The sequence below is a fragment of the Myxine glutinosa genome, chromosome 1 (assembly GCF_964187855.1).
Source record: "Myxine glutinosa chromosome 1, kmMyxGlut1.1, whole genome shotgun sequence".
NCBI classification, from domain to species: domain Eukaryota; kingdom Metazoa; phylum Chordata; class Myxini; order Myxiniformes; family Myxinidae; genus Myxine; species Myxine glutinosa.
This window is the reverse complement of record NC_136261.1, coordinates 370937387-371225744: the sequence shown is the minus strand read 5'-3', so window position 1 is coordinate 371225744 and position 288358 is coordinate 370937387. Positions and strand designations below refer to the sequence as shown.

The following is a 288358-nucleotide window of genomic DNA, read 5'->3' as shown; positions in this document are numbered from 1 at the left end:
AATTAATTGATTATTCAAAAAACAAAAAATACCGTATTTGATAAAGGACTTGCTCACTACTGTGCCGAAATTTCAGCTTCCTAGCTCAAAGGATGGCTGAGATATCGCCCGGACAAACAAACAAGAAAACAAACAAGTACACATACATTCAAAGTACACCGCCCCATGCCAAATAATTAAATATGCTGCAGCGCGGCATTGCCGGGGCGCCTCCGGCGCCTGGCAATACCGCAGTGCAGCTCATTGAGGCTGCATTGGGAGGGAGAGGTGTACACTAATTGATTGATTAATTGTACAATTAAAATCAATAAAAGATTATCACAAAATATTTTCATAATCAATTGGCTAATCGCATAACTAAACCAGTAGTGCTTCATCCGAAGATGTATCTTTTAGAAATTTAATTAAATAAGTCATTTATAAAAAATTAAATAATTAATTGATTACTCAATAAATAATTAATCGATTAATCAATAAATACTTAATAGATGAAATGATTAATCAATAAATCAAAAATATCCTTGATAGCCACATCACTTGGTCACTCATGTCCAAATATTAGCTTCCCAGCTCAAAAGGTGCCTGAGATATTGGCCAAATGAGAAAGAAAATAAATAAATGATTAATAATGAAAATAAATAAATAATAATCATAAAAAAATTAAATTATTAATCAATTTGGTCAGAGAACACATAAACTACCACTATTTCATCAGAATCTGTAACTTTAAAAAAAAAAAATTTTTTGTCATTAATCGAATAATTAAATAATTAATCGATTAATTGATTAATTAATAAATCAAAAATATCCTTTGCAGCCAAATCACCTGGTCATTGGCATGTCCAAATATCAGCTTCCTAACTCAAAAGGTGCCTGAGTTAATAATGGTCAGAAGAGAAATGAAATTTAATTAATTAAATAAGTACTTAATTAAACGCTAATAATTAAATAACTCCTCAATTAATTGATTATTCAAAAAACAAAAAATACCGTATTTGACAAAGGACTTGCTCACTACTGTGCCGAAATTTCAGCTTCCTAGCTCAAAGGATGGCTGAGATATCGCCCGGACAACCAAGAAAGAAAACAAACAAACAAGAAACCAGAGTGAAAACTGAGTACTCTCTTTCAGCGTGCGTCACTGCCGAGCCCCCTTTGGTGCCCGGCAATGACGATTTGCAATCCCTGGAGATGGCATAGGAAAGGAGCGGTGTACAACAAGTACACATACATTCAAAGTACACCGCCCCATGCCAAATAATTAAATATGCTGCAGCGCGGCATTGCCGGGGCGCCTCTGGCGCCCGGCAATACCGCAGTGCAGCTCATTGAGGCTGCATTGGGAGGGAGAGGTGTACACTAATTGATTGATTAATTGTATAATTAAAATCAATAAAAGATTATCACAAAATATTTTCATAATCAATTGGCTAATCGCATAACTAAACCACTAGTGCTTCATCCGAAGATGTATCTTTTAGAAATTTAATTAAATAAGTCATTTATAAAAAATTAAATAATTAATTGATTACTCAATAAATAATTAATCGATTAATCAATAAATAATTAATAGATGAAATGATTAATCAATAAATCAAAAATATCCTTGATAGCCACATCACTTGGTCACTCATGTCCAAATATTAGCTTCCCAGCTCAAAAGGTGCCTGAGATATTGGCCAAATGAGAAAGAAAATAAATCAATGATTAATAATGAAAATAAATAAATAATAATCATTAAAAAATTAAATTATCAATCAATTCGGTCACAGAACACATAAAGCACCACCATTTCATCAGAATCTGTAACTGGGGGCAAAAAATTTTTTTTAGTAATTTATCGAATAATTAAATAATTAATCGATACATTGATTAATTGATTAATCAATAAATCAAAAATATCCTTGATAGCCACATCACTTGGTCACTCATGTCCAAATATTAGCTTCTGAGCTCAAAAGGTGCCTGAGATATTGGCCAAATGAGAAAGAAGATAAATAAATGATTAATAATGAAAATAAATAAATAATAATCATAAATAAATTAAATTATTAATCAATTCGGTCAGAGAACACATAAACCATCACCATTTCATCAGAATCTGTAAGTTAAAAAAAAAAATTTTTTTGTCATTAATCAAATAATTAAATAATTAATCGATTAATTGATTAATTAATTAATTAATAAATCAAAAATAGCCTTTGCAGCCAAATCACCTGGTCATTGACATGTCCAAATATCAGCTTCCTAACTCAAAAGGTGCCTGAGTTAATGGTCAGAAGAGAAATGACATTTAATTAATTAAATAAGTACTTAATTAATCGCTAATAATTAAATAACTCATCAATTAATTGATTAATCAAAAAACAAAAAATACCGTTTTTGACAAAGGACTTGCTCACTATTGTGCCGAAATTTCAGCTTCCTAGCTCAAAGGATGGCTGAGATATCGTCCGGACAAACAAACAAGCAAGAAAACAAACAAGAAAGCAAGAAACCAGAGTGAAAACTGAGTACTCTCTTTCAGCGTGCGTCACTGCCGAGCCCCCTTTGGTGCCCGGCAATGACGATTTGCAATGCCTGGAGATGGCATAGGAAAGGAGCGGTGTACAACAAGTACAAATACATTCAAAGTACACCGCCCCATGCCAAATAATTAAATATGCTGCAGCGCGGCATTGCCGGGGCGCCTCCGGCGCCCGGCAATACCGCAGTGCAGCTCATTGAGGTTGCATTGGGAGGGAGAGGTGTACACTAATTGATTGATTAATTGTATAATTAAAATCAATAAAAGATTATCACAAAATATTTTCATAATCAATTGGCTAATCGCATAACTAAACCACCAGTGCTTCATCTGAAGATGTATCTTTTAGAAATTTAATTAAATAAGTCATTTATAAAAAATTAAATAATTAATTGATTACTCAATAAATAATTAATCGATTAATCAATAAATAATTAATAGATTAAATTATTAATCAATAAATCAAAAATATCCTTGATAGCCACATCACTTGGTCACTCATGTCCAAATATTAGCTTCCCAGCTCAAAAGATGCCTGAGATATTGGCCAAATGAGAAAGAAAATAAATACATGATTAATAATGAAAAAAAAAAAAAATCATAAAAAAATTAAATTATTAATCAATTTGGTCAGAGAACACATAAACTACCACTATTTCATCAGAATCTGTAACTTAAAAAAAAATTTTTTTTTGTCATTAATCGAATAATTAAATAATTAATCGATTAATTGATTAATTAATAAATCAAAAATATCCTTTGCAGCCAAATCACCTGGTCATTGGCATGTCCAAATATCAGCTTCCTAACTCAAAAGGTGCCTGAGTTAATAATGGTCAGAAGAGAAATGAAATTTAATTAATTAAATAAGTACTTAATTAAACGCTAATAATTAAATAACTCCTCAATTAATTGATTATTCAAAAAACAAAAAATACCGTATTTGACAAAGGACTTGCTCACTACTGTGCCGAAATTTCAGCTTCCTAGCTCAAAGGATGGCTGAGATATCGCCCGGACAACCAAACAAGAAAGAAAGAAAGAAAGCAAGAAACCAGAGTGAAAACTGAGTACTCTCTTTCAGCGTGCGTCACTGCCGAGCCCCCTTTGGTGCCCGGCAATGACGATTTGCAATGCCTGGAGATGGCATAGGAAAGGAGCGGTGTACAACAAGTACAGAAACATTCAAAGTACACCGCCCCATGCCAAATAATTAAATATGCTGCAGCGCGGCATTGCCGGGGCGCCTCCGGCGCCTGGCAATACCGCAGTGCAGCTCATTGAGGCTGCATTGGGAGGGAGAGGTGTACACTAATTGATTGATTAATTGTACAATTAAAATCAATAAAAGATTATCACAAAATATTTTCATAATCAATTGGCTAATCGCATAACTAAACCAGTAGTGCTTCATCCGAAGATGTATCTTTTAGAAATTTAATTAAATAAGTCATTTATAAAAAATTAAATAATTAATTGATTACTCAATAAATAATTAATCGATTAATCAATAAATACTTAATAGATGAAATGATTAATCAATAAATCAAAAATATCCTTGATAGCCACATCACTTGGTCACTCATGTCCAAATATTAGCTTCCCAGCTCAAAAGGTGCCTGAGATATTGGCCAAATGAGAAAGAAAATAAATAAATGATTAATAATGAAAATAAATAAATAATAATCATAAAAAAATTTAATTATTAATCAATTTGGTCAGAGAACACATAAACTACCACTATTTCATCAGAATCTGTAACTTTAAAAAAAAAATTTTTTTGTCATTAATCGAATAATTAAATAATTAATCGATTAATTGATTAATAAATAAATCAAAAATATCCTTTGCAGCCAAATCACCTGTTCATTGGCATGTCCAAATGTCAGCTTCCTAACTCAAAAGGTGCCTGAGTTAATGGTCAGAAGAGAAAGGAAATTTGATTAATTAAATAAGTACTTAATTAATCGCTAATAATTAAATAACTCCTCAATTTATTTATTAATCAAAAAAAAAAAAATACCCTTTTTGACAAAGGACTTGCTCACTATTGTGCCGAAATTTCAACTTCCTAGCTCAAAGGATGGCTGAGATATCGTCCGGACAAACAAACAAGAAAACAAACAAGTACACATACATTCAAAGTACACCGCCCCATGCCAAATAATTAAATATGCTGCAGCGCGGCATTGCCGGGATGCCTCCGGCGCCCGGCAATACCGCAGTGCAGCTCATTGAGGCTGCATTGGGAGGGAGAGGTGTACACTAATTGATTGATTAATTGTATAATTAAAATCAATAAAAGATTATCACAAAATATTTTCATAATCAATTGGCTAATCGCATAACTAAACCAGTAGTGCTTCATCCGAAGATGTATCTTTTAGAAATTTAATTAAATAAGTCATTTATAAAAAATTAAATAATTAATTGATTACTCAATAAATAATTAATCGATTAATCAATAAATACTTAATAGATGAAATGATTAATAAATAAATCAAAAATATCCTTGATAGCCACATCACTTGGTCACTCATGTCCAAATATTAGCTTCCCAGCTCAAAAGGTGCCTGAGATATTGGCCAAATGAGAAAGAAAATAAATAAATGATTAATAATGAAAATAAATAAATAATAATCATAAAAAAATTAAATTATTAATCAATTTGGTCAGAGAACACATAAACTACCACTATTTCATCAGAATCTGTAACTTAAAAAAAAAATTTTTTTTTGTCATTAATCGAATAATTAAATAATTAATCGATTAATTGATTAATTAATAAATCAAAAATATCCTTTGCAGCCAAATCACCTGGTCATTGGCATGTCCAAATATCAGCTTCCTAACTCAAAAGGTGCCTGAGTTAATAATGGTCAGAAGAGAAATGAAATTTAATTAATTAAATAAGTACTTAATTAAACGCTAATAATTAAATAACTCCTCAATTAATTGATTATTCAAAAAACAAAAAATACCGTATTTGACAAAGGACTTGCTCACTACTGTGCCGAAATTTCAGCTTCCTAGCTCAAAGGATGGCTGAGATATCGCCCGGACAACCAAGAAAGAAAACAAACAAACAAGAAACCAGAGTGAAAACTGAGTACTCTCTTTCAGCGTGCGTCACTGCCGAGCCCCCTTTGGTGCCCGGCAATGACGATTTTCAATCCCTGGAGATGGCATAGGAAAGGAGCGGTGTACAACAAGTACACATACATTCAAAGTACACCGCCCCATGCCAAATAATTAAATATGCTGCAGCGCGGCATTGCCGGGGCGCCTCTGGCGCCCGGCAATACCGCAGTGCAGCTCATTGAGGCTGCATTGGGAGGGAGAGGTGTACACTAATTGATTGATTAATTGTATAATTAAAATCAATAAAAGATTATCACAAAATATTTTCATAATCAATTGGCTAATCGCATAACTAAACCACTAGTGCTTCATCCGAAGATGTATCTTTTAGAAATTTAATTAAATAAGTCATTTATAAAAAATTAAATAATTAATTGATTACTCAATAAATAATTAATCGATTAATCAATAAATAATTAATAGATGAAATGATTAATCAATAAATCAAAAATATCCTTGATAGCCACATCACTTGGTCACTCATGTACAAATATTAGCTTCCCAGCTCAAAAGGTGCCTGAGATATTGGCCAAATGAGAAAGAAAATAAAAAAATGATTAATAATGAAAATAACTAAATAATAATCATAAAAAAATTTAATTATTAATCAATTTGGTCAGAGAACACATAAACTACCACTATTTCATCAGAATCTGTAACTTTAAAAAAAATTTTTTTTTGTCATTAATCGAATAATTAAATAATTAATCGATTAATTGATTAATAAATAAATCAAAAATATCCTTTGCAGCCAAATCACCTGTTCATTGGCATGTCCAAATGTCAGCTTCCTAACTCAAAAGGTGCCTGAGTTAATGGTCAGAAGAGAAAGGAAATTTGATTAATTAAATAAGTACTTAATTAATCGCTAATAATTAAATAACTCCTCAATTTATTTATTAATCAAAAAAAAAAAAATACCCTTTTTGACAAAGGACTTGCTCACTATTGTGCCGAAATTTCAACTTCCTAGCTCAAAGGATGGCTGAGATATCGTCCGGACAAACAAACAAGAAAACAAACAAGTACACATACATTCAAAGTACACCGCCCCATGCCAAATAATTAAATATGCTGCAGCGCGGCATTGCCGGGATGCCTCCGGCGCCCGGCAATACCGCAGTGCAGCTCATTGAGGCTGCATTGGGAGGGAGAGGTGTACACTAATTGATTGATTAATTGTATAATTAAAATCAATAAAAGATTATCACAAAATATTTTCATAATCAATTGGCTAATCGCATAACTAAACCAGTAGTGCTTCATCCGAAGATGTATCTTTTAGAAATTTAATTAAATAAGTCATTTATAAAAAATTAAATAATTAATTGATTACTCAATAAATAATTAATCGATTAATCAATAAATACTTAAAAGATGAAATGATTAATAAATAAATCAAAAATATCCTTGATAGCCACATCACTTGGTCACTCATGTCCAAATATTAGCTTCCCAGCTCAAAAGGTGCCTGAGATATTGGCCAAATGAGAAAGAAAATAAATAAATGATTAATAATGAAAATAAATAAATAATAATCATAAAAAAATTAAATTATTAATCAATTTGGTCAGAGAACACATAAACTACCACTATTTCATCAGAATCTGTAACTTAAAAAAAAAAATTTTTTTGTCATTAATCGAATAATTAAATAATTAATCGATTAATTGATTAATTAATAAATCAAAAATATCCTTTGCAGCCAAATCACCTGGTCATTGGCATGTCCAAATATCAGCTTCCTAACTCAAAAGGTGCCTGAGTTAATAATGGTCAGAAGAGAAATGAAATTTAATTAATTAAATAAGTACTTAATTAAACGCTAATAATTAAATAACTCCTCAATTAATTGATTATTCAAAAAACAAAAAATACCGTATTTGACAAAGGACTTGCTCACTACTGTGCCGAAATTTCAGCTTCCTAGCTCAAAGGATGGCTGAGATATCGCCCGGACAACCAAGAAAGCAAGAAAGCAAGAAACCAGAGTGAAAACTGAGTACTCTCTTTCAGCGTGCGTCACTGCCGAGCCCCCTTTGGTGCCCGGCAATGACGATTTGCAATGCCTGGAGATGGCATAGGAAAGGAGCGGTGTACAACAAACAAGAAAGAAACCAGAGTGAAAACTGAGTACTCTCTTTCAGCGTGCGTCACTGCCGAGCCCCCTTTGGTGCCCGGCAATGACGATTTGCAATGCCTGGAGATGGCATAGGAAAGGAGCGGTGTACAACAAGTACACATACATTCAAAGTACACCGCCCCATGCCAAATAATTAAATATGCTGCAGCGCGGCATTGCCGGGGCGCCTCCGGCGCCTGGCAATACCGCAGTGCAGCTCATTGAGGCTGCATTGGGAGGGAGAGGTGTACACTAATTGATTGATTAATTGTATCATTAAAATCAATAAAAGATTATCACAAAATATTTTCATAATCAATTGGCTAATCGCATAACTAAACCAGTAGTGCTTCATCCGAAGATGTATCTTTTAGAAATTTAATTAAATAAGTCATTTATAAAAAATTAAATAATTAATTGATTACTCAATAAATAATTAATCAATTAATCAATAAATACTTAATAGATGAAATGATTAATCAATAAATCAAAAATATCCTTGATAGCCACATCACTTGGTCACTCATGTCCAAATATTAGCTTCCCAGCTCAAAAGGTGCCTGAGATATTAGCCAAATGAGAAAGAAAATAAATAAATGATTAATAATGAAAATAAATAAATAATAATCATAAAAAAATTAAATTATTAATCAATTTGGTCAGAGAACACATAAACTACCACTATTTCATCAGAATCTGTAACTTAAAAAAAAAAATTTTTTTTGTCATTAATCGAATAATTAAATAATTAATCGATTAATTGATTAATTAATAAATCAAAAATATCCTTTGCAGCCAAATCACCTGGTCATTGGCATGTCCAAATATCAGCTTCCTAACTCAAAAGGTGCCTGAGTTAATAATGGTCAGAAGAGAAATGAAATTTAATTAATTAAATAAGTACTTAATTAAACGCTAATAATTAAATAACTCCTCAATTAATTGATTATTAAAAAAACAAAAAATATCGTATTTGACAAAGGACTTGCTCACTACTGTGCCGAAATTTCAGCTTCCTTGCTCAAAGGATGGCTGAGATATCGTCCGGACAACCAAGAAAGAATGAAAGAAAACAAGAAAGCAAGAAACCAGAGTGAAAACTGAGTACTCTCTTTCAGCGTGCGTCACTGCCGAGCCCCCTTTGGTGCCCGGCAATGACGATTTGCAATGCCTGGAGATGGCATAGGAAAGGAGCGGTGTACAACAAGTACACATACATTCAAAGTACACCGCCCCATGCCAAATAATTAAATATGCTGCAGCGCGGCATTGCCGGAACGCCTCCGGCGCCCGGCAATACCGCAGTGCAGCTCATTGAGGCTGCATTGGGAGGGAGAGGTGTACACTAATTGATTGATTACTTGTATAATTAAAATCAATAAAAGATTATCACAAAATATTTTCATAATCAATTGGCTAATCGCATAACTAAACCACTAGTGCTTCATCCGAAGATGTATCTTTTAGAAATTTCATTAAATAAGTCATTTATAAAAAATTAAATAATTAATTGATTACTCAATAAATAATTAATCGATTAATCAATAAATAATTAATAGATGAAATGATTAATCAATAAATCAAAAATATCCTTGATAGCCACATCACTTGGTCACTCATGTCCAAATATTAGCTTCCCAGCTCAAAAGGTGCCTGAGATATTGGCCAAATGAGAAAGAAAATAAATAAATGATTAATAATGAAAATAAATAAATAATAATCATAAAAAAATTAAATTATTAATCAATTTGGTCAGAGAACACATAAACTACCACTATTTCATCAGAATCTGTAACTTTAAAAAAAAAATTCTTTTTGTCATTAATCGAATAATTAAATAATTAATCGATTAATTGATTAATTAATAAATCAAAAATATCCTTTGCAGCCAAATCACCTGGTCATTGGCATGTCCAAATATCAGCTTCCTAACTCAAAAGGTGCCTGAGTTAATAATGGTCAGAAGAGAAATGAAATTTAATTAATTAAATAAGTACTTAATTAAACGCTAATAATTAAATAACTCCTCAATTAATTGATTATTCAAAAAACAAAAAATACCGTATTTGATAAAGGACTTGCTCACTACTGTGCCGAAATTTCAGCTTCCTAGCTCAAAGGATGGCTGAGATATCGCCCGGACAAACAAACAAGAAAACAAACAAGTACACATACATTCAAAGTACACCGCCCCATGCCAAATAATTAAATATGCTGCAGCGCGGCATTGCCGGGGTGCCTCCGGCGCCTGGCAATACCGCAGTGCAGCTCATTGAGGCTGCATTGGGAGGGAGAGGTGTACACTAATTGATTGATTAATTGTACAATTAAAATCAATAAAAGATTATCACAAAATATTTTCATAATCAATTGGCTAATCGCATAACTAAACCAGTAGTGCTTCATCCGAAGATGTATCTTTTAGAAATTTAATTAAATAAGTCATTTATAAAAAATTAAATAATTAATTGATTACTCAATAAATAATTAATCGATTAATCAATAAATACTTAATAGATGAAATGATTAATCAATAAATCAAAAATATCCTTGATAGCCACATCACTTGGTCACTCATGTCCAAATATTAGCTTCCCAGCTCAAAAGGTGCCTGAGATATTGGCCAAATGAGAAAGAAAAGAAATAAATGATTAATAATGAAAATAAATAAATAATAATCATAAAAAAATTAAATTATTAATCAATTTGGTCAGAGAACACATAAACTACCACTATTTCATCAGAATCTGTAACTTTAAAAAAAAAAATTTTTTTGTCATTAATCGAATAATTAAATAATTAATCGATTAATTGATTAATTAATAAATCAAAAATATCCTTTGCAGCCAAATCACCTGGTCATTGGCATGTCCAAATATCAGCTTCCTAACTCAAAAGGTGCCTGAGTTAATAATGGTCAGAAGATAAATGAAATTTAATTAATTAAATAAGTACTTAATTAAACGCTAATAATTAAATAACTCCTCAATTAATTGATTATTCAAAAAACAAAAAATACCGTATTTGACAAAGGACTTGCTCACTACTGTGCCGAAATTTCAGCTTCCTAGCTCAAAGGATGGCTGAGATATCGCCCGGACAACCAAGAAAGAAAACAAACAAGTACACATACATTCAAAGTACACCGCCCCATGCCAAATAATTAAATATGCTGCAGCGCGGCATTGCCGGGGCGCCTCCGGCGCCCGGCAATACCGCAGTGCAGCTCATTGAGGCTGCATTGGGAGGGAGAGGTGTACACTAATTGATTGATTAATTGTATAATTAAAATCAATAAAAGATTATCACAAAATATTTTCATAATCAATTGGCTAATAGCATACCTAAAGCACTAGTGCTTCATCCGAAGATGTATCTTTTAGAAATTTAATTAAATAAGTCATTTATAAAAAATTAAATAATTAATTGATTACTCAATAAATAATTAATCGATTAATCAATAAATAATTAATAGATGAAATGATTAATCAATAAATCAAAAATATCCTTGATAGCCACATCACTTGGTCACTCATGTCCAAATATTAGCTTCCCAGCTCAAAAGGTGCCTGAGATATTGGCCAAATGAGAAAGAAAATAAATAAATGATTAATAATGAAAATAAATAAATAATAATCATAAAAAAATTAAATTAGTAATCAATTTGGTCAGAGAACACATAAACTACCACTATTTCATCAGAATCTGTAACTTAAAAAAAAAAAATTTTTTGGTCATTAATCGAATAATTAAATAATTAATCGATTAATTGATTAATTAATAAATCAAAAATATCCTTTGCAGCCAAATCACCTGGTCATTGGCATGTCCAAATATCAGCTTCCTAACTCAAAAGGTGCCTGAGTTAATAATGGTCAGAAGAGAAATGAAATTTAATTAATTAAATAAGTACTTAATTAAACGCTAATAATTAAATAACTCCTCAATTAATTGATTATTCAAAAAACAAAAAATACCGTATTTGACAAAGGACTTGCTCACTACTGTGCCGAAATTTCAGCTTCCTAGCTCAAAGGATGGCTGAGATATCGCCCGGACAACCAAGAAAACAAACAAACAAGAAAACAAGAAACCAGAGTGAAAACTGAGTACTCTCTTTCAGCGTGCGTCACTGCCGAGCCCCCTTTGGTGCCCGGCAATGACGATTTGCAATGCCTGGAGATGGCATAGGAAAGGAGCGGTGTACAACAAACAAGAAACCAGAGTGAAAACTGAGTACTCTCTTTCAGCGTGCGTCACTGCCGAGCCCCCTTTGGTGCCCGGCAATGACGATTTGCAATCCCTGGAGATGGCATAGGAAAGGAGCGGTGTACAACAAGTACACATACATTCAAAGTACACCGCCCCATGCCAAATAATTAAATATGCTGCAGCGCGGCATTGCCGGGGCGCCTCTGGCGCCCGGCAATACCGCAGTGCAGCTCATTGAGGCTGCATTGGGAGGGAGAGGTGTACACTAATTGATTGATTAATTGTATAATTAAAATCAATAAAAGATTATCACAAAATATTTTCATAATCAATTGGCTAATCGCATAACTAAACCACTAGTGCTTCATCCGAAGATGTATCTTTTAGAAATTTAATTAAATAAGTCATTTATAAAAAATTAAATAATTAATTGATTACTCAATAAATAATTAATCGATTAATCAATAAATAATTAATAGATGAAATGATTAATCAATAAATCAAAAATATCCTTGATAGCCACATCACTTGGTCACTCATGTACAAATATTAGCTTCCCAGCTCAAAAGGTGCCTGAGATATTGGCCAAATGAGAAAGAAAATAAAAAAATGATTAATAATGAAAATAACTAAATAATAATCATAAAAAAATTTAATTATTAATCAATTTGGTCAGAGAACACATAAACTACCACTATTTCATCAGAATCTGTAACTTTAAAAAAAAATTTTTTTTGTCATTAATCGAATAATTAAATAATTAATCGATTAATTGATTAATAAATAAATCAAAAATATCCTTTGCAGCCAAATCACCTGTTCATTGGCATGTCCAAATGTCAGCTTCCTAACTCAAAAGGTGCCTGAGTTAATGGTCAGAAGAGAAAGGAAATTTGATTAATTAAATAAGTACTTAATTAATCGCTAATAATTAAATAACTCCTCAATTTATTTATTAATCAAAAAAAAAAAATACCCTTTTTGACAAAGGACTTGCTCACTATTGTGCCGAAATTTCAACTTCCTAGCTCAAAGGATGGCTGAGATATCGTCCGGACAAACAAACAAGAAAACAAACAAGTACACATACATTCAAAGTACACCGCCCCATGCCAAATAATTAAATATGCTGCAGCGCGGCATTGCCGGGATGCCTCCGGCGCCCGGCAATACCGCAGTGCAGCTCATTGAGGCTGCATTGGGAGGGAGAGGTGTACACTAATTGATTGATTAATTGTATAATTAAAATCAATAAAAGATTATCACAAAATATTTTCATAATCAATTGGCTAATCGCATAACTAAACCAGTAGTGCTTCATCCGAAGATGTATCTTTTAGAAATTTAATTAAATAAGTCATTTATAAAAAATTAAATAATTAATTGATTACTCAATAAATAATTAATCGATTAATCAATAAATACTTAATAGATGAAATGATTAATAAATAAATCAAAAATATCCTTGATAGCCACATCACTTGGTCACTCATGTCCAAATATTAGCTTCCCAGCTCAAAAGGTGCCTGAGATATTGGCCAAATGAGAAAGAAAATAAATAAATGATTAATAATGAAAATAAATAAATAATAATCATAAAAAAATTAAATTATTAATCAATTTGGTCAGAGAACACATAAACTACCACTATTTCATCAGAATCTGTAACTTAAAAAAAAAAATTTTTTTTGTCATTAATCGAATAATTAAATAATTAATCGATTAATTGATTAATTAATAAATCAAAAATATCCTTTGCAGCCAAATCACCTGGTCATTGGCATGTCCAAATATCAGCTTCCTAACTCAAAAGGTGCCTGAGTTAATAATGGTCAGAAGAGAAATGAAATTTAATTAATTAAATAAGTACTTAATTAAACGCTAATAATTAAATAACTCCTCAATTAATTGATTATTCAAAAAACAAAAAATACCGTATTTGACAAAGGACTTGCTCACTACTGTGCCGAAATTTCAGCTTCCTAGCTCAAAGGATGGCTGAGATATCGCCCGGACAACCAAGAAAGAAAACAAACAAACAAGAAACCAGAGTGAAAACTGAGTACTCTCTTTCAGCGTGCGTCACTGCCGAGCCCCCTTTGGTGCCCGGCAATGACGATTTGCAATCCCTGGAGATGGCATAGGAAAGGAGCGGTGTACAACAAGTACACATACATTCAAAGTACACCGCCCCATGCCAAATAATTAAATATGCTGCAGCGCGGCATTGCCGGGGCGCCTCTGGCACCCGGCAATACCGCAGTGCAGCTCATTGAGGCTGCATTGGGAGGGAGAGGTGTACACTAATTGATTGATTAATTGTATAATTAAAATCAATAAAAGATTATCACAAAATATTTTCATAATCAATTGGCTAATCGCATAACTAAACCAGTTGCTTCATCCGAAGATGTATCTTTTAGAAATTTAATTAAATAAGTCATTTATAAAAAATTAAATAATTAATTGATTACTCAATAAATAATTAATCGATTAATCAATAAATACTTAATAGATGAAATGATTAATCAATAAATCAAAAATATCCTTGATAGCCACATCACTTGGTCACTCATGTCCAAATATTAGCTTCCCAGCTCAAAAGGTGCCTGAGATATTGGCCAAATGAGAAAGAAAATAAATAAATGATTAATAATGAAAATAAATAAATAATAATCATAAAAAAATTAAATTATTAATCAATTTGGTCAGAGAACACATAAACTACCACTATTTCATCAGAATCTGTAACTTTAAAAAAAAAATTTTTTTTGTCATTAATCGAATAATTAAATAATTAATCGATTAATTGATTAATTAATAAATCAAAAATATCCTTTGCAGCCAAATCACCTGGTCATTGGCATGTCCAAATATCAGCTTCCTAACTCAAAAGGTGCCTGAGTTAATAATGGTCAGAAGAGAAATGAAATTTAATTAATTAAATAAGTACTTAATTAAACGCTAATAATTAAATAACTCCTCAATTAATTGATTATTCAAAAAACAAAAAATACCGTATTTGATAAAGGACTTGCTCACTACTGTGCCGAAATTTCAGCTTCCTAGCTCAAAGGATGGCTGAGATATCGCCCGGACAAACAAACAAGAAAACAAACAAGTACACATACATTCAAAGTACACCGCCCCATGCCAAATAATTAAATATGCTGCAGCGCGGCATTGCCGGGGTGCCTCCGGCGCCTGGCAATACCGCAGTGCAGCTCATTGAGGCTGCATTGGGAGGGAGAGGTGTACACTAATTGATTGATTAATTGTACAATTAAAATCAATAAAAGATTATCACAAAATATTTTCATAATCAATTGGCTAATCGCATAACTAAACCAGTAGTGCTTCATCCGAAGATGTATCTTTTAGAAATTTAATTAAATAAGTCATTTATAAAAAATTAAATAATTAATTGATTACTCAATAAATAATTAATCGATTAATCAATAAATACTTAATAGATGAAATGATTAATCAATAAATCAAAAATATCCTTGATAGCCACATCACTTGGTCACTCATGTCCAAATATTAGCTTCCCAGCTCAAAAGGTGCCTGAGATATTGGCCAAATGAGAAAGAAAAGAAATAAATGATTAATAATGAAAATAAATAAATAATAATCATAAAAAAATTAAATTATTAATCAATTTGGTCAGAGAACACATAAACTACCACTATTTCATCAGAATCTGTAACTTTAAAAAAAAAATTTTTTTTGTCATTAATCGAATAATTAAATAATTAATCGATTAATTGATTAATTAATAAATCAAAAATATCCTTTGCAGCCAAATCACCTGGTCATTGGCATGTCCAAATATCAGCTTCCTAACTCAAAAGGTGCCTGAGTTAATAATGGTCAGAAGATAAATGAAATTTAATTAATTAAATAAGTACTTAATTAAACGCTAATAATTAAATAACTCCTCAATTAATTGATTATTCAAAAAACAAAAAATACCGTATTTGACAAAGGACTTGCTCACTACTGTGCCGAAATTTCAGCTTCCTAGCTCAAAGGATGGCTGAGATATCGCCCGGACAACCAAGAAAGAAAACAAACAAGTACACATACATTCAAAGTACACCGCCCCATGCCAAATAATTAAATATGCTGCAGCGCGGCATTGCCGGGGCGCCTCCGGCGCCCGGCAATACCGCAGTGCAGCTCATTGAGGCTGCATTGGGAGGGAGAGGTGTACACTAATTGATTGATTAATTGTATAATTAAAATCAATAAAAGATTATCACAAAATATTTTCATAATCAATTGGCTAATAGCATACCTAAAGCACTAGTGCTTCATCCGAAGATGTATCTTTTAGAAATTTAATTAAATAAGTCATTTATAAAAAATTAAATAATTAATTGATTACTCAATAAATAATTAATCGATTAATCAATAAATAATTAATAGATGAAATGATTAATCAATAAATCAAAAATATCCTTGATAGCCACATCACTTGGTCACTCATGTCCAAATATTAGCTTCCCAGCTCAAAAGGTGCCTGAGATATTGGCCAAATGAGAAAGAAAATAAATAAATGATTAATAATGAAAATAAATAAATAATAATCATAAAAAAATTAAATTAGTAATCAATTTGGTCAGAGAACACATAAACTACCACTATTTCATCAGAATCTGTAACTTAAAAAAAAAAAATTTTTTGGTCATTAATCGAATAATTAAATAATTAATCGATTAATTGATTAATTAATAAATCAAAAATATCCTTTGCAGCCAAATCACCTGGTCATTGGCATGTCCAAATATCAGCTTCCTAACTCAAAAGGTGCCTGAGTTAATAATGGTCAGAAGAGAAATGAAATTTAATTAATTAAATAAGTACTTAATTAAACGCTAATAATTAAATAACTCCTCAATTAATTGATTATTCAAAAAACAAAAAATACCGTATTTGACAAAGGACTTGCTCACTACTGTGCCGAAATTTCAGCTTCCTAGCTCAAAGGATGGCTGAGATATCGCCCGGACAACCAAGAAAACAAACAAACAAGAAAACAAGAAACCAGAGTGAAAACTGAGTACTCTCTTTCAGCGTGCGTCACTGCCGAGCCCCCTTTGGTGCCCGGCAATGACGATTTGCAATGCCTGGAGATGGCATAGGAAAGGAGCGGTGTACAACAAACAAGAAACCAGAGTGAAAACTGAGTACTCTCTTTCAGCGTGCGTCACTGCCGAGCCCCCTTTGGTGCCCGGCAATGACGATTTGCAATCCCTGGAGATGGCATAGGAAAGGAGCGGTGTACAACAAGTACACATACATTCAAAGTACACCGCCCCATGCCAAATAATTAAATATGCTGCAGCGCGGCATTGCCGGGGCGCCTCTGGCGCCCGGCAATACCGCAGTGCAGCTCATTGAGGCTGCATTGGGAGGGAGAGGTGTACACTAATTGATTGATTAATTGTATAATTAAAATCAATAAAAGATTATCACAAAATATTTTCATAATCAATTGGCTAATCGCATAACTAAACCACTAGTGCTTCATCCGAAGATGTATCTTTTAGAAATTTAATTAAATAAGTCATTTATAAAAAATTAAATAATTAATTGATTACTCAATAAATAATTAATCGATTAATCAATAAATAATTAATAGATGAAATGATTAATCAATAAATCAAAAATATCCTTGATAGCCACATCACTTGGTCACTCATGTACAAATATTAGCTTCCCAGCTCAAAAGGTGCCTGAGATATTGGCCAAATGAGAAAGAAAATAAAAAAATGATTAATAATGAAAATAACTAAATAATAATCATAAAAAAATTTAATTATTAATCAATTTGGTCAGAGAACACATAAACTACCACTATTTCATCAGAATCTGTAACTTTAAAAAAAAAATTTTTTTGTCATTAATCGAATAATTAAATAATTAATCGATTAATTGATTAATAAATAAATCAAAAATATCCTTTGCAGCCAAATCACCTGTTCATTGGCATGTCCAAATGTCAGCTTCCTAACTCAAAAGGTGCCTGAGTTAATGGTCAGAAGAGAAAGGAAATTTGATTAATTAAATAAGTACTTAATTAATCGCTAATAATTAAATAACTCCTCAATTTATTTATTAATCAAAAAAAAAAAAATACCCTTTTTGACAAAGGACTTGCTCACTATTGTGCCGAAATTTCAACTTCCTAGCTCAAAGGATGGCTGAGATATCGTCCGGACAAACAAACAAGAAAACAAACAAGTACACATACATTCAAAGTACACCGCCCCATGCCAAATAATTAAATATGCTGCAGCGCGGCATTGCCGGGATGCCTCCGGCGCCCGGCAATACCGCAGTGCAGCTCATTGAGGCTGCATTGGGAGGGAGAGGTGTACACTAATTGATTGATTAATTGTATAATTAAAATCAATAAAAGATTATCACAAAATATTTTCATAATCAATTGGCTAATCGCATAACTAAACCAGTAGTGCTTCATCCGAAGATGTATCTTTTAGAAATTTAATTAAATAAGTCATTTATAAAAAATTAAATAATTAATTGATTACTCAATAAATAATTAATCGATTAATCAATAAATACTTAATAGATGAAATGATTAATAAATAAATCAAAAATATCCTTGATAGCCACATCACTTGGTCACTCATGTCCAAATATTAGCTTCCCAGCTCAAAAGGTGCCTGAGATATTGGCCAAATGAGAAAGAAAATAAATAAATGATTAATAATGAAAATAAATAAATAATAATCATAAAAAAATTAAATTATTAATCAATTTGGTCAGAGAACACATAAACTACCACTATTTCATCAGAATCTGTAACTTAAAAAAAAAAAATTTTTTTGTCATTAATCGAATAATTAAATAATTAATCGATTAATTGATTAATTAATAAATCAAAAATATCCTTTGCAGCCAAATCACCTGGTCATTGGCATGTCCAAATATCAGCTTCCTAACTCAAAAGGTGCCTGAGTTAATAATGGTCAGAAGAGAAATGAAATTTAATTAATTAAATAAGTACTTAATTAAACGCTAATAATTAAATAACTCCTCAATTAATTGATTATTCAAAAAACAAAAAATACCGTATTTGACAAAGGACTTGCTCACTACTGTGCCGAAATTTCAGCTTCCTAGCTCAAAGGATGGCTGAGATATCGCCCGGACAACCAAGAAAGAAAACAAACAAACAAGAAACCAGAGTGAAAACTGAGTACTCTCTTTCAGCGTGCGTCACTGCCGAGCCCCCTTTGGTGCCCGGCAATGACGATTTGCAATCCCTGGAGATGGCATAGGAAAGGAGCGGTGTACAACAAGTACACATACATTCAAAGTACACCGCCCCATGCCAAATAATTAAATATGCTGCAGCGCGGCATTGCCGGGGCGCCTCTGGCACCCGGCAATACCGCAGTGCAGCTCATTGAGGCTGCATTGGGAGGGAGAGGTGTACACTAATTGATTGATTAATTGTATAATTAAAATCAATAAAAGATTATCACAAAATATTTTCATAATCAATTGGCTAATCGCATAACTAAACCAGTTGCTTCATCCGAAGATGTATCTTTTAGAAATTTAATTAAATAAGTCATTTATAAAAAATTAAATAATTAATTGATTACTCAATAAATAATTAATCGATTAATCAATAAATACTTAATAGATGAAATGATTAATCAATAAATCAAAAATATCCTTGATAGCCACATCACTTGGTCACTCATGTCCAAATATTAGCTTCCCAGCTCAAAAGGTGCCTGAGATATTGGCCAAATGAGAAAGAAAATAAATAAATGATTAATAATGAAAATAAATAAATAATAATCATAAAAAAATTAAATTATTAATCAATTTGGTCAGAGAACACATAAACTACCACTATTTCATCAGAATCTGTAACTTTAAAAAAAAAAATTTTTTTGTCATTAATCGAATAATTAAATAATTAATCGATTAATTGATTAATTAATAAATCAAAAATATCCTTTGCAGCCAAATCACCTGGTCATTGGCATGTCCAAATATCAGCTTCCTAACTCAAAAGGTGCCTGAGTTAATAATGGTCAGAAGAGAAATGAAATTTAATTAATTAAATAAGTACTTAATTAAACGCTAATAATTAAATAACTCCTCAATTAATTGATTATTCAAAAAACAAAAAATACCGTATTTGACAAAGGACTTGCTCACTACTGTGCCGAAATTTCAGCTGCCTAGCTCAAAGGATGGCTGAGATATCGCCCGGACAACCAAGAAAGAAAACAAACAAGTACACATACATTCAAAGTACACCGCCCCCATGCCAAATAATTAAATATCCTACAGCGCGGCATTGCCGGGGCGCCTTTGGCGCCCGGCAATACCGCAGTGCAGCTCATTGAGGCTGCATTGGGAGGGAGAGGTGTACACTAATTGATTGATTAATTGTATAATTAAAATCAATAAAAGATGATCACAAAATATTTTCATAATCAATTGGCTAATCGCATAACTAAACCACTCGTGCTTCATCCGAAGATGTATCTTTTAGAAATTTAATTAAATAAGTCATTTATAAAAAATTAAATAATTAATTGATTACTCAATAAATAATTAATCGATTAATCAATAAATACTTAATAGATGAAATGATTAATCAATAAATCAAAAATATCCTTGATAGCCACATCACTTGGTCACTCATGTCCAAATATTAGCTTCCCAGCTCAAAAGGTGCCTGAGATATTGGCCAAATGAGAAAGAAAATAAATAAATGATTAATAATGAAAATAAATAAATAATAATCATAAAAAAATTAAATTATTAATCAATTTGGTCAGAGAACACATAAACTACCACTATTTCATCAGAATCTGTAACTTAAAAAAAAAAAATTTTTTTGTCATTAATCGAATAATTAAATAATTAATCGATTAATTGATTAATTAATAAATCAAAAATATCCTTTGCAGCCAAATCACCTGGTCATTGGCATGTCCAAATATCAGCTTCCTAACTCAAAAGGTGCCTGAGTTAATAATGGTCAGAAGAGAAATGAAATTTAATTAATTAAATAAGTACTTAATTAAACGCTAATAATTAAATAACTCCTCAATTAATTGATTAATCAAAAAACAAAAAATACCGTTTTTGACAAAGGACTTGCTCACTATTGTGCCGAAATTTCAGCTTCCTAGCTCAAAGGATGGCTGAGATATCGTCCGGACAACCAAGGAAACAAGAAAACAAACAAACAAGAAACCAGAGTGAAAACTGAGTACTCTCTTTCAGCGTGCGTCACTGCCAAGCCCCCTTCGGTGCCCGGCAATGACGATTTGCAATGCCTGGAGGTGGCATAGGAAAGGAGCGGTGTACAACAAACAAGAAACCAGAGTGAAAACTGAGTACTCTCTTTCAGCGTGCGTCACTGCCGAGCCCCCTTTGGTGCCCGGCAATGACGATTTGCAATCCCTGGAGATGGCATAGGAAAGGAGCGGTGTACAACAAGTACACATACATTCAAAGTACACCGCCCCATGCCAAATAATTAAATATGCTGCAGCGCGGCATTGCCGGGGCGCCTCTGGCGCCCGGCAATACCGCAGTGCAGCTCATTGAGGCTGCATTGGGAGGGAGAGGTGTACACTAATTGATTGATTAATTGTATAATTAAAATCAATAAAAGATTATCACAAAATATTTTCATAATCAATTGGCTAATCGCATAACTAAACCACTAGTGCTTCATCCGAAGATGTATCTTTTAGAAATTTAATTAAATAAGTCATTTATAAAAAATTAAATAATTAATTGATTACTCAATAAATAATTAATCGATTAATCAATAAATAATTAATAGATGAAATGATTAATCAATAAATCAAAAATATCCTTGATAGCCACATCACTTGGTCACTCATGTACAAATATTAGCTTCCCAGCTCAAAAGGTGCCTGAGATATTGGCCAAATGAGAAAGAAAATAAAAAAATGATTAATAATGAAAATAACTAAATAATAATCATAAAAAAATTTAATTATTAATCAATTTGGTCAGAGAACACATAAACTACCACTATTTCATCAGAATCTGTAACTTTAAAAAAAAATTTTTTTTGTCATTAATCGAATAATTAAATAATTAATCGATTAATTGATTAATAAATAAATCAAAAATATCCTTTGCAGCCAAATCACCTGTTCATTGGCATGTCCAAATGTCAGCTTCCTAACTCAAAAGGTGCCTGAGTTAATGGTCAGAAGAGAAAGGAAATTTGATTAATTAAATAAGTACTTAATTAATCGCTAATAATTAAATAACTCCTCAATTTATTTATTAATCAAAAAAAAAAAAATACCCTTTTTGACAAAGGACTTGCTCACTATTGTGCCGAAATTTCAACTTCCTAGCTCAAAGGATGGCTGAGATATCGTCCGGACAAACAAACAAGAAAACAAACAAGTACACATACATTCAAAGTACACCGCCCCATGCCAAATAATTAAATATGCTGCAGCGCGGCATTGCCGGGATGCCTCCGGCGCCCGGCAATACCGCAGTGCAGCTCATTGAGGCTGCATTGGGAGGGAGAGGTGTACACTAATTGATTGATTAATTGTATAATTAAAATCAATAAAAGATTATCACAAAATATTTTCATAATCAATTGGCTAATCGCATAACTAAACCAGTAGTGCTTCATCCGAAGATGTATCTTTTAGAAATTTAATTAAATAAGTCATTTATAAAAAATTAAATAATTAATTGATTACTCAATAAATAATTAATCGATTAATCAATAAATACTTAATAGATGAAATGATTAATAAATAAATCAAAAATATCCTTGATAGCCACATCACTTGGTCACTCATGTCCAAATATTAGCTTCCCAGCTCAAAAGGTGCCTGAGATATTGGCCAAATGAGAAAGAAAATAAATAAATGATTAATAATGAAAATAAATAAATAATAATCATAAAAAAATTAAATTATTAATCAATTTGGTCAGAGAACACATAAACTACCACTATTTCATCAGAATCTGTAACTTAAAAAAAAAAAATTTTTTGGTCATTAATCGAATAATTAAATAATTAATCGATTAATTGATTAATTAATAAATCAAAAATATCCTTTGCAGCCAAATCACCTGGTCATTGGCATGTCCAAATATCAGCTTCCTAACTCAAAAGGTGCCTGAGTTAATAATGGTCAGAAGAGAAATGAAATTTAATTAATTAAATAAGTACTTAATTAAACGCTAATAATTAAATAACTCCTCAATTAATTGATTATTCAAAAAACAAAAAATACCGTATTTGACAAAGGACTTGCTCACTACTGTGCCGAAATTTCAGCTTCCTAGCTCAAAGGATGGCTGAGATATCGCCCGGACAAACAAACAAGAAAACAAACAAGTACACATACATTCAAAGTACACCGCCCCATGCCAAATAATTAAATATGCTGCAGCGCGGCATTGCCGGGGCGCCTCCGGCGCCTGGCAATACCGCAGTGCAGCTCATTGAGGCTGCATTGGGAGGGAGAGGTGTACACTAATTGATTGATTAATTGTACAATTAAAATCAATAAAAGATTATCACAAAATATTTTCATAATCAATTGGCTAATCGCATAACTAAACCAGTAGTGCTTCATCCGAAGATGTATCTTTTCGAAATTTAATTAAATAAGTCATTTATAAAAAATTAAATAATTAATTGATTACTCAATAAATAATTAATCGATTAATCAATAAATACTTAATAGATGAAATGATTAATCAATAAATCAAAAATATCCTTGATAGCCACATCACTTGGTCACTCATGTCCAAATATTAGCTTCCCAGCTCAAAAGGTGCCTGAGATATTGGCCAAATGAGAAAGAAAATAAATAAATGATTAATAATGAAAATAAATAAATAATAATCATAAAAAAATTAAATTATTAATCAATTTGGTCAGAGAACACATAAACTACCACTATTTCATCAGAATCTGTAACTTTAAAAAAAAATTTTTTTTTTGTCATTAATCGAATAATTAAATAATTAATCGATTAATTGATTAATTAATAAATCAAAAATATCCTTTGCAGCCAAATCACCTGGTCATTGGCATGTCCAAATATCAGCTTCCTAACTCAAAAGGTGCCTGAGTTAATAATGGTCAGAAGAGAAATGAAATTTAATTAATTAAATAAGTACTTAATTAAACGCTAATAATTAAATAACTCCTCAATTAATTGATTATTCAAAAAACAAAAAATACCGTATTTGACAAAGGACTTGCTCACTACTGTGCTGAAATTTCAGCTTCCTAGCTCAAAGGATGGCTGAGATATCGCCCGGACAACCAAGAAAGAAAACAAACAAACAAGAAACCAGAGTGAAAACTGAGTACTCTCTTTCAGCGTGCGTCACTGCCGAGCCCCCTTTGGTGCCCGGCAATGACGATTTGCAATGCCTGGAGATGGCATAGGAAAGGAGCGGTGTACAACAAGTACACATACATTCAAAGTACACCGCCCCATGCCAAATAATTAAATATGCTGCAGCGCGGCATTGCCGGAACGCCTCCGGCGCCCGGCAATACCGCAGTGCAGCTCATTGAGGCTGCATTGGGAGGGAGAGGTGTACACTAATTGATTGATTACTTGTATAATTAAAATCAATAAAAGATTATCACAAAATATTTTCATAATCAATTGGCTAATCGCATAACTAAACCACTAGTGCTTCATCCGAAGATGTATCTTTTAGAAATTTCATTAAATAAGTCATTTATAAAAAATTAAATAATTAATTGATTACTCAATAAATAATTAATCGATTAATCAATAAATAATTAATAGATGAAATGATTAATCAATAAATCAAAAATATCCTTGATAGCCACATCACTTGGTCACTCATGTCCAAATATTAGCTTCCCAGCTCAAAAGGTGCCTGAGATATTGGCCAAATGAGAAAGAAAATAAATAAATGATTAATAATGAAAATAAATAAATAATAATCATAAAAAAATTAAATTATTAATCAATTTGGTCAGAGAACACATAAACTACCACTATTTCATCAGAATCTGTAACTTTAAAAAAAAAATTCTTTTTGTCATTAATCGAATAATTAAATAATTAATCGATTAATTGATTAATTAATAAATCAAAAATATCCTTTGCAGCCAAATCACCTGGTCATTGGCATGTCCAAATATCAGCTTCCTAACTCAAAAGGTGCCTGAGTTAATAATGGTCAGAAGAGAAATGAAATTTAATTAATTAAATAAGTACTTAATTAAACGCTAATAATTAAATAACTCCTCAATTAATTGATTATTCAAAAAACAAAAAATACCGTATTTGATAAAGGACTTGCTCACTACTGTGCCGAAATTTCAGCTTCCTAGCTCAAAGGATGGCTGAGATATCGCCCGGACAAACAAACAAGAAAACAAACAAGTACACATACATTCAAAGTACACCGCCCCATGCCAAATAATTAAATATGCTGCAGCGCGGCATTGCCGGGGCGCCTCCGGCGCCTGGCAATACCGCAGTGCAGCTCATTGAGGCTGCATTGGGAGGGAGAGGTGTACACTAATTGATTGATTAATTGTACAATTAAAATCAATAAAAGATTATCACAAAATATTTTCATAATCAATTGGCTAATCGCATAACTAAACCAGTAGTGCTTCATCCGAAGATGTATCTTTTAGAAATTTAATTAAATAAGTCATTTATAAAAAATTAAATAATTAATTGATTACTCAATAAATAATTAATCGATTAATCAATAAATACTTAATAGATGAAATGATTAATCAATAAATCAAAAATATCCTTGATAGCCACATCACTTGGTCACTCATGTCCAAATATTAGCTTCCCAGCTCAAAAGGTGCCTGAGATATTGGCCAAATGAGAAAGAAAATAAATAAATGATTAATAATGAAAATAAATAAATAATAATCATAAAAAAATTAAATTATTAATCAATTTGGTCAGAGAACACATAAACTACCACTATTTCATCAGAATCTGTAACTTTAAAAAAAAAAATTTTTTTGTCATTAATCGAATAATTAAATAATTAATCGATTAATTGATTAATTAATAAATCAAAAATATCCTTTGCAGCCAAATCACCTGGTCATTGGCATGTCCAAATATCAGCTTCCTAACTCAAAAGGTGCCTGAGTTAATAATGGTCAGAAGATAAATGAAATTTAATTAATTAAATAAGTACTTAATTAAACGCTAATAATTAAATAACTCCTCAATTAATTGATTATTCAAAAAACAAAAAATACCGTATTTGACAAAGGACTTGCTCACTACTGTGCCGAAATTTCAGCTTCCTAGCTCAAAGGATGGCTGAGATATCGCCCGGACAACCAAGAAAGAAAACAAACAAACAAGAAACCAGAGTGAAAACTGAGTACTCTCTTTCAGCGTGCGTCACTGCCGAGCCCCCTTTGGTGCCCGGCAATGACGATTTGCAATCCCTGGAGATGGCATAGGAAAGGAGCGGTGTACAACAAGTACACATACATTCAAAGTACACCGCCCCATGCCAAATAATTAAATATGCTGCAGCGCGGCATTGCCGGGGCGCCTCTGGCGCCCGGCAATACCGCAGTGCAGCTCATTGAGGCTGCATTGGGAGGGAGAGGTGTACACTAATTGATTGATTAATTGTATAATTAAAATCAATAAAAGATTATCACAAAATATTTTCATAATCAATTGGCTAATCGCATAACTAAACCACTAGTGCTTCATCCGAAGATGTATCTTTTAGAAATTTAATTAAATAAGTCATTTATAAAAAATTAAATAATTAATTGATTACTCAATAAATAATTAATCGATTAATCAATAAATAATTAATAGATGAAATGATTAATCAATAAATCAAAAATATCCTTGATAGCCACATCACTTGGTCACTCATGTACAAATATTAGCTTCCCAGCTCAAAAGGTGCCTGAGATATTGGCCAAATGAGAAAGAAAATAAAAAAATGATTAATAATGAAAATAACTAAATAATAATCATAAAAAAATTTAATTATTAATCAATTTGGTCAGAGAACACATAAACTACCACTATTTCATCAGAATCTGTAACTTTAAAAAAAATTTTTTTTTGTCATTAATCGAATAATTAAATAATTAATCGATTAATTGATTAATAAATAAATCAAAAATATCCTTTGCAGCCAAATCACCTGTTCATTGGCATGTCCAAATGTCAGCTTCCTAACTCAAAAGGTGCCTGAGTTAATGGTCAGAAGAGAAAGGAAATTTGATTAATTAAATAAGTACTTAATTAATCGCTAATAATTAAATAACTCCTCAATTTATTTATTAATCAAAAAAAAAAAATACCCTTTTTGACAAAGGACTTGCTCACTATTGTGCCGAAATTTCAACTTCCTAGCTCAAAGGATGGCTGAGATATCGTCCGGACAAACAAACAAGAAAACAAACAAGTACACATACATTCAAAGTACACCGCCCCATGCCAAATAATTAAATATGCTGCAGCGCGGCATTGCCGGGATGCCTCCGGCGCCCGGCAATACCGCAGTGCAGCTCATTGAGGCTGCATTGGGAGGGAGAGGTGTACACTAATTGATTGATTAATTGTATAATTAAAATCAATAAAAGATTATCACAAAATATTTTCATAATCAATTGGCTAATCGCATAACTAAACCAGTAGTGCTTCATCCGAAGATGTATCTTTTAGAAATTTAATTAAATAAGTCATTTATAAAAAAATAAATAATTAATTGATTACTCAATAAATAATTAATCGATTAATCAATAAATACTTAATAGATGAAATGATTAATAAATAAATCAAAAATATCCTTGATAGCCACATCACTTGGTCACTCATGTCCAAATATTAGCTTCCCAGCTCAAAAGGTGCCTGAGATATTGGCCAAATGAGAAAGAAAATAAATAAATGATTAATAATGAAAATAAATAAATAATAATCATAAAAAAATTAAATTATTAATCAATTTGGTCAGAGAACACATAAACTACCACTATTTCATCAGAATCTGTAACTTAAAAAAAAAAATTTTTTTTGTCATTAATCGAATAATTAAATAATTAATCGATTAATTGATTAATTAATAAATCAAAAATATCCTTTGCAGCCAAATCACCTGGTCATTGGCATGTCCAAATATCAGCTTCCTAACTCAAAAGGTGCCTGAGTTAATAATGGTCAGAAGAGAAATGAAATTTAATTAATTAAATAAGTACTTAATTAAACGCTAATAATTAAATAACTCCTCAATTAATTGATTATTCAAAAAACAAAAAATACCGTATTTGACAAAGGACTTGCTCACTACTGTGCCGAAATTTCAGCTTCCTAGCTCAAAGGATGGCTGAGATATCGCCCGGACAACCAAGAAAGAAAACAAACAAACAAGAAACCAGAGTGAAAACTGAGTACTCTCTTTCAGCGTGCGTCACTGCCGAGCCCCCTTTGGTGCCCGGCAATGACGATTTGCAATCCCTGGAGATGGCATAGGAAAGGAGCGGTGTACAACAAGTACACATACATTCAAAGTACACCGCCCCATGCCAAATAATTAAATATGCTGCAGCGCGGCATTGCCGGGGCGCCTCTGGCGCCCGGCAATACCGCAGTGCAGCTCATTGAGGCTGCATTGGGAGGGAGAGGTGTACACTAATTGATTGATTAATTGTATAATTAAAATCAATAAAAGATTATCACAAAATATTTTCATAATCAATTGGCTAATCGCATAACTAAACCACTAGTGCTTCATCCGAAGATGTATCTTTTAGAAATTTAATTAAATAAGTCATTTATAAAAAATTAAATAATTAATTGATTACTCAATAAATAATTAATCGATTAATCAATAAATAATTAATAGATGAAATGATTAATCAATAAATCAAAAATATCCTTGATAGCCACATCACTTGGTCACTCATGTACAAATATTAGCTTCCCAGCTCAAAAGGTGCCTGAGATATTGGCCAAATGAGAAAGAAAATAAAAAAATGATTAATAATGAAAATAACTAAATAATAATCATAAAAAAATTTAATTATTAATCAATTTGGTCAGAGAACACATAAACTACCACTATTTCATCAGAATCTGTAACTTTAAAAAAAATTTTTTTTTGTCATTAATCGAATAATTAAATAATTAATCGATTAATTGATTAATAAATAAATCAAAAATATCCTTTGCAGCCAAATCACCTGTTCATTGGCATGTCCAAATGTCAGCTTCCTAACTCAAAAGGTGCCTGAGTTAATGGTCAGAAGAGAAAGGAAATTTGATTAATTAAATAAGTACTTAATTAATCGCTAATAATTAAATAACTCCTCAATTTATTTATTAATCAAAAAAAAAAAATACCCTTTTTGACAAAGGACTTGCTCACTATTGTGCCGAAATTTCAACTTCCTAGCTCAAAGGATGGCTGAGATATCGTCCGGACAAACAAACAAGAAAACAAACAAGTACACATACATTCAAAGTACACCGCCCCATGCCAAATAATTAAATATGCTGCAGCGCGGCATTGCCGGGATGCCTCCGGCGCCCGGCAATACCGCAGTGCAGCTCATTGAGGCTGCATTGGGAGGGAGAGGTGTACACTAATTGATTGATTAATTGTATAATTAAAATCAATAAAAGATTATCACAAAATATTTTCATAATCAATTGGCTAATCGCATAACTAAACCAGTAGTGCTTCATCCGAAGATGTATCTTTTAGAAATTTAATTAAATAAGTCATTTATAAAAAATTAAATAATTAATTGATTACTCAATAAATAATTAATCGATTAATCAATAAATACTTAATAGATGAAATGATTAATAAATAAATCAAAAATATCCTTGATAGCCACATCACTTGGTCACTCATGTCCAAATATTAGCTTCCCAGCTCAAAAGGTGCCTGAGATATTGGCCAAATGAGAAAGAAAATAAATAAATGATTAATAATGAAAATAAATAAATAATAATCATAAAAAAATTAAATTATTAATCAATTTGGTCAGAGAACACATAAACTACCACTATTTCATCAGAATCTGTAACTTAAAAAAAAAAATTTTTTTTGTCATTAATCGAATAATTAAATAATTAATCGATTAATTGATTAATTAATAAATCAAAAATATCCTTTGCAGCCAAATCACCTGGTCATTGGCATGTCCAAATATCAGCTTCCTAACTCAAAAGGTGCCTGAGTTAATAATGGTCAGAAGAGAAATGAAATTTAATTAATTAAATAAGTACTTAATTAAACGCTAATAATTAAATAACTCCTCAATTAATTGATTATTCAAAAAACAAAAAATACCGTATTTGACAAAGGACTTGCTCACTACTGTGCCGAAATTTCAGCTTCCTAGCTCAAAGGATGGCTGAGATATCGCCCGGACAAACAAACAAGAAAACAAACAAGTACACATACATTCAAAGTACACCGCCCCATGCCAAATAATTAAATATGCTGCAGCGCGGCATTGCCGGGGCGCCTCCGGCGCCTGGCAATACCGCAGTGCAGCTCATTGAGGCTGCATTGGGAGGGAGAGGTGTACACTAATTGATTGATTAATTGTACAATTAAAATCAATAAAAGATTATCACAAAATATTTTCATAATCAATTGGCTAATCGCATAACTAAACCAGTAGTGCTTCATCCGAAGATGTATCTTTTAGAAATTTAATTAAATAAGTCATTTATAAAAAATTAAATAATTAATTGATTACTCAATAAATAATTAATCGATTAATCAATAAATACTTAATAGATGAAATGATTAATCAATAAATCAAAAATATCCTTGATAGCCACATCACTTGGTCACTCATGTCCAAATATTAGCTTCCCAGCTCAAAAGGTGCCTGAGATATTGGCCAAATGAGAAAGAAAATAAATAAATGATTAATAATGAAAATAAATAAATAATAATCATAAAAAAATTAAATTATTAATCAATTTGGTCAGAGAACACATAAACTACCACTATTTCATCAGAATCTGTAACTTTAAAAAAAAAATTTTTTTTGTCATTAATCGAATAATTAAATAATTAATCGATTAATTGATTAATTAATAAATCAAAAATATCCTTTGCAGCCAAATCACCTGGTCATTGGCATGTCCAAATATCAGCTTCCTAACTCAAAAGGTGCCTGAGTTAATAATGGTCAGAAGAGAAATGAAATTTAATTAATTAAATAAGTACTTAATTAAACGCTAATAATTAAATAACTCCTCAATTAATTGATTATTCAAAAAACAAAAAATACCGTATTTGACAAAGGACTTGCTCACTACTGTGCTGAAATTTCAGCTTCCTAGCTCAAAGGATGGCTGAGATATCGCCCGGACAACCAAGAAAGAAAACAAACAAACAAGAAACCAGAGTGAAAACTGAGTACTCTCTTTCAGCGTGCGTCACTGCCGAGCCCCCTTTGGTGCCCGGCAATGACGATTTGCAATCCCTGGAGATGGCATAGGAAAGGAGCGGTGTACAACAAGTACACATACATTCAAAGTACACCGCCCCATGCCAAATAATTAAATATGCTGCAGCGCGGCATTGCCGGGGCGCCTCTGGCGCCCGGCAATACCGCAGTGCAGCTCATTGAGGCTGCATTGGGAGGGAGAGGTGTACACTAATTGATTGATTAATTGTATAATTAAAATCAATAAAAGATTATCACAAAATATTTTCATAATCAATTGGCTAATCGCATAACTAAACCACTAGTGCTTCATCCGAAGATGTATCTTTTAGAAATTTAATTAAATAAGTCATTTATAAAAAATTAAATAATTAATTGATTACTCAATAAATAATTAATCGATTAATCAATAAATAATTAATAGATGAAATGATTAATCAATAAATCAAAAATATCCTTGATAGCCACATCACTTGGTCACTCATGTACAAATATTAGCTTCCCAGCTCAAAAGGTGCCTGAGATATTGGCCAAATGAGAAAGAAAATAAAAAAATGATTAATAATGAAAATAACTAAATAATAATCATAAAAAAATTTAATTATTAATCAATTTGGTCAGAGAACACATAAACTACCACTATTTCATCAGAATCTGTAACTTAAAAAAAAATTTTTTTTTGTCATTAATCGAATAATTAAATAATTAATCGATTAATTGATTAATAAATAAATCAAAAATATCCTTTGCAGCCAAATCACCTGTTCATTGGCATGTCCAAATGTCAGCTTCCTAACTCAAAAGGTGCCTGAGTTAATGGTCAGAAGAGAAAGGAAATTTGATTAATTAAATAAGTACTTAATTAATCGCTAATAATTAAATAACTCCTCAATTTATTTATTAATCAAAAAAAAAAAATACCCTTTTTGACAAAGGACTTGCTCACTATTGTGCCGAAATTTCAACTTCCTAGCTCAAAGGATGGCTGAGATATCGTCCGGACAAACAAACAAGAAAACAAACAAGTACACATACATTCAAAGTACACCGCCCCATGCCAAATAATTAAATATGCTGCAGCGCGGCATTGCCGGGATGCCTCCGGCGCCCGGCAATACCGCAGTGCAGCTCATTGAGGCTGCATTGGGAGGGAGAGGTGTACACTAATTGATTGATTAATTGTATAATTAAAATCAATAAAAGATTATCACAAAATATTTTCATAATCAATTGGCTAATCGCATAACTAAACCAGTAGTGCTTCATCCGAAGATGTATCTTTTAGAAATTTAATTAAATAAGTCATTTATAAAAAATTAAATAATTAATTGATTACTCAATAAATAATTAATCGATTAATCAATAAATACTTAATAGATGAAATGATTAATAAATAAATCAAAAATATCCTTGATAGCCACATCACTTGGTCACTCATGTCCAAATATTAGCTTCCCAGCTCAAAAGGTGCCTGAGATATTGGCCAAATGAGAAAGAAAATAAATAAATGATTAATAATGAAAATAAATAAATAATAATCATAAAAAAATTAAATTATTAATCAATTTGGTCAGAGAACACATAAACTACCACTATTTCATCAGAATCTGTAACTTAAAAAAAAAAAATTTTTTTGTCATTAATCGAATAATTAAATAATTAATCGATTAATTGATTAATTAATAAATCAAAAATATCCTTTGCAGCCAAATCACCTGGTCATTGGCATGTCCAAATATCAGCTTCCTAACTCAAAAGGTGCCTGAGTTAATAATGGTCAGAAGAGAAATGAAATTTAATTAATTAAATAAGTACTTAATTAAACGCTAATAATTTAACTCCTCAATTAATTGATTATTCAAAAAACAAAAAATACCGTATTTGACAAAGGACTTGCTCACTACTGTGCCGAAATTTCAGCTTCCTAGCTCAAAGGATGGCTGAGATATCGCCCGGACAACCAAGAAAGAAAACAAACAAACAAGAAACCAGAGTGAAAACTGAGTACTCTCTTTCAGCGTGCGTCACTGCCGAGCCCCCTTTGGTGCCCGGCAATGACGATTTGCAATCCCTGGAGATGGCATAGCAAAGGAGCGGTGTACAACAAGTACACATACATTCAAAGTACACCGCCCCATGCCAAATAATTAAATATGCTGCAGCGCGGCATTGCCGGGGCGCCTCTGGCGCCCGGCAATACCGCAGTGCAGCTCATTGAGGCTGCATTGGGAGGGAGAGGTGTACACTAATTGATTGATTAATTGTATAATTAAAATCAATAAAAGATTATCACAAAATATTTTCATAATCAATTGGCTAATCGCATAACTAAACCACTAGTGCTTCATCCGAAGATGTATCTTTTAGAAATTTAATTAAATAAGTCATTTATAAAAAATTAAATAATTAATTGATTACTCAATAAATAATTAATCGATTAATCAATAAATAATTAATAGATGAAATGATTAATCAATAAATCAAAAATATCCTTGATAGCCACATCACTTGGTCACTCATGTACAAATATTAGCTTCCCAGCTCAAAAGGTGCCTGAGATATTGGCCAAATGAGAAAGAAAATAAAAAAATGATTAATAATGAAAATAACTAAATAATAATCATAAAAAAATTTAATTATTAATCAATTTGGTCAGAGAACACATAAACTACCACTATTTCATCAGAATCTGTAACTTAAAAAAAAATTTTTTTTTGTCATTAATCGAATAATTAAATAATTAATCGATTAAATGATTAATAAATAAATCAAAAATATCCTTTGCAGCCAAATCACCTGTTCATTGGCATGTCCAAATGTCAGCTTCCTAACTCAAAAGGTGCCTGAGTTAATGGTCAGAAGAGAAAGGAAATTTGATTAATTAAATAAGTACTTAATTAATCGCTAATAAATAAATAACTCCTCAATTTATTTATTAATCAAAAAAAAAAAAATACCCTTTTTGACAAAGGACTTGCTCACTATTGTGCCGAAATTTCAACTTCCTAGCTCAAAGGATGGCTGAGATATCGTCCGGACAAACAAACAAGAAAACAAACAAGTACACATACATTCAAAGTACACCGCCCCATGCCAAATAATTAAATATGCTGCAGCGCGGCATTGCCGGGATGCCTCCGGCGCCCGGCAATACCGCAGTGCAGCTCATTGAGGCTGCATTGGGAGGGAGAGGTGTACACTAATTGATTGATTAATTGTATAATTAAAATCAATAAAAGATTATCACAAAATATTTTCATAATCAATTGGCTAATCGCATAACTAAACCAGTAGTGCTTCATCCGAAGATGTATCTTTTAGAAATTTAATTAAATAAGTCATTTATAAAAAATTAAATAATTAATTGATTACTCAATAAATAATTAATCGATTAATCAATAAATACTTAATAGATGAAATGATTAATAAATAAATCAAAAATATCCTTGATAGCCACATCACTTGGTCACTCATGTCCAAATATTAGCTTCCCAGCTCAAAAGGTGCCTGAGATATTGGCCAAATGAGAAAGAAAATAAATAAATGATTAATAATGAAAATAAATAAATAATAATCATAAAAAAATTAAATTATTAATCAATTTGGTCAGAGAACACATAAACTACCACTATTTCATCAGAATCTGTAACTTAAAAAAAAAATATTTTTTTGTCATTAATCGAATAATTAAATAATTAATCGATTAATTGATTAATTAATAAATCAAAAATATCCTTTGCAGCCAAATCACCTGGTCATTGGCATGTCCAAATATCAGCTTCCTAACTCAAAAGGTGCCTGAGTTAATAATGGTCAGAAGAGAAATGAAATTTAATTAATTAAATAAGTACTTAATTAAACGCTAATAATTAAATAACTCCTCAATTAATTGATTATTCAAAAAACAAAAAATACCGTATTTGACAAAGGACTTGCTCACTACTGTGCCGAAATTTCAGCTTCCTAGCTCAAAGGATGGCTGAGATATCGCCCGGACAACCAAGAAAGCAAGAAAGCAAGAAACCAGAGTGAAAACTGAGTACTCTCTTTCAGCGTGCGTCACTGCCGAGCCCCCTTTGGTGCCCGGCAATGACGATTTGCAATGCCTGGAGATGGCATAGGAAAGGAGCGGTGTACAACAAACAAGAAAGAAACCAGAGTGAAAACTGAGTACTCTCTTTCAGCGTGCGTCACTGCCGAGCCCCCTTTGGTGCCCGGCAATGACGATTTGCAATGCCTGGAGATGGCATAGGAAAGGAGCGGTGTACAACAAGTACACATACATTCAAAGTACACCGCCCCATGCCAAATAATTAAATATGCTGCAGCGCGGCATTGCCGGGGCGCCTCCGGCGCCTGGCAATACCGCAGTGCAGCTCATTGAGGCTGCATTGGGAGGGAGAGGTGTACACTAATTGATTGATTAATTGTATCATTAAAATCAATAAAAGATTATCACAAAATATTTTCATAATCAATTGGCTAATCGCATAACTAAACCAGTAGTGCTTCATCCGAAGATGTATCTTTTAGAAATTTAATTAAATAAGTCATTTATAAAAAATAAATAATTAATTGATTACTCAATAAATAATTAATCAATTAATCAATAAATACTTAATAGATGAAATGATTAATCAATAAATCAAAAATATCCTTGATAGCCACATCACTTGGTCACTCATGTCCAAATATTAGCTTCCCAGCTCAAAAGGTGCCTGAGATATTAGCCAAATGAGAAAGAAAATAAATAAATGATTAATAATGAAAATAAATAAATAATAATCATAAAAAAATTAAATTATTAATCAATTTGGTCAGAGAACACATAAACTACCACTATTTCATCAGAATCTGTAACTTTAAAAAAAATTTTTTTTTTGTCATTAATCGAATAATTAAATAATTAATCGATTAATTGATTAATTAATAAATCAAAAATATCCTTTGCAGCCAAATCACCTGGTCATTGGCATGTCCAAATATCAGCTTCCTAACTCAAAAGGTGCCTGAGTTAATAATGGTCAGAAGAGAAATGAAATTTAATTAATTAAATAAGTACTTAATTAAACGCTAATAATTAAATAACTCCTCAATTAATTGATTATTCAAAAAACAAAAATACCGTATTTGACAAAGGACTTGCTCACTACTGTGCCGAAATTTCAGCTTCCTAGCTCAAAGGATGGCTGAGATATCGCCCGGACAAACAAACAAGAAAACAAACAAGTACACATACATTCAAAGTACACCGCCCCATGCCAAATAATTAAATATGCTGCAGCGCGGCATTGCCGGGGCGCCTCTGGCGCCCGGCAATACCGCAGTGCAGCTCATTGAGGCTGCATTGGGAGGGAGAGGTGTACACTAATTGATTGATTAATTGTATAATTAAAATCAATAAAAGATTATCACAAAATATTTTCATAATCAATTGGCTAATCGCATAACTAAACCACTAGTGCTTCACCCGAAGATGTATCTTTTAGAAATTTAATTAAATAAGTCATTTATAAAAAATTAAATAATTAATTGATTACTCAATAAATAATTAATCGATTAATCAATAAATACTTAATAGATGAAATGATTAATCAATAAATCAAAAATATCCTTGATAGCCACATCACTTGGTCACTCATGTCCAAATATTAGCTTCCCAGCTCAAAAGGTGCCTGAGATATTGGCCAAATGAGAAAGAAAATAAATAAATGATTAATAATGAAAATAAATAAATAATAATCACAAGTACACATACATTCAAAGTACACCGCCCCCATGCCAAATAATTAAATATCCTACAGCGCAGCATTGCCGGGGCGCCTCTGGCGCCCGGCAATACCGCAGTGCAGCTCATTGAGGCTGCATTGGGAGGGAGAGGTGTACACTAATTGATTGATTAATTGTATAATTAAAATCAATAAAAGATTATCACAAAATATTTTCTTAATCAATTGGCTAATACCATAACAAAACCACTCGTGCTTCATCCGAAGATGTATCTTTTAGAAATTTAATCAAATAAGTCATTAATAAAAAATTTAATAATTAATTGATTAATCAATAAGTAATTCATCGATTAATCAATAAATAATGAATCGATTAAATGATTAATCAATTAATCAAAAATATCCTTGATAGCCACATCACTTGGTCACTGTCATGTCCAAATATTAGCTTCCCAGCTCAAAAGGTGCCTGAGATATTGGCCAAATGAGAAAGAAAATAAATCAATGATTAATAATGAAAATAAATAAATAATAATCATTAAAAAATTAAATTATCAATCAATTCGGTCACAGAACACATAAAGCACCACCATTTCATCAGAATCTGTAACTGGGGGCAAAAATTTTTTTTTAGTAATTTATCGAATAATTAAATAATTAATCGATACATTGATTAATTGATTAATCAATAAATCAAAAATATCCTTGATAGCCACATCACTTGGTCACTCATGTCCAAATATTAGCTTCTGAGCTCAAAAGGTGCCTGAGATATTGGCCAAATGAGAAAGAAGATAAATAAATGATTAATAATGAAAATAAATAAATAACAAGTTCACATACATTCAAAGTACACCGCCCCATGCCAAATAATTAAATATGCTGCAGCGCGGCACTGCCGGGGCACCTCCGGCGCCCGGCAATACCGCAGTGCAGCTCATTGAGGCTGCATTGGGAGGGAGAGGTGTACACTAATTGATTGATTAATTGTATAATTAAAATCAATAAAAGATTATCACAAAATATTTTCATAATCAATTGGCTAATCGCATAACTAAACCACTAGTGCTTCATCCGAAGATGTATCTTTTAGAAATTTAATTAAATAAGTCATTTATAAAAAATTAAATAATTAATTGATTACTCAATAAATAATTAATCGATTAATCAATAAATAATTAATAGATGAAATGATTAATCAATAAATCAAAAATATCCTTGATAGCCACATCACTTGGTCACTCATGTCCAAATATTAGCTTCCCAGCTCAAAAGGTGCCTGAGATATTGGCCAAATGAGAAAGAAAATAAATAAATTATTAATAATGAAAATAAATAAATAATAATCATAAAAAAATTAAATTAGTAATCAATTTGGTCAGAGAACACATAAACTACCACTATTTCATCAGAATCTGTAACTTAAAAAAAAAATTTTTTTTGTCATTAATCGAATAATTAAATAATTAATCGATTAATTGATTAATTAATAAATCAAAAATATCCTTTGCAGCCAAATCACCTGGTCATTGGCATGTCCAAATATCAGCTTCCTAACTCAAAAGGTGCCTGAGTTAATAATGGTCAGAAGAGAAATGAAATTTAATTAATTAAATAAGTACTTAATTAAACGCTAATAATTAAATAACTCCTCAATTAATTGATTATTCAAAAAACAAAAAATACCGTTTTTGACAAAGGACTTGCTCACTATTGTGCCGAAATTTCAGCTTCCTAGCTCAAAGGATGGCTGAGATATCGTCCGGACAAACAAACAAGCAAGAAAACAAGAAAGAAAACAAGTACACATACATTCAAAGTACACCGCCCCATGCCAAATAATTAAATATGCTGCAGCGCGGCATTGCCGGGGCGCCTCCGGCGCCCGGCAATACCGCAGTGCAGCTCATTGAGGCTGCATTGGGAGGGAGAGGTGTACACTAATTGATTGATTAATTGTATAATTAAAATCAATAAAAGATTATCACAAAATATTTTCATAATCAATTGGCTAATCGCATAACTAAACCACTAGTGCTTCATCCGAAGATGTATCTTTTAGAAATTTAATTAAATAAGTCATTTATAAAAAATTAAATAATTAATTGATTACTCAATAAATAATTAATCGATTAATCAATAAATAATTAATAGATGAAATGATTAATCAATAAATCAAAAATATCCTTGATAGCCACATCACTTGGTCACTCATGTCCAAATATTAGCTTCCCAGCTCAAAAGGTGCCTGAGATATTGGCCAAATGAGAAAGAAAATAAATAAATGATTAATAATGAAAATAAATAAATAATAATCATTTAAAAATTAAATTATTAATCAATTTGATCAGAGAACACATAAACTACCACTATTTCATCAGAATCTGTAACTTAAAAAAAAAAAAAAATTGTTGGTCATTAATCAAATAATTAAATAATTAATCGATTAATTGATTAATTAATAAATCAATAATATCCTTTGCAGCCAAATCACCTGGTCATTGGCATGTCCAAATGTCAGCTTCCTAACTCAAAAGGTGCCTGAGTTAATGGTCAGAAGAGAAAGGAAATTTAATTAATTAAATAAGTACTGAATTAATCACTAATAATTAAATAACTCCTCAATTAATTGATTAATCAAAAAACAAAAAATACCGTTTTTGACAAAGGACTTGCTCACTATTGTGCCGAAATTTCAGCTTCCTAGCTCAAAGGATGGCTGAGATATCGTCCGGACAAACAAACAAACAAACAAACAAACAAGAAAACAAGAAAGAAACCAGAGTGAAAACTGAGTATTCTCTTTCAGCGTGCGTCACTGCCGAGCCCCCTTTGGTGCCCGGCAATGACGATTTGCAATGCCTGGAGATGGCATAGGAAAGGAGCGGTGTACAATAATCATAAAAAAATTAAATTATTAATCAATTTGGTCAGAGAACACATAAACTACCACTATTTCATCAGAATCTGTAACTTTAAAAAAAAAAATTTTTTTGTCATTAATCGAATAATTAAATAATTAATCGATTAATTGATTAATTAATAAATCAAAAATATCCTTTGCAGCCAAATCACCTGGTCATTGGCATGTCCAAATATCAGCTTCCTAACTCAAAAGGTGCCTGAGTTAATAATGGTCAGAAGAGAAATGAAATTTAATTAATTAAATAAGTACTTAATTAAACGCTAATAATTAAATAACTCCTCAATTAATTGATTATTCAAAAAACAAAAAATACCGTATTTGACAAAGGACTTGCTCACTACTGTGCCGAAATTTCAGCTTCCTAGCTCAAAGGATGGCTGAGATATCGTCCGGACAACCAAACAAACAAACAAGAAAGCAAGAAACCAGAGTGAAAACTGAGTACCCTCTTTCAGCGTGCGTCACTGCCGAGCCCCCTTTGGTGCCCGGCAATGACGATTTGCAATGCCTGGAGATGGCATAGGAAAGGAGCGGTGTACAACAAGTACACATACATTCAAAGTACACCGCCCCATGCCAAATAATTAAATATGCTGCAGCGCGGCATTGCCGGGGCGCCTCTGGCGCCCGGCAATACCGCAGTGCAGCTCATTAAGGCTGCATTGGGAGGGAGGGGTGTACACTAATTGATTGATTAATTGTATAATTAAAATCAATAAAAGATTATCACAAAATATTTTCATAATCAATTGGCTAATCGCATAACTAAACCACTAGTGCTTCATCCGAAGATGTATCTTTTAGAAATTTAATTAAATAAGTCATTTATAAAAAATTAAATAATTAATTGATTACTCAATAAATAATTAATCGATTAATCAATAAATAATTAATAGATGAAATGATTAATCAATAAATCAAAAATATCCTTGATAGCCACATCACTTGGTCACTCATGTCCAAATATTAGCTTCCCAGCTCAAAAGGTGCCTGAGATATTGGCCAAATGAGAAAGAAAATAAATAAATGATTAATAATGAAAATAAATAAATAATAATCATAAAAAAATTAAATTATTAATCAATTTGGTCAGAGAACACATAAACTACCACTATTTCATCAGAATCTGTAACTTTAAAAAAAAAAATTTTTTGTCATTAATCGAATAATTAAATAATTAATCGATTAATTGATTAATTAATAAATCAAAAATATCCTTTGCAGCCAAATCACCTGGTCATTGGCATGTCCAAATATCAGCTTCCTAAATCAAAAGGTGCCTGAGTTAATAATGGTCAGAAGAGAAATGAAATTTAATTAATTAAATAAGTACTTAATTAAACGCTAATAATTAAATAACTCCTCAATTAATTGATTATTCAAAAAACAAAAAATACCGTATTTGACAAAGGACTTGCTCACTACTGTGCCGAAATTTCAGCTTCCTAGCTCAAAGGATGGCTGAGATATCGTCCGGACAACCAAGAAAACAAACAAACAAACAACCAGAGTGAAAACTGAGTACTCTCTTTCAGCGTGCGTCACTGCCGAGCCCCCTTTGGTGCCCGGCAATGACGATTTGCAATGCCTGGAGATGGCATAGGAAAGGAGCGGTGTACAACAAACAAACAAGAAACCAGAGTGAAAACTGAGTACTCTCTTTCAGCGTGCGTCACTGCCGAGCCCCCTTTGGTGCCCGGCAATGACGATTTGCAATGCCTGGAGATGGCATAGGAAAGGTGCGGTGTACAACAAGAAAGAAACCAGAGTGAAAACTGAGTACTCTCTTTCAGCGTGCGTCACTGCCGAGCCCCCTTTGGTGCCCGGCAATGACGATTTGCAATGCCTGGAGATGGCATAGGAAAGGAGCGGTGTACAATAATCATAAATAAATTAAATTATTAATCAATTCGGTCAGAGAACACATAAACCATCACCATTTCATCAGAATCTGTAAGTTAAAAAAAAAATTTTTTTTTGTCATTAATCAAATAATTAAATAATTAATCGATTAATTGATTAATTAATTAATTAATAAATCAAAAATAGCCTTTGCAGCCAAATCACCTGGTCATTGGCATGTCCAAATATCAGCTTCCTAACTCAAAAGGTGCCTGAGTTAATGGTCAGAAGAGAAATGAAATTTAATTAATTAAATAAGTACTTAATTAATCGCTAATAATTAAATAACTCATCAATTAATTGATTAATCAAAAAACAAAAAATACCCTTTTTGACAAAGGACTTGCTCACTATTGTGCCGAAATTTCAGCTTCCTAGCTCAAAGGATGGCTGAGATATCGTCTGGACAAACAAACAAGCAAGAAAACAAACAAGAAAGCAAGAAACCAGAGTGAAAACTGAGTACTCTCTTTCAGCGTGCGTCACTGCCGAGCCCCCTTTGGTGCCCGGCAATGACGATTTGCAATGCCTGGAGATGGCATAGGAAAGGAGCGGTGTACAACAAGTACAAATACATTCAAAGTACACCGCCCCATGCCAAATAATTAAATATGCTGCAGCGCGGCATTGCCGGGGCGCCTCCGGCGCCCGGCAATACCGCAGTGCAGCTCATTGAGGCTGCATTGGGAGGGAGAGGTGTACACTAATTGATTGATTAATTGTATAATTAAAATCAATAAAAGATTATCACAAAATATTTTCATAATCAATTGGCTAATCGCATAACTAAACCACCAGTGCTTCATCTGAAGATGTATCTTTTAGAAATTTAATTAAATAAGTCATTTATAAAAAATTAAATAATTAATTGATTACTCAATAAATAATTAATCGATTAATCAATAAATAATTAATAGATTAAATTATTAATCAATAAATCAAAAATATCCTTGATAGCCACATCACTTGGTCACTCATGTCCAAATATTAGCTTCCCAGCTCAAAAGATGCCTGAGATATTGGCCAAATGAGAAAGAAAATAAATACATGATTAATAATGAAAAAAAAAAAAAATCATAAAAAAATTAAATTATTAATCAATTTGGTCAGAGAACACATAAAGTACCACTATTTCATCAGAATCTGTAACTTAAAAAAAAAAAATTTTTTTGTCATTAATCGAATAATTAAATAATTAATCGATTAATTGATTAATTAATAAATCAAAAATATCCTTTGCAGCCAAATCACCTGGTCATTGGCATGTCCAAATATCAGCTTCCTAACTCAAAAGGTGCCTGAGTTAATAATGGTCAGAAGAGAAATGAAATTTAATTAATTAAATAAGTACTTAATTAAACGCTAATAATTAAATAACTCCTCAATTAATTGATTATTCAAAAAACAAAAAATACCGTATTTGACAAAGGACTTGCTCACTACTGTGCCGAAATTTCAGCTTCCTAGCTCAAAGGATGGCTGAGATATCGCCCGGACAACCAAACAAGAAAGAAAGAAAGAAAGCAAGAAACCAGAGTGAAAACTGAGTACTCTCTTTCAGCGTGCGTCACTGCCGAGCCCCCTTTGGTGCCCGGCAATGACGATTTGCAATGCCTGGAGATGACATAGGAAAGGAGCGGTGTACAACAAGTACAGAAACATTCAAAGTACACCGCCCCATGCCAAATAATTAAATATGCTGCAGCGCGGCATTGCCGGGGCGCCTCGGGCGCCCGGCAATACCGCAGTGCAGCTCATTGAGGCTGCATTGGGAGGGAGAGGTGTACACTAATTGATGGATTAATTGTATAATTAAAATCAATAAAAGATTATCACAAAATATTTTCATAATCAATTGGCTAATCGCATAACTAAACCAGTAGTGCTTCATCCGAAGATGTATCTTTTAGAAATTTAATTAAATAAGTCATTTATAAAAAATTAAATAACTAATTGATTACTCAATAAATAATTTTTTTTTTTTTTTTTTTTTTTTTTTTTTTTTTTTTTTTTTTTTTTTTTTTTTTTTTTTTTTTTTTTTTTGTATACAATATCGAGGCTCGTGAAAGAGCGAACATTAATCACACAGAAAGACAAACCGACACATAAAACATATAACAGGGAGCGGTAGACAAGATGGGGAGAGAGGGGGAAGGACACAAACACAACATTTGAGAGCAGGGACCGAGAGACATGGAGACATCGAGAGATCTGAGAGAGGGCGAGGGCTTTGGGGGGAGGGGGGGGCGTGGGAAGGGGGCAGTGGGAGAGGTATAAAACATATGGACACTGCCAGGACTTCCAGGAAAGAAGTTGGAATTTCAAACAAGGTGGATCTGGGGTGAATTAGCGGGGGTAGAAAAGATCAAGGTTTTGGATGGGGGAAGATAAGAGATGGTGGTGAACAGCTGTTTTAAAGACCTGGAGGGAGGAGTGGGATTGAAGGGAGTGAGGGAGTTTGTTCCAGAGGCGGGAGAAAAGAGGAATGAAAGAGTGAAGGTGAGCGGAGAGCCGAGATTTCGGCAGTTTAACCATCAGAGGGTTGCTGGCAGATCTTGTGCGACCTGTAGGAATATTTGGGGGACAGAGCACAGAGAGAGCTGGGGGTGCAAGGCCGGAGAGGAGTCGGTAGAAGACAGAAAGACCACCTACCTGCCTGCGGTGAGTGAGTGAAAGGCCCTCAGAGATAGCTTCATCGCGGGAGATTCCAATAATTCTGAAAGCTTTGGTTTCAACAGCGTGAAGACGAGCTAGGTGTGAGGCAGGAGCACCGGCCCATAGGGGAGAACAGTATTCCATTGAGCTGCGGATGAAAGCCTTGTATGTGGTGAGGAGCTCAGGTGTGCCGAGGAAGGACTTCGCACGACGGAGGATGCCCAGTCGGCGACTGGCTTTGGAGGCCAGCTTGGAAATGTGGTTTTCCCAAGAAAGATCATGGCAGATAGTGAGACCCAAAATCTTGAGCGACAGAACTTCTTGGAGAGGATTGTTGAGAAAGTAGATGGGAGGGTTGTCCAGTCGATCTTTTCGGAGAGACATAGTAAGAGTGTGAGATTTGTCAGGATTGAAAGACATGTTCCACTTGTTTGACCAGTCTGTGATTTTGTCCAGGTCTTCAGAGAGTGAGGAGGCAGCAGACTGCCGATCTGAGGGAAGAGGAATGGAGCGGCAGAGAGTGGAGTCATCAGCAAAGAGATAGAGAGGATTTTCGAGAGAGTCAGAGAGATCATTGATGAAGACCAGAAAAAGCACGGGGCCCAGAACACTGCCTTGGGGAACTCCAGCCTGAACAGGAAGAGGAGATGAGAGAAACCCATTCAGGGCCACACGTTGACGACGACTAGAGAGGAAGTCCGCCAGCCATGCGTGGAGATTTCCATGGATACCAAAGGAGGAGAGTTTGGTGAGCAGAGCGGGGTGCCAGACCGTGTCGAAGGCACGTGATATGTCGAGGGAGACAGCTCTAATTTCCTGTTTGGCATTGAGGACCTCCATCCATTGTTGAGACAGCAGAAGCAGCATGTCCAGAGTAGAGTGACCTGGTCTGAAACCAAATTGATGATCAGAGATCAAGCCATTGGAGAAGAGGAAAGATTTCATATCAGAAGCAATGATGGATTCCATGACTTTGCTGATAATTGGGAGAAGGCTGATTGGTCTGTAGTTGCTAGGATCTGTTTTTGCACCTTTTTTGTGCAAAGCGGTGATGTTGGCTGATTTCCAAGCAGATGGCAGTTGACCTTGAGCAAAAGAGAGGGTGAAGAGAACAGAGAGAGGGTGAGATAGAGCAGCAGAGCAGGATTTTAGGACCCGTGGGCTGATGCCGTCGGGTCCAGTTGCAGAATCAGAGTCGAGGGTTGACAGAAACTTTTCCACCTTGTCAGGAGGAAAGGACACGGAGTCCAGGAGCAGCAGGGTACGACTGGGTATGGTGGGTACAGAGAGGGATGGGTTTGGGACACAAGATTTAGAGGCAAACACAGAGTTGAGGCATTCAGCTTTTTCACGTGCGGAGTCAGCTGTGTAGCCGTTTGAGGTAAGGGAGGGGATGGAGGGGGAACAAACACCAGAAACGGATTTGACCAGACGCCACCAGGATTTGGAAGAGGGAGACAGATAAGAGAGTTCGGTCTTGAGAACGGAGAGATATTGTTTCCTGGCTCTCCTGAGGGTGGACACACACTTGTTTCGGGCTTTGTGAAAGGAAATGAGATTTCCTTCCGTTGGATTTGCTTTCCAGGAGACGAAGGCAAGTTGTTTCTGGGCAACAGCCTCACCACAAGATTCCGTGTACCATGGACGGGAGGAAGGGTATGACAACTGAAGACGAGATGGGATAAATCTGTGCATGAGAGAGAGCAATTTACTTTGGAAGAATTCCCAGGATGAGTTGATGTCAGAGGTGGTAGAGATGGGAGACCAGTCCAGATGATTGATGGCTGCTTGAAGACCGTGCCAGTTGGCCTGAGTGAAATGCCAGACTCGTCGACGCTGAGCAGGCTCCCTGAGGATGGTCAGAGAGATGTCCACTTTAACAAGGACATGATCAGATGATCCGATCGGAGCAGAAGAAGAGCAGCAGACATTTTCAGGGAAGTTAGTCATAACCAAGTCCAGAAGAGAAGATGTTCCGTTGACTGAGATCCGGGTCGGGAAATTGACAGATTGTGTCAGTCCCAGTGAGTCGCAGAAGTCCTTTGCTGAGGAGCCATGGCTGGTGAGAGAGGTACCCACACCCAGCCAACTGGCATGATGACAGTTGAAATCACCACATATGAGGAAGAGAGAGTTGGGATGACTAGATAGAAGTTGGTCCATATCATCAGACAGCGAGATGTAGATGGAGTCATCACTGTTTGGTGGACGGTACAACACACATATGAACAAGAGGTGGGAGCGAAGGGGAAGCCGTAGCCAGAGGTATTCCTGGGGGTGAGGTGGAGAGAGTGCAGTGCAGGGCGAGTGAGGAAGAGAGTTTTTGATAAAGATAGCAACCCCGCCTCCAGGACGAGGCTCAGGTCTATCATACCGGAGGAGGGAGTAGCCCGGGAGAGATACTATGGAATCAGAGACATCATAAAGGAGGAAAGTTTCTGTTAAGCAGATCACGTCTGGTTTGACAGAAGCAACCTGTATGGAGAGATCGGTTAAGTTTGAACGAAGGCCCCGGATGTTTGAGGTCCATACCGTTAATGAAGAGGAAGGGGGAGCATCAGATACAGAACAGGGGGGAGGAGGGGTAGGGTAAGATGTGGAAGAGGTGGAAGAGGTAGGGAGAGCTGTTGAAGGTGTGTCAGAGATTTCAGAATAGCTCGGAGAAAGGGAAGGATGGGGCGGACAAAAGGTTTGATGGTGATTGGGTGAGCCACAATGAGGTGTTATTTGAGGAGGGGGAAGAGCGAGGCAGAAGGTTGGGGGAGATGGAGGTGAGAGTTTGAAGGGGGAAGAAGCGGGGAGGACGCTTTGAGGAGGGGGAGTGAGCGGGGGGAAATTGAGAAGCAATGAGGGTGGGGAGATTTGAAGGGGAGGGGTGAGGGGGGAGTTTGGGAGGGAAGGGACAAGGGGAGGGATTTGAAAGGGATGGGATATGGGGGAGATTTGGAGGGGAGGGGTGAGGCAGGATTCTAGGAGGGGAGGGGCGAGGGGGCGTCTTGGCGGGGAGGGGTGAGGGGGTAGTTTAGGAGGGAGGGGGCAAGGGGGGAGATTTGAAAGGGATGGGTGATGGGGAAGATTTGGAGGGGAGGGGTGATGGGGAAGATTTGGAGGGGAGGGGTTATGGGGAAGATTTGGAGGGGAGGGGTGAGATTGGATTTTTGAAAGTGTACGATTTATGGGAAACGAACATTTATTGCAAAATGAGTTTCTTGTGACCTTCGAGTTAAAAATACGTTTAAGGACGCTGGATGGAGGATGGAGTGCAGGAGAGTTTAGGGAATGTAGAACAAAGGCACTATAGGAGATGGATATTTTTTTTGGGATGAATTGATTTGGTGAGCAAGTCGAAAGCAGCCTTTTAAAGAAGAAGAAGAAAAAGGTGTTATAAAATATGACGGAATACATAACTTGAGGGGAAAGTGTAAACATTGAAGGTTAATGAGTGAAAACTATCTGGGGAAATGGGGGAGAAACACGTGGTCGAAGAACGAACGAACGAATAAGAATGAATAAACGAATGAGAACAGAGAAGGAAATGTTTTTTTTTTTTTTTTTTTTGAGTTGAGATTTACACAAGGAAGTAGGCTATGGGTGAAAAGACTGGGAATACAGAGAACGAAAGTTATTGGATCACAAACGACGGACCACTGAGAGAAAAACAAAGCCTCAAGGTTGTACAGTGCACACTGTACAAGGCCTTGCTCACGACACGGCAAACAGACGATCAATTTATGAAAGATAAACACCGAGAAACAACCAAAGTTGCACACAATAACTTCACACACCGAAAGATAAATACAGTTTCGACAAAATACAATTGTGAACAGACTTAACTTCGAAAAACGTGGAGACCGTTTGGAGCTTCGAAAATCCCTGCCGCCGTCTCCAAGATCTCGCGAGATCACCGATCACCGATCAATTAATCGATTAATCAATAAATACTTAACAGATGAAATGATTAATCAATAAATCAAAAATATCCTTGATAGCCACATCACTTGGTCACTCATGTCCAAATATTAGCTTCCCAGCTCAAAAGGTGCCTGAGATATTGGCCAAATGAGAAAGAAAATAAATAAATGATTAATAATGAAAATAAATAAATAATAATCATAAAAAAATTAAATTATTAATCAATTTGGTCAGAGAACACATAAACTACCACTATGTCATCAGAATCTGTAACTTTAAAAAAAAAATTCTTTTTGTCATTAATCGAATAATTAAATAATTAATCGATTAATTGATTAATTAATAAATCAAAAAATATCCTTTGCAGCCAAATCACCTGGTCATTGGCATGTCCAAATATCAGCTTCCTAACTCAAAAGGTGCCTGAGTTAATAATGGTCAGAAGAGAAATGAAATTTAATTAATTAAATAAGTACTTAATTAAACGCTAATAATTAAATAACTCCTCAATTAATTGATTATTCAAAAAACAAAAAATACCGTATTTGACAAAGGACTTGCTCACTACTGTGCCGAAATTTCAGCTTCCTAGCTCAAAGGATGGCTGAGATATCGCCCGGACAACCAAGAAAGCAAGAAAACAAGAAAGCAAGAAACCAGAGTGAAAACTGAGTACTCTCTTTCAGCGTGCGTCACTGCCGAGCCCCCTTTGGTGCCCGGCAATGACGATTTGCAATGCCTGGAGATGGCATAGGAAAGGAGCGGTGTACAACAAGAAAGCAAGAAACCAGAGTGAAAACTGAGTACTCTCTTTCACCGTGCATCACTGCCGAGCCCCCTTTGGTGCCCGGCAATGACGATTTGCAATGCCTGGAGATGGCATAGGAAAGGAGCAGTGTACAACAACCAGAGTGAAAACTGAGTACTCTCTTTCAGCGTGCGTCACTGCCGAGCCCCCTTCGGTGCCCAGCAATGACGATTTGCAATGCCTGGAGATGGCACAGGAAAGGAGCGGTGTACAATACGACAAAAACACAAATGTGAAAGATCACTTAGCTTCGAAAGCGTGAGCGCATGGAACAGCTTCGAAAAGACGTGACCTCGCCGTGATCTCGCGAGAGCATTAACATATGTTAATGATGATGTCATTGGTGCCTTCGTTATGCCGTCATAATTCGACAAGTATAATGCTTCATCCGATCAGTATGAATTTTTTCTCCCTGCAATTGTTTGGTCTGTTGGACACGATATTTTCACCATCGGAGAACCTCCTCAAGTAGAATCTTTTAGTGATAATTATGACATCATAGGTCACATGGTACAGGTCGCCATCTTGGAAAAAACCTTGCACCTCTATATCTCCGAAACCGCTCCATGGAAAAAAATAGAAAAATGGCCCATTATAAAGAACTCCACATGGGGGATAGGTGTTGTTAACGATGACATAATTGGTGCCGTAATTATGACGTCATAATTCGACAGGTACAACGCTTCGTCTGATCAGTTTCAAATTTATTGACGGTGATGTCTGCATCAATTATATTCGAGAATATAAATTAATGATTCCATCGGTGACGTGGTCTGGCAGCCATATTGGATCAAAGAAAAAAAAAACGTTCAAAAACATAAGAGTTGGCTCGCACCAAGTTGACTGCACAGGGTAAGTATTTTATGAATATCATCTAGTTCTTCCAGCATTTACAGTGAGCTGGTATACATAATAAGGTCACTCGTAGATTATGGGAGTATAATAGCATGGAGGATTCAACCTTATGGAGGGCACTGATGGCAGGAATGAAATTTTCATGTTATCTACATCGGCAAATATTGTTATGTCGATGTGGTAGAGCAATATGTAGAGCAGTTAGATCTGAGTAGGTAACATGCTTCGTGTGTCGTGGTAAGGAAAACTACCTGTAATAAGTTACTGTATAGGCGTTTTGTTTTTTAAGATGTATACTTGTGAATCTCCCAGGAGGTTCGAGTGATAAGTAGTGTCGGGATTAAGGAGTAGCGCCCCAGTGAGTCCTCACCTGGTTAGCCAAACCTTTGTCCCTTTTGGCACTGCACACCACATAGACATTCCGACGGATCCTCAGTGCAACACTAAATAACGCCCTCCCCCCTGACATGAGTTAGGAAGAAATCAGGCCAGGACACCGCCACATGGCCGCCACCATTTACACCTCTGAGAGGCCTATCCACCTCAAATAGCATGTGCTATGACACAAGGAGCAGGGAGCGCGAGTGGGAGTGATGCAGTGGGCATGCACCTGGGCAAGCCGGCGAGTTGGTGGAGGAGACCAATTGGTTAGCAGTGCGCCAGGGCTGACGTCATGAGCCGGCAGATATTAACGAGCGCCGAACGCCATTTTGGGCAGTTGGACTTTTCATGCGCAGAGTTGAGTCCCGGTGCGAGTCGAGTTGGATCCCGAGTTGGAGTTGAGTGCGCAGAGTTGAGTTGCGCAGTTGGGAAAGCAGTTACATTCCTGCGAGGTGAGTTGAGAGGAGAGACGAGTTGGAGTTGAGTGGAGAGTTCACTGGAGTGCATGCAGTTTGTTCCGAGCAGTTGCTTCTGTCAGTGGTTCGAGAGATGCAGAAAAGTGACTTGCTATTGCAGCTCTTTTTCGTCCTGCGCAGCCCGAGTTGGGCTGAGGTGTAGCCCGAGTGGACTTCGCTGTCCTGCTGTGGGACCTCGTGGTGCTTGGAGCAGTGCTGGTGCTTGGGGCGGTGCTCGGTGCTTTGGAGCTTGGTGCACGGACCTCATGGGAGCAGCGAGAGGCTTGGAGCGGGGCCGTGTTACACCAGAAGACGACGAAACCAGATAAGACCGAGCTCCGCGTTCACAATAACATAACGAACATGTTTCTTTCCTATTTCATCCCCCTGTTCGTGTTTGAGGTCTGGTATGCAGGATCCCGATTTAGACATTAGATTTACCGGCGCGTGCTTTTCCTGTCGCTGCCTTTATTTAATAAACCCTTGTATTATTTTCCTTTCCCATTCAAACCTGTGCCCGCTTGAGTTGATTGCCCCTTACAAGACCGGAGCTATGCTGGCGCGTGCTTTCTGACTGCAGTTAAGTGCTTTCACCGCAGCCTCCATTTTCCTTCTTCCTCCCACGCGGCCATAGCCGAATCCGTGTTTGGGTAGTTGCCTCCGAATAAGACCGTTTAGGCCATCCGTGACTCTGGTGTTAACCGGAGTTGCACGACAATCTTATATGGTAGTTTGCTGCTCAGGAGAACATGATTTAGCCTTAATTCAGGAAATTAATTTTTGCCAGTCTTAAAGTCTGGAAATTCCTCTGCAAACATAGCATGTCTCCTTCAGGAATGAGGTGAGGTACCTAATTTGAAACTTGGAGCCATCCGCTGCATGAACAGGAAGACAGACTACTGTGCCTTCAGAAAGTATTCACACCCATTGACTTTTTCACATTTTGTTGTTACAGCCTGAATTTTAAATGGAGTAAATTGAGATTATTCTTTTTTTGCACTGATCTACACATAATTCCCTGTTACGGATCCGTCACTTCTGCCTTTGTTGTTATTATATACTGTTAGGATTTTTAGTTTCAGGTAATATTGTTGTTTAGATTTTTGTGTGAAATGGAGATGACTTTAGTAAAAGGTAAAAATAAATGTTTGTGAAGGAAAAAGGAAAATGCAGCAAAGAGACCGGAAGAAGAGAGATTGAGAAGGGTAGTGAGAGGGGGAGAACGGCTATGATAGAGATACAGCCATGAGTCATGTTGAGGCTGCAAGCGGACTTTTTTGATATTGGTCGCGAATGAGTTGAGATTTCCCGTGAAAGGGATTGCCCGCGATATCGTCATATATTGCGAGTGCAATTAAACCTGTGTCTCAGGTTTTATCACCAAGTGTGAGTCATCGTTGGAGAAATCAAGCGTCTCCATTATGGGCCTATACGCCATTTTGTTCTCGAAGAAGAAGAGGCTGTCCACTTGGTGCATCTTGTTTTGTCGTTTGTATTTCCATATCGACCTCCTCATGTGGATTGCCGTTGGTTTCTGTATCGGCTCAATTTCCATATCGACATCTCAACTCGTAACTCCTCATCCATAGCCGCACCAATACCTGCCTGTTGTTGTGTCGTTCTGCTCGGCTTCAACCAGCATGGAGATTAGTGCACAGACTTTGGAGAATGTTAAATTCCATTCTCGTTTGGCGTGTGGTGGGTTTATTGCTTTGAGAGCATTTGGGAATGATGGTACCATCATATATATTGTTCATTTGATGCAAGTGACATTTTCATTGTATTTTCTTTAATAGTGTTATTATTGTGTATGTGAGAGTTATTAATACAATTACTTGTTTTGTTCCACACAATTGCATTGGTGTGGTTTTACCATGGTTTATTCGAACACTCAAAAATACAAATCTTTCTGCCGCATTCCCTCTCGAGATTCTGAGGTGCACCATAACCAGGGTTTGGGGAGGTAATATGGAGCATCCACATAATGTCATAGTGGATTTTTTTTAAAGTTTTTCTAAATTAATAAAAAATGAAAAGCTGAAATATCTCGAGTCAATAAGTATTCAACCCCTTTGCTATGACACTCCCAATTGAGCTCAGGTGCATACAATTTCCTTTGATCATGCTTGAGAAGTCTCTAAAACATGATTGGAATCCATCTGCAGCCAATTCAATTGATTGGACTTGATTTAGAAAAAACACACCTTTCTATATAAGGTCCTACAATTGACAGTGCATGTCAGGTCAGAAACTTTACCATGAAGTCCAAGGAACTGTCCATAGAACTCCAAGATAGAATTATGAGGAGGCGTAGATCTGGGGAAGGGTATAAAACAATTTCTCGAGTGTTCCAAAACTGGAACAACATTACATTGCATTTTCTTTCTTATTAGGTTCGGGATATTTGGCCAGTCCTATCTTTGTCGATGTTGTGCCCCATTGCATTTCTCCTTGAGGGCATCAGGGCAACCACAATTTTAAAAGGTACCATATGTATACCAGAACAGAGAGGGAAGCTTGATTATTCTCAACCTGGAGGTTATTCGTGATCGAGCTGGGTTTTTTATACTGCCAATCTGAAAGCAACAGTCATTCTTCTGAGACTACCTCATTCTCCTGAAGCTTGGTGTGCAAGGCTGAACATTTCTGCTTTCAGTTGGACGTTAACCACTATTTCTCGGACATCAGACCAGTCTCTTCGTGAATAATAAATACTCGGCCACCACAGTATGCAAGTTTATTTGGTAATCATTTCCAGATTGTGATGAAATTGGTCATTTGGCCAGTCCTATCTTTACTGCATCTTGGTCAACTTGGTGATGTAAACTGATCCACATCCCCCATCCCTCTAGTTGTTCAAGATATAATTTCTGAAGGCAGAGATTTCAGACAACTCCATTAAACAGTGAAACGCCTGCGATTAGTCTGTTTCGTCTTGTAATGGCCTCTTACGAAAGGATGACCTTCTCACAAGCTCCTGACTGGCATTATACATCCACGGTACCCATTACACCTCTTCCAGTTCTCCTCTTGTGTATTACTGACCTATTCTGGTGGGATTGTTGCAGTGAGGATATCAAGAACTGCTCGGCTTTCATACCAGAACAGAGAACCTGCATTTGACTTCATGTTTAGATATTGTTATCCTGGAACCTTCAGGGTCTACCTCTGATCAACTACTTGCCACTTAAAGTGAATATTGAAAAATACTGGCTCAGTGTATGATGATCAATGCTTTATTATTAGTTTTCACAAAAGGGCAAGTTTGCATGAAGGTCATGATGAGTAAAACACACGTGTTTGTCTGTGGGCAGGTTACGAGCAGTAAAAAGCTCCATCTTCCTTTCTGCTGAAGCCGTTCTTTGTATTCGCTGTGTGATAACTCTCTGCAAAAAAAGATTTGCAGTTGGTAATCTGATTGATAGTTTCAACGAAGGTTGATGTTCAACCCTCAAGAATGTCGTTTTTTTTCTGAAGGTCGACGATGCCTTATCATTGTTGAGCAGTCCTGCTAAAGTCGGCCCACCGATCCTCCTCGGCTCCTCCAAGACACGCAATCTTCCAGGATCCCACTCCTGGTTCAAAGCTCTGTAACTGTCTGTCTCGAAGAAATTATTTTTTGCAATTCCATCAACCAAAAGGTTCAGTTATTCAAGATTACAAAATGGTTCTCAATTGAACAGGGGCGAGATTGGACAAAGCCACTGCACTTTCAGCATTTCATTAAGTATTTACTGCTGCATCCGACGCATTGTGATGTCATGGAGTCACAGCAAACAAACACACTCTTGTTACAAGAGTATCTTCGAGAAATAAGTACGTAATGCAAAAAGTGCATGTTCTTGTAATTACCTCCGCCACCAAAGGTGGATGGAGGTTATGTTTTCACCCCTGTTTGTCAGTCTGTCTGTCCGTTTGTGAACAAAATATCTCAAAAAGTTGTGGACGGATTCGGACGAAATTTGGCACAGATGTCCTGTATGTGACAAGAACGAATAGATTCAATTTTGGTGAAAATTCGGATCCGGCTACTAAATTTTTGTCTTTGGTGTCTTGGGTTATGGTCCAAAGTCTTCAGGGTCTTTTGGGTCTTCGAGGTCTTTTGGGTCTTCGGGGTCTTTTGGGTCTTCCGGTTTTTCTGGGTCTTTTGGGTCTTTGAGGTCTTTTGGGTCGTCTGGTTATTCTGGGTCTTTTGGGTCTTCAGGTGCTTTGGGGTCTTGAAGGGTATTTTGGGTCTTCAGGGATCTTGGGGACTTAAAGGGTCGTCAAAGGTCTGAGGTGTCTCAGCAGTCCAAACGTAATTTAGAGCTCACGGACTGTGTTTTGGGTTTTAATTTTATTTGAAGAAGAAGTCGTTTGGTCGCATATAAACATACATAACCATATACGTTAGATCTATAAATAATAAGATGGCCAAAAACGAGGGGTAGATCAGGCTATGATGGACTGGACCTATCTATTGTGATTCCTGTGATTGATTTTGATTAAATGTGATTCTGTACTGTGATTTTCTGGTCCAATCTGAGATACAAAACGTAAACTGTTCACCAGTCCACCTTTGGTGGCAGAGGTAACAAGGGTATCTCAGAGAAATAGGTACGTAATGTAAAAAGTGCATGCTCTTGTAATTACCTCTGCCACCAAAGGTGGACTGGGGTTATGTTTTCACCCCTGTCTCTCTAACTGTCACCAGGATATCTCCAAAAAAATATGAACAGGTTAGATGTTGCGGACAGGTTGTGTGTGACAAGGATGAAGTGATTCTATTTTGGTGAAGATCCTGATCCGAATACTCAAATTTTTAAGTGATTCTTCACCATTGAGAGACGGGGCCAAAAACTATATACAGCACGATATCCCAAAAAGTTATGGACGGATTCGGATGGATCTTGGTGGACAGATTGGGAATGTGACAAGTACGAACAGTTTCGATTTTGGTAAAGATAAGGATACATTAATTATTTTTGAAGTGATTCTAAATAATTGAGAGATGGGGCCAAAAATGATAAATAACATGATATTTCAAAAAGTTGTGGACGAGTTATGACAAAACTAGGTGGATGAGTTGGTGAGCTGACAGGAACAAGCCAATAAGATTTTGGAGAGAGAGGGGGGGGGGGTGGGTGCCACCAATAGCGAGGTTGAAGGATAAACTAGAGGGAGACTTGGACAAATAAGGAAAGAGGGAAGGAATGAGGGGTGAGGAAGCAGAGCATCCATGTAGTGGACAAGACGGATGATGGAAGCAAACTCTCAAGAAGGAAAAATGCAAACGGGTAGGTTGGAGAGTGGGGGTTAACAGGGTATAAATGGTCATAGTTTTGGATTGGGGATGGTCTGAGATGGTGGGGAACAGCTGTCTTGAAAACCTGGAGGGAAGAATGAGATTGAAGAGAATATGGAAGTTTGTTCCACTGTGGGAAAAAGAAGACCTAATGAGTGGATGTGTGCAGTGATTCTGAATATTGTGAGTTTCACCATGAAGGGGTCGATGGCGGACCACGTGCGCCCTGCAGAAACCTACGGAGGGGGAGGGTGGACCAAGTATGGGAAGAGCAGAGGGTGCAAGACCAGAAAGGAAGGGGTAGAACACAGAGACCAATGATCTCTCTGCGACGGTAAAGTGATTGACCCAAAAACTCAGCTTCATTGGGGGATCTTCCAATAATCTTGGAGGCCTTGGTTTCCATATTGTTAAGCTGAGTAAGATGTGATGCAGGGGAGCCATCCCAGAGGAGAGAGCAGGACTCCATCAAGCTGCAGATGAAGGCCTTGGAGGTGGATAGGAGTTCAGGTGTACCAATGAAGGACTTTGTATGACGGAGGATGACCAGTCGGTGGCTGGCTTTGGAGGCCAACTTTGAAATGTGGATTGCCGAAGAGAGATCATGGCTGAGTGAGACCCAGGAGTTTGAATGACTGAACTTCCTGAAGAGGGTTGTTGAGAAGGTAGATCGGAAGGTTTCCCAGGCGGTCCTCTCTTGGAGAAATAGTGAGTGTGAGATTTGTCAGGATTGAAAGACGTATAACAAGTATTTGACCATGTTGTGATTTTTCAAAGTCTGAAGAGATGGAAGAGGATGCAGCCTGCCTGTCTGAAGGATGAGGGATCTCACGGCAGAGTGTGGAATCATAAGCAAATCGATAAGAGGATTTTCCAGAATCGGAGAGATAATTGATGAAGATCAGGAATAGGACTGGGCCCAGAGCCTTGCTTAGCGGTACTCCAGCCTTAACAGGAAGAGTGGATGAAATGATTCCCCTGAGCCACATGTTGGCTACGAGAGTAAAGGATGTCAGTAACCCAAGAGTGGAGTTGGCCTTGGATGCCGTAGACAGTGTTTGGAGAGCAAGTCGGGATGCCAGACTGTATCAAAAGCATGGCTTGTTCTTGTCAACAAACTAACTCATCCACCAAGTTTAGTCCGATTCCTTGCAGAACGTTTGGAGATATTGTGCTGTGTATAGTTTTTGGAGCTATTTCTCAATGGACCAATCTCAACCTTTCACCTTCCCCCAACCCCGCTCGCCCCCTTCCCCAGCCTGGTGTTCGCTTAGCGATTCGGGTGCTGGCTTGGGATCCGAGGATGCTGAGTTCAAATCCCGGTCGATCGTTTTATTAGGTTGAAAAAGCTCCTCACCACATTCAAGGCTTCCATCCGCAGCTCAATGTAATGCTGCTCTTCCCTCTGGGCCGGTGCTCCTGCCTCACACCTAGCTCGTCTTCATGCTGTTGAAACCAAAGCTTTCAGAATCATTGAAATCTCCCGCGATGAAGCTAACTCTGAGGGCACTTCACTCACTCACCGCAGGCAGGTTGGTGGTCTTTCTGTCTTCTACCGACTCCTCTCCGGCCTTGTTCCCCCAGCTCTGTCTGTGCTCTGTCTCCCAAATATTCCTACAGGTCGCACAAGATCTGCTACAACTCTCTTCTGGTGAAACTGCCGAAATCAAGACTCTCTGCTCGCCTTCACTCTTTCATTCCTCTTTTCTTCCACCTCTGGAACAAACTCCCCCACTCTCTTCAATCCCACTCCTCCCTCCAGGTCTCTAAAACAGCTGTTCACCACCATCTCTTATTTTCCCCCATCCAAAACCCTGATTTTTTTCTACCCCTGTTAATTCACCCCAGATCCACATTTTTGAAATACCGACTTCTTTCCTGGAAGTCCTAGCTCTGTCCATGTGTTTTATCCCTCTCCCACCCCACCCCCCTTTCCACGCCTCTTCCCCCCAAGCCCTCTCCCTTCGACAGATCTCCCGATGTCCCTGTTCTCCAATGTTGTACTTGTGCGTTTCCCCCTCTCTCTCCATCTTGTCTCCCGCTCCCTTTATTTCATGTTTTATGTGTCGGTTGTTTTTTTTTTGTGATTAATGTTGGCTCTGACACTACACGAGCCTCGATGTTGTTTTCCAAAAAAAAAAAAAAAAAAAAATGAACGTCAGGGGCGTTGACTCAGCCTGTCATCCTTCCGATGTCGGCAAATCGTTGACTCAGCCTGTCATCCTTCCGATGTCGGCAAATTGGGTACAAGCTCGCTGGTAATCGGGGCACTACATCAGCGGCACAAACCTGAATAACTGTACCTTTCGGTTTATGGGATTGCAAAAAAGAATTTCTTCGAGACAGACAGACATGGAGGTTTGAAGCAGGAGTGGGATAATGGAAGATTGCGTGTATTGGAGGAGCCGAGGAGGGTGAGAGAGCAGAGTGATCTCGACGGAAGGGGAGAGGGTATAAAACACGACGTTCAACGTTTGCTCATTCCAAAGAAACTGTGTCTTACCGATTGTTCCCTTTCTGCTGTAAATGGAGCTCTTGGTCAGATTAGTCCATTTCACGAGAGGGGGGTTCATGGGGTCATCATCCAGCACTAATTCCTTTGGTATGTTCTTCAAAATCCGTCTGAATCAAGAGGACAAAACAGTGCTCGTCACGAAATCACGTTTTACTATTTCACACAAACATATCATAAGTTGCATTGCCCTCCATCTTCGGAAAACAATGCAAAATTTCATCAATAGGTTGCCATGGTGACGTGGATACCTTTTGTTCTCTTTGGCTGACAAAACCTACACGGACACACCAGGTGTGTAAGTATGAACATATCCTGTATTTTTAGAATCCAGATTTTGTATGTAATAATGATAATGTATTTGCTTCTAAATTTATTGTGCACTTCAACCCGATTGGCTGATTCATTTTAAGCGTTGATTAATGATTGCGGTGATCATTCGAAGCATAAAGACAAGACAATGCCGTATTAGTCAGTTCCCTGCGCAGCATGAGATGGGGTATTGTAATCACTTGTGTGTGTGTGTGTGTGTGTGTGTGTGTGTGTGTGTGTGTGTGTGTGTGTGTGTGTGTGTGTGTGTGTGTGTGTGTGTGTGTGTGTGTGTGTGTGTGTGTGTGTGTGTGTGTGTGTCCGAGCCAAAACTCTTTTACCATATGAGTTTTGTCATCAAATTTTCACCAAACCATTATCTATCTATAATTCCAGTAATCTGTGTGTGTGTGTGTGTGTGTGTGTGTGTGTGTGTGTGTGTGTGTGTGTGTGTGTGTGTGTGTCTGTGTGTCTGTATGCGACCGCTGTTTCTCGACAACTACCGGTCCGATATACTTGAAACTTGCCAGGTATATTGCTGGGGACCCGAGGATGTGCCTTTTCAAGGTTTGAAATTAATCGGACAAGTGGTTCCCAAGGTATGGTCACCGTACTCGCAAGCCGTTCGCTTTGGCTTTGCGAATGGACCAAACCATTTCATGTAAATAGAGGGGGGGGGGGTTCTGTGGTCGTTACTGCCACGTGGTTTCAAAGTTTGTTTTTTGTTGTTGTTGTTGTTGTTGTTGTTCTCTTCTCTTTTCTTTGTTTGTCCTTGCGAAAAGACAAAATACGTTTGCGATAATTGAATAATTGGCCATTAAAACTAAATTGCGAATAATCGTAATTCTGACACGTGGTTTCAAAGTGTTTTTTTTTTTTTACTTTTTTTTTTTTTTTTGCACGCACGTACGGGCAAGCACGTACGCGCAAGCACGTACGGGCAAGCACGTACGGGCACGCACGTACGGGCACGCCTTAGTTATGATAATACGGAGAAGGCAAGTTAACAATTTGGTCAAAAGGTCAAAGGTCAACGACACGTAAAATCATCAATTTTCATCCGACTGACCTGAAAGTTTAAGAATTTGCATATTGGGTCACAGAATTCGTTCACCAATCAAAATCTAGATGCCGATTATTTTTCGGACTAAAAGGTCAAAGGTCAAGGTTGCATAAAAACACCAATTTTCACCCTATCGACCTAAAATTTCAGGAATTTGCATAACGGGTCACTGGATTGGTTCACTAATCAAAAACAAGAAGCCGATTGTTTTTTCAGACAAAGGTCAAAGGTCAAGGTTGCATAAAAACACCAATTTTCACCCGATCGACCTAAAATTTCAGGTATTTGCATATCGGGTCACTGGATTGGTTCACCAATCAAAAGGTAGGAGTCAGTTTTTGTTTTTTTAAATAAAAAGGTTAAAGGTCAAAGTCAATGCATATGATCATCAATTTTCATTTTGCATTTTTTAAAAACTGTTTTCGTTATGTTGAACCCACAGAAGAAGAAGAGGGAGAAACAGAAGAAGAAGCAGAAGAAGATAAAGAATAAGATGACGCCGAATGAATACAAACGGAGGCGGACGGGCCTTGCATTTGCACATGCTTTCTAGTTCAATTTGTGAAAGTAGCATTCATTATATAATTAAAATTATTTATGCCTTGTCGTCCCCACACCATGGCAGCATGGGCGGATTGGCCATAGGGCATTTGGGCAATGCCCGGTGGGCTGGGACCGCTGGGTAAAAAATGGGCCGCTGGGCTGGATAAAAAACTGCTGAAAAAAAAAAATTGTCACGAAAAACTTCTGCCTCCATCTCCGGGGATTCCCCGCTAAAAATCAAAAGGTCAAAAGGGCATTATAATTACTAGCAACGGTAGGTCCCAATGAAAAGGCAAAATATCAGAAATTGAAGGCTTTTTTTATTTTACACGATTTATATAAACATCCGTTAAATCATATCACACGCAAATCATCAAAATCTAAACAGTATCGTTAGAATTTCAATAAAATCCACATCACTGTGCTCCGAGACTAGTGTGCAGCTGTGTCACGTCCTTGTTCACCAGATCTGTATTCCTGGGACTGCCTCCGAGACTAGTGTGCAGCTGTGTCACGTCCTTGTTCACCAGATCTGTATTCCTCGGACTGCCTCCGAGACTAGTGTGCAGCTGTGTCACGTCCTTGTTCACCAGATCTGTATTCCTGGGACTGCCTCCGAGACTAGTGTGCAGCTGTGTCACGTCCTTGTTCACCAGATCTGTATTCCTCGGACTGCCTCCGAGACTGGTGTGCAGCTGTGTCACGTCCTTGTTCCTGCCTCCGATAGTCCTCGTCGAGATGAGCCTTCGTTCTTGCAACAGCTTCCTTGGACGTTTTCGTTAATGAGGCTTTCCGTTTGGGAGGCATTTTACCGGTTTATCTGAAACGGTACCCGCCCAGAAACACGTACCAGAGAAAACAAATCGTTTGCGCAATGGGCTCTCCGATATTCGATGTGTTCACGGTTTGAATTACGTAACGTAACGTTTGTGACGAAGTTTGTGACTTTTGTGTTCACGGCAGTGTTTGATGTGACGGTGTGAACGTAATTTCGTAATGTTTTTCGTTTTTATTTTCGTAATCGTTTAATGTTTAATGAATGTTTAATGAGCGCAAGAATAATGTTTAATGATCATTAAATGAATGAATGAATGAATGATTGTTATGAATAATGCCATGGCGTCGCGTTGGCAGCAGTGACAATATAAAAATGTTTGCCAAGAATTTCAAAGAGAGAAAAGGAACTTTTATCAGCAATGTCATCTATCCTGAGTTCTAAGCTGAAGAAGAGGTACCGTACAAAATCATTCAATTCTTTTTTCTAAAAAAAAGCGTACAGTTGATATGACTAATCACGATTTGAAACACGATGGAATAATATTTACCGATATGAACAGTGATGTGTTTTTTTTAAATTGAAATTGTAAAAATACTGTTTAGATTTTGATGATTTGCGTGTGATATTTAACGGATGGATGTTAAAATAAATCGCGTCTCCCAATTGAAGCCCCGCCCTTAGGGCGGGTACCGTTGCTCTTAAGTCTTAATATAATATTAATATAATGGCGATACAACAATTTTTACCGCTTTGCTTTGAAGAACGGGAATGAAGGGGGAGGAGCGTGTTAATATGTCTGGTTGAAGGTTTTGGGCTGTGAGGGGGTTTGAAGCCAGATTTTAATATTACAGCCGCCATTTTGGTGCTCGTCATCACTGTGATGCGAAGCGAAAGACGCCTCAGAGCTGTTACATTCCCAATCGCTATGTCGTATGTACTCCCGAAACGTGTTTCCTTCATTGTAAAAACTACCAAGTCAGCAGTTAAAAGGATTTTGGGCCGATAGGCCGAGTAAGTTTAGATAGGTCAACTGACTACTGATCTAGTATTGATAACAATGTCGTGAACTGACTTACGATGCTAAATTGGACACTATTGTGTAAATTGGTCCAACCGAATAGTGGACACTATTGTGAGCAGCATTGAGCAGCGGTTTGACAGATCAGCAACATCAAGATTGAATGCTGATCTCTCACTTCTTCACCCAAGGAACTTTGATCAAGTGCCATCGGGAGCTATGGAAGAGCTGCATAAACATTTGCTGAGATTTGATGATGGTGTCACTGTGGAACAACTACGAAAAGAACTGCGAAGCCTTGGAGAACAATGGTCAACACTGAAACAATCAGTAGCAGATGCTTATACAGTGCAGGAGGACAGTGAGTCTGAACAGGACAGGAAGACTCTGTCAAGTACATGTAAGTCATGTAAAGCCTGTCCTCTCTGCTGCTACAAGGTGCTCCTCAAGTTGAACCTCTTGACTGATGCCGACAAGAGCATTGGGCTTGCCTACAAGCTGCTGCTAACGCTGCCTGTGTCACAAGTGGCATGTGAACGGTCTTTCTCTGTTTGAAGAGAATCAAAAGCCGTCTGCGAAGTACAATGACACAATAACATATTGAGGCGTTCATGTTGACGTCTGTGGAAAAAGGGATCCTGGCCAAACTTGAAACTAAGGATGTCATTGATGGTGTGGCTGCCAGAAGCAGCAAACTGCGCAGGCACCTACTCTCTCAGACATGACATGTGCTCGTGTTACTGAAAATAAATGTAATTATTAGTGGATTTTATTTAGTTTTTTTTTTTCAAGCATTTCGTCTATTTTCTCAAATAAGCAACATATAAATGAATAATGGGCCGACCTAGGTGAAGGATGCCCGGGCCGGTTTTAAGACCCAGTCCGCTACTGCATGGCAGGATGGCCTTGAGGTACGCACACTCACCTTTAAGCTATCAAGCCTGGGTTTGAATCCTGACTCAGCTGTAAACTGTCATCCAAGTGCTTCACAGGCAGGATGAGTCATCAATTTGTGTGACATACTTCAGATGCATGCGAAATGGATGTCCCTTCTGCCAGCATTCGTTGGTGGACGGCATATATCCCACGGTGCCCTTAGCGAAGAGTAGGCAACTTATCGCCGGAATCCTGAACAAATTCCAGCTCGAATCACGCTTCTTCGAACTTGAGGCCGAACTCGGCCTGATGTCAATGCCATTCGCATCGAACCTCCTTCCACCATCTTGAGAACATCCGTCGCCATTTTGGATTTGCGTGGGATGTTTTTAATTTTACGATTAAACTGTGGGGCTATGCTCGCACGATAAAGCCGGACAAAATGGACGACACCAAGAACGAAGTTTCACTGAGCTATTTATTCGAGCTCAACTTTAAATAACTCAAAAGCACTCAATAGCCCGTTAACACGGGTGGCAATTTATAACCAAAGTTCACCACACAAAAGCCACGCCTCTCGGGCGGGGCGTGGTATGCAAATAAGTCAGCCACACCTCTCAACGGGGCGTGGTATGCAAATCGAGAGTCCGCCCGGGCAAGGCAAGTCCGGACATGTCCGGGCGAGTCCGGGCACGTAACCGCCTGCCGGTTACGTCATCGGCTGGTGCAAGGCGATTGTGTCACGCTTCTGGTAACCGCTACATGCGCCCCCCCCCAGAATTAACTTGCACCGGGAGAGTCAGTTTGAGGGGGGTCTTGATGACCCAGCCGAAACGACCCCTGGCGATTCGTGTGGGGGTGGTAGGTGGCGTGGCATGGTCGGGCGGGGGGCTTGGTTGACGGAGGACGGCCCCGTCGTGGAGGAAGGGCCAACCGTGGAGGTTGGTCGAGGTCCAAATGGGCTGGCTTGAGGCGGTCCATGGAGATGCGGTCCGGTTTGCCGCCAATGTCAATGATGAACGACTTGTCATCCCTCTTCAGGACCTGGAAAGGTCCATCGTACGGCGGCCGGAGCGGTCCCCAGTGTGTGTCGCTCCGGATAAAAACGTACTCCGCAGTGCGAAGTGCTGGGGGGACGTGGGGTTGGGGGCAGCCGTGGTGGGATGTGGGAATGGGGGCAAATCTCCTGGCGGCCTCCTGGAGGACCGAGCGTTGGCGAGCCGTGGACCAGGGGCCGGTGGCGTCAGGGATGAATTTGCCCGGCATGCGCAGTGGCTGGCCGTAGACCAGCTCGGCGGTGGAAGCCTGGAGGTCCTCTTTAGGGGCCGTTCGGAGGCCCAATGGGACCTACAGGAGCCTGTCGGCCCAACCGTCGTCCTGGAGACTGGCCCTGAGAGCGGCCTTCATCGAGCGGTGGAACCGCTCGCACAAGCCGTTGGCTTGGGGGTGGTAGGCCGTGGTGCGGTGTAGCTTGACACCCAAGGCCTGGGCGACCGCGCCCCAAAGCTCGGAGGTAAATTGCAGGCCTCTGTCAGAGGAGATGTCTGAGGGGGCACCAAAACGGGCAATCCAGGTGCCAATGAAGGCCTGTGCCACGTCGGCAGATGTTGTTGATGCCAGCGGGACGGCCTCGGCCACCTGGTGGTCCTGTCCACCATTGTGAGGAGGTGGGTGAAGCCCCGCGAGGAGGGAAGGGGTTCCACCAGGTCCACATTGACGTGGTCGAAGCGCCGCGCGGGCATGTCGAATGGTGCCAACGGGGCCTGGGTGTGCCGGTGGACCTTCGCGCGCTGGCAGGCGACACAGGCATTGGCCCAGTCGCGGACGTCCTTACGGAGCCCATGCCAGACGAACTTTGCTGCCACGAGCTTCTGCGACGCTTTCCGGCCCGGGTGGGAAAGGCCGTGGAGGGCGTCAAAAATGTGCCGCTGCCATCCGGTGGACACAATGGGGCGAGGTTGGCCCCGGAAAACTTCGCACAGGAGAACTGTGCCTGTGTCCTCGAAGAAAACGTCTGCCAACCGCAGGCCTGTGTCCGCTGTCCGGAGGGCTTGCACCGTGGGGTCAGCGGTCTGGGCGACCGCCATGCGGGCGAAGTCCACACCGAGGTGGACGGCGTTCGCGCCGGACCGGGAGAGGCAATCGGCCACAGCGTTGTCCTTGCCCGCGACATGCCGGATGTCCGTCGTAAATTCAGACACGGCGGAGAGGCGGCGCTGCTGGCGGGCCGACCATGGCTCTGCAACCTTGGCCATGGTGAAAACCAGGGGTTTGTGGTCAACAAACGCCGTGAACGGGCGGCCCTCTAAAAGATGGCGGAAGTGGCGAACGGCCAGGTAAAGGATGAGGAGCTCGCGGTCGAAAGCGCGATACTTGCACTCGTTAGGGTGAAGCTGCCGGCTGAAGAAGGCCAGCGGTTGCCAAGCCCCGTTCACCCACTGTTCATGCACGGCGCCCACCGCGTAGTCAGAAGCGTCCGTGGTGAGGGCGATGGGTGCGTCGAGCGCCGGGTGCGCCAGCATGGTCACGTTGGCGAGGGCCAGCTTAGCGCCGTGAACGCCTCGTCCATGTCTTGGGTCCAGGCGACGTCGTGCTTGGCCGGCTTGCCCCAGAGGGCTTCGTACAGGGGGCGCATGAGTTGGGCGGCGCGAGGCACGAACCGGTGGTAGAAATTTACCATCCCCAAAAATTCCTGTAGGGCCTTGATGGAGCAGGGGCGTGGGAAACTTGTGACTGCCTCCACCTTTGTAGGCAGCGGGACGGCCCCACGCTTCGTGATGCGGTGCCCCAGGAAGTCGACGGCCGTTACGCCAAACTGTCATTTTCGCCGGGTTGATGATGAGGCCATGCTGGCCGAGGCACTCAAAAAGCGTGTGCAGGTGGATGAGGTGCTCCGCCCGGGAAGTGCTGGCGCCGAGAATGTCATCCAAGTAGACGAAAAGGAAGGTGAGGTCGCGCAGCACACTGTGCATCAGCCGCTGGAAGGCCTGGGCCGCGTTCTTAAGGCCGAACAGCATGCGAAGGAACTCGAAGAGGCCAAAAGGTGTAATTACCGCCATCTACGGAATGTTGACCGGCCGGACGGTTACCTGGTGGTAGCCCTGAAAGAGTTCGACCTTGGAAAAGATCACCCGCCCTGCCAAACGGGTGGAAAAGTCCTGTATGTGTGGTATCGGGTAACGGTCGGGGGTGGTGGCGTCGTTGAGGCGGCGGTAATCGCTGCATGGTCGCCATCCGCCACCCGGTTTGGGCACGATGTGCAGGGGCGAGGCCCACGCGCTATTCGAGCGCCGCACAATGCCCAATCACTCCAGCGCGTCGAATTCCGCCTTCGCTACGGCGAGTTTGGCCGGGTCGAGGCGACGAGCCCTGGTGTAGACCGGTGGACCTGTGGTCGGGATGTGGTGTTCGACGCCATGTTTGACGGCGACGGCCGAAAACGTCGGCCACGTGAGGGCGGGAAACTCGGCGAGCAGGCGGGTGAAATCATCCGCCGCCGGAGCGCGCAGGCTAGCTTGGTTGGTGCGGAGCCGCTCAATGAGCAAGCGAGTGAGCTGAATGTCTCTGGGTTGATGAACCGACGCCATTTGACGTCCACCAAAAGCCCATGTGCGCACAGAAAATCTGCGCCCAGCAAGGCCATGGGCACGTTCGCCATGATGAAGTCCCACCTGAAGCGCTGGCCCCTGAAGCAGAGTGCGACGCTGCGCGAACCGAAGGGGCGGATGGAGGAGCCGTTTGCGGTGACCAAAGCGGGTCCGCAAAGCACGGCCTGTTTGTCCTGCACCGAGGTGGGTATCATGCTCAGCTGAGCGCCGGTCGCACAAAAAACGCTGCCCGGACGCTGTGTCCGTGATAAACAGAAGGCTGCCTGAATGGCCGACACTCATGGCAGGCAGCGAGCGCCGGCCTGGTCGTTTCCCGACCTGCCGAAAGTGCATGGTGGGTGGCACGTTCTAGCCTTCTGCCCGAACCTGGCGTGGTAGTAGCACATGGTCTGCTCTGGTGGAGGCTCCGGCAGTCCCATCGGGTTCGGTCGACGGGGTGTCCTGGCGGCCGCTGCCGCCAGTGGCGCTGACTCGGCCGGTGGTGGCGCCAGTCGTGGCGCGGGCATTGCCTCGGTCGGCCCAGGGTTCCAGGCGGCCGCTCTGACATGTCGCTTGGCCGAGAAAAATTTATCGGCCTCCTTGGCCAGGGCGCGAGGGTCCGTGATGGGTGAGTTCGCCAAAGCTAACCGTACCTGCCCGGGTAGCTGCCGGAGGAACAGCTCGCGGAAGAGGAAATCTGGGCTGTGGTCGCCGAGTAGAGCCAGCATGTGGTCCACGCGTTCGGATGGACGGGCCTCACCCAGGCCCGGGAGGTCGAGCAGCTGTCGCGCGCGTTCGGTCTCCGTGAGTCCAAACGCACCGAGGAGTAGGCCTTTGAGCGCGCCGTATTTGTCGGCTTTCGGTGGGTTCTGTAGGAAGCTCAGGACCCGGGCAGCAGTGGAGGCTTTGAGCGTGGAGACCACATGGTGGTAGTGCGTCGTGTCCTCCGTGATGTTCCGCAGGGCGAAGAGAGAATCTGCCTGGGCGAACCAGATGGCTGCGTGTGATTCCCAGAAGCCAGGGAGCTTCAAAGCTACAGATGACTCCATCGCCGTGTTCTCGAAAAGGGGTCACTAATTGTGGAGCTATGCTCGCACGATAAAGCCAGACAAAATGGACGACACCAGGAACTAAGTTTCACTGAGCTATTTATTCTAGCTCAACTTGAAAGAACTCAAAAGCACTCAATAGCCCGTTAACACGGGCGGCGGCAATTTATAACAAAAGTTCACCACACAAAAGCCACGCCTCTCAGGCGGGGCGTGGTATGCAAATAAGTCAGCCACGCCTCTCAACGGGGCGTGGTATGCAAATCGAGAGTCCGCCCGGGCAAGGCAAGTCCGGACATGTCCGGGCGAGTCCGGGCACGTAACCGCCCGCCGGTTACGTCATTGGCGGGTGCAAGGCGATTGTGTCACGCTTCTGGTAACCGCTACAAAACCATAATAGCGAGTTAAACTCGACTTAAATTAAACTACCAGCTGTTCCAATGAAAAAAATTAAGTGACCCATTTCATGACACTCCCTTAATTTAAGTAGGCCTACCACTCACCCATGGTCATCCCCCAAAGTTTCTTTCTGTATCACAGTCCTGCTCTTGTCCTGCAGGCAGTCCGTGCTGTGATCGTACTGTGCTTTGAGCACGAAATCCAGATCGTCGAGCGGGGCCTTGGGACGAACAACAAGGACACATTCATCGATCATTGGTCAGTAACACGGCCGCGATGTTATTGTCAGGTCGATGAATTTGATCTTGGCTATTTGTTCCTTGCAAAATGGAAGATTTCGTCTTGTTCGTTGTTCTGTCTGTTTGTCTGTCAATCGCCGACAGGTCACAATTTTAAACAGATCGTAACGAAACCTCACCAGATGGTAGACTTGATCATAAGGAGGAAGCCTATTGATTTTGGGGACAAAGGTCATCTTGAGGTCGAATTGCTAAAATTGTCATTTTTCATCCGATTGGCTTGAAAATAAACAGCAATTGCATGGGGCATCATTGAATCGGGGAAGCAACTATTTGAGGTAACAGGTCAAAGGTCAACTCAAGGTCAAACTTCTAAAATCTTCAATTTTCATCTAAACCCCCCTCCCCTCACCCCCCACCCCCAATTTTTTATTTGAACAAAAGGCTGATGGGATCGCTTAGAGGCACTCACTTCTCAGCTGTTTAGCCAAGGTTTGAATCCAGACCCAGGTATAAACTGTCAACCTGGTGGTTCACATGCAGGGTGATTCATCGACACGTGTGCCGTCCGGTGAATGGACGTTCAGCATACTGAAGGTATCAAGCCTCGCCCTGTCCAAACAAACACTATGTGCTTCACCTCTCCTCTGCACCCAATGAGTAATTACGTACCTGTGGATCGAAGTAGTCAACCACGGCCCGGGCGCTGCTCAGGGTGTGCGTGGTGTGCAGACGCTTCCATGGTGAGTCATCTCGAAACACGACCGCACCTTTGGGGCGTGGATACTTCTGGGGGTCCAGTCACAGAACATCCATCACACACCAATATGGTCATGTTGGTTCATACATGATACATGCATGATCCCGAATCGACAAATTAAGTTTACAATGGCAAAAGCAGCTCAAGCGTAACACGTTCACACACCTGCATGAATGAAGACCCTTGTACAGGTATACTCAATACGAAGCATTAATGAAGACCCTTGCACAGGTACAGGTATATTCAATAGGAATATGAGTGACGATATTTGAAGATCCTCGTGCAGGTACAGGTATAATCAATAGGAATCTGAGTGACGATATTTGAAAACTCTCGTGCAGGTACAGGTAAAATCAATAGGAATCTGAGTGACGTTATTTGAAGTCCCTCGTGCAGGTGCAGGTGCAGGTGCAGGTACAGGTACAGGTACAGGTATATTCAATAGGAATCTGAGTGACGATATTTGAAAACTCTCGTGCAGGTACAGGTATAATCAATGGGAATCTGAGTGACGTTATTTGAAGTCCCTCGTGCAGGTGCAGGTACAGGTGCAGGTACAGGTATAATCAATAGGAATCTGAGTGACGTTATTTGAAGTCCCTCGTGCAGGTGCAGGTACAGGTGCAGGTACAGGTATAATCAAAAGGAATCTGAGTAACGATATTTAAAGACCCTCGTGCAGGTACAGGTATAATCAATAGGAATCTGAGTGAGGTTATTTGAAGTCCCTCGTGCTGGTACAGATGCAGGTGCAGGTACAGGTATAATCAATAGGAATCTGAGTGACGATATTTGAAGTCCCTCGTGCAGGTACAGGTATAATCAATAGGAATCTGAGTGACGTTATTTGAAGTCCCTCGTGCAGGTGCAGGTACAGGTGCAGGTACAGGTATAATCAATAGGAATCTGAGTGACGTCATTTGAAGACCCTCGTGCAGGTGCAGATACAGATACAGGTACAGGTATAGGTACAGGTTTAATCAATAGGAATCTGAGTGACGTTTTTTAATGACCCACGTGTTGTCATTGAGGATTCCGAGGTCCAGAAACCTTCAAACGTCCTCCGTTGTACTTTTAATTAATTAATTGTTTACATCGATCTAAGTGAGAACGTTCATGTTGGAGCTTGTACTGTTATACATCAATCAGATGAAGGACAAAGACGTCAATATACATCAATGCACTTTTACATTCATTACAAGGATATTTGTGGACAATGAGGAAACACATCTCGTTTATGGATAGGATTTGAATCTCGGTCTCGCCCAAGGGATTCTGAGATGGAACAGCAACAGTAACAGATCAATGAAGATCTCCATTCGGCAATGACGTCATTATCTCATAATTAACCAATCATTAACTCGTGTCAATAATTCATTGAACCCACTCGGCCCGTTTCGTGGGAGTGAGAAAACGAAGCTCACATTTTTACGACGTTTCTCAATGACGTCACGATCGGTGCCAAGTTTCGGCAGCTCGGGGCCGCTGGGATCGACCATTGTGCAGTGATTTCTCGATGTGCGGAGCGGTTCAAGGGGACGGCCACGCTCGCGGGAACCCCGGCCTCGCGGGAACCCCGGCCTCGCGGGAACCCCGGCCTCGCGGGAACTTCAAGCTGGCGGGAACCCCGGTCTCACGGGGATCTCCGGCCTCGCAGGAACTCCGGCCTCCGATGTTGCGACGCCGTTGCTACGCGACGGACGTTGGTGGTGTTTGTTTCACAACAGCGTCACTCGGCGGGGGGGGGGGGGGGGGGTACTTGTCTGGGTTCGAATCCAGGACGCCCGTCCTGACTTTTTCTTAAATATTTTTACACGTGGAAACGTTATAGCCGGCTGTCCTCCTGTCCTAAAGTTTTTTTTTAAGAATCACAAATGCAGTGTGTTATCAAAATAATATCGTTAAGTTCAATGAACCAGTTTTAGTGTTCTAACCAACGCTTGTCTCATCAGGGTGAGAATTTCGGTACACAATCATGATACAGGTATACAATCATGATGCAGGTATGCAATCATGATACAGGTATACAATCATGATACAGGTTGTTTTGTTTTGATTGTTTTGTTTTGATTTGGGATTGTTTTGATTTGGGAAAAAAACGTTGTTTTGATTGGGGATTGAACACAATAAGGAGAGGGTTACTGGCAGATGGAACTCTTTGAGCAAGGAAGCTGATATTTGGACACAATGACCAAGTGATTTGGCTGTAAAAGATTTTTTTGATTTATTGATTAATCAATGAAGTATTTAAATATATCCATTTATTACTTAGTTTTCAAAAAGTTACAGATTTGGATGAAAGGATGGTGGTTTCAGTGTGCTATTAGCCAATTGATTAATATATTAATTATTTTTTTACGATTCTTATTTATTTATTTTCATTATTAATCACTTATTTATTTTCTTTCTCATCTGGGCAATATCTCAGGCACCTTTTGAGTTAGGAAACTGATATTCGGACATGACAGTGACCAAGTAATTTGGCTATAAAGGATATTTTAATTTATAAATTAGTCAATTAATCGATCAATGCTGTAATTAATCAATGAATTGCTTAATTTTTCTTAAAGTTACAGATTCGGATGAAACGAAGTTGGTTTAGGTATTGTTACGGATCCCGGATTTAGAGGAGTTACTATTCATGTCATTGCTTATTAATGTTTATTCTATTAAAGGTTGTTGTGGTTAAAGGGTTAGAGAGGCTCCGGATAACAGGAGACCGGAAACGGGATAGTGAACCGGAAGAAGAAAAAGAGACACGAGGTCCGGGAAAAGCGGCAATCTTCTTCTTCCTCGCCCAGCTCCGACGCGAGCTGTGTCGATATTGAGCAATGTGGGGGACGCTGCGTTTGAAAGCCCGTCTGGCGAAAGGAGTTACCTGCGCGGGGTATTTACCGATTACACGTCAAGTTGCCGTGGGTTCGTGCACGGAACCAAGCGTCCGGCACAGTTCGCCTCAACGTCTACAAGGACGCATACGGGTCGCAGCTTGGGCCTCGCGCGCTTTGCAAGCCGCGCTTTGCTTTGCCCCCTTTGCTTTGCAAGGAGGTGTGCGCTGCAGCAGCTGTCCCCAGGACGCAACGTGCACGTTTGGAACACATCAGCCAGGGGTTCGTTCAACCGCCCGTGTGCGGAGAAGTCGACCTTCACCTTGGTCGGGAGGGGCCCAGAGACATTGTGAGGGACAGTGACCATTGAGGGGTCGTGAGTGGGGAAAGGGGGGAAATATATGAGATGGCCATCTTAGTAAGATTGTTGATGGATTGTTGATTGCTGATGATGGATGGAGAATATATTATTAAGTAATCCGGATCCTTGGTGTGCGGTTTCTTATTGACTTGAATTATTGTGTCTTTCATATTGAGTGCGCTACAAAAACGTATAAATCAGATATCTTTCTCGCGGGGTCCTCCCATGGTCCGGGGGTCACCAAGACCAGGTAGTTACCGGGAGGACCACGTAACAGAATTGGGGGCTCGTCCAAATTACGATTTGCGGATTCGCAATTGGGTCTACGTCCGGGATCTATAAAATTTTCTAAATTTTAGTCCGGGAAAGAATTCCCAAGAGTGGGAACTTTTCCAACGTTCCCAAAATTGTTTTGCTCTGCCGACAAAACAACAACAAAAAAAAACAAACAAAAAAAAACAACAGCAATAATAGTAATACTGTTGCTTTTCTTTGTTGGAAATTTCTGGGGTGAAGGTTAACAGGTGTTACCAGTAGTCACCATGGCGTTTGTGGCACAGAACTTTGCGGTAACACCTAGTGAGGCACAGTTCCGAGCGTTACTAAAAGCGGACCTCTTGAAATTGGCCAAACATTTTAACTTGGAGGTCCAGACTAATTTGAGGAAGGCAGAGTTGCAGACCACGGTGATACAATCTATGGTGGGATAAGGAACATGGGACGAGTTAGCCTGGCAGTGGCTACCCGAAGAACCAGAAGACGTTGAGCTCCGGAAACTGGAGTTGCAATTACGGAGCCAGGAACGGATCAAAGAAGAGGAAAGGAAAGCAGAAGAGAGGAGAGAAGAGAAACAAGCAGAGGAAAGGAGAGTGGAACGAGAACTCCAGGAAAGGTTAAAAGAAGAAGAAAGGAAAGCAGAAAAGGAAAGAGCAGAAGAAGAAAGGAAAGCAGAAAAGGAAAGAGCAGAAGAAGAAAGGAAAGCAGAAAAGGAAAGAGCAGAAGAAGAAAGGAAAGCAGAAAAGGAAAGAGCAGAAGAGGAAAGGAAAGCAGAAGAGAGGAGAGAAGAGAAACAAGCAAAGGAAAGGAGAGTGGAACGAGAACTCCAGGAAAGGTTAGAAAGGATGAAAACAGAGGAAAGGAAAGCAGAAAAGGAAAGAGCAGAAGAGGAAAGGAAAGCAGAAGAGAGGAGAGAAGAGAAACAAGCAGAGGAAAGGAGAGTGGAACGAGAACTCCAGGAAAGGTTAGCAGAAGAAGAAAGGAAAGCAGAAGAGAGGAGAGAAGAGAAACAAGCAGAGGAAAGGAGAGTGGAACGAGAACTGCAGGAAAGGTTAGAAGGGAGAAAAGCAGAGGAGAGGAGAGCTGCCATGGAACTCGAAGCAGAGGAGAGAAAAGCCGAAAGGGAGTTGAAGGAACGTGATCTGGCGCTTCAGCAAGAAATTAAATTCAAGGAGCTGGATTTAATGAGAGAACGGGGAGATTTACCACCCTTGCTGACGGGGTCGACACCTAGCCAGAACACCTGGGAGGTGGGCAGACATGTGAGGCTGGTTCCACCCTTCAGTGAAAAGGAAGTCACTCAATTTTTTCCACACTTTGAGAAAGTGGCTCGACAATTAAACTGGCCGGAGGAGGCCTGGACCATACTAGTGCAAAGTGTGCTGGTGGGTAAAGCTCAAGAGATTTATTCGGCGCTACCAATGGACCAATGTGCAGATTCTGAGGTATTGAAGAAGCACATCCTCAAAGCCTATGAGTTGGTTCCTGAAGCTTACCGGCAAAAATTCAGGAATGCCAGGAAGAGGGAGAGTGAGACCCATGTGGAGTTTGCCAGAGTGAAAGAAAACATGTTTGATCGGTGGTGTGAGTCGAAAGGATTCGGCAACAACTTCGAAGCATTGCGTGACCTGATGCTGGTGGAGGAATTTCAACAGTGTGTCCACGAGGACATCAAAGTGTACCTGCAGGAAAAGAAAGTACCAAAGTTGTGGGACGCAGCCACCATGGCAGATGATTATGCCTTAACACACCGGATAGGGGTCCACACACCTAGCTCCTCGCCTAGACTCCAGCAGGGGAGTTATGGAACACCCGGTGCGGAGAACGACAATATATGGCGGCGGCCTCGAGAGGATTATGGGGACAACGCGGATACCCCAACTGTTCGAAATCAGAGGGCTACGGGCCCAAGACAAACTTATTTCCCGGGGGGCCCGAGGCACACCACGAGTTTTTCCTCCGGGCCTACTTGCGCCTTTTGCAAAAAACCTGGACACTTGATGTCCAGTTGTTACCTTATGAAAAGGGACAACCCAGAGCGGAGTCTGACTATTACAACTCCGAATGCGATGGCTAGCGTAAGAAATCGCCCACAGAAGAGTTACCAACCATTTATTTATGAGTGGTTTGTCTCACTCGAGGGAGACTTGACTAACCCAAGACCTGTTAGGGTATTGAGGGACACAGGAGCCCATCAATCCTTAATGCTTGAAGGCATTTTGCCATTGTCAAAGAGTACCGCAACTGGTGATAGTGTTCGGTTACAAGGGATCGGTGGCTGTGTTAGTGCCCCACTTCATGACATCCATTTGGAATCCGATTTGGTGTCAGGACCGGTCACCGTCGGTTTACAAGCCACGCTTCCTGTAGAGGGGGTATCGGTGATTATCGGGAATGATTTGGCCGGGGGGCAAATTTATGGTAACCCGAGGGTGGGTAAAGAGCCCCGCAGGGGAAATAACACCACCCCAGCTCGGGATGGCGACAAAAGTTTCAAGTTATTCGTAGGGGGACTGAACTTCAACACAGAGGAAGAAGTTCTGACCTCTGTCTTCAACAGATATGGGCCGCTGGTGGAAGTGCGGGTGGTAAAAGACAGGAAAACGCAACGGTCAAGAGGGTTCGGCTTTGTCACGTTTGCAAGCACAAGAGACGCCAGGGAGGCAGAGAAGAATTGGAATGGTAAGGATTTGGAGGGTCGGACCATAACAGTAGGGAAGGCATTTCGTAGGCGTCGAGAGGTCTACAGAAGAGGACCACTTGGCGGTAGTTTTGGTGTTGGCAGCAGCCGATATTACTATGGAGGCTCCCAGAGTTACGGCATCTCCCGAAAGAATGATTGGCAGAGGACTGGCCGAGAAGGAGACCGCCAGTCAGGGGACTGCTGGGACAAGGGGTCCCACCGTAACTGTTAGGAGTCCGGAGAAGTTGAAGCACTCTATATATGGCGGAGCCGCCGAGCCTGGGCTCCTACACGGGCTAACCGTGAACGCCACGTTCTTAAAAGGCATCCCGGTAGGGAACGTTCCTACACAGACTAACCGTGAACTCCACGTTCTTAAAGGCGTCCATGTAGTGAGTACTCAGCTGGGCCTCCATCCAAGAGCAACTAGAAGTGGTTGACGCTTGGTCTAGAGGGAATTGCCTTGGCATCTCTGGGGGGTTTTGGTGAAAGTTTGTTGCTTTATTTTTGAGATGCGATCATTGTGCCCGGGGGGAACTGATGATTTGGGGGTATCGGGTTGGTTTATCAAAGTTGGCCGGCACAGAAAGTTTTCGCGGGGTTCAAACTTTCTTTCTTGAAGGGGGGGAGTGTTACGGATCCCGGATTTAGAGGAGTTACTATTCATGTCATTGCTTATTAATGTTTATTCTATTAAAGGTTGTTGTGGTTAAAGGGTTAGAGAGGCTCCGGATAACAGGAGACCGGAAACGGGATAGTGAACCGGAAGAAGAAAAAGAGACACGAGGTCCGGGAGAAGCGGCAATCTTCTTCTTCCTCGCCCAGCTCCGACACGAGCGGTGTCGATATTGAGCAGCATGGGGGACGCTGCGTTTGAAAGCCCGTCTGGTGAAAGGAGTTACCTGCGCGGGGTAATTACCCATTACACGTCAAGTTGCCGTGGGTTCGTGCATGGACCCAAGCGTCCGGCACAGTTCGCCTCAACATCTACAAGGACGCGTACGGGTCGCACCTTGGGCCTCGCGCGCTTTGCAAGCCGCGCTTTGCTTTGCCCCCTTTGCTTTGCAAGGAGGTGTGCGCTGCAGCAGCTGTCCCCAGTACGTGACGTGCACGTTTGGAACACGTCAGCCAGGGGTTCGTTCAACCGCCCGTGTGCGGAGAAGTCGACCTTCACCTTGGTCGGGAGGGGCCCAGAGACATTGTGAGGGACAGTGACCATTGAGGGGTCGTGAGTGGGGAAAGGGGGGAAATATATGAGATGGCCATCTTAGTAAGATTGTTGATGGATTGTTGATTGCTGATGATGGATGGAGAATATATTATTAAGTAATCCGGATCCTTGGTGTGGGGTTTCTTATTGACTTGAATTATTTTGTCTTTCATATTGAGTGCGCTACGAAAGCGTATAAATCAGATATCTTTCTGGCGGGGTCCTCCCACGGTCCGGGGGTCACCAAGACCAGGTAGTTACAGGGAGGACCACGTAACAGTATTCTATTAGCCAATTGTTTAATAATTTCATTACTCTTTACAATTATTGTTTATTTACCAGTATAAGGTCCATCAAAAATGACGAGTTGGAACACTTTTTGACGGTACAGCTGCATGCGCATGCCAAAGTCTGAAGTATGGGCCTAATGTCAGCTGTGCTTATATACTGAAACGCAAAAGAAACTTACCACCTTTGAAACCTTTAAATATCAACAATAACACTGCGTGTAGTAAATGTGTGAACTTATTTGTGGACAATAGTGTCCTCACTGTCAGACAAAACGGTCACGGATGGTCACTTGAACCTTCAATGGTCACTTCATAGCACAGCTGTTGAACAGCCGTTTTGACTGTCAGTGATTAGCCAAGAGGTACGGGATGATTTTAATGAGCTGCACGTGATGTCTTGATATTGGCTTTAAAAAGGCCAGTGCAAAATGGGCATTTCAATCAACATGCCACGATTGTCAAGGGATCAACGTCAGCGTGCCCTGGGCATGCTGCAAGGTGGACTGAGCTACCGTGAGGTGGCACGTTGCCTTGGCTGTTCACACCAGACGATATCGGCCCTGGTGGACAGAGACACCCTCCACAACTCTGCAGATGACAGACCTTGATCAGGGAGGCCAAGAGTCACCACTGCAAGGCAGGACAGGCAGATGGTCCGAAGTCACCTGCGGGATCGATTCCGTCCAGCATCCCGCACTGCGGCAGAAACTCCGGGGCGTGCAAACCCATGGATCTCCAATGATACTGCACGAAGACGACTGCATGACTATGGTCTGACTGCCAGAAGACCATACAGAGGCCCCGTGATGACGGTTGCCCATCGCCGCAACCGTCAGAGATGGTGCCAGCAGCATCAGCGGTGGACCTTGGCGCAGTGGAACGAGGTCGCTTTCAGCGATGAGTCAAGGTTCTGTGTGGACAGTCCTGATGGGCGTGAGTGTGTCTGGAGAAGAACTGGCGAGCGATATGCCGATTGTTGTGTGCGTCAAGCCAACAGGTGGGGTGGCCCAAGTGTGATGGTGTGGGCAGCCATATCAGGCCGGTACAGGACGCCACTGGTGGTTGTGGATGGGAATCTTAACGCCCAGTGGTATGTGGATAACATCCTGCGACCTCATCTGCTGCCATTCCTGCTAGACCACCCAGAACTGAGAACCTTTCAGCATGACAACGCTCGTCCCCATGCTGCTCGCTTTACCACTGCATTTCTCCAAGGGAAGAACATCAACACCATGCAGTGGCCTGCACTCTCCCCTGACGTGAATCCCATAGAGCACCTGTGGGATGAGCTTGGGAGACGCGTAGTTGGCAGGGCCAGGACACGGGCAGAGCTGCTTCAGACATTGAGGACTGAGTGGGACAGAATCCAGCAGCAATCCATCCAAAGACTGGTAGGCAGTATACGCCGACGATGCACTGCCTGTATCCAAAACAATGGTGGCCATACACGCTATTGAAAGGGGACTGACATTGCACCCTGTGCTGTTCTGTACTGTAGAACAAACTGATGAGATGGTGTATCTATGTCAAAAACTTGACATGTCATCAATAAAATGCCAATGTTTCAATTAGCAATTGTTGGTTTGTTTTATTTTGAACTGTTACAATTTTATTACATTTCAAACAAGTGGTAAATTTCTTTTGTGTTTTCGGTCTTTTTGAAGTTGGTCAAAATGGTCAAAATGGTCAAATTTTTCGGTCAAAATGCCCATTTTGCACTGGCCTTTTTAAAGCCAATATCAAGACATCACGTGCAGCTCATTAAAATCATCCCGTACCCCTTGGCTAATCACTGACAGTCAAAACGGCTGTTCAACAGCTGTGCTATGAAGTGACCATTGAAGGTTCAAGTGACCATCCGTGACCGTTTTGTCTGACAGCGAGGACACTATTGTCCACAAATAAGTTCACACATTTACTACACGCAGTGTTATTGTTGATATTTAAAGGTTTCAAAGGTGGTAAGTTTCTTTTGCGTTTCAGTATATCTTCTTTATTTATGAGACATCATGCAGACGTAAATTGACACTCGTTTTACTCTGCGCGAATTGCATATCATGTGCAGCAAATTTCACCTCCCCGTGCCTTGTATTTACTGTGATTAATAAAATACCGCTTCTGTATACCGACATTGAGGCTCGGTTTGCAAGCCACCGTCTACAATACCAATGTAAGAGGCATAATTACTCTTATTTTGGGTCTTTGGAGTCCTTAGGGTCTTTTGTGTGCTCTGTGTCATTTGGGTCCTTGGGGTCTTTTGGGTCTTCAGCCACTTTTGGGTCATTTGAGTCTTTTGAGTTCTCTACATCTGAGTTATTTGAGTCCTTTGGGTCCTCTGGATCCTTGGGGTATTTAAGGGTCTATGGGGGTATTTTGGGTCTTTGGGGTCCTTTCGGTCTTCTGGGTCTTTTCGATCTTTTCAGTCTTCTGGATTTTTGGGGTCTTCGGGGTCTTTAAGGTTCTTTGTGAGTATTTTGGGTCTTGGGATCTTTTGGGTCTTTTCATTCTTCTGGGTCTTTCGATCCTTTCAGTCACCGGGGTATTTTGGGTCCTCTGGATATTTGGTGTATTTAAGGGTCTTTAGGGTATTTTGGTTCTCAGTGGTATTTTGGGTGTTTGGGGTGCATTGGGTCTTCGGGGTCTTCTAGGTTCTTGGGATTATTTTGTGTCCTCAGAGTCTTTTAGGTATTTTAACTGGTGGACACACAGGCATGTTCAAAAATTTGCCCATTAAACCCCCCACTCAAATCCCACCTAAAGCACTACTCAAAGCCTTCAAAACCTACTCTTATGAAGGGGATGTTGGAACCCATCTGTGGATCGGTCCCATCGGCCGATGGGTCTGACCCATCTGTGGATGCACGAGAAATGACAATGCAGACCCATCGGCCGATGGGTCTGCGCCATCTGCGGATGTGTTGTTCACCTTGAAGGAATGTGTTGACAGAATGGTGCTCTTCAATCAGGTACACAGTCATTGGAATTACATGTGGTAGGAATTTAACAGAGATGATTTTTAAATGTTTTATTATCTATTTCTACCCATCTATTTATTGTCATTTGTATGCATCATTTATTGTGTTGTTCACCTTGAAGGAATGTGTATGCATCAATGGTGGATGAGTATGTTTATTTGAACCTAAAAATATGTATCTGTTAATTACAAAATGTATTGACAAAATGTATAAATAGATGGGTAGAAATAGATAATAAAACATTTAACAATCATCTCTGTTAAATGATTTTTAACGCCAGCCGCGGACGGCCTTCCGGAGGCCATGCCAGACGAACTTGTCGGCGATCAGCCTTTGGGAGGCCCTCGCGCCCGGGTGGGACAGGCCGTGGATGGCGTCAAACACCTGACGCTGCCAGCCCGCGGGCACGATGGGGCGAGGACGCCCGAGGGAGACGTCGCACAAGAGGGCCGCGCCAGCGCCGTCGAACGCCACCTCGGTGATGCGGAGGCCCGTGACAGCGGTCCGCAAGGCCTGGACGTCGGGGTCAGCGGCCTGGTCCGCTGCCATCCGGGCATAGTCGATGCCGAGGTGGACTGCGTGGGTGACGGCCCGGGAAAGGCAATCCGCCACCGGGTTGTCCTTCCCCGCGACATGCTGGATGTCCGTCGTGTACTCGGACACGGCCGAGAGGTGACGCTGCTACCGGGCCGACCACGGCTCGGTGACCTTGCCCATCGCGAAGATCAGCGGCTTGTGGTCGACGAAGGCAGTGAACGCACGGCCCTCGAGCAGATGGCGGAAGTGCCTGACCGCCAACTGAAGCCCGAGCAACTCGCGGTCAAAGGTACTGTAATGGCGTTCGGGCGGGCGAAGCTGCCGGCTAAAGAACGCCAGCGGTTGCCAAGCTCCACGCACCCATTGCTCGTGCACCGCGCCCACCGCGTAGTCCGAGGCATCGGTGGTGAGGGCGATCGGTGCATCGGGCGCCGGGTGCGTGAGCATGGTGGCGTTAGCCAAGGCGAGCTTTGCGCCCGTGAACGCCGTGTCCATCTGCTCGCTCCAGGTAACGTCGCCTTTGCCCGGCTTACCTCGGAGAGCTTCGTGCAGGGGGGCGCAGGAGCTGGGCGATACGGGGCAGGAACCGATGGTAAAAGTTCACCATGCCCAGGAACTCCTGCAGCCCTCTGATCGTGCGGGGGCGCGGAAACCCCTTCACCGCCTCCACCTTGGCCTGCAGGGGGACGGCTCCGTGCCTGGTGACACGGTGCCCCAGAAAATTGATTATGGTGGCGCCGAACCGGCACTTTGCGGGGTTCACAATCAGGCCATGCTGGCCCAGGCGTTGGAAGAGCGTGCGGAGGTGACATAGGTGCTCTTTGCGGGATGCGCTGGTGACGAGGATATCGTCCAGGTAGACGTAGACAAAATCCAAGTCACGCAGGACGCTGTCCATCAGTCGCTGGAACGCCTGAGCCGCATTCTTCAGACCGAAGGGCATGCGCAGCACCTCGAAGAGTCCGAATGGCGTGATGACCGCCGTCTTCGGGACGTCCTCCGGCCTGACGGGGACCTGATGGTAGCCGCGTATGAGGTCCACCTTCGAGAAGAAGGACATGCCCGCCAAACGGGCGGAAAAGTCCTGAATGTGGGGGACGGGGTAGCGGTCGGGAGTCGTGGCGTCATTGAGACGGCGATAGTCCCCGCACGGTTGCCATCCCCCGCCGGGCTTCGGCACGATGTGCAGCGGCGACGCCCAAGCGCTCTCTGAGTGCCGAACGATGCCGAGTCACTCCAGGGTAGCGAACTCCGCTTTTGCCACCGCCAGCTTCGTCGGCTCGAGGCGGCGTGCCCGGGCGTAGACCGGTGGCCCGACGGTGGGGATGTGATGGGCCACCCCGTGCTTGACGGCCCCCGCCGAGAAGGTGGGCCGCGTGAGGGCCGGGAAGCCGGCGAGGAGGCGGGTGAATGCGTCCGCTGCCGGAAGCGTACAGACCAACGTGGCCGGAACCGAACCGTTCGGCAAGCCGCTTGGCAAGCCGCTCGTTGAGCTGGGCAACGCACAAGCGAGCGAGCTGAACGTCTCGGCCTGGACAAGACGTCTGCGCTTGACGTCGACCAGGAGCCCATTAGCGCACAGGAAGTCTGCGCCAAGCAGTGCCATGGGCACGTCGGCGGTGACGAACGTCCATCGGAAAACCTGCCCTCCGAACCGCAGAGAGAGGCAGCGTTTTCCGTACGTACGGATGGGCGTCCCGTTCGCGGCAAGCAGCGCGGGGCCCCCACCCGCGGCGTGCTTGTCTGACGTGCCGGCGGGAACGACACTCACCTGCGCTCCCGTGTCGCACAGGTAACAGCGCCCGGAGAAGGTGTCCGTTATGAACAGCAGGCTGCTCGAATGGCCGGCGCTCATCGCCACTATTGAGCGCCGGCCCAGGCGTTTCCCGACCTGTTGAAGGAGCATGGCGGATGACACTGCCGAGCTTCGTGGCCGAACTTGGCGTGGAACCAGCACCAGGTGGTGGAGCTGGAGGAGCGTGGCTGGCTCCGCCAGGCCGGTGGAGTTGGCGGGTTTCCCCGCGGTGGCGGTTTTCGCCGCGGCGGTGGGCGGGGCGTGGCGGCGGTCACGAGGTGCGTATCAGCATGCTGCGTATGCTGTATAAGCTGATGCTGTGGATCAGCAGCATCAGCAGCAGCATCAGCAGCATCAACCACTAGGGCCGTGACGGCCACGCCGACTCTCGCCCACGTGTCCGAAGCGGCGAAGTACTTGTCCGCCTCGGCTGCCAATGCTCGGGGTTCCGTTAGCCCGGTCCCGGCCAACGCGAGGCGAACCTGCGCTGGAAGTTGGCGACGGAAAAGCGCCCGGAATAGAGAACCGGGGGCTTCGTCGCCCAACAGTGACAGCATATGGTCCATTTGGACCGACAGGTGCGTGTCACCGAGCTCGGGGAGATCCAGGAGGCGGTCGGCCCGTGCATCGTCCGTGAGGCCGAACGTGGCTAGGAGTAGCCGCTTGAGTGCCTCGTACTTGTGGCCGTCCGGTGGGTGGCGAAGGACGGACACAACTCGAGCGGCCATGCCGGGCCCGAGGGAGGCGACGACGTGGCAATAGCGCGTGTCATCGCTGGTGAGGCGCCGAAGCTGAAATTGGGCTTCGGCCTGGACGAACCAGACTTCGGCCTGAACCTCCCAAAATTCGGGAAGTTTGATGAAGTTGGCCATGGCAATGGTGTCGCGTGTGGAAGGATCGCTCCGGCAGATCCAACGTCAAGGGGGTCACCAGTAAAGCGCGGCGTTACGCGCGCTGCTTGCGAGCAAGGAGGAAGCGGACAAGCGGTAACTTATAAGCGTCTTTATTTCAGGAGCTCACTGTAACACTCACGCGCTCCGGGCTGCGCGCCCGGTGTATATCATGAGGCCACGCCTACCCCTCGGGCATGGCCACCGCCCACTTGGTACGCGGAATGATGTCACCACGCCAGTGGGCTTTTGTGTCCGCCACAATAGCTTGTGATGATTTTTCAGTGTGCACAGCCAATGTATCGGCACAGGAGCCATGTTCTCGAGGTGCGTACTTGGACTCACCACCACTATGGACCCTGAGGCCACCAGGCCACAGATAACTCCATGGCCCCACGGGTTATTAATCGCAGTCATATGAAAGGCCATAACCTTGCTGATAAAGTCCACAAGGCCTTGACCTCCTTTTCCCACGGGCAGACTCAGCAGTCCAGGACGAACCCAGTGTTTGCCGCTCCAAAGGAAGTCAACCATAATCCTCTGTAGGTTTTTCACCAAACTTTCTGGGGGTTGCACCGTCTTGAAACGATGCCACAGAATGGATGCTAGCCACAAAATTGTTGAGCACGTTTCCTGGATGAAGTTGAACATGCAAGCCTCTCCACTTCACCAGTCTTTGCTCAAAGGCATCCACCAACCACTCCCAGTTCTTATTTTCCACATTTTCATTTCCAAGAAACACTCCCAGGTATTTAATACCTTCAAAACTCCATATGAGCTGAAGTGGAAGGGAAGGCAAGGGTCCACTGGCCTGACACGTCTACAAGGCCTGGCTTTTGCCCAAATTTACGACAGCTGTTGTCACTTTGTTAAATAACTCCAAGTTCTCTTCAATCAAACCAACGTCTTTGGCATTTTTCACCAAAACACAAACGTCGTCCGCAGCGGCCGATACTTTCACTTCATGCTCTGCCAACACTTTTAAGCCCACAATAAATTTCCGAAACACTATCGACAGCGGTTCAATTCTCAAGACATGTAAAATACCAGACAGAGAGCAGCCCTGACGATTCCACCTCTATTGTATTAGTTCATTATTGATTTTAAAAAATGAATAAACTTGATTGCATAAAATTTTAATGTAAGCAACAAAAACACTTCCGAGACCAAACTTTTCCAGAACTCCAAATAAACGCTTAAGCCAGTGGTGGCCTCCCCAGAAAAAAATCAATTAGACCCTTTTGAATGCTGGTGCTCAGAGCTTGAGGATGCTGGAGTGCGATGACCTTATGCCATACGATTGGTAGCTCCAGGTTGTTTATCATGGTAACCCGTGCCTTATGTGACAAGACATGGAGCATTTCTTTCCATTTTAATCGTTTCTGCTTCATGTTATCTCGGAAACCATCCCAGTTCTTCTGCATATAGCTTGATGTTCCCAAATGGATGCCCAAGTATTGTTACGTTTGTGGGGGTAGATGATGGAATCCCATAGTAAAGGTGGGATTGTATAATTATAGTATGGACAGTGGATGCATAGGAGAAAACTCGATGTATTTAAGGAGGGAAACTGTAGCTTAAGATTGTTTATGTGTCCTCACACGAGGGGTGAAGCAGTGATAATTAGTTAGGGATTAAGGTTAGTTTTCCCCAGTATGTGATTTCCTTCTCTGACTCTCCTTTTAGGTTTTACATTTGCAAGGCTGGCCATGAAAAACATACTTTTAATGACAACAACCGTCCAATGCATGCCGACAGAATCCGAACATTGCCGATCGGACTAAGCCCCGCCTCTAAAGAAACAATAAGAAACAGGCCACGACCCTGAGGGACATGATTAGCCGAGATGTTGTGGGCAGGGTGAACTGGGAGGGACATTGGGTGATTGGGTCTCAAGAGGAGGAAGAAGAGTGCGTCCCTCTCTTGCCTGGTTCTTGCTCGGAGAAGAAGGGACGATTTTGTTATGATCATGGACGATTGTGTGCTGACTGTGTTGGGCACGTTTTGGGAAGCGAGGAGCTCTTTGCTGCGTCAGCAGTGTTTTGCACAAGGTTTTGGACGACTGCTAGGGTCTTGGAAGCTGATGGCTGCATTGCACTTGACGGGAGAGAATCGAAAGGAGGCCGTCTAATTTGTTTGCCTCACGCTTGTAGTGCCTTCGACGCATGGCGTTAGACGCCGCCATTTTGGAGCACTTCCCACACGACTGGCTACCCCAGTTTCAACAGCCACCAAACTCCTAAAAGTACTCATTGCGACGCCAAGTTAAGTGTCGGCTGAAGGGGTTATATTTTCATTTTATCTTTAACTTGTGTGTTTTTGAGACTGTGTGAGACCTCAAAATAGGATTTCGTTTTACCTCGGCCTTCATTTTATTTCTTGATTTATTTTCATTAAAACTTATTTTTTGAATTTCCTTGTCGTGTTTACTTGTTTGTGGTTTCAGAATAAACCCATGTGTTTCGTGAGATACATACCTCACATCTCTTTCCTCTCGCGCACGTCAAAAATAACCGCTATATATTCGGCTGTTCGCCTCAGAGTAAAACTGTCTCGGCTATTCATCCAGGGCTGGTCTTTACTAGCTATGGACAGGACAGTATTTAAACCCATACATTTTCCATAACATTCCTCCTGGAAGAGTTGGGGGAACCGCGTGTGAAGACCGTGATGAGGAAAGGGTATCTGGACACAGAGAAAGAGCTAAGCTCTTGTTCCAGTTTACTCTTGCTGATGAAGCAACTTCAAATTTGGCAAAACAACGGAATAGCTCAAAAACATATTACTGGTTTTTAACCATGTAATAGAATTTCTTTATTCTACCACTGAAACTTCAAGAAACTCGTTTTAACAAAATCAGTGTTTTATTGACTTTTGAGAGTTTTGCTGTATAAATAAACGTACTAATTCTAGATCTTAATGATGTCGTTCTGCCGGTCGTAGCTGGGGCTTCTTCTCGTTGTTGACCAATCTCTCAAGCTGCTTGATCAGTTCAACTGGTCTTCAGAACTTCACTCCTCTCCAGTCGCTCTCCCAGTTTTCACGCTTTTCAGTTGCTCTCTCTCAGTTATAAAGAGAAAACTCCTTTGATCTTAGAGCATGCAGGGGTCAACCCAGGGGTGAATACCCCTGGGACATGAGAGCTTGCAAGCGTCTCTGCTTCTCATTCAAAAGCCTTATTTGGCCATAGTTTGGGATAGAAAGCTAAAAGTACTTCATACCCCTTTGAGAGGTCACTTTCTTATGACCTGTCTGAGGGGGAATTTGCCCATGCTTGAAGCTGTCAGAGAGGTGACAGATGCATTTTCTAGCCTGTGTTCCATAGATGGAACATAGGCTATCTTGATAGACGCAGATGGCCGTCCAAGAGCGTTACACATTCTGTCCCTTAAATTAACTCTCTTGACCAATGCCTCCACCTGTTGGCTCTTAACAGAGGCTAAAAATAATTCAAGAGGATTCAGAGTTTTACCAAACTGCACCATAGAGCATATTTACACCAGATCACATTCTGTAATATTAACAATATGGGGACTGTTAATATGAATATTTTATTCCACAACAGTCCCTGGTTTTTTCTTTTTGTTTATATTAACCATTAATCTAAACATTACCACATTAAATATTCAAACCACTAATTTGGTAATTCAATTTCCTAAGGCATACACCGTCATTCTGGAAGAATTTTGATCACAATACATTTCCTTGTTCATCGACTCTTCCCATGTTGATAATTCAATTCAACTCATTTGCATAAAGGTCACAAAACATTTCACCTTTACCAAGACACAATAATTTCAGTCCATCATTAAAATAATAAAGCATTTGCAACATTTGGCAAAACGTTTGCCTTCAATCAAATATTGACTTTCTTTGTTTGAAAAAAGGGGCTGATCACTTGTGTTTGAAATTCCAGCATGAAACATTTTCCTTCTGATGTCTTCATAGCACCTACACTATTTGCGTAGGATTTTCTGCTGTTGTGATAGCTGGGCAGAGTCATAGACTGACCCTGCTCTCCATGCAGCATCCTTGCCACTCTTGCTGTGAGCCATAGTAGATTTGAACAAGGCCTTTGTCCAGTTGTAGTCGACTTGCCTCCTCACTCATCGTGAGTATGGAGCAAGTGTTGATGTGATGTCGATTGGCCAGCAAAATGTGGAGCAGGGATGCCAGATGCATCCGCAATGATGTTGGGACCATGGTACTCAAGTTGTCCATGGTCCATACCAGGAGCACCCAGCAGAATCGTGCACAGCTGTTGTGAAGGAAAAGGCACAGCCGTTCGCTTGCAGCTCCATGCTGGCTCCCCGGAAGTTGGTGAAGTAACGACACACATCACCGCATCCCGTAGAAGTTGCAGGTAAAATGTCGTCATCCTGCAATTGCTGATGTGATGAATGTTTGAGGTATTCGAACAAAAGTAAGTGATCGCCCTTTTCCATATGTTGCAGTGTGATCCAGACAAATGGTTACATAATTTTCCCTTGGTGAAGGTAAACATCCACCTTACAAAGGAGTATTTCTTCATCATTCTTTGAGAAGGAGCTCCGCTTCCGCTTTGCGGGGAAAAATGGCCTCTAAAGGTGGTTATTTTTTTTTATATTATTCTTTGAGAAGGAGGGTGTATGCCAAGATTATCTTCATTTTTTCACAAATTGTCCTTTCTCAAACTTCTTCCCAGATGTCGTTATCACTCCATTTGGGATGTGATCTGGTCTTCCCTTTACTCAGCCACATTTATATCTGCTCTCCACACAGATTGAATCAGATGGGGTACATCATAACATGAAATCCCTATATTTTAAAACTAATCATGTATATCTTCCAACAGCTTCACACGAATAATATTCAAATCAGGTATGTGTTTTACACTACTAAACTAAGAATAGCATCCACAATTGCTTTCAGGTTAATATAATTCAAAAATTAAACTCATGCAGGTATTGTAACACAACTCAAAGAAAATAAATGCATTAATAATGAGTATATATGATTGAAATCACAAACAGGATTATCTAATTCCCAACAAATCTTGCAAACAAGCAAACTATGCATAATGTATTATTATCATAGTCCTCCCCACTTTTTGTTTTTCTTTAACAGTGTAATTTGTGGTGATATGAGTTCATCGATCTTGTAAAACGGACACAATTCACAACATTTTGTTATGCCCTTATTTTAACTCTACTGTATTCATTTGCAACATCACTTGATTCAATCTTTGAATCTCAGTATTCATGTCGCCATAGAAGTCTTTCTCTTGTGGTTCCACATTTATTTCCTCATTCGTTGCTTCTTTTATTTCCTCTTTTGTGGCTGCTTGCACTATCATAGTGTTGTTTGTTATTTTATTCAAATCCACCGTCACTAAGGTTTTCAAGCAAGCCACCACTAAAACTATTGCCAATATAACTACTAATCCAATAAACAAGTATTGGAGTATCTCAGCTGCTACTCCTCCCAATGTGTTTTCTAGCCATGCAAAGGCACCCCCTTTCACATAATCGTGATATCTTGCTCCCTCTTGTCTTATTGTATTGGCTATGTTATAAACGTCTCCCGAATTATCAGGTATGTATGTACAACAATCTGTACCAATCACTGCGCATGTACCTCCTTTTTCTGCTAACAGCATATCTAATGCCATACAATTTTGTAATGCCATGGTTCGTGTTGCTGCCAGCTCACTTGTAAGTTGTGTCAATCCACTAGCCGTTTTATTTGCCAATGTTTCTATAGCCAATGCCATTTGCCGTAGTTCATTTCCTGCCTTCCAGGTTCCATAAAATGGAAATACTACCATTCCAACCCATTCTCCCATACTAGCAGTTCTTTTCTGCCTAGAATGCAGGATACGCATTGGTGACGTTGTTAACAAGCGCATGTGTGGAAGTACAAACCCAAGAAAGCATGATCCTGACCATCCTGATGGAAGATACGGATATGCCTTGTGTCCACATCTAAAATACGTATTATTATATGTCCATGTGTTGTCCATTCCCCACATGCCTTCCCAATATAAAGTTAAACCCTTCATGCCATTTGGGCCTAGTGGGACCGGTGTTCTCATCCAGCCTTCTTCGCGACCATAATTGTGGCATTTAGAGGTTCCCATAGACCTATTATGCGCAGGCGTTTGGGGTCTGGTGATACACACTAATCCTGTCATTTGCTGTTGAATGGTCATGTAAGACGGCATTTTGTTCTTATCATATGCAGGTCTATAACTGTCCTTGAATTGGTAACAATTATATCCTCCTTTTTGCCATCCCATTTCCCCTGACATTTGGCTGTCAAAATCTGATGCTATCAGGGTGTGAGGGAAACGGCTACATAACTCTTCCCAACCAAAAAGGAACGGCCTCCAATGGTACTCCGATCTCACTAGAATGCGGCATTTGTGTACATATCCAACAATTACTTTCATTTGCTATGCCAGCCCTTGTGTGGGCTAAATGTAAAAAAGTATTAATCCCGTGTAATCCATCGGGTCCTAAAGGTGTGTCCCTATCTTCCATCAAACTTCTCCTTTGTTTATGTCGTACCGCATAATCATATATCTGTATGTCGGCCACCAATGTTGCGTTTTTTGCTTGCATTACCCCGAAATAATGCATGCAACACAGAGTCCCCACCACTAGAGAACTCATTCCTAGGATTAATATCACCATTTTCAAGGAGTATCCGAAGTAGAAGTCTCTGTTTTCCCCTGATTTGTCGGCTTGTCTTGATAATGTCTTTCCCTTTGTCCCACCTGTATCCATCTGTAAAACATGTGAGGAACCCCTTGTATATGTCCATACCTATAGCATAATTATATGTCAATGAAATTCAACATTATACCGAACTCATAACTAGCAAGCTTCCTAAAAGGTAAATAAAGTAACATCCCTTAATATGTAACATAAATCTGATTATTTGCCTTATCCTAATCCCCCTATCTCCCGGGGTCCATTTTATGTTTCTATTCTTATCATCTTCCTATGATCTGTGAATTCGTTCCAAAATACCGCAACCAAAGGTTTTAACCAAAACTCTACCAGACCATTCCCAATTTGAACTCCAAATACTAGTAAAACAATCAATTCAAAGAATTAACTTCAAAGGGTCAGCAAATTCATTTTTTAAACAGATCTAATTTTCTTTCTATTGCTATAAGGAAGAACAATAGCTCTTATAAGTCTTTGTAATATCTCACTTAATTTACCCAGCATTGAAGAATTTATTTACTATCCCTTCCCCTTCTGTTTACCAGTAACTTTGTTTAAACTCCATAACTTAATTTGATGAATCCCATGTGTACAGCTACCATTTATTGAAACCCCTACTTTTGTAGAAAATATCCAAATAAGTGGTTGTATGCCCCCTTAACTGTTGCTCATCCATTTCTATGCAACTTAGTGAATACTACTAACACCTATATGCCAATATAGGTGTGCCAGATTAACAAAATATGTTGCAGGTACATGTAACATCGTGTTCTGAGTGTAAAAAAACGTAACAGCACGTTCATGTCTGCCCCTTGGTTTTAAGATTCACAATGCATTCCGTTTTAAAACTCACAATAGTTCAATTCAACAAAATTTTCTTTACTATCTGCCCATATCATCTATGTCTAAGACACATCCATACATACAGCGCAATTTATATGCTGATAAAAGTCAAGTTTATATATGTCAAAAATCCATGAGCACAGTACTCTGGGAAGTCAGTGTAAGACCTCTTCCAAATTTGGCTAATTTTGTACTCACTCATTTTTTATGAAGGCCATATCCATAAATAGCTGTTATTCTCATATAAATTCTATCAAAAATGGAATCCCAAGATTACTCACAATTTTACCATTAATTAATGGCTGTTCATAACCTAGCACATCAAATCTTTATATTCCATCTCCCTTGACAAAAGAGATAATGTTCATAATCAAATTATATTTCTATTTTATTTTACGAATTCTCTGGATATTCGATCCCATCCACATTAAACTATCTATTTCCAGATGAACACATTGTCGGTTTCAACAATCTTATAAGATTGCCAAAAAAAAAAAACACAAACATTGACACACAAACATACACAAACCCATGCATTATGTATATTTGTTTGCGTTGGAACCATTAATAACAGATCAAGATGGGTGTCAATTTTTTTTTTTCAATTTCGTAAAATTTATCCTTTAATTTTAGAAACTCTAATACACAAATAGACAAAAAGTTTATGCTTAGAAAAACCCCTATAATGTCACATTGAAATTACCCTTTTGGGTCCCACAATAATTTATCCAAATTTGACAACACATCCATTAACATGTCAGTCGACCACTGACCTATCAATCATGCAAAACAATAGTCCAAAATGCCCACCTGATGATCATGTGACGCTTGTCACTTGGTTTCCAAAAAATTTTGCAAAGCAATGTTCCACACTTTTGTAAAAAAAAATTAAAAAATTGTTTTGCCCAAATGCTCCCTAAAACCACATTTATAATTGGCAAATATGAGGCTTCCAGAATGAACTCTAATTCTGGATCTTTAAATTCATTATCCAAAAAAAATATCCAATTTTGGCATTTGATCAATTAATTATTAATTCGCTAATAAGCAAAAAAGTAAAAATCATTCTTGCTCCGAAAACTTTTCAGACACAAGAAGCATCAACAGTTATTCATGTTGGTCTAATGATTTAATCTGTTGAGGCCATTCATCATTTGGGATCTGCAGCAATGAAGGCCTAATCGGTATCTGAGGTACTGGTAAGCACTGGTACCCTTGATCTTGGTTTGTCCTATGAACTAGTCTTCCTATTTGAATAAGGACAACGTCGTTTACAGTGTCCCATATTTCCACACTTGAAACATCGATTTCTGTCATTTGCTTGTCTGTCCACCTGTTCACTTGTATTTCTGGGCTGCATCTTACCTCTCTTGTGTTTGGGCAACATCTTGTGTTTTATACCTCTCCCCCCCCCCCCCCCCCCTTCCCACACCTCCTGCCCCCAAGCCTTCTCCTTCCCACACTTCTCCCTGCTCTCAAATGTTGTGGTTGTGTGCTTCCCCTTCTCTCCCCATCTTGTCTTCCACTCCCTCTTTTTGTATATTTTGTTTGTCTGGTTGATTTGTTTGTGAAATAAATGTTAGCTCTTTCACGAGCCTCGATTCAGTAGACAAAAAAAAAAAAAAACTCTTGGTCTCTGGGTTGCCACTCCAATCTCTGGTTATCTCCTGAACCATAAAAAAATTCTCTGTACTGTTCTTTTTGGGGAGACAAATGGGAATCAGATGGGACAACTGTCACTTTTATTCCTATTTTCGAGGGCAGTTGTGCATTTATCTCCTCCAATGTATCCTGTATTCTTCTTTTTTTTAAGTTCTAGGTCCATTGTCCTTTCTTGCTGTTCCCATTTCCTGGATTCAACATCCCAATAATAGAATGCTAGCCAGTCTACCTTGAACTTCTGTCTCTTCCTGGCTTTCAATTCTTCTCTGAGTGTTTCCAATATGTTCCTGTCAAAGGTGCCATCCTGTGGGAATTCCCTTTTTAGTCCTTTAGTCCATTCATGCCAGGATTCCACATCTTTAAGTGATTCCGCACCATATTTCTGATACATGGAGTTGATACAAGCACCTCTTTGACTCAAGTCTAATTGACCTTGTTTATTCTTGCAGAGTCCACTTCCCATTTTGCCTGTGTGTGAGTAACACTCTATACTCACTTAATGTACCAAATAACTACTGGGACTACACATCGGACTACACCTGTACCCACTATCAACTGTGTGTACTGCAAAAATCTCTGAAGTTTGTTCCACCTCATACAGAGTAGCGTTGAATGCGTTGTTTTCTAGCTTATTCCTATAAGCTCCACTCTGTGGTCTCCCAGGAAGTATCGCTCCACCTTTTCAATCGATGACTTCAGGTGATTTCCAGAGAGTCTCCCTGTCCTGTGGCTTTTCCACACCCCAATCTCACTGATTGTACTCTGTTGCAGATGAGTCTGGATCAGTAAGTTGTTCTGTTGAGGGGAAATCACAGAAAATAACCACATATAATGTAACTATATAACTATAGACTCACCACCTTGCTCGTTTTCCAAGGTTGTCTTCACATTGATGTTTCACAAATATCTCAAAGTTCCTTTCTTGAGACAATCAATTTATTCATCCATCAATTGACTTGATTAAATAAAATTTAAATTAAATCAGATCAGATTAAATCAATCAGATCAGAATCAATCAGATCAATCAGATCAGAATCAGATCAATTCAATTATGCAATTTCAATCAATTTATCAATATTCATCAATAAAATTCTAATAATAATATATAATAAAATATCATAAATGATAATATCAAAATTCACATTTATCAGTCTGATACTGAATTGAAACCAATGTCTGATACTGAACTATGATATGGGATCAACATTACTCTATACCTAAGCCTTTTTCCAATGTTGCCAAAACAGTTCCGTCCTCTGGCGGAGATATTTGATCATGGTCGTCACCTTTGATCCATACCTTCCGTCAATTGACAAATCACCGTTCTGCCTCTGGATCATATCTGACATATTTTTTAATCCTGTCTGATCACAAATTCAAGTTTAACAACCACTGAAGGCAACTCAACCCTTCATTTGTGAGACAATCAGTCAAATTGATCAGACAGATATGAACCAGTTCATTGGGAAATAGAGAGAGAGAGAAAAAAAACAATATGTCTCATTTTGAATGATACCCAAAGTTCTTGACAATTAAAATGTTGTAAGATTCCTGAAATGTGTACCAATGAATGGCAATTAATTCATAATATTTACCAATGCAATCCAATCATACTGAAATTTCAACACTCCAACAAACTTTGTGACTTGTAATACATCATTAATCCTGCAGGGCTGTAAAGCTATCCTTAAAGCCCATGCAATCAATTTACATCAAAACCTAATGATCACATGCCTGACAATCATAACAATCGTCATGATTGTAAAACCTTTATCATAATCATAGTCATACCATAATCATTCATTCCAAAAGACAAACTTTGCCTGTATCATCACATCCACGTGGTATAATCAACAATGAAACAGTATCATTAACAAAATTTGAGAATGAACATCAACAATGATCAACAATGATGACAATCATGATGACAATGATGATTACAATCATGATGACAATGATCAATCTCATCAGTAATGAGAGAAAACAATGAGAACTATGAAAGGGGAAAACAGGTAAAAGAAGAAGCAAAAGAGGAGTAAAAAAAAGTGGGCCAAGGGAGTGTGAGAAGGGGCAAGAAGCACTGAAAGAGGAGAAAGCAAACAAGGGAGGAATGAGGCTGGGGGGGGGGGGGCGGGGCTCCCTTAGGGGTATTAATACTATGCGAAATACGACACTCATTGTTCAGTTAACCTAAAGATAGCTGTGTATCATTGGTCGCACTCATAACTTGGTTTTATATCTTGTTTTCCTTACAAGGCTTTCAGAGATTGTGTTAATCCTGTCCCCTGCCCTGAACTTCTGTGCGAACCATTACACTCATAGAGTGACATTTAACCATTTAAACTGTCGTACCATTGCACAAATGATTTTAGCAGTACGGGACCCTGGTTTTGAGGGGGGGGGGGGGGGGGGGAAGAGAGGTGAGGATAAAGGGCACATACCCACACACACAAAAAACACAGAGAGACCACATAATAAGGTGATATGCTAAATCAACATGGGATCCAATGGGATATGGGATCAACAATCCTATAGGATCCCGAGAAAAAGAAAGAAAAAAAGGAAAAAACAGCGCAACGTGCCTTATACAATCAGTAATATGACATGACTTGGAGGGGGTGGATGATGGTAGGATGGGGTTAGGGTTAGGATTGGGTTGGGGTCAACAAATTCATGTACATGTAAATTCATTCATGTAAAAACAGATCTAAATTTTTGTTTCATCATAACAGGTATAATTTTTGTCTTGTCCTCTATTAATTGCCTTGCCAAATGTCATGGTATCTTATTTCAATAAATTCCCTTATGACCTCCCCAATACTCATCTGTAACTCACGTATGTAATTACAATTGTCTCCCAAATTTGTTTGGCCTAAATAGCCACAAATTTGGCTGCCAACATGCAGTACCTTTTATCTACCAAACAAGTACCCCTCCATATAAGATCTCTACCAAAGAAGGGGTAGGGGAAACGAAGAAGGGGGTAGTTTAAAATGGGGAAGGCAACACCCCACCACACATCACGGGTGGGTGTTAAAAAGGAAAAGGACTGAAAAAGAAAAAAAAGAGAGAAAAAATTTTTTCTTTTGAAAATTTTGAAAAGACAGGTGAAAATATGAAATTATCAAATGTACATCCCATGATTCTAATGTTTAGAGATTTCGTATCCCAGTGGCATGGGATTGCCTCTCATTAATTTGTATCTTGATTGTATGATTTTTAGCTGTCATCCAAGATGGCCGCTGTCATAAAAAATCCTAAAAATATATTATTATTTTTTCTAATCAGGATGTAAATATACAGGTAAAAAGTAAGTTTGGAGAGAAAAAAGGAAGGGGAAAGGGACGCAGAAGGGAAGAAAAAAAAAAGGGGGGCAGGAAGGGAGTTGGATAATGGTTGGATGGGGTGAGGGTGAGGAGTTAGGAAGGAGGGGGCAGGAAATGAAAGGAGGGAGGGGGGTGAAGGACGGGGGAAGGTTGGGGGGGGGGTGGGGCGGGAGAGGATGAAAGAGGTTACATTGAAAGAAAAAATGCGTCTGATCCCATATGTAATATGTGGACATCGGGACCTGGAGGCATTCCCACACATCACCAAGTGGTTGCTATGAGGACCTGCCTGCACGTCCAGTGGCAGGATACAATTACCGGCATCAGTGTGTGCGAATCTTACTTGGAGATTACATGGAAAACTTTAAAAAATTACATTACATTACAACCATTACATTACATTACATTACATTATAAATTAAAATTACATAACTGTCTTTCATGGGAAAAATGAATTGATGGTGCACTTCATCAAGTCATTCCCTGTCAGAACATCATAAGATTACAATTTCTTGTGTTCTTAAGAGCACATTTGGCCAGTCACACACATAAATGTGCATAAAAATGCAGACGTGCGTCCAAGCCGCTTCAAATTAACTCTTATGAAGGTACAAAAACCCATATTTGTGCCACAATGGAATTTTTTATGACTTAAAATCGAGCCAGTCGATTTTACCATTATTTGGCTTACTGTACAGACGCTGTATAAAATCGCTTTTTACAAAAACCGCTAATATGATTATAATCGATAATTAATCAATCAAATAGTGTCCATTCTGCAATCTGTTCGTTTCTGTGGTCACAACCAAGCAGGATCTCAACCATTATGTCAACGGGAAAATCGGCACACTTATAAGTCGTTTAATCACGAAAACGAGTAGATATTTAATGCAGACTATTAAACTGGAAATCATTTATAAGATATTTACAAAATTGACGTTCAATTTCATGAATTCATGACGTTCATGAAATGAACAAGAAATATACAAAATCCATATTTCAGTTGTACATGACAAGACGAATGCAGCACCCTTTCTCTAAGGCCCCAGGGGGTCCGTTAGTGGCTCTTTGAACTCGTATAATATACCGAAAAAAGAACCCAAACTAGAGAAAAAGAAGAAGGGGAAAAAAGAAAGAAAATAAATTAAAAATTAAAAAATTATTTTTTGGGGGGGGGAAATTTTTGAAAAGAAAAAATAATTGTCATGATTTCTGAAACATGTTCCAGGGTTTCTACACACCTTAAAGACTCCGGGGAGGACCAATGGTCCAACCACGAAGAGGTATGCCTTGTGGTTTTCCCCACCTTCCACATAACAACAAAAATACACAAAACAACTCAAAAACTGGACAATTTTCGCAGATTAACATCGTACTACACAGATAACAAAACAAAAGCTTACCTGGTCTGTGCAGTCGATTCCCAATGGACCACCAATTTGTAATATAATTTCTTTATTCTACCACTGAAACTTCAAGAAACTCGTTTTAACAAAATCAATGTTTTATTGACTTTTGAGAGTTTTGCTGTATAAATAAACGTACTAATTCTAGATCTTAATGACGTCGTTCTGCCGGTCGTAGCTGGGGCTTCTTCTCATTGTTGACCAATCTCTCAAGCTGCTTGATCAGTTCAACTGGTCTTCAGAACTTCACTCCTCTCCAGTCGCTCTCCCAGTTTTCACCCTTTTCAGTTGCTCTCTCTCGGTTATAAAGAGAAAACTCCTTTGATCTTAGAGCATGCAGGGGTCAACCCAGGGGTGAATACCCCTGGGACATGAGAGCTTGCAAGCGTCTCTGCTTCTCATTCAAAAGCCTTATTTGGCCATAGTTTGGGATAGAAAGCTAAAAGTACTTCATACCCCTTTGAGAGGTCACTTTCTTATGAACTGTCTGAGGGGGAATTTGCCCATGCTTGAAGCTGTCAGAGAGGTGACAGATGCATTTTCTAGCCTGTGTTCCATAGATGGAACATAGGCTATCTTGATAGACACAGATGGCCGTCCAAGAGCGTTACACATTCTGTCCCTTAAATTAACTCTCTTGACCAATGCCTCCACCTGTTGGCTCTTAACAGAGGCTAAAAATAATTCAAGAGGATTCAGAGTTTTACCAAACTGCACCATAGAGCATATTTACACCAGATCACATTCTGTAATATTAACAATATGGGGACTGTTAATATGAATATTTTATTCCACAACAACCACAACACACAAGTCGTCTGCATACACTGACGTAACAACTTTGGAATTGTTTGACAAGGACAACCCAGATAAGGTGGTATGAAGGAGTGCCAGTAAAGGTTCGATGGACAGTGTGTACAACATGCCTGACAGTGGACAGCCCTGACGGATGCCGCACTGAAAGGGTAAAGGATGAAACAGACTGTTATTTACTTTTAGCAGGCATGATACATTGTTATATAAAAGTTTTATGCAAGAAATGAATTTTCTCCAAATCCTGCTCGAGTAAGAACTGCAAACAAAAATGAGTGATCCACACTGTCAAAGGCTTTCTCCTAACCCAAAACCCAAAACCCAAACCATGAGTAATAACCCAAAACCATGAGACGCAGTTTGACCAATAGTAATCAAATCTCCAACCAAAAACAACACTGTCATAAATGGATCATTCAGGTATGCAATACGTTTAGTCATTTCCAACTAAGAAAGAGATGACCTTCTTAAGACACATTGCAAGCACTTTTGACACAATCTTGTAGTCAGTATTTAGCAATGACACAGGCCGCCAGTTTGTAATCTGCTGCAAATCCCCTTTCTTTGGAATAAGACATAAGACAGCTCTCCTGCAGATAAGGGGCAATTGCCCCTGATCTAGGCTCTCATGAAAAGTCTCAATTAGAGCAGGACCCAGAAAATTCAAAAAAACTTTGGAGAATTCAGCAGGATGTCTGTCAAGTCCAGAGGCTTTGCCGTCTTTGAGTTGTTTTAATGCTGCAGTGAGCTCCTCAAGAGAAATGTCACATTCCAGTTGACGTTGCTGCTCTTCATAAAGAGATGGGAGAAGTTCAATCATCTCATTTGCTGTCGTTTTAGCCACAGTTCTTGGCATAAACAAGTTTGAGTAAAACTCTTGCATTGAGTATTCAATGTCACTCTGGCAAGTCAGTACACCATCGGACGAGCATATACTCTGAATCTGCCGATAAGTGTTGGCGGCCTTCTGAATTTTGAAGAAAGCTTTGTTTGGAGTCTCGAGTTTTATTCTGCTCATCCGCAGGTGAATCCTTGCTCCAGCCACACGCTCTTTGCCCAGTTCGGCCAGAAGAGTCTTTTTTCCATCATCTGCTGATATTGGTCACTTCATATTCCATTACAATCATATGGTGATCAGAAAAGCCAGAAGGACATACACATGTTCTCTCAACCAGATTCACCATTCCTTGGTTCACGTACAATCTGTCCAGTCGGCCCATAGTTAACTGGTTTTTTGCACAGCACACCCATGTATATTTATGGGTGTTTGGATTCTGTAGTCGCCATACATCTCCAAGTTTGTATTTCTTCACAAGTTGCGCCAAGGACCTTGCACTGGGTGGATGTGGCTCAGGAGTGTTCCTGTCCAGTCGAGGGTTCAGTGTGCAGTTATAGTCTCCCCCCATACAAATTAAACTCGTCAAATCAACAGTGCTTAAATAATCCGCTAATTTTGGAAGAAATAGAGCCCTTTCAGCACTGTGACTGGGGCAATACAAATTAATAATGCTAACCTTTTGATTTCTGCTGATAAAATCCACAGCGATGAAGAAATCCTTACAAATCTCTCTGTAGTGATTCTCAGGTGGTTGAAGGCGAGGATGCAAGATTATTGCCACCCCCGCTTTAGCTTCTTCAACGGCACTGGAGAAAAAGAGGCACCCTTCCAACATTCTGCGCCACTCGTCTTCACAAGATTGGTTGGTGTATGTGTTTTGTAACCTGAAAATATCAATCTTTTCTTTCTCAAATAGTTGTAACACCTCGAGGCACCACATACAGCTGCGGCCTCCATTTATGTTGAGGGATGTTGCCTTCATTTGCTTTTTATGCCTCTGCCCCCGAAGGTGGCAGGAAGGATTATGTTTTCGGGTTGTCCATCCGTCCTTCCGTCCGTCCATACGGGCTAGACCTCGTTTGTCCCAGCAACCATATGTCCGATTGAGACGAAACTTTCAGGATAGAAGTGACACCCATGCAGAATGTTTATATGATAATTGTGATGGCATAGGTCACGTGGTATGGTAGCCATCTTGGATTAAACGCAAATAATAAAAATATATTTCTCGGAAACTACTGAATGGAAAATTTTGAAACTTGGGACATTGTCAAGTACTCCCAATGGGCCATTTCGGGCCACACGTTGACTTCGACCAGAGAGGAAGTCCGTAAGCCATGCGTGGAGATTTCCATGGATATCATAGGAGGAGAGTTTGGTGAGCAGAGCAGGGTGCCAGACCGTATTGAAGGCACGTGATATACTCAAGGGAGACAGCTCTAATTTCCTGTTTGACATTGAGGACCTCCATCCATTGTTGAGACAGCAGGAGCAGCATGTCCAGAGTAGAATGACCTGGTCTGAATCCAAATTATTGATCGGAGATCAAGCCATTGGAGAAGACGAAAGATTTGATATCCAAAGCAATGATGGATTGCAATACTTTGCTGATGATTGGGAGAAGGCTGGTTGGTCTGTAGTTGCAAGGATCTGTTTTTGCACCTTTTTTGTGTAAAGCGGTAATGTTTGCTGATTTCCAAGATGCTGGCAGATGACCTTGAGCAAAAAAGAGGGTGAAGAGAACAGAGAGAGGGTGAGATAGAGCGGCAGAGCAGGATTTTAGGACCCGTGGGCTGATGCCGTCAGGTCCAGTTGCAGAATCAGAGTCGAGGGTTCACAGAAACTTCTCCACCTTGTCAGGAGGAAAGGACACAGAGTCCAGGAGCAGCTGGGTACGACTGGGTAAGGTGGGTACAGAGAAAGATGGGTTTGGGACACAAGATTTTGAGGCAAACACAGAGTTGAGGTATTCAGCATTTTCACGAGTGGAGTCAGCTGTGTCGCCGTTTGAGGTGAGGGAGGGGATGGAGGGGGAACAAACACCAGAAACAGATTTGACCAGATGCCACCAGGATTTGGAAGAGGGATACAGGTTTGAGATTTCACTCTTGAGAGTAGATTTTGAAAGGGCGTAGACATTTATTGAAGTAAAATTTATGTCTCCATCAACAAAATCCAGTGAAGCGAAGTGACCTGGGATTATTTCCTGAAATGAGAGTTGGAGCGGGCAAAAATTTGGATTAATTAGAAAGGCAACTCCTGCTGTACGAGAGATTTAATCGCTAAAGTAGCCGGCCTTTTTCATCATTCGATTCCAGACAGCATGAGACGATGGAGTCGAGTGGGTTTCTTGTAAGAAAGCCACATCTAGTTTCCGTTGCCTTTCAAGGTTGACCACTTGGAGAACCTAGACTGGCTCGCACCACCATTTATATTGAGGCTACCAAGAATAGTCATGGAGATGTAAAAGAGGGAAGGAAAGTGAAATATGCGTATCATCCTTTTAGTTCGTTTTTTGCCTTAACAATATGTTTCTTAAACCTACTGCATTGGGGTTCCGTGACATTGTGGTCACTGGGTCGGCGAATAATACACCTTGCCCTTTCAATAAACCCATGCAGATCAGAAAAATGATCTTTTATTTCAATATATCTTTTTCTAAAAGTCTGGTTCAGAAACTTGAGTATTTGCGATGGTAAGACGTTGGAATCACTATGTGGGGAATTCCTCAATGTCGTGGGATTCCTCCTCAGACATGTCAGAAGCACTATCTGGGACCCCTGGCTCTTGAGACACCAGAATACTCTGTGGTGTGCAGGTGTCATCCTGCCCTGTTTCTGAAGGAACAGGTTAGGGAGAGGTTCCACCAGTCCAGTGTGAGGGAAGGAGAGAGAGTGTGAGGGAAGGAGAGAGTGTGAGAGCGAGGGAGAGAGAGTGTGTGGGAAGGAGAGAGAGTGTGATCGAAGGAGAGAGAGTGTGAGGGAAGGAAAGAGAGTGTGAGGGAAGGAAACGGAGAGTGTGAGGGAAGGAGAGAGGGTGTGAGAGCAAGGGAGAGAGTGTGTGTGAGCGAGGGAGAGTTAGGGATAGAGAGTGAGAGCAAGGGAAGGAGAGAGTGTGAGAGCAAGGGTGAGAGTGTGAGAGTGAGAGCGAGGGAAGGAGAGAGTGTGAGAGCGAGGGAGAGAGTGTGAGAGCAAGGGAGAGAGTGTGAGAGTGAGAGCGAGGGAAGGAGAGAATGTGAGAGCAAGGGAGAGTGTGAGAGTGAGAGCGAGGGAAGGAGAGAGTGTGAGAGCAAGGGAGAGTGTGAGAGTGAGCGAGGGAAGGAGAGAGTGTGAGAGTGTGGGATAGAGTGTGAGCATAGGAGAGAGCGTGGGAGAGAGTGTGAGAGCAAGGGAGAGAGTGTGAGAGCAAGGGAGAGAGTGTGAGAGTGAGAGCAAGGGAGAGAGTGAGAGCGAGAGAGTGAGGGAAAGAGAGAGAGAGCGAGGGAAGGAGAGAGAGCGAGGGAAGGAGAGAGTGTGAGAGCGAGGGAAGGAGAGAGTGGGAGAGCAAGTGAGAGAGAGGATAGAGTGAGAGCGAGGGAAGGAGAGAGTGTGAGAGCAAGGGAGAGAGTGTGAGAGAGAGGGATAGAGTGAGAGCGAGGGAAGGAGAGAGTGTGAGAGCAAGGGAGAGAGTGTGAGAGAGAGGGATAGAGTGAGAGCGAGGGAAGGAGAGAGTGTGAGAGCAAGGGAAGGAGAGAGTGTGAGAGCAAGGGAGAGAGTGTGAGAGTGAGAGCGAGGGAAGAAGAGAATGTGATAACGAGGGAGAGAGTGTGAGAATGAGGGATAGAGACTGAGAGCGAAGGAAGGAGAGAGTGTGAGAGCAAGGGAGAGAGTGTGAGAGCGAGGGAAGGAGAGAGTGTGAGAGGAAGGGAGAATGTGAGAGTGAGAGTGAGGGATAGAGAGTGAGAGCGAAGGAAGGAGAGAGTGTGAGCGCAAGGGAGAGAGTGTGAGAGCGAGGGAAGGAGAGAGTGTGAGAGCAAGGGAGAGAGTGAGAGCGAGGGAGAGAGTGTGAGCGTAGGAGAGAGTGTGAGAGTGAGAGTGTGGGAGAGAGTGTGAGAGCAAAGGAAGGAGAGAGTGTGAGCGCAAGGGAGAGAGTGTGAGAGCGAGGGAAGGAGAGAGTGTGAGAGCAAGGGAGAGTGTGAGAGTGAGAGCGAGGGAAGGAGAGAGTGTGAGAGAGAGGGAAAGAGTGAGAGCGAGGGAAGGAGAGAGTGTGAGAGCAAGGGAAGGAGAGAGTGTGAGAGCAAGGGAGAGAGTGTGAGAGTGAGAGCGAGGGAAGAAGAGAATGTGATAACGAGGGAGAGAGTGTGAGAATGAGGGATAGAGACTGAGAGCGAAGGAAGGAGAGAGTGTGAGAGCAAGGGAGAGAGTGTGAGAGCGGGGGAAGGAGAGAGTGTGAGAGCAAGGGAGAATGTGAGAGTGAGGGATAGAGAGTGAGAGCGAAGGAAGGAGAGAGTGTGAGCGCAAGGGAGAGAGTGTGAGAGCGAGGGAAGGAGAGAGTGTGAGAGCAAGGGAGAGTGTGAGAGTGAGAGCGAGGGAAGGAGAGAGTGTGAGAGTGAGAGCGTGAGAGCGAAGGAAGGAGAGAGTGTGAGCGCAAGGGAGAGAGTGTGAGAGCGAGGGAAGGAGAGAGTGTGAGAGCAAGGGAAGGAGAGAGTGTGAGAGCAAGGGAGAGTGTGAGAGTGAGAGCGAGGGAAGGAGAGAGTGTGAGAGTGAGAGCGTGGGAGAGAGTGTGAGAGCGAAGGAAAGAGAGAGTGTGAGCGCAAGGGAGAGAGTGTGAGAGCGAGGGAAGGAGAGAGTGTGAGAGCAAGGGAGAGAGTGTGAGAGAGAGGTATAGATTGTGAGAGGGAAGGTGAGAGTGTGAGAGAGAGGGATAGAGTGAGAGCGATGGAAGGAGAGGTGTGAGAGCAAGGGAAAGTGTGAGAGAGAGGGATAGAGTGTGAGAGCGAGGGAAGAAGAGAATGTGAGAGCAAGGGAGAGATTGTGAGAGTAAGGGAGAGAGTGTGAGAGCGAGGGAGAGAGTGTGAGAGTGAGAGCGGGGGAAGGAGAGAATGTGATAACGAGGGAGAGAGTGTGAGAGCAAGGGAGAGAGTGTGAGAGTGAGGGAGAGAGTTTGAGAGCGACAAGAGGGAAAGGGCCGGTCCATGGGGACCCATCAGCACTTGTTGAATCCGGGCAGCAGGAAGAAAGGGGAAGATTTGACCCACGACTTCAGTTGGGGGGTACAACCATCACGTGTCGGTAGAAGTTGTGGTATATGGTGGTGTCGTGTGTATAAATATATAAATAATTCATAGTTGTGTGTTGTTGGTGGAGACGGTAGTCTGACAGGATGAGGATGGAGTCTGACGTGATTCTTGGGGGTTTTTTTCACTCCAACAATTCAGAAAACCACGTCCCATGACTTTTTCTCTCATCCCAAAATCATTAGACATACGTCATGCCCAGATATTGTTGTAAATATGTGAGGAATGTGAAGGAAATAAATGCATTTTCATCAAACACTAAATTAGAAAAACAATAAATGTATTGAATTTTGTAAACTTTATTAACAAATCAACAATCAGATTGTAAATACATTGTTATAATCACAAAGTAAATAATCAGAAGAGAATGAATGAACAAAACGGAATGAACAAACAATGGAATGAAAATAAAGAACGGAATGAATGAACAAAACGGAATGAACGAAATCATTAAAACGAGCAAAACCGCACGGAGTCACCAACATGTCTATAAACCCCAATCGCGGGTTTAACGGGGTCCAGGAAGTTCCCCCTGAACACGTGCAGAACCCGCGAGTCCCCGAAACACGTAAACTCTCCCTCCGCACAATCCAACAAGAACCCAAACCGTTCAGGATCCCCCAGCACGGACAGGAGGGTTCTTTGATTGTTGTGCCATGTTGAGTATTTGTTTTCATATTTCACCAAACACCAAGACTCAGGATTCCCTCCTAACATGCACTCATTGCCACCCCCTTTCCTCCCCATGGAGTTTAAACAGATTCCGATTCCCCACGAACGACTCGACCTCACCTCGACCTCCCAGTAATGACGACCCGAGGAGAAACTCTCAGAGGAAAGAACTTGTGCAAGACGATCAAACCGATCAGGATGTTTCGGGTGATGATTGTCGGTCCTGGTTCGAGTCGCCGTCCTGAGATCCTGGGAGATCTTGACCCAAGGATGTGCAGTGTTTGGGTCCAGACTCGGGGTCCGTCCATCTGTGGACACGACGCGGGGTCACAGACTTTGTTAGACACACGGACAGAAACATAAACACATTAATCTCTTTTATAACATTTGAAATATGAAATACATTATTAATTTCACCTTCTTTACGAAACACAATTCACCTTTCTTTACCTGGTTAGGAATCCCCGACCATCCTCTTGTTCCCATATAACAAAACCCTCCCCCGACCATCCTCTTGTTCCCATATAACAAAACCCTCCCCCGAACATCCGGATATTTAATTTTCGCCTTCGTTCGATTTTCTTTTAAAATAAAAATAATGACGTTTCATGGAAATTGTAACATCTTGTGAATGGGTTATGGGGTAACATAAACCTGGTGTTACCTTAACGGTTAAGGTGGCTGGTTTAACATCTTAAGGTCCTGAGATTGAGCACCTGTCGTACCGTAAAAATAACACCTGGGCCCTGTTGCTGGAAGGATATCACATATTTATCCACTGGAGAGCTTCGAGCAACCGGGTCCAGGTGGGCTGATTCAACCTGTCATCCTTCCGAGGTGGACCAGGTGAGTTCCAGCTTACTGGGAGTAATAAACCATTCGAGCATCCTGCGTCGGATTCGCGACCTGGCCAGTACTGCACTCCTTAGCCAATGAAATGGCGTGAAAGGAATTGTATTATTACCTCCAACCAACGAAGGTGGACCGAGGTTATGTTTTCTCCCCTGTCTGTTTGTGTGCAGGATATCTCAGAAAGGTATGGACGGATTCGGACGAAATTCGGTGTACCGGTGGGGGAGGTGACAAGAAATAATTGATTCGATTTTGGTGAAGATCCAGATCCGGATACTAGAATTATTTTCGGGATTCTTCTTCATTGATTGGTGGTGGTTCAGATGCAGCTTGTGGCTGTTTGGCTGCATCATTTTCTGGGGACAGGACGTGCACTGATGCAATGCCCTCATTACCAGTCGGCAGGTACTCATTTTTCGCACCTTAAAAGGATGACAGCCTGTGTCAGCCCACCTGGTGTTCAACATCATGGCAGGGGCTCAAACTCAGGACCCGAATATTTAAAGCCAGCCACCTGAACCGTGCAGCCAACACCAACCTCACCATTGAATGATCGGGCGAACAATGATATACAGCACTAGACTATAGGGCATGTCGTCAAAATCCCTTCAGAAAGTGCTTTTTGTGGTCTCCACATTGGAACTACATATATTATGTCTTAAAATATAGGTATTGCATGTCTTATCAATATCCCCTTTGTTCCCACGCTCAAAAGTGGAGCATTAATTAGTAATTCTCGCCTAAAAATAATGCGTCAAACAAGTAATGTTTTTAAGGGGGTACTATGGGTCAAAAAGACCTGACTACATTCAAGAGGTATTATCTTGCCAATGTTTTGACAAATGATGCCATGTTTGGTATCAACATAATCATATAAGTGTCTAGTTTTAAGAAATACATTAATTAGCGCAAGTCAAGGTCAATCTTGTTAGTGACCTGAGGTCAAATGTCAATGACCTTAAATTTGGGCTAAGGTAAAATTAAAAATTTGCTCATAATTTTGTACACATTTACAAATATCAGATCATGCTGTAACATCACCAAGTTGTTTATAGGTTACCAAGCTGTGATCTAATGGAGAGTTTTTTGAAAAAATATTTTGCATGTTGCCATGGCAACGGTTTGCCAAATTTTGTGATTTTTTCTTGCTGATGAACTATTCGGACTGCCATAAATTCTGAACTAAAGATATTTTCCAAAAATGCTCATTAGATCACAGTACATAAAACAATCAACAATTGTGCCAATTTTCAAGGATGTAGCCCACTCACAACCTAAAAAAAATTACGCTCAAATCATTAATGGTCAATTCAATTATAAAATAGGTTAAATTGGGAAAAACATAAGTTTGTGCAGCACTATAAAGGATTTAAAAAGAAACTAATTTTCTAAAGCAAATGGCTCCTTGGAAGATTTTTCCTCTGTATTTTTAAAATGAAATAACTAGATTTTCAAACCCCAAAATGCTGTACTTTTCTTTAAAAACTAATCAAAAAGTGTATGTGGCAACCTACTGAAATATATTTCTTCTCTAAATAGAACTTTCTCTTTGGTATTAGTATCTCTACTGTTGAGATTTTTTTTTAATTGTCAAGTTTTGCTGCAGTTATAATTACTGCACTAACATGGACTACCAGATAAATACAGTGCACTTGTTAGGCAAAAACAAAAAAATTCAAAACATTTGCTTGCCCTCCCCCAACTGACTCTTATTTTTATGTAAAGGAATACCAACCTAAATTTCAACATTCAAAACTGCACACATTTTTTTTTTTCTGTTAGAAATTGCACATTCTAAATTACATCAAAACTGATGAATTTTAAACAATCATTCACAAGGGAGGAAAAAATGATTATGATTAATGATTAAGTTGGTAGAATATATTTGGAAAGGTCTTCTATCAAGTCATGTAGCAAACATTTTGCGGGGTCTTGCAGGGTGCAGGTTGGCTCCCTAGACTCCCGTGTTATAAATCCTCCAACAGGGATATCTATGGTAGGCATCTACCTTTTGTAGGGCAGGGTTATGTCAGAATATTGAAAAAGCCCGAAGATATATGGAATCGATCTACTACATGTAAAAACAAAAGTCCCACATTTTACGATTCATGTAGACTACACAAATCACAACATTTGGGACTGACCTGACCCAATTTCATAGGCCTCCCTACGTGATTGTACATGCAATTTTCTCATTCGTGATGTATTTGTGGGCTACTTTTAAACTTACCGGATGATTGGGTGACATTCTGATGCTTCTGTTTAGCAGTTTGGGCACGTTTTTGCTTGGTAGAATCAGTGAAATACCGGTAACACACTGCGTGGCAACCCCCAGTTTCAGGGACCGGCAATGCACTTCCACATGCGCTGCAGTGTAGACCATGATCGCGGACGAAAGACCTCGCTAAGTCGGCCTGGTTTCCCACCAAATCGCTCCAAATATCTACAGCACTCAAGAATGTTCTCCACCTTTTTTCGGTAAATGGCACAATATCACCACCGGCACCTGGAACATGTGCATAACACCTATTTTTTACACCAAATTTGACACCAACTGATGCCATTTTCACCGATACTTTTCACCAAACAGCATCTGTTTACACACGTGACCCGCTATTCGCCGTACCGCAGCACTCTCGTACGATGTTGCTGATTGGCTCCTTTTGCTATATGAGGCCCATGTTGATATTTTCCGGACCAATCACATAAATGAAAAATCGCAGCAACGTTGATAAATGAAACGTACAATTTGATTGGTAGTGGGGCGGCTTAGCCCAAATATTCAAAAGAATTGTGCATTTTGTGATACAAGCACCAAATTTGGCACAAATGTACATTAATATGTTGCGAACATTTTCAGATATTGGGCCGCTTGAAATTCTCTCTTTATGTCCGCCATATTGGATTTCAAAATGGCCGCCACTTGAAATCTACATTTGCTATTATCTCTGGACGTAATGCAGCTATTGACTTGATTCTGGTATCTTAATGTATTGTTACAGACACGACTTTGATGTTATAGTGGGCCGAGCGGAATGGCCGCCGTGTCCGCACAAGTTACCCGATTATACCCGAACGTTGACTAATCGCGCTACGCTAGGTCAATGAAGGAAAAGACACACGGCTGGATTACAATGACACGACACCAAGGGTTACGGTTCTCAAGACCTCCGGAGGAGATTATATTAGGGCGGAAGGTCAGATTACAACTACAAGAGGGACATCATAGAAAGACAGGCACTTAGACACACTTATATTAACCCCAACAGACGACAGATAAACGGGACAAGGCTGACTCACACGGGGATTGATGGCGAGGAAAAGCGGGTAGCGATGGCTCCAGGTGCACCTGGGCTCAGGGCAGAATCGACCCGGTTCGGTCCGGTCCAAAGATGCGGGGAGGTATCGTCGCGCTGGGGGTGGCGGTGGCTTCCTCTGCTCTCCGTAGTTCAGGCACATCTCCCGTCACATCCGGTGAGTCGCCACGTATATCCGGCGGGGAGTGACACGCCCTCGGCTCGTTAGCTCCGCCCCAGATGGAACCGGCCCGTTGCTTCTTATTGGGTGCGGGGGTTACCGGGCTCCGCCCCTGACGAGGGGCTGACAGCCGGCCCCTTCGTGGTAACCCCGTGGAGCGCATGGTCAATGGCGGCTAACCGAGCCGGTGTGAGGACGCACACTCCCCGCGCCGCCCCCCTCTGCTGTTGTAGTTGTTGTTGTTGTAGCTTCTTCATGGGGAAGAGATGCGGGGAGGTATGGGAAGGTCCTAAACTCACTACTGGTGCCATATTATCACATTCTGGTGCAACGAAGAGTCAGAATTAATGGAAACGAGTCCTTAACTGACATAGACTAAGAATAACTAGCAAGATGTCCTATAGTTGTCTACGTGAGATGCGGTGAACCTGGGTGCGACATTTAATGGGGGGATTAGGGGAAGGTCGGCTCTACTGATTGTTGTTTACAGACAATGGGACTAGGGAATGGGGGATTGGGGATAGTTGGGGAGTATTGGGGAAATAGGGGAATATTTACAAGCGGATATGGAGGCCAAATTCCATATTCGCAACATTGCACCCTTCTCTACCCTCGGGGCGTCCCAACCCGATAAATTTTTACCTATTTTAGTGTGGCACTCAGATGTAGTTCCCTCTACTATTAACTCTACCCTGAGTGCGACAGTTTTACAGATATTCACAAATGAGTAAATATGTCCCCCTGCGACGTTGCACCCTTCTCCTCACAGAAACACACCCACAGGATAACCGAATCCGGAAAGAATTCGCAAACTAAACATACAGCCGGTAGGGAGCATTATTTACAAGACTACGCTGATATTTACACTACGATCCAGGACCTGTTTTTGGAGGAACACATGCAGATGTTATGCATAGAGAGAGAGCACGCATGCTAGCATCGATACACCAACCCACGAGTGCTCTGTGGCCTTACGGCCTTTAATAATGTGCAGAGCACCCCTTCCAAGCACCAACAGCACCACCCCATCACACAGTCAGCACCATCCGGTGCACCAATAAAGTGTCTATAATCACCGGTGGTGTCGCAGCCGGCCGATGTTCTGCCGCTGGTCTTGCCTTCGTGTGGTGCACTTGGCCTTCTTGCCTCTTTCAAAAATAAAGAAAGGCGCCAACCGCGTCCATTTCTGTATTGTGGCCTTCAGTGGTCAACTATTAGTGGTTCACCTGTATGGCATAGGTGCCACGTTGACCCATAGGTCCATCCACGGGTGGTGCTTGGCCGCATAAGAACTGCGGTCCATGGTGGGTGGCCACAAACATTGCGGTCCATATGGTGTATCGATCCCAGCAGCAAGCAGCGAAAGTGCAGGCCCACAACTGCGTCGCCAGCACCTCTCTCTCCTCTCTCTCTACCCCAAAGCCAGATCCTCGGAGGTGGGAGACAAAAGAAAAGACAATTGAGTAAGGTGGTAAGGGCGCAAAAGTGCACGCAATGTAAGGTAATGCACACTGGGGGCACATGGGAACCAGGTGAGACAGGTACGTTCCTACCGTACGCCCCCCCCCCACCAGGTAACCTACATGGCCCCTCCCTTACCCCTTACTGTATCCACAAAACACAACACTACCCATAAACATCTACTTTACAAATCAACAAACATCCCTACTGTCTTCCCCGTTCCTCCCATAAACCAAATTCGTCTTCTCTCCCTCCTAACCAATCAAATTTGCCATTCTCAACTCTCATCAAAATTTGCCATTACCAATTCAACATCATAATTTGCCATCACCAATTCATCATCAGTCCCTCCTAAGGAGGGAGAGATGGAATCACCCCAATGTCTCATCCACGTCGTGATGCGTCTCACAAATCCTCACAGCAATTTCATTTCCTGCAACAAAACAAAGAAAACACAGGTGTGGAGTCATCATCACCACAGGTAAGTGGCTGCGTATGGTGCGACAGGTTCATCAATCCTAACTATCTCCTAAATGACTTTAACAACTTTACACTACCCGGGGTCTTTCTCCGGCCAAACCATTGGCCCTCTTACACTATGGGTTCTAAAAACCAATTCCCATTGGCCAAACTGTGGTGCTTTTCAATTTGGGGTCTCACTCCCCCGATTCATCTCTCGGTGCCCTCGCACAATTTCTGGGCTGTGGCGTGTACCTCTCCCAGCGGGTCTACCCACCTGCACACCTCCACCACTGCAGTTGCCTCCGAGCTTACCTGCTCCTTACCCTAACCTAACTACCTGGGGAAGGCCCTCTGGCATTCTCCCCACTCGGTGCCCTCTCTGGCACTGGGCTGCCCGATCCACACCCGGGATCCTCAGGCACCCACTCACAACTACCGGCTCCCAGAGCCCACCTGCGGCCTCACCTGGCCGACATCCTCACAGTGGTGGAGTGCCCAACCAACTACACACACTAACAGGCTACACGCCCAGCCATTTCCACGACACTAATGCACCCATCCACAACACCATTCTGCAACCGCACCACAAATGCCAATATCCAACCACAATTTACCTGTACCCTCTACCTAACACTTACACTACCCGCCCCGGGTACTCGTGAAAGGGGTCCACTCTTCCCCCATCCACACCTTCGCACCATGCACACCACTCCGTACCACTTACTCCACACACCTGCACTTGCACACCTGTGCTCTCACACCTGGTGCCACCTGCACCCTTCTCTCCCCAAGCGCATTCGCGCTGATCCACACACTCACTACTCATACACTGCTCCACACTGCTCCACTTCTCACACAGCATCATCTCATCTAACTCCTCCCCTCTGAAACTTGCGCTTCCCAGTCGTCCCTTTAAACTATTGCGCTCCCACGTCATTATAATCCACACTAATCTACCTGCGTCCCCACTACAGGTATCAGTCACTAACTAAACTTAACGTTACCTAATGTCATCTTCGCTAGATCCCTACACACCATATCCTAACCCACCCGGGCTAGTTTTCACTGCCATACACCCCATAAGCTATTGCGCATTTGCCCCACTTGGGAAGGGTGGCAGGGATGCCACTCTTACCCACCGGGCACATCGCTCACTACCAATCCCCCAGTCCTCTGGCACTAATAAGCCCCCCTTTATTCAGAGGTACTGGGTCCCGCCTCGGCATCTAAAGCCGAGGCAATCCACGGGGGCGCCTGCTCGCCGGTGTAAGGTCTTATCCGGTCGGCGTGGACGATCCGAGGGAGGGCTCGTGGCCCCATTTTGATCTTAATGACCACGTCACAGATTTGCGACAGGACGACTCCTGGGCCTTGCCAGGGGGAGGTGAGCTTTGGGCACCTTCCCTTCCGCCTCCGGGGATTAAAGAACCAAATCTTCATCCCCGGAGCGTATTGACTCCCCTGGCTCCGGTCGTCGTACCTGCGCTTCATCTTTTCCCCCGCCAGATGGAGTTGGCGGCGGGCGAAGGCATGGACTAGCTCCATGCCTTCCTCTAGGTGACGTGCGTACCCCTCCCTCGGCGGGTTAACCACTGTGTCTGGCACGGGACCGCATAGCAAGTCGGCGGGAGCCCGTAACTCCCGCCCATACATAAGCAACGCTGGACTGCATGCGGTGGCCCCGTGCTGGCTGGTTCGGTAGGCCATAAGCAAATAAGGGAGATGTTCGTCCCAGTCATCCTGACGGGTGGCGGTGAACAGTGCCAGTTGTTGGATTAGAGTTCGGTTGAATCTTTCCACCATCCCGTCAGATTGAGGTCTTAAAGGCGTTGTTCTGGTTTTCCGAATTGACAGGAGACTGCACACATCTTTTAGCAATTTGCTCTCAAAATTTCGTCCCTGGTCGGTGTGCAACTCCTGTGGAATCCCATGCCGGCACACAAATCCTTCCACGAAGGCCTGCGCTACCACCCCTGCTTCTTGGTTGGGGAGGGCGTAGGCCTCCGGCCACTTGGTGAAGTAGTCCATCACAACGAGGATGTACCTATTACCTAGGCGGGTGCGGGGTAGTGGGCCTAGGATATCCATGGCCACCCGCTCTAGGGGGGCCCCCACCTGGTGTAATTGAAGGGGGGCCCTCATCCTCCGTGCTGGTCCCTTTTTGGCAGTACAGGCGTCGCATCTCCGACACCAGTCCTGTATGTCGCGCCCCATATTCACCCAATAAAACCTCCGGCGTACCCGCGATATTGTCTTTGTCCTGCCCAAATGGCCGCCGGAGCGGGTACCATGCACCTGTTGCAATATGACGTTCTTGAATTTGTCAGGGACTATCACCAGCCAGGAAGTTCTATCAGAGGGAACCTCCACCCACTTGCGATACAAGATGTTGCCTTTCAATTCCAGGGTCTGCCACTGAGCCCAATACGCCTTTGTTTGCGCCCCGAGGGGGGTGACCTCTTCCCCCTTTGGTCTTTGCCCCAATTTGACCCATTGGAACACCGGCCCCAGAACAGGATCCTCCTGCTGGGCCGTGCTCCAAGCCAACTCTCCAAATTCTTCGTCCGCGGTTAGTGGCAAAATTGGCCCTCTCACCCGGGTTGCCCGGACAACGAGGGTCGGGTCCGAATCGCCCAATTGCTCCCTCTCCTCGTGTCTTGCACAAAATTTGCAGTTTTCCCCCAGACAAGGACGCCGAGAGAGTGCGTCCGCATTACCATGGGCCTTCCCGGCCCTATGGGCCACATCAAAATCGTACTGCTGCAACTTTTCCAACCACCTTGCAATTTGGCCCTCTGGTTCCTTGAACCGAAGGAGCCATTGCAAGGAGGAATGGTCAGTTCTAACCAAAAATTTCCGCCCGTACAAGTACGGGTGGAAATGGTTCATGGCAGCCAGCATAGCCAATAACTCTTTGCGAGTGACGCAATAATTTCTCTCGGGCCTACTTAAGGCCCGACTATAATAACCAATCACTCTCTCCACGCCCTCCTGTGTCTGAGACAAAACTGCGCCCAATCCTTCCTGGCTCGCATCCGTGTCCAGGGTAAATGTCCCGTTGCTAGTGAGGTATGCTAGAAGGGGTGCGGATGTCAGACACCCCTTCAATTTTTGGAAGGCCTCGTGGCACTCCCGTGTCCAATTAAATCGCGTCCCCTTCTCCGTAAGCCGGTGGAGGGGACGGGCCAACTCCGCAAATTTCGCCACAAAGCGCCGGTAGTAGGAGCAGAGTCCCAAAAATCCCCGCACCTCTTTGATGGTACGTGGTGCGGGCCACTCCTCTACCGCTTTAATTTTGTCTGGGTCCGTTTTTACCCCCTCGCGGCCGATCACGTGACCTAGATAGGCCACCTCTCTTGCAAACAAAGTGCACTTACTCGGGTTCAGCTTCAACCCTGCCTGTCTGAGGCACCCGAACACCTGGTCCAAATTAGCTACTGCCTGGGGGAACGTTTGGGCATGTACCAGGACGTCATCCAGGTACACCAGGCATGATTGCCATGGCATGCCGCCCAGTACATGCTCCATCAATCTTTCAAAGGTGGCGGGGGCGTTACACAAACCAAACGGCATCACAGTAAACTGATACAGTCCCTTACCTGTGGAAAATGCCGTTTTCTCCTTCCCTGCCCTATCCATCTCCACCTGCCAATACCCACTCTTGAGGTCCAAAGTTGAAAACCAATTTGAGCCCGCAACGGCATCGAGGGTGTCATCAATCCTTGGCAGGGGATATGAGTCCTTGAGTGTCACGTTGTTTAGCTGGCGATAGTCCACGCAGAACCGCGTGGTCCCATCCTTCTTTTTGACCAGCACAACAGGTGACATCCAAGGACTTCCCGAGGGCTCGATCACGCCTGCGTCGAGCATTTTTTCAACCTGCTCGTCAGCCTCCGCCCTCTTGCTCCAAGGGAGCCGTCGGGCGGCCTGACGAATAGGCCGGGCCTCACCGGTGTGGATCTGATGTTTCACCAGGCCCGTACGTCCAATATCCTCGGTGGACAGGGAGAAGAGGTCCAAATGGGACCCAACCAGTTTGTGTAAGGCCTCCCTCTGGGTACCTCCCAACTCTACGCTACTACGATTTACCATCTCGCAAATGGGATCGGGCCAATTCCTACTTGTTATTGAAGGCTCCCCCCGGGGTCGGCTCGGCTGGACGTTCTCGCCCCTCACTGTCGCGACTTCCTCAACTGGGGTGCAGCCAGCTACCCTCGTGCCCCTTACTATAGTGCGTGGTTCTGTACTCATATTTATTACTCGGACGGCCACTACCGGTCCGTCCGTTTTTACAAGGGTGCGGCCCACGATTAAACCCGGTATGGACTGCGCTGCCACCGGTTCGACCAGGCCGCAGGACTCCTGCCACGTTGGGCGAGCTGCCCACCGGGCCGGCACTATCGCCTCGGCCCTTGGGGGGATGGTCACGGCCTCAGAAGCCTCCAGCTCCACTCTCTCGGCCGTGCTCACTCCCCCTAACGGCAGCTCTTCTACTCCCACCTGCAGGATCCCCCGGCACAAGTCGATTTTACAGCCGCTGGCAGTCAACAGGTCCAACCCTATTAAACATGGGTCGCACACCTCCGCCACCCAAACATCTATCTCTCTCCTTACCGACCCTAACTTGAGGGTCACAGAACCACGCCCTATGATCGGGGCCGTTACCCCGGTAGCAAGCTGCAAACTATAATTTTGCAGGCGCTGGATCTTATCCCAGCCACCTGCGCTCGAATCAAGGACCACAGGGCTGATGATCGTGGCGCTAGCTCCTGTGTCCACTACGGCGTCTACCCCCACGCCGGCAATTTTGCATCTAATTGTCAGACTACCGGTTCCAATTTGGCCACAATAAATGACCTGTCGCGTCAATGAGGGCTCTCCTCCATCCTCTTCTGCCGAACACCGCCCTACGTGCCCGACACCTTCTAGTTTCCCGGGGTCTGGCGGGGGGGTGTCTGGGGTCGGCTAACCCGCTCCCCCCTGGGCGGAGTTGAGGACCTCAACCGCCGGGGATCATCCCGGCGCGCGGCTCGACAGTGCCGCGCCAGGTGACCCAGACGGTTGCAGGTATAGCACCTCACCTGATAAGGTGCTTGCCTCCGGAATTCCAAATTTCCCCCCCTGTAGGTCCGAATTGGATTACCTGCTCGTGGTCCACCGCGGGCCACCTCCGGGGCCGCCTGCCATGGTCCAGGTCCCGCCAGGCGCTGGTCCACCAGCCTCCGGACCATGCCCGCCAGGTCAGGACCCACGTCGTGGGCGGGCCCCCTAAGGGGTCCGCCCTCCATCGGGGGTCCCACCTGGCGGACCGCCATTGCGAGACGCTCGCCCCCCCGGGCCAGGGGCCTCGCTGCTTCCCAATGGGCCGCAGCGTCAGCCGCCTGGCTCAGAGTCTGCGGGCGCCACATGGCGAGCTGTTGCCGGAGCTCAATGTCCGGGAGGGCCTGGATAAAATGGTCCAGCGCCAGGCTTTCCCGGGAATCCGCTGCCATGCTAGCATGTGCGATCCCCACTGCGCGGCGAATGTCGTGGGCAAGTTCCCCGATGGCTTCCTGGGGCTTGCGCTTTCGCAGCGCGAGCTGAGCTTTAACAAGCTCGCTCTGCTGTTCTATGCCGAATCGATTAATTAGGGCGTCGCGGAGGGCTGGCAGGGTGAGAGCACCCGCTGGTAATGCCGTCAGCACCTCCGCCGCCGCGCCGCGCAATGCGGCCACCAGGTGTACTCCACCTTCGTCCTCACCCCAACCGTTGCCCTTACACACACAGTCGAACTGCGCCAGGTACGCGCGTAGATCACTCTTGCCGTCATACGGCGCGAGTGGGACCTTGTGGGACCACCTCGTATGCGAGTCGTTGCCCGCCTGCCGGACCCCGTGCGTCGCCCCTTGCGGGGTCAGCGCGGGGCCGAACCGGCCGGGCCCCCACAGTACATTACCCCCAAGGGGCTCTCGTGCCTCCCCGGTCCCTCCAACACCTACCCCTGTTGGTGTCGATGCACGGGTCACACCTCCGCAACCCGCTACCCATTCCATACCACCACAACCTTGCTCACCCACACCTCGCACCTCTCGTTCCATACCCTCCGGACCAGCCATACACCTCACTCTTGGCCTCTCACGAACATCCGGGTCTATCTCGACCCCCAAGCTTATCAAATCACCTGGCGCATCATACGCACGACCATATTGGTCACCACTTACACCGGGTCCTCTTTCTCTTCGCTTCTCCTCCATCACCTGCGAATCCCTCATCCGGTTAATGAGCACATCATCACGATCCGAACACAGACTTTGGACCAATTCTTTTACTTCCTCCTTTATCTCTTTCTTATCCTCTCTCCGTCGCTTCTTAATTTCGCTCACCCCTTCTTCCACTTCTTCTAATTTTTGCTTCACCTCCTTCATCTCCTCGTGCGCCCCTTTAAGTTCTTCCTCTAACTCCACCTTATTTTTTTCTATGTGCTCCCGCACCTCCCGCTCTTTAACCTCCATCACCTCTACCACTTTGTTCATTTTCCTCGTCAGGTCCTCATGTACCGTCTGACACTCTTTTTTAATTACCCCTACGTCCTTTTTTATCTCCTTCTGTGTCGATTTAAAACCCTCTATTACCGCTGTGTTCTTCTTACCTGGTCCCCCAACTCCTTTTGTCCCACTGTCAGTTGTTCTACTCCCAGCGTCAACTCCTCTATACCCCCTTGCAATTTTACAGTCCCCTTTCTCACCTCCTTCTCCATGCGCTCCTTACAGTGCCTCACCTCCTCGCGCACTCCTCCGACCTCCTCACTCACTCCTCTTCTGATCTCCTCTCCCATCACTTGCATCTCCTGCCCAGATGCCACCCTCATCTGCTCCATTTCCTCCCTGTGAGCATCCAGTTTGGTTTCTACCCCCATTCTGACCCCCTCTATCTGCTGCCCCATTTGTTTAACTTCCCTTTCCGCTTGGTCCCTCATGTCCCTCAATTTGCCTTCCATGGTGTTTTCTAACCCCTCTAACCCTTTTTGCATCCCTTCCATTTGATTCTCTTGAGCGGCCATTCTGTTTTCTACCCCCATTAACCCCTCCTGTATTTCCCCTAATCTATTGTCTAATCCCTCAAATTTGTTGTCTAGTCCCTCAAATTTGTTTCCTAATCCCTCTATTCTACTCCTTAACCCTTGTTTCACCCCTTCTATCCCATTGTCTAACCCCTCTAATTTCTTGTCTAATCCCTCACCGGTACTCCTCGCTTCGTCCCTCATTACCCCCATTTGGTTTCCCATTACCCCCATTTGGCCCTCTAATCGCTCACTCTGAGCCCTCGCTTCGTCCCTCATTTGCTCACTATTCTGGGCCATAAGGGCCTTTATTTGTATTAATAAAAGGTTCACATCCACCAGGGGCGCTGCCACGGTCACGGGCGTGGGCGCCGTGGCCATGTGCGAGGCGCCATTTTGCGCCCCCGTAGTGTCGGGCGCAACGACGCTAATTTGTGCGTCTGCTACCCTCGCTGCTTCGCTCTCCTCGCGTCCCTCAATTTGGTCCTGGACCGACCCTGCCTCACTCTCCACTACCGGACCCCAGCTGTCTTGGTCTGCCATTGCGCGACTTTCAAAATTCGGGTTTTTATTTTCGTATAACAATTCAAATTTCGCCGTTATAATTTCGCGCGGGAAACGCGCTCCGAATCGATTCTACTACAAATTTGGGCCTAATAAATTTAGTCCCGGGTCCGAATTCCACTCCTCGACACCAATTGTTACAGACACGACTTTGATGTTATAGTGGGCCGAGCGGAATGGCCGCCGTGTCCGCACAAGTTACCCGATTATACCCGAACGTTGACTAATCGCGCTACGCTAGGTCAATGAAGGAAAAGACACACGGCTGGATTACAATGACACGACACCAAGGGTTACGGTTCTCAAGACCTCCGGAGGAGATTATATTAGGGCGGAAGGTCAGATTACAACTACAAGAGGGACATCATAGAAAGACAGGCACTTAGACACACTTATATTAACCCCAACAGACGACAGATAAACGGGACAAGGCTGACTCACACGGGGATTGATGGCGAGGAAAAGCGGGTAGCGATGGCTCCAGGTGCACCTGGGCTCAGGGCAGAATCGACCCGGTTCGGTCCGGTCCAAAGATGCGGGGAGGTATCGTCGCGCTGGGGGTGGCGGTGGCTTCCTCTGCTCTCCGTAGTTCAGGCGCATCTCCCGTCACATCCGGTGAGTCGCCACGTATATCCGGCGGGGAGTGACACGCCCTCGGCTCGTTAGCTCCGCCCCAGATGGAACCGGCCCGTTGCTTCTTATTGGGTGCGGGGGTTACCGGGCTCCGCCCCTGACGAGGGGCTGACAGCCGGCCCCTTCGTGGTAACCCCGTGGAGCGCATGGTCAATGGCGGCTAACCGAGCCGGTGTGAGGACGCACACTCCCCGCGCCGCCCCCCTCTGCTGTTGTAGTTGTTGTTGTTGTAGCTTCTTCATGGGGAAGAGATGCGGGGAGGTATGGGAAGGTCCTAAACTCACTACTGGTGCCATATTATCACATTCTGGTGCAACGAAGAGTCAGAATTAATGGAAACGAGTCCTTAACTGACATAGACTAAGAATAACTAGCAAGATGTCCTATAGTTGTCTACGTGAGATGCGGTGAACCTGGGTGCGACATTTAATGGGGGGATTAGGGGAAGGTCGGCTCTACTGATTGTTGTTTACAGACAATGGGACTAGGGAATGGGGGATTGGGGATAGTTGGGGAGTATTGGGGAAATAGGGGAATATTTACAAGCGGATATGGAGGCCAAATTCCATATTCGCAACAGTATGTTTTTGGGGGCAAGGAATCCAATGGTACCAATTTCAACTTAATATTATCTATCACAGTCTGTTATATAATTTTATTTGGAAATTATCTAGGCAAATATTGGATTCAACACAATATTTTGAAAAGAATGTCTTAGTTCTGTAAATATAAATAAATAAATAAACTATACTAAATCACTAGTAACAACTCAGACAAGCTCATATATACTGGCAGTCTAAAATATAAATTCATATCCCATTAGGAAACAAAGTGACCCATTCATTTGTGTTTTTCATATGCATATTTTATGTAACATTACATTCATATTGTCAATAAATACCAAACATGCATAATCCCCTTTTCCTAGACCCTTTAAGCCATCTTTTGTGTTTCTAGAGTACAGAAATTTCTTGTATAGGCTTCCATCTGTCTTGTTTCCTTAACAATGCACTGTAGCATGTGGAACACCTGAATCCTGGACAGACACCAGTGGTCACCGTTGATCAGCCACTGTTTGCTTTGGCCAAGCAGATACAGTGGAAGTGGCCAGAGAGCTATGGTGAAGACCAGATAGTGGTGATGTTTGGTGGCCTCCACATAGAGATGGCGGCACTGAGGACACTGGGGGACTGGCTGAAAGGGAGTGGTTGGGTGCAAGCACTTGTGCAAGCCGAGATTGCGACAGCAGGGACAGCAGACTCATTCCTGCGAGCATCCCATGTCTTGCGCACAAGAAGAGCACATCAAGTGACTGCAGCAGCACTGTACATCCTGCAACACCGTGCCTACAACCACTACTGTCTGGGAGAAACCAGGGATGCAGAGGACCTTCCGGAGTTTAAAGACTGGTGTTGCCAGAGAGGAGAAGACATCCCCCAGTTTCACTACTGGGCAACCGTGCTGGAACTAGAACTGTTGGTTCTAGTGTATGTGCGTTCTCTCAGGCAGGGATCGTTAATGATGTACCTCGATGCTCTGACAGAGCTGGTCCCCTGGTTCCATGCACTGGATCACACCCACTATGCTAGGTGGATACCAGTGCACCTGAAGGACATGGCCGAACTCACCATCAAACACCCAGATCTAGCCAGGAAATTCAGGGAAAGCCACTTCACCGTTCAGAAAACACAGAGGGTGTTCTCTTCAATCCCGATTGACCAGGCACATGAGCAGAATAATGCCTGCATCAAAGGAGACGGTGGAGCAGTTGGGCTCACTGACAACCCTAGTGCCCTACGTCGCTGGATGGTTGCGGGACCAGAAGTTGCCAGGGTGATCGAAGAATTCCAGGATGGGAACCAACACTGGAGACGGCAAACAGCAGACACACGTCATCATGATCAGACGCCAAGTGTACAGGCCTCATTTGTGAAAGATGTTCGCTCTCTCGTCGGTGTCATAGAGGAGATGGGCAACCCATTCGAGGAGGAGAGTCAGGATGTAGTCAAACTGGACACAAAGGAGATCGCAGATCCTGCTGCTGTGGAGACCGTGATGAATGCCAAGAGGATTGGCCAAGAGCAGTTCGAGGCTTTCACCAGAGAGTGTCTGTTGGACAGAACAAAGGCAGTGGACGCACCCATTCCTCATAACAAGCTGAAGGTGTTCAGCACTTCCACTCCAAGAAGCCAGAGCAAAGGTCAGCAACAGCTCGCCTCCATCAAGAATGACCGTTAACTCTTCGCACGCCTGTACATTGGCTGCCAGACGAGGGATGGAAACCTTGAGGAGTTCTTTTGTCACGAGAATCAGGCATGTCCTCCTGCATTGTCTGATGGTGGAAGCCTCTGCACTGGTACCAAGAGTGATCTCCTCACATGCTTGGAAGAAGTCTCCGACGCAAAGACAGAGACTCCTGTCACGACCTGTATTGTGCTTGATGGAGCAGCCATCGTCCAGATGCTGAAGCCGGCTGCCTCAAAGACCTTTGAAGAGTATGCACAACAGATCTTCATCCCATATATGTCCACGAAGCTGCAAACAGTGTCACGCCTGGATCTGGTCTGGGATACTTACCTTGCTGATTCACTGAAAGGTAGTACACGTGCAAAGCGGGGACAAGGTGTGCGGAGACGTGTGGTGGCTGCCACAGCCATACCAGGAAACTGGCAGAACTTCCTACGAGTGGACAGCAACAAGACCGAGCTGTTCAGGTTCCTCTCAGCAGCTCTCATGGAATGGTTTGACCAGGAGGACAAGCAACTCGTCATTACTGATGGAGAGGCAGTGCTCAGCAAGCCACTACTGCCAGATCTGACCTCACTCGCCCCATGTAACCATGAAGAGGCTGACAGTCGGATGTTGCTGCATGCATCTCACGCAGTCCAGCATGGACACCATGCAATACTCATCCGGACTGTAGACACCGATGTTGTGGTGCTGGCAGTGTCCCTGGCACAGGAGTTGCAACCAGAAGACAAACTGTGGCTGGCATTCGGAACAGGCCAGAGTTTCCGATACATAGCAGCACACGAAATAGCAGCTGGATTGGGACGAGAGAAGGCTCGTGCACTGCCAATGTTCCACGCTCTAACTGGATGCGACACTGTGTCTAGTTTTCATAGACATGGCAAGAACACTGCGTGGGCAGTCTGGACGGTACTGCCAGAACTCACTGAGGCGCTGCTGCTGCTGTCCTCTGCACCTCGTGACATACCAGACGATGCAATGCGCATCATCGAGAGGTTCGTGATCCTGTTGTATGATCGAACCAGCAAATGCACAGGCATTGACAAGGCCAGGAGGAAACTCTTCGCAAGGAAGAACAATGTGCAGCTCATCCCTCCAACGAAGGCAGCTCTGGAGGAACATGTCAAGAGGGCAGTGTATCAAGGTGGACATGTGTGGGGTCAGATACTGCTGCCAGCACCAGAGCTCCCTCCACCAACCAACTGGGGTTGGTCAAGGACTGGAGAAGGACAGTACACACCTTACTGGACCAGGCTAACTGAGGCAGCTCACAGCTGCATTGAGCTGGTTTCTTGCAAGTGCAAGAAAGGGTGTGTGAGGCGCTGCAAGTGCAAAAAGGCTGCCCTTCAGTGCACAGCCCTCTGTGTGTGTGAAGGGGACTGCACATGACGATGAGTCAACAACATACATGTACTTGTGGCAATGCTGAACTTGTTAACATGACACTGTTTATGTACACGTATCTTCAGTACCGGTATATACCTAGCCTCAGATACCAGTACACCTAGCCTCAAATACTAGACCATGTAGCATGTCAGTATTATACCTAAGACATTTACAGAACTAAGACATTCTTTTCAAAGTATTGTGTTGAATCCAATATTTGCCTAGATAATTTCCAAATAAAATTATATAACAGACTGTGATAGATAATATTAAGTTGAAATTGGTACCATTGGATTCCTTGCCCCCAAAAACATACATTTAGATACCAGAATCAAGTCAATAGCTGCATTACGTCCAGAGATAATAGCAAATGTAGATTTCAAGTGGCGGCCATTTTGAAATCCAATATGGCGGACATAAAGAGAGAATTTCAAGTGGCCCAATATCTGAAAATGTTCGCAACATATTAATGTACATTTGTGCCAAATTTGAGGCTTGTATCACAAAATGCACAACAGGTTTGCTTTGCTGCTACACGATGGATAAATATCGAGATCATGATAATTATTTTACCGACGAAATATTAGTTATTCTAACCTAAAATTCGACAAAATGCTCCAACCGATGACTCGGGAATATGAACGATAATTCATAAAAAATATTTAACTTAATTATAAAATAAGTTTTATTTAGTCGGGAGATGGAGACCACAAGACAAGCTCTTATAGTGTAGCAGCATAGCAAACCTGTTGTGCATTTTGTGATACAAGCACCAAATTTGGCACAAATGTACATTCATATGTTGCGAACATTTTCAGATATTGGGCCACTTGAAATTCCGTAATTTTTTTTTTCAAATTTTTTCAAATTTCGTAATTTCAAATTTTTCGGGTGACACCGTCACAATTTCGGTCTTCGAGGCCGGCCGATATAGTGGGGCGGCTTAGCCCAAATATTCAAAAGAATTGTGCATTTTGTGATACAAGCACCAAATTTGGCACAAATGTACATTAATATGTTGCGAACATTGTGTGGCCAGCAATGAAGACGAGAGTCTGAATTACATGTATGCAAAAGACCTTGTGAACCAGTGAAGCAAATACACGGGTAAGCATGAATTAAATCTAGGGCATGATATAATTTCCATGATGTTTACCTCTACACTCAATGGTGGAAGGAGGTAATGTTTTGATCCCAGCTTGTCTGTATGTCTGTTTGTCTGTTAGTCCACAAAATTCCAGACAAAGCTTGTAGTAGTGGTAGTTGTAGTGGTAGTGGTGATAACAGAAATTGTTATATAGAACTGAACTTATATTATTATTATATGCAGAAAATAACTTCATTTCTATATGCCCTGCAGTGGACAGGTTAATTGGTTTATGCACTGAAGGGGTCACCCTGGTGTGCACTGCTGTGTTCTGCCTCACTGAGTTGTTCAGGTATGATGTACTCAGCACAAGCTTCCGGTCGGCCCGGAGGTGGGGGTGCGGGGCCTGTCACGGAACGTCAAAACAAACGGCCTGCCGGGGCCGCCCAAAAGTCGGGCGTGAGTGGCGCGTCCACTAATGGAACGCCTCTCGCTTCCCAGATCGAGGGCCACGTGGTCAGGAGAACCTCGTCCCTTCCGGTCACACTTTGCCTATCGGCCGGCCTCGAAGACCGAAATTGTGACGGTGTCACCCGAAAAATTTGAAATTACGAAATTTGAAAAAATTTGAAAAAAAAAAATACGGAATTTCAAGTGGCCCTATATCTGAAAATGTTCGCAACATATTAATGTACATTTGTGCCAAATTTGGTGCTTGTATCACAAAATGCACAATTCTTTTGAATATTTGGGCTAAGCCGCCCCACTATTAGGACCACATGCCCTATCGTCTACACGATGTCTCAAAAAGTTATGGACAGATTCGGACGAAACTTGGTGGATAAGTTGGGTGTGTGACAAGGAAGAGGTGATTCGATTTTGGTGAACGTTCGAATCTGGATCTGATCAGTGGGACAAAAATGGAATGAATCAGCCTGGTATACCCTCTACCAGGTGTATGCATTCTGCCAGGGGTATGCAATCTACCAGGGGTATGCAATCTACCAGGGGTATGCACTCTACCAGATGTATGCACTCTACCAGAGGTATGCAATGTAGCAGGGGTATCCCCTCTACCAGGGGTATGCACTCTCCCAGGGGTATGCACCCTACCAGGTGTATGCACTCTACCAGGGGTATGCACTCTACCAGAGGTATGCAATCTACCAGGGGTTTACCCTCTACCAGGGGTTTGCAATCTACCAGGGGTATGCAATCTACCAGGGGTATGCACACTACCAGGGGTATTCACTCTACCAGGAGTATGCACCCTACCGGAAGTATGCCCTCTACTGGAGGTATGCACTCTCCCTGAGGTATGCCATCTACTGGAGGTATTCACTCTACCAGGGGTATTCACTCTGATGGAGGTATGCACTCTACTAGGGGTATGCCTTCCACCGGAGGTATGCACTCTACCAGAGGGTATGCTGGAGGTATGGCCTTAACCAGGATTATACATTCTGCCTAAGGAAGACACTCTCCCAGGGTTATGCACTCTACCAAAGGTATGCACTCTGCCGGTGGTATGCACTCCACCAGAGGTATGCCCACTACCGAGTGCCCTTGTATTTATTGCTGTTAATAGTGGCACTGCGTCTGCGGCACAGCCACACTTCCAGAAAATGAAGCAACCAGCAGCCAAAGGCTGGAGACGAAACAACAACAGAAGTAACATCTTGTGAATGAGTTGAAGTTATCCACTCATTTCATCTGGAGCTCACCGTGAAGTTACTGAAATCTCTTGTTTGATGTCACCATAAGGGGATTCTTCTTCACATGAAGTTATTGCAGTCGCGGGATTTGGGAAGTGGGGGGGGGGGGTTGGGGGGGGGGCGGGGTGGATGGGATCAATTTTACACCTGAACCAATCACACTGAAGCGTGAGTGTGATATTAACGAATCAGGACGTGACAGGACGCACAAGGAACAGTCGACAGAGGGGGGAAAACACCAATGGTCTAGTTGAAGGCCAATATAGAGGGAGACTTGGATATAATCAATGGTTATGGGGAGGAATGTGAGGCAGGAGCGGATGCACAGGATGAACAAGGTGATCCAAGGTGTGGACAAGATGGATACAGAAGGAAACTCTAAAGAGGGAAGATGGAAATTTGGAAGGAGGAGGAACTGGGGTGGATAACGAGGACAGGAAAGATCATGGTTTTGGATTGGGGACGATCGATTTGGGATTGAGATGTTGGTGAATAGCTGTCTTAAATACCTGGAGGGAAGAATGACAATGAAGAGAGTGTGGAAGTTGGTTTCACAGGTGGGAAAACGAGGAATGAATGATTCGAAACATGAAATGAAGAAATGCTTAGAAAACACGAAGGATGAAAAACTCTTTCTTTTTGGAAAGAATGAAATGATCTTGTCCCGTATTCATCTATCTATAATTCCATTAATCTCTGTGTGTATGTGTGTATGTGTGTATGTGTGTATGTGTGTATGTGTGTATGTGTGTATGTGTGTATGTTTGTCTGTGACCGCTGTTTCTCGACAACCACTGGTCCGATATACTTTAAACTTGCCAGGTATATTGCTGGGGACCCGAGGATGTGCCTTTTCAAGGTTTCATATTAATCGGACAAGTACTTACCGAGCTATGTCCATAAAACGATTCAACCAATCAGAGAGCAGCGAGTTATCGCGTGTGCCGAACGTGGCGAACACACTCTGCCTCGGACGGCACATTTGAGAGCGTATTCATTTATTTCACGTTGGCAAACTATGTTGCCGCTATGTTGGCGTTAAACTATGTTTTAAAACTAATTAAAACCATTTCATGTAAATAGAGGGGGGGGGGGGGGGGGATTGTCACTGTACTCGCAAGCCGTTCGCCGTTCGCTTTGGCGTTGCGAATGGACCAAAACATTTCATGGACCAAACCATTTCATGTAAAGCGTTCGCCGTTCGCTTTGGCGTTGCGAATGGACCAAAACATTTCATGGACCAAACCATTTCATGTAAATAGAGGGGGGGGGATTGTCACCGTACTCGCACCCACGTACCCACGTACCCACGTACGGGCATTGCACCCACGTACGGGCATGCCCTAGTGGTGATAATGTCCCGTTTATCACTATTATGCGAGTACTATATGCAATTCGAGAAGTGTTTGCTATTTACACAATCAAAGATTCACAAGTACAGTGCTGTACTGTATATTTGTTTACCGATTATGTTGTGGCAGGCACAAGGGGCAATAATTCTGCGCACCAGTGGGTGGCGCGAGCATCCAGGTGGGGACCGAAAGCACGTGCCCCGCCTTTCGACCGATCGGCCATGCCCGGGGACGAGACGTGGCCTCGGCACATATATGCGGGCTCTAAGCTCGAGCCCGCCCAGTGCTGTAGTACGACCTTTGGAATAAAGACTCTTTGTTATAACAAACGCGTTGTGGCCTACCTCTCTGGCAATCGAGTCATGTGCGCGCAGCACTCACACTGGTGACCCGGATTGGTTCAGCCGTTGCTGACCACCGAACGCGCCATGGCTACCAACGCTGTCGCAGTCAAACTCCCGGAGTTTTGGGAAGCGCACGCCGACGTTTGGTTTTTGCAAGCCGAAGCTCAATTCCACCTCCGAGGCATAACGGCGGACGAGACCCGGTACTACCACGTGGTCGCCGCCCTCGGGCCTGGCACTGCCGCCCGAGTCGTGTCCATCCTTCGGCGCCCGCCAGGCGACAACAAGTACGAGGTGCTCAAACGTCTCGTCATCGCCACGTTCGGCCTCACGGAGATCGAACGGGCCGACCGCCTCCTGGACCTTCCCACCCTCGGCGACACATGACCATCCGTCTGGATGGATTCCATGCTGTCCCTGCTCGGAGACCAGCCCCCGGATTTCTTATTCCGGGCGCTTTTCCTACGCCAGCTACCTGCACAGGTACGCCTCGCGCTGGCCGGTTCCAAAATAAAGGAACCCCGCGCCCTGGCCGTAGAGGCCGACAAGTATTTCGCGGCCTGCGACACGCGGTCGGTGTATGGTGCTGCCGTAGTGGATCCCGGCACGGAGGCTCTAGCGCTCCCGACTTCCCTCATGGCCGCTGCTATGCCCCATCCACTACCGCCGCTGCCACCACCACCACCGCCGGCACGGCCGCCGCGGCCGTTACCGCCGCAAACCTGGTGCTACTACCATGCCAGGTTTGGCCGCCAGGCTAAAACGTGTCGCCCACCATGCTCTTTTGACGGGTCGGGAAACGACCGGCGCTCACTTGCGGCCATGAGCGTCGGCCATTCCGGCAGCCTCCTTTTCATCACAGACACCTTGTCCCGGCGCCGTTTTCTTTGCGACACAGGAGCGCAGGTGAGCGTCCTCCCCGCCTCCATGTCCGACAAGCAAACCGCGGGCTGGGGCCCCGCTTTGCTTGCCGCCAACGGTACACCCATCCGCACATTCGGGAAGCGTTGCCTCTCACTACCGTTCAGAGGGCAGCACTTTCAATGGTCGTTCGTGACCGCCAGCATGCCAATGGCTCTGCTGGGCGCGGACTTCCTATGTGCGAATGGGCTGTTGGTCGACGTGAAGCGCAGATGGCTCGTCCAGGCCGAAACCTTTTGCTCGCTCGCTTGTTCGCTGAGCGGCTCGTTGAGCGGCTCACTGAGCGGCTCACCGAGCGGCTTGCCAAGCGGCTTGCTGGAAGGTTCCGTCCCGGCGAGTTTAGTTTGCACGCTTCCGGCAGCGGACGACTTTACCCGCCTCCTCCCCAGTTTCCCGGCCCTCACGCGGCCCACCTTCTCAGCGGTGGCCGTTAAACACGGGGTGGAGCACCATATACCCACGGTCGGGCCGCCGGTCTATGCCCGGGGACGCAGACTCGAGCCCATGAAGCTCGCCATGGCAAAAGTGGAGTTCGCCATGCTGGAGCGGCTGGGGATCGTACGGCGCTCCAACAGCGCTTGGGCTTCTCCTCTCCACATTGTGCCGAAGCCCAGCGGGGGATGGCGGCCATGCGGGGACGACCGCCGGGTCAATTATGCCACCACCCCCGACCGCTACCCAGTCCCGCATATCCAGGACTTTTCCGCCCGGTTGGCAAACACGACCGTGTTTTCCAAGGTGGACCTCATCCTGGGCTACCACCAGGTCCCCGTCCAACCCGACGACGTCCCGAAGACGGCCGTCATTACCCCTTTCGGCCTCTTCGAGTTCCTGAGAATGCCTTTCTGGTTGAAGAATGCGGACCAGGCGTTCCAATGGCTTATGGACAGCGTCTTGCGCGACTTACCTTTCCTGTTTGTCTACCTGGACGACATCCCGGTCGAGAGCGCGTCCCGGGAGGAGCACCTGCTCCACCTCCGCACGCTCTTCGAACGCCTGGGCCAGCATGGCCTAATCATCAACCCTGCCAAGTGCCGTTTCGGCGTCGCCACCATCGACGTCTTGGGGCACCGCATCACCAGGCACGGGGCCGTCCCTTTACCGGCCAAGGTGGAGGCGGTCAGGGATTTCCCGCAGCCCCACACGATCAAGGGGCTCCAGGAGTTCCTGGGCATGGTAAATTTTTACCACCGCTTCGTGCCCCCACGTCGCCCAGCTCCTCCGCCCCTTGCACGAGGCCCTCCGGGGCAAGCCGGGCAAAGGTGACATCGCCTGGTCGGAGCCGATGGCCGCGGCGTTTGCGGGCACAAAGCTGGCCCTGGCCGACGCCACCATGCTGGCGCACCCGGCGCCCGATGCACCGATCGCCTTCACCACCGACGCTTCGGACTACGCAGTGGGCGCGGTGCACGAGCAGTGGGTGCGTGGTGCTTGGCAACCGCTGGCGTTTTTTAGCCGGCAGCTTCGCCCGCACGAACACCACTATAGCACATTCGACCGCGAGCTGCTCGGGCTCCACCTGGCGGTCCGACACTTCCGCCATCTGCTGGAGGGCCGCCCGTTCACGGCTTTCGTCGACCACAAGCCCCTTGTGTTCGCGATGGCCCAGGTCGCCGAGCCATGGTCGGCACGGCAGCAGCATCACCTCTCTGCCGTGTCCGAGTACACGACGGACATCCGTCACGTGGCGGGTAAAGACAACCCGGTGGCAGATTGCCTTTCCCGGTCCGTCGTGCACGTGGTCCACCTCGGGGTCGACTATGCCCGGATGGCGGAGGACCAGACCGCCGACCCCGGCATCCAGGCCTTGCGGACCGCGGTCACAGGCCTCCGCGTCACCCAGGTGCCGTTCGACGCCGCAGGCGCGGCCCTCCTATGCGATGTCTCCCTCGGCCGGCCTCGCCCCATCATGCCGGCTGGCTGGCGGCACCCAGTTTTCGACGCCATCCACGGCCTGTCCCACCCGGGCACGAAGGCATCCCAGAAGCTGGTTGCGGCGAAGTTCGTCTGGCATGGCCTCCGGAAGGACGTCCGCGACTGGGCCAGGACATGCCTCGCGTGCCAGCGCGCAAAGGTCCACTGCCACACCCAGGCCCCGTTGGCCCCGTTTGCAGTGCCCGAGCATCGGTTCGACCACGTGCACGTCGACTTGGTGGGACCTCTGCCCCCCTCGCGGGGGTTCACCCACCTCTTCACCATGGTGGACCGCACCACACGGTGGCCGGAGGCCGTCCCATTGGCGGTGACGTCTGCGGCTGATGTGGTGCAAGCGTTCATCGCCACTTGGGTTGCCCGGTTCGGTGCCCCCTCGGACATCTCGTCTGACCGCGGCCCCCAGTTTACCTCGGAGCTCTGGGCCACAGTGACGCAAGGCCTCGGGGTGAAACTACACCGCAGCACGGCCTACCACCCCCAGGCCAATGGCCTGTGCGAGTGCTTTCATCGCTCAATGAAGGCCATGCTCCGGGCCAGCCTCCACGACGGCGGCTGGGCCGACAGACTCCCCTGGGTCCTGCTGGGCCTCAGGACGGCGCCCAAGGACGACCTGCGCGCGTCCTCGGCGGAGCTGGTCTTCGGGCAACCACTGCGGGTACTGGGCGAATTTATCCCCGACTCCACGGCTCGTTGGTCCGCGGCGCAACAGCGCTCCGTCCTTCAGGAGACCGCCCGGAGGTTCGCCCCGGTGCCGACGGCACACCACGGTTGCCCGCCTTCCCACGTCGCCCTGGAGCTTCGCACGGCAAAGTACGTCTTCATCCGGCATGACGCCCAGCGGGCACCGCTACGGCGCCCGTACGACGGGCCCTTCCGCGTGCTGGAGACCGGGGACAAATTTTTCACCATCGACATCGGCGGTGCCCCGGATCGCATCTCAGTGGACCGCCTCAAGCCGGCCCACCTTGATCCGGACCACCCCCCGCAAGCAGCTCTGCCTCCGCGTCGAGGGCGCCCCCCGGCGGTCGGACCCCCGGCACCCCCCCAGCCCCGCCGTCCCGCTATCCCCGAGCCCTGCACCCATCGCCAGAGGGCGTTTCAGCCGGGTTATCCGGCTTCCCCGCAAACTCACCCTTCAGGTGTGCGGGAATTCTGGGGGGGCGCGTGTGGCGGGCACAAGGGGCAATAATTCCATGCACCAGTGGGTGGCGCGAGCGTCCAGGCGGGGACCGAAAGCACATGCCCCGCCTTTCGACCGATCGGCCATGCCCGGGGACTAGGCGTGGCCTCGGCACATATATGCGGGCTCTAAGTTCGAGCCCGCCCAGTGCTGCAGTACGAGCTTTGGAATAAAGACTCTTTGTTATAACAAACGCGTTGTGGCCTACCTCTCTGGCAATCGATTCATGTGTGCGCAGCACCCACAATGTTTTTGTTTGTTTGTCTGTCTATTATCCGTCATTTCACACCGATCTTAATGAAGGTTAACCAACTGCTAAGGCTCGTCAAAGGTTATAAGTTTATTGTTTTTGAGGTCAAAAGGTCAAGGTCACAGCAGTCATGTTTCCTGACATAATTTTTTTCGATAACTTGGCACAGAGTCGTTGTTGAGAGACTTTTGGTCTGCATCACCACATTCTACTCCATCAGCACTTTGAAATCAGTGGATTTGATAGATCACCTTTCGTCAGCCATGTTTTCAAGCGGTCAAGGTCAAACTTATCTAAAATTACATCCGATTGACGTGAAATTTGAATAAGATTTGCACATTGGGTGAATCAATTAGTTTTTCCAAAATCAAAACGGCGAAAACATCCAAACAGATAAACCTAGAATGGCACTCGCTGGAGCTGGAGAACACACATCAGCAAGTTTACGTTTTGTATCCCACTGATGGGCCGATCTGCATTCGGACCTGAACCAAAATAACATCGGGTTGTTCTTGTCACCTACACAATCCGTCCACCGAGTTTTGTCTGAATTCGTCCATAACGTTTTGAGGTATCCAGGGCCGTCTTCAGAGCAATGTCGGCCCTGGGCAAAGCAATCCGCTGGGCCCCTTCCCGCCCACTTTGAGAATCATTTCGGCAAATATTGGTTGTTAATGCATTATAATTGACAACTAATTTAAACTGTACATACCTGATTACATAAGCATGGAAGATGCTCACTATTCACAATTCACAAGAGTGACAAGACAAATAGTTGGCGCTGTGAAATGCTGACGGCGCTTGCTGGAATAAATTTGAGAGAAGTGCGTGACGTCATTCAAGATTCAACAAATGGCAATCGGGCTGCACAGTGAAACTTGTTTTGTATTTTACACAGTGAATAAATGAGTGGAAATCTTAATGAAATAAGGTTAATGCATATTATACCATTTGCATAAAAAATGAAATGTAATCTGCTCCAGTCTTATTTCGTAACTTAATCCCAGGCCTTTCCAGGGAGAGGTCGAGTAATTATCCACTCTGCCCAGAGATCTCTCATGAACAATATGGCAGCATGGTGCCCCTAGAATCGTGGGGCCCCTGGGCAACTGCCCAGTGTGCCCATGCGTTAAGACGGCCTTGGAGATATCCTGCTTACAGATAGACAAACGATCAGACAGACAGCCCAACGGGTGAAAGCTTAACCTCCGTTCACCTTTGGAGGTGGAGATAACAATCAATTTAGCTGTTTTTAAATGTTAACGGTTTCCATGACATCAATTTCACCCCATTACAATCAAATGGGATTTTTGTGATTTTATTATTCCCATATCTCAAAATAGTACAGACATCTCTATCTACCATGTAAACCACATTGTCAGTTTGTGTGTTTTTCCAGATGTCTGTCCCCCTTCACAAGGGTAGGTTTTAAAGGCCAATCTTTTAAAACGAATGTATTCACTATGGTCTATTTTTGAGGACAAAACAAACATGAAAACCATTTTCCATGAAATAGTAATTATGTCTCTTCTATTGGTGGTGTAGGTGGTGGCTTGCAAAACAAGCCTCAAGGGTGGTGTACAGCAGCGTTTAAAAAAAAAATCCATATAATAATACCGTAAGGATTCGACTTTGTTATCCCTTTTACGCCGCACCCAGTGACCCGATGCCCACGGCACTAATGGATTTACGATCTACGAACCGCGCTCTTTGTTTATCACGTACAGCCAGACTCGAAAAATCTGAATTAGTCGACTTTGGGGCCCAAAAGCATCCGATTAATGGCCGATACGACGCCATCTTTCGACGCCATCGTATTGGCGTCTGCTGGGCGAAGGCGATGTGAGCCGTCCGCTGATTGGACAGTCGAGTGGTGTCATTAAATAATGGGCCGTGCTTACTGCTTACTGATATTGATCTGAAACTTGCAAATGGGCATGTATTGCAAAGCAATTTTCCTTCTTATATTGTCCAAGTCTAAAATACACACCCACACACACACATAAATCAGCTGATCGTCAAATCTGCATTCCCTACAACCAGTGATTACAGGTTTAAAAAATGATTTTTTGACTTATCGACTCAACAATGTAAATAGGAAAGGATTAATTTAATTATTTCCTTCTTATTCTGTAAAAGCGGCCTCAACGGTATAGTGTGCTATTGCCCAAAGCAGGTTCTTATTTTGACAATCGTTAGTCGTACAATAAATACTTACGGAATATTAAATGAAAAAAAATGTTTCTTTCTTGAATATTTTAAAGCATTTTGTTTTTCATTCCACATGGTGTGTTTCTTCCCTCCCTCTGTGGACAACCAAGTGCCGGCTTCCGGTGGTAGTATAATCCTCTGTAGCAGTGTAGGGTTTTATGAGCCAATGATTATGGTGCGGCGCATGTCGAGTCACAGCAGGATTTTATGAAACGCCATTTGAAGTTGTGAAAAAGGTCAGAGTACCTGCTAACATGTCAAGCTACAGCAGGGCGGCGCAGGTCAGTTATAGTTAATGAACGGATCAATGAGAATGTCCTTTACTGTACGTACTGTACTTTACAACATTGGTTAGAAACGCTGCCACAGGAGATCTCCGATGGTCTTTACTTTAGCTTCTGTTTTGGATTCGGTTCCCGCCTCCTGATACCTCGCAGGTGTGACGTCGCATCAGAGGACGTTAAGCCAGCTGTCTCATCTGATTGGACAGTCGAAGGCGACAGCAAGCCGTCCACTGAGTGGACAATCCAGAGCATGCATTTGTGCCGGTGTCGGCGATCGTTGTTCATATATGCACTCTTCATTCTCATCTTTCTTCCTAACTCTTACTCAGACAAGCAAATCCCCTATGCCATCCATAATGGTACACTCTATCCATACACCACATCCTCCCTTCCGTGGATGTTCCACGGGTTTCGGCTAGTCTATATAATAATAGCGTAAGGACTCGACTTTGTTATCTCTTTTACACCGCACCCAGTGACCCGATGCCCACGGCACTAATGGATTTACGATCTACGAACCGCGATCTTTGTTTATCACGTATAGACATACTCGAAAAATCTGAATTAGCCGACGTTAGGGCCCAAAAGCATCCGATTAACGGCCGATACGACGCCATCTTACGACGCCATCGTATTGGCATGGGTGAAGGCGCAGCAAGCCGTCTGCTGATTGGACAGTCGAAGGCGACAGCAAGCCGTCCACTGAGTGGACAATCCAGAGCATCCATTCCGCCATTTGTGCCGGTGTCATTGATCGCGGTGTACGCTAACCTCATCAGGTGGGTTTACCATAATTTCTTCCATATACTGTGATTACGACGAAGTGAAACCGATCAGCAGCCCATCAGTATCATATAAAGCAATAAATAACAAGGCTTCATCTTCTGAAAGCTTAAAACAAAGTGTACTTCGCCGAGTGACGAAACGTAGGCGTAGGCCTAGGCCCTACCTATCCAGTTGTGTTTCTGTTGTGGCCATGATCTCAACAAATGAAATGGCATAGGCCATGTGGCGTCGGGTAGGTCATGATCAGCCCCCCCCCCCCTTTCGTTTCACCAACTCCTGCATCTGCCACCGTTCATGATTATCAAAGTAGGCTTTACCCTGTTCACGATAAGGTAGAAATCAGTGAGTTGTATACGAAGAGATAAAAGGATGGCATTGACTTCGAGACGGTACGTGATATTTTCAAAAGTATATCGTAGCGTTGTCATTTAAGTAGATTGCAATAAATGATCAGCCCCCCCCCCCCCTTTCGTTTCACCAACTCCTGCATCTGCCACCGTTCATGATTATCAAAGTAGGCTTTACCCTGTTCACGATAAGGTAGAAATCAGTGAGTTGTATACGAAGAGATAAAAGGATGGCATTGACTTCGAGACAGTACGTGATATTTTCAAAAGTACATCGTAGCGTTGTCATTTAAGTAGATTGCAATAAATACGTTGTTCATATACGCACTCTTCATTCTCATCTTTCTTCCTAACTCTTACTCGGACAAGCAAATCCCCTATGCCATCCATAATGGTACACTCTATCCATACACCACAACCTCCCTTCCGTGGATGTTCCACGGGTTTCGGCTAGTAATAAATGCAAGGGGCAGAGAGGTGAAATTTGCTGCACCTGACGTGCAATGTGTGCAGAGTAAAACGAGTTTTCATTTACATCCGTAAGATGTCTAATAAATAAAAAACATACGAGTACACCTGACACTAGGCCGAGGCTTCAGACTTTGGCACGCTCACGAGGCTGCACCATTGAATAAATTGTCCCTACCCATCATTTTTGACGAGCTTTTTACGAATGTATATATCAGAGAGTACGCTGGTACTTTCTATGTCGGGATGGCGTGGAAAAAAATGTCGGTCCCATCTGCGACATGCAAAACTAAAGTTGGAGTATCTTCTTTAAAAAGTCGCTTCGGGTACATATGAGCGCCTACCTGGTCTGTTCAGCTGATTGTCGAGGTAGGGATCACTTTTCAGTTCTGCAAACCATGGCCAAAGCAAAAAAAACCAGATCGGTCAAATTCATCTTGAATTCCTGGATTTCATCTTGTCGTTATCACCTGGTGTTGGCCTCACGGTTTGGGTGGCGGGCTTGGGATCCAAAGGTCCTGCGTTTGAATCCCGTTGAATTAACGCTTGGTGGAGTTGATTCAGACGGTCATCCTTCTGAGGTTGGCAAAAATTTCTCCAATTGTTTCTCCAAAATTGGAGAAATCTCTCTCCAAATTTCTCCAAAAATTTCTCCAATTTCTCCAGTTGACCAATCAGCCTTCTCCCAATTATCAGCAAAGTCATGGAATCCATCATTGCTTCAGATATTAAATCTTTCCTCTTCTCCAATGGCTTGATCTCTGATCATCAATTTGGTTTCAGACCTGGTCACTCTACTCTGGACATGCTGCTTCTGCTTTCTCAACAATGGATGGAGGTCCTCAACACCAAACAAGAAATTAGGGCTGTCTCCCTTGACATTTCACGTGCCTTCGATACGGTCTGGCACCCTGCTCTGCTCACCAAACTCTACTCCTTTGGTATCCATGGAAATCTCCACGCATGGCTGGTGGACTTCCTCTCTGGTCGTAGTCAACGTGTGGCCCTGAATGGGTTTCTCTCATCTCCTCTTCCTGTTCAGGCTGGAGTTCCCCAAGGTAGTGTTCTGGGCCCTGTGCTTTTTCTGGTCTTCATCAATGATCTCTCTGACTCTCTTGAAAATCCTCTCTATCTCTTTGCTGACGACTCTACTCTCTGTCGCTCAATTCCTCATCCCTCAGATCGGCAGTCTGCAGCCTCCTCACTCTCTGCAGACCTGGACAAAATCACAGACTGGTCAAACAAGTGGAACATGTCTTTCAATCCTGACAAATCTCACACTCTTACAATGTCTCTCCGAAAGGACTGACTGGACAACCCTCCCATCTACTTTCTCAACAATCCTCTCCAAGAAGTTCTGTCGCGCAAGCTTTTGGGTCTCACTATCTGCCATGATCTTTCTTGGGAAAACCACATTTCCAAGCTGGCCTCCAAAGCCAGTCGCCGACTGGGCATCCTCCGTCGTGCGAAGTCCTTCCTTGACACACCTGAGCTCCTCACCACATACAAGGCTTTCATCCGCAGCTCAATGGAATACTGTTCCCCCCTCTGGGCTGGTGCTCCTGCCTCACACCTTGCTCGGCTTCACGCTGTTGAGGCCAAAGCTTTCAGAATCGTTGGAATCTCCTGCGATGTAGTCAACACCGAGGGCCTTTCACTCACTCACCGCAGGCAGGTTGGTGGTCTTTCTGTCTTCTACCGACTCCTCTCCGGCCTTGCTCCCCCAGCTCTCTCTGTGCTCTGTCCCCCCAATATTCCTTCAGGTCGCACAAGATCTGCCTGCAACCTCTTATGGTTAAACTGCCAAAGTCTAGGCTGTCTGCTCACCTTCACTCTTTCATTCCCCTTTTCTCCCGCCTCTGGAACAAACTCCCCTACTCCCTTCAATCCCACTCCTCCCTCCAGGTCTTTAAAACAGCTGTTCACCACCATCTCTTATCTTCCCCCATCGAAAACCTTGATCTTTTCTACCCCCGGTAATTCACCCCAGAGTCCTTGCAGTGTTCATATGTTTTATTCCTCTCCCACCTCCCCCCAAGTCCTCCCGATGTCCCTGCTCTCAAATGTTGTGTTTGTGTCCTTCCCCCTCTTCCCCCTCTCTTTTGTGTCCTTCCCCCTCTCTCCCCATCTTGTCTGCCGCTCCCCTTGTTTTTTGTGTTTTGTGTGTCGGTTTGTCTTTTTGTGTGATTAATGTTAGCTCTTTCACGAGCCTCAATCTTGTATACAAAAAAAAAAAAAAAAAAAAAAAAATGAGTACCAGATAACTGGTTGTGGAGGCGGCAGCCGCACCCACAGAAAAATGAAGCAACCAGCAGCCGAGTGGCTGCACACGAACCACTCACATCTTGTTGTTCATAATAGACCTAATCTTCTTCAGACGGCATATTTCTGAGCTGCCAATATCAATGGCAATGATTCGTTCGGCCACCATCCGACTGAGTTTTACTTCCTGTGACATCCTTTGGTATTATAATTCTAATAGTTTGAAAGGATTCCACGAAAACTACGTAAAACTACATTTCTTTACAAAATAATAGCCGGCGAAGCCGGTGTTGTCAATAAACGCGTACGTATTATGTCGAAAACCAGATTATGCCTTGGCTTGAGAATTCCGAAGCGCAATGGAGGCCGCCATCTTGCGGATGCGGAAGTATGCATAACAAATTGAAAACGTTCAATAGGAGTTTCTTTCACCCGTCTTTGTTTGATTCACCATCTTATGCACCTCTAATTTATTATTAAAATACTTTAAGACCAACCTCGGCTCACACGGGCCTGGTTATCTTCAACGAAAAGCGTCACCAAACGCCGGAACCAATGAGATTCGAGCATTTGAAAAAATATTTCTAAAACCAAATCACGCAATGGAGGTCGCCATCGACCGGATGCGGAAGTTTGCATATAACAATTGCGAAAAAGTTCAATAGGAGTTTGTTTCACCCGTCTTTCTTTGATTCACAATCTAATGCACCTCTAATTTGTAATTAACATACGTTAAGGCCAACCTCGTTATCTTCAACGAAAATCGTCACCAAACACCGGAACCAATGAGATTCGAGCATTTGAAAAAATATTTTTTTAAAGCTTATTACGCGTTTAGAACGCTTATTACGCGTGAAAACGGCCTCAAATATTCTAAAGTTGACGAAGAATTATTTTTTAGAAATCTCGCGGCCGTCGGGGATAGTTTTTCATGGCCAGAAATACGGTAGAAGCGGCTTACATAAAGAAAGAAAGCTCGGTTTGATTAACGACAGTCACACATTGCCGTTGAAACGGCGCTATCGTCTGACCTGTCGGCACTGATCTTACTGCAAGCTAACTTCTTCTGGTGGAGGAAGCCGCAGTGCCCGGAACGAACCAGCCCTGACAGCGACTGAAGTTAGAAGACGACACACATACTGTGAAAACGTATGTTAAGCCCAGTTAAAATTTCTTAAAATAGGCCCTAAGCTAGCACATCGTATAGTTACTTCCTTAAGCTTCTTGTGACATTTATTGTATGTAGGTATTGGGGAGGACTGTCTGCTCTTCTCTTTTACCAAGTCTTACCAGGTACGGTACCTACTACACCTACCTACTACCAACTACCTAACCTACTGATGCCATAGTGATGGGTAAAATAGTGGCAAGAGGCTTTGGCTTCGCAGGCTCATTGCGGCTTTGCAGTCGGGTACTAGTAGGACCAGGGTAGGCGTGGCTATGACGGTCATTCAGCTTGATGGAGGCGGGGCCACTAGACACATTTGCCTCAGTGTAGGCGTTGTGCGTGATAATGTGGAATCAAATGATATCAGCAGAAATATCATGCCTCGGAAATGCCTTGTTTTTCAGTGTTACATTTATGAAAATAAATTAATAGCTACACACTGGCACCGCACACGGGACACGTGATCACGAACCTTCCAGTCACGGGTCAAGTCAAAGACGAACCACATGATCAATAACCATCTCGAGTCACGGTTTCTCGGCGGCAGATTCGCTACGTCGGCGCATCACTGATGCTGTCTTATTGAACAGCCTGAACAAGGGATCAACTCGAACTCTGAATTGAATAAATATTTGAATTGACATTTAGTGTTCCTTTCATCTTTGTTTTGGCATACTGCATTGACTGGACTGGTCAATGGTCAACTAATTGATATTTAAATATAAAGATCGTAGTGTGGTGCTGTGCACACACGATTCGTTTGCCAAGAAGGTAGGCCACCACGCGTTGTACAAACTGAAATGCTTTATTAACAGCTCGCACGTAAGCACTGGGCAGGCTCGACTATCGAGCCCGCATATATGTCCCAAGGCCACGCCTTGCCCCCGGGTGTGGCCGGTCGGCCGAAAGGCGGGGCATGTCCTCAGTTCCACCCTGCGCCTCGTGACGCCTTCGCTCCGAGCGTAGCCCGAGCTGCGCTTCCACGCCCGGACGCTCGCGCCACCCACTGGTGCGCGGAATTATTGCCCATTGACAATGTGTCCACCACACGCGCCCCCCCAGAATTCCCGCGCACCTGAAGGGTGAGCTTGCGGGGAAGCCGGATGACCCGGCCGAAACGCCCTCTGGCGATGGGTGCAGGGCTCGGGGATAGCGGGACGGCGGGGCTGGGGGGGGTGCCGGGGGTCTGACCGCCGGGGGGCGGCATCGACGCGGAGGCAGAGCTGCTTGCGGGGGGTGATCCAGATTGAGGTGGGCCGGCTTGAGGCGGTCCACGGAGATACGATCCGGAGTACCGCCGATGTCCACGCTGAAATGTTTGTCCGCGGTCTCCAGCACGCGGAAAGGCCCGTCGTACGGGGGCCGCAGCGGTGCCCGGTGGGCGTTGTGCCGGACGAAAACGTACTCCGCCGTGTGAAGCTCCGGGGCGACGTGGGAGGACGGGCAACTGTGGTGTGCCATCGGCACCGGGGCGAACCTCCTGGCGGCCTCCTGCAGGGTAGAGCGCTGTTACACTGCGGACCAAGGAGCCGTGGAGTCGGGGATAAATTCGCCCATTACCCGCAGCGGTTGTCCAAAGACCAGCTCCGCCGAGGACGCACTCAGGTCGTCCTTGGGCGCCGTCCTGAGGCCCAGCAGGACCCAGGGGAGCCTGTTGGCCCAGCTGCCGTCGCGGAGGGTGGCCCGGAGCGCGGCCTTCATTGAGCGATGAAAGCGCTCGCACAGGCCGTTGGCCTGGGGGTGGTAGGCCGTGGTGTGGTGCAGCTTGACGCCGAGCCCTTGCGCCACCACTCCCCAGAGCTCCGAGGTGAACTGGGCGCCGCGGTCGGACGAGATGTCCGAGGGGGCACCAAACCGGGCAACCCACGTGGCGATGAAGGCTTGCGCGACGTCAGCCGCAGCCGTCGCCGCCAATGGCATGGCCTCCGGCCACCAGGTGGTGCGGTCCACCATGGTGAAGAGGTGGGTGAACCCCCGCGAGGGGGGCAGAGGTCCCACCAAGTCGACGTGCACGTGGTCGAACCGACGCTCGTGCACCGCAAACGGGGCCAGCGGGGCCTGGGTGTGGTGGTGGACCTTTGCGTGCTGGCACGCGAGGCACGTCCTGGCCCAGTCGCAGACGTTCTTCCTGAGGCCATGCTAGACGAACTTCGCTGCGACGAGCTTCTGGGAGGCCTTCGTGCCCGGGTGGGACAGGCCGTGCATGGCGTCAAAAACCGGGCGCTGCCAACCAGCGGGCACGATGGGGCGAGGCCGGCCGAGGGAGACGTCGCACAAGAGGGCAGTGCCCATGACGTCGAACGGCACCTCGGTGACTCGGAGGCCCGTGACGGCAGTCTGCAAGGCCTGGACGTCGGGGTCGGCGGTCTGGTCCTCCGCCATCCGGGCATAGTCGATCCCGAGGTGGACCGCGTGTGCGACGGACCGGGAACGACAATCCGCCACCGGGTTGTCCTTACCCGCGACGTGATGGATATCCGTCGTGTACTCGTACACGGCAGAGAGGTGACGTTGCTGCCGGGCCGACCATGGCTCGGCGACCTTGGCCATCGTGAACACAAGGGGCTTGTGATCGACGAAAGCCATGAACGGGCGGCCCTCGAGCAGATGGCGGAAGTGTCGGACCGCAAGGTGCAGCCCGAGCAGCTCGCGGTCAAAGGTGCTGTAGCGGCGTTCGTGTGGGCGTAGCTGCCGGCTAAAAAACGCCAATGGCTGCCATGCACCACTCACCCACTGCTCGTGCACCGCGCCCACCGCGTAATCCGACGCGTCGGTGGTGACGGCGATTGGTGCCTCGGGCGCCGGGTGCGCCAGCATGGTGGCATTGGCCAAGGCCAGCTTTGCGCCCGCAAACGTCGCGGCCACCGGCTCCGTCCAGGCGATGTCACCTTTGCCCGGCTTCCCCCGGAGGGCCTCGTGCAGTGGGCGGAGGAAGTGGGCGACGCGGGGCATGAAGCGGTGATAAAAAATTCACCATGCCCAGGAATTCCTGGAGCCCCTTGATCGTGCGGGGGCACGGGAAACTCCTGACCGCCTCCACCTTGGCCGGCAAAAGGATGGCCCCATGCCTGGTGATGCGGTGCCCCAAGAAGTCGATGGCGGTGACGCCGAAATGGCACTTCGCGGGGTTGATTATCAGGCCATGCTGGCCCAGGTATTCGAAGAGCATGCAGAGGTGGAGCAGGTGCTCCTCCCGGGATGCGCTTGCGACTAAGATGTCGTCCAGGTAGTAAGTCGCGCAAGACACTGTCCATGAGCCGCTGGAACGCCTGGGCCGCATTTTTCAACCCAAAAGGCATCCGCAGGAACTCAAAGATGCCGAAAGGGGTGATGACGGCCATCTTTGGTACATCGTCCGGTTTTACGGAGACCTGGTGGTAGCCCCGGATGAGGTCCACCTTGGAGAAAACGGTCGTGTTTGCCAACCGGGCGGAAAAGTCCTGAATATGCGGGACCGGGTAGCGGTCGGGGTTGTTGGCATCGTTGAGCCGACGGTAGTCACCGCACGGCCGCCATCCACCGCCGGGCTTGGGCACAATGTGCAGAGGAGAGGCCCATGCGCTGTTGGAGCACCGTACAATGCCCAGCTGCTCCAGCATGGCGAACTTCGCTTTCGCCACGGTGAGCTTCGTGGGTTTGAGGCGGCGCGCCCGGGCATAGACCGGTGGTCCGACGGTGGGGATATGGTGCTCCACCCCATGTTTGACGGCCACCGCTGAAAAGGTGGGCCGCGTGAGTGCCGGGAAACTGGCGAGGAGGCGGGTAAACTCGTCCGCTGCCGGAAGCGTACAGACTAACCTCGCTGGGACGGAACCTTACAGCAAGCCGCTTGGCAAGCCGCTTGGTGAGCCGCTCAGTGAGATGCTCAACGAGCCGCTCAGCGAACAAGCGAGCGAGCTGAAGGTTTCGGCCTGGACGAGACGTCGACGCTTAACGTCCACCAACAGCCCATGCGCACAAAGGAAGTCCGCACCGAGCAGGGCCATTGCAACGCTAGCGGTGACGAAAGACCATTGGAAGCGCTGCCCTCTGAACCACAGTGAGAGGCAACGCTTCCGGAATGTGCGGATGGGTGTTCCGTTGGCGGCGAGCAAGGCGGGGCTCCGGCCCGCGGCTTGCTTGTCGGACGCGGAGGCAGGGAGGACGCTTACCTGCGCTCCCATGTCGCACAGTAAACGACGACCAGACGAGGTGTCCGTGATGAACAGGAGGCTGCCGGAATGGCCGACTCTCATGGCCGCAAGTGAGCGCCGGCCCGGTCGTTTCCTGACCCGTCGAAAGAACACGGCGGGCGGCACGTTCTAGCCTCGCGGCCGAACCTGGCATGATAGTAGCACCAGGTTTGCGGTGGTGGCGGCCGCGTCGGCCATGCCGGCGGCGGTGGTGGTGGCGGCGTCGGTAGTGGGCGGGGCGTAGCAGCGGCCACGAGGGAAGCAGGGGGCGCTGTAGCCTCCGCACCGGGATCCACTATGGCACCACCGTACACCGACCACGTGTCGCAGGCCGCAAAAAAATTGTCGGCCTCTCCGGCCAGGGCACGGGGTTCTGTTAATTTTGAACCGGCCAGTGTGAGGCGCACCTGCACAGATAGCTGGTGGAGGAAAAGTGCTCGGAACAGGAAATCCGGGCGCTGGTCTCCAAGAAGGGACAGCATAAAATCTATCTGAACGGACGGTCGTGTGTCGCCGAGGGCAGGAAGGTCCAGGAGGCGGTCGGCGCGTTCGACCTCCGTGAGCCCGAACGTGGCGAGTAGGAGACGTTTGAGTGCCGCGTACTTGTGGTCGTCCGGCGGGCGCCGAAGGATGGACACGACACGGGCGGCAGTGCCGGGCCCGAGGGCGGCGACCACGTGGTAGTACATGGTCTCGCCTGCCGTGATGCCCCGGAGTTGGAATTGAGCTTCGGCTTGCACAAACCAGACGTCGGCTTGCACTTCCCAGAACTCCGGGAGTTTGACGGTGACAGCGTTGGTAGCCATGGTGCGTTCAGGGGTCAGCTACGGCTCAACCAGTCGGGGTCACCAGTGTGGTGCTGTGCACACACGATTTGTTTGCCAAGAAGGTAGGCCACCACGCGTTGTACAAACTGAAATGCTTTATTAACAGCTCGCACGTAAGCACTGGGCGGGCTCGACTATCGAGCCCGCATATATATCCCGAGGCCACGCCTGGCCCCCGGGCGTGGCCGGTCGGCCGAAAGGCGGGGCATGTCTTCATTTCCACCCTGCGCCTCATGACGCCTTCGCTCCGGGCATAGCCCGAGCTGCGCTTCCACGCCCGGATGCTCGTGCCACCCACTGGTGCGCGGAATTATTGCCCATTGACAATGTGTCCGCCACACTAGTTTTCCTACTCGGTCAAACCTGAACCTTGCTGTGCACATGCTCAGATAAAAGAGCGTGTCACGTGTACAGTGTGTTTGACTAACGTCTTTCTGATGATTTATAGTGAATATTTTTGTCTGGCGACAATCTACTCAAGTATTACTGAGGTCTTCTGATTTCTCAGAACCAGGATTTGGATACTACAGATAAATACTTATATCTTGTCTTGATAAAGTTATTCAATGAAGTTAATTTTACAAAACGATTATCAGAGTGTGTGCTGGCACTTTCGACTCTCCGTACTCACGTCGGGACGACGTGGAAAAAAAATTGTTTGCCCCACCCACTGATACAAAACGAAAGTTGGAGTATGTTTTCGTTCTCTCATAGTAGTTTATTGAGGATACTTGCAGTTCGAGTGCATAATAAGTTTTGTTGACACTTCAAGTAAGCAAAACAGTAAAAACCACGAGAGTGTCTTTCACGTCCAGCCATCCATAAATTCCTCTCGAAAGGCTCCGCCCCTCCCCTCTGTTCTCACCCTATTGGTTAGAGGGAAACCACAACAGTTATTTGGGGCATTTCTAAGTGCAGTTCGTTGTGTGGCCTGAGGCTGGATTAAGATATTACTCTTTGAGAAACGAGCAATAAGACAGAGCTGCAAGATACAGTCAGGCTTATGTAAAACAATATAGGAACACATGTACAGTGTTTGACATTGCTGATTAAGATACACTGCCAGTCTAAAGTTTTAGAACAGCTCAATTTTTCCAGTTTTAATTGAAATTTACGCAGTTTTATGTCTCAATGTACTCTGAAATGTACTCTGAAATGTCTCCCTTGACATATCACGTGCCTTCGATACGGTCTGGCACCCCGCTCTGCTCACCAAACTCTCCTCTTTTGGTATCCATGGAAATCTCCACGCATGGCTGGCGGACTTCCTCTCTAGTCGTAGTCAACGTGTGGTCCTGAATGGGTTTCTCTCATCTCCTCTTCCTGTTCAGGCTGGAGTTCCCCAAGGCAGTGTTCTGGGCCCTGTGCTTTTTCTGGTCTTCATCAATGATCTCTCTGACTCTCTTGAAAATCCTCTCTATCTCTTTGCTGACGACTCTACTCTCTGTCGCTCCATTCTTCATCCCTCAGATCGGCAGTCTGCAGCCTCCTCACTCTCTGCAGACCTTGACAAAATCACAGACTGGGCAAACAAGTGGAACATGTCTTTCAATCCTGACAAATCTCACACTCTTACGATGTCTCTCCGAAAAGACCGACTGGACAACCCTCCCATCCACTTTCTGAATAATCCTCTCCAATAAGTTCTGTCACTCAAGCTTTTGGGTCTCACTATCTGCCATGATCTTTCCTGGAAAAACCACATTTCAAATCTGGCCTCCAAAGCCAGTCGCCGACTGGGCATCCTCCGTCGTGCGAAGTCCTTCCTTGGCACACCTGAGCTCCTCACCACATACAAGGCTTTCATCCACAGCTCAATGGAATACTGCTCTCCCCTCTGGGCTGGTGCTCCTGCCTCACACCTGGCTCGCCTTCACGCTGTTGAAACCAAAGCATTCAGAATCATTGGAATCTCCTGTGATGAAGCTAACTCCAAGGGCCTCTCACTCACTCACCGCAGGCAGGTTGGTGGTCTTTCCGTCTTCTACCGACTCCTCTCTGGCCTTGCCCCCCCAGCTCTCTCTGGGCTCTGTCCTGCAAATATTCCTACAGGTCGCACAAGATCTGCCTGCAACCCTCTTTTGGTTAAATTGCCAAAATCAAGACTCTCTGCTCACCTTCACTCCTTCATTCCTCTTTTCTCCCGCCTCTGGAACAAACTGCCTCACTCTCTTCAATCCCACTCCACCCTCCAAGTCTTTAAAACAGCTGTTCACCACCATCTCTTATCTTCCCCCATCCAAAACCTTGATCTTCTCTACCCCCGCTAATTTCACCCCAATACCACTTTTTGAAATACCAACTTTTGTCCTGGAAGTCCTTGGTGTCCTTGTGCTTTATACTTCTCCCTCCCCCCCCCCCCTTCCCACCCCTCCTCCCCCCGGGCCCTCTCCCTTCCACACATCTCCCTGCTCTCGGATGTTGTGTGTGTGTGCTTCCCCTTTTCTCCCCATCTTGTCTTCCGCTCCCTCTTTTTGTGTATTTTGTTTGTCTGGTCGATTTGTTTGTGAAGTTAATGTTAGATCTTTCACGAGCCTCGATTCAGTATACAAAAAAAAAAAAAAAAAAAAAAAAAAAACAATTGGAGATAAAAAAATAAATCATAGAATCACTTTGTTTCACAAAATTTAATTTAAATATTTGACTCAGCAAAGTATCCACCTTTTGCAGATATAACCGCCGAACACACTCGTGGCATTCTTTCTCCAATGGAAATCAAATATTGTTTGGGAAGTTTTTCCCAACACTGTTGCAGACGTTCCCACAAATGTGTTGCACTTGTAGGTTGCTTTGCTTTCACCCTTCTGTCCAATTCATCCCAAACCAGCTTGATGGGGTTTAAGTCTGGAGACTGTGCTGGCCATTCCATGATTTGAGGCCTACCCTCTTGTTCTTTTCCTCGAAAGTAGTTTTGACATAGCCTGGAGGTGTGTTTCGGGTCATTATCTTGCTGTAGGATGAACCCCTGACCAAACTCGGCGTATACCAGAGGGTATTGCATGGCACTGCAAAATGCTGTGGTGGCCCTTTTGGTTCAGGGTGCCATTCACTCTGTGCAAGTCGCTTACTCTGGATCGAGCAAAAGAAGCCCAGACCATCATGCTTCTCCTCCATGTTTGACAGTTGGTGTCACACACTGAGGAACCATCCTTTCGCCCACTCGACGGCGTACAAAAACCCTGTGTGATGAACCAAAGATTTAAAAAAAATTATTTTTCGGTCCATAAGACCTTCTTCCAGTCTTCAGTAGTCCACTGGCGGTGCCTCATGGCCCAGGCAAGCCTCTTTTTCTTATTCTGCCATCTTAGCAATGGCTTTCTTACTGCCACTTGACCTGTGAAACCTGCAGCTCGAAGTCTTCTCTTCACAGTTGAAACTGAGACTTGCTTACTTCGACCAGTGTTAAGCTGTGATTGAAGCTGTTGGCCTGTGATCCACCTATCACACAAGCTGTTGACTCTGAGAAACTTGTCTTCTGATTCTGTTGTGGCTTTGGGTCTGCCAGACCTCTTCCTGCCAGAGTTTCCTCCAGTTTCCAATATACTAATCCCTGCAGTGCAATATTGTCCAAATAATGCTGCGGAGGGTGTAATAACAGTCTGTTTCAACACTGCTTTTATACAGACAGGGGGTTTGTAATCAAGTAATCAGAAGAGGTTGGGACAGCTGTAGGAATTGTTTGCATGAACTTTCAAGGCTTAATTTACTTACATTGCTGCAGAGCAGCTGTAAGTTGTTAACCCATTATTTCTTCCTTGAAGAAGGCCTTTTTTTACAATATAACTGTGCAAATTACATTATTTTCCCGTTTTTGCTTACATAAACTTTTTTTAACCTCGAGCAGTTTACTGCTTACCTTTGTACCATTTCAGGTTATTCACTGGATATTAAACTGCGTACATTTCAATAAAAACTGGAAAAATGAGGTGTTATAAAACTTTAGACCGGTAGTGTATCCTGACACTTTTGCTCCAAGATTGGGCACCAAACCATTGTGTTATTCCACATTGTAAAAAAAATAACAGAAACAAGCGAATAAAGAAAGCCCACAGAATCTTGTTTTTCACAGTCCGAGAGTCCTTTAGGTGCTTTTTTGCAAACTCCAAGCAGGCATTCATGTGTCTTTCACTGAGGAGAGGCTGCCGTCTGGCCACTCTTCAATAAAGCCCAGATCGGTGGAGTGTTGCAGTGATGGTTGTCCTCTGGAAGTTTCTCCCATCTCCACACAGGATCTCTGGAGCTCAGCCAGAGTGACCATCGGCTTCTTGGTCACCTCTTACCAAGGCCCTTCTCCCCCGATTGCTCAGTTTGGCCGGGTGGCCAGCTCTAGGAAGAGTCCTGGTTGTTCCAAACTTCTTTCATTTAAGAATTATGGAGGCCACTGTGCTTTTGGGAACCTTCAATGCAGCAGAAATTTATTTGTGGGCTTTCCCAGATCTGTGCCTCGACACAATCCTGTCTCTGAGCTCTGCAGGCAGTTCCTCCGACCTCATGGCTTGGTTTTTGCTCTGATATGCATTGTCAGCTGTGAGACCTTATATAGACAGGTGTGTGCCTTTCCAAATCATGTCCAATCAGTTGAATTTACCACAGGTGGACTCCAATCAAGGTGTAGAAACATCTCAAAGATGATCAAGAGAAATGGGAGGCACCTGAGCTAAATTTCAAGTGTCATAGCAAACGGTCTGAATACTTATGTAAATGTGATATTTCAGTTTTTTGTTTTTAATAAATTTGCAAAACTTTCTAAAATCCTGTTTTCTCTTTGTCTTTATGGGGTATTGAGTGTAGATTGATGAGGGAAAAAATGAATTTAAACAATTTCAGGATAAGGCTGCAACATAACAAAATGTGAAAAAAGTGAAGGGGTCTGAATACTTTCTGAATGCACTGTAGTAAGCTCCGATGTAATTTCAGGGACTTCTTGCAACTTCAGTTGGCTTTCCTACTTTCCTTTTTTGTCAACTTCGAGTGACCAATCACAAATGTAGAGAATTATTTGATGTTGTTATTAGAGATGTCCTTGCAGTTTGTAAAAGGTTGATGATCATGTACTGAGAACTGATCAGGTACTGAAATCATGTACTGTTGATGATCATGTACTGTATTCAGGCTGCTAATTTGTAGAGTCTCCGTATGTGGCTAGACTACAAGAGTAATCAAGTAATGTTGTAACCAGTGGAGTGTTTGTCGAAGCTTGAAGCAATAATTGATTAAGTGTAAATGAGGCAGTGATGTAAGGATTGCCTGTTTACTGCGAATGGCCAAAGATGTTGATCTTCACAAGCACATGATCAGATGAAAATGCATTCTTTGTTTGAAATTAGTTTCGGTGATGCATTATCTGTTTGAAATTTCTTTATATTTTGTCGTTGATGATTTTGTGGAAAAATTTTCAAAAGTGAACTTTCAAAAAACAAGAAAGCTTTAACTATGTTGAACATATAAACCAAGTAAGAGAGAAAAGAAACAAGTGTATCAGAATGAATAAAAAAGGGAAGCAAAATCAAAGGAAAGGGACCGAATTAAAGTCAAGAAAGTGGGAATTTTGAAAGATCATGGAAAAAGAGAAAAAGCAAAGAAGGACAATGAATTTCCTCGTTAAATATCATTCTTTTCAATCCCTTCACCCTCCATGTCCCATTTCCCTTCATTTCACTCACAAAGACTTCTCAAGCTGCTCTGGTCCAGCTCAGACATTTGGAGCTCCACTGGCTCTGTTGAAAGAAGGAAAGATAAAGCAACATCACAATCAATGTGGATACCCTGCTGTTTATTTATACAGTAAATATTTTTTGCTTTAAGGAACAATTTATAAACATGAACAGATTTGAACAATGTATGAATGCTAACGAGGCCTTTCCCGCATGTGCTGTGTGTGAATTTTCAGGGACTTGCTTCTGCCCATCAGGGCACTTTTAACCTGCCGCTGCTAGGGACAAGTGTGTAACTCAAATAGTCTTTTTAAACATGATTTTCAGCATTTAAACGAGTGGCAAATCATAGATGATTAACCATAATTGTTTTGCTCCTGGATGAAAATCAGACTCCTGGAAAAATAGGAAATACGAGAAATATCTGTGGATGAGACTGAGAGGTGTTTAGTTCCGTTCATTTCCTGTATATACAGGGTGACCCAAAAAACCTCCCACATTTCAAAGGTAAATGAAAAAAAAAGGTTAAAGATAATCCTGATTTTATTTGCGCACATGAAACTTCATTCAATACAGTTTTTATTCATCATGTTTTAAAGATGACATCCTCCAAATGGTGGCCGTCATTGTCTATACACGCTTGGAGGCGATTTCTGAAGGTGCCATGGCTCGACGGGTCATGTCGGGTGGAACAGCGGCTATCTCCTGCTGAATAGCAACCTTAAGGGCTTCAAGAGTTTGGGGTCGATGAGTATACACTCGTGATTTAAGGTAGCCCCACAGAAAAAAAATCACAAGGGGCGAGGTCAGGGGAACGGGCCGGCCACCCAACATCGCCACGCAACGAGATCACCCGATCCGGAAACATTTCGCTCAGCACTTGCAATGATCTTCGAGCTGTGTGTGCCATAGCCCCGTCTTGCTGAAACCACACATCGAGTTCTTCAAGCTCAAGGTGTTCGAGTTGTGGCCTTAGAAAGTTTTCGAGCATATCAATGTAACGGTCAGAAGTTACGGTAACAGTTACACCACCCTCTTCAAAGAAATAAGGACCCACGATGCCAACATCGGCAGCAGCGCACCACACAGTCACTCGATCGGAGTGCAACGGTCTTTCGTGTAGCATGCGAGGGTTGTCTTCAGAGCAATCGCGAAAATTTTATTTGTTTACAGAGCCACTCAAATGAAAATGAGCTTCGTCACTGCACAAGAGAACAGCATCTTCCGGAACACGTTGCAGAATGTTCTCGCATAACTCCCTGCGGCTTATCCAGTCTCTCGCATTGAGTTCTTGCACAACCGTCATTTTGTGTGGATGGAAGTGGAGGTCTTTGTGTGAGATTCTCCTTGCAGTTTCCCGGGATATCCCTACAGCTAAAGCATGCTTCCGCGCAGAACGTCTTGGAGACAGCACAACAGATCGCCTCAATGCTTCAATATTCTCAGGCGTACGAGCGCTCTTAGGTCGACCAGGTGATTTTCTTTTTAAAGCTGAGGCTGTTGCCCTGAAATTCTCAACCCACTGCAAGATGGTTTTCCGATCTGGAACGTTTTGGTTCCGTGGAATACTGAAACGTCTTTGAAAGGCCCTCTGCACGGCGATCACGGAACGGTTGTTTGTGAAGAACGCTTCGACAGCGAACGCACGGTGTGCTCCCGCCCACGCCATGTTGGCGACTGAGGACGGTTGGGGTTGGGCGACCAACAGACCCTAGCCCCGCCCCTCCCACCTCACTACTGCCAGTGCGACAGCCTTTCGAAATGTGGGAGGTGTTTTAGGGTCACCCTGTACAAGCAAGCTGCAAGCAAGTACATGTACAAGCAAGCTGTGGATACACACAAAAACAAACCACACACACACACACCACACACACACATATGCCTTACCTTCAAGTAATAAATGCAAAAATCAAGTATAATTTATCTTGCCCCGTCCTCCTGGAAACAGGAAAAAGGAAACAAAGAAAATATATTTATACCAGCCCTCACAGCTCCAAAATCTCGTTTGGTCTTTTCCTCTATGAAGCAGGTTCTAATCAAGGATTTGCCTGTACTTGGCTCCATTCAATGTTCCCTCTGTCCTTACAAGTCTCCCAGTCCCTGCCACTGAAAAGCATCCCCACAGCATGATGCTGCCACCACCGTGTTTCACAGTGGGGATGGTGTCAGATGGGTGATGAGCTGTGCTCTGTTTCCGCCAGAAATAGCGCTTTGCATTCAGGCCAAAGAGTTCAATTGTCGTCTCATCAGACCACAGAATATGTTGCCTCACTCACACAGTCTTTCACATATCTTTTTGCAAATTCCAGGCATGCTGTCATGTGCATTTTTCTCAGGAGTGGCTTTGTCTGGCTTCACAAATCCAGCCATAAAGCCTAGATTTGTGAAGTGCTGCAGACTCTTATCCTTCCAGCAGGTTCTCCCATCTCAGCCAAGGAACTCTCGTTCTGTCACAGTGGTCATTGGGTTATTGTTCACCTTCCTTGACCAAGGTGCTTCTTGCCCGGTTGCTCAGTTTGGTCGGACAGAACTTTCAACATTCTAGAAATTGCTTGATTCCCCTCCACAAATCTACGCCTCCTCACAATTCTATCTCAGAGTTATACGGACAGTTCCTTGGACTTTATGGTAGTTTCTTCTCTGACATGCACTGTCAACTGCAGGACCTTGTATGGAAAGGTGTGTTTCTTTATAATATCATTTCCAATCAATTGAGCTCCTTTAGCTCTGTTTGAAACGTGCCATGTTTGTTTTTTAATTTAACATTATTTTGTCAATGCACTAATTGTATTTTATAAACTTTTATCTTGTAAGCAATCTTTGATTGAAAATTATGATTATGTATGCATGTGCAATTCAGCCATTCGCTGCCAGACATGCTTTCGACAAACCATTTTGATTGATTGATTGAATTGGCCATAGTGGACTCCAATTAAGTTAAACATCCATCTTGAGGATGATCAAAGGAAATTGGATGCACCTCAGCTCAATTTGGAGTGTCATAGGAAAAGTATTGAATACCAGTTGGCTCAAGACATTTCAGCTTTTCATTTTTAATTATTTTGCAAAAGGAAATTCTAAAAAAATTAATTCCAAATTATGGGGGTATTATGTGTAGATCAGTGACCAAAAAAATCTACATTTTATCCATTTTAAATTCAGGCCGTAACACAACAAAATGTGAAAAAGTCAAGGGATGTGAATACTTTCTGAAGGTACTGTACGGTATCCTTTAAGGTGCCCCAAACACCGCTAAGGTGCCCCAACAGATTATGTCCTTTAGAAATTTGCGTCTGAGAGGAGCACAATGATCTTTGTGATTTATATACTTCTCCCTTTTCTATTATCCTTCCTGGTTCTCTCGCATCTCATGTTCCCCAAATAATTATTCTCCTTACAAAATAGCACATATTTGTCACTCACTCATTATATTCTTCAGAAAGTTCTCATGGAGTTCAATGAATGAGCCCAGATTCTTCTCCTCCTTGGAGAAGTCCAAAACTGTGGGTTGTGCCATCTTCAGAGTTTGAAAATGTGACACCGACTCGAGCCTTGGTATGAAAAGGAAAAACTTCAGGAGGTCAGGGGGTCATTGGAGGAGAAAAAGGTTTGTAAAATGATATTATAAAAGCCTCAAATATGGAAGATATCGATAAAAGTGTGGTTCAAATAGAATGATAGATGGAATTTATATTTGCGCCAATCTTTCGATGAGAATCTATAATTCAGCGAAGATATGAAAAGGAGAATGTTTAAAACAAATGGACTTGATAAACTTTTATTTTCTTCATGTTCTCTCATATAATATGGATTCAGGTTACATTATATAACAAGAATCATCAAATGAGAACGAGTTGCGACATTTTTGGGAATTACATATTTTTGGAAGAAGTAGAAAATAAAATACATCTGGAGATGAATGAAAATGGATGATGGTTCTGAAGAAAGAACAGAGATGGGGAAAAAAGCATGATGATGTGTCAAACAATGTGATGGACACCATCACAGTCTCACCTTTTTATGACATCCTTATAACCCTGAAAAGGAAGAAAACAGTGAATTACCTCACGACATCTTCGTTAATGAATGCTCTCTTCATAAATGTAAATAATGCACACTGTTGAATTTGCAAATTTAAGCGTGAAATTAATTTTCATTTGACAGGCTGTATAATGTACCCCCTTGAAGATAACAACACAACACGTACAGAAACATTCAAAGTACACCGCCCCCATGCCAAATAAATATATATCCTCCAGCGCGGCATTGCCGGGGCACCTCCGGCGCATGGCAATACCGCCGTGCAGCTCAGAGAGACTATATTGGGAGGGAGAGGTGTACAATAACTGATTGATTAATTGCATAACTAAAATCAATAAAGAATATTCATACAATATTATCTTAATCAATTGGCTAATAGCATAAGTAATCCACCAGTGCTTGATCCGAAGCTGTAAATTTTTAAAAATCAATTCAATAAGTCATTCAATCAATAAGTCATGATCTGACCTCGCGAGATCACGGCGAGGTCACGTCTTTTCGAAGCTGTTCCATGCGCTCACGCTTTCGAAGCTAAGTGATCTTTCACATTTGTGTTTTTGTCGTATCTTTATCTTTCTTTCGGTGCATGTACCTATTGGGGTGACTTTAATAGGTTTCTCGGTGTTGGTTTTTCATACCTGTGTGCAGAATCGTCGGTTTTTTCGTATCGTATATTCTGAGGCCTAGTGTAGTACTTGTAGGCTACCGTGTCCTCAGACCTTGGCTTGAGGCTTTTGTTTTTGTCTCAGCGGTTATTCGATCGCGCTGCAACTACTTTCGGTCTCCGTTTTTCACGGTCTTTTCACCCATACTCCCTTGTTTTATAATCTCAAAAAAAAAACAAATAATTTTTTTCCTTCCCTGTTCTTATCCGCTTGTGCGTTCTTATTTGTTCTTTCGTTCTTCATTCTTTTTGTCTTTCGTTCTTCGTTATTTGTTCTTTCGTTCTTCGAGCACGTTGTTCGAGATCACGTGATCAAGTTGTTAATACATGTTTCATCTGTCCCCTGAATAACTTTATTATTATGTCATATTCTATAACACTTTTTTCTACTTCTTCTATAAAAGGATGCTTTCGACTTGCTCACCAATTCTATTCATTCAAAAAAAAAATTCCATCTCTTACAGTGCATCTTTCATTCATTCCCTAAACTCTCCAGAACTCCACCCATCCTTCAGCGTCCTCAAACGTATTTTTGACTCGAATGTCTCAAGAAACTCATTTTGCAATAAATGTTCGTTTCCCATAAATCGTACACTTTTCAAAATCCAATCACACCCCTCCCCTCCAAATCTTCCCCATCACCCATCTCTGTCAAATCTTCCCCCTTGCCCCTCCCCCCCAAATCTTCCCAAACACCCATCCCTTTCAAATCTCCCCCCCTGCCCCTTCCCTCCTAAACTCCCCCCACACCCCTCCCCTCCGAGACTCTCCCTCACTCCTCCCCTCCTAGACTCCCCTCTCACCCCTCCTCCTCAAAGCGTCCTCCCCGCTTCTTCCCCCTTCCAACTTTCACCTTCATCTTCCCCAACCTTCTGCCTCACTCTTCCCCCTCCTCAAATAACACCTCACTGCTCCTTACCCAAACACCATCAAACCTTTTGTCCGCCCCATTCTTCCCTTTCTCCAAGCTATTCTGTAATCTCTGACACACCTGCAACAGCTCTCCCTACCTCTTCCTCCTCTTCCACATCCTGCCCTACCGCTCCCCCCACCTGTTCTGTATCCGATGCTCCCCCTTCCTCTTCCTTAACAGTATGGACCTCAAACATCTGGGGCCTTCGCTCAAACTTAACTGATCTCTCCATACAGGTTGCTTCTGACAAACCAGACGTGATCTGCTTAACAGAAACCTTCCTCCTTAATGATGTCTCTGATTCCTTGGTAGGCCTATCTCTCCCAGGTTACTCCCTCCTCCGGTATGATAGACCTGAGCCTCGTCCTGGAGGTGGGGTTGCTATCTTTATAAAAAAAACTCTCTTCCTCACTTGCCCTGCACTGCCCTCTCTCCACCTCACCCCCAAGAATACCTTTGGCTACGGCTTCCCCTTCGCTCCCACCTTTTGGTCATATGCGTGTTGTACCATCCACCAAACAGTGATGACTCCATCTACATCTCGCTGTCTGATAATATGGACCAACTTCTATCTACCCATCCCAACTCTCTCTTCCTCATATGTGGTGATTTCAACTGTCACCATGCCAGTTGGCTGGGGGTGGGTACCTCTCTCACCAGCCATGGCTCTTCAGCAAAGGACTTCTGTGACTCACTGGGACTGACACAATCTGTCAATTTCCCAACCCGGATCTCAGTCAACGGAGAATCTTCTCTTCTGGACTTGGTTATGACTAACTTCCCTGAAAATGTCTGCTGCTCTTCTTCTGCTCCAATCGGCTCTTCTGATCATGTGCTTGTTAAAGTGGACATCTCTCTGACCATTTTCAGAGAGCCTCCTCAGCGTCGACGAGTCTGGCATTTCACTCAGGCCAACTGGCACGGTCTTCAAGCAGCCATCAATCATCTGGACTGGTCTCCCATCTCTACTGCCTCTGACATCAACTCATCCTGGGAATTTTTCCAAAGTAAATTGCTCTCTCTCATGCACAGATTTATCCCTTCTCGTCTTCAGTTGTCATACCCTTCCTCCCGTCCATGGTGCACGGAATCTTGTGGTGAGGCTATTGCCCAGAAACAACTTGCTTTCGTCTCCTGGAAAGCAAATCCAACGGAAGGAAATCTCATTTCCTTTCACAAAGCCCGAAACAAGTGTGTGTCCACCCTCAGGAGAGCCAGGAAACAATATCTCTCCATCCTCAGGACCGAACTCTCTTAACTGTCTCCCTCTTCCAAATCCTGGTGGCGTCTGGTAAAATCTGTTTCTGGTGTTTGTTCCCCCTCCATCCCCTCCCTCACCTTAAATGGCCACACGGCTGACTCCGCACGTGAAAAAGCTGAATGCCTCAACTCTGTGTTTGCCTCTAAATCTTGTGTCCCAAACCCATCCCTCTCTGTACCCACCATACCCAGTTGTACCCAGCTGCTCCTGGACTCTGTGTCCTTTCCTCCTGACAAGGTGGAAAAATTTCTGTCAACCCTCGACTCTGATTCTGCAACTGGACCTGACGGCATCAGCCCACGGGTCCTAAAATCATGTTCTTCCGCTCTTTCACTCCCTCTCTCTGTTCTCTTCACCCTCTCTTTTGCTCAAGGTCATCTTCCATCTGCTTGGAAATCTGTCAACATCACCGCTTTGCACAAAAAAGGTGCAAAAACAGATCCCAGCAACTACAGACCAATCAGCCTTCTCCCAATTATCAGCAAAGTCATGGAATCCATCATTGCTTCAGATATGAAATCTTTCCTCTTCTCCAATGGCTTGATCTCTGATCATCAATTTGGTTTCAGACCTGGACATTCCACTCTGGACATGCTGCTTCTGCTTTCTCAACAATGGATGGAGGTCCTCAATGCCAAACAGGAAATTAGAGCAGTCTCCCTTGACATATCACGTGCCTTCGATACGGTCTGGCACCCCGCTCTGCTCACCAAACTCTCCTCTTTTGGTATCCATGGAAATCTCCATGCATGGCTGGCGGACTTCCTCTCTAGTCATAGTCAACGTGTGGCCCTGAATGGGTTTCTCTCATCTCCTCCTCCTGTTCAGGCTGGAGTTCCCCAAGGCAGTGTTCTGGGCCCTGTGCTTTTTCTGGTCTTCATCAATGATCTCTCTGACTCTCTTGAAAATCCTCTCTATCTCTTTGCTGACGACTCTACTCTCTGTCGCTCCATTCTTCATCCCTCAGATCGGCAGTCTGCAGCCTCCTCACTCTCTGCAGACCTTGACAAAATCACAGACTGGGCAAACAAGTGGAACATGTCTTTCAATCCTGACAAATCTCACACTCTTACGATGTCTCTCCGAAAAGACCGACTGGACAACCCTCCCATCCACTTTCTGAATAATCCTCTCCAAGAAGTTCTGTCACTCAAGCTTTTGGGTCTCACTATCTGCCATGATCTTTCCTGGAAAAACCACATTTAAAATCTGGCCTCCAAAGCCAGTCGCCGACTGGGCATCCTCCGTCGTGCGAAGTCCTTCCTTGGCACACCTGAGCTCCTCACCACATACAAGGCTTTCATCCGCAGCTCAATGGAATACTGCTCTCTCCTCTGGGCTGGTGCTCCTGCCTCACACCTAGCTCGCCTTAGCGCTGTTGAAACCAAAGCATTCATAAATCATTGGAATCTCCCGCGATGAAGCTAACTCCAAGGGCCTCTCACTCACTCACCGCAGGCAGGTTGGTGGTCTTTCCGTCTTCTACCGACTCCTCTCTGGCCTTGCCCCCCCAGCTCTCTCTGGGCTCTGTCCCGCAAATATTCCTACAGGTCGCACAAGATCTGCCTGCAACCCTCTTTTGGTTAAACTGCCAAAATCAAGACTCTCTGCTCACCTTCACTCCTTCATTCCTCTTTTCTCCCGCCTCTGGAACAAACTCCCTCACTCTCTTCAATCCCACTCCACCCTCCAAGTCTTTAAAACAGCTGTTCACCACCATCTCTTATCTTCCCCCATCCAAAACCTTGATCTTTTCTACCCCCGCTAATTTCACCCCAATTCCACTTTTTGAAATACCAACTTCTGTCCTGGAAGTCCTTGGTGTCCTTGTGCTTCATACTTCTCCCTCCCCCCCCCCCCCCCTTCCCATGCCTCCTCCCCCCGGGCCCTCTCCCTTCCACACATCTCCCTGCTCTCGGATGTTGTGTTTGTGTGCTTCCCCTTTTCTCCCCATCTTGTCTTCCGCTCCCTCTTTTTGTGTATTTTGTTTGTCTGGTCGATTTGTTTGTGAAGTAAATGTTAGCTCTTTCACGAGCCTCGATTCAGAATACAAAAAAAAAAAAAAAAAAAATATATATATTAAATCAAAAATATCACTTTTAGCCACATCACTTGGTCACTGTCGTGTCAAAATATCAGCTTGTGAGCTCAAAAGGTGCAAAGATGAGAAAGCAAATATATAAATGATTAATAATGAAAGGAAATAAACAATAATCATAAAATAATTAAATAATTAATCAATTGGCTAATAGAATACCTAAACCACCACCGTTCTATCCGAATCTATAACTTTAAAAAAATTAAGTAATCAAGTCATTAATCGGACAAATTAAATAATTAATCGATGAATTGCTTAATAAATCAAAAATACCCTTTGTAGCCCATCACTTGGTCACTGTCGTGTCCAAATTTCAGCTTCCTAGCTCAAAGGACCTCAGAGATATCGCTCGGCAACCAAGAAAACAATAAAGCAAGAAAGCAAGAAACCGGAGTGAAAACCGATGGCTCCCTTAAAGTGTGCGTCATTGCCGGGCACCGAAGGGGGCCCGGCAATGATGTCATGCAGCGCCAGAAGATGGCATAGGAAAGGAGTGGTGTACAACACAGAAATATCTAATTAACCTGCGCTCGTGAAGTGAAAAGTGAGGTTAAGCATTCAGGTGCGTACATGTGCCATATGTGTGCCATGTGCCGTACGTGTGCCATATCTGCATTTAAAAATTCATTTTCTTGGCAACTGTTGGTCCGATTGACGTGAACTTTTACCGGAGGAGCGCCTCCGTCTGTTGATTTTTTTGCTGTTAATTATGACGTCATAGGTCAGGTGGCATGGACGCCACCTTGGAAAAAAGTTGCACTTCTCTATCTCCGAAACCACTCCATGGAAAAAATTGAAATATGGCTCATTGTCAAGTACTCCCCATGGGGAATAATATATGTTAATGATGATGTCATCGGTGCCTTCATTATGTCGCCTTCATCCATGAAGGGCGACGACCAAAGGAAGACTACCTAGCACTGACGTGGCAGAACAGGCGTCATCGTAATTCAACTTTCGTGTTTGTGAATATTTGTTGTGGTTACTCTTACAATCACTAAAATAAAACTTAACCCACACCTTCATGAACATGTAAATCTTCCCCACCCCCAATCAATAAATCTTCCCTCAACACTTACCTTTCAAATTCTTATTAATGCTTCTTTCTTGGTCTTCCCTCACACCAGCAGCCCTATATAAGCGTTATACGTGTAACTTACTGTTCTTGCAATCTCCATTAGCGTGACAACTTTCAGTAATCACTGCTATGGTAAATGTGGAACTATAATCCCGAAACAAGAGTGATAAATGAACCTTCCAGGGTCTGTGTGAAGGACGACATCTCCACATCTGATGGTATATTCATGTTGTGTTATTTAAAGGTGGGCGCGATTCGGAAAATTTTAAGGCCGCTTACCGCTTATCCGCTCCGCCAGCCCATGTAGTCCGATTCGCTTATCTGCTTCAGCGGCCGAAAATCTTAGTCCGCTTACCGGTTATCCGCTTATCCGCTTCGATTCGATTTTTTTAAAGCGCTTCGACGTTTTTAAAGCGATTTTTGACGTTTTTAAAGCGATTTTTGACGTTTCTAAAGGGAATTTAATGCTTTTTAAGCCTAAATAGACATTTCTAACTACTACAAAGACAAACAAAGCTTTTAAGATCAAAAATATACATTTTTATTTAAATAAAATTTATTCAAAATTTATTGAAATAAAGTTTTCCACTCGACTCTACTCTACTCTACAGTTAATTTAAATATAATTTTAATATATGCAAGTTACATTAAAGAAAAATCAATTTGCCCGTCCTTTCTTTGACAAGAGAGTCTGAGGGGTCAGGGCGCAGATCTCCTGACTGTCCTCCACGTCCCCCATCATGTTGACCGCCGGGTTGTGGATGTCGCTGTGCTGGGCCTGCTGGTTTGCGTCGCTCGTGTGCCTGTCCCTGGCACTGCCGCTGGGCTGGAGAATCAGAAATCTCTCCATCTTGACGTTATTGCCGCTCTAGCGTCCAATAAAATATTCAGTTTTCACTTATTATTCACTTAAATAAATATTCACAATTCTAGAGTAACGGCTCAGGCTAACAGCTGATCTGGCGAATCGCGATGCGCTTTAAGTTTTCGGTAGTCCGCTTACGCTTATCCGCTTCGGTTTCCGGGGGTTGTTCCGATTCGCTTATCCGCTTCGAAAACGTTAGTCCGCTGCAGCGGATAAGCGGATAAGTGGACTTTCGAAGCGGACCGCCCACCTTTGGTGTTATTATCCTTCCTAAAGTACAATGTACCATTAATTCACTCTCCGAGCAATACCCCAAGTCCTAGCGTTCAATAGGTTCTCATGTCCTGTAGGTTTATGATTAGTCCATTTTTTTCTCTTCTAAAAAAATTAAATTCAATAAATATTGACAATTAAACATGACCACTTTTGTAAAAGGTGAAGAAGAATGCCTACCTGTAAAAATGAAATAGTCTCAAGATCCTGGAGTGCTGCTTTCAATGTGGAATTTGTTTCATGGAGAGAGTTCAACTGCTCCTTCACCTTGTCCATCTGCTTCTGAAGGAGAAAAATCTTCTTATTTTGCCTTTTGATCACGCTACTCTTCATCAGATCCACGGATTTATCCACATATTGGTACAACGCCAATCGCTTTTCCTCCATCCTGTCCACAGTCCCTTTGCCTGAATCCTGGAATAAATCAATCATTGTGCAATTGGAGTTAAAAGTCAAGAATAAACCACCAGAAAAAAGGTTAAAATTAAAGAGAACGAAGAATTACGACTGAAGAAGGATTAGGACATATTGCACGAGTGCATTTAAAAGGACATAATGTATTGGACAGGACACTTATCCACAACACTTATTGGGGTGAGTTGATGGGTTGATTTGAAAATTTCAACATTTACCCAACCAAGATGAGGGAGATTTTAATTAGTTCGCATTTAATGGACAGAATTTGGCAGAAAAGGTATAAATCTTTAAAAGTGAAAGAAATAAAATAAAATTTCAGATTTCCTGATCACAAAAAAACACCAACACTTGTTCAGATATGGACAGAGTTTGTTTCCAGGGAATTGCACAGAGGTGGGCAGTAATATTACAGGATACCTGCCCACCTCCACTCTTTTCTCTGGCTTGTGAAACGATCTTCATGAAAAAGTTCAATCCCTCTCTACCCTCCACGGCTCGATGTTGGCATCCCACTACCCTCTCCGCCATCCTGAACCATCCAAACCTGCAATATTTTACCACTTCCACTATTTCACCACTTTTCACCACCACTCCCCACTTCCCTAATCCAATCGGCTTGCAGATTACTGTGTTCTTCACATCTTGTTATTTTTTCTTTTTTGCCCATTAATTAATTCCCTAACCTTTTCATATTCCACCTTTTGCCCCACTGCCCCACCGTCAATTTCCTTTTTTCCTTTTTTCACTTTCCTTTTTTCACTCTGTAGCTTGCTCTTCCATGAGCTGACTTTTGTATCCAAAAAAGCATTTAAACAATAACTTGAAAGCATTTTAAGGAGACAACTTTCAAAAAAAAGTCTGTTCAGTTAGATTTAGAAATAAATCTCACATTAATGGTCATGGATTGACATTGTTTTGAGTCAGGTGGTTGGTGGCTAGTGTGTGTAGATGGCCAGAGGTGGCCTGAGATGGCTGAGATGCAAGTAATATTGTGCAGTTTGAGCTGTGGTGATGTCACCCATTGTAGAACAAATATTTTTTCCAGATGCTAATTCTCTTCCCTTCAATCACGTCCATTCCTTGGCACTTCATACCTGTGTTTGTTCAACCTCCCGCTTCAGCTGATGGAGTTGGGATTCAAGGTGCTGCTTTGACTTTGATAGTTCAGGACACTTTTCAGCCAAAATGCCCTGCACAGAATAAATAAGTCCAGGTAAAGGGAATTGTTCATCTGTATGTGGAAACGATGAGGCACAAACTGCACAAAATGATTTTAAAATGTATTTGCAAAAAGGTGGAGACGAGACATTTATAGATTCCAAATTAAATATGAACTCTTCTTTATTTATACAACTGTATGAGAAGAGAGCTCATCAACATTATTATCATGGTGAATAATTGATAGTTAAAGGAAGCAGAGGTGGACTATAAAGGGGCGCCCCACATCTGGCAAATAAAATACATTTACTTCTTCATGCAGCTGAATGAATGAAATTGGCACCATTTATATGAACTTTTCAGGAGCATTACTTGGTTCCTCCTCAGAACATAAGTGTAGACCAGCATGCACATGAGATTTTTTGAATGTCCCTTCTTTTCTATACTTTGGCATTTTCTACAAGCTATGAAATGTCACTTCTTCTCTATACTTTGCCACATGGCACATGCCATATCAAGAGGTCTTTTCCATACCCCTGGCATTTTTCCCAAGAATTACTACCGGAGTCAAAAAATTGATATGTCCAACATTTTGTGGATCGCCCCCATGAGCCAAGCAAAAATAGGACAACGGGTTCTGAAGCTCACCTGGATCAGGAGCAACAGTCACTCAAACCCCCCACAGACCACGATATTTTTTAATGCGGTGAACAAACTATTGTACATCATGAGTGATGATGGTTGTGATCAAATTTCATTGAAATTGTGTGTGTAGTTTCAGAGAAGAGAGCGAATTCGTATTTGGGGGGTTGGGGGGCGGTCAACCCTCACAACCCTCACAACCCTCACAACCCCCTCCCCTGTAAACCCCCTTCATGTGCTCAGCTTTTTATTCAGTCAATACACCTTCATTAGGCATCAGATATGAAGTTTGTGGCCAAGTTTCAGCAACATCGTATGTGTAGTTTTAGAAAAGAGAGGAAATACCAATTTTGGGTGGGGCCCCACAGACCACCTTAGACCTTGAGTTTTTTATGCCATGAACAAACATTGGTACATCACGGGTGATGAAGGTTGTGGGCATGTTTCATCAAAACCGTGTGTGCAGTTTCTGTAAGCGTACTTCCATTGCGAGCAAAATCATGTCAACCATTATCGATATAGATGGAAAGTCTTTCGTCTTTTCAAAGAACCTCACGACGGATCATCATTTTGGATTCTGTGTCATTCAACTTTGCAAATGATTTTGCTTCGCCATTAGAAATGGTAAGAAGGTTTGAATCTGAAACAAATCGTCAAGATACATGTCGATATAACATGGCTTGGACATATTTTAGATAATCAATACTAAGTAGCATCCTGGTCCAGTTGTCAAGCTCACTAACTGCTGCATACAAGAAACCATCACACCTGGCTTCTGGACTTCCAGCACTTGCACAAATGAATCCACATGATATAGTACAGTACTGTATCCTGCGGACAGGCAGATACAGCAGCTGCATCACTGTCTCACGATCTGGAATTGTTGGACAAACAAAATGGATCACACCTTGCATACCTGGCAAATCTCTCAGTCTCACACCAGAAGGACCATTACATAAACCCCCATATTTCCATGTTCAACCACTGAGTGTCCAAGAGATTCAGTGTCCAACTTCTGACATCTCTTCGGTTGAACATGTTACAAAGTTGGTTTGCAAAAGCAACCACAGATCGGGCATTCTCTATCGTGTTAAGTCATTCCTTGATGGATGTGAGCAGTGAGTCTGGATTTTGCGAGTTTCACAAGAAGTGAGTTCGTGGCAGAACCCTATTGGGGGTTGAAGGGTGAGGAGACAGAACATTGAAAGGGTGAAATGCTAACAAGGACACAGGAGAAGATAGAGAGCCAACCAAGCTGTCAGCGATGCAGGAGTAACAGGCCCAGGGATGCCGCATTGCTGAAGGAGATTCCAATGCTTTTGACGGCCTCGGTATTCATGGATTTAAGTGGAAAAGATGTGAAATAGGAACATGAGCCCAGAAGGAAAGCAATACTCCATTGGGCTGCAGCTGCAAACCTTGTGGGTTGTTAAAAATTATAATTTGTCTTTGCATGATGGAGAATTCCCAATGAGGCAATGGCTTTCCAAGCCAACTCAGATATTTAGTTGGTCCAGGAGGGATTGTGGCTAATGGAGATGTTAACACGTTTGAAGACCTGAATTGCAAGTGTTGCTTAAATGGAGTAGATTGGAAGTTTTTCCAGTTGGTCGTTTTAAAGAGACAAAGTGAGCCAATGACATTCACCAGGGTTTACAATTCCAAGGCTGCTCAAGCTTCTGCTTTTTTCACACATCTTCAGAAAGGGAAGAAGCTGATGCCTGCCTGTCTGGAGGATGAGTGGTGCTGCAGCAGAGGGTGGAGTTATAAGCAAAATTTTAACCTGAGACTTGTTTGGGGCCTTAGATTCTCACCTGGGAGTGGATCCCATTGAGACTCAGGCATGATTATGAAAGTGGAGGAGAGGTAGACACAATACCAGATTTGGATAAATGCTTGAGCCATATCCAGGAGATACATAATTGATCTCTTTTCTAAAATTCAGAGCCTCAATCCATTGTTGGAAGAGCAGGAGATGGAGGGCCAGGGAGGTTGAATGGGGTTAGAAACCAAACTGATGGTTTGAGATCAGGCCATGAGAGAAAAGGAAGGTTTTGATTTCAACTGCAATGTTGGATTATTAAGGCCCTTTCTGTCAATGTAAAAACCTGTCTGTGCTCATTTGTAGACTGGTGTCCTTGTCAATATCAGTGCACATTTCAAACAGCCATTTTGTTTGTGGAGAACAATTCAACTTTGGTTTCCAGTTACATCATAGTTTGTTGAAGCAGTTTCCATGATTAATATGCTGGTCCTCTTTGAACAGAATATAAAAATGAGATCATTAAAAAAAACCTCAAAATAATTTGTTGCTTCATCCTTTCGAGCAGTCGAGTAATTTGTTAAAGTCTGATTGTCGTGTCATCATAAATATTATTGAAGATCTTTGAAACCATGATAAGACGACCATTGGCCGAGACTCAGTATGAATGTGAACATTGTGATGCAAGGAAGTAAAAGCACAAGAAAACTAACACCCAGTGATGGATAATACCAGGCCTGAACATTACCTCTTGGTAATTGCTGTAACTGGAAGTATTTTTTATCCTTTTATATGAAGTTTAGCAACATTCTGGTGTTGGCTTAGCGGTTCGGGTGCCGGCTTGGGATGCTGCGATCCTGGATTTGAATCCCGGTCGATCGCTGAATTAACACCAGGGGGGCTGACTCAGCCTGTCATCGTACTGAGGTCGGCAAATTGAGTACCAGTTTACTAGTAATTCCCTGTGTGTCTCAAGAGGCGACTTACAGGGTTGGCGGCAGGAAGGGCATCCGGCCATAAAATATTGCTGAACAATGGGGACCACAGTGCCCGAAAAAGGCCAACCCCTGCACTGCGGGGAAAAATGGCCTCTAAAGGTGGTGCCATATGAAGTTTAACAACAACAGGTTGTTTTGTGTGGTTTTCATGAATATACCTGGGATGCTAAAGTGGTCTAAACCTGTATGTTTTATTAACACACACTTCCCTTCATTCAACATCTCAAAATGCTTTTCACACACATTATTCTTGAGCATCGCTTGACATTTCATCTCCAAGCTTTTTCAGAGATTTGGATCTATATCCTTAGGCCCAGGGCCATGAACAATCTCAGCACAAAATAGTTAATTTGGTGAGCTCTCAAGTCTACTTTTTTACCTGTAAAATCAATAACCACCTTTTCTATCAGTTGTTCAATTTTAAAAAACTTGTTTTTGATACTTCGCTCATTCTACAACCAATTGATCTACAGCAGTGTCGGGGAAAGTATCATCAGAACGTAGTCTTTCTATAAAATAACCTCCACTTGTGAGGAATGTTCTGAGTTATGAGAAATTTTCATGATTACAGAACTTGCAATTTATCAATATCTTACATATTTTGGCTCTTTGTTCTTTCAACTTCCTTTGAGAATAGATTTTATATTCTTGGAGATAAATTCAAATGGATAAAATTTACATGAACAAATAAACTTTTCATTTATTTACTTGCCTTGAGTTCATCATGAACAATCTCCACAGGAACAACTTCATGGTTCTTATGTTGTCCAACCAGGCACATCACACACATCAAGCTTTCATCATCCTTGCAAAAGAGTTGTATTGGTTTGCCATGCTCGGTGCATCTTCGCTCCTCCACGTTTACGACTGACGTCAATTTCATCTTCTCTTCGTTTACTCCTGGCACCAACTTCGTCTTCTCTGCGTTTACTCCTGGCACCAACTTCGTCTTCTCTACCAATTTGGCAAGGGCCACATTCTTTTGACATTTTGGTTTTATCGGAAATACCTCACGGCAGTTCGGACAATCACAGACTGTGGCCTCTTCCCTGCTTTCCCAGTGTTGCTTGATGCAGACTTTACAAAATGAGTGGCCACATGGCAGAGTAATAGGTTCCTCGTACAGTTCAAAGCACACAATGCATTGAAGTTCATCTGCACAAACTCCAGTCATCGAAGAAGACGCCATTTTCTTGTATCAGAGAAGGAAATGGAGCAGAGTTGAAGCCTGTAGATCGAGAGGGGTAGTTATAAAAACAAAACGTTAGAGGTAAGAAAACATCAGATAAATTACTATGGAGCACAATTACCTCAGAAACAAGAGAGTTCATAGAACACGATACCCCACTCAGTGTTAAAGTCTATACAGGAATGCCTTGTCGTTCACGAGGTGGTGAAAATCCCCATGAACCGCAAACTTAGGAGGTAATGGGGGAAAATATGGTTTGGGATTCAACTGTAAAATTGTCCATACTGTACCATTTGTCGGTGGGCTGAGTAGGGTTTACATGCACCCCCCCCCCCCCCCCACAACTTAACTTCCCGGGTATGTTCATGTACCCCCCACCCTAGGGGTTAGGAAAAACCATGTTAACAGAAAACAAACTCATTCCCAAGGTACCTCCCACGCATATTTTGATGTTACCCCCCCTGTGTCAGTGATTGCCGAAAATTAGGGGTAGGCGAAATTCAAATGGCCATAACTTTTTACCTCGTCATCCTATTGTTGCATATGACCCCTCAAAATGTTTGTCCTGGGACACTCTTTACAATGATATGTGTTATATGCAAATGAGGTCACTAATGAGGTCACCAGAGGTCAAACTATGAGGGAATGAGTTTTTTTTTCTGTTAACATGGTTTTTCCTAACCCCTAGGGTGGGGGGTACATGGACATACCCGGGAAGTTGAGTTGTGGTGGGGGGGGGGTGCATGTAAACCCTGCTCAGCCCACGGATTACATTAATTAACATGTTTGTGCATTGTTTTTGTGCTGTTTGGATTCAAAAGAAAGTATTATTTTCCTGTATTAAGAACAAAAAATAAAATGTATTTTCCTGAGTTATTATTATTATTCTTTCTAGAATAAAAGCCCTTCGCTTCTCTGACGGAAATACCAATCTTTGCTGAAATGGCGAATCTATGGGGGAAGAAAAAACCCAAAATATTCCTGGGAGATAGGTCACGTGTTTGCATTTGCACTTTTGACACGCGTGTCCATGTTCCCATAAAAGAAAAAAAAATTCCCGGGAGTTACCCAAATCCAACGTAGTTTGATTTATTGAAATGCGTTAATCCATTCTCAAGTTATAACACAACAAACAAACAAACAAAACAGACGGCTCCTTTTATAATACAGATTTTGCGAGGAGGCTGAGGCTGCTGATTGCATCATTGCTGGGAGCGTGGCTGTGCCCCTGCTGATTGCATCATTGCTGGGAGCGTGGCTGTGCCCCTGATGAATCGCTCCGATTCCAGTGAGCTGGAACTCATTTTGCAGACCTCAGAATGATGACAGGCCGAGGCAACACCCCCCCCCCAATCCACCCCTCCCACCCCCTCCCCACCCCCCCCAATCCACCCCTCCCACCCCGCCCCAACCCCCCAATCCACCCCTACCAACCCGCCCCACCCCCCCCCTAATCCACCCCTCCCACCCCGCCCCACCCCCTCCCCTCCCATGTCATGGCCGCACCAGGAGAGCCATTTTTGTGAAATCGAACATCGATTAGTATCGATGACAAAACAGACAGAACAATGGCAAGCTTGCAATCAGCGGAGCGATACTTCGATCTCTTAGTTTATCTTTCTATTTAACAAGATGATCTGAAGTATCTGAGTGGCAATGCTCCATGACCCGTCCTTCATTCTTCCTCTCTGCATGTCCTGATGCTTTTCCACTTTGCCCTTCATGCTCTGAAAAAGAGGGTCTGACTGGTCCTGGGCACAACGTACGTGTGGTTGTGTGTGTCAGTAATAAGCCAATCACTCCGATGGTAACCGGGTGGAAAAGAAGTATCAACTTCAAGTTTTGACTCATGGGGCAAATGCGACAAGTTATGCTGGGCCTATAATTCCGGCTCTATCCTGGAAGGAGGGGGTCCCTCATGCCATGGTGTGATGGTATTCTTAGATTCGAACTTTCACCAAAATGTAATCAGAACCTCCCTGTCACGTACACAACCTCTCCACCAAATTACGTCCGAATCCATCCACAAGTTTTTGAGATGTCCTGATCACAGACAAACAAACAGACAGGAGTAAAAACATAACCTCCATCCACCTTGGGTGGCAGAGGTAAAAATACAAAAGATTGACGATTTAGGCGACCTTGACCTTTTACCTTTTGACCAAATTATTAATTTGTCTTCTCGGGATTCTTATACTAAAACTTTGTTGAACATTTCCATGACAAAAGCTGAAATGGTACAAAGGTTACAGCCGGTGCAGACTCACACACACACACACACACACACACACACACACACACACACACAAACACACACACACACTCACACACACACACACGTCACACACACACGTCACACACGTCACATACACACACACGTCACACACACACACACACGTCACACACACACACGTCACATACACACTCACGTCACACACACACGTCACACACACACGTCACACACACACGTCACACACGTCACATACACACACACGTCACACACACACACACACAAACACACACACACTCACACACACGTCACATACACACACACACGTCACACATACACACACACACACAAACACACACACAAACACACATACTCAAACACACACACACACACACACACACACACACACACACACACACACACACACACACACACACACACACACACACACACTTGCAAAACCCCGCTGTGTGGGGCATGGGCTAAAAATAACGTTTCGATCTGTGTTTGTGAAATACCCGAACATTAACGCTTTGGTTCGTAACGTTAATCGATTTCACTTTTAAAGCATTTTTCTGAGAATCTGCGTTATTTACACTTTGCTCTCAAAGCGTTTCAGCGTTTGTCAAAATCTTGTGAAATATTTCCTTGATGCGTCTTTTCGTCAAGTTGTGACTTGCAAGGAATCGTTGGAATGCTTTGGTGGCAAAAATGCATCTACGCTGCGGCTGCTAACAGAAGTAGTAGTGGTACTAGTAGTAGTAGTAGTAGTAGTAGTGCTTTTGTTGGAAAGGTTACAGAGATTTGCGTTCAGAGCTCATGCAAGCTCAGGCAAACATATGTTCCCAGTTTAATGTCGCTCAATTCCTCATCTCTGCAAGTCCATGGTTTGAACTACAGTAGCCAAGGTAGAGCATTTTGAAGAGAAAGCACTACCAAGACAGATAAGGGGAAGGTAAAAGAACGCCAAAGAACACCAAAAAAAAAAGAACGCCAAAGAACACCAAAAAGAATGCCAAATAACACATTTATACAAATAAGAGCAAAATATCTTGTGGGGAGACCGTACAAAGTGCATCATTTATAGTCCAGGTTTACTTAAACTTTTGAACAGTGTTACTATATTCTGCCGCCTTGTACTCCGAAATAATGCGTGAGCGTATTAAGCCCTTCAGACATACAGAACTGTGTTCCACCACATCTTTCTCAATTTTTGCCTTCCTGGTTTTATATATTGCCATTTTTGCACAGGCTAAAATAAAGTTAACAAGGAGATCTCGTGACTTGCTTAGTTTCTTTACCGGGTGCTCGATGATAAAAAGTGTTGGAGAGAAGTGAAGCCAGAAGCGCAAGAGAAGATTTTTCATCAGTAAGAACACTGGTTCAAGACGGTGGCATTGAAGGTATATGTGAAATATAGTTTCCCTTTCACAACAAAAGCAGCAATCCTCTGAGAAGTTAGTGAAATGCCGCATCATAGATCCAGAGCTCAGTGCACCATGTAGCAACCTCCAACTTAAGTCTGCCATCATTCTTGGCGTTGGGTAGCGATAGAGTGAATCCCAACGTGGATGAACAGTCGAAGGAAGTGGAAGAATCTCACGCCAGGGAGTATCCAGTCGGGTTGCAAGAGCTATATAATGGAGCGAGTGGATCACTAGCAGGTATATATTTTTCCTTGATAGCCCACAGAACGACATTTCCACTGTGCCAGGGGTCTTACTCATATTGTTTGCAGGTATTGGCTGAGAGAGCTCGCAACATCGTGGTCGGATTTTAAAATCCATGGAGTTACCGATGGACATCTGTCCAGATCCATCACCCTTTTTGGGATTCTCTAGATATTCCAGACAATCGGGAGGCAAGGAGCTTTTGACCTCTTCAAGTATCGTGGAGGGGATCCTGATTGTCCTCAGGCCCATTTTCGCTGCGAGTTCCTTGGGTAAAAGCGTTCTCTTACCATCGTTGAGAAGGTCTCCCACTGTGGATATGCTACCAGCTAAGAGGCTCCTTCTTACTGAAAAGGAAGCCAGAGTTGGGCCCTGTAGAAGAGGGTTGAGAATGAGCGGTTCTTCTAACAGGTCCTTGCCTGGATAAGGAACTGTTCTTTGTACGTCGACTACATTCCAAGCCTTCAGCATTTCTTGATAAAAAGGAGGCAATGTAGCACTAGACAGGCTCCGAGATGTAATGATGAAAAGATTCCTTTTGTACCCAAGATTGAGCACTTTGCTGAAGAAGTATGATGCCAGTGAGCACCATTGCGGTGCAGGGTTCACATGTAGGTAACGTTGTATGGTCTTCAGCCTGGATGCGTGGTAGTGGCTTCGAAGGCAGGGAAAAGACTGTCCACCTTCTGAAAAAGGCAAGCTCAGAATGCCCAGGGAAACCCAGTGTTTACCATTCCAAAAGTAGTCCAGTAGCTTCCTCTGCATCTTAACCAGAAACTCCTCTGGAGTGCTTATGCAAGAGAGCCTGAATACTAACTTCGGAATTATAAACTGTTTAATAAGGAGTGTTTTTCCCCTCAGAGACAGGACTTTTAGTAGTCCACTCCAGTCTCTCAACTTTGCTTCGATCTTGTCCCCTAAAGTGTTCCAGTTAATGAGTGGTGAGGACCCATGGGAAGTGGATAAGTGCACCCCCAAATATTTGAGCTCATTGCGACTCCAGGTCAATTTCTGGAAAAGTGTTGGTAACTCCTTTACCTGCATTTGTCCAATTAGAAGCCCCGAGCTTTTCCTCCAATTGATTGTAGCAGACGATGCTGCTGAATAGACCTGCTGACAATCATAAACTACTTGCATATCCCTTGCATTACTGGCAAACACGAGAACATCATCTGCATATGCAGAAAGTTTGAGGTTGACCCTGTTGTGTGGCACCACAATGCCAGTTAGCCTTCTTCTCATCAAACAAAGGAAGGGTTCGATACATAGGGAATATAATTGGCCGGACAGGGGACATCCTTGTCTTATTCCTCTCTCAAATGGAAAGGGCGCGAGCAAGAAACCGTTGACTTTGACTAGGCATTCTGCCGACATGTACAACGTCTGAATCATGCCTACAAATCTCCTCCCCAACCCAAATGTTAGCAAGGTTTCAAACAGATACTCATGGTTCATCTGGTCAAAGGCTTTCTCCTGATCCAAGGAAAGAAATCCGACTTGAGTCCGAGTCATGTCCGCATACTGTATCAGGTCTCTGACAAGGGATATGTTGTCATGTATTGTCCTGCCTGGAATGGCATAAGATTGGTCCGGGCTGACTAATTTTGTCAGGACTGGTCCGAGACGGAGTGACAACATTTTAGCCATGACCTTATAATCCACACACAGCAGAGACACAGGGCGGTAATTCTTCAAGTCTCTCAAGTCACCCTCCTTGGGAATCAAGACCAGCATCGCTCGACGCCAAGAAAGGGGCATTATACCTGTATCACATGCTTCCTGAGCTACGCTTAGGTAATCAGGTCCAACCAAGTCCCATACTTTTGTATAGAATTCACATGATAAGCCATCCATGCCAGGGGCTTTATCTCTTGATAGGCTGTGCAGGGCGGTTTTCAATTCTTCCAGAGATAATGGAGTCTCCAGCTGCTCCCAGTCTTCTACAGAGGCTTCAGGAAGACTACTCCACAAAGTGCCACCTGCACCTGCATCTGTGCTCTTACCCGAATACAGCTGAGCGTAAAAGGCTCTAATTCGTTTTTGAACACCCTCAGAGCCATTGAGCAAGAGACCATCTTCTGCGAGAACACTCGCTATAGCCCTGAATTGACCTTTGCGTTTTTCCACCCCTTTGAGATAATTCAGGACATATTCATCCTCAGAAATAAACTGCAAACGAGAGCGCACATATGCCCCTCGTGCCTTCACACAACTACATGCTTTAAGGGTGCTCTTTTTTTCTTGGTATGCCTGCAGTTCAGTAGAGGTAAGTGTGGCCAGGTGCTTCTCAAGGTGCAGCAGTTCCTCTTCCAGTCTTTTGATCCCTAACCCAAGTGTTTTGCTCGATCCATACGAGTATTCCTGACACAGCAATTTCAATCGTACCTTGCCTACATCCCACCAGAATCCAAGTGAGCAAAAATCTCCTTTTTTATTCCTCCAGGCTTGCCAAAAATTCAAAAAGATTGACAAAAAGGCTTCATCCTGACTTAAAGCACTGTTCAGGTGCCACAAGCCAGGGCCTCGCCTTGTTTCCGCCAGGGAAAACTTAATCCAGGCCAAGTTGTGATCTGTGAAATGGGCAACTTTTATGCCGGAGTCACTGACACTCTTACACCAACGGTGAGACACGTAAATTCTATCGAGCCGGGATTGTGATATATGACCACCTCTGATACTCGTATACGTGAATGTTCTGTCTGTGGGGTGTTGTATGTGCCAAGTATCCCTCAAGTTTAACAGTGTTATGGTTTGTTGTAATATTCTTACAGAGGGATTATGCGGCTCCTGACCTATTCGATCAAGGGAGGGGTTTAGAGTGCAATTAAAGTCTCCTCAAAGAATTACACACTCTTCACCAGGCAAGGTGAGCATGAATCTCTGCAACCGGTTGAAGAAAATCCCCCTTGCAACTCCTACACAAGGTGCATAAATGTTGACGAAATTGACACCAAATTCTTCAAACTTTGCTTTTATATGTAGCAACCGCCCTACACTGGCTTCCTTTACGACAAGTATTTCAGGTTTCTTCTTTGGTGAAAAGAGGGTAGCCACTCCACAAGATGTGTCCGTTAGGTGACTGAAAAAGGCCAAGCCTTCCCATTGGTTTTCCCATCGGGATGCAGCCTCTGGGGTCGTGTGGCTTTCCTGCAAAAAGGTTACTTCAAGTTTTTCCTTCACACAGAATGACAATACCTGGTGCACACGGAATGCATCCTTACAGCCATTGACATTCAATGATCCTATTCGTAAGTTTGATGTCATTATTGTATCGAGAGTTTTGTTTCTGTGAAATTCATCCTCCTAAACGAATTTATCTTCAGGCCCGTAACTCAACAACTTTGCTAGAAACTTCCTGACTCGGGCTTGTTCGGCCGAGCCTGAAGTCCTTGTTTTATGTCCCTCTCTCCTTAGTGCATACAAGGAATGCACTAGCAAGTCATAATCTTTCCACCGTTTCAGCGCATTTTCCACTTTCTTCCTGCTATGCAAGCTTTGTTCCAGGAACTCGAGTATCTCCTGGCTGGGAATGCAGGAATGGCGTCCTGCCGGTAGGTCTGTCTCTAAACTAGTCAGTGACCCTTGATAGTCTTCCCCATCACCAATACTTTCCTCATCATCGCTGTCTGGAGGTTCAATATCCTTCTCCTTTTGTGTACTTGTACAATTTGTCAAGTCTTCTGCCATGTCGTCTCTCAAGGCTGACTTGGCATAATCTTCTGGCGCAGAGGAACGCTCCTTTCGCTCTGATGCGGCGGACGTTGCTACACCTGTGGGAATGGATGCCTCCTCCTCAGTTGGTATAGGAGATCCAACCTTTTGGGGTCATAAAATAGAGATGTGCTCAACTATTCCCCTTTCTGCGCCAACAGTGAGTGAAGTGACATCACCTGAGATGTCGGTCAGTGCCAGCAACTTTATTGATGCTTGTGTGTCTGGTTCCCTCTCTCTGTCTGTCCCACCGATGAATGCTACTTCAGAATCCTTTGAAACTTCGGTGTTAATCCTTTGGTTCAGAACTGCTCTTGTAGATGTTTCAATCCCTGGTTTATTTTGAAGCTTCGTTGCAGTTGTTATTATTGGATGCATTTTCTCAGGAGCCAACATCACAGTATCGTTTGGCCCTGTCAAGTCAGATACCTCTAGGTTGTTTGTCTTTTCCGTGCTGGGTTTACTACCTGACGGTCTCCCTTCCTGTTCATTCTTCAAACTGTCTTTGGGTGGATCTGAGAGAGAAGACTCTCCATATCCTGTCGTTTGATGAATAGTTTCCTCTTCTTCTTCTTCTTCCATTTCTTCAGATTGAGTTACCACTCTTTTCTCCTTCAGAATACTAGGCTTTACAAATCCCTTTGACACATTACTTCCCGTGTCATCCTCAATTGTACCAGGGTGTTCCGTGGTCCCATCCTCTGCGGGTTCTGATTTCCTCTTCTGTGCTCTCTTTGCCTTCCCTGCTCCCACTGCCTGCCATTGATTTATGGCAGCAGAAGAGTTGGGATGAGAAGCTGGTATAGAACTTTCTTGAGGGTCCACTGCCCTCGAGCACAAAGGAGCAACCGCCTCTCTTAGGTTACCTACAGTGACGCTGGGATCCTCTCGAGGCTGATCTGGACGTTGAGGAGCTGCAACCTCTTTAATGATGGTGGGGCAGTCTGCTCTCCTGTGATCCTTCGCTTTGCATACAAAACAACGGGGTTCGTTTGTCATATAAAACACCCTGTAATTCTTCCCGTCAAAAGGAATAACAAACGACCCCTCACATTCAGCCTCCTTTCCCAATTCAATGGATACTTGTCTTTTAAAAGACCAGACATGTTGTAGATAGGGCTCATGACAGCCCAAAGACACAGGCTTGATGGGTGATCTCAACACTCCCAGTCGTTCCAGGAAAGGCACCACGACATTGTCAGGCACGTAAGGAGGTATATTAGATATAATTATCCTTGTACCAAGACTTGAGAGTGGCTCGACTTGTACAAAGAGTCCTCCCACACTAATCCCTTTCTCAATGACTTTGTTTGCTGCAGCCTCTGAGTTAAGAAAGAACACAGCTTGTCCATACATTTTCGAGGCTGCAACTATCGTTGCTGGATCAACCACACTAGCGAGTGCGTTCACATAGGCTTCTATTTGGGTGATTTGTCCCAACTCGCATTTCACCCCGTGCTTCCTTGTTAACGCCTTAAACGGGTGGGCAGGGCGGTTCCCACCTGCACCAGAGGTAGTAGCGGCCATTTTTGCCCACGTACCATCCAGAGGCATGTTTACTATTAACGGTATATTTCCCGTCAAATGAAAATGAAAAAAAAAAAATCAATGAGCTCGTTCGCGAGCTTTTGCTTACTTTAGCACGACCGTACAGGTATGCTAAAGATTAACTCAAAAGGATAATCAAACGGGCGTTGAGCAAATAACTTATCGGCTTAATCGCCAAAACTATGCAAATATAGCACAGAAAGTCAAGGGTGATTAAGCAAAAACAAGGCAGTCAAACAGTTTGTGATACGCCACAAATCGGGCGCGGCAAATCTAGTCCCACACGGGTGCGGCCGCACGCCGCGGCTAGGCCCGAACACAAAGGGACTAATAACTCAAACGGGACGTCAAAGTAAAGTAACAAAATGAACCAACTCGGTTCAAATAACCCAAATAAACCAAAAATACAAACGAAAACGGAAGAGGATGAGAAGGAAATGTCGAAAATAGCACAACTCGAGGAGCAGCAAAATAGCGTGGCGTAGTAGTAGTAGTAGTAGTAGTAGTGGAAGTAGTAGTAGTAGTATTAATAGTAGTAGTAGTAGTAGTAGTAATATTAGTAATAGTAGTGATAGTAGCAGTAGTAATATTAGTAGTAATAGTAGTAGTAGTAATAGTAGTAGTAGTAATATTAGTAGTAGTAGTAGTAGTAGTAGTAATATTAGTAGTAGTAGTAGTAGTAGTAGTAGTAGTAGTAGTAGTAGTAGTAGTAGTAGTAGTAGTAGTGCTTTTGTTGGAAAGGTTACAGAGATTTGCGTTCAGAGCTCATGCAAGCTCAGGCAAACATATGTTCCCAGTTTAATGTCGCTCAATTCCTCATCTCTGCCAGTCCATGGTTTGAACTACAGTAGACAAGGTAGAGCATTTTGAAGAGAAAGCACTACCAAGACAGATAAGGGGAAGGTAAAAGAACGCCAAAGAACACCAAAAAAAAAAGAACGCCAAAGAACACCAAAAAGAATGCCAAATAACACATTTATACAAATAAGAGCAAAATATCTTGTGGGGAGACCGTACAAAGTGCATCATTTATAGTCCAGGTTTCCTTAAACTTTTGAACAGTGTTACTATATTCTGCTGCCTTGTACTCCGAAATAATGCGTGAGCGTATTAAGCCCTTCAGACATACAGAACTATGTTCCACCACATTTCTCTCAATTTTTGCCTTCCTGGTTTTATATACTGCCATTTTCCCACAGGCTAAAATAAAGTTAACAAGGAGATCTCGTGACTTGCTTAGTTTCTTTACCGGGTGCCCGATGATAAAAAGTGTTGGAGAGAAGTGAAGCCAGAAGCGCAAGAGAAGATTTTCATCAGTAAGAACACTGGTTCAAGACGGTGGCATTGAAGGTATATGTGAAATATAGTTTCCCTTTAACCACAAGCAGCATTCCTCTGGGAAGTTAGTGAAATGGCGCATCATAGATCCAGAGCTCAGTGCGCCATGTAGCAACCTCCAACTTAAGTCTGCCATCATTCTTGGCGTTGGGTAGAGATAGAGTGAATCCCAACGTGGATGAACAGTCGAAGGAAGTGGAGGAATCTCACGCCAGGGAGTATCTAGTCGGGTTGAAGAGCTATATAATGGAGCGAGTGGAGCACTAGCAGGTATATATTTTTCCTTGATAGCCCACAGAACGACATTTCCACTGTGCCAGGCGTCTTACTCATATTGTTTGCAGTTATTGGCTGAGAGAGCTCGCAACATCGTGGTCGGATTTTAAAATCCATGGAGTTACCAATGGACATCTGTCCAGATCCATCACCCTTTTTGGGATTCTCTAGATATTCCAGACAATCGGGAGGCAAGGAGCTTTTGACCTCTTCAAGTATCCTGGAGGGGATCCTGATTGTCCTTAGGCCCATTTTCGCTGCGAGTTCCTTGGGTAAAATAAGCCTTCTCTTCCCATCGTTCAGAAGGTCTCCCACTGTGGATATGCTACCAGCTAAGAGATTCCTTCTTACTGAAAAGGAAGCCAGAGTTGGGCCCTGTAGAAGAGGGTTGAGAATGAGCGGTTCTTCTAGCAGGTCCTTGCCTGCATAAGGAACTGTTCTTTGTACGTCGACTACATTCCAAGCCTTCAGCATTTCTTGATAAAAAACAGGCAATGTAGCACGAGACAGGCTCCGAGATGTAATGATGAAAAGGTTCCTTTTGTACCCAAAATTGAGCACTTTGCTGAAAGAAGTATGATGCCAGTGAGCACCATTGCGGTGCAGGGTTCACATGTAGGTAACGTTGTATGGTCTTCAGCCTGGATGCGTGGTAGTGGCTTCGAAGGCAGGGAAAAGACTGTCCACCTTCTGCAAAAGGCAAGCTCAGAATGCCCAGGGAAACCCAGTGTTTACCATTCCAAAAGTAGTCCAGTAGCTTCCTCTGCATCTTAACCAAGAACTCCTCTGGAGTGCTTATGCAAGAGAGCCTGAATACTAACTTCGGAATTATAAACTGTTTAATAAGGAGTGTTTTCCCCCTCAGAGACAGGACTTTTAGTAGTCCACTCCAGTCTCTCAACTTTGCTTCGATCTTGTCCCCTAAATTGTTCCAGTTACTGAGTGGTGAGTACCCATGGGAAGTGGACAAGTGCACCCCCAAATATTTGAGCTCATTGCAACTCCAGGTCAATTTCTGAAAAAGTGTTGGTAACTCCTTTACCTGCATTTGTCCATTTAGAAGCCCAGAGCTTTTCCTCCAATTGATTGTAGCAGACGATTCTGCTGAATAGACCTGCTGACAATCATAAACTACTTGCATATCCCTTGCATTACTGGCAAACACGAGAACGTCATCTGCATATGCAGAAAGTTTGAGGTTGAACCTGTTGTGTGGCACCACAATGCCAGTTAGCCTTCTTCTCATCAAACAAACGAAGGGTTCAATACATAGGGAATATAATTGGCCGGACAGGGGACATCCTTGTCTTATTCCTCTCTCAAATGGAAAGGGCACGAGCAAGAAACCGTTGACTTTAACTAGGCATTCTGCCGACATGTACAACATCTGAATCATGCCTACAAATCTCCTCCCCAACCCAAAAGTTAGCAAGGTTTCAAAGATACTCATGGTTCATCTGGTCAAAGGCTTTCTCCTGATCCAAGGAAAGAAATCCGACTTGAGTCCGAGTCATGTCCGCATACTGTATCAGGTCTCTGACAAGGGATATGTTGTCATGTATTGTCCTGCCTGGAATGGCATAAGATTGGTCCGAGCTGACTAATTTTGTCAGGACTGGTTCGAGACGGAGTGACAACATTTTAGCCATGACCTTATAATCCACACACAGCAGAGACACAGGGCGGTAATTCTTCAAATTTCTCAAGTCACCCTCCTTGGGAATCAAGACCAGAATCGCTCGACGCCAAGAAAGGGGCATTATACCTGCATCACAAGCTTCCTGAGCTACGCTTAGGTAATCAGGTCCAACCAAGTCCCATACTTTTGTATAGAATTCACATAATAAGCCATCCATACCAGGGGATTTATCTCTTGATAGGCTGTGCAGGGCAGTTTTCAATTCGTCCAGAGATAATGGAGTCTCCAGCTGCTCTCCGTCCTCCACAGAGGCTTCAGGAAGACTACTCCACAAAGTGCCACCTGCACCTGCATCTGTGCTCTTACCCGAATATAGCTGAGCATAAAAGGCTCTAATTCGTTTTTGAACACCCTCCGAGCGATTGAGCAAGAGACCATCTTCTGCGAGAACACTCGATTTCGTCCTGAATTGACCTTTGCGTTTTTCCACCCCTTTGAGATAATTCAGGACATATTCATCCTCAGAAATACACTGCAAACGAGAGCGCACATACGCCCCTCGTGCCTTCACATGACTACATGCTTTAAGGGTGCTCTTCTTTTCTTCGTATGCCTGCAATTCAGTAGAGGTAAGCGTGGTCAGGTGCTTCTCAAGGTGCAGCAGTTCCTCTTCCAGTCTTTTGATCCCTACCCCAAGTGTTTTGCTCGAACCATACGAGTATTCCTGACATAGCAATTTCAATCGTACCTTGCCTTCATCCCACCATAATCCAAGTGAGCAAAAATCTCCTTTTTTATTCCTCCAGGCTTGCCAAAAATTCAAAAAGATTGACAAAAAGGCTTCATCCTGACTTAAAGCATTGTTCAGGTGCCACAAGCCAGGGCCTCGCCCTGTTTCCGCCAGGGAAAACTTGATCCAGGCCAAGTTGTGATCTGTGAAATGGGCAACTTTTATGCCGGAGTCACTGACACTCTTACACCAATGGTGAGACACGTAAATTATATCGAGCCGGGATTGTGATATATGACCACCTCTGATACTCGTATACGTGAATGTTCTGTCTGTGGGGTGTTGTATGTGCCAAGTATCCCACAAGTTTAACAGTTATGGTTTGTTGTAATATTCTTATAGAGGGATTATGCGGCTCCTGACCTATTCGATCAAGGGAGGGGTTTAGAGTGCAATTAATGTCTCCTCCAAGAATTACACACTCTTCACCAGGCAAGGTGAGCATGAATCTCTGCAACCAGTTGAAGAAATCCCCCTTGCAACTCCTACACAAGGTGCATAAATGTTGACGAAATTGACAACAAATTCTTCAAACTTTGCTTTTATATGTAGCAACCGCCCCACACTGGCTTCCTTTACGACAAGTATTTCAGGTTTCCTCTTTGGTGAAAAGAGGGTAGCCACTCCACAAGATGTGTCCGTTAGGTGAGTGAAAAAGAACCAAACCTTCCCATTGGTTTTCCCATCGGGATGCAGCCTCTGGGGTCGTGTGGGTTTCCTGCAGAGAGGTTACTTCAAGTTTTTCCTTCACACAGAATGACAATACCTGGTGCACATGGAATGCATCCTTAGAGCCATTGACATTCAATGATCCTATTCGTAAGTTTGATGTCATTATTCTATTGAGAGTTTTGTTTCTGTGAAATTCATCATCTTAACCCAATTAATATTCAGGCCCGTAACTCAACAGCTTTGCTAGAAACTTCCTGACTCGGGCTTGTTCGGCCGAGCCTGAAGTCCTTCTTTTATGTCCCTCTCTCCTTAGTACATACAAGGAATGCACTAGCAAGTCATAATCTTTCCACCGTTTCAGCGCATTTTCCACTTTGTTCCTGCTATGCAAGCTTTGTTCCAGGAACTCGAGTATCTCCTGGCTGGGAATGCAGGAATGGCGTCCTGCAGGTAGGTCTGTCTCTAAACCAGTCAGTGACCCTTAATAGTCTTCCCCATCACCAATACTTTCCTCATCATCGCTGTCTGGAGGTTCAAGATCCTTCTCCTTTGGTGAAATTATACAATGTGTCAAGTCTTCTGCCATGTCGTCTCTCAAGGCTGACTTGGCATAGTCTTCTGGCGCAGAGGAACGCTCCTTTGGCTCTGATGCGGTGGACGTTGCTTCACCTGTGGGAATGGATGCCTATTCCTCAGTTGGTATAGGAGATCCAACCTTTTGGGGTGGTAAAATAGAGATGTGCTCAACAATTCCACTTTCTGGCCCAACTGTGAGTGAAGTGACATCACCTGAGATGTCGGTCAGTGCCAGCAACTTTATTGATGCTTGTGTGTCTGGTTCACTCTCTCTGTCTGTCCCACCGATGAATGCTACTTCAGCATCCTTTGAAAATTCTGTGTTAATCCTTCGGTTCAGCACTGCTCTTGTAGATGTTTCAATCCCTGGTTTATTTTGAAGCTTCGTTGCAGTTGTTATTATTGGATGCATTTTCTCAGGAACCAACATCACAGTATCGTTTGGCCCTGTCAAGTCAGATACCTCTAGGTTGTTTGTCTTTACCGTGCTGGGTTTACGACCTGATGGTCTCCCTTCCTGTTCATACTTCAAACTGTCTTTGGGTGGATCTGAAAGAGAAGACTCCCCATATCCTGTCGTTTGATGAGTAGTTTCCTCTTCTTCTTCTTCCATTTCTTCAGATTGGGTTACCACTCTTTTCTACTTCAGAATACTCGGCCTTACGAATCCCTTTGACACATTACTTCCCGTGTCCTCCTCGATTGTACCAGGGTGTTCCGTGGTCACATCCTCTGCGGGTTCTGATTTCCTCTTCTGTGCTCTCTTTGCCCTCCCTGCTCCCACTGTCTGCCATTGATTTATGGCAGCGGAAGAGATGGGATGAGAAGCTGCTATACAACTTTCTTGAGGGTCCACTGCCCTCGAGCACAAAAGAGCAGCCGCCTCTCTAAGGATACCTTCAGTGATGTTGGGATCCTCTCGAGGCTGATCTGGGCGTTGAGGAGCTGCAACCTCTTTAATGATAGTGGGACAGTCTGCTCTCCTGTAATCCTTCGCTTTGCATACAAAACAACGGGGTTCGTTTGGCATATAAAACACCCTGTAATTCTTTCCGTCAAAAAGAATAACAAACGACCCCTCACATTCAGCATCCTTTCCCAATTCAATGGAGACTTGTCTTTTAAAAGACCAGACATGTTGTAGGGAGGGCTCATGACAGCCCAAAGACACAGGCTTGATGGGTGATCTCAACACTCCCAGTTGTTCCAGGAAAGGCACCACGACATTTTCAGGCACGTAAGGGTGTATATTCGATATAATTATCCTTGTACCAAGACTTGAGAGCGGCTCGACTTGTACAAAGAGTCCTCCCACACTAATCCCTTTCTCCATGGCTTTGTTTGCTGCAGCCGCTGAGTTAAGAAAGAACACAGCTTGTCCATGCATTTTCGAGGCAGCAACTATCGTTGCTGGATCAACCACACTAGCGAGTGCTTTCACATAGGCCTCTATTTGGGTGATTTGTCCCAACTCGCATTTCACCCCGTGCTTCCTTGTTAACGCCTTAAACGGGTGGGCAGGGCGGTTCCCACCTGCACCAGAGGTAGTAGCGGCCATTCTTGCCCATGTACCATCCAGAGGCATGATTACTATTAACGGTATATTTCCCATCAAATGAAAATGAAAAAAAAATACCAATGAGGTCGTCGTGAGCTTTTGCCTATTTTAGCACGACCGTACCGGAATGCTAATGATTAACTCAAAAGGATAATCAAACGCGCATTGAGCAAATAACTTATCGGCTTAATCGCCAAAACGATGCAAATTTAGCACAGAAAGTCAAGGGTGATTAAGCAAAAACAAGGAAGTCAAACAGTTTTGTGATACGCCACAGATCGGGCGCGGCAAAACTAGCCCCACATGGGTGCGGCCGCACGCCACGGCTAGGCCCGAAAACAAAAGGACTAATAACTCAAACGGGACGTCAAAATAAAATAACAAAATGAACCAACTCGGTTCAGATAACCCAAATAAACCAAAAATACAAACGAAAACGGAGGAGGATGAGGAGGAAATGTCGAAAATAGCACGGCTCGAGGAGCAGCAAAATGGCGTGGCGTAGTAGTAGTAGTAGTAGTAGTAGTAGCAGTAGTAGTAGTAATAATATTAATAGTAGTAGTAGTAGTAGTAGTAGTAGTAGTAGTAGTAGTAGTAAATGGTGTTATTCAATCGATCATAAACATTCAGACAGAAAAAAACAGAAATGGCAGCAAAATAGTACATTTTAATATAATTAAATTGTATACGAGTTAACACGCTGAAAAAAGGGCATTATGACAAAGAACAGAAAAAATCACAAACTGATTTGATCACTGAAAGTCAAAAAGGCTAAACCATCTACATTATACACGCGACATAAACAATTTTAAAAAGAAAGTGCACTTGAACGGTCTGTCATCTGCGTACACTGAGGAATGACAAGAAATACAAACAAATTTCATTATAAAATAACATGATCATTCAGCAGGATAACCTCGAGGAGGGTAACTACAGCGAAAAGCAGGCGAAGGATTAAAGAATTGGTGCATCAGAATCAGCAGATGGTATAAAAAGATAAACATGGAATTTATTTCTATTTTAAAAATATTAAAAGAGGACATCGTTAAAAAGGGAGTACAATGTATATTATTCACTAATAATATTAAAGTATGGTATAGCACTGTTTTTTTTTACCTTTGGGTTTTACATGTGATTTGTGAGAGTTGAGATGAGTTTCTGAGAGAATATTGTGTCCGATCCTGCCTCAGGTCTGGAAACCAATGTCTAACCTCATTAGATGTGGCTAATTGGCCTGAAAATCTCGGACAAGTTTAAAGCCGACATTGTTTGGAGGGTGGAATATCACAAAACTGAAGGGCCTGATTATATGATTGTCCGAGAATGATTCGGAGAGCCATTTTCTGAAGCTGTTCCAGTTGGTTATCTTGGCGGATTGTGAGACCAGCATTCCAAACTGGAACAGCATTCTCTAAAAATCTTCAAATCAAAAATCTTCCACGGCTAAGTTAAACTTTTTCAGCATCTTCAACATAAACAACTTTCCATTTGCCCTGGTGACAATATTGCTGATGTGAAGATTCCACTCCAGATCAGATCAGATGACAAAACCCAGTATTTTCATATGATCAAACTTCTGCAGTACAGTCGCTTGGATCGTAAATTGAGGCTTTGGTGGAGATTGCTTCATGAAACAAACTTCCATAAGCACACACTTATCAGTATTCAAATTCATGTTATTTTTCATTGCCCATTGAGTAAAAACATTCAAGGCAGATTGTATTGTCACATTAGGTTCCCTGCCCCTTCAATCCTCAATCAATGTCATGTCATCAACATACTTGAAGGTTAGAATATGAGCATCGTCATCATGCTGAGTCGTTGCATCATTGATTTGAGCCAATCAACAGAGAGGGCCCAATTTGGTACCCTGTGGTACCCTTCATACAGGATTTGATTTACAGACAAGGTACCCTTGTATCTAACATATCGAACTCTTTTATCCAAGAAACCACATATCCAGAAAAATAAGGCAGGCACCGACACCCATTTGAATTAACGATGTTACAACCACATTGTACATATTTCATCAAAAGCTTTAGAGAAATCTGTTGCAACAACCAAGCAGTGACTTAGTTGTTTGTCAGCGTGCACATACAGATTGTTAACAATTAACAAGTTAATTAATGAAAACACTTAACAAGGAAGTGTGAGGTGGAATAACCTGCTCGGTTACTAAACTGATTGATGTCAATATTGTCCTTAATGTCACTGAGTAAGCATCGAGTTGCAAAGGTTTCAGCTAATTTTGCAAAGTGATCAGTCAACGATATTGGTCTGAGTTTATTCCAAACTAGTCTAGAAGTCTTCGGGATTGGGACAACAATTGCTTTTTTCCACTGTGCTGGAATAGTTCCCTCTTTGAATGAAGAATTTAAGATATTGTTGCGTCACCGGGGTAAACACCTCAGGATGATGGGTAGCCGATCGTTGTTACTCCCGAGGCGTCCAACCAAATGAATGTCAGTTCCTTTGATGGCGCGTGTGGGACCGAAGGTCACGAGGTCCTTACCTGGGCCAATCAGCACGACGGAGGTTATCCGAACGCAACCAACACAGAAACAAACACACAGGCACGACAAAGAAATGCAATAAATAATAGTTTAATGAAAATAAGTGCAATATGATCAGTACCTAAATACAGACAGGGGAATGATTGAAGAAAATAAAGAGAAAAATCCCCTCTTTTATTTGGCACTCAGCTCTGGCCTCTTCGAGCACTTTGGTGGGGTAGGTCGACTGGAGGACTGCGCATCAAAGCGCCCAAACAATGGGGCCGGTCAAGTGCGCCAGCACACCGAGCCATGTAGCAGGCAGCCAAACGTTCCCCCGCTCAATGCAGGCCCAGCCAGCACCATCCGGTCCTTAGCTCCCTGGAAGAGTTCCGCGTCAAAACAACACCCCTGACTCCAATGCTGCAAGGTTTTCTGGGCTTCAAACAGTTCTCCTCAAGCACACACGAGAAAACGCAACCACCCGCCATTAAGCCAGCACCAAAGAGAGAGAGAGAGAGAGAGGGGCAGGGACGCACCCTCCTTTTTCCCTCGCTGAAGTCACTCCCACACCCCATTAAATCATTCCATATGCTCTCAACCAACGACAAACTTCGGGGTGTGGCTGATCGGTCATGATCCCTTGGAGGCGGAATGTTGCAGTCGTTCGGGAATGTTTGGCTTTCTGTTGGCAATGTCGGCTTAAGGGCTGTTGTTGTTATTGTTGTTGTTGGTGAACCAGGGTTTTTATGGCCGGCCTTTTTACTTGTAAAAAACAGAAGGGAAAATCACAGGAGGCAATCACAGGAGACATACTGGGAATTATCCTAAAGCCCCATCTAGTTAATACAAAACCAACCTCCGTGTGGTGACATCCAAACACTCTTAACCTCACAGGTTCCTTACTTATGAAATTGAGGTTCTTCTTCTTTGCGTACAAGGTCCATGCTAAAACCTATACAATCTTAACTCCACGATGGTATTTCTTCCCTACCCCCACAAATGTATCAATATCGTCAATGGGGCACTGAATTCACAAGCAAATTCACGAATTAAACAGACTGGGATTCCATCAGGCCTCGCCTGCTGTGAGGATTCATACCCAGTGGCATGTTATCACAATGCCATTACACTCACGAATATAAAAATTGCCCACTTGGATTGCATTATTGGGAGAGTTATTTGAAGTGTGTATCTTGAGGTGTCCGTTTCTACAGGCCAAAATGGTGATAGCAATCTAACAATTCCCCTTCTCCTCCCAAGGACTCCGAGTCCCTGACTCATACATAAAACAAGATGGAGCTTTGAACAAGTCAGAGCCTCGCCAGTGTGTGCAGTCACCAATGTAAGATTTCCGACCTTTTTGACTCGATGTTCTTTTTTTATTTGTGTCCCATACTCCACAGAGTGTCGGTGATGCCGAAACAGATTATTGGCAAAGGTTGCACTGGGTGGTTTGCCATTGCCTTCCTTGCGTTGCTTGTCCATGCTCTATCATTTTAAATACTGGGCACCAAGCAAGGAAGCAGCTTGTACCATTTATAAAAAAAAGTCTTTGCATGACTCTGACGGGGTTTGTATCTCCGACCCTCCCAGGTTCAAAGCGGAATCTCCATTAAACCACCAGGTTTGACATTCCTCACCAGTGGATTATGACTCCCGCCAGGGAGTAATGCATTCGATTGAGTCCGTGTGTGTGTGTGTGTGTGTGTGTGTGTGTGTGTTTGTGTGTTTGTGAACAAGATATCTGGAAAAGTCTGAACGGATTTGGATGAAAGTTGGTGGGATGATTGCCCTTGGTATAAGGAAGAATTGATTCGTTTTTGGTGAAGCTCAGGATATTATTCCGGATCCAGGAAATTTTTGAAGAATTGTTTACCATTGGAAGATAGGGCTCATTTTTTTTTAACATTATCTTCTATATATTCTATATTTAACATTGTGATATGAAAATTGTTTTCATATTTGTTGTAAATGTAGTTTTAACTCGTGGTTATGCGTTAGAGCGGTGTATTTTGTTAGCAGCGTCGTCTTCAAGGTTCTTTTTTTTTTCTTTCTAATAAAGACATATTCCAGGGGTGGCAAACCAGTCCAGCATAAAGAGCCAAAAAAAAACCTTCACACCATTGCAAAGAGCCGCACAACACCTGCATGCTCACTCGACAACAGCAACTTTTTGGCCTAATGACATAATTAATAATTATATGTATTATGGTTATGTCATAATTATAATAAATAGCTTAACAGTTTTCATAGGTCGTTTATTACCTCAGTGGGACACCTGGCAGTCTTTGTTTTCCACAATCATTTTCAGGTCTGGCTTGTACTCAGTTGTGGCCACTCGGAGCAACTCTTTCACATGTGTGTTCGTAAGAACAGAGCGATGTCTTGACTTCACTTGTTTCAGTGTAGAAAAAATTGATTCACAGACGTAAGTTGCTCCAAACATTGACATTAGCTTGAGTGCAGCCTGTTTGACACTGGGGTATCTGTCTGTGGGCACAATTTTCCAAAACTCTGTGCCTGTGGTTCCTTCTCTCAAGACACATTTAGGTCTGTCATCCTCAGAAAGTTCAATCATCTCCAACTGGGATGCTGCTTCATCTGCCACTAAGGGGGCTTTTAAACAATCCGATTCAGCAGTGAAAGGGTTGGTGAGGAATGTGATCTGTGGCCGTTGTTTCTTCAGGTTGCAGAATCTGTCCTCAAAACTCAAAACAAAAAACATTTTCAATCAGTGTTGCATAGCGTGCAATGCTCCTTTTTGTGACCTCAGCTGCTTCTCCATTTGCCTTCAACAAGGAGGGAAAATGTGTGAGCTCTCCCTTTTGAAGATGGGTCTGGAAGAGCGTGAGTTTGTTCACAAATGTGAAAACACTTTGCACCAGGTCAAGCAGCATTTTTAACTTCCCTTGCAGATCTAGATTCAGTTTGTTCAGATGATGCAGCATGTCGACCAGAAACCCCAAATGTGACATCCACTGTGGGTCATGTAGCTCAGGATAGTCCTTATGTTTCTCTGCCAGAAACAGCTTCACTGGGTCCAAAAGTTCAAAAAAACGGGAAAGCATGTTACCTCTTGAAAGCCATCTCACAGTGCAGTGGAGAAGCAGATCATTGGGAAGGTCTTCGTCCAGTTCAGCTATGAGGTTTTTGAACTGTCTGTGCTTGAGAGCATGAGTGCGAATAAAATTCACAATTTCTAGCACAGGTTTCATCCACAGGTCCAAGTTCAGCTTCTTAGACACCAGGTTCTCTTGATGGATGATGCAATGAAATGTCCAAAAATCAGGGAAACGGTCGTCAGCTTTACACAGCCCTGCAAGGCCATTTGCAGATCCCAACATGGCTGGTGCACCGTCTGTGGCTATTGCTGTCAGTTTTGGTAATTGCAAATTTGCCTTCTCAACAACAGTCGTGAGTGTCTCTTTCAGGTCGTTGCCGCGGGTCCTGTCTTTTAACGGCACAATGTCAAGCAGCTCTTCCTTAATTGTGCAGTCTTCTGATACAGACCGTACAAATATTGCCAACTGTGGCTTATCTTGAATGTCGCAAGACTCATCCAAACCAGTGCTGAATTACCGACATTTTTCAAGATCCGTATGCAACTGTTTCAATGGAGTTGTTAATGTCTGATATTCTCTGTTCAACGGTGTGCCGTGACAGCTGCAGGTCTGACACAGAACACTTCAAACTGTCATTTTCAGGAGTGAGGATGGCAACAACATCTCTGAGACACGTTTTCACGAATTCCCCTTCACTGTATGGCTTTTTAGCTCGAGCAATGTTCCATGCCAACTGATATGATGCTAATGTGACCGTCTCTGAGTGCTTCGTTAATTTCCGAAAAAACTGAGTCTGCATCTCTGACTGACGTTTCAATGCATTTACCTTGTGCTTGCGAAGTTCACTGCCTTGGGGAAAATCCCGGGCCACGTAATCATGGAGTGAGGTGAAATGGCGCTCCAGGTTTGAAGCGTTAAAATGCGACAGTGCTGTCTCGCAAATCAAGCACAAGGGTTTCCCATTTCGCTCCGTAAAAAAATACAATTCCTCCCATTCAGGCAAAAATGCCCTGTGCTCCTCTTCATATTTGCGCTTAGCTTAACGTTTTCCTGACTCTGCCATGGCGATTCGGTCACTGCCGCTGGGCTAGTGCTAGCCTAGCTAACAAACTTCCGGGTCTGCGCACGCAAGTGTTTCTACGCGCAAAAGTGTTTCATTTTATTTTTAAAATATTGGCAAATGTATTGGCAGTACAGTCAAATATTCAAATGCATTTTCATTTTATAATAGAAATACATTTTAAAATGTAAAAACATGCACCGATAGAGCAGCCCGTCGCGAGCCGCACAAGAGCTGGCTAGAGTCCCTGTATATAGAGTTGTGTCAACTCAAATTTGGACGCCATTTTGTGTCTAAATGTATCGGATTAGATATACATGTACATTCGCGATATGGGGTGATATATTCTAAACCTGCTTAAAAAATTTTTACTACACATATTTAGTCTTATTATTACATACAGGTGATATTTGTTTTGTCAAAAACTCAGCTATTGCCGTGAAAAAGAGCTGTGTGGTGATATTAAAAGTGGTATGGCAATGCATATTACAAGCCAACACTGCATATAAGAGCTAACATTATAAGTAAGACAAACCAATGCTGTCGTTCTCTGAATTTTAATAACTTTTAGAAAGGAGTGTGGGCATATCCAATATTTTTTAAAGGGTGCCGAGAGCAATTCCGGTGTAGGACTTCCAGCCGACATATAGTCTAACACACTTAAAACAAATTCTGTACGTGGTATTGCCATATTTCTTTAGTGTACAACTTTAGTTTTATCGACATTTATATTCAATTTCCATTGTAATGATTTAACAAGCTGCAAGTCAGCTTCTGTCTCTGACATAAGGAAAACGTCATCGGCATCTAGTAAGATTGAAACGTTCATTTATTACTACACCCTTGCCCAGAACTCTGATGGATATTGCCTGATCGATTAATATGTTTCATAGCTGGCGACTTGGCTGCACAACCCGCAAAAAAATTGAGCAGGGTTCTTCCCACGGAAATGCATTTTTGGTCAGCTCCTTGAAGATTATAAACAAACACAAATCACTTCCCTTTAAAAGGGTTTTCAACGGACAGACAACCAAAAAAAAACCGAGCAGATAGAATTGCTTTTGAACATCAATCATCAAGCGGCGTGGGCCTACCTGGCAGAGTCTCGAGGAGTCGATGGCTTTCCAGCTCTTTCGTCTGACTTTCGCTTCCCAAATTTGTCTTCTGACTTTATCACTTGGAAATCTATACATCTTATATTTCCCAGATTGGTTTGAACAACCAAAAGCAGAACAACCAGTCATTTTGTTTGGCAATAAACAACATTCCCGTACCAAGCTGACGTTCACGCACGGTGAAGTTAGACACAAAATGGCGCCACGAAATCACGTGACCAGAAATCTCGGGTCAGCGCATGGCGCAACTCTCTTTATACAGGGACTCTAGAGCTGGCTAAGAGCCGCATGCGGGTCGCGAGCCGCTGGTTCGCCACCCAGGACATATTCTGTCATTTTAAAACCACCAAAGTGTGTATTCGGTTTCCCCGTTTCATAAAATATATCGTTTGATACTGTTACATATTTATGTGAATGTATGTGAATTACCATTCAGGTCTTTGCTTATCCGTGTGTAGTATATTAAGTTGTTGTGTAGTTGTTGTGGTTGGAGGGTCAGGAGCCCTTCTGAGGGAGTGGCCGGAAACGGAAGTGACCGGAAACGGAAGAGAAAAAGACACGAGGAAAAAAGGACGATTCTTTTTCTTCCTCGCCCCGCTCCGACAAAAGGTGGGATCGACCTTGCGCTGCGTGGAAAAGCGGCGTTCCGATCCGAAGCCTGTCTGGCGAGAGGAATTACCGGGACTTGTACCTGCCCGGTGGAGACGGCAAGTTGACGTGGGGCCGTGCATCGACCCCGCGCCTGGCCTCGTTCGCGGCACCGTCCAAACAGACGCGTGCGGGTCGCACGTTGGGGCCTAACCCGCCTTGCAAGCGGCGTGGGGTTTGGCTTGCTTACCGTATCCGCCTCGCGTGGCCACGAGGGGCTGCAGCCACGGTGCCTGGTACGATACCTGCCCGGTGGAAACACGTCCACCCGGGGTTCGTTCTACCGCCCGAGTGCGGTGACGGCGACCATCATCTTGGTCAGGAGGGGCCCAGAGACATTGTGCGGGACCGAGACCAAAAGGGTGTCGTGAGTACTCACCGGGACACACGTATATAAGATGGCCATCTTACTCATAGGAAAGTGCTTGTGAATTGGGAATTGTTGATGGGTGTATATGGTTGATTGTTCGGGGAAAATCTCCGTGGTTGTGTCATTGCAATTGTACGGTCATTCCCATTGAAATATATCCTTGAACGTCAGTTGTCTCTGGGGTGAAATTCATATGGATTGCGTGGCGAAAGCGCATATTTAATACAGCTTTCTGGCGAAGTTCCTCTCACGGTCCGGGGGTCACCGAGACCAGGTATTCACCGAGGGGACCACGTAACAGAATTGGGGGCTCGTCCAAATTACGATTTGCGGTTTCGCAATTGGGTCTACGTCCGGGATTTAAAATTGTATAAAATAATAAAATAATAATTTTTTTTTTATTAATTAAAATTTATTAATTAATTATTAATTGGTAAAAAAAATTTTTTTTGAGAAATTGGGGTAAAGTCTTGGGTGAAGGTTAACAGGTGTTAACGATAGGCACCATGGCGTTTGTGGCACAGAACTTTGGGGTAACCCCGAGTGAGGCACAGTTCCGAGCGTTGCTAAAGTCGGACCTCTTGAAATTGGCCAAACATTTTAACTTGGAGGTCCGAACTAATTTGAGGAAAGGAGAGTGGAACGAGAACTCCAGGAAAGGTTAAAAGAAGAAGAAAGGAAAGCAGAAAAGGAAAGAGCAGAAGAAGAAAGGAAAGCAGAAAAGGAAAGAGCAGAAGAAGAAAGGAAAGCAGAAAAGGAAAGAGCAGAAGAAGAAAGGAAAGCAGTAAAGGAAAGAGCAGAAGAAGAAAGGAAAGCAGAAGCAAGGAGAGAAGAGAAACAAGCAGAGGAAAGGAGAGTGGAACGAGAACTCCAGGAAAGGTTAGCAGAAGAAGAAAGGAAAGCAGAAGCGAGGAGAGAAGAGAAACAAGCAGAGGAAAGGAGAGTGGTACGAGAACTCCAGGAAAGGTTAGAAGGGAGAAAAGCAGAGGAGAGGAGAGCTGCAAGGGACCTCGAAGCAGAGGAGAGAAAAGCGGAAAGGGAATTAAAGGAACGTGACATGGAGCTTCAGCAAGAAATCAAATTCAAGGAGCTGGAGTTAATGAGAGAACGGGGAGAGGCACCACCCTTGCTGACGGGGTCGACACCTAACCAGAAAACCTGGGATGTGGGCAGACATGTGAGGCTGGTTCCACCGTTCAGTGAAAAGGAAGTCGCGAAATTTTTTCCACACTTTGAGAAAGTGGCTCGACAATTAAACTGGCCGGAGGAGGCCTGGACCATACTCGTGCAAAGTGTGCTGGTGGGGAAAGCTCAGGAAATTTATTCGGCGCTACCAATGGACCAATGTGCAGATTATGAGGTACTGAAGAAGCACATCCTCAAGGCCTATGAGTTGGTTCCGGAAGCTTACAGGCAAAAATTCAGGAATGCCAGGAAGAGGGAGAGTGAGACCCATGTGGAGTTTGCCAGAGTGAAAGAAAACATGTTTGATCGGTGGTGTGAGTCAAAAGGAGTCGGGAAAGACTTCGAGACATTGCGGGACTTGATCCTGGTGGAGGAATTCCAGCAGTGTGTCCACGAGGACATCAAAGTGTACCTGCAGGAAAAGAAGGTACCAAAGTTGTGGGACGCAGCCACCATGGCAGATGATTATGCCTTAACCCACCGAATAGGGGTCCACGAACCTAACTCCTCGCCTAGATCTCCGCAGGGGAGGTGGGGAACAGCAGGTGCGGAGAACGACCATACATGGCGGCGGCCTCGAGATGATTATGGGGACAACTATGATACCCCACCGGTTCGAAATCAGAGGGATGCGGGCCCAAGACAAACTTATAGTTCGGGGGGCCCGAGGCAGACCCCGAGTTTTTCCTCCGGGCCTACTTGCGCGTTTTGCAAGAAACCTGGACACTTGATGTCCAGTTGTTACCTCATGAAAAGGGACAACCCAGAGCGGAGTCCGACTATTACAACTCCGAATGCGATGGCTAGCGTAAGAAATCGCCATCAAAAGGGTTACCAACCATTTATTTCAGAGGGGTTTGTGTCACTGGATGGAGCCTCGACTAACCGGAGACCGGTTAGGATATTGAGGGACACAGGGGCCCATCAATCTTTAATGCTTGAAGGCATTTTGCCATGGTCCGAGGAGACGGCAACGGGGTATAGTGTTCGTTTACAGGGGATCGGGGGCGGTGTTAGTGCTCCCCTTCAGGTCATCCAGTTGGAGTCCGATTTGGTGTCAGGACCGGTCACCGTCGGTTTACAAGCCACGCTTCCTGTAGAGGGTGTATCTGTGGTTATCGGGAATGATTTGGCCGGGGGTCAAGTTTATGGTAACCTGAGGGTTGGTAAAGAGCCCAGCAGGGAAAATAACATCACACCAGCTCGGGATGTCGACCAAAGTGCCAAGTTATTTGTAGGGGGACTGAACTTCAAAACAGAGGAAGAAGTTCTGACCTCTGTCTTCAACAGATATGGGCCGCTGGTGGAAGTGCGGTTGGTAAGAGACTGGGAAACGCAACAGTCAAGAGGGTTCGGCTTTGTCACGTTTGCCAGCACAAAAGACGCCAGAGAGGCAGAGAAGAATTGGAATGGCAAGGATTTGGAGGGTCGGACCATAACAGTAGGGAAGGCATTTCATAGGCGTCGAGAGGTCTACAGGAGAGGACAACTGGGCGGTAGTTTTGGTAGTGGCCGAGAAGGAGACCGCTATTCATGGGACTACAGGGACCAGTGGTCCCACCCTAATTATTAGGGAAGTTCTGAGAAGTTGAAGCACTGAAGGCGGCGGAGCCGCCGAGCCAAGATTCCTACACGAATTAACCGTGAACGCCGTTCCTAAAGGCGTCCATGTAGTGAACTTTCATGCACGGACTAACCGTGAACTCCACGTTCCTCAAGGCGCCCATGTAGAGAACTTTCCTGCACGGACTAACCGTGAACTCCGCGTTCCTAAAGGCATCCATGTAGTGAATACTCGGCTTGGCCTCCCGGAAAAAGTGCTATCGAGTTGCTTAACTTTGGATCTTTGATCAACCCCTTAACCTTCATTCCCAAGAAACTGACGGTCAAAGTCAGAGGGTCATGAGATGGAGTTTGATTTGGCAGGGACAATGTCGTTGTTGGTACTTAGTCCAGAGGGAGTAATCTGGAGGGGTTGTGGTGAAATTTTGGTTGCTTTATTTTTAAGTGATAACTGTGCCCGGGGGGAACGGATAATGTGGGGGGGGGGGTTGAGTTATCTGGTTTGTTTCTCCAAATTGGCCGGCAAAGAAAGTTTTCGCTGGGTTCAAACTTTCTTTCTTGAAGGGGGGGAGTGTTACATATTTATGTGAATGTATGTGAATTACCATTCAGGTCTTTGCTTATCCGTGTGTAGTATATTAAGTTGTTGTGTAGTTGTTGTGGTTGGAGGGTCAGGAGCCCTTCTGAGGGAGTGGCTGGAAACGGAAGTGACCGGAAACGGCAGAGAAAAAGACACGAGGAAAAAAGGACGATTCTTTTTCTTCCTCGCCCCGCTCCGACAAAAGGTGGGATCGACCTTGCGCTGCGTGGAAAAGCGGCGTTCCGATCCGAAGCCTGTCTGGCGAGAGGAATTACCGGGACTTGTACCTGCCCGGTGGAGACGGCAAGTTGACGTGGGGCCGTGCATCGACCCCGCGCCTGGCCTCGTTCGTGGCACCGTCCAAACAGACGTGTGCGGGTCGCACGTTGGGGCCTAACCCGCCTTGCAAGCGGCGTGGGGTTTGGCTTGCTTACCGTATCTACCTCGCGTGGCCACGAGGGGCTGCAGCCACGGTGCCTGGTACGCTACCTGCCCGGTGGAAACACGTCCACCCGGGGTTCGTTCTACCGCCCGAGTGCGGTGACGGCGACCATCATCTTGGTCAGGAGGGGCCCAGAGACATTGTGCGGGACCGAGACCAAAAGGGTGTCGTGAGTACTCACCGGGACACACGTATATAAGATGGCCATCTTACTCATAGGAAAGTGCTTGTGAATTGGGAATTGTTGATGGGTGTATATGGTTGATTGCTCGGGGAAAATCTCCGTGGTTGTGTCATTGCAATTGTACGGTCATTCCCATTGAAATATATCCTTGAACGTCAGTTGTCTCTGGGGTGAAATTCATATGGATTGCGTGGCGAAAGCGCATATTTAATACAGCTTTCTGGCGAAGTTCCTCTCACGGTCCGGGGGTCACCGAGACCAGGTATTCACCGAGGGGACCACGTAACAATACGTATAATGCTTTAAAACTGTTTTCTTTTTCTTTTTCTTTTTTACCTCAGGAGAGATATCAACATTTACCTCAGCGAATGTCAATTGCGGTGTCAGTATTTGATGAACTTATAAAGACTTAGGTGACTTATAAGTGTGACAAGCACGTGCACGGGATTCTTCCCAGAAGAATGAGTGGTCGCATTAGCTTGCATGACTTAAAATGAGCGAGTTTTGTTTTGACGTTTGGGCCAGTTTTACATGTTGTATCCCTAAGGAATGAAACGAACGTTTTTCCTGGCTTACAATTTTATTTGAAGTCACACATGCCTCAAAATACACTCACCTATATGGAATTGAAAGCTGAATCCGAAAATGTAAGTGAAATTGCCCTGTTTTTTTAAATTAACATTATCTTCTATATATGTTCTATATGTATAATATATCTGTGCAGTGTCTGTCTTGTGTTGTCTTGTGTTGTCTTGTCTTGTGTTGTCACTGAACTACTCCCTCAAACTTTTGTGAAATCGTACTATTCCAACTTGACCCACGGCGGGAGTATGCGCTCTCCTGAGTGGCGTTCTAGTTTCCTTGATATACTTGGGAATAATATATATTTTAAAAGACTCCGGAAAAAAATTATTTATAAATGTATCTCCTCCTTTGTGACGCAACAAACATAGTTATCACAATTTCACACACAAAAAAAACAAAACATAATTTGTTATTTATTTCACAATCCAGTAACCTTAGAGTAATCCCTTACCTCTCGTGACGAAGATGCGTTCAAACTGCACGACGATCAGATAACCAACCAGGAAGCAAAGCAGGTATAATATCAGTTGCCTTACGTCACGTGGGAATGCATTGACGTCATTTACTTGAAGTGAATATTAAATCTTATTCCGGTTTTCAAGTCCACCACAAACTCTCAGCCACTTGGTTCAATCACAAACACTTGTGGAAATTCGACATCATCCTTTGAAGTTGTTTTCCCTGTCTAAAGTAACAAAGATGGAGAAAAGATGGTTGTGACATCAATATACTAATTCCTCTCTTTTCTCAGTCTCATTCTCAGTTTCGCCTGAACAATGTCGATTTTATCATTTGAAGGTAATAATAAATTAAAAGGTACAATGAGGGAAAATAAAATGAGCAAGAATGCAAATCCTCAGAGAACACACCCCCAACCACACCTTAAAATGGGACGTGTAGATTTTACAGGTAAATCACGTTTTACAGGTAACCACCTAAGCAACTAAATAAATGTACATGTAGACAGTGGAGATAGGAATGGGGATAAAAATAAATATATACAGCAGTTTAAAGTTTTGTGTTGGCAGTGGAGATGGTTAAAGTGTATTTCGTAAATAAGTAATTCAAAGTTGTGTGTTGGTAGTGGAGATGGTAAAACTGTATTTAATAAATAAGTAATTCAAAGTTGTGTGTTGGTAGTGGAGATGGTAAAAGTGTATTTAATAAATAAGTATTTCAAAGTTGTGTGTTGATAGTGGAGATGGTAAAAGTGTATTTAATAAATAAGTAATTCAAAGTTGTGTGTTGGTAGTGGAGATGGTTAAACTGTATTTAATAAATAAGTAATTCAAAGTTGTGTGTTGGTAGTGGAGATGGTAAAAGTGTATTTAACAAATAAGTAATTCAAAGTTGTGTGTTGGTATTGGAGATGGTTAAAGTGTATTTCGTAAATAAGTAATTCAAAGTTGTGTGTTGGTAGTGGAGATGGTAAAAGTGTATTTAATAAATAAGTAATTCAAAGTTGTGTGTTGGTAGTGGAGATGGTAAAAGTGTATTTAATAAATAAGTAATTCAAAGTTGTGTGTTGGTTGTGGAGATGGTAAAAGTGTATTTAATAAATAAGTAATTCAAAGTTGTGTGTTGGTAGTGGAGATGGTAAAAGTGTATTTCATAAATAAGTAATTCAAAGTTGTGTGTTGGTAGTGGAGATGGTAAAAGTGTATTTAATAAATAAGTAATTCAAAGTTGTGTGTTGGTCGTGGAGATGGTTAAAGTGTATTTAATAAATAAGTAATTCAAAGTTGTGTGTTGGTAGTGGAGATGGTAAAAGTGTATTTCATAAATAAGTAATTCAAAGTTGTGTGTTGGTAGTAGAGATGGTAAAAGTGTATATAATAAATAAGTAATTCAAAGTTGTGTGTTGGTAGTGGAGATGGTTAAAGTGTATTTCATAAATAAGTAATTCAAAGTTGTGTGTTGGTAGTGGAGATGGTAAAATTGTATTGAATAAATAAGTAATTCAAAGTTGTGTGTTGGTCGTGAAGATGGTCAAAGTGTATTTCGTAAATAAGTAATTCAAAGTTGTGTGTTGGTAGTGGAGATGGTAAAAGTGCATTTAATAAATAAGTAATTCAAAGTTGTGTGTTGGTAGTGGAGATGGTAAAAGTGTATTTAATAAATAAGTAATTCAAAGTTGTGTGTTGGTAGTGGAGATGGTAAAAGTGTATTTAACAAATAAGTAATTCAAAGTTGTGTGTTGGTATTGGAGATGGTTAAAGTGTATTTCGTAAATAAGTAATTCAAAGTTGTGTGTTGGTAGTGGAGATGGTAAAAGTGTATTTAATAAATAAGTAATTCAAAGTTGTGTGTTGGTAGTGGAGATGGTAAAAGTGTATTTAATAAATAAGTAATTCAAAGTTGTGTGTTGGTAGTGGAGATGGTAAAAGTGTATTTAATAAATAAGTAATTCAAAGTTGTGTGTTGGTTGTGGAGATGGTAAAAGTGTATTTAATAAATAAGTAATTCAAAGTTGTGTGTTGGTAGTGGAGATGGTAAAAGTGTATTTCATAAATAAGTAATTCAAAGTTGTGTGTTGGTAGTGGAGATTGTAAAAGTGTATTTAATAAATAAGTAATTCAAAGTTGTGTGTTGGTCATGGAGATGGTTAAAGTGTATTTAATAAATAAGTAATTCAAAGTTGTGTGTTGGTAGTGGAGATGGTTGAAGTGTATTTCGTAAATAAGTAATTCAAAGTTGTGTGTTGGTAGTGGAGATGGTAAAAGTGTATTCAATAAGTAAGTAATTCAAAGTTGTGTGTTGGTTGTGGAGATGGTAAAAGTTTATTTAATAAATAAGTAATTCAAAGTTGAGTGTTGGTAGTGGAGATGGTAAAAGTGTATTTCATAAATAAGTAATTCAAAGTTGTGTGTTGGTAGTAGAGATGGTAAAAGTGTATTTAATAAATAAGTAATTCAAAGTTGTGTGTTGGTCGTGGAGATGGTTAAAGTGTATTTCATAAATAAGTAATTCAAAGTTGTGTGTTGGTAGTGGAGATGGTAAAATTGTATTGAATAAATAAGTAATTCAAAGTTGTGTGTTGGTCGTGAAGATGGTTAAAGTGTATTTCGTAAATAAGTAATTCAAAGTTGTGTGTTGGTAGTGGAGATGGTAAAAGTGCATTTAATAAATAAGTAATTCAAAGTTGTGTGTTGGTAGTGGAGATGGTAAAAGTGTATTTAATAAATAAGTAATTCAAAGTTGTGTGTTGGTAGTGGAGATGGTAAAACTGTATTTAATAAATAAGTAATTCAAAGTTGTGTGTTGGTAGTGGAGATGGTAAAAGTGTATTTAATAAATAAGTTATTCAAAGTTGTGTGTTGGTAGTGGAGATGGTAAAAGTGTATTTAATAAATAAGTAATTCAAAGTTGTGTGTTGGTAGTGGAGATGGTAAAACTGTATTTAATAAATATGTAATTCAAAGTTGTGTGCTGGAAGTGGAGATGGTAAAAGTGTATTTAATAAATAAGTAATTCATAGTTGTGTGTTGGTAGTGGAGATGGTAAAAGTGTATTTAATAAATAAGTAATTCAAAGTTGTGTGTTGGTCGTGGAGATGGTAAAACTGTATTTAATAAATAAGTAATTCAAAGTTGTGTGTTGGTAGTGGAGATGGTAAAAGTGTATTTAATAAATAAGTAATTCAAAGGTGTGTGTTGTAGTGGAGATGGTAAAGGTATATTTAATAAATAAGCAATTCAAAGGTGTGTGTTGGTCGTAGAGATGGTAAAAGTGTATTTAATAAATAAATATATCAAAGTTGTGTGTTGGCAGAGAAGATGGCAAAGGTGTATTTAATAAATAAATAATTTAAGTTGAATGTTGATAGTGGAGATAATAAAGGTGTATCATCTTCACCATCATCATACTAAAATATGCCATTTGGTGTCTGTCTGTCTGTCTGTCTGTCTGAAGAATTTTTGACTGTGATATATTCCGTCGTTACTTATCCAATCTCAACCAAACTTGACAGGATGATTAAGGTTTTATGAAGGTTTTATGGTTTTATGGTTAAAACAACTAGGGCATGCCCGTACTATATATATATGTAAAATTATATCCCCCCCCTCTATTTACATGAAATGGTTTGGTCCATTCGCAAAGCCAAAGCGAACGGCTTGCGAGTACGGTGACAATCCCCCCCCTCTATTTACATGAAATGGTTTGGTCCAAAGCGAACGGCTTGCGAGTACGGTGACAATCCCCCCCCCCCCCCCCCTCTATTTACATGAAATGGTTTGGTCCAAAGCGAACGGCTTGCGAGTACGGTGACAATCCCCCCCCTCTATTTACATGAAATGGTTTGGTCCAAAGCGAACGGCTTGCGGAGTTTGGTAAAGAAATCGCCATAGCGTGCACAAACGCGCAGGAAAGCGAAAGAATCGCAAATTAGTTTTAATTATTTTTAAAACATAGTTTAACGCCAACATAGCGGCAACATAGTTTGCCAACGTGAAATAAATGAATACGCTCTCAAATGTGCCGTCCGAGGCAGAGTCTGTTCGGCACGTTCGGCACACGTGATAGCTCGCTGCTCTCTGATTGGTTGAATCGTTTTTTGGACATAGCTCGGTAACTACTTGTCCGATTAATATGAAACCTTGAAAAGGCACATCCTCGGGTCCCCAGCAATATACCTGGCAAGTTTAAAGTATATCGGACCCGTGGTTGTCGAGAAACAGCGGTCACAGACAAACAAACATACACACAGAGATTACTGGAATTATAGATAGACTAGGGCATGCCCGTACTATATATATATCTAAAATTATATCCCCCCCCCTCTATTTACATGAAATGGTTTGGTCCAAAGCGAACGGCCTGCGAGTACGGTGACAATCCCCCCCCCCCCCCTCTATTTACATGAAATGGTTTGGTCCAAAGCGAACGGCTTGCGAGTACGGTGACAATCCCCCCCCCTCTATTTACATGAAATGGTTTGGTCCAAAGCGAACGGCTTGCGAGTACGGTGACAATCCCCCCCCTCTATTTACATGCAATGGTTTGGTCCAAAGCGAACGGCTTGCGGAGTTTGGTAAAGAAATCGCCATAGCTCGGTAACTACTTGTCCGATTAATATGAAACCTTGAAAAGGCACATCCTCGGGTCCCCAGCAATATACCTGGCAAGTTTAAAGTATATCGGACCGGTAGTTGTCGAGAAACAGCGGTCACAGACAAACATACATACATACATACATAAAAACATACAAACATACAAACATACACACAGAGATTACTGGAATTATAGATAGATGAAGGTTTTAGCACAATCATTTTCTCCCCTCTCCAAGGGGGTTTTCTCCCCCAAGCAGATTTCCTCCCCCCCCCCCCCCCCCATTGCCGTCAATGGGGTTGCATGTTGAGGTGTATATCCATGGTAAGTTAGCTTTATCGTGGCGTTTTCCCAAGGCCGCTTCAAACAACAAAACTAACGATAATAGCCGGCAAAGCCGGTGTTGTGAATGAACGCATACGTATTATGTTGAAAAGCCAGATTTTGCTGAATCCTTTGAGAATTTCGAAGCTTTGACTCACCAAGTCGCTCCATGGATGCCACCATCTTGCAGATGCGGAAGTATGCATAAAAAATTGCGAAAAAGTTCAATCGGAGTTTGTTTCACCCATCTTTTTTTGATTCACAATCTTATGCACCTCTAATTTGTAATTAAAATACTTTAAGACCAACCTCGTTCCCCGGGCCCGAATGGGCCCTGGTTATCTTCAACGAAAATCGTCACCAAACACCGGAACCAATGAGATACGAGCATTTGAAAAAATATTTCAAAAACCAAATCGCTCCGTGGAGGCCGCTATCTTGCGGATGCGGAAGTATGCATAAAAAATTGAGAAAAAGTTCAATAGGAGTTTGTTTCAACCGTCTTTGTTTGATTCACATTCATATGCACCTCTAATTTGTAATTAAAATACTTTAAGACCAACCTCGTTCCCCGGGCATGCACGGGGCCCTGGTTATCTTCAACGAAAATCGTCACCAATCACCGGAACCAATGAGATTCGAGAATTTGAAAAAATATTTCAAAAAAGCTTATGACTGCGTTTTGGAGGCTGAAAACGGCGTCAAATATTCTAAAATTGACGAAGAATGATTTTTTAGAAATCTCGCGGCCGCATGGGATAGTTTTTCACGGCCGGAAATATCGGAAGTTGAGACGGAATTCACCAAATTAATCAAGAAGGAAATTTTATTAATTTTAAGCTCATCCAGAATGCAAATGGTGTCATTTTGAACTAGGTACGGTACCTACTACACCTACCCACTACCAACTACTGATGCCATAGTGATGGGTAAAATAGTGGCAAGAGGCGTTGGCTTCGCCGGCTCATTGCGGCTTTGCAGTAGGGTACAAGTAGCTTAATATTAATGATATTACAAAACAATATTAACACCAATAATATTCCAACTCCCCATAGTGTTTATCATGGCATTTCCGTGGGAGCAACGGGCCAACGGCCTCCACCAGAAGTATATATATTGTTGTGGATCTGGGGGTCGGCGCTCCCCTTATCAAGGGGGGGTTAATCCCCTTGTCCTTTAAGCTGGCCGTCCCCCCAGTCCTTTTGAAGATATCGCGCTCCTTCCGGTCGGAAGCAGGGCGATACTCCTGCACGAGCCACGGACAAGATGGAATATTGCCGAGCGGTTTTTGCAATCCGAAGCTCGAGCTGTTAGCGGCAGTCTAAACCTGATTCTAAGTGGTTCCTATATCGTGCCACAGGTATTCAATTGGGGACATGACGAAAGCGATCGGACGAGAGGAAACCAAAGTGAAAGGAGAACAAATATTTATTTATTACGTACACGAACCCCGAAGAGGAAATTAAAGAAGGTAGAATGTACAAGCAGAGGAAATAAAATGACACAGGGCAACCTTATACAGTCTTATATAACACTCCCAGGACAGAACAAACACACTTACACGAATGGGGAATAGCAGGCAGAAAGGTCTAGTTGATGGGATCCGGCCCAGGCTCCGGGTCCGTGGGCGAAGAACGGCAGGCAGCTTCGCGTGTCGTTGGCACACGACTGGACCTTACATCTGCGAGGGGCTGGAATGCCACGTACATATGTCGTGCCAAACGATCTCTCTCTCCCGAAAACTCAATGTCCGTATCAAATGGAGCGCTCCCGGATCAGTCCGTTAACAATGCTATGTGCTCGCTCGCCCGACCTCCGCGCAGTCCTTTTACAATAAGCAAGGAGTCCGTGGCACCGTTCTTTACAAGCGATGGTCCCCTGCGCAGATCTGAAAGCAGTCATCGCGCTTGCGCTTATATAACGCGCTGTGAATTCACTCCGTGCTCCGCCAGGCCACGCCCGTCGGTTAGATTACATCAGCCCTGGTTGGCTGGTGGGGGCTTACCGGCCACGCCCTGGTGGTGAGTTGACGTGGCCACACCTCGTTCTTGGCGCTCCGCCCCCTTCTTCTCCAAGCTTGACCACGTGCGTGATGGCGTTTGGAGCGAGGGCTAAGGCAGCGATGATGGCTCAATGCAGCGAATGCTGCTAACCCAGCCACGTGATAATTTGGAGAGAGAGAGTGCAAAATGAGCGAAATGGGGCCTATCTTATTTGATTAATGCAACGCAGATTCAAACTATTGGGAACAGATCCTTAACTAGAACACATAATAATGAAATAACTAAAGCAGATCCTATGGTGTTCTCCGTGTTGCTTGTGGCCTAAATCGGGTGCGACCTTTGACCTTTACACAAAAATAGGAATATTTACAGGGGATTATTTATAAAGGATTATTGCAAATATTTACAAAGTGGAGGGTTCTAAAAACCGCAACACAGCACCCTCATTTCCTCCAGGGCCGGCCCAGCCTGAAAGAACTTTAACTTAGTGTGACACTCAGGTGTGGTAACCCTCTACTATTAGCTTCACCCTGAGTGCGACATTTTAAAACAACTAAGTATGTCCCGCCTGCTGCGTTGCATTCTATCTAGCAGACTCACGCCCACAGAATAACCGAATTACGGAATTAATTTTCAAGCTAAACATTGACGGTGGGGAGCATTATTTACAAAGACTACTTGGTATTTACACGTGAACCCAGGACCTGTCATTTGGGAAACAAAAGAAGAACTTTTGAAAAGAGGAAAGGCACGCACTGCACTGCACCAATACCACCAGCACCAATAAGCACCAAAATGCAAAAAGCACCAAAAGCACCATCCAGTGCACAGTCATACATTTCAAATAATAATAACGATGCCTTGCGACGTCTTCTCTGCTGGGCCGCTGGTTCTTTATGTTTTCCTGCTTGCTGTCTATTTAAAAATAAAAGGGCACAAAACGCGTCCACTTTTTAAATTATGGCCAGCAGGGGCCAACTAAGGGTGGTCCACCTGCATGGCTTAGGTGCCACCTCAACCATGGTCCGCAAGCAAGATCTCCACTGGCCACAATGGCCGGTCCCCAGCAGAGGTGCCAGGCCCCAAAACGTGGGGTGCATGAGTGGCGCTCGGCCACAGACATGCGGTCCATATGGTGCTAGGCCGCAAGACGTGCGGTCCATAAGTGGGGTACCGGTCCAGGCAGGCAGCAGCGAGGGTGCAGGCACACAACTGCGAACACCTGCGCACTCCCCCCGGGCCCAAAATGAACAAATCCGTGAGTGGGGGAAGGAGGACAAGCAAGCAGCGGGGCAAGGCCGTAAGAGTACACATTAAAACAAGGCAATGCAGAGTGAGGTGAGGTGGAGAACAAGTGGAGAAAGCTCGTCCCTAGCTTACGTTCCCCCCTGTCACCTAAGCTACCCTTGCCCCTACCCCGTATTTACACAATTTACAAATCCATCTCCACTGTCTTGTCTTCCCCATATCTCCCCTAATACCAAATTCATCATCAATCCCTCTAACCCAAATTTGCCATCAAGCCCAATTTTTCATCAATCCCTTCTAAGGAGGAAGAGATGGAATCACAAGCACAATGTCACCCCCACGTCATGATGCGTCTTACATTCCAGACATTTGCACAAACCGGTGGTGTGGAGTCCTGTCACCTTGGTGAGTGGATGTGGATGGTGCGAAGAGACTTTCAATCCTAACTACCTTCTAAATGACTTTAACACACTTTACACTACCCGGGGTCTTTCCCTGCCAAACCATTAGCCATTTTTACTCTATGTGGTTCTAAAAACCAATTCCCATTGACCAAACTGTGGTGCTCACCAATTTGGGGTCTCACTCCCCCGATTCTACTCCCTGTGCCCTCGCACAATTTCAAGGCTGGGTCGTGTGGCGCTCCCAGCAGGTCCGCTCACCTGCACACCTCCACCACTGTAGTTGCCTCCCGAGCTTACCTGCTCCTTACTCTAACCTACCTTGGGAAGGCCCTCTGGCGCTCTCACCCCTTACCGCCCTCTCTGGCGTCCGGCTACCCGGGTCCGTCCTCCGGATCCTTGGGCCCCATTGAACACTACTGGCTCCCAGAGCCTACCTGCGGCCTCACCTGGCCGACAGACTAACAGTGGCGGAGTGCCCATTTAATCACACACACTAACAGGCCACACGCCCAGCCAATTTACTCTACTAATGCACCCAACACAACACTCCTGTGCAACTACTCTCACCACAGATGCCAATATCCAACCACAATTTACCTACTCCTTCTACCTAATTTTAAACTACCATCCCCGGGTACTCGTGAAGGGGTCCATCCTGTCACCACTCACCCTTTCGCACCATACACTCCACTCCACGTATTCCACACTACTCACTCCACACCATCCATTCCGTACTCCATTCATTCCAGACCATTTATTCCATACTCCATTCACTCCTTTCCTCTGTACTTCACTTGCACACCTGGTGGCACTTGCACACCTGGTGGCACTTGCACCCTCCTTTCCTCCAGGACCATTCACTCAATATCATGCCAATCATCATGCTCACCACAAATACTCACGTTCAATTTCTCATTTCATCACTCTCACTCCAAACGCATAGCATCATCTAAGCTATCTACTCCCTTCTGAAACCCATGCTCCCCGTCTTCCCTTACACTATGCACTCCCTCGTCGTTATTATCCAACTAATCTCTCTACATCCCCTCTACAGGTATGATGTCGCTACTTAAATCTACAGTTACCTATGGTCATTTCTAAACCCTAACATTATAACGTAACCCTCCCGGGCTAGTTTTCACAGCCAATCCCCAAAAAACTAAAGCTCATGTGCCCCCAAGAATGTGAGGTGAATGGTAAAGCTACCATTCGCCGTCACTATCACTATGACCATCAGTCCATTAAACTACGAGCCTCTCGGTGCGTCATTACATCATTAAAGCTCGGCTTGGCAAAGCCGAGCAATGCATACGGGTGGTTTGTCGCCTGCAGGTTGGGTCCGTCCGGCATTAGGATTCAGGGGAGGAGGTTTTGTCGGGCCAAGGTTCAAGGCACCATCCCTACGCAGGGCCTTTCGCTCCCAAGCGCGATGGGCCAGCCTTGCCTGGCCGGAACGCCACCACCACAAGGGGGCGCTGCTCCGACCCCTCCTACCTCCCCTCGAACCGGGCCAGTCACTTTGCCTGGCAAAGCGCGGATTCGACCGTGCAGGGCGGGGCCCGGCCCGAATCGTGCACGATGCCCCGAGCAGGAGCAATGCGACACCGATCCCCGCCGGTTCCTGCAGCACACAAAGAGCACCACGGACCGAGGGCTCACGTCGGCTATCTGTCAGCCTAAATGCTGTCCCGGTCAACGTCGATGCTTTCCTTACATGCTCGCACGCATACGCAACCCCTTTTACACTCACCAAACCCGGCGCTCCAACGCCGCTCGTACATCCCACGCATTCTACCACTGTACTCGCTCGTGCATTCTCTTTCGCTCCATACTCAGGTCTACTCATAACGCTCACCACACACTCTTGCGCACATTCTTGCGCACCCATTCTCCTCGCACACTCTATCATCACACACTCCGTTCCACACCTCTCCTCTGTTACGTCCTCTGTAACAGTCGTGGGTGTGCACTCTTGCACATACCCACTCACGTGCTCCGATGTGCCCTCCCGCACATGCGCCACAACCAACTCAGGTGTGCGTTCTCGCACACCCGCCACAACCAACTCACCCTCTGTATCGCAATCACTCCCACTATCACACTCTGCTGTGCATTCTTCCTCGCACTCGGTATCACACTCGCGCTTCGGCACCGTTCGCACACGCACGCCATTTCCACTCACACCACTCACAAGGGACCCTCCACAAACGCCCGGGTGGCATCTCGATCCCAAGCGCGTGAAAAACCCTCTCGCGCCAAACATTCTCCTGCAAAATCTCCCCGCACAATATACAGCCTGACTCACCTTTGGGATCCTCCTCTCCACACGCACCTGCAAATCTTTATAAGGATTAGCAAGCACGGCATCACGATGCGAATACAGACTTTGAGCCATTTCCATTCCTTCCTCCAATGAGTGCTTTTCTAAGTCCGGCGTCTCTTCCAACCCAATTTCCACTGTTGCTTCGATTGATTCGATTTCTTTTTCCTTTCCCTCGATGACCATTGGCTGTATTAAAAAAAATTCTACTTCGGCGGTCGCCGGCTTCCCCATACCCCGGGTCAGGATTTCTATCCCGGTCATTTTAACCGCGCTCTGCTCTGCCTCGCTCAACCCACGCTCCTCGAGTCACGCTACCTCGTCGTGCACCCGTGTGCAACTCCCGCTCGACCTGCGGTCCCTCTCTCTCTCATACTCTCTTGCAACATACCGGGCCTGCCCCCTCGCCAACCCCTTGTTAATTTATTTGGCTTGGCCATTTATGCCCTCCAATTTGCTTCCTAGCCCCCCAAATTTGGCTTCCAGCCCCCCAATTTGGCTTCCCATATCATTCCTCAATTCCCCAATTTGGCTTCCCAAATAATTTTTTAATCCCTCAATTTGGTTTCCCAACCCCATTTGTACGGCTGCCTGCAGCTGCGCAATGAGGTCCTGCATAATCATCCCTCCCATATGCACAGCAGGCGCAGCCCCTGCCACCATGTGCAAGGCGCCGCCATATTGTGCTGCCGTGATCACGTGTGAGGCGCCGCCATTTTGCGCACCTGCAACCCCCACTACCGCACCTTCTTCAACCCCCTCTTCCATTACCCCCAATTGTTCCCTGGGGTCCTGGGTCGACTCTAACTCTTCCTCTTCTATCTCCCCCACCAGCATCCGATCACCTTGACCATCCATGGCACGATATAAATTTGATTGTTAAAAATAATTTTGGCCGCTCCTAATTTTTTGACCAAATTTTTTAGATGGATTAAAAAAAATTGGTTCGGGTCAAATCCCACTCCCGGACACCAATTGTTGCGGATCTGGGGGTCGGCGCTCCCCTTATAAAGGGGGGGGGGTTAATCCCCTTGTCCTTTAAGCTGGCCGTCCCCCCAGTCCTTTAGAAGATATTGCGCTCCTTCCGGTCGGAAGCAGGGCGATACTCCTGCCCGAGCCACAGACAAGATGGAATATTGCCGAGCGGTTTTTGCAATCCGAAGCTCGAGCCGTTAGCGGCAGTCTAAACCCGATTCTAAGCGGTTCCTATATCGTGCCACAGGTATTCAATTGGGGACAGGATGAAAGTGATCGGATGAGAGGAAACCAAAGTGAAAGGAGAACAAATATTTATTTATTACGTACACGAACCCCGAAGAGGAAATGAAAGAAGGTAGAATGTACAAGCAGAGGAAATAAAAGGACAGAGGGCAACCTTATACAGTCTTATATAACACTCCCAGGACAGAACAAACACACTTGCACGAATGGGGAATAGCAGGCAGAAAGGTCCAGGCGATGGGATCCGGTCCAGGCTCCGGGTCCGCGGGCGAAGAACGCCAGGCAGCTTCGCGTGTTGTTGGCGCATGACCGGACCTTACATCTGCGAGGGGCTGGAATGCGGTGTTTTGGCACGCGTACATATATCGTGCCAAACGCTCTCTCTCTCCCGAAAACTCAATATCCGTATCAAATGGAGAGCTCCCGGATCAGTCCGTTAACAATGCAGTGTGCTCGCTTACCCGACCTCTGCGCAGTCCTTTTACAATAAGCAAGGAGTCCGTGGCACCGTTCTTTACAAGCGATGGTCCCCTGCGCAGATCTGAAAGCAGTCCTCGCGCTTGCGCTTATATAACGCGCTGTGAAATCACTCTGCGCTCCGCCAGGCCACGCCCGTCGGTCAGATTACATCAGCCCTGGTTGGCTGGTTGGGGCTTACCGGCCACGCCCTGGTGGTGAGTTGACGTGGCCACACCTCGTTCTTGGCGCTCCGCCCCCTTCTTCTCCAAGCTTGACCGCGTGCGTGATGGCGTTTGGAGCGAGCACTAAGGCAGTGATGACGGCTCAATGCAGCGAACGCTGCTAACCCAGCCACGTGATAATTTGTAGAGAGAGAGTGCAAAATGAGCGAAATGGGGCCTAGCTTATTTGATTTATGCAACACAGATTCAAACTATTGGGAACAGATCCTTAACTAGAACTCATACTAATGAAATAACTAAAGAAGATTTATGGTGTTCTACGTGTTGCTTGTGGCCTAACTAGGGTGTTCACCTTTGACCTTTACACAAAAATGGGAATATTTACAGGGGATTATTTATAAGGGATTATTACAAATATTTACAAAGTGGAGGGTTCTAAAAACCGCAACAATATTATAAACCACAAACACGCATTATTAGCTTTTTTAACATTCGCTAATGATGTTTATAACACTAAATAAAGAAATTTGGAGGAATCTCAACCTCCATGAGGTAGGTTTTTTTACTTATCGAACTGAACGAAGATCTACTGTCCTCTATATACCCCACAAGGGTTGGGTTAATAACGTGACCCTTCCTGCCGCTAACATGGCGTTTTTCGCAGCAAACTTTTGAAACTCGCTCCTGCTGTTTAACAAGAAATAAAGGAAGGAAGCCGGGTTGTGCCCATTTACCAAGCAGCTAGCTTGTGCTTGCCAAGCCAGCCGTTCCTTAACGGTTTTGAAAGGAGTGCTTGCCCGAATGCTTCAAGCAAATGTCAATCTCTCCAGAATAAAATTGGTAAATGGACACACACCCAAAGTTCTTGAGACCCAACCATAGATTGACTGTAATCTATATACCCCAAAGTGGAATGACCCTTCCTGCCACTCCCGTAGTGAGTGGGTGTACTCGTACTACAAATATAGGAATACGGTCCTTATCCAATCGCAACCAAACTTGACAGGAAGACTAAGAGTCGCACGATGGAGGTTGGAGCTATTTAACTTCCCCCACTCCCCAAGGGTGGTTTCCCCATCAAGGAGGTTGTGTGTTGAGGTGTATATCCATGTTAAGATAACTTTATCATGGCGTTTATCCAAAGCTGCTTCTCATTACAAAAGCAACAACAACACAAAATACGAGGGCGAGTCAATAAGTAACTTTAAAATGGCGATATAAATTCGAGAATGTAATCTGTGTAGTTGTAGACGACATATGTTATATCTATGGGTAAGATTCATGTTTTAGCCTGTTTTAGATCTGGCAACATTGAGCATATTGACGTCAGTGGAACAGTTCCAAGATGGCGGCTCCCTTAGGAGCATGCACCAAGGAGGAGCAACGTTCTGTCATTCGTTTCTTGGGAAGTGAGGGTATGAATCCCAGTGAAATCCATCCCAGAATGAGAATGCTATATGGTGACACATGTTTATCACTGCAGCAGGTGTACAACTGGGACATGAAATTTAAAAGAGGGGTGTCCAGTGTGGCAGACGCTGCTCGCTCATGCCAGCCTCACACAGCCAACACACCAGAAATGGTTGCAGGAGTTGAGCGCGTGCGAAGGGAAAACCATGGCATTACGCTGGATGAAGTGGTCTCCGAATTGAACATTAGCCATGGTTCAGCACACCATATCATTCACAACGCGCTGGGATTCTGCAAAGTGTCTGCAAGGTGGGTGTCCAGACAACTCACACCCGAACTGAAAAAACGGCGAGTGGAGGCATGTGAAGAACTTGTGCGACTATATGAAACAGAAGGCGACGCCTTCTTACAGCGCGTAGTGACTGGGGATGAAAGCTCGGTCCACTACTTTCAGCCAGAAACGAAGAGGGCAAGCAAAGAGTGGCGCCATTCAACTTCACCAAAGCCCAAAAAATTCCGCACACAGCCGTCCGCTGGAAAAGTGATGCTGACGCTTTTCTGGGATAGCCGACGTCCACTTGCAGAGCATTACTTGCCCAGAGGGACCACAGTCTCCAGTTCATTATACTGCGATCTCTTTAAAAATAATCTGAAACAAGCAATCAGATCAAAACGTCGTGGACTACTCACTACCAGTGTTTTGCTGCAGCATGACAATGCTCGGCCCCATACTGCCTGCACTGAAGCTGCAACAATCGAGGACCTGCATTTTGAGTGCCTTCCTCATCCACCCTGCTCGCCAGACCTTGTTTCTGCTTGTTTCCATGTATAGCCTTTGACATATGAGCGCCAACGCATTTTGGGCGGACAGACGGATGGACGGACTGACAGCAACGTGAATTCGAGGGTTTTCTTAATAAAACTCAAGAATGCTTAATGGACATTGCTGAAAGTTGGAACATATTACCTCAACGTACAAAGCATTTACTTCTGAAATTTGCAGGCAATTTCGTCCAGTAGAAGCGAAGAAACGAATTTTCAGTCGCCATGTTGAAGTTGCATCCAGAGAAACGATCCCACAAAAGCGGAGGGGCACATTTCGCCTCCCTTGATTTCCATACAATAAGCAATTTGAGAGGTACAATCAAGGGAACTGGTACCCCTTCACTGTATATGAACTTTTCCCGAGCATTACTTGGAATGCATGCATGCATAACTTTCTTGAGGCATCATGCTATCCATGGTTTTTGGCCTCAACATTAAATAGTGAAGAATCACTCAAAAACTTCTCGGATCCGGATCTTCATCAAAATCTCATCAATTCGTCCTTGTCACACACGCAACCTATCCAGCAAGTTTTGTCTCCTTCCGTCCATACCTTCTTGAAATATCCTGCTCATCGACAGACAGACAGATAGGGGTGAAAACAATCTCCTTCCACCTTCGGTGGTGGCGGAACTCGGTTCTCGGTGGAGTGCACACCTCCGCCAGGCTGAAAAGTTTGTGTTTTGTATTCCATTGATAGGCCGGATCTGCATCTGAACATGAACCAAAATCTAATTGGCTTGTTATTGCCACCAACCCCATTCTTCCACCAAGTTTTGTTATAATCTGTCCTCATCTTTTAGAAACATCATGTTACAGTGCGCAATATGTCATTTTGGCCACATCTCTCAATGGTGAAGAATCCTTCAGAAAATTCTCAAATCCAGATCTGGATTTTCAACAAAATTGTCTCGATGCGTCTTTGACACAAACTCAACCTGTCCATCAAGTTGTCCAAATCCATCCTTATTTTTTGCGATACAATGCTATTTAGATTTGGCCCTTTCTCTCAGTGGTGAAGAATCACTTGAAACATTCTCAGATCTGGATCCAGATCTGGATTTTCACGAAAATCTAATCAAAAAGTAGCAAGGACAAATTATCATACTGTTTGTAGTTGCAACAATGAAAATATTTGTGAAATGTTTTGTGCAGATTAATTTGAACTACTTTGTGGGATGACCTTTCAGATAAATTTGTCCAGACACAGGTACAGGATTTCGACCTCTTTTTTTTTGTCTGCAAAGTCTTGGCTCATAAAATAATGATTCCATTCCAGTATTGTGGAGGAGATAGAAGTTATTTTCCAGCTTTAGATTGCCTGATATCTCAGTTAAATTTGAGGCTGCTCCAGTGCTCCTTCCCTCTCAATCAACACGAAGATTTCCAAACTGTATCTGTTGTGTTTTTCTGTGATATTTTCATCCCTGCGTTGCTGTTTGTGTTTTCATCAATCTTTCTCGTGGTAAATCGTACCTTCCTGTCTATATTGTCGAATTGGTTTTCAGGTAGCTCAGGCCTACATATTGGATAGCTGGGAGCAAAATCATCTCGTTTTTGAGGTACCTTCCCTGTAGCCCCACCCCCCATCCTCTCAATTTTGCCGTTTCTGTCTCTTCAATGTCATACCATTCCCCCAGCTTGCTTCAAAAACCAAAAAGACTTTTACTATCCATCTTGTCCACTGCATGCATACTCCCCTACTCCCTCTTTCCTCCCCACCTCCCAGTGTCTGTCCGAGTCTCTTTCCATTTTCCCCTTCAGCCCTGCTGTTTGTGTATCCCCCTCTTTGTGCTGTGCTTTTTGTTCTGTTGCATCATGACCCGTTCAGTGTTCTTGCTCTTCCACGAGCCTTGACCATGAATATAAAAAATAAAAAGGAGGAGGGAGAAGATCATTTGATGAAAAGTAACCACAAGATGGTGTGTGCATCTATACTGTTGAGTGTTGGAGTTCAGGATAGTAGACTCAGGCTGTTGGATTTAAGGAAGGCAAACTTACAGGGAATGAGGAGAGAGCTGGGTCCTGTTGATTTGGAGAAGCTCACTCGAGGTAAGTCAGCATTCGAGAAAAGGGCAACCTTCAAAGAGCAAATATGGATGGTGTTAAATATAATCCAGAGGCAGAGAGAACAGGGTGGGAGAGCAGAGAGGGAATGAATGCTATCAATGAAAAGCAGAAGGCATTTATGATGTTCGAGTATAAAAGCCCATCAAAAATGATGGGTTGGAACAGTTTATTCAATGGTGCAGCTTCATGAGCGTGCCAACGTCTGAAGCCTCGGCCGAGTGGCAAGGTGTACTTGTATCTTTTTACGTATTAAACATCATACGGACGAAAATGAACATTCGTTTTGCTCTGCACGCCTTGTATTCATTGTTTAAAATAACACTTTTGTACACCACCCTTGAGTCTCATTGTGCAAGCCACCGTCTACAATTCTTGTAGAAGAGACATAATTAATCTTTTATGGAAAATGCTTTTTGAGTTTTTTTTTCTTCAAAAACAGACCCCAGTGAACACACATTGGTGTTAAAAGATTGGCCTTTAAAACCTTCCCTTATGAAGGGGGACAGACATCTGTACAAACACACAAACTGACATTGTGGATTATATGGGAGATAAGAAAAGTATATGGCAAAGGTTAAACATAATAACAGGCATTATTTAAGTACATAAGAGGTTAAGAGAAGTGTGGGTGTTTTGATTAATAGCACAAGGAGATTGGTTCCTGATGAATGTGAGATTGCAGGCCAATTGAAGATATTTTGCTGCAACACCCACAGTAAAATATTTTCTGACCTTCAAGTCGTTCCAGGTATTTCGGACGTTTCTGGGATTACTTGTGACATATATTTGCACAAACCTCAGTTAATTGTTCATCAATATGTCTTGCGAAACATGAGGGCAATGAACAGAGTATTGTTTACAAAAGATGTAATGAACAGAGATCTCACTGCAGCTTTCACTGGCAGTGTTAATGACTATGCTGACCGCTACAACTCTGTTGTTAGCACCTTGTTGAATGTCCATGTACCTGCCACGTCACAATCTGTGAAGATTCGTTTTCACACTCCTTGGTATTTTCACTAAATTAAGTGTGAGAAACAAAAACTCAGAGAGCTGGAAAACAAGTGGCATTCCCCCAGGTTGGGAATAGATCGTGACGTCTATTGCTTCTGAATTATTGTCCACAACAACCAAATGAACGACTACTGAGGCAATGACTCTAAGTGGTAGATAGGTCGAGTGGTACAAGGATGTTTGCACGATTGTGCAGGCTTGATGGGCCTCGTGGTCTCCTCCTGTGTTGAAATTCCTTGTGTTAGGCCTTGTGTGATCCTCATGTACAAGTTGAGTGAAGGAGACATTTGGCATAAACAGTGAGTTATAAATCAGCCTCACGAACCAAATGGAAAAATAAATTTAAAAAAAGAAACACAAACAAGGAAAACCAGAAAAACTGCCATTGACACTTACATAGTTTAACAAGCATTCTGAGTATTGCGCTGCAATACATGTCCCCTACCAAAGTTCAAAGTGCCATAACTTTGTCAAAAATGATCGAATATGCAAATGAGTAGTGTAATAATGTTGCTTCTGGGACACCTCCGTTTAACATGGGAAATCCCTATCTAATGTCATTTACCCCCTTGTCTTTTTCAAAAATCATAAACACCTCTATTTCTCCCACCCTCATCTTTATGAACCTTTTGTCTGTAGTACCTATCCTTAATGTTGTTCATTAGACCACTCAAACACTACAAATATTTGTTTTCTCTTATAGACCTATCATCCTTCTTCTACATATCATCTGGCAGATTAATCTTTGACCCACTCAAACATTGACCCATTCACTTCCATATTAATTCTTTCCCTCCCTCATTGCCCCTAAACACCTATATTTCTCTCACCCTGTTCTTTACGAACCTTCTAACCTTTTGACATGTTATCCTTATTCATTAGACCACTTAAACACCTGTGATCCTTCTGACCTTATGGACCTTTTAACCTTTTACTCTTAATATCATCTGGTGAATATAACCCACTCAAACATCGACCCTACAAATATTTGTTTATGTGTGGGAAATAATTTAATTCTCCTACAACTCTCCTCACCGTCTAATATATTAACAAAAAATATGTTTGAGTTTGGTTCTTTATTAAGATATTTTAACTGAGCTAAGATAAAATGGTAAACCTCCCTCAATGTTCTTGTTTGAGCGCCTCCAGTGCCACATACCATTTTTTGGTAAGATCCGCCCACTTTTTGGTAAACCACGCCCATTTTTTACTAAGCCCCGCCCACTTTTTGTTAAGCCACGCCCACTTTTTACTAAGCCCCGCCCACTTTTGCTACGCTCCTCCCACTTTTGCTAAGTCCCACCCACTTTATAAACTCTTCAGCATTGTATCATTTCCAGGTAATACATTACATCATTTTCAGGGAATTTCCATCACATCATTTCCAGTTAAGACACGCCCAGGGAATTTCCACAGGAAGACACACCCAGTCCTTATAAAAGGCACCGACCACACAGGCTTTTTCAAACACGCTTTCTGCTTCACTTGAGAATGGACTACTATGCCGAAATGGAATGGGATAACTTTGCTATTCCATGGAGTCCTACTACCTGTGTAGAACTCAACCTTCAGATTGATGAACTGGACTCAAACCTCTTATCAATGGAGGTAAGTTTGTTTATTTATTTATTTATTTATTTAATTTTTTTTTTTTTTAAGATGAGACTCGTGTAAGAGTTAACAAAGTTTATTTTAATATTCATAGAGCTTGATTTATACAAATAAAAAATATTGTATTAAATTAATACATTGTTATTTTCTTTCACAGGAAATTGTATCTGAGATACGAAATGAAAATTCTGCTTTTAACACAACTTGGGATGAAGTTATTTTTTTGTTTGAAGACATTTTGAACAACCAAGACCCCCAGAACGAGTTCTACCTTGATGACCCAGCCAAAGAGTTATACCTTGGAGATCCACAAAATCCTGAAAAAGAGTTTTACCATGATGATACTTGTTGTGAGTTATCAAAACAAAACCCACTGAACAAGTTCTACCTTGATGAGCCAGAATACAAGTCATACATTGGAGACCCACAAATTTCTGAAAATTGGGAAAGGAGAGTTCTCCCTGATGGTCCGCAGTTATACTATGTGAGACACATCATAGAAACCCTAAAAAATTGGGCAAGGAGAGTTCTCCCTGATGGTCCGCAGTTATACTATGTGAGACACATCATAGAAACCCTAAAAAATTGGGCAAGGAGAGTTCTCCCTGATGGTCCGCAGTTATACTATGTGAGACACATCATAGAAACCCTAAAAAATTGTGAAATGGGAATTCTCCCTGATGGTCCGCAGTTATACTATGTGAGACACATCATAGAAACCCTAAAAAATTGGGAAAGGGAAGTTTTCCCTGATGGTCCGCAGTTATACTATGTGAGACTTATCACGGAAACCCCCAATATTTCTGAAAATTGTGGTTTTACCTTGGGGACTTGGAAAGATGGTTATATTTTTGGAGACTCGGAATGGGGGTTTTGTTTTGATGACTCGGAATGTGATACCTATCTTGGAGGCTCAACAGGAATGTGGTTATACCTTGGGAACTTGGAAAGTTGGTTTTATTTTGGAGACTCTACCTGTGGGGTTCCTCTTGGAGACTCTTTGGATTCTAAAGCAATGAACAATGTTCTTTATTTAATGACGCTTGATTTAAGCAATATCAAGAAAGTTCGAGGAAGAAAATGCTGGAAAATTCTTTCTTCCCATTTCTACTTCTTCAAACTTAAAAGCCTTGAAAGACAGAATTGGAGGAAGAGGAAAAAAAAAGAAAAAAGAAATACGTATTTAAAAAAGAAGAAAAGAAAGATTATGTTAGGGTTTGGGTGGGATTTTGAATGTGAGGGTTAGGGATGGGGTTGGGTTAGGGTTGGGATTTTGAATGTGAGGGTTAGGGTTGGGGTTGGGTTAGGGATGGGGTTGGGTTAGGGATGGGGTTGGGTTAGGGATGGGTTGGGTTAGGGTTGGGATTTTGAATGTGAGGGTTAGGGTTGGGGTTGGGTTAGGGATGGGATTGGGTTAGGGTTGGGATTTTGAATGTGAGGGTTAGGGATGGGTTGGGTTAGGGATGGGGTTGGGTTAGGGATGGGGTTGGGTTAGGGTTGGGGTTGGGTTAGGGATGGGGTTGGGTTAGGGCTTGGGTTGGGTTAGGGTTTGTATATTATTATGACTCACTCGCACATACACACACACACAAAAGTTAAGCCCCAACTAAAAAGTTGTGGGATTCTGTGTTTGGGGTTCACAGATTTAAAAACGTATCCCCATTATACACACACAAAAGTTAAGCCCCAACTAAAAAGTTGTGGGATTCTGTGTTTGGGGTTCACAGATTTAAAAACGTATCCCCATTATACACACACAAAAGTTAAGCCCCAACTAAAAAGTTGTGGGATTCTGTGTTTGGGGTTCACAGATTTAAAAACGTATCCCCATTATACACACACAAAAGTTAAGCCCCAACTAAAAAGTTGTGGGATTCTGTGTTTGGGGTTCACAGATTTAAAAACGTATCCCCATTATACACACACAAAAGTTAAGCCCCAACTAAAAAGTTGTGGGATTCTGTGTTTGGGGTTCACAGATTTAAAAACGTATCCCCATTACATTTTATTTATTTATTTATTATTTTCAAGGGTATTATCTGCTTACTTGTGTTTTTTGTAATTCTTGTGAGTAAAATGAACCCAAGATTTCTTCTCCATTTAAATCATATAATTTGTAGGTCCAAGGGACTGTATCCATTACATCAATGATTTTAAATAATTCACGAGTCCATTTTTGTGTATAACCTTTCTCAAAATGACTTTTCCATTTGTATATTCTTACAATATCACCAACTTTAAACTTGGGCTTTCTCAAATTAATCTCCTTTTCATATTCTAATTTTGTAAATGTTTCTGATGGTTTTGATTGTGTTGATGAATGAACTGTATTATTGTAATTATCTACAATATCCTGAATTAAATACACCCATTTTTGAGAACCGAGTTGTGTGAATTTTTTATATAATTTCTCTTTTAAAGTACGATTAAAACGCTCAATAACAACTGCCTTTCCTTCATTAAAGGTGCTGTATAATTTAATACCCTTCCCCTTAAGAAATTTCATGAATATTTTGTTATAGAACTCTGTTCCCTCATCAGTCCATAACTTCTTTGGTTTCCTTTTATCCCGATCAAATATTAGCTTAAAGGCTAACATTAAAGTATCACCCCTTTTATTTTTTAAAGGGACAACCCAGGCAAATCTACTCCTCAAATCAATAACGGTTAAAGCATACCTGTATCCCCTGTCATTATTCAATTCAATTAAATCAGCGGACCATATGTGGTCGGTGTATTTAGAATAAACCTTCCTTCTTTTAAACTTTGTGATTATAGGTTTGTGTAATTCTTCAGCCAAAAGCTCCTCAGTCTTGATGACATCATTAGAGCCTAATAGTTTTTTGAGGAATAACCAAGACCAAGTTTCAATTTAGCATTTATCAAATTTCTCACAATAAACCTATCAACTTTCTCTCTCAACGTTGGATTTTGTATCAAAGACAAATTATACAACATTTCGCTGTCGGCTTTATGTTTTTCAGTCAACGTAGTGGTATTTCCATAAGCAATATCATGCTTCATACACACTTCGTCAACCCTATTTGTAGGTTTAGACCAAGGTTTAGGATTGTCAGCCTCATCTAATCTTTTATCCAAGTTTGTTCCTGGACCACAGAAAGAATACCCTGGAAGGTGTAATTCCCCTGGAATTCCAGTTGTTGTAAATTTACTTCCTGACAGAAACTTTTGTATGTCTCCTCCTCTTTTAGGAGAGATGAATTGGCACTTTTTAGAGCCACATACTTGACATATTCCTTTTTGATAAACTCTATTATTTTTAGCTTTAACATAAGAGATATTTTTAGATTTAGTTTTCTTTTTACATTTGAGACAATAACTCATATTTATTTATCAGAAAAATTCCGACAGAGTATCAAAACCTTTTTGGTTTTCAACATATACATTTCAATCTTTATTTTTAAAACATAAAGAATCCTAAGGAATGCCTTCACTCTCTCCTCCATTTATTTACAAATAAAAACTAACTAAAGTCAATGACACCAACATCATCAATCACATAATCTTTTCCTTCTTCTTCTTCTTCTTCTTCACCACTTTCTCGTTTAAATCTCCTCCCTGAAATTGAAGACATTGACGTTCTTATTTTTGAAACCATTATCTTCATAAGAGTTGTTAATTCTTTAATTTCCTCTTCGGTGCGTTGAGATTGATTTATTTGCTTTAATACACTCAATCTTTTATGAATCTCAGTGATTTCCATCTTTTTATATTTTTCCTCCCTCTCTCTTTGCTCCCTCTCCTCCTCCTCCATTTTCTCCCTCTCCCTTTCCTCCTTCTCCTTTTTCTCTCTTTCCTCCTTCTCCCTTTTCTCCCTTTCCTCCTTCTCCTTTTTCTCCCTCTCCTCCTTCTCCTCCTTTTTCTCCCTCTCCTCCTTCTCCTCCCTCTCCCTTTCCTCCTTCTCCTTTTTCTCTCTTTCCTCCTTCTCTTCTTCAACTCCTTCCTCATCCCTTGCTACCCTTGAGTTTGAACCCCAAAGAATATTATACATATACTCATCTGGATTTTGAGATATTCTTGTATCTATAATTATTTTTCTCATAATAGGATACCAATAAGATTTGTTGACGATTTCTAAAAGAGTTTTATATTTCATAACTTTGAGAAGTTCATTTTTATTTAATATTTTAAACAAGTCTCTATTTGTGGGTTTAACAATATCAGTATAAGGCCAGTTTTTTATGACAAAATTCCCATGTATATGCTCCAAATCATAAGGTATGTAATACCGAGCACCCTTTTCTTGTAGGTATCCTTGAATACAAAAATTATAATTCTCTTGTAGTCTTCTTCCTGCCATTTATGTATCAGAAATATATGTGAGATTAATATTATGACAGGTAATACCACCCCATCTTCCCACTACCAAATCGGTTTGTATTCCTCGGCTTTCTATCCTTATCTCATTACCTTCCTTCTTTGTCATGCGAACCATCGCTATACTATCATATATTTTTATTTTCTTAAAATCACGTATTTGTTGTTTACTAATTGTACTTCCACATAAATCCTTATCTTCACCAAGTGGATAATATTCTTCTTTACGAGACTGATTTAAATCATGTAGGTCTTCTATGTTTATTGAAAAAGACCAATTATACCCTAAATCAGGCATATCATACCCCCATTTATTAATTCGCATATTAACTAAATGTCCTTCTTTATAAAATTTAATTGTAAGCAGGTAGTTAAATTCAATGAGGAAAGGTGTATGGTCAGTATAACCAGGTGTTGTGGTTGTAAATTTTACTTGTTTCACAAAACGTGCTGTTTTCTTTAAAGATATATATTGTGATAAATCACTGAATCTAATCAAGTCATTCGCATCTGTAGGGTTTGGATAATTGATTAATTTATAAGTATTCTTCATATTAATATTTTTACTTACACTATATTTTTGTCGTTCAGCCTGTGCCTTTGTATAATAATTTGATAAATCAATATCCTGAGAGGATTTTCCAAAGATAGAACCATCTTTTCCAACATAGGTCATTTATATTAGATAAAAAATGATATCATAAAAATTTTCATTATTGTTGAGTTGAAATAATACATATAAACATAATTGGCCACAACATTTAGAATTAATTTCTTGAACTTGGAATGTTTGATAAACACCATTCTGTAAGAATTGTATTACTTCAACAGGTGGTGGCATACCATAACTATCAAAATAATATTTATCCTGACTATTATGAATACAAACCCAATGAGAACCATTCTGTGTGTCTAAATTCATAATAATATTCTTTGTATTCTTATTTATATGTGTTAATTCATCTCTCATACAAATAACCACATTATCAATTTTTAGTGTTTTACAATACTTAGCTAGTTCTATATTTGACGTTGTATTCTTTCCAAATTGTTTAAACCATTTATCCATTTATTTATGAGAAAGATACAATCCATTACCCCGTTTAGTTAGTTTAACACCCGCTTGAGCGATAGAGGAAAGCATATCTCCAACCAACAATCTAGCTTTATCAGGTAGACTTTCAAGTTTTTGAGCAAAATCTACAATTACACCACTTCCACTAATTTGTTTCTCCAACTCCTTGTTATGTCTTTCCAATTCTTTTTGAGCTTTTAGTTGTGCCTTCCTTTCGTTAGCAGTTTTTACCGCTGCTGAAATACCACCAGTCAATGCTCCCGCCGCACTTAAACCAGCAAATAAAGGAATTAGAAACGGGAGAAATCCTCCTCTTGACTCGTCTATTGAATATTTCTTTAACATAGGTTTCGTCATTTTAATTTTAAGTGATCCAACATCATTTAGTGTTTTTACTTGTGTGTGTGTGAGTAAAACATCAATTCTTACAGCTCCTTTTCTTTGAATTGTATTAACATTAATAATACAAGGCTTTTGATTTTGAATACAAGATGTTAATTTATTAAGATTGATTTGATTAACATATACCCCAACCATTTATTTATGAGAAAAAACCTATGTGATATTAATCATAACACCATTATCTGTATTAATCTGTAATTCTGTTTCCTCCAAAAGCAAACAATATGCATTAACCTCTTCACTCTCCCCTCTTTCAATGTATAGAGAAGTATCCACTCGATTAGACTTTATAGTTTCCTTTTGAGAACTCAGGTCAATTGCGTAGATTGTATAAAGTTTTTGAAACGCAACCATATCCAAAATAGGATCATTATTACCATTACTTTCACACACCTTTTGGTAGGACTTGTAGGCTTCCGCATAATCATTTTTTTCCCAATCAATTTCCAATCTATCTCGCGGATAAAATGTGCCATCAAGAGAAACCCGAAGTTGTTTCACCTTTGCATTATCACTCAGGGCATTATTCTTATTAGTACCGTCCTCTCCATCTGGTTTTTTAAAAATGAGCCAGAGGTATCGTGGCTTTCCTTGAAGAACACCTAAATTCCAAGTGTAGGTAGTGTGTTCCAGTTTAACGTGTTGACATCTTCTTTTAAGGTATGATACATTTAGCGGTTTCTTTGAGTTAAGTCTTCTATTTAACATCTCTTCCGTTTTAAGATTAGGAGTATATTCACTGATATACCAACACAAATCATTAATAACAAATTTATTATTTTCTCCAAAAGCATTTTCATCCCCAAAAAGCAATCTATTTACATTATCATTCCTTTGTAGTTGAAATCTAATTTTAAGCCCATACAAAACTTTATCATAATCACAAAATCCAAATATACCTTTCAGAGGTACTGCTACGGTAAAACTATTCTCAGCTTTTGCGTCATCATTATACATTGACTTCCTTTGACTATAACCAGGGTCTGCGTTTGTACCCGTTGACATATCAGGAATAAAACCCTCAACAGCTCCCTTACCCATTCTATCACTAAACGAATATAGTGTAAATTTCATCATTTCAGATGTAGCAGAGACATAATCAACCGCTTCAACCTCTTGTGTTCCAATATACAGGCGGACACTGTCAAACATTTTCCAGAAGAAATCATTTACGAGTGTAGCATTAGTATTATTCGCAGCCTTAGTGAATTTAAATTTACACAGCAAGAAACTATCAGCTATATTCAAGTAAGTTTGTTGATTATTTATTTCAAAACTTTTTGTTCCGTTTGAATTCCAGTCTGTTCCTGTTATAGCATTTACCTTAAAATAGTCTTCCTTTTTAGTGGAGTTTGAAATGATAATCGTATCATCCAAATCATAGATACTATCAATCGCTTCCATACTTGTATTTATATAGCATTAAAATTGTTGAAACCCTGACCCAAGTATTTTAATGATTTTTTGTCGTTCTTGTGAAGATAGTTGAGTTTTACCTTTTTTTATTTCTTTGATTGCTTGTAATTTATGAGACTCCTTTTGAGCATCTTTTATACTCTTTATAGCACCCGCAACGGAGCCCACGGCAGAAGCAGTTGAACCAATTAGGTCTTTATGTTTAAGGATGGTTGAACCAATACCCATTAGAGTATCAATTATCCCATCTCCTTTATTTCGAAATTGATGACCTACACCTCGTTGTCTCTTAGGTTTATAGTATCCTCTACCCACATACCTTGTATAGTCTGGTGAAAGGAACATGCCCTCCCCTGTAATTATTTTATATTTTCCCAACTCGTGTTTTCTCACAATAACCATTATTTATTTATTGAAAAACTTCACGTAGGTGAATTCTGATGGATATAATTTCATCATTAAAGGATATCATACGATTATCTTGGTCGGTTATCCTAAAATTTACTCTGTATATGGTTTTTCCTGACACAGGTAAATAGACAAGATTTTTTGGTTCCATATTAAATTTATAACCAATCGGGGTTGAGTATGCACTGAATGAAAATATTGTATTTGTTCTTATTCCATCGTTATAAGCACCATCAATCAAATCACAATGAATTAATACTGAATTTATACCGGAGGATATTTGGATAACATTATCACTGTAAAACGTCCCGTTATTTTCAATCTTTTTTGAAGAGAAACCCAATAGCTCTCTAAACGAATTTTCAATCGTGAAATCAACTTTATAATTATTTTTAAGTTTAATAGTTGATTTTGAAGTGTGTTTTTGAATATCTATTACAATATTTTTTGGTTCATCACCTTTTTCTTTCATAAGGCGAGAGACTTCTGAAGATATTTGAGAAATCTCGTAAGCTCCAGGTGAAACGGTTATAGTTTTATATCCACTTCCTGGATTATAACTAAACTTGTTGTTTTTCTCTGTGATATTAAAAAGGGTATTGTAAGTTTCCATTGACAACAAAGATGCCTCATATGAGGTAAGGGGGTCAAGTTGTAGTGGGTAAGGGAATGAAGCTGTGTAATCGCTCGTTGTGAAATTAAAACTAAGAATTGTGCTTCTCATCTTATTTAATATCTAATAAAATATCTTTGTATTGACATTTATTAATTATTTTCATGTTCATCAACTGATCTAAAATGGCTGAGGATTCATTAAAACAATTGTTGTTTCCAGCCTTCTTACTACCTAACAACAATAATAGCCTATTAACTAATTGTGATGGGTCATTTGGAAGAAAACTAACACCCGAACCAAGCTTACTTAAAGCATCAATAATATGTTTCTCCTTCTCATTCTTCTTACTTTTACCAGCAACAGAAACTCCATAATCAAGTGCATTTAGCAACTCAATATATACCCTATCTTCCTCTCTTTCCATATCAAGTGGTTCCTCAAAATATTTTGAACCGCTGAATCCGGGGTTTGTTAGAAGAAACATTAATCTTGGAGTTAATTTAACATTTGGTTGAGTAGAACTCAAGAACATCAATTCATCATTAAATATCAATACCTTTTCTTCCACAAGATGAAACACTGCTGGTTCTTCTGTTGGAATGAGACCTGCTCTGGTTTTTGAACCCGCCGAATATTCATTGTTTTGAAGAGCTTCCACAACATAATTAGGGGGTTGATTTACCTCCTCAAGTTTCCGAAATAATCCCTCGTCATCATATTCTAATTCACCAAGTTCTTGTTTTGTTATCTGACTAAAATCTTTGAGCATTTGAAGTTTTTTCGGAGTAAATTCTACCGTGGGTACTGTAGGTGAGTGTTGAGTTTTCAAAAGTGGTTTAAAGAATTTCTCTTGTTTTCTTTCAAAGGCTTCTTCACCAGTTAGTTTCTGTCTCCGTTTCTTCTTTATCTCTTCCTGTTGTTTAACAACTTTTGAAACTAATTGTTGATGTTCCTTAAACTTTCTTTCTCTTTCTTCAGTATTCATTTTCTGTATTTATTTATTGAAAAATATCATTTAGTATCTCATCTTGTTTCACAACAATATATTTATATTTTCCAATCGTGTGTTTCATATAATTTTCAAATTCTTTTTTACTACATAACGTAGAGCAATTATCTCTCCAAAAATTATTTACATCTATTGAATTTAACTTAAATAAAATAAAAGTATTGGCATTGTTTCTTATTGAGCGTCGAGGGAGTTGAAAATATGATTGACTAAGATATATACAATTACAAGAAGAATGTCTCCCTCTTGTATAGTAGCTATCCATTACTGTTTGGTTTCTCTCATTAACACAATCATCAAAGATGACGAGGTTCTTTTTTGATTTATCTAAATCTTGAGGTGAAGGTATATCATCCGTATTATCACTGAGAATACAAGTTATGGGTTTCGATTTTGATTTCTGTGTATCACAAAATAATTGTATTATATCTTCAATATTATAATCATTCAGTTTGTTTTGAAGTTTAAATAAACCGATAATGTCTTCCTTTTTAAGACCTGCATTAAAACCCTGTGAGAGTAGTTGATACTCGGGTTGAAAACTTGACTTTGTAAAAATTATTAAATTATCATAATCTAAAAAATTAGGACCAAGGAGCATCTTTAAAAGTAAACAGGTTTTCCCACATCCGCTTGAACCAACTATTAGACATCTCAATGAATTTGGAATGTTTTTATGGTTATTAAATTTTATCTTATTTTCCCAAACGGGTAAAAAATCATTCATTTATATATTTGGAAAACAAGTCATCCAACTTTTTTTGAGCTATTTTAGAAACTCTATATTTTATCCTGAGTTCTGGTTTAATTTCAAAATAATTCATTATTTTATTTATGTAGTATCTTGTATTAACATTTCCATTAAAATTATTTTGAATAATAAATATCATTAAACCCTTATACATTTCCTCAATACAAAGAGTCTCTTTCCTTGTAAGAAATGGTGTATTATCACCATAATGCTTAACATTCATCTCTCTTATTAATCTTGTAAAGTAATTCATTTTTGGTTCTAATTTAAAAGAGTTATATGTTTTTTTATATTTCTTATTATCATTAATTAGAATATAATCACAGAATAAACATTGTTTATATGAATCCTCATCATTAAGCCCCACTCTATCACAAGCCGGACAATTCTCTAATTTATCATATGGAGAGTCTGGAAATTCTAAATATCCTTCAGAACTTATCATATTTATGTGGTAAATTTTTACTTAAACTAAACGCAAGTTTATTCATTAATAAATACAATGTTTCAAAGCACAAAAGACAAATTTCAATCAATCTCTACTTCGGTGGAAGATATAGAAAAATATGTCAAAGATGTTAAATTGAACAAAGATAAATATGGAAATTTTTGGGTAAAACCAGTTATGGAAAATAACATGAGCCCCTCTATTTCATTTAAAGGAAGAGCTCTAACTATACCTGGAAAGACATCCATTAAAGTAAATCTAACAAAAGTTTCTCCTCTACTCCTGGCAATTTATTCAAAGCTTGAAAAAGTGATTGACCACGATACTTTGAAAAAGAATGATAAGACCATTAATAATTCTAGAGGAGACATTTGTATTTTCTTTAATAATCCAAAGGGTGTAGATCTAAGTAAAATGAATGATGTTAATATTTCTGGTGAAATGTCATTTCGTTCTATGATAGTTAGAGATTATTTAAAGATAACTTTTGATATAAAAATTGTAGAGATTGAATCTGTTAATGAAAGAAAGTATATAGATATTGATGGGAATATTTTTCTTGCTAATTAAATATGAGTCAATACAGCAGTGAAGATTTTACTATTTCATTGAACTCGGACGATAGTGATGATAGTATTTCATTGAACTTGGATGATGGTGATGATAGTATTTCATTGAACACAGATGATAGTTATGATACTAATAGTTTGTGCTCAAATGATAGTTATGAGAGTAGCTTTATTGATGACTCTGAGTATGATTCTGAGTATTCATGTGATAGTTATGACTTAGATGATTCTGAGTGAAAAAGTGTTTTAGTTTAAGCACAGTGATATATATAAAACGGAGCTGTAAAGCTCAAAAGTGTTTTATTTTAAGCACAGTGATATATATAAAACACCACGTTTTCTCACGCTATAAATATGGTTTATTGTGATACTTGCGAGAAGGAAGTAAAATATTATAAACAACATATTCTCACCGCAAAACATACATACAACATTTTAAACAAACTTTCCCCTCTTCCACCTGAAACAAAACACTGTTCTACATGTAATAAAAATATCCTCAAGAAAGGCTTCAAAATACATCTTAAAACAAATCTACATTTATCAAATTTTATCACAACTAAAAACTCTGATGGAGCATTCAAAGGACATATTAAAATAAGAGTCTTTAACTTCAAACCTCCTGAACCAGAGTCTATAGTTGATGCTGTAGAAATAGTTAAACCTGCTGTTCAAACGTTGATTGAAAAAACACTAAAGGAAATGAAACCACTTAAATTTTATATGGGAGTAAAATTAGAAATGACAAAGGATGAAGGAGTTATAGATGCACCATACATGAGAACTGAGCCACACTTTATATCTTCATATCAAGATTTTAAAACATCAGGAGTCTATGATGAACTTATTAAACAAGAGCAAGATGTGGATAATTCAATCGTAGGAAGTGGATTCAATATAGGAAAAATTATTTACATAGACATTCATATTCTTAAATCAGATCCTCTAAAAGCTTCTTCTTACATTGATTTACCCAGTGTTATCAAAAATAGAAAAGCAGTTATCAATATAAAAAATAAAGACAATAAATGTTTTCTCTGGTCTATTTTAGCACACTTACATCCTCCACATTTTCATGATGAAAGAGTATCTCATTATAAAAAATATGAGAATACATTAAATACGAAAGATCTAAAGTTTCCGATGACTTTAAATGATATTCCTAAATTTGAAAAGATGAATAATTTATCAGTTAATGTTTATGGTCTAACAGAAACAAACAACATTCAGGTTTTAAAGCTTTCTGACAATTGTAAACAAACTCATATTAATCTTCTATATTTTAATTCAGACGAAAATTCACATTATACATACATCAAAGATATTGCTAAATTAATAAAACCACAAGTCTGTAAGAGAACAAATAAAATATATATTTGTTTGCGTTGTCTTAACTTCTTCAATTCACAAGAAAGATTAGATAAACATTCAAATTATTGTGGCGAACATAAATCAACGGTAATCAATATGCCTAAAGAAGGCTCAAAGATCACATTCAAAGATGAAAATAAAAAGATCAAACATCCATTTGTTATATATGCTGATTTTGAAAGTATTTTAGAAAAAATTGATACTGCTTCTCAAGATCCAAAAGAATCATACACAAATAAATATCAAAAACATACTCCTTGTGGTTTTTGTTATTATATCAAATCATCCGTTGGTGATAAATATAACAAGTTAGAGATGTATAGAGGCTCAAATACCCCAGAGGAGTTTGTGAAACGACTAGAAAAAGACTGTGTTCGATTAACCAAGATAATGAGAGAAACCAATAAACCAATGTCCTTAACAAGTAAAGAAAAAAGGGAATTTATAAAAAACAATGTCTGTCATATTTGTGAGGAGAAAATTGGTAAAGGTCTAAAGGTTAGAGACCATTGTCATCTCACTGGTAAATATAGAGGTCCGGCTCATCAAAGTTGTAATATTAATTATCAACTCCCCTCTTTCATTCCTGTCTTTCTTCATAACAACGCTCATTATGATACACATCTATTTATCAAGGAACTCTCAAAGACTTCTGGAAGTATCTCAGCAATTCCAAACATGGATCAGAAATACATTTCATTCACAAAAACAATTCACACATCTCCTATTACTCATATCAGATTTCTTGATACATTTAAATTCATGGCAAGTCCATTGGTTAACTTGGTTCAAAATCTAAAAGAGTTTCCATGTCTTTCAGAGTATTTTTTAGATAAAGATTTTCTAACACAAAAGGGAATTTACCCCTATGACTATATGGACTCATTTGAGAGATTCAATGAAACACAACTTCCTTCAAAAGAAAATTTCTATAACAAATTAAATAATAGTCATATATCTGATAAAGATTATGTACACGCACAAAATGTTTGGGAAAAATATAACATCAAGAATCTTGGCGAGTATCACGATTTGTATCTCAAAACTGATGTGCTTTTATTGGCCGATGTATTTGAAGCCTTTAGATCTGTTTGTCGCACTGGATATGGATTGGATCCTGCTCACTACTACACAGCACCTGGATTGGCCTGGAGTGCGATGTTGAAAATGACAAAACAAGATTTGGATTTGATAACCGATGTTGATATGCTTTTGATGATTGAAAAGGCAAAAAGAGGTGGAATTTCACAAGTCTGCTCGAGTAGATACGCAAAAGCAAATAACAAATATCTTCCAAATTATGATCCAACGAAAGAGAGTTCTTACTTGATGTACTATGACGCGAACAACCTGTATGGCTGGGCAATGTCTCAGGCTCTTCCTTATGGAAAACTTAGATGGGTAAAGGAAAAAGACTACAAAAACGTTTTACAAGATGTATGTATCTCTACACAAAAAGAATTGGATGAAGAAAAAGTTGGTTATTATTTTGAAATTGATTTAAAATATCCAGAGGAACTCCATAACCTACACAAAGATCTCCCATTTGCTTGTGAGAAAGAAAGTCCAAAGAAAGAATGGTTGAGTGATTATCAACGATCGTTTGATATAGGTGAATCAACAGAAAAATTACTTACTACATTATATAACAAGAAAAATTATGTTCTACACCAAAGAAATTTGCGACAATATTTATCAAAAGGTCTAAGAGTAGAGAAGATCCATAGGGTTCTAAAGTTCAATCAAAGTCATTGGTTAAAGGGGTACATTGATTTTAATACACAAAGAAGAACAGAGTCAAAAACAGATTTTGAGAAAGACTTTTATAAATTGATGAATAATGCGGTCTTTGGTAAGACTATGGAGAATGTGAGGAAAAGACAAAATATCAGACTATCAACATCTTGGGAACAAGCATCAAAATTAATTAATAGACCGAGTTTTACTCGAGCTGAGGTCTTTACTGAGAACTTTTGTGCGATCCATTTGATTAAAGAGAGTATTGAAATGAACAAACCTATTTATATTGGAACAACAATTCTTGATTTATCAAAGTCATTAATGTATGATTACTTTTATAATAACTTGAGGAAGAAATATCAAAATGATGTTAATCTACTTTATATGGATACAGATAGTTTTATTTTGAAAATTAATACCAACGATGTTTATTCAGACATGAAAAGAGACATTAATATCTATGACACGAGTAATTACAGTCCAGAGAGTGAGTTGTTCTCTTCTAAAAATAAAAAGGTGATTGGAAAGTTCAAGGATGAATTAGGAGGAAATGTTATGAGTGAATTTGTGGGATTGAGGTCAAAGGCTTATGCTTATAAATACATTGTGAATAACGTTGAAAAGACTGATAAGAAGTTAAAAGGTGTAAAGAAAAATGTTATTAAAGAAACAATAAACTTTAAGGATTATTATAACTGTTTAACAACAAAGAAAGAAGAGTTTAGAAAGATTAATGGAATAAGAAGTTATAAACATCAATTATATTCAGAAGAGATAAATAAGAAAGCATTGGGGGCTTTTGATGATAAGAGGTTTATTTTAGAAAATGGAATTGATAGTCTCCCTTATGGTTATATAAGTATATAAGTGATAAGATATATATATAAGTGATAAGATATATATAAGTCATAAGATATACATAAGTGATAAGATATATATAAGTGATAAGATATATATAAGTGATAAGTTAAAAAGGGGGGGGGGGGGGGGTTGGGGATTTTAACGGGCTACCGCCGCCTTTTTTACTATTATATAAATGATAGAACCAAGTATCAACCAGACTAAAGAGTGGAGGTGTAATCAACCTTGGTATATAAATGGAAAACATAATGAATGTGAAAAATATCAAATAGGTATAATTGAAAAGGCAACTGGTAAAAAAGTTCACAAAACAAATAAGAGAATTAATTTAAATACCGGTGAATTGGGTAAAAAAGATGGAAATATTTTTGAGTGGACGGAAAACTTTGATGGTTGTCAGGAAAATATATACTTTAATTTAAAAATGGTATGTGGCACTGGAGGCGCTCAAATAAGAACATTGAGGGAGGTTTACCATTTTATCTTAGCTCAGTTAAAATATCTTAATAAAGAACCAAACTCAAACATATTTTTTGTTAATGTATTAGACGGTGAGGAGAGTTGTAGGAGAATTAAATTATTTCCCACACATAAACAAATATTTGTAGGGTCGATGTTTGAGTGGGTTATATTCACCAGATGATATTAAGAGTAAAAGGTTAAAAGGTCCATAAGGTCAGAAGGATCACAGGTGTTTAAGTGGTCTAATGAATAAGGATAACATGTCAAAAGGTTAGAAGGTTCGTAAAGAACAGGGTGAGAGAAATATAGGTGTTTAGGGGCAATGAGGGAGGGAAAGAATTAATATGGAAGTGAATGGGTCAATGTTTGAGTGGGTCAAAGATTAATCTGCCAGATGATATGTAGAAGAAGGATGATAGGTCTATAAGAGAAAACAAATATTTGTAGTGTTTGAGTGGTCTAATGAACAACATTAAGGATAGGTACTACAGACAAAAGGTTCATAAAGATGAGGGTGGGAGAAATAGAGGTGTTTATGATTTTTGAAAAAGACAAGGGGGTAAATGACATTAGATAGGGATTTCCCATGTTAAACGGAGGTGTCCCAGAAGCAACATTATTACACTACTCAAATGTATGCACGGTTGATGATGGTTTTCAAACTTGATCTGATGTATGCTGAGACACGTGTGTCACCCTCGTGCCTCGTTGATAAGCCCGCAAGGTCGCTCCGTGGAGCAGCCTGCACGTATTGCACTGTGTGAATTATATAAATTATTACCAACTCACGGTCTGAGGTACTAGCGATTCAAGAGATATCCATTTAAAAAATATATATTTTCGTTTAATTAACGATATCTGCCCAACCACGTGCCCTATCGCAAATTCCAAAGGACATTTTAGTTGACTGACATGCTGAACAGATTTGTAAGGTTTCCCCTCGATTGGATCAAAAATGAGGGAGGGGCTCCGTTTTAAAGGTTCATGCTTAAAAACGTCATAACTCTGAAACCATCAGTAATTTATTATATTTTGCGGTTCACGATCAATGATCGATGTGTATACATACATGTTGCTCGGCTTGGCTCCGCCCCTCCCGAAAGCGCGCACTGTGTCGCGCTGTTGACGTTCGCGAGACGAGGCTGAGGGCGCGCGGTGCGGCTTGAGGAGAACTCAAGAATAAACAAGAGATATCCATTTTTTAACATATTTTCGTTTAATTAACGATATATGCCAAACCACGTGCCCTATCGCAAATTCCAAAAGGACATTTTAGTGCTGAACAGATCTGTGAAGTTTCCCCTCGATTGGATCAAAAATGAGGGAGGAGCTCGGTTTTAAAGGTTCATGCTTAAAAAAGTCATAACTCTGAAACGATGTGACGCATGACGTCATGCTCGCTGACTTTTTTGTTCGTCATGGGTATGCGATTCTGCCTGCAAAGTTTGGCCTCGATCTGTTCAGCCGTTGCAGAGAAAAAGGGGTTTTCGTGTTTTCACGAAAAACAATATGGCGACTGAACCACGTGACCTGTGACGTCATAATTACCATTATAATATTCTACAGACCGAGTCCATGATAGGGTGTAAATTTTATCTCAATCGGACCTATTATTGCAGAGAAATTGGTTTTTAAAGGAAATTCAAACTTAAAATGGCACTGAGTGAAGGAGCATCAGAATTATCAGAATTACCAAAGTTCAAAGTGCCATAACTTTGTCAAAAATGATCGAAACGTCGTGAAGTTCGAACTTCACCTGTAACTTATCATGAGGAAACGATGTGCCAAGTTTGAAATCATTAGCATTAAGAGTTTAGAAAAAAAAGTCCGGAAAGCTGTTCTTTGCGTGACGGACTGACGGACTGACGGACTGACGGACGGAGGGACGGAGGGACGGCGTGCAAACCTATAGTCCCCTCCGGTGTACACCGGTAGGGGACTAATAGCACTGTCCCACACCCTCACACACTCCAATCGATTTCCCAACCAAGTATGAACTTTCTTGTGTGAGGAATCAGATGTTAATCAATCTTTACACGGATTTACACCAATGTAAGATTTCCCACTTTTTTGATTTGTGTCCCATACGTTTTACAGAGCATGGGTGATGCCGGAACAGATTATTGGTGTAGGTTATACTGGGTGGTTTGCCATTGCCTTCCCAGCGTTGTCCATGCTCTATCCTTTTAAATGCTGAGCGCCAAGAAAGGAAGCAGCTCGTACCAATTACAAACTCTTTGTATGACCCGGACGGGGTTTGAACTTCCCACCTCCCAGACTCAGAGCCGACGCTCCATTACACCACCGAGTTTGACATTCCCAACTTTGTGGATTATTTCCACTTGGAAAAGAGATCTTTTCAAAAAGACTCTGGAAAAAAATATTTAAATAATGTGGTCATAATTATTTATAAATGTATCTTCTCCTTTATGATGCAACAAACATGGTTATCAACATTTCAAATTAAAACAAAACATAATTTGTTATTTATTTCACGATCCAGTAACAGAACCATACATCCCTTACCTCTCGTGAGGAAGAAGCGTTCAATCTGGACAACGATCAGACAACCAACCAGGAAGCAAAGCAGGTATATCAGTTTTGTTACGTCATTTCGGAAGAATGCATGACGTCATTTACTTGCAGTGACTATTCGATCTTATTCCAGTTTTCAAGTCCATCACAAACTCTCTCTCTCACCTTCCACTTGGTTCTTTAACAAACACTTGTGGAAATTCCACATCATCTTTTGAAGTTGTTTTCCCTGTCTAAAGTCACAAAGATGGAGAAATGATGGTTGTGACGTCATTATTTTCATTGCTCTCTTTTCTCAATATCACTCTGTTTCTCCTGAACGATGTCGATGTTATCATTTAAAGGTAATGATACATAATAAGGTACAATGAGGGAAAATAAAATGAACAAGGATGAAAATACTCATCGAGGACACACCCCCAACCACACCTTAAAATGAGATGTGTAGATTTTACATGCAAATCACCAACTAAACAACCAGGTGAATATACAATGCCCTCCCTAGGTATTGGAACAGTGAAGTCAAATTTGTTACTATTGCTTTTTCCTCAAGAAATTTAGATTTCAGATGCAGGGGCACATGAGGTGGGCCAGCAGGGGCACGTACACATCCACATGCAGCAACTACACCTGGATGCGTACATACCCCCACCCCCAGCCAGTGAGAACAAAGAATACAACAACAAAAGCACCTCCATTCCCAGAATCCATAGCCCCTCACCCACTCACTCACACACCAAAAAAAATCACACCTAACCAACCGACCACCTACCCTCACAACATGCACCACTCAAACAAAAACACCTTCATGCAAAACCACACCCACTCCTGCAACACACACACACACACACACACACACACACACACACACACACATCTCCATTTCTCTTCCATGCTCAGTCCCTGCCGCTTTAGGCTGAAATGAACTACAACCTCAACCTCCGCCGTTCCACGTGCATCCATAAACTTCCTCAAAATCCAAAGTGAGCCTTTCAAGGCAACCTGGGCCACGCTTTCACACATCCTCCGTCTTTCTGCAACACACACTCCAATCCGAGCAAGAAATGCAGAAAAGGAATTGCCAATATACCCTCTACACCCCACCTCAAATGGCTGACAAGAAACTCGCCAACCCTTATCCCGACACTCTGCCTCCAGCTCACTGTACTTTCCTCTCTTCCTCTCGTGCACCTCCTCCATGTTCTCTTCCCAAGGTACAGACAATTCCCCTAAGATGAGTTGTGTTGTTGCACCTGACAAGATGACAATGTGAAGCCACAATCTTGTCACACAGATCTCTTCTGGGACTACCAATTGTGGCTTTAGGTCTGCCACCACCTGCCAATCACAAACATGTGACAGCCCTCTTGCTTTCCACCTCCTCCTCTTTCCACCTCTGACCACTTGGCCCTCTTTGACAAACAACACCTCTCCCCCATCGATCTCCTTCTCCACTCTTCTCTCTCTCGATCTCAGCACCTCATGTTGCACCATCTGCACTCCCACCATTTGCAATATATACACTACATGACCAAAAGTATGCAGACACCCGAACATCACACATCTCATTCGAAAATAATAGGCATCAATATGGAGTTGGTCCCCCTTTGCTGCTATAACAGCCTCCACTCTTCTGGGAAGGCTTTCCACCAGATGTTGGAACATTGCTGTAGGGATTTGCTTCCATTCAGCCACAAGAGCATTCGTGAGGTCAGGCACTGATGTTGAGCGATTAGGCCTGGCTCTCATTCGGTGTTCCAATTCATCACAAAGGTGTTCGATGGGGTTGAGGTCAGGGCTCTGAGCAGACCAGTCAAGTTCTTCCACACCGATCTCGACAAAACCATTTCTGTTTTTGCCTTGCTTTGTGCATGGAGCCATTGTCTTGCTGAAACAGGAAAGGGCCTTCCCCAAACTGTTACAACAAAGTTGAATGAAAATGAATGAATGATCGTTTTAAGGCCATTTTCCCCGCTATAGCGAGGGTTAGCCTTGCGGGCCCCATGACAATCATGGTTCCCGTTTGAGGCAATGTTTTTATGGCCGGATGCCCTTCCTGACACCAACCCACAAAGTTGGAAGCACACAATCGTCTAGAATGTCATTGTATGCTGTAGCTTTAATATTTCCCTTGACTGGAACTAAGGGGCCTAGCCCGAACCATGAAAAACAGCCCCAGACCATTATTCCTCCTCCACCAAACTTTACAGTTGGCATTATGCATTTGGGCAGGTAGCTTTCTCCTGGCATCCACCAAACCCAGATTCGTCTGTCGGACTGCTAGATGGTGAAGCATGATTCATCTGTCCAGAGAACGTGTTTCCGCTGCTCCAGAGTCCAATGGCGGTGAGGTTTACACCATTCCAGCCGACGCTTGGCATTGCGCATGGTGATCTTTGGCTTGTGTGCAGCTGCTCACCCATGGAAACCCATTTCATGAAGCTCCTGACAAACAGTTGTTGTACTGACATTGCTTCCAAAGGCAGTTTGGAATGCGATATTGAGTGCTGCAACTGAGGACAGACGATTTTTACGCGCTACGTGCTTCAGCACTCGGCTGTCCCGTTCTGTGAGCTTGTGTTGCCTACCACTTCGCGGCTAAGTTGTTGTTGTTCCTAGACGTTTCCAATTCACAATAACAGCACTTATCGTTGACCGGGGCAGCTCTAGCAGGGCAGAAATTTGACGAATGACTTAATGGAAAGGTGGCATCCTTTGACGGTGCCACGTTGAAATTCACTGAGCTCTTCAGTATGGCCCATTCTACTGCTAATGTTTGTCTATGGAGACTGCATGGCTGTGTACTTGATTATATATACCTGTCAGCAATGAGTGCGGCTGATATAGCAGAATCCAGTAATTAGAAGGGGTGTCCGCATACTTTTGGTCATGTAGTGTATACGTGTTTGACCATTGTAGAACAATAGCACTTTTTACGTTCAGTCCACCCATTTCAGGTAAGATAAGTATTCGAACAAATGATTGAGAGGTGTTTCTTTTTGCCTTGATTGTTCACACATAAAAGAGCTGTGAATGTCTCGTCTTGGTTTTTGGCTTTGATTTTGCCTTGGGATTCTGCCTTTGGAGTCAGCAGGAATAAACCAACATGAAGACCAGAGAACTGTCTAATAAAGAAAAGCAAGCAATTTGGAAGCTGAAATAACCAAATAATTAAATTAGAACCATCGCACAAAAATTGAGCATAGCAAATACAACAATTTGAAGTGTCTTGAAAAAGAAAGAAACCTCTCATGTACTTCAGGTCGATAAACCACTGATGTACTTCAGGACTTTGCAATAGAAATGGCCAAGTCGGCCAAGGAAAACAGCTATAACAAACAAACAACTATAACAACAAGTTATATATTCATATATGTAGACAGTGGAGAAATGAAAGTGTCTGGAAATAAATAAATAACTAAATAAATATACATATATGTATTCGTTCAAAGTTGTTTATTGGTAGTGGAGATCGTAAAAATGTATTTCATAAATAAGGAATTCAAAGTTGAGTGTGCATTGTTTGTGGAGATGGTTGGTGAAGTATACAAAATAATAAATTTAAGGTGGTATGTTGGTATCTGGGGTAATGGTAAAAGGTTTATCTATAATAATAAGTGTGTGTGTGACCTCCATAACTTCAAAACCATGAAACCTAGCGACCCAAAACTTTGCATGCATATTAAGGGACCTCCAAGTGAGTGCGGGAATGAAAACTGTGTATTTGGGTAAATTAAAACACCCCTTTTGAAGATTATTAACGGGGTGCTTATCATGAAAAAAAACAAAAAAGGCTTTTTATTTGTCAGCTCACTTTCCCATTGTGGGGATCTTAAGCTGACATTTTGATTCAGGCCTTTTTTTCGGCACTGAGGGAACAGAGAGTATTTGCTAGATTTATATCTGGAAAATTTCCTTTTTACATAGGATCACATTTTTTACATCTTGGGTGATCTGCTTTGATAATATATCGATACTATGTATAAAAAAAATGTTGAACGTTGATTCAAACCTCATGTTCGGAACTCCCCCATATTGGTTCCAGCTATGAAAGCATCAACCAACATTTTGTGAGCTCTGTGGCTTGATATCTTTATTGGATGAATTTCGGTAATTTTCCACTTGAATTCCACTTTTAAAGAACTTCACCCGCCAATACCGCCGTGCATCTCATAGAGACTGTATTTGGAGGGAGAGGTGCACAATATTTGATTGATTAATTGCATGATTAAAATCAATAAAAGATTATCATAAAATATTTTCTTACTCAATTGGGTAATAGCTCAACTAAACCACTAATGCTTCATCCGAAGATGTAACTTTTAGAAATTTAATTAAATAGGTCATTAATAACAAAATTAAATAATTAATTGATTAATCAATAAATAATTAATCGATTAATTGATTAATCAATAAATCAAAAATACCCTTTACAGCCAAATCACTTGGTCATTGTCATGTCCAAATATCAGCTTCCTAGCTCAAAAGGTGCCTGAGATATTGCCCAAATGAGAAATAAAATATATAAATTAATTAATAATGCAAATAAATAAATCATAATCATAAAAAAATGAAAAAATTCATCAATTCGCTCATAGAACACATAAACCACCACCATGTCATCAGAATCTGTAATAAAAAAAAATTTAGTCATTAATCGAATAATTAAATAAATAATAGATTAATTGATTAATTGATTAATCAATAAATCAAAAATAGCCTTTGCAGCCAAATCACTTGGTCATTGGCATGTCCAAATATCAGCTTCCTAACTCAAAAGGTGCCTGAGATAATGGCCAGAAGGGAAAGGAAATGGAAAAGTACTTAATTAATCGCTAATAATTAAATAACTCCTCAATTAATTGATTAATCAAAAAACAAAAAATATTGTTTTTGACAAAGTACTTGCTCACTATTGTGCCGAAATTTCAGCTTCCTAGCTCAAAGGATGGCTGAGATATCGCACGGACAAACAAGAAAGAAAACGAAAAAAAACAAGAAAACAACCAGAGTGAAAACTGAGTACTCCCTTTCAGCGTGCGTTATTGCCGAGCCCCCTTCAGTGCCCGGCAATGACGTTATGCAGCGCCTGGAGATGGCATAGGAAAGGTGCGGTGTACAATGAAAGAATTGGGGAACAATAAAATGAGGACATGCATAGGGAGAGTGTTAAAGGAATATTCATCACAGCCTTTTTACATGCTGAACTGCATACATGAGCGTGACTCATGCGCTCCGCATGCCTCACCACGTGTCGTTTCAGAGGGGTAGGCATCTTTGACCATGTCTGCTTTCTCAGGGAGTGTGGGATGGCGGGAATGGTGGGTGGGGGTTAATGGTGGTGATGGTGGGTTGGGCCTTCGGGATATTTTGGGTCTTTTGGTGCCTCTGGGTCTTTAAGGGTCTTCAGGGTCTTCAGTGTATTTCAGGGTATTTGGGTCTTCAGGGTGTTTTGGGTCTTTAGGATGTTTTGGATTTTGTGGTGTTTTGAGTCTTCAGGGTGTTTTGGGTATTCGGTGTCTTTTGGGTCTTCAGGGTCTTTTGGGTCTTCATTGTGTTTTGGGTATTTTGGGTCTTTGGGGCCATTTGGGTTTTCGGGGTCTTTTGGATCCTCTGGGCCTATAAGGGTATTTAGGGTCTTTGGGGTGGTTTGGGTCTTCGGTGTGTTCAGGGTCTGTTGGGTCTTCTTGGTCTTCAGGGGCTTTTAGGTCTTAATGGTCTTTTGGTTCCTCTGGGTCTTTTTTTTTTGTGTGTGTTGTATACAAGATCGAGGCTCATGAAAGAGCTAACATTAATCACACAGAAAGACAAACCGATACATAAAACATATAACAAGTCAAGTGAATCCACTTGGATTCCGCCCAGGTTGGCAAATGGAAATTATGATGTAGCATAATTATCATCGGGTCAAGATTTGAAATTATGCCATGGTTTTTGTAAAATTGCTACTAGTATTCACATTATGTACTTTTCTTTTGATTTAAACATCCATAAATACAAAACAAATAGTTTTGTAATCTTAGAAATTTATTAAATGTACAAAAAATGGCATTTGTACCAAAAATAACATTTGTAAGAATATAAATGACATATTACAAAATCATATTTTCTGCTCTGGGTGTTTATTACAATATTATATTGTTAACCATTAAGCCTTTGAGTGAAAAAACCTACTGGCGAAGAAATATGACAGTGCTATGATTGTAAATGTAGGAAAAGCACTCAAAGAGACACGTTGCGCCATCAAGCGTGCCACAGCTGTTAACAAAAAGCTGTCTTAATGTAGTGAGTCCTGCCACAGCTGCTAACAAAAAGCTGTCTTAATGCAGTGAGTCATACATGTTTGCCATTTGTAGTGTCCAGCACCTAGTCAATACTCCAGTAGATCAAATTAGAACTGTCTAGAGAAGTACTGTGTGTTTGGCATTCGTAGTGTCCAGCAGCTAGTACACTAAAATAAGACTGTCTAGAGAAGTACTGTTTCTTTGGCATTCGTAGTGTCCAGCAGGATACTGCAGGATGTGTTGCACCAACTCTGGGTCATTTGGGTCCTCTGGGTCATTTGGGTCCTCTGGGTCATTTGGGTCCTCTGGGGCATTTGGGTCCTCTGGGTCATTTGGGTCCCCTGGGTCCTCTGGGTCATTTGGGTCCTCTGGGTCATTTGGGTCCTCTGGGTCATTTGGGTCCTCTGGGTCCTCTGGGTCCTCTGGGTCATTTGGGTCCTCTGGGTCCTCTGGGTCCTCTGGGTCATTTGGGTCCTCTGGGTCATTTGGGTCCTCTGGGTCATTTGGGTCCTCTGGGTCATTTGGGTCCTCTGGGTCATTTGGGTCCTCTGGGTCATTTGGGTCCTCTGGGTCATTTGGGTCCTCTGGGTCCTCTGGGTCATTTGGGTCCTCTGGGTCATTTGGGTCCTCTGGGTCATTTGGGTCCTCTGGGTCATTTGGGTCATTTGGGTCCTCTGGGTCATTTGGGTCCTCTGGGTCATTTGGGTCCTCTGGGTCATTTGGGTCCTCTGGGTCATTTGGGTCCTCTGGGTCATTTGGGTCCTCTGGGTCATTTGGGTCCTCTGGGTCATTTGGGTCCTCTGGGACATTTGGGTCCTCTGGGACATTTGGGTCCTCTGGGTCATTTGGGTCCTCTGGGTCATTTGGGTCCTCTGGGTCATTTGGGTCCTCTGGGTCATTTGGGTCCTCTGGGTCATTTGGGTCCTCTGGGTCCTCTGGGTCATTTGGGTCCTCTGGGTCATTTGGGTCCTCTGGGTCATTTGGGTCCTCTGGGTCATTTGGGTCCTCTGGGGCATTTGGGTCCTCTGGGGCATTTGGGTCCTCTGGGGCATTTGGGTCCTCTGGGTCATTTGGGTCATTTGGGTCCTCTGGGTCATTTGGGTCCTCTGGGTCCTCTGGGTCATTTGGGTCCTCTGGGTCATTTGGGTCCTCTGGGTCATTTGGGTCCTCTGGGTCATTTGGGTCCTCTGGGTCATTTGGGTCCTCTGGGTCATTTGGGTCCTCTGGGTCATTTGGGTCCTCTGGGTCATTTGGGTCCTATGGGTCATTTGGGTCCTCTGGGTCATTTGGGTCCTCTGGGTCATTTGGGTCCTCTGGGTCATTTGGGTCCTCTGGGTCATTTGGGTCCTCTGGGTCATTTGGGTCCTCTGGGTCATTTGGGTCCTCTGGGTCATTTGGGTCCTATATTCCTATCCTATAACATATATATCTCCTATAACCTATCCTATAAATATAGATTTGATGACGTCATGTTTACACATCTGAGCGACAGAAACTGTCTACACATCTGAGCGACAGAAATGAGCGACAGAAACTAGCTTCACTTTTGAGCGACAGAAATGAGCGACAGAAAATTCCCAGGCAAACGCTATAACGCACCAGGTTTACAACCTGTGCGTTAATAAGGGGAGCGATAGACAAGATGGGGAGAGAGGGGGAAGGGCACAAATACAACATTTGAGAGCAGGGACATCGAGAGATCTGTGGGAGGGAGAGGGCATTGGGAGGGGGGCATGGGAAAGGGGGGTGGGAGAGGTATAAAACACATGGACACTGCAAGGACTTCCAGGAAAGAAGTTGGAATTTCAAAAAAAGTGGATCTGGGGTGAATTAGCGGGGGTAGAAAAGATCAAGGTTTTGGATGGGGGAAGATAAGAGATGGTGGTGAACAGCTGTTTTAAAGACCTGGAGAGAGGGGTGGGATTGAAGGGAGTGTGGGAGTTTGTTCCAGAGGTGGGAGAAAAGAGGAATGAAAGAGTGAAGGTGAGCAGAGAGCCTAGATTTCGGCAGTTTAACCATAAGAGGGTTGCTGGCAGATCTTGAGCGACCTATAGGAATATTTGGGGGACAGACCACAGATAGAGCTGGGGGAGCAAGACCGGAGAGGAGTCGGTAGAAGACAGAAAGACCACCTAACTGCCTGCGGTGAGTGAGTGAAAGGCCCTCGGAGATAGCTTCATCGCGGGAGATTCCAATGATTCTGAAAGCTTTGGTTTCAAGGGCGTGAAGCCGAGCTGGGTGTGAGGCAGGAGCACCGGCAGGAGTTTTGGGTCTTCTGGGTGTTTTGTGTCTTCAGGGTCTTTTTGGTTTTCAGGGTCTTTTGGGTCTTCGGAGCATTTGTGTCATTAGAGTCTTTTGGACCCTCTGGGCCTTTAAGGGTATTTTGGGTCTTTGGGCTGTTTTGGGTCTTTGGGGTATTCAGGGTCTTTTGGGTCTTGAGGGTCCTTTGGTTCTTCAGGGGCTTTTGGGTCTTGATGATATTTCGGTTCCTCTGAGTCTTCAAGGATCTTTGGGGTCTTTTTGGTCTTCAGGGTCTTTTAGGTATTTTGGGTGTTTTGGGTCTTCAGGGAATTTTGGGTATTTGGGGTCTTTTGGGTCCTTTGGGTCTTTAAGTGTATTTTGGGTCTTCAGGGTGTTTTGGGTCTTTTGGGTCTTTGGGGTCTTTTGGGTCTTTGGGGTATTTTGGGTCTTTGGGTCCTTTGGGGTCTTCAGGGTATTTTGGGTCTTCAATGTGTTTTGGGTGTTCAGGGTCTTTTGGGTCTTTTCGTGACTCTGGGTCTTTAAGGGTCTTTGGGGTATTTTGGTTTTTCATAGTCTTTAAGTGTCTTTTGGATCTTCGTCGTGTTTTTTGTCTTCATGGTATTTTGGTTCTTTAAGGGTCTTTGTGGTATTTTGGGTCTTCTGTGTCTTTAAGGGTCTTTTTGGTATTTGTGATATTTTGGGTCTTTGGGGTCTTTCAGGGTCTTGAGGTTTGGGCTTTGGGGCATTTTGGGTGTTAAGGGTCTCTGGGGTCTTCAGTGTATTCAAGAGTCTTTTGGGTCTTCAGTGTGTTTTTGGGTCTTTGGGGATGTATTGGGTCTTCAAGGTGTTTTGGGTCTTCAGGATCTTTGGGTTTTTGGGGCCATTTGGGTCTTCATGGTCTTTTGGATCCTCTGGGCCTTTAAGGGTATTTTGGGTCTTTGGGGTGTTTTGGGTCTTCGGGGTCTTTTGGGTATTTTGGGTCTTCGAGTCTTCAGGGGCTTTTGGGTCTTAAGGGTCATTTGGTTCCTCTGGGTCTTTAAGGGTGTTTGGGGTATTTTGGTTATTTGGGGTATTTTAGGGTCTTTGGGGTCTTCGGGGTCTTTAAGGGTATCTGCCATCAGGAGGGTGTTTTGGGTCTTCAGGATGTTTTGGGTCTTCAGGATGTTTTGGGTCTTCAGGGTGTTTTAGGTCTTTGGGGTATTTTGTGTCTTCATGGTCTTTTGTGTCTTCAGGGTGTTTTGGATCTTCAGGGTTCAGGGTTTTTTTTTTTGTTTGTTTTTTTTTTTTTTGTTGTTGTTGTTGTATACAAGATCGAGGCTCGTGAAAGAGCGAACATTAATCACACAGAAAGACAAACCGACACATAAAACATATAACATCGGGAGCGGTAGACAAGATGGGGAGAGAGGGGGAAGGACACAAACACAACATTTGAGAGCAGGGACCGAGAGACATGGAGACATCGAGAGATCTGAGAGAGGGCGAGGGCTTTGGGGGGGGGGGGGCATGGGAAGGGGGCGGTGGGAGAGGTATAAAACATATGGACACTGCCAGGACTTCCAGGAAAGAAGTTGGAATTTCAAACAAGGTGGATCTGGGGTGAATTAGCGGGGGTAGAAAAGATCAAGGTTTTGGATGGGGGAAGATAAGAGATGGTGGTGAACAGCTGTTTTAAGGACCTGGAGGGAGGAGTGGGATTGAAGGGAGTGAGGGAGTTTGTTCCAGAGGCGGGAGAAAAGAGGAATGAAAGAGTGAAGGTGAGCAGAGAGCCGAGATTTCGGCAGTTTAACCATCAGAGGGTTGCTGGCAGATCTTGTGCGACCTGTAGGAATATTTGGGGGACAGAGCACAGAGAGAGCTGGGGGTGCAAGGCCGGAGAGGAGTCGGTAGAAGACAGAAAGACCACCTACCTGCCTGCGGTGAGTGAGTGAAAGGCCCTCAGAGATAGCTTCATCGCGGGAGATTCCAATAATTCTGAAAGCTTTGGTTTCAACAGCGTGAAGCCGAGCTAGGTGTGAGGCAGGAGCACCGGCCCATAGGGGAGAACAGTATTCCATTGAGCTGCGGATGAAAGCCTTGTATGTGGTGAGGAGCTCAGGTGTGCCGAGGAAGGACTTCGTACGACGGAGGATGCCCATTTGGCGACTGGCTTTGGAGGCCAGCTTGGAAATGTGGTTTTCCCAAGAAAGATCATGGCAGATAGTGAGACCCAAAATCTTGAGCGACAGAACTTCTTGGAGAGGATTGTTGAGAAAGTAGATGGGAGGGTTGTCCAGTCGATCTTTTCGGAGAGACATAGTAAGAGTGTGAGATTTGTCAGGATTGAAAGACATGTTCCACTTGTTTGACCAGTCTGTGATTTTGTCCAGGTCTTCAGAGAGTGAGGAGGCAGCAGACTGCCGATCTGAGGGAAGAGGAATGGAGCGGCACAGAGTGGAGTCATCAGCAAAGAGATAGAGAGGATTTTCGAGAGAGTCAGAGAGATCATTGATGAAGACCAGAAAAAGCACGGGGCCCAGAACACTGCCTTGGGGAACTCCAGCCTGAACAGGAAGAGGAGATGAGAGAAACCCATTCAGGGCCACACGTTGACGACGACTAGAGAGGAAGTCCGCCAGCCATGCGTGGAGATTTACATGGATACCAAAGGAGGAGAGTTTGGTGAGCAGAGCGGGGTGCCAGACCGTGTCGAAGGCACGTGATATGTCGAGGGAGACAGCTCTAATTTCCTGTTTGGCATTGAGGACCTCCATCCATTGTTGAGACAGCAGAAGCAGCATGTCCAGAGTAGAGTGACCTGGTCTGAAACCAAATTGATGATCAGAGATCAAGCCATTGGAGAAGAGGAAATATTTCATATCCGAAGCAATGATGGATTCCATGACTTTGCTGATAATTGGGAGAAGGCTGATTGGTCTGTAGTTGCTAGGATCTGTTTTTGCACCTTTTTTGTGCAAAGCGGTGATGTTGGCTGATTTCCAAGCAGATGGCAGTTGACCTTGAGCAAAAGAGAGGGTGAAGAGAACAGAGAGAGGGTGAGATAGAGCAGCAGAGCAGGATTTTAGGACCCGTGGGCTGATGCCGTCGGGTCCAGTTGCAGAATCAGAGTCGAGGGTTGACAGAAACTTTTCCACCTTGTCAGGAGGAAAGGACACGGAGTCCAGGAGCAGCAGGGTACGACTGGGTATGGTGGGTACAGAGAGGGATGGGTTTGGGACACAAGATTTAGAGGCAAACACAGAGTTGAGGCATTCAGCTTTTTCACGTGCGGAGTCAGCTGTGTAGCCGTTTGAGGTAAGGGAGGGGATGGAGGGGGAACAAACACCAGAAACGGATTTGACCAGACGCCACCAGGATTTGGAAGAGGGAGACAGATAAGAGAGTTCGGTCTTGAGAACGGAGAGATATTGTTTCCTGGCTCTCCTGAGGGTGGACACACACTTGTTTCGGGCTTTGTGAAAGGAAATGAGATTTCCTTCCGTTGGATTTGCTTTCCAGGAGACGAAGGCAAGTTGTTTCTGGGCAACAGCCTCACCACAAGATTCCGTGTACCATGGACGGGAGGAAGGGTATGACAACTGAAGACGAGATGGGATAAATCTGTGCATGAGAGAGAGCAATTTACTTTGGAAGAATTCCCAGGATGAGTTGATGTCAGAGGTGGTAGAGATGGGAGACCAGTCCAGATGATTGATGGCTGCTTGAAGACCGTGCCAGTTGGCCTGAGTGAAATGCCAGACACGTCGACGCTGAGCAGGCTCCCTGAGGATGGTCAGAGAGATGTCCACTTTAACAAGGACATGATCAGATGATCCGATCGGAGCAGAAGAAGAGCAGCAGACATTTTCAGGGAAGTTAGTCATAACCAAGTCCAGAAGAGAAGATGTTCCGTTGACTGAGATCCGGGTCGGGAAATTGACAGATTGTGTCAGTCCCAGTGAGTCGCAGAAGTCCTTTGCTGAGGAGCCATGGCTGGTGAGAGAGGTACCCACACCCAGCCAACTGGCATGATGACAGTTGAAATCACCACATATGAGGAAGAGAGAGTTGGGATGAGTAGATAGAAGTTGGTCCATATCATCAGACAGCGAGATGTAGATGGAGTCATCACTGTTTGGTGGACGGTACAACACACATATGAACAAGAGGTGGGAGCGAAGGGGAAGCCGTAGCCAGAGGTATTCCTGGGGGTGAGGTGGAGAGAGTGCAGTGCAGGGCGAGTGAGGAAGAGAGTTTTTGATAAAGATAGCAACCCCGCCTCCAGGACGAGGCTCAGGTCTATCATACCGGAGGAGGGAGTAGCCCGGGAGAGATACTATGGAATCAGAGACATCATAAAGGAGGAAAGTTTCTGTTAAGCAGATCACGTCTGGTTTGACAGAAGCAACCTGTATGGAGAGATCAGTTAAGTTTGAACGAAGGCCCCGGATGTTTGAGGTCCATACCGTTAATGAAGAGGAAGGGGGAGCATCAGATACAGAACAGGGGGGAGGAGGGGTAGGGTAAGATGTGGAAGAGGTGGAAGAGATAGGGAGAGCTGTTGAAGGTGTGTCAGAGATTTCAGAATAGCTCGGAGAAAGGGAAGGATGGGGCAGACAAAAGGTTTGATGGTGATTGGGTGAGCCACAATGAGGTGTTATTTGAGGAGGGGGAAGAGCGAGGCAGAAGGTTGGGGGAGATGGAGGTGAGAGTTTGAAGGGGGAAGAAGCGGGGAGGACGCTTTGAGGAGGGGGAGTGAGAGGGGGGAAATTGAGAAGCAATGAGGGTGGGGAGATTTGAAGGGGAGGCGTGAGGGGGAAGTTTGGGAGGGAAGGGACAAGGGGAGGGATTTGAAAGGGATGGGATATGGGGGAGATTTGGAGGGGAGGGGTGAGGCAGGAGTCCAGGAGGGGAGGGGCGAGGGGGCGTCTTGGCGGGGAGGGGTGAGGGGGTAGTTTAGGAGGGAGGGGGCAAGGGGGGAGATTTGAAAGGGATGGGTGATGGGGAAGATTTGGAGGGGAGGGGTGATGGGGAAGATTTGGAGGGGAGGGGTTATGGGGAAGATTTGGAGGGGAGGGGTGAGATTGGATTTTTGAAAGTGTACGATTTATGGGAAACGAACATTTATTGCAAAATGAGTTTCTTGTGACCTTCGAGTTAAAAATACGTTTAAGGACGCTGGATGGAGGATGGAGTGTAGGAGAGTTTAGTGAATGTAGAAAAAAGGCACTATAGGAGATGGATATTTTTTTTGGGATGAATTGATTTGGTGAGCAAGTCGAAAGCAGCCTTTTAAAGAAGAAGAAGAAAAAGGTGTTATAAAATATGACGGAATACATAACTTGAGGGGAAAGTGTAAACATTGAAGGTTAATGAGTGAAAACTATCTGGGGAAATGGGGGAGAAACACGTGGTCGAAGAACGAACGAACGAATAAGAATGAATAAACGAATGAGAACAGAGAAGGGAATTTTTTTTTTTTTTTTTTGAGTTGAGATTTACACAAGGAAGTAGGCTATGGGTGAAAAGACCGCGTGAAGGGTTGTTTGGGTCTTCGGGGCCATTTGGGTCTTCAGGGTGTTTTGGATCCTCTGGGCCTTTTAGGGTACTTTGGGTCTTTGGAGTGTTTTGGGTCTTCGAGTCTTCAGGGGCTTTTGGGTCTTAAGGGTCATTTGGTTCCACTGGGTCTTTAAGGGTGTTTGGGGTATTTTGGTTATTTGGGGTATTTTAGGGTCTTTGGGGTCTTCGGGTCTTTAAGGGTATCTGCGGTCAGGAGGGTGTTTTGGGTCTTCAGGATGTTTTGGGTCTTCAGGATGTTTTGGGTCTTCAGGATGTTTTGGGTCTTCAGGGTGTTTTAGGTCTTTGAGGTATTTTGTGTCTTCGTGGTCTTTTGTGTCTTCAGGGTGTTTTGGATCTTCAGGGTTCAGGGTTGTTTGGGTCTTCGGGGCCATTTGGGTCTTCAGGGTGTTTTGGATCCTCTGGGCCTTTTAGGGTACTTTGGGTCTTTGGAGTGTTTTGGGTCTTCGAGTCTTCAGGGGCTTTTGGGTCTTAAGGGTCATTTGGTTCCTCTGGGTCTTTAAGGGTGTTTGGGGTATTTTGGTTATTTGGGGTATTTTAGGGTCTTTGGGGTCTTCGGGGTCTTTAAGGGTATCTGGGGTCATGACGGTGTTTTGGGTCTTCATGATGTTTTGGGTCTTCAGGATGTTTTGGGTCTTCAAGATGTTTTGGGTCTTCAGGTTGTTTTAGGTCTTTGGGGTATTTTGGGTCTTAGTGGTCTTTTGTGTCTTCAGGGTGTTTTGGATCTTCAGGGTTCAAGGTTGTTTGGGTCTTTGGGGCCATTTGGGTCTTCAGGGTGTTTTGAATACTCTGGGCCTTTGAGGGTACTTTGGGTCTTTGGAGTGATTTGGGTCTTCGGTGTCTTCAGGGTCTTTGGGGTATTTGGGGTCTTTGGAGTCTTTCGGGTGTTCAGGGTCCTTTGGGTTTTCAGGGGCTTTTTGGTCTTAAGGGTCTTTTGGTTCTTCTGGGTCTTTCAGGATCTTTTGGGTATTTTGGGTCTTCGGGTCTTTTTGGTATTTTGGGTGTTTTGGATCTTTAAGGGTATTTTGGGAAATCCGTGTATTTAAGGGTCTTTTGGGTTTTCATGGTATTTTGGGTCTTTAGGGGTCTTGATGGTCTCAAGGATCTTGGTGGACTTAAATGGTCTTCAAAGGTCTGTGGGGTCAACAGTCTAAAGGGTCTCAGCAGTCTAAAGGGTAAAAATGTATATTCCAACATTACGTAATTAAGAGTTCACGGACTGTGTTTTGTGGGTTAATTTAATTTGAAGAAGAGGAAGATATTTTGGTCACAAATAAACATACAAATGAAAAATCACTCACAGAGCGACACTTGGCAAAACAGAACAAAGTATAATGGCACTCGGTAGAGCATCCTTTTGACCTGAAAAATAATTACCTTCGCAAAAGCGGAAGGTTATGTTTTGATCGCTGTGTATTTATTTGTATGTCTGTGTGTGTGTGTGTGTGTATGTTAATCGCATAACTCAAAAAGTATTCAACCGAATTGCATGAAATTTGGTGGGATGATTGGTTATTATACGGGACACATTTGATTAGATTTTGGGAGCAATCGGGTCAAAGGTCAAGGTCAAGGTCACGAAAAGGTCAAAATCGTATTTTTGTTGTTCTGTTCCCTACACTCCCATGCCAAGTACAGAACAGTAGCTGCGGCGAAGGTATGCGCTCTACCGAGTGCCCGTTCTAGTTAGTGATTGAATTCAGTGACCTGACATGCAAATCGTCTTCAAAGTTTAAGTTAATCGGATGAAAATTGACAATTTTAGAAATTTGGCCTATGTTGACCTTTTGGCCTATGTTGACCTTTTCTCCTATGCTGATCTCAAAAAGAGTTGGTGGTTGAATTCAGTTGCCTGAGATGAAAATCCTATTCAAATTTCAAGCCAATCGGATGAAAATTGAAGATTTTAGAAATTTGATGAAAAGTGGTTGACATTTGGCCTATGTTGATCTCAAAAATAGTTAGTGGTTGGTTTCAGTAAGCTGATATGCAAATCCTAGTCAGTTTTCAAGTCAATCGGATGAAAATTGAGGATTTTAGAAATTTGAAATGATTGTTGACAATTGCCCTCTGGATACAGAACAGGGGGGTGGAGGCGTCGGGTAAGATGTGGAAGAGGAGGAAGAAGTAGGGAGAGCTGTTGAACGTGTGTCAGAGATTTCAGAGATTACAGAATAGCTTGGAGAAAGGGAAGAATGGGGCGGACAAAAGGTTTGATGGAGATTGGGTGAGGCACAGTGAGGTGTTATTTGAGGAGGGGGAAGAGCGAGGCAGAAGGTTGGGGGAGATGAAGGTGAAAGTTGGAAGGGGGAAGAAGCAGGGAGGACGCTTTGAGGAGGAGGGTTGAGAGGGGAGTCTAGGAGGGGAGGAGCGAGGGAGAGTCTCGGAGCGGAGGGGTGTGGGGGGAGTTTAGGAGGGAGGGGAGGGAAGGGGAAAGGGGGGAGATATGAAAGGGATGGGTGATGGGGAAGATTTGGAGGGGAGGGGTGATGGGGAAGTTTTGGAGGGGAGGGGTGATGGGGAAGTTTTGGAGGGAAGGGGTGATGGGGAAGTTTTGGAGGGAAGGGGTGATGGGGAAGATTTGGAGGGGAGGGGCAAGGGGGAAGATTTGAAAGGGATGGGTGATGGGGAAGATTTGGAGGGGAGGGGCAAGGGGGAAGAATTGAAAGAGATGGGTGATGAGGAAGATTTGGAGGGGAGGGGCAAGGGGGTAGATTTGGAGGGGAGGGGAGATGGGGAAGATTTGGAGGGGAGGGGCAAGGGGGAATATTTGAAAGGGATGGGTGATGGGGAAGATTTGGTGGGGAGGGGCAAGGGGGAATATTTGAAAGAGATGGGTGATGGGGAAGATTTGGAGGGGAGGGGTAAGGGGGTAGATTTGGAGGGGAGGGGTGATGGGGAAGTTTTGGAGGGGAGGGGGGATGGGGAAGTTTTGGAGGGAAGGGGGGATGGGGAAGATTTGGAGGGGAGGGGTGAGATTGGATTTTGAAAAGTGTACGATTCATGGGAAACGAACATTTTTTTGCAAAATGAGTTTGAGACCTTCGAGTCAAAAATACGTTTGAGGACGCTGAAGGAGGGGTGGAGTGCTGGAGAGTTTCGGGAATGTCGAAAAGAGGAACTGTAAGAGATGGTATTTTTTTTGGAATGAATAGATTTGGTGAGCAAGACGAAAGCATCCTTTTATAGGAGAAGAAAAATGTGTTATAATATATGACAGAATACAGATCTTCAGGGGAAAGATTAAACATTTCTAATCACGTGATCGCGAACAACGTGAACGAAGAACAAATGAACAAATAAGAACAACAAATAAACGAATAAGAACTGAGAAGGGAATTATTTTTATTTTTATTTTTTTGAGTTGAGATATTAAACAAGGAAGTATGGGGTGAACGACTGGGATGAAACAGAGAACGAAAGTAATTGCAGCGCATTCGACGAACCGCTGAGAGAAAACAAAACCACAAGGTCGGAGACGGTAGCCTAAGCCTACTAATACTAGTACTAGGCCTCAGAATACGCGACACAAAATAACCGACGATTGTGTATACATGTATGAAAAATTAACACCGAAAATCTTCCTAAAGACACGCTATAGGTACACACACCGAAAGATAGATACAGTCTCGACAAAAACACAATTGTGAAAAAATTACTTAGGTTCGAAAGCGTGAGCGCATAGAACAGCTTCGAAAAACGTGACCTCCAATCTTGCGCATGCGCAAAAAGGTGCTGCTTCGTATGCAGTCTTTGGCTACTGGTTGCATCATTCCTCTAGTACTCATTTTTCTGACCTCATAAGGATGACAGGCAGGCTGAATCAACCCACCTAGTGTTAATTCAACGGCACGACAGGGTCTCAAACTCAAGACCCTAGGTTCTTAAGCCAACCACTTTAATCATTGAGGTTGAGCCATTAGGCCGTTTTTCACCAGACCTGTAAAAAAAACATTTACTACCAATGACAGGATGGGGAACAGGAAAGTGTTGATAGTAAGCAACTGCTGGTATTTGCAGTATTCGGCCATTGCACGTCGGGGTATAAGTCCCTCAAAGACAGTTTTTGTGCAACAAAGATGGGGATTAGTTGAAATTAGTTCTGGGCGATAATCGTAATGGGATTCTAATCGTGCTTTACATTTGTTTTCTTACTATAATTCACCAAATGTCAGTCCGTCCGTTCGAAGGTACCGCAAAAACGGCTGAACCGATCACAAGGATATTTTGGGTGGGTAATCCTGGAACCCCTGGACTAAAATAGGATATATGGTTTTTCCAATTTTCCAATTTTCCAAACACGATGGAATAATATTTACCGATATAAACAGTGATGTGGCTTTTGTTGAAATTCTACGTACCCAGTAGAGAGTAGATCGACTCCTCATGAACTCTTCCTACATAAACGTGCGGCTCCGAAGAAACACGGCAGCGTGTGCAAGGCGACTGAGAAACAGGTGTAGCGGCCGCTTCCGTGTTACAGATTCGGCGCGCACTCTTCACACATAAAGGGGCACCGAAGAAAGACGTGGAGCAGCCACTTCCGTTTTACAGAATTCAAGTTTTTTTCAAAATGGGCGCCGTGTACTGTTTAGATTTTGATGATTTGCGTGTGATATGATTCAACGGATGTTTATATGAATCGTTTAAAATAAAAAAGCCTTCAATTTCTGATATTTTGCCTTTTCATTTGGGCCTCCCAATTGAAGCCCCGCCCGTAGGGCGGGTACCGTTGCGAGTAACGATAATGGAAATTACTGATGCTGCACATGCGTGGTAAGTAAATCGAACCTTGAACCCGGATATCGACGGTGTATTGACTGCTTTTAGTGTGTTTAGTTTCTCTCAAAAGATATACCAGCATGACAAGCAGCACTATAAAATAAAGCAGGTGATATAATATGGAATGTATATTCTCCAATATGTAATTTAAATGGTATATCATTCAGCAATAAACGTCAAAAACAATCAACTACTCAAGGCGCCAAAAGAGCTTCCGGTGGTGTTGAATTTGGTGATCTGTTTGACTCCGCTTTGTCTGTGCGCGAAGTTGAGCACTCAAGGAAACATCATGTCAAAGATCAAGAAATAGAGCGTCCTCGGTGTGCAGAGTTTTGGCGCTGAGGACAAGGACAAGCAAATTATCTCGTTCTTCACTCCTCTCACCGTTTTCGTTGGACCGAATGGAGGGGGAAAGATGGTGTCGTGTGGTTTATTTGTTTATTTATTTTCCCCATTTTGGTCACAACATCGGATGACTTGGCATTTAGTATTCGCGAAGTTCCACATAAAATGCATTCTTTTAAATGTTCTTCACAAATGTCCCAATTAGCAAGCAGATTGCTTGGAGCATTCCAAAAGCAAGCAGCTAGCTCAGTGTGTTCCACAAGCAAGCAGCTAGTGTGGTGTGTTCCACAAGCAAGCAGCCAGCATAGTGTGTTCCATAAGGAAGCAGCCAGCATAGTGTGTTCCATAAGCAAGCAGCCAGCATCGTGTGTTCCATAAGCAAGCAGCTAGCTCAGTGTGTTCTAAAAGCAAGCAGGTTTGCTTGTTGTGTAACATAAGGAAGCAGCTAGCTTGGTGTGTTCCATAAGGAAGCAGCTAGCTTGGTGTGTTCCATAAGCAAGCAGCTAGCTTGGTGTGTTCCACAAGCAAGCAGCTAGTGTGGTGTGTTCCATAAGGAAGCAACTAGCTTGGTGTGTTCCATAAGGAAGCAGCTAGCTTGGTGTGTTCCATAAGCAAGCAGCTAGCTCAGTGTGTTCTAAAAGCAAGCAGGTTTGCTTGTTGTGTAACATAAGGAAGCAGCTAGCTTGGTGTGTTCCATAAGGAAGCAGCTAGCTTGGTGTGTTCCATAAGCAAGCAGCTAGCTTGGTGTGTTCCACAAGCAAGCAGCTAGTGTGGTGTGTTCCATAAGCAAGCAGCTAGGTTGGTGTGTTCCATAAGGAAGCAGCTAGCTTGGTGTGTTCCATAAGGAAGCAGCTAGCTTGGTGTGTTCCATAAGGAAGCAGCTAGCTTGGTGTGTTCCATAAGGAAGCAGCTAGCTTGGTGTGTTCCATAAGGAAGCAGCTAGCTTGGTGTGTTCCATAAGGAAGCAGCTAGCTTGGTGTGTTCCATAAGGAAGCAGCTAGCTTGGTGTGTTCCATAAGGAAGCAGCTAGCTTGGTGTGTTCCATAAGGAAGCAGCTAGCTTGGTGTGTTCCATAAGCAAGAAGCTAGCTTGGTGTGTTCCATAAGGAAGCAGCTAGCTTGGTGTGTTCCATAAGGAAGAAGTTAGCTTGGTGTATTTCAGAGGCAAGCAGCTCGTGTGGTGTGTTGTCACTTGGTGGTGAGAGAGTGTGAGAGAGAGACGGACACAGTGTGAGAGAGAGAGAGGGAGAGAGTGTGAGAGAGAGGGAGAGAGTGTGAGAGAGAGAGGGAGAGAGTGTGAGAGAGAGGGGGAGAGTGTGAGAGAGAGAGGGGGATAGTGTGAGAGAGAGGGGGGAGAGTGTGAGAGAGAGAGGGAGAGAGTGTGAGAGAGAGAGGGGGAGAGTGTGAGAGAGAGAGGGGGATAGTGTGAGAGAGAGGGGGGGAGAGTGTGAGAGAGAGAGGGAGAGAGTGTGAGAGAGAGGGGGAGAGTGTGAGAGAGAGAGGGAGAGAGTGTGAGAGAGAGACGGACACAGTGTGAGAGAGAGAGGGAGAGAGTGTGAGAGAGAGAGGGAGAGAGTGTGAGAGAGAGGGGGAGAGTGTGAGAGAGAGAGGGGGATAGTGTGAGAGAGAGGGGGGAGAGTGTGAGAGAGAGAGGGAGAGAGTGTGAGAGAGAGAGGGGGAGAGTGTGAGAGAGAGAGGGAGAGAGTGTGAGAGAGAGAGGGAGAGAGTGTGAGAGAGAGAGGGGGAGAGTGTTGGAGAGAGAGAGGGGGAGAGTGTGAGAGGGAGAGAGTGTGAGAGAGAGAGGGGGAGAGTGTTGGAGAGAGAGGGTGATAGTGTGAGAGAGAGAGAGGGGGAGGGTGTTGGAGAGAGAGGGGGAGAGTGTTGGAGAGAGAGGGTGAGAGTGTGAGAGAGAGAGAGGGGGAGAGTGTGAGAGAGAGAGGGAGAGAGTGTGAGAGAGAGAGGGGGAGAGTGTTGGAGAGAGAGGGTGAGAGTGTGAGAGAGAGAGGGGGGAGAGTGAGAGAGAGAGAGGGGGAGAGTGTGAGAGCAAGGGAAGGAGAGACAAAGAGTGAGAGTGAGCGAGAGAGAGAGAGGGAGAGTGTGAGATTGTGTAGAGGGAAAGGGCCGGTCCACGGGGACCGATCAGCACTTGATGAATTCGGGCAGCAGGAAGAAAGGGGAAGATTTGACCCACGACTTCAGTTTGGGGGTACAACCATCACGTGTCGGTAGAAGTTGTGGTATATGGTGGTGTCGTGTGTATAAATATATAAATAATTAATAGTTGTGTGTTGGTGGTGGAGACGGTAGTCTGACAGGATGAGGATGGAGTCTGATGTGATTCTTGGGGTTTTTTTCACTTCAACAATTCAGAAAACCAGGTCCCATGACTTTTTCTCTCATCCCAAAATCATGAGACATACGTCATGCCCAGATATTGTTGTGAATATGTGAGGAATGTGAAGGAAATAAATGCATTTTCATCAAACACTAAATTAGAAAAACAATAAATGTATTTAGTTTTATAAACTTTATTAACAAATCAACAATCAGATTGTAAATACATTGTTATAATCACAATGTAAATAATCAGAATGGAATGAACGAACACAATGGAATGAATGAACAAAACGGAATGAACGAAATCATTAAAACGAGCAAAACCGCACGGAGTCACCATCATAACCATAAAACCCAATCGCGGGTTTAACGGGGACCAGGAAGTTCCCCCTGAACACGTGCAGAACCCGCGAGTCCCCGAAACACGTAAACTCTCCCTCCTCACAATCCAACAAGAACCCAAACCGTTCAGGATTCCCCGGCATGGACAGGTGGGTTTCTTGATTGTTGTGGCATGTGTAGTATTTGTTTTCATATTTCAGTAAACACCAAGAACCGGGATTCTCTCCCAACCTGTACTCATTCCCTCCCCCTTTCCTCCCCATGGAGTTTAAACAGATCCCGATTCCCCACGAACTACTCGACCTCACCTCGACCTCCCAGTAATGACGACCCGAGGAGAAACAATCAGAGGAAAGAACTTGTCGATAATAATCAAACCGATCAGGATGTTCCGGGTGATGATTGTGGGTCTCGGTTCGAGTCGCCGTCCTGAGATCCCGGGAGATCTTGACCGAAGGATGTGCAGAGTTTGGGTCCAGACTCGGGGTCCGTCCATCTGTGGACACGACGCGGGGTCACAGACTTTGTTAGACAAACGGACAGAAACACAAACACATTAATCTCTTTTATAACATTTGAAATATTAAATACATTTTTAATTTCACCTTCTTTACGAAACACAATTCACCTTTCTTTACCTGGTTAGGAATCCCCGACCATTCTCTTGTTCCCATATAACAAAACCCTCCCCCGACCATCCTCTTGTTCCCATATAACAAAACCCTCCCCCGACCATCCTCTTGTTCCCATATAACAAAACCCTCCCCCGACCATCCTCTTGTTCCCAGATAACAAAACCCTCCCCCGACCATCCTCTTGTTCCCATATAACAAAACCCTCCCCCGACCATCCTCTTGTTCCCATATAACAAAACCCTTCCCCGACCATCCTCTTGTTCCCATATAACAAAACCCTCCCCCGACCATCCTCTTGTTCCCATATAACAAAACCCTCCCCCGCACATCCGGATATTTAATTTTCGCCTTCGTTCGATTTTCTTTTAAAATAAAAATAATGACGTTTCATGGAAATTGTAACATCTTGTGAATGGGTTATGGGGTAACATAAACCTGGTGTTACCTTAACGGTCAAGGTGGCGGGTTTAACATCTTAAGATCCTAAGATTGAGCACCTGTCGTACCGTTAAAATAACACCTGGGCCCGGTTTCTGGAAGGATATCACATATTTATCCACTGGAGAGCTTCGAGCAACCGGGCCCAGGTGGGCTGACTCAACCTGTCATCCTTCCAAGGTGGACCAGGTGAGTACCAGCGTACTGGGAGTAATAAACCATTCGAGTATCCTGCGTCGGAGTGGCGACCTGGCCAGTACTGCACTCCTTAGCCAATGAAATGGCGTGAAAGGAATTTTATTGTTACCTCCAACCAACGAAGGTGGACCAAGGTTATGTTTTCACCCCTGTCTGTTTGTGTGCAGGATATCTCAGAAAGGTATGGACGGATTCGGACGAAATTCGGTGTACCGGTGTGATAGGTGATAAGAAAGAATTGATTCGATTTTGGTGAAGATCCGGATCCGGATACGAGAATTATTTTCGGGATTCTTCTTCATTGATTGGTGGTGGTTCAGATGCAGCCTGTGGCTGTTTGGCTGCATCATTTTCTGGGGACAGGACGTGCACTGATGCAATGCCCCCATTACCAGTCGGCAGGTACTCATTTTGCCCACCTTAAAAGGATGACAGGCTGTGTCAGCCCACCTGGTGTTCAACATCATGGCAGGGGCTCAAACTCAGGACCCGATCATTTAAAGCCAGCCACCTGAACCGTGAAGCCAACACCAACCTCACCATTGAATGATCGGGCGAACAATGATATACAGCACGCTGTCTCAAAAAGTTATGGACAGATTCGGACGAAACTTGGTGAATAAGTTGGGTGTGTGACAAGGAAGAGGTGATTCGATTTTGGTGAACGTTCGAATCCGGATCTGATCAGTGGGACAAAAATGGAATGAATCACCCTGGTATGCACCCTACCAGGTGTATGCACTCTACCAGGTGTATGCACTCTACCAGGTGTATGCATTCTGCCAGGGGTATGCATTCTGCCAGGGGTATGCATTCTGCCAGGGGTATGCATTCTGCCAGGGGTATGCATTCTGCCAGGGGTATGCACTCTACCAGGTGTATGCACTCTACCAGGTGTATGCACTCTGCCAGGTGTATGCATTCTGCCAGGGGTATGCATTCTGCCAGGGGTATGCATTCTACCAGGTGTATGCACTCTACCAGGGGTATGCATTCTGCCAGGGGTATGCATTCTGCCAGGGGTATGCATTCTACCAGGTGTATGCACTCTACCAGGGGTATGCATTCTGCCAGGGGTATGCATTCTGCCAGGGGTATGCATTCTACCAGGTGTATGCACTCTACCAGGGGTATGCATTCTACCAGGGGTATGCATTCTGCCAGGGGTATGCATTCTGCCAGGGGTATGCATTCTACCAGGTGTATGCACTGTACCAGGGGTATGCATTCTACCAGGGGTATGCATTCTGCCAGGGGTATGCATTCTGCCAGGGGTATGCATTCTACCAGGTGTATGCACTCTACCAGGGGTATGCACTCTACCAGGGGTATGCACTCTACCAGGTGTATGCATTCTGCCAGGGGTATGCATTCTGCCAGGGGTATGCATTCTACCAGGTGTATGCACTCTACCAGGGGTATGCATTCTACCAGGGGTATGCATTCTGCCAGGGGTATGCATTCTGCCAGGGGTATGCATTCTACCAGGTGTATGCATTCTACCAGGTGTATGCACTCTACCAGGGGTATGCATTCTGCCAGGGGTATGCATTCTGCCAGGGGTATGCATTCTGCCAGGTGTATGCACTCTACCAGGGGTATGCATTCTACCAGGGGTATGCATTCTGCCAGGGGTATGCATTCTGCCAGGGGTATGCATTCTGCCAGGGGTATGCATTCTGCCAGGGGTATGCACTCTACCAGGTGTATGCACTCTACCAGGTGTATGCACTCTGCCAGGTGTATGCATTCTGCCAGGGGTATGCATTCTGCCAGGGGTATGCATTCTACCAGGTGTATGCACTCTACCAGGGGTATGCATTCTGCCAGGGGTATGCATTCTGCCAGGGGTATGCATTCTACCAGGTGTATGCACTCTACCAGGGGTATGCATTCTGCCAGGGGTATGCATTCTGCAAGGGGTATGCATTCTGCCAGGGGTATGCATTCTGCCAGGGGTATGCATTCTACCAGGTGTATGCATTCTACCAGGTGTATGCACTCTACCAGGGGTATGCATTCTGCCAGGGGTATGCATTCTGCCAGGGGTATGCATTCTACCAGGTGTATGCACTCTACCAGGGGTATGCATTCTGCCAGGGGTATGCATTCTGCCAGGGGTATGCATTCTGCCAGGGGTATGCATTCTACCAGGTGTATGCACTCTACCAGGGGTATGCATTCTACCAGGGGTATGCATTCTGCCAGGGGTATGCATTCTGCCAGGGGTATGCATTCTACCAGGTGTATGCACTCTACCAGGGGTATGCATTCTGCCAGGGGTATGCATTCTGCCAGGGGTATGCATTCTACCAGGTGTATGCACTCTACCAGGGGTATGCATTCTGCCAGGGGTATGCATTCTGCCAGGGGTATGCATTCTACCAGGTGTATGCACTCTACCAGGGGTATGCATTCTACCAGGGGTATGCATTCTGCCAGGGGTATGCATTCTGCCAGGGGTATGCATTCTGCCAGGGGTATGCATTCTGCCAGGGGTATGCACTCTACCAGGTGTATGCACTCTACCAGGTGTATGCACTCTACCAGGTGTATGCACTCTACCAGGTGTATGCATTCTGCCAGGGGTATGCATTCTGCCAGGGGTATGCACTCTACCAGGTGTATGCACTCTACCAGGTGTATGCATTCTGCCAGGGGTATGCATTCTGCCAGGGGTATGCATTCTACCAGGTGTATGCACTCTACCAGGGGTATGCATTCTGCCAGGGGTATGCATTCTGCCAGGGGTATGCATTCTACCAGGTGTATGCACTCTACCAGGTGTATGCACTCTACCAGGTGTATGCATTCTGCCAGGGGTATGCATTCTGCCAGGGGTATGCATTCTGCCAGGGGTATGCACTCTACCAGGGGTATGCACTCTACCAGGGGTATGCACTCTACCAGGGGTATGCACTCTACCAGGGGTATGCAATCTGCCAGGGGGTATGCAATCTACCAGGGGTATGCACTCTACCAGGGGTATGCACTCTACCAGGGGTATGCACCCTCACAGGGGTATGCACTCTCCTAGATGTATGCAATCTAGCAGGGGTATCCCCTCTATCAGGGGTATGCACTCTACCAGGGGTATGCACTCTACCAGATGTGTGCACCCTACCAGATGTGTGCACCCTACCGGGGGTATGCACCCTACCAGGGGTATGCACCCTACCAGGGGTATGCACCCTACCAGAGGTATGCACTCTGCCTCCACCAGGGGTATTCCCACTACCGAGTGCCCTTGTAGTTATTAGTTAACAGTGGCACTGCGTCTGCGGCACAGCCACACTTCCAGAAAATGATGCAACCATCAGCCGGGTGGCTGCACACGAACCACTCACGTCTTGTTGTTCATCATAGGCCTAATCTTCTTCAGACAACATATTTCTGCGCTGCCTCTGTCAATGGCAATGATTCGTTCGGCGACCATCCGACTGAGTTTTACTTCCTGTGACATCCTTTGGTATTATAATTCTAATAGTTTGAAAGGATTCCACGAAAACTACGTAAAACTACATTTCTTTACATAACAAGTGAATCCTCTTGGATTGCGCTGAGGTTCGGGCTTGGAATTTCTAGGAGGAAGTATAATTTGTATGCAATGAAAGTACATGTAATATGGGATCGAGTAAGATCGAGTAAGCTTCACCAGTGCGCGTGCGCGAATTTACGTCACGTCGGCAGCGAGAAGGCGTTCCCCAACACGAACCAATCAGGAACTGCCACGCCCACTTATATGATCTCCGAATTCCTGTGACAGGAATTAGCGTTACACTGGCTGGAAGTCAATCGCGAAAGGCGCTTCCTCAGCGCCAATAATAGGACCGGGGTAGGCGTGGCTATGACGGTCGTTCAGCTTGCTGGACGCGGGGCCACTGGACACATTTGCCTCAGTGTCGGCGTTGTGCGTGATAATGTGGAATCAAATGATATCAGCAGAAATATCCTGCCTCGGAAATGCCTTGTTTTTCAGTGTTACATTTATGAAAATAAAATAATAGCTGCACACCGGCACCCCACACGGGACACGTGATCACGAACCTTCCAGTCACGGGTCAAGGCAAAGCGAACCACATGATCAATAACCATCTCGAGTCACGGTTTCTCGGCGGCAGATTCGCTACGTCGGCGCATCACTGATGCCGTTGTATAGAACAGGCTGAACAAGGGATCAACTCGAACTCTGAATTGAATAAATATTTGAATTGACATTTAGTGTTTCTTTCATCTTTGTTTTGGCATACTGCGTTGACTGCACTGGTCAATGGTCAACGAATTGATATTTAAATATAAAGTTCCTAGTTTCCCTACTCGATCAACCCTGAACCTTGCTGTGCACGTGCTCAGATGAAAAAGTGTGTCACGTGTACAGTGTGTTTGACTAACGTCTTTCTGATGATTTATAGTGACTATTTTTGTCTGGACAGAATCTACTCAAGTATTACTGAGGTCTTCTGATTTCTCAGAACCAGGATTTGGATACTACAGATAAATACTTATATCTTGTCCTGATAAAGTTCTTCAATGAGTTTAACTTTACAAAACTATTATCAGTGTGTGCTGGCACTTTCGACTCTACGTACCAACGTCAGGATGACGCGGATAAAAAAAAATATTGGCCCCACCCACAGATACAAAACGAAAGTTGGAGTATGTTTTCGTACTCTCATAGTAGTTTGTTGAGGATAGTTGCAGTTCGAGTGTTTAATAAGTTTTGTTGACACTTCAAGTAAGCAAAACAGTAAAAACCACGAGAGTGTCTTTCACGTCCAGCCATCCATAAATTCCTCTCGAAAGGCTCCGCCCCTCCCCTCTGTTCTCACCCTATTGGTTGGAGGGAAACCACAACAGTTATTTGGGGCATTTCAAAGTGCAGTTCATTGTGTGGCCTGAGGCTGGATTAAGACATTACTCTTTGAGAAATGAGCAATAAGACAGAGCTGCAAGATACAGTCAGGCTTACGTAAAACAATATAGGAACACATACATGTACAGTGTTTGACATTGCTGATTAAGATACACTGCCAATCTAAAGTTTTAGAACAGCTCAATTTTTCCAGTTTTTATTGAAATTTACGCAGTTTTATGTCTCAATGTACTCTGAAATTAAGCATAGAACAAATAAACAATTGGAGATAAAAAAGAAATCATAGAATCATTTTGTTTAACAAAATTTAATTTAAATTTTTGACTCAGCAAAGTATCCACCTTTTGCAGATATAACCGCCGAACACACTCGTGGCATTCTTTCTCCAATGGAAATCAAATATTGTTTGGGAAGTTTTTCCCAACACTGTTGCAGAAGTTCCCACAAATGAGTTGCACTCGTAGGTTGCTTTGCTTTCACACTTCTGTCCAATTCATCCCAAACCAGCTTGATGGGGTTTAAGTCTGGAGACTGTGCTGGCCATTCCATGATTTGAGGCCTGGCCTCTTGTTCTTTTCCTCGAAAGTAGTTTTGACGTCGCCTGGAGGTGTGTTTAGGCTTTCACACCTGGACAACCTGCAGGTGTGTCCAGTCTTCAGTAGTCCACTGGCGGTGCTTCGTGGCCCAGGCAAGCCTCTTTTTCTTATTTAGCCATCTTAGCAATGGCTTTCTTACTGCCACTCGACCTGTCAAACCTGCAGCTCAAAGTCTTCTCTTCACAGTTGAAACTGAGACTTGCTTACTTCGACCAGTGTTAAGCTGTGCTTGAAGCTGTTGTCCTGTGAGCCGCCTATCACGCAAGCTGTTGACTCTCAGAAACTTGTCTTCTGATTATGTTGTGGCTTTGGGTCTGCCAGACCTCTTCCCCTCAGTTTCCTCCAGTTTCCAATATACTACTTCCTGCATTGCAATATTGTCCAAATAATGCTTCGGAGGGTACAATAACAGTCTGTTTCAACACTGCTTTTATACAGACAGGGGGTTTGTAATCAAGTAATCAGCAGAGGTTGGGACACCTGTACGAATTGTTTGCATCAACTTTCAAGGCTTAATTTACTTACATTGCTGCAGAGCAGCTCTAAGTTGTTAACCCATTACTTGTTCACTGAAGAAGGCCTTTTTTTTTTTTTACAATATAACTGTGCAATTTACATTATATCCCCGTTTTTGCAAACCTAAACTTTTTTTTAACTTCGAGCAGTTTACTGCTTACCTTTGTACCATTTCAGGTTATTCACTGGATATTAAACTGCGTAAATTTCAATAAAAACTGGAAAAATTGAGGTGTTCTAAAACTTTTGACCGGTAGTGTATCTTGACACTTTTGCTCCAAGATTGGGCACCAAACCATTGTGTTATTCCACGTTGTAAAAAATAACAGAAACAAGCGAATAAAAAAAGCCCACAGAATCTTGTTTCTCACAGTCTGAGAATCCTTTAGGTGCGTTTTTGCAAACTCCAAGCTGGCTTTCATGTGTCTTTCACTGAGGAGAGGCTTCGGTCTGGCTACTCTGTCATAAAGCAGTGACGGTTGTCCTTCTAGAAGTTTCTCCCATCTCCACACAGGATCTCCGGAGCTCAGCCAGAGTGATCATCGGGTTCTTAGTCACCTCTCTGACCAAGGCCATTCTCCCCCAATTGCTCAGTTTGGCCGGGCGGCCAGCTCTCGGAAGAGTCCAGGTTGTTCCAAACTTCTTTCATTTAAGAATTATGGAGGCCACTGTGCTCTTGGGAACCTTCAATTATGCAGAAATTTTTTTGTAGGCTTCCTCAGATCTGTGCCTCGACACAATCCTGTCTCTGAGTTCTGCAGGCAGTTCCTCTGACCTCATGGCTTGGTTTTTGCTCTCATATGCATTGTCAGCTGTGAGACCTTATATAGACAGGTGTGTGCCTTTCCAAATCATGTCCAATCAATTGAATTTACCACAGGTGGACTCCAATCAAGGTGTAGAAACATCTCAAAGATGATTAAGACAAATGGGAGGCACCTCAGCTAAATCTCAAGTGTCATAGCAAAGGGTATGAATACTTACGTCAATGTGATATTTCAGTTTTTCCTTTTGAATAAATTTGCAAAACTTTCTAAAATCCTGTTTTCTCTTTGTCATTATGGGGTATTGAGTGTAGATTGATGAGGGAAAAAATGAATTTAAACGATTTCAGCAACAGGCTGCAACATAACAAAATGTGAAAAAAGTGAAGGGGTCTGAATACTTTCTGAATGCACTGTCGTAAGCTCCGATGTAATTTCAGGGACTTATTGCAAATTCAGTTGTCATTCCTACTTTTCTTTTTTATCAACTTCGAGTGACCAATCACAAATGTAGATAATTATATAATGTTGTTATTAGAGATGTCCTTGCAGTTTGTAAAAAGTTGATGATCATGTACTGAGAACTGATCAGGTACTGAAATCATGTACTGTTGATGATCATGTACTGTATTCAGGCTGCTAATTTGTGGAGTCTCCGTATGTGGCTGGACTACAAGAGTAATCAAGTAATGTTGTAACCAGTGGAGTGTTGTCGAAGCTTGAAGCAATAATTGATTAAGTGTAAATGAGGCAGTGATGTAAGGATTGCCTGTTTACTGAGAATGGCCAGAGATGTTGATCTTCACAAGCACATGATCAGATGAAAATGCATTCTTTGTTTGAAATTAGTTTTGGTGATGCATTATCTGTTTGAAATTTCTTTATAGTTTGTCCTTGATGATTTTGTGGAAAAATTTTCAAAAGTGAACTTTCAAAAAACAAGAAAGCTTTAACTATGTTGAACATATAAACCATGTAAGAGAGAAAAGAAACAAGTGCATCAGAATGAATAAAAAAGGGAAGCAAAATCAAAGGAAAGGGAACGAATTAAAGTCAAGAAAGTGGGAATTTTGAAAGATCATGGAAAAAGAGAAAAACCAAAGAAGGACAATGAATTTCCTCGTTAAATATCATTCATTTCAATCCCTTCACCCTCCATGTCCCATTTCCCTTCATTTCACTTACAAAGACTTCTCAAGCTGCTCTGGTCCAGCTCAGCCATTTGGAGCTCCACTGGCTCTGTTGAAAGAAGGAAAGGTAAAGCAACATCACAATCAATGTGGACACCCTGCTGTTTATTTATACAGTAAATATTTTTTGCTTTAAGGAACAATTTCTAAACATGAACAGATTTGAACAATGTGTGAATGCTAACGAGGCCTTTCCCGCATGCGCTGTGTGTGAATTTTCAGGGACTTGCTTCTGCCCATCAGGGCACTTTTAACCTGCCGCTGCTCGGGAATAGTGTGTAACTCACATAGTCTTTTTAAACATGATTTTCAGCATTTAAACGAGTGGCAAATCATAGATGATTAACCATAATTGTTTTGCTCCTGGATGAAAATCAGACTCCTGGAAAAATAGGAAATACGAGAAATATCTGTGGATGAGACTGAGAGGTGTTTAGTTCCATTTAGTTCATTTCCTGTTAATACAAGCGAGCTGTGGGTACACACAAAAATACACACACACACACAAAAACACACACACACACACACAAAAACACACACACAAAAACACACACACACACAAAAACACACACACACACAAAAACACACACACACACAAAAACACACACACACGCCTTACCTTCAAGCAATAAATGCAAAAATCAAGGATAATTTATCTTGCCCCGTCCCACTGGAAACAGGAAAAAGGAAACAAAGAAAAGATATTTATACCAGCCCTCACAGCTCCAAAATCTCGTTTGGTCTTTTCCTCTCTGAAGCAGGTTCTAATCAAGGATTTGACTGTACTTGGCTCCATTCAATGTTCCCTCTGTCCTTACAAGTCTCCCAGTCCCTGCCACTGAAAAGCATTCCCACAGCATGATGCTGCCACCACCGTGTTTCACAGTAGGGATGGTGTCAGATGGGTGATGAGCTGTGCTCTGTTTCCGCCAGAAATAGCACTTTGCATTCAGGCCGAAGAGTTCAATTGTCGTCTCATCAGACCACAGAATATGTTGCCTCACTCACAGAGTCTTTCACGTATCTTTTTGCAAATTCCAGGCATGCTGTCATGTGCCTTTTTCTCAGGAGTGGCTTTGTCTGGCTTCACAAATCCAGCCATAAAGCCTAGATTTGTGAAGTGCTGCAGACTCTTAACCTTCCAGCAGGTTCTCCCATCTCAGCCAAGGAACTCTCGTTCTGTCACAGTGGTCATTGGGTTATTGTTCACCTTTTGACCAAGGTGCTTCTTGCCCGGTTGCTCAGTTTGGTCGGACGGAACTTTCAACATTCTAGAAATTGCTTGATACCCTTCCTCAGATATACACCTCCTCACAATTCTATCTCAGAGTTATACAGACAGTTCCTTGGACTTTATGGTAGTTTCTTCTCTGACATGCACTGTCAACTGCAGGACCTTGTATCGAAAGGTGTGTTTCTTTCTAATATCATTTCCAATCAATTGAGCACCATTAGCTCTGTTTGAAACGTGCCATGTTTGTTTTTTAATTTAACATTTTTTTGTCAATGCACTAATTGTATTTTATAAACTTTTATCTTGTAAGCAATCTTTGATTGCAAATTATGAATATGTATGCATGTGCAATTCAGCCATTCTCTGCCAGACATGCTTTCGACAAACCATTTTGATTGATTGATTGAATTGGCCATAGTGGAATCCAATTAAGTTGAACATCCATCTTGAGGATGATCAAAGGAAATTGGATGCACCTCAGCTCAATTTGGAGTGTCATAGGAAAAGTATTGAATACCTGTTGACTCAAGACATTTCAGCTTTTCATTTTTAATTATTTTGTAAAAGGAAATTCTAAAAAAATTAATCCCACATTATGGGGGTATTACGTGTAGATCAGTGACCAAAAAAATCTACATTTTATCCATTTTAAATTCAGGCCATAACACAACAAAATGTGAAAATAGTCAAGGGGTGTGAATACTTTCTGAAGGTACTGTACGATATCCTTTAAGGTGCCCCAAACACCGCTAAGGTGCCCCAACAGATTATGTCCTTTTGAAAGTTGTGTATGAGAGGAAGACAATGATCTTTGTCATTTATATACTTTTCACTTTTCTATTAACCTTCCTGGTTCTCTCGCATCTCATTTTCCCCAAATAATTATTCTCCTTACAAAATAGCACATTTTTGTCACTCACTCCTTATATTCTTCAGAAAGTTCTCATGGAGTTCAATTAATGAGCCCAGATTCTTCTCCTCCTTGGAGAAGTCCAACACTGTGGGTTGTGCCATCTTCAGAGATTTAAAATGTGACACCGACTCGAGCCTTGGCATGAAAAAGAAAAAACTTCAGGAAGGTCAGGGGGTCATTGGAGGAGAAAAAGGTTTGTAAAATGATATTATAAAAGCCTCAAATATGGAAGATATCGATAAAAGTGTGGTTGAAATAGAATGATAGATGGAATTTATATTTGCGCCAATCTTTCGATGAGAATCTATAATTCAGCGAAGATATGAAAAGGAGAATGTTTAAAACAAATGGACTTGATAAACTTTTATTTTCTTCATGTTCTCTCATATAATATGGATTCAGGTTACATTATATAACAAGAATCATCAAATGAGAACGAGTTGCGACATTTTTGGGAATTACATATTTTTGGAAGAAGTAGACAATAAAATATATCTGGAGATGAATGAAAATGAATGATGGTTATGAAGAAGGAACAGAGATGAGGAAAAAACCATGATGATGTGTCAAACAATGTGATGGACACCATCACAGTCTTACCTTTTTATGACATCCTTATAACCCTGAAAAGGAAGAAAACAGTGAATTACCTCACGACTTCTTCGTTAATGAATGCCATCTTCATAAATGTAAATAATGCACACTGTTGAATTTGCAAATTTAAGCGTGAAATTAATTTTCATTTTACAGGCTGTATAATGTACCCACTTGAAGATAACAACACAACAAGTACAGATACATTCAAAGTACACCGCCCCCATTCCAAATAAATATATATCCTCCAGCGCTGCATTGCCGGGGCACCTCCGGCGCATGGCAATACCGCCGTGCAGCTCAGAGAGACTATATTGGGAGGGAGAGGTGTACAATAACTGATGGATTAATTGCGTAACTAAAATCAATAAAGGGTATTCATACAATATTATCTTAATCAATTGGCTAATAGCATAAGTAATCCACCAGTGCTTGATCCGAAGCTGTAAATTTTTAAAAAATCAATTCAATAAGTCATTCATTCAATAAGTCATGATTAATCATTAAATCAAAAATATCGTTTTTAGCCACATCACTTGGTCACTGTCGTGTCAAAATATCAGCTTGCTAGCTCAAAAGGTGCAAAGATGAGAAAGCAAATATATAAATGATTAATAATGAAAATAAATAAATAATAATCATAAAATAATTAAATAATTAATCAATTGGCTAATATAATACCTAAACCACCACCGTTTTATCCGAATGTATAACTTTTTAAAAACTTAAGTAATCAAGTCATTAATCGGACAAATTCAATAATTAATCGATGAATTGCTTAATAAATCAAAAATATCCTTTGTAGCCCATCACTTGGTCACTGTCGTGTCCAAATTTCAGCTTCCTAGCTCAAAGGACCTCAGAGATATCGCTCGGACAACCAAGAAAACAAGAAAGCAAGAAAGCAAGAAACCGGAGTGAAAACCGATGTCTCCCTTAAAGTGTGCGCCATTGCCGGGCACCGAAGGGGGCTCAGCAATGATGTCATGCAGCGCCAGGAGATGGCATAGGAAAGGAGTGGTGTACAACACAGAAATATCTAATTAACCTTTGCTCGTGAAGTGAAAAGTGGGGTTAAGCATTCAGGTGCGTACGTGTGCCATATGTGTGCCATGTCTGCATTAAAAAATTCATTTTCTTGGCAACTGTTGGTCCGATTGACGTAAAATTTTACCGTCGGAGCGCCTCTGCCAATTGATTTTTTTGCTGTTAATTATGACGTCATAGGTCACGTGGCATGGACGCCACCTTGGAAAAAATTTGCACCTCCACATCTCCGAAACTACTCAATGGAAAAAATTGAAGTATGGCTCATTGTCAAGTACTCCCCATGGGGAATAATATATGTTAATGATGTCATCGGTGCCTTCATTATGTCGCCTTCATCCATGAAGGGCGACGACCAAAGGAAGACTACCTCGCACTGACGTGGCAGAACAGGCGTCATCGTAATTCAACTTTCAGGCATCAGGAACAGGCGTCATCGAATATTTGTTGTGGTTACTCTTTCAATCACTAAAAGAAAACTTAACCCACACCTTCATGAACATGTAAATCTTCCCCACCCCCAATCAATAAATCTTCCCTCAACACTTACCTTTCAAAATCTTATTAATGCTTCTTTCTTGGTCTTCCCTCACACCAGCAGCCCTATATAAGCATTATACGTGTAACTTACTGTTCTTGCAATCTCAAATAGCGTGACAACTGTCAGTAATCACTGCTGTGGTAAATGTGGAACTATAATCCCGAAACAAGAGTGATAAATGAACCTTCCAGGGTCTGTGTCAAGGACAACATCTCCACATCTGATGGTATATTCATGTTGTGTTATTATGCTTCCTAAAGTACAATGTGCCATTAATTCACTCTCCGAGCAATACCCCAAGTCCTAGCATTCAATCGGTTCTCATGTCCTACAGGTTTATGATTAGTCCATTTTTTTCTCTTCTAAAAAAATTAAATTCAATAAATATTGACAATTAAACATGACCACTTTTGTAAAAGGTGAAGAAGAATGCCTACCTGTAAAAATGAAATAGTCTCAAGATCCTGGAGTGCTGCTTTCAATGTGGAATTTGTTTCATGGAGAGAGTTCAACTGCTCCTTCACCTTGTCCATTTGCTTCTGAAGGAGAAAAAGCTTCTCATTTTGTCTTTTGATCACGCTACTCTTCATCAGATCCACAGATTTATCCACATATTGGTACAACGCCAATCGCTTTTTCTCCATCCTGTCCACAGTCCCTTTGCCTGAATCCTGGAATAAATCAATCATTGTGCGATTGGAGTTAAAAGTCAAGAATAAACCATCAGAAAAAAGGTTAAAACTAAAGAGAACTAAGAATTACGACTGAAGAAGGATTAGGACATATTGCACGAGTGCATTTAGAAGGACATAATGTTTTGGACAGGACACTTATCTACAACACTTATTGGGGTGAGTTGATGGGTTGATGGAAAATTTCAACATTTACCCAACCGAGATGAGGGAGATTTTAACTAGTTCGCATTTAAATGGACAGAATTAGGCAGAAAAGGTATAAATCTTTAAAAGTGAAAGAAATAAAATAAAATTTCAGATTTCCTGATCACAAAAAAACACCAACACTTGTTCAGATATGGACAGAGTTTGTTTCCAGGGAATTGCACAGAGGTGGGCAGTAATATTACAGGATACCTGCCCACCTCAACTCTTTTCTCTGGCTTGTGAAATAATCTTCATGAAAAAGTTCAATCCCGGTCTACCCTCCACGGCTCGATGTTGGCATCCCACTACCCTCTCCCGTCATCCTGAACCATCCAAACCTGCAATATTTTACCACTTTCACTATTTCACCACTTTTCACCACCACTCCCCACTTCCCCAAGCCAATCGTCTTGCAGGTTAATGCGTTCTTCACATCTTGTTATTTTTTCTTTTTTGCCCATTAATTAATTCCCTAACCTTTTCATGTTCCACCTTTTGCCCCACTGCCCCACCGTCAATACATTTCCTTTTTTCACTCTGTATCTTGCTCTTCCATGAGCTGACTCTTGTATCCAAAAAAGCATTTTAACAATAACTTGAAACCATTTTAAGGAGACAACTTTCAAAAAAAAAGTCTGTTCAGTTAGATTTAGAAGTAAATCTCACATTAATGGTCATGGATTGACATTGTTTTGGGTCAGGTGGTTGGTGGCTAGTGTGTGTAGATGGCCAGAGGTGGCCTGAGATGGCTGAGATGCAAGTAAGATTGTGTAGTTTGAGCTGTGGTGATGTCACCCATTGGAGAAACAAATATTTTTTCCAGATGCTAATTCTCTTTCCTTCAATCACGTCCATTCCTTGGTACTTCATACCTGTGTTTGTTCAACCTCCCGCTTCAGCTGATGGAGTTGGGATTCAAGGTGCTGCTTTGACTTTGATAGTTCAGGACACTTTGCATTCAAAACGCCCTGCACAGAATAAATAAGTCCAGGTAAAGGGAATTGTTCATCTGTATGTGGAAACGATGAGGCACAAACTGCACAAAATGATTTTAAAATGTATTTGCAAAAAAGTGGAGACAAGACATTTGTCAATTCCAAATTAAATATGAACTCTTCTTTATTTATACAACTGTATGAGAAGAGAGCTCATCAACATTATTATCATGGTGAATAATTGATAGTTAAAGGAAGCAGAGGTGGACTATAAAGGGGCGCCCCACATCTGGCAAATAAAATACATTTACTTCTTCATGCAGCTGTATGAATGAAATTGGCGCCATTTATATGAACTTTTCAGGAGCATTACTTGGTTCCTCCTCAGAACATAAGGGTAGACCAGCATGCACATGAGATTTTTTGAATGTCCCTTCTTTTCTATACTTTGGCATTTTCTACAAGCTAGAAAATGTCACATCTTTTCTATACTTTGCCACGTGGCACATGCCATATCAAGAGGCCTTTTCCATACCCCTGGCATTTTTCCCAAGAATTACCACCAGAGTCAAAAAATTGATATGTCCAACATTTTGTGGATCGCCCCCATGAGCCAAGCAAAAATAGGACAACGGGTTCTGAAGCTCACCTGGATCAGGAGCAACAGTCACTCAAACCCCCCACAGACCACGATATTTTTTAATGCGGTGAACAAACTTTTGTACATCATGAGTGATGATGGTTGTGATCAAATTTCATTGAAATTGTGTGTGTCGTTTCAGAGAAGAGAGCGAATTCGTATTTGGGGGGTTGGGGGGCGGTCAACCCTCACAACCCTCACAACCCCCTCCCCTGTAAACCCCCTTCATGTGCTCAGATTTTTATTCAGTCAATACACCTTCATTAGGCATCAGATATGAAGTTTGTGGCCAAGTTTCATCAACATCGTATGTGTAGTTTCAGAAAAGAGAGCAAATACCAATTTTGGGTGGGGCCCCACAGACCACCTTAGACCTTGAGTTTTTTATGCCATGAACAAACATTGGTACATCACGGGTGATGAAGGTTGTGGGCACTGGGCATGTTTCATCAAAACCGTGTGTGTAGTTTCGGTAAGCGTGCTTCCATTTCGAGCAAAATCACGTCAACAATTATCGATATAGATGGAAAGTCTTTTGTCTTTTCAAAGAACCTCACGACGGATCATCATTTTGGATTCTGTGTCATTCAACTTTGCAAATGATTTTGCTTCGCCATTAGAAATGGTAAGAAGGTTTGAATCTGAAACAAATCGTCAAGATACATGTTGATATAACATGGCTTGGACATATTTTAGATAAATCAATACAAAGTAGCATCCTGGTCTACTTGTCAAGCTCACTAACTGCTGCATACAAGAAAGCCATCATACCTGGCTTCTGGACTTCCAGCACTTGCACAAATGACTCCACATTATATAGTACAGTACTGTATCCTGCGGACAGGCAGATACAGCAGCTGCATCACTGTCTCACGATCTGGAATTGTTGGACAAACAAAATGGATCACACCTTGCATACCTGGCAAATCTCTCAGTCTCACACCAGAAGGACCATTACATAAACCCCCATATTTCCATGTTCAACCACTGAGTGTCCAAGAGATTCAGTGTCTAACTTCTGACATCTCTTCGGTTGAACATGTTACAAAGTTGGTTTGCAAAAGCAACCACAGATCGGGCATCCTCCATCGTGTAAAATCATTCCTTGATGGATGTGAGCAGTGAGTCTGGATTTTGCGAGTTTCACAAGAAGTGAGTTCGTGGCAGAACCCTGTGGGGGGTTGAAGGGTGAGGAGACAGAACATTGAAAGGGGAGAGGGTGAAATGCCAACAAGGACACAGGAGAACATAGAGAGCCAACCAAGCTGTCAGAGATGCAGGAGTAACAGGCCCAGGGATGCCGCATTGCTGAAGGAGATTGCACTGCTTTTGTTTATTTAACATGTTTATCCAATTAACATGTTTATCCGTGGATTCAAGTTGAAAAGGTGTGAAATAGGGACATGAGCCCAGAAGGAAAGCAATACTCCATTGGGCTGCAGCTGCAAGCCTCGTGGGTTGTTAAAAATTATAATTTGTCTTTGCATGATGGAGAATTCCCAATGAGGCAATGGCTTTCCAAGCCAACTCAGATATTTAGTTGGTCCAGGAGGGATTGTGGCTAATGGAGATGTTAACACGTTTGAAGACCTGAATTGCAAGTGTTGCTGAAATGGAATGGATGAATGTTTTTCCAGTTGGTCGTTTTAAAGAGACAAAGTGAGACGCCAGGGTTTACAATTCCAAGTGCTGCTCGAGCTTCTGCTTTTTTCACACATGTTCAGAGAGGGAAGAAGCTGATGCCTGCCTGTCTGGAGGATGAGTGGTGCTGCAGAAAAGGGTGGAGTTATAAGCAAAATTTTAACCTGAGACTGGTTTGGGGCCACAGATTTTCAAATAGGAGAGGATCCCATTGAGACTCAGGCATGACTATGAAAGTGGAGGAGAGGTAGACACAATACCAGATTTGGATAAATGCTTGAGCCATGTCCAGGAGATACAGAATTGATCTCTTTTCTAAAATTCAGAGCCTCAATCCATTGTTGGAAGAGCAGCAGATGGAGGTCCAGGGAGGTTGAATGGGGTTAGAAACCAAACTGATGGTTTGAGATCAGGCCATGAGAGAAAAGGAAGGTTTTGATTTCAACTGCAATGTTGGATTATTAAGGCCCTTTCTGTCAATGTAAAAACCTGTTAGTTGGGGAGCTCCCAATAGAGTTCGTGACCATTTTCCCGTGATCAAGGTTTGAAGGTTGATTTTGAAAGATAAAAATATATATAAAAAAATAAGCTTGGGTATCTTTTTTTAAAATGCGGGCTAACTCGGCCAGAGGACAAAATCCAAGATGTCCGCCAAAACCACGAAATCGGGCATATTTCCGCCTACGTGAATGCTACATATACATATTGGGTGTCCATATGTGGGTTTTTCTGGGCCCAGATCTTGCATCTTACATCAGTCAAGTGATATTGTGACTTAAAATGATATTAAATGATTAATGTTGACCAAAATCCAAGATGGCCGCTGCAAAAAACCATGTATTGTATATGTTCATAATTGTGCATACCATAGATTCATCGCTGGCGTCTAAATACAGTTTTACATGACTAGTGTTTTCATTTATAACCTTACTGTTACTATGAATGACTTTTTGAGCAGGTAACGAACCAAGATGGCTGCCTCTCGCCCGTTAGATAAGCAGTTATGGCTACTGTACATTGTATGTATTGCAACGTCTTTTATTTGACACAATGTTCAAGGTTTTCATTTGCAATCAGTAAGAAAGAATTTATCTTTCTCTATTTTGTTTTATTATATTTACAGTGACATGACATTACATTTACAAGCAGTGATACACATTGCACAAGTAGCATATACGGTAGGGTTGAAAATGACAATAGTTGTTATAACAGTTTGTTTGTGTTGGATAGATTGAAATTGTTATTCACTGTCCGAATCGTCCGTCTCGGACCCAGACTCGACTGGATCATCCATAGTTGGGCTGCTTTCCAAAGCCTGAGTTAGTTTTTCTGGGAGTGCTGGGTGAATGTACCTCAATGGAAGACACATGCCTTCCTCGAGATGCCAGCCATGAGATAAATGAGACGGTGGCGCATCAGGTTTTTCGTAGTTGAGCAACACGTAGGTTTGATAGTTCACTCTCTTGACTTTCAAATCGTGGGATTCTTTGTCTGGTGGAAGCCGCAGTATTGATTTCCTTTTCATTTGTCGCCACTTCCTGGCCCGAGCATCACACAGAGTGGTACTTTGTTTGTCCTTGTATATGTACCGTATGGTGTACAGCGTCATATGATCAAGCACCTGCTGAGGGACCGGTAGGTGTTTCCCTACTTCACTGAGGAACGCTCTAGCTTCAGGTGAAGTGGATGATATGTCGAAGATGGTTTTCTTCCCATGTCCAAAGAATGCTGCTGTTGTGTCTGAGCCGCTGTGGACGTGAAGAGGAACTATGATATCTGCTATTTCCTTCGGGCAGAAAGCTGTACAATCTATGAACTGCTTTTTGTACTTCATTGCGAGCACCCCTTCAGTTCTATGAGCAACATACGATGCCAATACAAGCACGTCCGTATCTTCTGCGTCGATGATAACAGGTGTTTCTATTCCAGCTTTACGTATTTGTGAGTAGATGAAGAACATGCATGTGTCTGCTTCTAACTGTTCACACTGGAAGTCTGTAACAGGCAAACCTGTTGATAGATTGACACATGTGGGCCCAACGCAGTAGACAAATTCAGTGTTAGAATAGTTTCGGTACAACACGCTGAACTCGTTTCTGAGAAAGATCTGTAGGTGCTGCTTGTTTGTTGCATTGTGGAAGAAGTCTTGAAATCCTTTGGCAGATGGGAATTTGTCCGACTGCTTGAAAAATACATTCTTGGAGCCATCTGAAAATCCAGAAGTGCTTTTTCGAAGCTTGCGTTCGCTATCCTTGACGGTCAGGGAAACATCATATCTGTCATTGACAAACACAACTTGTGATGCATATTGTTACGCAACTGTGATTAACACCACAGTTACGGATGGCCGATTTGCGAGACTTTAACTCCCGAGGCGAAACTCAATGGCGGATTCAAACTCAACACAACCGCGCGGAATGGCGGGACACAGCGAAGGCTCCGCAACCTTACCTATTAAAATCAAACACCCAGGAAAACTGCGTTCAGATATATACAGAAAATAATATAAGGATTTATTATTGAAAAGTAAATACAGTGAAAAAGCCCGCCGGTAAATCTAATAACTCTAAATCGGGACGTCCCCACACGACTGACAGCAAACACGATACGAGGGATATTATGTTTACGAAAATAATACGTCACGTCGTTCAAATGTACGCGGATGCGGCTTATCTGTCTTTCGTCGTCTTGGTGGCGGCCGTCCAACACCGCTCCTTTCGGCCCGATCGCACACCACCAGGTCCTTCGCTCCAAGTTCCACGAGGCCGCGCTCCAAGCACCACGCGTCCGACGCGTGGCCAGCAGCTCCACACGAGGACGATCTCCACAAGGTCCGTGCACCAATGGTTCAACGTAGGGCTCGACTTGCAACGAACTGCTGCGAACTGCCGCGTGCTCTGTGTGCTTGGTGTGCTCGGTGTGCGAACGAACTCTCCACCAACTGCCTTCGGGGAGCTTTTCCACCAACTGCCTTCGGGGAGCTTTTCCACCAACTGCCGCTTTTGATCGCTCATCGACGTGTCCCCGTGTGTGTCCAACTGTGTCTCCGTGAAATGGCGTCCGACCGTCGCATATATTGGTGGCCGATGACGTCACATTGGTGCACTCCTCAACCAATCATAGCCTCCCAACTCGCCCAGGTCACGCCCTCTGCGGCATGCTACTCCTGACATCTCCCGTCCGTGACCCCGCGGTCCTGGTGTAACACGTGCCAGGCGAGGTTGGTAGGCCTTTGAGGTGCGAACGGCGGCGGCCAACCGTGGCGGTGTTTTTGGCCTGGTTTCCTGTCTATTTATTACGAAGTCAATGTCAGGGAAAGGGAATTATTTAATGTTGCGCTAAGGACCTAACTAATGTTTATGTGGTTTGCAGTGCCATAATGGACAAAGGTTTGACTACCAGGTGAGACTCACAGGGGCGTTACCTTTAATCCCTCTCTATTTAACACTCAGACCTCCAGGTAGATCCACAATCATACATCTTACCCCGACAAACGCCTAAACATCAATAACTTATTACATGTAGAGTCCCTGTCACGACAGCCGAATACCTACCTATTCAGATCTACCTAGCTCTAGATATTGCTCTACCAAATTCATAACAATATTTATGTCTGCTCATAATGACGGCGAACACCTTCGATGCGTAGTCTCCCCAGGTGTGGGAAATTCCATCAGCCTTTTCCCTGTCTTCTACCGATGGCGTAGACAAACGCCATATAAATCCCATGTCCAGGATCGCCGTGTACTTGTCTGGTGTTGGTTCCAACGCATGTAGCTTGAATTTTTCTACCAACTTAGATTTTTGCACTTTTTTCATGGTGCCGTTGATATTGAATATTGGCAGACATTCATCTGTGACTCGGTACGACATTATCTCTGACAAGGTGAAATTTTCGGTGTCATTTTCAGCAAGTGAGACAACTGCTGCCATCACTCTGTTCTCCATTGCGTCTGACTTCATGATGCGCTCGCCAGTCTTGACTGAAGGTGGGTTGCTGAAGTTCCGTCTCAAATTCCTGTGAATGGTTGCATGGAAAGGTTTGTTGCTGCTGAACATTCTGTCTTCACAGAATGCCTTCAAGCATTTCTCGCCATCGGTGTGGACCGATTCAAAATCTTGAATGAGGTCATCAGAAGCTACCATTCCAGACTGTAGTGACTTCAAGACCTTGTTTTCTTCATTGAAAGGGTCACAGCCGAATTCAGTGATGCAGTTGTTAATATCTTGTACAGCTTGTTCGTCTTCCTTCATGTGAGTGGGAGCATTTTCACTGTGATGTCGTTTTGATTCTGATGTGCTGGCAAGATCATGCAGTGAGGATCGGACTCTATTAACATTGTTAGCATTTCGGGAATGTGACAGCAGCATCTTTTCGTTCTTCAAAATTTTGAGCCAGCCAGCTTTCATCTTTGAACCCTTGTTCATTGTCATCTCGATCCAGAGATCCAATGGCAAACATGAGTAAGGCTTTCCCGACATGGATTGAGCAAATAAGCCATCTCGCATGTATTGTGCTACATCCTCTGGGAGGGATTCCATTTCCAGCCAATACTCAACCAACCACAGTCCATATTTATCGTTGTCATAAATCTGGATCCATGGTAGCATTGAACGTAATGTCGACTTGAATTGTTCCCAGTTCTGGATTCTCAACGCATGCAGATTCATCATCAATATTTCAGTCATCTCCATAAATGTGATCCAGTACTTTGCCATTGAACCACCGGACTCCTCAATTCTATTGAACTCATCTGCCACCAATGAAATAACCTCTTGGTTGGCTTCCAGAAGTGCATAACATTCCTGCCGTTCTTCTGCTGTTGAGGAAGGATTCCGCAGGACAGTCAAGTGAGCTTCAAGTTCATCTGAGATGCTTCCCCCATTCTGTAGTGACTGTTGTATGATTCTTCTCAGCAGAGTTTCATACATCAATCGGAGACATCGTATGCTCCTCTTGTAGTGTTTGCCCCGTAATGCCTGGTCCACAGACCCTTCTGCAATAACATCTGCCGCAACGAGGATGTCAGACAAGCCAGACCCGTGAAAACGCTTATTCATGGCAGAAATGTAAGACATGTGAATATGAAATGGACCCATAGAAGGCAACACGACACTGAATTTATCAGGGTGTTCGTATCTCATTTGCACTATCAAGGCATACACTGGTTGATCTCCTACCAACTGGATGAAGGGCATGTTCTTTTTGCCTGCTGCATCAACCATCCGGCACATTATTCCGTGCACTACAGATTTTCCAGGAGGATTTGGAAAAGTCAAGAAGTAATACGGCTTGCTTTTGACAACATGCGGCTGAACTGTTGACTGGAAACCTGCAAATCCCCCAACTGTTTGACTGCATGGTGCAGGTGGTGTATGAGTCTCATCTAGACGTGCCATGGCATGAATGAGTCCTCGCTGCCTCTGGACTTTAGTATCTGAAGGAGTAATGTCAACACCTGTTCGCATACTTGGAGCTCCACGCTGGACAGTCTTGTAAGGATGGACTTTATGCTGATCGATGCAAAGATGCTTCATTTCTTTAGACTTGGGAATTGTTAATTCTGGGGCCGATTCCTCTGGAGCATGAACCAAATCAAGTGGCTGGACAAACATAACATTTGTACGGTGTGAAGTGTTCGCGCCAGTTAGCGTGTCCTCAGAAAAGTCATCATTGTCCATTACTGCTGTCCCTGGCATACCCAGTGCAAGCTCCTCTGGACATGCTTTGTTCTGCTCAATATCGTACTTGGCCCAAGCATCATAGAGATGTAGCACGTCTTTGTAGCTGATCCCAATTGAGAATTTTTTCAATAACTCGACAAGTTCCCGGCTTCTGGTTAGTCCGTGTATCATAACAGACAACCTTGTTCCAAATGAAGTTCGTTTGCCTGTCATATATGAAGAGAGCAAGGCAGTCAAAGCGATAACTGCAGAGTCGTCATCCTCCATATCAAGGTCACGCTGAGGTTTTGAAGACTTTAGACGGGAAATGAGCTGTTTCAGTAGGCTGCTTGTTTCGTCCTCATTGAGTAAATCGTCAATGTGAGGTGGCCAGATCATTGGCGATACTTTTGCTGCTTCAGCTCTAATTCGTTGCGCTACAATTGAGACGAGTTGGTCATCAGTTGCACCTAGGCAATTTACAGCAGCTTCTATGTATGTTCCACCAGCTGACGTGTCAAAAACCATTGAGCTCTTGTTTTTTGTAACTCTTTCGTGGAAACCAATTTGGTCGCTGAATTCCGTTTGGAGCATAGATTTTATTGTGCTAGACTTCACAGTGTTCACAGTCATGCCAAAGTTCACCAGCATTTGCGTGTAGTCTTGTAGAAGGCTCTGTAGTGTTCGGAGTTCATGTCTTTCAAAAATTACAGTGCGCACATGTTTGAAAAACATTTGACGTACTTCTGCCAGTCGTACATTGTGCATGTGCAAATGTTGATCATTATAATCATGGACTTTGATGTATTTCGTCCAACATGACCGATGGTAGCGGATCTCTGTGGCAAATGGATCTGACGTGGAATCAATCAGTGTCAAAATGCGATCCCGCATATTCTCGTCGTCCAGATGGACTGTGTGACCTTTGAAGACATGCCATGCATCCATTTGTTGCATGATGTGCCACTTGTCCCGTCCAGGGTGTTTCAGGTCTTCTCCCTTCATACACCAAATACACAAATGTTTGTCTTGTATAATACCGGTTTGTGATCGTGATTGTCTCTGAGCGCAAGATGGTCCAGGTGCTTCGTCAGCTACATCATCGCTGCGAGAGATTTCTGTTTCAAAACATTTCTTTTGTCGCTTTAAGTGCCTGCTCCAATTTATAGTTACTGGCCAGTTGAACTTTACACAGTTTGTGGAAATATATTCCAGCTGGTCCATTGTGCCATGGCACTGCATCAAAGACTTGACCGTATTTGTCCAATCCTCTCCATCGTTCTACTTGTTGTTGGAGATGCTGCCAGGCTTCTGGGCTTAAGCTACTCTTTTCCTCATCACAATGCTTATGACAGAGGATACACTCACTGGAGCTTGATAGTCCTGGAGGCTGGTCCTCATCTTCACTCTTTCTCTTCTTTCCTTGAATGGGTGGTGTCGCCATGGTATACTCTGCAATGAAAAATAAAACCTATTACTTACTGTACATACCGTACATCAGACAGCATGATATGAATGATGTTAATACTTAACTGAACTTAAATATTGAACAGGACAGATCTTTATCTCTTAAAGACAAGGGACTTAACTAATATTTTAACTATTATTAGTTGAATATACTTAACTGTAATGCCTTGATCCATTGTCCACCCTGGTACTCCCTGGAAATTAATACTAACAACTACCTGTGAACAAATACCTGTGAAACTTAATCAAACGATCTTGTAGATAAGGCAGCAATCTTGGTTCGTTACCTGCTCAAAAAGTCATTCATAGTAACAATAAGGTTATAAATGAAAACACTAGTCATGTAAAACTGTATTTAGACGCCAGCGATGAATCTATGGTATGCACAATTATGAACATATACAATACATGGTTTTTTGCAGCGGCCATCTTGGATTTTGGTCAACATTAATCATTTAATATCATTTTAAGTCACAATATCACTTGACTGATGTAAGATGCAAGATCTGGGCCCAGAAAAACCCACATATGGACACCCAATATGTATATGTAGCATTCACGTAGGCGGAAATATGCCCGATTTCGCGGTTTTGGCGGACATCTTGGATTTTGTCCTCTGGCCGAGTTAGCCCGCATTTTAAAAAAAAGATACCCAAGCTTATTTTTTTATATATATTTTTATCTTTCAAAATCAACCTTCAAACCTTGATCACGGGAAAATGGTCACGAACTCTATTGGGAGCTCCCCTACTATGTCTGTGCTCATTTGTAGACTGGTGTCCTTGTCAACATCAGTGCACATTTCAAACAGCCATTTTGTTTATGGAGAACAATTCAACTTTGGTTTCCAGTTACATCATAGTTTGTTAAAGGAGTTTCCATGATTAATATGCTGGTCCTCTTTGAACAGAATATTAAAATGAGATCATTTAAAAAAACTCAAAATAATTTGTTGCTTCATCCTTTCGAGCAGTCCAGTAATTTTTTAAAGTCTGATTGTCGTGTCATCATAAATATTATTGAAGATCTTTGAAACCATGATAAGACGACCATCGGCCGAGACTCAGTATGAATGTGAACATTGTGATGCAAGGAAGTAAAAGCACAAGAAACCAAACACCAGCAATGGATAATACCAGGCCTGAACATTACCTCTTGTTGGTAATTGCTGTAACTGGAAGTGTTTTTTTTAAATCCTTTTATATGAAGTTTAACAACACCCTGGTGTTGGCTTAGCGGTTCGGGTGCCGGCTTGGGATCCTAGGATCCTGGGTTTGAATCCCGGTCATCGCTGAATTAACACCAGGGGGGTTGACTCAGCCTGTCATCCCACTGAGGTCGTCAAATTGAGTACCAGTTTACTAGTAATTCCCTGCGTGTTGGAAGAGGTGACTTACAGGGTTGGCGGCAGGAAGGGCATCCGGACATAAAATATTGCTGAACAATGGGGAACACGGTGCCTGAAAAAGGCCAAGCCCTGCTCTGCGGGGAAAAAGGGCCTCTAAAGTGGGTGCCATATGAAGTTTAACAATAACAGGTTGTTTTGTGTGGTTTTCATGAATATACCTGGGATGGTAAAGTGGTCTAAACCTGTCTCTTTTATTAACACACACTTCCCTGAATTCAACATCTCAAAATGCTTTTCACACACATTATTCTTGAGCATCGCTTGACATTTCATCTCCAAGCTTTTTCAGAGATTTGGATCTATATCCTTAGGCCCAGGGCCATGAACAATCTCAGCATAAAATTGTTAATTTGGTGACCTCTCAAGCCTACCTTTTTACCTGTAAAATCAATAACCACCTTTTCTGTCAGTTGTTCAATTTAAAAGACTTGTTTTGATACTTCGCTCATTCTACAACCAATTGATCTACAGCAGTGTGGGGGAAAGTATCATAAGAAGGTAGTCTCTCTATAAAATAACCTCCACTTGTGAGGAATGTTCTGAGTTATGAGACATTTTCATGATTACAGAACTTGAAATTTATCAATATCTTATATCTTTTGGCATTTTGTTCTTTCAACTTCCTTTGAGAATGGATTTTATATTCTTGGAGATAAATTCAAATGGATAAAATTTACATGAACAAATAAACTTTTCATATATTTACTTGCCTTGAATTCATCATGAACAAGCTCCACAGGAACAACTTTATGGTTCGTATGTTGTCCAACCAGGCACATCACACACATCAAGCTTTCATCATCCTTGCAGTAGAGTAGTATTGGCTTGCCATGCTCGGTGCATCTTCGCTCCTCCACGTTTACTCCTGGCACCAACTTCATCTGCTCTACCAATTTGGCAAGGGCCACATTCTTTTGACATTCTGGTTTTATCGGAAATACTTTACGGCAGTTCGGACAATCACAGACTGTGACCTCTTCCCTGCTTTCCCAGTGTTGCTCAATACAGACTTTACAAAATGAGTGGCCACATGGAAGAGTAATTGGTTCCTCGTACAGTTCAAGACACACAATGCATTGAAGTTCATCTGCACAAACTCCAGTCATCGAAGAAGACGCCATTTTCTTGGATCAGAGAAGGAAGTGGAGCAGAGTTGAAACCTGTAGGTCGAGAGGGGTAGTTATAAAAACAAAACGTTAGAGGTAAGAAACATCAGGTAAATTACTATGGAGCACAATTACCTCAGAAACAAGAGAGTTCATAGAACACGATACCCCACTCTGTGTTAAAGTCTATACAGGAATGCCTTGTCGTTCACGAGGTGGTGAAAATCCCCATGAACCGCAAACTGAGGAGGTAATGGGGGAAAATATGGTTTGGGATTCAACTATAAAATTGTCCAAACTGTACCATTAATTAACATGTTTGTGCATTGTTTTTGTGCTGTTTGGGTTCAAAAGAAAGTATTATTTTCCTGTATTAAGAACGTAAAATAAAGTGTATTTTCCTGAGTTATTATTATTATTCCAAGAATATAAGACCCGTCGCTTCTCTGATGGAAACACCAATCTTTGCTGCAATGGCTAATCTATGGGGGAAGAAAAACAAACAAAGGATTTCTGGGAGATCCTGCTCTCCGTGTAGGGATAACCAACGTCACGTGTTGGCATTTGCAGTTTTGACCCGCGTGTCCACGCCCCCTTTAAAGAAAAAGCTTTTTTCCCGGGAGTTACCTGGGAGTTACTCGAATCCCACGTAGTTGGATTTCTTGAAATCCATTAATTTGTTCTTAAGTTATAACATGAAAAACAAACAAACAAACAAGACAGACGGCTCCTTTAAAAATATAGATTTCGCGAGCCGCCTGAGTCTGCTGATTGCATCATTGCTGGGAGCGTGGCTGTGCCCCTGATGAATTGCTCCGATTCCAGTGAGCTGGTACTCATTTTGCAGACCTCAGAATGACAGGCCGAGGCAACACCCCACCCCCCAATCCACCCCCCCCCCCCACACAACCAATCCACCCCTCCCACCCTGCCCAACCCCCCCCCCCAATCCACCCCACCCACCCCCGCCCCATCCCCCAATCCACCCCTCCCCACCCCCCAATCCACCCCTCCCCAATCCACCCCTCCCACCCCAACCCCCAGCCCCAAATCCACCCCTCCCACCCCACCCCTCCCCCATCCCTCCCATGTCATGGCCGCACCAGAAGAGCAATTTTCTTGAAATCGAACTTCGATTGGGATCGATGACAAAACAGACAGAACAATGGCAAGCATGAAATCAGCAGAGCTATACTTCGATCTCTTAGTTTATCTTTCTATTTAACAAGATGATCTGAAGTATCTGAGTGGCAATGCTCCATGACCCGTCCTTCATTCTTCCTCTCTGCATGTCCTGATGCTTTTCCACTTTGACCTTCATGCTCTGAAAAAGAGGGTCTGACTGGTCCTGGTCCTGGTCCTGGTCCTGGCATCAATACAAGACCCTCAATTTGGAGTATGTGTGTTTGTGTGTCAGTAATAAGCCAATAATAAGCCAATCACTCCGATCGTAACCGGGTGGAAAAGAAGTATCAACTTCAAATTTTGACTCATGTTGAAAACACGACTAGTTATGCTAGACCAATAATTCCGGCTCTATCCTGGAAGGAGGGGGTCCCTCATGCCATGGTGTGATGGTATTCCTAGATTCGAACTTTCACCAAAATGTAATCATTTCCTCCATGTCACATACACAACCTCTCCACCAAATTACGTCCGAATCCATCCACAAGTTTTTGAGATGTCCTGTTCACAGACAAACAAACAGACAGGGGTAAAAACATAACCTCCATCCACCTTGGGTGGCAGAGGTAAAAATACAAAAGATTCACGATTTAGGCGACCTTGACCTTTTGACCGCAAGAGGAATAGGCTTCAATGACCCAATATGTAAAACCTGGTCAAATTTCAAACCAATCGGATGAGAATTGACGATTTTATACAACCTTGACCATTGACCTTTTGTCCAAATTATTAATTTGTCTCCTCCGTATTCTTATAATAAAACTGTTGACAATTTCCATGACAAAAGCTGAAATGGTACAAAGGTTACAGCCCGTGCAGACATACCCCTACACGCCCCCACACCCCCCTCCCCCACACACACTCCCACACGCCCCCCACACCCCCTCCCCCACACACACTCCCACACGCCCCCCACACCCCCTCCCCCACACACACACCCACACGCCCCCCCCACACCCACACCCCCACGCCCCCCCCACACCCACACCCCCACGCCCCCCCACACCCACACACCCCCCCCCCCCCCACAGCCCCTCCCCCACCCCCCCCCCCCCCCCCCCACACACACACACACACACACACACACACACACACACACACACACACACACACACACACACACACACACACACACACACACACACACACACACATCCCCACCCCCCTCACACCCCCCGCCCGCACACACCCACGCACATTTTTCAGTTTTAGGATTGGATTGCGGGAAATTTTTATTTCTTCCTTCTGATAACGAAACGTAAAAGCGACATGTTCAATGTAGTTGTTAAACGGGCTGTCAACAACATGGAAACACCACGAGAGAGGCAACGCACAGCACGCAGCATGGGCCACGCACCTCGGAGAACATAGGACACTGGCGTCAGACAGCACGGTGTCGACGCACGTGGGAGCACATGGAGTATAGCGGGTGTGGACGCATGTGGGAGCACATGGAGTATAGCGGGTGTCGACGCATGTGGGAGCACATGGAGTACAGCGGGTGTGGACGCATGTGGGAGCACATGGAGTATAGCGGGAGTGGACGCATGTGGGAGCACATGGAGTATAGCGGGTGTGGACGCATGTGGGAGCACATGGAGTATAGCGGGTGTGGACGCATGTGGGAGCACATGGAGTACAGCGGGTGTGGACGCATGTGGGAGCACATGGAGTATCGCGGGTGTGGACGCATGTGGGAGCACATGGAGTATAGCGGGTGTGGACGCATGTGGGAGCACATGGAGTATAGCGGGTGTGGACGCATGTGGGAGCACATGGAGTATAGCGGGTGTGGACGCATGTGGGAGCACATGGAGTATAGCGGGTGTGGACGCATGTGGGAGCACATGGAGTATAGCGGGTGTGGACGCATGTGGGAGCACATGGAGTATAGCGGGTGTGGCCGCATGTGGGAGCACATGGAGTACAGCGGGAGTGGACGCATGTGGGAGCACATGGAGTATAGCGGGTGTGGACGCATGTGGGAGCACATGGAGTACAGCGGGTGTGGACGCATGTGGGAGCACATGGAGTACAGCGGGTGTGTACGCATGTGGGAGCACATGGAGTATAGCGAGTGTGGACGCATGTGGGAGCACATGGAGTATAGCGGGTGTGGACGCATGTGGGAGCACATGGAGTATAGCGGGTGTGGACGCATGTGGGAGCACATGGAGTATAGCGGGTGTGGACGCATGTGGGAGCACATGGAGTACAGCGGGTGTGGACGCATGTGGGAGCACATGGAGTATAGCGGGTGTGGACGCATGTCGGACGAGATAGTCGGACGGTGTGCTTACACTTACAGAGGACGGTGTGCACGCCGGACAGGACAAGGCCAGTTGCTTTGCTGTCAAACTTTTGAGGAAACATTGCGCTATAAGCATGGTGTAAAAGGTCACATAACAACGTACCGTAAAAGGCATGTTGTTTGAAGTGAGGACAAAGATGGTATGGAGGAATTAGCGCAGGAACGAAGGCGTCACGTGCACACACGTGCCGGGAAAAACCTTGCGATGTCAGTGACCTCAGCGCATGCGCAGTTGGCGTGTAAATACTTTTTATTCCTTTTTTTAAAATGGCTTTTCCCCATTCTCATGTGGTTGTTTTCATTTGTGCCGTTAATGAAGTTGCCTTATTTACTAGGGAAAGTTCCCGGCGTTGCCCGGTAACCATGAGTCCTTTCCTGATGGGAATATGAAGAGAGGCGGCAGCACAGGAGAAAAGGGTGGGAGGGACGGCAATGGAAGGAGAGGGCGACTGGAGAGGTCGAAGGGTGAGCGTGCAACGGAACGGGTAGGGAGGCGGTGAGGGTCAGTATAAAGCACGAAAACTGTTGGTCAATAAAAACATGCGTGCGTAAAAAACGCAAAGGGACCTCTGTGTACTGTAACGCCGTGGCTTGCAAAAGTAGGGACCCGTAATTCCGCCAGGGGCGCTGCGCGCACTGCTGACGTCACGCTGTGCATGGCACTCTGTGACCGCCGTTACGGTGCAATGCTTTGCGGGCAAATCGTTTTTATGCCATGGTATGTCATATTTTGGACTTAACCACTCTTCATGACTGATCATGTGACATCTACACAATCATGGCTACCACCGAGACGGATCCTGGTTTCACGTGAGTAATTTTACCATATTTGCTCGATTTTTGAAACCGATGCATGCAGATAT

The 288358-nt window shown here is 43.2% G+C and overlaps 4 protein-coding genes across 9 annotated transcripts; all 4 read right to left on the bottom strand.

Annotated features, from left to right (window-relative positions):
• Nucleotides 1-54356: 54356 nt before the first annotated feature.
• LOC137415369 (protein CFAP276) lies at nt 54357-71277 on the bottom strand. The gene is made up of 6 exons (XM_078771050.1): nt 71208-71277; nt 70977-71133; nt 69465-69581; nt 68658-68773; nt 58923-59041; nt 54357-54521 (listed from the first exon to the last, which is right to left on the bottom strand). Exons 2-6 carry the CDS (start codon nt 71049-71051, stop codon nt 54451-54453), a joined length of 498 nt encoding a protein of 165 aa, XP_078627176.1. The 5' UTR covers nt 71052-71133; nt 71208-71277; the 3' UTR covers nt 54357-54450.
• Nucleotides 71278-86251: 14974 nt separating this feature from the next.
• LOC144889524 (uncharacterized) lies at nt 86252-98162 on the bottom strand. Of its 2 annotated transcripts, none has more exons than XM_078770090.1 (3): nt 97183-98162; nt 93208-93410; nt 86252-90164 (listed from the first exon to the last, which is right to left on the bottom strand). In XM_078770090.1, the coding sequence occupies exon 3, from the start codon at nt 89825-89827 to the stop codon at nt 88574-88576; it is 1254 nt and encodes a 417-aa protein (XP_078626216.1). In that variant the 5' UTR covers nt 89828-90164; nt 93208-93410; nt 97183-98162; the 3' UTR covers nt 86252-88573. The 2 variants fall into 2 exon arrangements, with proteins under 2 accessions (XP_078626216.1, XP_078626215.1); XM_078770089.1 differs by having other exon boundaries at nt 93294-93410.
• A 6392-nt stretch (nt 98163-104554) lies between these two features.
• On the bottom strand, nt 104555-234865 carry LOC137414968 (E3 ubiquitin-protein ligase TRIM7-like). 2 transcript variants are annotated; one of them, XM_078770142.1, is made up of 9 exons: nt 234824-234865; nt 197140-197373; nt 166915-167430; nt 162737-162832; nt 161406-161639; nt 154047-154069; nt 153456-153583; nt 150042-150095; nt 104555-105253 (listed from the first exon to the last, which is right to left on the bottom strand). In XM_078770142.1, exons 3-9 carry the CDS (start codon nt 167389-167391, stop codon nt 104724-104726), a joined length of 1542 nt encoding a protein of 513 aa, XP_078626268.1. In that variant the 5' UTR covers nt 167392-167430; nt 197140-197373; nt 234824-234865; the 3' UTR covers nt 104555-104723. The 2 variants fall into 2 exon arrangements, with proteins under 2 accessions (XP_078626268.1, XP_078626267.1); XM_078770141.1 differs by lacking the exon at nt 234824-234865 and adding an exon at nt 108028-108303 and having other exon boundaries at nt 197140-197388.
• A 21686-nt stretch (nt 234866-256551) lies between these two features.
• LOC144889530 (nuclear factor 7, brain-like) lies at nt 256552-287712 on the bottom strand. Of its 4 annotated transcripts, XM_078770143.1 has the most exons (9): nt 287599-287700; nt 283604-284053; nt 281387-281470; nt 272011-272106; nt 270695-270928; nt 268676-268698; nt 268083-268210; nt 265924-265977; nt 256552-257214 (listed from the first exon to the last, which is right to left on the bottom strand). In XM_078770143.1, the coding sequence occupies exons 2-9, from the start codon at nt 284012-284014 to the stop codon at nt 256685-256687; spliced, it is 1560 nt and encodes a 519-aa protein (XP_078626269.1). In that variant the 5' UTR covers nt 284015-284053; nt 287599-287700; the 3' UTR covers nt 256552-256684. The 4 variants fall into 4 exon arrangements, with proteins under 4 accessions (XP_078626269.1, XP_078626270.1, XP_078626271.1 ...); XM_078770144.1 differs by lacking the exon at nt 281387-281470 and having other exon boundaries at nt 268083-268231; nt 287599-287712; XM_078770145.1 differs by lacking the exon at nt 281387-281470 and having other exon boundaries at nt 287599-287708.
• Nucleotides 287713-288358: the final 646 nt, after the last annotated feature.

Coding starts and splice junctions, on each gene's coding strand:
- LOC144889530 (XM_078770143.1), bottom strand. CDS start 284,014: ATGGCGTCTTCTTCGATGACTGGAGTTTGTGCAGATGAACTTCAATGC. Junction 281,471..283,603: donor TTGTTCATGATGAATTCAAG/GCAAGTAAATAT, acceptor TTTTCATTGCAG/AGTATACCATGGCGACACCA. Junction 257,215..265,923: donor GAGCAGCTTGAGAAGTCTTT/GTAAGTGAAATG, acceptor TCGTGTCCACAG/ATGGACGGACCCCGAGTCTG.
- LOC137415369 (XM_078771050.1), bottom strand. CDS start 71,051: ATGGTCGATCCCAGCGGCCCCGAGCTGCCGAAACTTGGCACCGATCGT. Junction 68,774..69,464: donor TTGACTACTTCGATCCACAG/GTACGTAATTAC, acceptor GTTCGTCCCAAG/GCCCCGCTCGACGATCTGGA. Junction 59,042..68,657: donor ACTTTGGGGGATGACCATGG/GTGAGTGGTAGG, acceptor CTCTTGATTCAG/ACGGATTTTGAAGAACATAC.
- LOC137414968 (XM_078770141.1), bottom strand. CDS start 167,391: ATGGCGTCTTCTTCGATGACTGGAGTTTGTGCAGATGAACTTCAATGC. Junction 161,640..162,736: donor GGGAGGTTGAACAAACACAG/GTATGAAGTGCC, acceptor GATTTATTCCAG/GATTCAGGCAAAGGGACTGT. Junction 153,584..154,046: donor TATAAGGATGTCATAAAAAG/GTGAGACTGTGA, acceptor TTTCATACCAAG/GCTCGAGTCGGTGTCACATT.
- LOC144889524 (XM_078770090.1), bottom strand. CDS start 89,827: ATGAAAGTAATTGTTGGATATGTACACAAATGCCGCATTCTAGTGAGA.